General features: G+C 37.1%; 9 protein-coding genes across 20 annotated transcripts; 5 read left to right on the top strand and 4 right to left on the bottom strand.

The window, feature by feature from the left end:
* Positions 1 to 50,633: 50,633 nt before the first annotated feature.
* Positions 50,634 to 57,873, bottom strand: LOC6045851 (leucine-rich repeat neuronal protein 2). Its single transcript, XM_038257112.1, has 2 exons — positions 57,052 to 57,873; positions 50,634 to 52,068 (listed from the first exon to the last, which is right to left on the bottom strand). The coding sequence occupies exons 1-2, from the start codon at positions 57,157 to 57,159 to the stop codon at positions 50,707 to 50,709; spliced, it is 1,470 nt and encodes a 489-aa protein (XP_038113040.1). The 5' UTR covers positions 57,160 to 57,873; the 3' UTR covers positions 50,634 to 50,706.
* A 6,580-nt stretch (positions 57,874 to 64,453) lies between these two features.
* Positions 64,454 to 96,738, top strand: LOC6045852. 9 transcript variants are annotated; one of them, XM_038256722.1, is made up of 4 exons: positions 64,454 to 64,529; positions 71,855 to 72,415; positions 86,742 to 87,043; positions 95,990 to 96,738. In XM_038256722.1, exons 2-4 carry the CDS (start codon positions 72,295 to 72,297, stop codon positions 96,086 to 96,088), a joined length of 522 nt encoding a protein of 173 aa, XP_038112650.1. In that variant the 5' UTR covers positions 64,454 to 64,529; positions 71,855 to 72,294; the 3' UTR covers positions 96,089 to 96,738. The 9 variants fall into 9 exon arrangements, with proteins under 9 accessions (XP_038112650.1, XP_038112647.1, XP_038112649.1 ...); XM_038256719.1 differs by having other exon boundaries at positions 71,802 to 72,415; XM_038256721.1 differs by having other exon boundaries at positions 64,456 to 64,542.
* Positions 96,739 to 100,383: 3,645 nt separating this feature from the next.
* Positions 100,384 to 109,560, top strand: LOC6045853 (guanine nucleotide-binding protein subunit beta-2). The gene is made up of 7 exons (XM_001863105.2): positions 100,384 to 100,499; positions 100,568 to 100,653; positions 108,080 to 108,525; positions 108,585 to 108,786; positions 108,907 to 109,036; positions 109,113 to 109,199; positions 109,271 to 109,560. Exons 2-7 carry the CDS (start codon positions 100,582 to 100,584, stop codon positions 109,375 to 109,377), a joined length of 1,044 nt encoding a protein of 347 aa, XP_001863140.1. The 5' UTR covers positions 100,384 to 100,499; positions 100,568 to 100,581; the 3' UTR covers positions 109,378 to 109,560.
* Positions 109,561 to 118,757: 9,197 nt separating this feature from the next.
* On the bottom strand, positions 118,758 to 243,974 carry LOC6045856. Of its 4 annotated transcripts, none has more exons than XM_038257848.1 (8): positions 243,874 to 243,969; positions 242,528 to 243,590; positions 172,769 to 173,310; positions 167,648 to 167,837; positions 133,988 to 134,189; positions 128,665 to 129,038; positions 120,776 to 121,295; positions 118,758 to 120,706 (listed from the first exon to the last, which is right to left on the bottom strand). In XM_038257848.1, the coding sequence occupies exons 2-8, from the start codon at positions 242,537 to 242,539 to the stop codon at positions 118,902 to 118,904; spliced, it is 3,645 nt and encodes a 1,214-aa protein (XP_038113776.1). In that variant the 5' UTR covers positions 242,540 to 243,590; positions 243,874 to 243,969; the 3' UTR covers positions 118,758 to 118,901. The 4 variants fall into 4 exon arrangements, with proteins under 4 accessions (XP_038113776.1, XP_038113777.1, XP_038113779.1 ...); XM_038257849.1 differs by having other exon boundaries at positions 242,528 to 243,031; positions 243,879 to 243,969; XM_038257851.1 differs by having other exon boundaries at positions 242,528 to 242,930; positions 243,879 to 243,969.
* LOC6045858 lies at positions 129,453 to 133,878 on the top strand. The gene is made up of 2 exons (XM_001863108.2): positions 129,453 to 129,822; positions 133,431 to 133,878. Exons 1-2 carry the CDS (start codon positions 129,542 to 129,544, stop codon positions 133,471 to 133,473), a joined length of 324 nt encoding a protein of 107 aa, XP_001863143.1. The 5' UTR covers positions 129,453 to 129,541; the 3' UTR covers positions 133,474 to 133,878.
* A 4,967-nt stretch (positions 243,975 to 248,941) lies between the features above and the next one.
* On the bottom strand, positions 248,942 to 255,785 carry LOC6052097 (phenoloxidase-activating factor 2). The gene is made up of 5 exons (XM_038256651.1): positions 255,678 to 255,785; positions 255,031 to 255,222; positions 254,759 to 254,892; positions 249,846 to 250,014; positions 248,942 to 249,785 (listed from the first exon to the last, which is right to left on the bottom strand). Exons 2-5 carry the CDS (start codon positions 255,190 to 255,192, stop codon positions 248,994 to 248,996), a joined length of 1,257 nt encoding a protein of 418 aa, XP_038112579.1. The 5' UTR covers positions 255,193 to 255,222; positions 255,678 to 255,785; the 3' UTR covers positions 248,942 to 248,993.
* A 7,508-nt stretch (positions 255,786 to 263,293) lies between these two features.
* Positions 263,294 to 264,599, top strand: LOC6052096 (phenoloxidase-activating factor 2). The gene is made up of 4 exons (XM_038255746.1): positions 263,294 to 263,374; positions 263,434 to 263,612; positions 263,671 to 263,876; positions 263,944 to 264,599. Exons 3-4 carry the CDS (start codon positions 263,691 to 263,693, stop codon positions 264,151 to 264,153), a joined length of 396 nt encoding a protein of 131 aa, XP_038111674.1. The 5' UTR covers positions 263,294 to 263,374; positions 263,434 to 263,612; positions 263,671 to 263,690; the 3' UTR covers positions 264,154 to 264,599.
* Positions 264,163 to 264,483, top strand: LOC119766071 (phenoloxidase-activating factor 2-like). Its single transcript, XM_038250450.1, has one exon. The coding sequence runs from the start codon at positions 264,163 to 264,165 to the stop codon at positions 264,481 to 264,483; it is 321 nt and encodes a 106-aa protein (XP_038106378.1).
* Positions 264,600 to 266,961: 2,362 nt separating the features above from the next.
* LOC6052095 (uncharacterized protein K04H4.2) lies at positions 266,962 to 270,372 on the bottom strand. Its single transcript, XM_038250449.1, has one exon. It carries the CDS (start codon positions 270,280 to 270,282, stop codon positions 266,962 to 266,964), a length of 3,321 nt encoding a protein of 1,106 aa, XP_038106377.1. The 5' UTR covers positions 270,283 to 270,372.
* Between the last annotated feature and the right edge of the window lie 13,101 nt (positions 270,373 to 283,473).

The following is a 283,473-nucleotide window of genomic DNA, read 5'->3' as shown; positions in this document are numbered from 1 at the left end:
GAATTAATTTAGATGAATGTATCAAAAATCAATCTCATTGTTACAGTCAAATGAAGATAAAAACTTCAAAATATTCAAATATGATCAAATTGTAATATATTTTTTTCAAATTTCCATAACTTTGTTTTGAAACATTGTAGTTTTGCAACTAACACTGGCGTCATTCATAAAGAATGTCACGCAAAAATCGGCCAAAAAAGCTACAGCTTTGAATCTAGGATCACGGCAAATTAAAATCCGAAATAAACCTTCTGCCCTTAGATGACCCAAATGATTAAAATGTAGAGTTTCTATGAAATATAATTAATTATAATATTGAAACATTCCTTTTGAAATATTGAAATTTCAAAATTAGGATATCTAGAGTTTCAAAGATGGCCTTTGATATATTTTCAGCATTTCAAGAGCTCTATTTCGCCGTTCATATGTACCTCGTGAATTTAAATTGGCCTACACTTTTTCGGCATCGATTTTTTAATTAAGTCCAATAAACTATTGAAAAAGGTCCAATAAACCATAATCTTTCATATGTTTATAGAACCTTTTCAAAAAAAAACTTTAGGACTGTACTTGGTTACAACGAGTTATCATAATATTTTTGCTTGGTTTTTTTTTCGATTTAACGGTAGTGAAAAAAGTTGCAGTTCTGCCACCTCAAATTTTAATATTTTTATTATTTAAGTGATCTCCAAACGGCTTCAAAGCTTTGGTCTTAAGAAGTTATTCAAATATTTTTTTAGAAATTCTGTGAACAAATCAAAAAAATATAACAATAAGAAATTAACAACTAGCTTTTAAATTCGATTTTAATCAATCAATCAAAATATTTAGCAGGGTTGCTGGAAATGGTCGATTTTCAGGACATGGTTAAAGTTTTGAGTCAAAACTTGTTTTTGTTAAATCGCGATAACTCGTGATGTTTATAAGCAAATCCCTTAATTATATAAAAAAATTGTGTAATGGTTTGCTCTACAAATATGCGGATCATTATAATACTCTAAAAATAACCCTGCAATGTTAAAAAAAAAGAAATTTTGAAATGAAAATTTTTGTTCTGAATGAAATTTCTTCTTGGTCAATGTAGATTCGAAAAGAACATTAAATTTTCCTTAAAATGACATGTTCCAAACATTTTAACAGTCAGGGAACGAAAAATGGGAGGATTAAAAAAACTTTTTTATTGTTTTTTCGATGAAAAATACGTTTTTTTTTTTAATTCTGAGTATGCAATCAACGCAGAAAAAATGATGGCAATATTCATCAGGAAACGGTGACAGATTTTGTGGCAAAAATGTGTAATATTACAACAGGAATTGGTGAATTTTCATCAATTTCTGATGAATATTCATCAGGTTCAAATTTTTACCTTTTTTTGTGTTACTCATATTACTGTGTATATGTGTATATTGTGTTACTTATATTACTCAAAAAATAAGTTATATTCAACCTATCAAATTTTCAAAATTCTAGTATTCAACTTTTTTCTGTGAAATCGGGCGTCTAATTTTACATAAAAGTCCCATGGTGCTCAAAATACCGTTTTTATGAATAAAAATATGCAATCCGAGATTTTGGTGTCTATCGATTCCTTACACCATAACGCACCTCTGAACAAAATATGAAAACATTCGCTGATGTAGTTTTCAAGATACAGCCCTTTTGAGATGTTACATCCGATTTTCAATAAGAAACCCAAAACAATCTATGCAATTTCGGCATTTCAAAAAATATGCATTTCGAGATAATGATGCATTTTGCTTCGTATGACTGTCAAGTATCTCTGAGCAAAGTTTCAGAAGGTTTGCTGATGTAGTTCTGGAGATACAGCCATTTTAAAATGTTATTTCCGACTTTTTCTAAGAAAATCTAAGAAATCAATACAATTTCAGCAATTCAAAGAATATGCATTTCGAGACAATGATAAATTTTACTTTTTATAACTGTCAAGTATTTCTGGGCCAAGTTTCAGAAGGTTTGCTGATGTTGTTTTTGAGATACAGCCGTATTAAGATATTCTTTGAAATGCCGAAATTGCATAGATTGTTTTGGTTTTCTTATTGAAAATCGGATATAACATCTCAAATGGGCTGTATCTCGAAAACAACATCAGCAAACCTTCTGGAACTATGCCCAGTGATACTTGACAGTCATATGAAGCAAAACCCATCATTATCTCGAAATGCATATTTTTTGAAATGCCGACATTGCATAGATTGTTTTGGGTTTCTTATTGAAAATCGGATGTAACATCTCAAAAGGGCTGTACCTTGAAAACTACATCAGCGAATGTTTTCATATTTTGCTCAGAGGTGCGTTATGGTGTAAGGAATCGATAGACACCAAAATCTCGGATTGCATATTTTTATTCATAATAACGGTATTTTGAGCACTGTGAGTCCCTTTGACACCAAATTTCTCTCTCATAACCGTTTCAGGCTGTAAATTATTGAAAAACACCTCTTTTTTCTGCATTTCAAAAATGGAAGGGGTCGTACCGGCCCTCCGTCACGAGATGTAAAAAAACAGACTTCGGATTTGTGACCAGGGACAAAAGTTACCCCTTAGGACAAAGTTTCACGCAAATCGAAGAGGGGTCGGGGCAACTTTTCCCGGTTTTGTATGAGTTGGTAGAGAATTACTCTTTGATTTTTTTAGTTTATGTTTTACTACCTTTATCAAACCAACACAATTGCGTTAAAGTTGAATATTAAGTTTATACACAGAAAAAAAGATGAATTTGGGAAGGTTGAAAATTTGGTTGGTTGAATATTACCTCTTTTTGTGTAATATAACTTTAAAAATGTGAAAAAATGTGAACCTGATGAATATTCATCCAAAACTGATAAAAATTCATCATTTTTAGAGGTAAAATTTATCTTTTTTTTTGCCACAAAAAAATAAGATGAGTAAAATTGGACGTAACCAATTTGTTCCATATTTAAGGAAATTGTTTTGAGGCTGAAAAGGCATAAAAAGCTTGTTCTGAGCAGTTCTCTACGGAATCGGTCTTTTTTCTTTAATTTTAATTTTTGTATTTTTTAATCCGGCTGAAACTTTTTTGGTACCTTCGGTATGCCCAAAGAAGCCATTTTGCATCATTAGTTTGTCCATATAATTTTCCATAAAAATTTGGCAGCTGTCCATACAAAAATGATATGTGAAAATACAAAAATCTGTATCTTTTGAAGGAATTTTTGATCGATTTGGTGTCTTTGGCAAAGTTGTTGGTATGAATATGGACTACACGGGAAAAAAAATGATACACGGTAAAAAAAATTGGTGATTTTTAATTTAACTTTTTGTCACTAAAACTTGATTTGCAAAAAAACACTATTTTTTTATATATATATGTTTTAGAGGACATCAAATGCCAACTTTTCAGAAATTTCCAGAATGGGCAAAAAATCTTTGACCGAGTTATGATTTTTTGAATCAATACAGATTTTTTCAAAAAATCGAAATATTGGTCGAACTGGTTTGATTTGTTTTTTTATTATTTATAAGGCTGTCTAATATTCGGTTAACTTCATTTTTAAAGTTGATTCCCATTTCAGCCAATCTGCATAGGAAATCCATAGCAGTTCTATTGATCGGTAAAATGATATTTTATTGAAGAGTTTGATTATTTAAAAAAAAAAAGTATTTCATGAAAACTCATATTAAACAATTTAAATTGACACCAATGGAAGGTACAGCTCTGTTTCCGCCACAGATTAACTACCGTCAGTAGGTGACATTGAGTCAAAGTGTTTTGCCATCTTCAGGGAAAATGTAACCTTCAAATTTGAAATTTCCAAATAAATCTTAACATTCCAATCATACATGCAACAGACCAAATGCGTAAATGCAAATTTGTTAGCTAGTGATCAACAGAGGCCAAATTTAGAATTTATATTAATGATAATAAAAAAAAGTAGCACATAACCGAGACAATACGAATAAAACCAACAATATCACGCAAACGGCACATAAACCTACGCTCGCACTCCTCCGGCGCAATAAATAAGGTATCTAACCTTAAACCGCAGCGGGCAACTTCTAGAACGTGCCGTACATACTTGAACCTGGCAACAGCAGCAGCGGGCCTCTATTCAATTACCCATGCTCGTAAAAACAAACTCCACTCTTCCGGTATGCATTTGCACATCCCTTATAAAATGTGGAAGAAAAAATAAAAGAAGAAAAAAGAAAGGCAAAGAAAACAACCTCTTACCTCACGCCATTTTGAGTCCCAAGTTGCACACATGTATGCGTTAAAAAAGGAGGGGGGGGGGACAAGCTACGATGTCTCGGCCGGAACACACACCCGAAGGCATCGTTAAAGCCATTCCATTCCGATCATTAAATTTTTTGTGTTATTTGTCTGCCGGTGGTGGTTTTCCTCGATTCTGAGTATATTTTCTTTTTTTTATTTGGAAAAGCAGGTTGACATTGTGGTGCGTGTTCTACTGATAGGGTAGTCAGAATGCTCAAATGACAAAAAGATACGAAAAAGACCTGACTGTGAAGTGATTGAAACAAGGCAGAGACAATACAGAGACTAGACTAAGACAGACAAAAACAATACAACAACGAGACACAGCTAAGGCATAGAGAAGACAGAGACAGGAAAAGAACAAGGTTGTGGGTAGGAAGTAAAAAAACACGATAGAGAAAAGCGAAAGTCGAGAAAGAGACAAAACAGAGTCAATACAAAAACAAAACAGAGACAATCCAGAGACACGACATGTACAAGACAGATTTAAAAAAGGTAAAAAAGAGGAAATAAAAGAGACAAGACAGAGACTACAGTGAAGAAAAGAAGACAAGAAACTGTTTTACTTTGTAACCCTATTGTAGAACCACCATCATCCTCTTGCAGTTCAAGAACAGCAGTTTGATGCGACTGTTCCTTCTGTTTGTCGTTTCTTGGACCCGTTCGGAAGTCGTCCCGGGTAAAGCCAAGTACACACTGCTGACGGTAATGGCAGCAACAACAGCATAACAGGATGTGCTACCCTTTTCGTCATTTTCCCCCGTTTCAGATTTGAAGGAATGCACGAAGGGTTCTTTTTTTGCCTCCTACATCCAGCCACTAGCCAATTTTATTAGGCGCCATTAGACAGCCACTACACACCCCTTCGTCAACCCCCTCTTGACTTGCACACGTGCACACGTGTATGTGGGAGGGGTAAGAATCCCAAGAAGTCACCCCGTAACAGAATGCAAGAAGAAGGGATGTATTCGTGTTTCCGGCAAACAAGGTACGGTGACAACGAGAACGTTGTCGTCGTCGTCGACACGAATAATCATGCGGAAGTACTACAAGTTTGTACTTTTTCAAACCCTTCAGCCACAAAGGGGTGCAAAGGTAAGGGATATTAGCATGATAAAAAGAAACCGAGGGGGCAGGTGTGTGGGTATGACGTAGGTGTGGCGCATTCTATCACTTACATCCCTAGGAAAAATTTACATCGGCTTGGAATGGTTGTTTGCTGTGCAGTACACCCAAACGTAAGGAGGAATATCGTCAATAAAATAATGAGAGTTTACTTTAAAAAAAATTATTTCGATAAAACTAATGCCGTATTCGGATAAGAAAAATGTTCCAAATAATGTTTTAAATAGAAAAAGTTCACAAATTTTTGTTTTTTTCAAGGAAACAATGTTTCCCGGCTTTTGGCAAATAACCTCATTTGAAACACACCTCGGTTAATTTCACCTAATACAATGTGTAATTCTACAAAAAAAAATTAATTGTTTATCAAATCTTGATCTTAAATAACACATTTTTTATACAGGATCTGTCGCCATTCCCAGATGTAATAATATTTTTTACTGTTTGAACATCACATTTTTTATTTTTTTATTGGTTTAAATTTCTTGTAAAATTTGGAACATAGAAAACACATTTTTGAGACTCTTAAAAGTTTATTTTTAAAAACTAGAGCTTGATATTTTAATTTAAAAATCATTTTTTACGATGCTTAAAAAATGTCGAGATATATAAATGCAAAAAAAAATCTAAGTACACATAACAATAAATTTAAGGAGCTTGATGTCACTTATTATAAATTAGAAAAATAGATAAGTGGGGACATTATTAAAACATGTTATAACAGTAAAATTTGATTGCAGTCTAAGTATTTTAAATGTGAATAGTAAAAATTTGTTTGTATTTTAAATAATGTTTTTTAAGTTACAAAAATAAACTACCCAGGCAGACGGTAATAACAAAATTATTAATATTTTAATAACAAATCCTGTTAAAATACCAAAAAGTGTTATTAATTTATCCTGAAGTTCAACTTCAAGAAGAAAAAATAATAACAGTTTCTGATAAAATAACAAAATTTGGTATTGAAGTGATATTATATTGAAAATGTTTAATAACACGTTAATAAGAGGAAATGTTATACATTTCAAAAACTCTCCTAATAACAAAATTTGTTATACGTTCGGTATACTGACTTAGAAATAAAATTACCATAAATCGCACAAATGGAAAAGTTTCTAAGTGTCCATAACACAATCTGTTATTATTTTTTCTTTTGTTAAATATGTTTAGATCTTTGGGATAATTTTGTCTGATTTCGTCGGGGTCATTATTTTGGCCATAAAATGGGGCTAAAATTATTCTGAAAAATTGAAATTTTGAAAGTTGATTTTTTTATTATTTGATATACCCCCTAAGGGATTTTGCTACAATTGGCTAGAACTATGGGATTATTTTGACCAATTTCGTCAGGGTCATTATTTTGGCCATGAAATGGGGTCCTTAAGCTAAAATAATTCTGAAAAGTTGAAATTTTGAAAGTTGATTTTTTAATTATTTGATATACCCCCTAAGGGACTTTGCTAAAATTAGCTAGAACTATGGGATAATCTTGACCAATTTCGTCAGGGTCATTATTATGGCCATGAAATGCGGTCCTTAAGCTAAAATTATTCTAAAAAGTTGAAATTTTGAAAGTTGATTTTTTTAATTATTTGATATACCCCCTAAGGGATTTTACTAAAATTGGCTAGAACTATGAAATAATTTTGACCAATTTCATCGGGGTCATTCATTTCACCATGAAATGGGGTTTCAAGCTAAAATTAATCCGATAAAATTAACTTTTGAGACTTATTTTTTTTTTTAATTTTGTTATATTCCCTAACGGAATTGATTTATTTATTGAGAATTTTTGAAGTGTGAATAACAAAACCTGTTATTATTTTCACAGAGTCGGAAGCTGACGTTGAAGTTCGAGCTGGAGTGAGACCTTGGAGACTGCATCGGATTCAGCAAATTTTCAGCAACTTTTACTTGGAGTCGGAATCTCTGAAGTCGGGTATTTTTGGAGAGCTGAAGTCGTCGTTGGCGTCATATCCTGCATCCAGAGTCGGAGTTGTCTTCAAAGTATGGATTAAAAGTCGCTTGGAGGTACCCGACTCTGCAGCCCTGACTAGTACAGAGGAGTTATGGCAACTGCAGGTTTATTTGCAAATTACAAATTAACCAAAACCATAACTTTTTTTTGTTATGGAGACAAACCAGTTCAATAACATTTTTTGTTATTATGCTGCTCCACATCTCCGCACAAAATAACAAATCTTGTTATTCCTTCATGATTCCTTCTGTGTTATTGGTTTGTTATTGCAATAACAACATAATAACAGTTTAAGTTATTCTTCGAACAAATCTTTGTTATTAATTTTTGTTACTGACCTTCCCAAGTTATTTCCGCCTGCTCTGGTAAAGTTCCCTTCACGATTTGACAGATGAATCAGCAGCGTTTTTTGCCAAGTTATGAATGTTCTGTAATTTCCGCGAGAGAATTCCTCTACGAAATTTTCCGATTTAATGCATTTTTTTGGGTTCCCGATCGGGTCAAAATTGGTCTGAAATTGGTGGCTGGAGCAAAATATCATAAACCGAGATACCCCATTGGAGATTTAAACGTAGAAAGTTGTGTTTTACCGGCCTGAATCAGAATCTATAAATATGAAAATATTCTATCGGTGAAAATTGCGTTTTTAAAAATTTTAAGGTTTTTGATTTTTGGTACGAATTTTTAATTGACCTGGCCTTATAGGTAGATCGATCTTTAAAAAATATTTTTAATGTCAAACTTGTAGAGAAATCTCTTACCTTTAAAACGCAGTTTAGGTTTTGTAAATCTGATTTGATTGTCGAAAGATATTCTACTTTCAAGACATCCGTCTTTTATGCAAACTTCGTTTGACCTTGAATTTCTGGGACCATGTTTGTCACTCAAAAATCAGCCAAGTACGGGTTTGATTTAAGTGAAATATCTTTTGACTATCAAATCAGATTTACAAACCCAAAAAAAGTGTGTAGAGAAAAGATTTCTCTACAAATTTGCTATAAAAAATATATTTAGAAGTCAATCCACGTAAGACCAGATCAATTAAAAATCCGTACCGAAAATTAAAACGCTTTAAATTTTGAAAAACGAAATTTTCACGGATGAAATACTTTCATATTTATAGATTCTGATTCAGGCCGGCGAAACACAACTTTCTACGTATAAATCTCAGATGGGGTATCTCTGTTTATATATTTTGTTCCAACCACGCCGTGAAATTACTGTATCCGTAATTTTTGTTTGACTATTAGGGTGACCTACACCGTGTTAGAGTGGTCCAAAAATGACTATTTTCGTCATTTTTTTTTTTGCCAAAACGACTTAAAAAATTAATTATAACTCCACGCTATTTCAACCGTCTTTTTCTTTCTTGGTGTTTAGTTAGACTTTTACGGAAAATAGTTTGAAGTATCTAAACTCTAGTTTTCATAAGATACAAATAAATTTAAAAGTATCATTATTGGAATTCAGAGATTTTGATTTGGACTTTTGACGCGTCACGTACATAGAAATACGGCGCTATTGCATTGTTTGAAGTTTCGATAAGTAGTTCAAAAGTTATGTATAAAAATGTGTTTTCGCATATTTTTGGAAGTTAAATAAATGGCCGTAAACTTAACCAAACATCATCATGTAATACATCGTTAGTTAGGTAATTGAAAGACCTTTCCAACTAGTCCAAAACATTGATAATCTGGCAACCCTGTTTTCGAGTTCTGATCACTTAAGTGATATTGATGTACTTTTTGGAAGCCGGATCTCACTTAAATGTATGTAAACAATGTCCGGATCCATCATCCGGCCCATTGTTGGTAAGGTAATCGAAAGACCTTTCCAACGAGTCCAAAACATTAAAGCCACTTATGAGCCCTTGAGTGTTATGTGTGTGTGAGTTTTTTTTTGTATTCCGGAATTTAACGAAATTTGTGTCCAAACCCATCATGTCACATATCACCCATTGTCGGAAAAGAGTGAGGTAGGAACCAACCACATAGGTAGATTAAGTTAGTTTTTTTTTTCTTATTAAAAAAATAAATAAGTCAAATCAATTGATACATGGAAAGTTAAAAAAAGGAACTGGTATGAACAATATATTTATTAGCTAAAGATTTAGCGATAGATTCTAACACTAGGATGTAACAAAAATGACTTTTTGGCGGGCATTCAAGGGTTTGTTCCGGTGGGCATACTAAGCCCAAATCCAAAATATGAGCTTGATTGGACGTAACAGGAGCTGGCGCTCCGCCCTTCAATTTTAAATGGGATTTAACCCGTAAAAAAAGATTTTTTCAAAAATGTCACTTTTTGAGGCATTTTGGCCACCAATGCGTTTACCAAAAACATCACTGGCGTGTAGGCCAGATCCTTGCGCATCTTTAGGTATATATAACATTGACATTTGGAGCAGCCTGGAGCTCGATACAGGCCTTCAAAGTTTGGCATTTTTTCGAAAAATCGGTCCCGGCAAAAAAGATATGCGTCGCGCCTCGCGACGCCCTAGACGCCATTTGATTTTGCCGGGGCCGATTTTTCGAAAAAATGACAAACTTTGAAGGCCTGTATCGAGCTCCAGGGTGCTCCAAACTTCAATGTTATATATACCAAAAGATGCGCAAGGATCTGGCCTACACGCCAGTGATGTTTTTGATAAACGCATTGGTGGCCAAAATGCCTCAAAAAGTGACATTTTTGAAAAAATCTTTTTTTACGGGTTAAATCCCATTTAAAATTGAAGGGCGGAGCGCCAGCTCCTGTTACGTCCAATCAAGCTCATATTTTGGATTTGGGCTTAGTATGCCCACCGGAACAAACCCTTGAATGCCCGCCAAAAAGTCATTTTTGTTACACTCTATTCTAACACCTTCTTCAAATTTGTAATATTTGAAATGGTTAATTTTTCTATAGTATGAAAAAAATAAAATAATCGTGCAGTTACTGCGTCACAAATTAGCAAACAATTAAACATTACAAGCAATGAAAACTAATAAACTTCTTAAATAAAAATATCGTGAAGTTTTAAACTTTTTCCTAATTTAGTAGTAATTCTTAACAAACAAACACTTTTACTTTTTCATGCCTCTCAATTGGGTGCACCAAGACAGTACTCACCAAATGTGTCAAAAACAGCCAGTTTATCTCCTTAAGAAGAAAAAAAAAACCATTTCGTACCCAAAATTTCACCACAACCTGCTGAGAGGGGGTGCTTGCGTTGGTGGTTCGTTACTCCCACACGTGTGCGCGTACGTCTGGAGTCAGGCTTGGGCTCCTAATGCGATTATGATGAGATTTAATGATGATCGAATTTGGAACAGGGAATATCAGCGGGCGGGTTCGATGCCGGAAGCCTGAAAAAAGTGGGGGGTGAATATTGAAAAAGAGATTTCAGCAACATGCATCATAAACCGGAAATAAGATGGAAAAGGGGTGAAAGCAGATAGCTATTGATTTCAAATTCCACCCCATTTTTTTCGCGAGGGAGAATAAAGTGATTTTTAGAAAGTTTAAGTTTTACCTGAAGAAACTTTTTCAACCCAGACAGAAAAAAAACCTCAAAATCAATATTTGCGCGGTTCAATCCAATTTGTCACTCCATCGAGAACACTTTTCAACGTCGTCGTCCCACGTGGCTTATTTTTGGCACCCGGCGAAAGCGGCCCGATCAAACCGAACATCACTCACTCACGTGTGCTCACGGCGGAGTCAAATTGGAGACAAGAATCAATCAATCTCGGGTAAAACACACTGTTCGAGCGCTCGCCAAACGAAGCGTGGCTGTCGAACATCGCGGCAAAAGTCACTTCCCCAGGCCTGAAGGACTTTTTGGCGCGGGAAATTCTTCAACATCAATCATCTCTGCCTCGTTGAGCCGGTGAGAGTAGGTGACGCACCTACGCGGCAGGATTGAATTGTAACGATAAGTTAGTCTCTGTTCGCAAAGGGGGAACTGTCGACAACTTGTTCTAACAAAAGTTGAATTTTGCTTAACAAATTGGCAATGATTGAGTTGGGTTAACACAGTTTCTGGGAAATCAAATAGATTTGGCTCATTACAATCTGAAAACGTTTAGGAATCAAACTATCACTAACTTCTTACTTTTAGCTTTTAGCTTTTTTTTGTACAACAACACGGTCTGAACAAAGTTGATAATAAAATTCCTACAAATCTCTCGGAAATCGTCCACTTTTTTCCTTACAAATATGTTCAAACAAACCGTGAACGTCCGTCCTGAATAATTCAGCGACCATTTCACAAGTAGTCATCCAGTTTATCAACCGCCATTCCAGCATCCTCACCATATAGAAGAATCCTCGCTCCCTCGCCCAAAACAACACCGCTAGAAAGAGCAAAGAAAGCTCCCTCCTGCAAACTTTCATTATCCCGCTACACGAATTGGCTTTTATAAGGCAGCGGGCGCGCGGCGGTTTACAATTTTACGACTTCCATTAGATAAATGATCCCATAATAAAGTTTCAATTAAAATTATTTTTCTTCTCTCCCAGCTTTTACGACTGTGGCGGCAGTGTTCTATCTTACCCAGGTTTCATATACGGTGGAGGACCGGAGCTCGGGATTCTCCTGAGATGTCCCCCGTCCTCCAACGTCGAAATCCGAACGTCAAGTGGACCACGTGACGAACGAGAGTGCCATCAAAATCTCTGCGGCCGGCCGCAAGGGGCCTTCTACTCACTCCGGTGCCCAGTTGATGGCCTTTTTCTTGAACAGAGGCGTAGGTTGAAGCGTTTGGATTAGTTGGGCTAGCTTTGAAAGTTTAAAAATATCATCATTTAAATAATTTTTAGTATTCTGGTTTTTGGCAAAGTCATAGTTTTCTGATATAGATTCCGGAAAAAACCGTTTCACAAAACCATGAAATTAGATGGTGACGATTCTCGAGATTTTTGATTTCCCGGGAATCGAGAGTTGAATTTGATCATTTCCGGAAATTCCCGAGACCCGGGAGATTTTTAACTATGCCAATAGTGGCAATAATTTAAAAAGAAATGGAATTTTTTTTTCTTTTCAATGAATTAGGTTACAACTAATTTATACTGGTTATATGAAACGTTAATTTAAGTATCCTCATTATTTTGAGAAACTTTATCTACATTTTGTTTTTTTTTTCTTAACACTCCTCCGTCCAAGGCATCCCATACTTACACGAACGACCAAGGCGGAAAAAAAGTTGGAACGCTAACTTCAACTCGCTGGTTCTCAGCCAAAACTCAACCAATCTGGATGATTCCTTTTTCCAGAGATTTGTACGGATCTCCAGATGAGCCTAGAACTTTGCAGATCTCGATTTGATCAATCCTCTAATTACTACGACTAAATTAGTCGGAGCAACTTTTTTTCCGCGTGTATTTCCGAAAAGCGATTCAAGCGGGAACATTTTTGCTACGCTGCAAAAATACAATAACTTTGCTAAAATGTTAGCAAAACCCATAAAATTATATATAAAAATTTCCGTTATGATCTCAGGATTATGATTAGCTTCTCAAATTTCCAATATTTTCTCAAAAAAAAGTCACAAAACTACGTAAAACTACAGAAAAAATAAAAATGCCTCATTTTATGACAAGAACTTTATGGTAAAATCATTGATTTCATTGATTTTTTTTATGAAAATGTTTCAAGTGATCTAAATTATATGTTTCAGAATCATTCTGAGTGTGATTCTTCCTGAATACTACAAAATTTTACCAAAACTACTTAAAATACAGAAAATTTTATGCTTTCCTTTAGAACTTTATTTGCTTCATGGTGATTTATTTTATGAAAATGTTTCAAATGATCTAAATTATAAATTTCAGAATCATTCTGAGTGTGATTCTTCCTGAATACTACAAAATTTTACCAAAACTACGTAAAATACAGAAAATTTTATGCTTTCCTTTAGAACTTTATTTGCTGCATGGTAAAGTCATTGATTTATTTTATGAAAATGATTCAAATGATATTAATTATAAGTTTCCGAATCATTCTGAGTGTGTTTTCTCCTGAATACTGTAAAATTTTACCAAAACTACGTAAAATACAGAAAATTTGATACTTTCCTTTAGAACTTTATTTGCTTCATGGTAAAATCATTGATTTATTTTATGAAAATGTTTCAAATGATCTTAATTATAAATTTCAGAATCATTCTGAGTGTGATTCTTCCTGAATACTACAAAATTTTACGAAAACTACGTAAAATACAGAAAATTGTATACTTTCCTTTAGAACTTTATTTGCTTCATGGTAAAATCATTGATTTATTTTATGAATTTTTTAAAATGATCTAAATTATAAGTTTCCGAATCATTCTGAGTGTGTTTTCATCCTGAATACTACAAAATTTTACCAAAACTACGTAAAATACAGAAAATTTTAAACTTTCCTTTAGAACTTTATTTGCTTCATGGTAAAATCATTGATTTATTTTATGAATTTTTTTAAAATGATCTAAATCATAAGTTTCCGAATCATTCTGAAAGTGTTTTCATCCTGAATACTACAAAATTTTACCAAAACTACGTAAAATGCAGAAAATTTTAAACTTTCTTTAGAACTTTATTTGCTTCATGGAAAAATCATTGATTTATTTCATGAAAAATTTTCAAATGATCTAAATTATAAATTTCAGAATCATTCTGAGTGTGATTCTTCCTGAATACTACAAAATTTTACCAAAACTACGTAAAATACAGAAAATTTTATGCTTTCCTTTAGAACTTCATTTGCTGCATGGTAAAGTCATTGAATTATTTCATGAAAATTTTTCAAAAGATCTAAATTATAAATTTTCGAATCATTCGGAGTGTGTTTCTTCCTGAATACTACAAATTTTTACCAAAACTACGTAAAATACTGAAAATTTGATACTTTCCTTTAGAACTTTATTTGCTTCATGGTAACATTATTGATTTATTTCATGATTTTTTTTTAAATGATCTAAATTATAAGTTTCCGAATCATTCTGAAAGTGTTTTCATTCTGAATACTACAAAATTTTACCAAAACTACATAAAATACAGAAAATTTTATACTTTCCTTTAGAACTTTATTTGCTTCATGGTAAAATCATTGATTTATTTTATGAAAATGTTTCAAATGATCTAAATTATAAGTTTCGAATCATTCTGAGTGTGTTTTCATTCTAAATACTACAAAATTTTACCAAAACTACGTAAAATACAGAAAATTTGATACTTTCCTTTAGAACTTTATTTGCTTCATGGTAAAATCATTGCTTTATTTCATGAAATTTTTCAAATGATCTAAATTATAAGTTTCCGAATTATTCTGAGTGTGTTTTCATTCTGAATACTACAAAATTTTACCAAAACTACATAAAATACAGAAAATTGTATACTTTCCTTAAGAACTTTATTTGCTGCATGGTAAAGTCATTGATTTATTTCATGAAATTTTTTCAAATGATCTAAATTATAAATTTCAAAATCATTCTGAGTGTGATTCTTCCTGAATACTACAAAATTTTACGAAAACTACGTAAAATACAGAAAATTGTATACTTTATTCCTTTAGAACTTTATTTGCTTCATGGTAAAATCATTGATTTATTTTATTAATTTTTAAAATGATCTAAATTATATGTTTCGAATTATTCTGAGTGTGTTTTCATCCTGAATACTACAAAATTTTACCAAAACTACGTAAAATACAGAAAATTTAATAATTTTTATAATTTTATGATGGTTTTAGAATGTAGAGCATTGTTTTGGAAGCTTATTGTATAGTTCTCTACAGAATCGGTATTTTTTCTTTAATTTTATTTTTTGTGTTTTTTAATCCGGCTGAAACTATTTTGGTGTCTTCGGTATGCCCAAAGAAGCCATTTTGCATCATTAGTTCGTTCATTTAATTTTCCATACAAATTTGACAGCCGTTCATACAAAAATGATATGTGAAAATTCAAAATCTGTATCTTTTGAAGTAATTTGTAGATCGATTTGGTGTCTTCGGCAAAGTTGTAGCTATAGATAAGGACTACACTTAAAAAAAAGTAATAAACGGTAAAAAAAATTGGCGATTTTTAATTTCACTTTTTGTTATTAAAACTTGATTTGCAAAAAAACACTATTTTTAATTTTTTTTATTTTCTGATATGTTTTAGAGGACATCAAATGCCAACTTTTCATAAATTTCCAGAATGGGCAAAAAATCTTTGACCGAGTTATGGTGTTTTGAATCAATACTGATTTTTTCAAACAATCTAAATATTGTTCGCAAAAAAATTTCAACTTCATTTTTCGATGTAATATCGAATTTGCAATCAAAAAGAGCTTCAGTGATTTTTTTCATAAAGTGCACCGTTTTCAAGTCAAGCCATTTTTAGGTAACTTTTTTGAACAAAAGTTGCAGTTATTCATTTTTAAAATTATGTTTGCCATGTTTGCCCACCTTTGAAAAAAATATTTTTGAAAAGCTGAAAGCTGAAAAGCTGAAAATATTTTTAAAAGGGTCAAACATTCAAAATTACGCCTTTTTGAAATATTAGTCTAAATTTTAAATTTTTGAATGTATTTTTTTTCGAAATGATCGGAAAATTTCACAAATGTTTCATATTTCAACATTGTAAATCGGACCATTAGTTGCTGAGATATCGACATTAGAAAATGGTGGGTTGTTTGGGTGAGACTTACAAAACATCAATTTTCCTGTGTTTTAACTTTTGAATGGCAATATCTCAACAACTAAGGGTCGTATCAACAAAGTTCAGAAAGCAAAATATAGAAAATTTTCTCAGCTCTTCAAAAGATTTTTTTCAAAAGTGGGCAAACATGGGCACTAATTTTAAAAAATGAACAAATTTCAAAAGAGTTACCTAAAAATGGCTATAACTTGTAAACGGTGCGGAAAAAACGGAATCGACGTAACACCTTATTATGTGGCCCTCTTAAACCTTGCGGTTTCGTCAACGGATCCACAGGCGTGTATCGTTCTTTTTGCGACAAGACTCCGCCTCCCGGGTCTCCTAAGTGTGAAGGTATGGCACGGGGAGAGGGCACCGAAAACCTATATTTACACTTAGAAATTATTTGCGTCCGCCTCGGGATTCGAACCGGCGACCTCTGGATTGTGAGTCCAGTGCGCGGTCCGATTGATCCACACAGGCAGACGACTGCACTTTATAAAAAAAATCACTAAAATAATTTTTGATTGCAAATTCGATTTTACATCAATAAATAAAGTTGGAAAATTTTTGCGACAAATATCTCGATTTTTTGAAAAAAATCTGTATTGAAGTTTATTTTGTATTTTTTTTAATATAACTTTTCGGATGAAAAAATAACACAAAGTTTTGAAAACTTATAATTTAGAGTATACTCAGGAAGAAACACACTCAGAATGATTCGGAAACTTATAATTTAGATCATTTGAAACATTTTCATAAAATAAATCAATGATTTTACCATGAAGCAAATAAAGTTCTAAAGGAAAGTATAAAATTTTCTGTATTTTACGTAGTTTTGGTAAAATTTTGTAGTATTCAGGAAGAAACACACTCCGAATGATTCGGAAACTTATAATTTAGATCATTTGAAAAATTTTCATAAAATAAATCAATGATTTTACCATGAAGCAAATAAAGTTCTAAAGGAAAGTATAAAATTTTCTGTATTTTACGTAGTTTTGGTAAAATTTTGTAGTATTCAGGAAGAAATACACTCAGAATGATTCGAAACTTATAATTTAGATCATTTGAAACATTTTTATAAAATAAATCAATGATTTTACCATGAAGCAAATAAAGTTCTAAAGGAAAGTTTAAAATTTTCTGCATTTTACGTAGTTTTGGTAAAATTTTGTAGTATTCAGGAAGAATCACACTCAGAATGATTCGGAAACTTATGATTTAGATCATTTGAAACATTTTCATAAAATAAATCAATGATTTTACCATGAAGCAAATAAAGTTCTAAAGGAAAGTATCAAATTTTCTGTATTTTAAGTAGTTTTGGTAAAATTTTTTAATATTCAGGAAGAAACACACTCAGAATGATTCGGAAACTTATAATTTAGATCATTTGAAACATTTTTATAAAATAAATCAATGATTTTACCATGAAGCAAATTAAGTTCTAAAGGAAAGCATAAAATTTTCTGTATTTTACGTAGTTTTGGTAAAATTTTGTAGTATTCAGGAAGAAACACACTCCGAATGATTCGGAAACTTATAATTTAGATCATTTGAAACATTTTCATAAAATAAATCAATGACTTTACCATGAAGCAAATAAAGTTCTAAAGGAAAGAATAAAATTTTCTGTATTTTACGTAGTTTTGGTAAAATTTTGTAGTATTCAGGATGAAAACACTCCGAATGATTCGGAAACTTATAATTTAGATCATTTGAAAATTTTTCATGAAATAATTCAATGATTTTACCATGAAGCAAATAAAGTTCTAAAGGAAAGTTTAAAATTTTCTGTATTTTACGTAGTTTTGGTAAAATTTTGTAGTATTCAGGAAGAAACACACTCCAAATGATTCGGAAACTTATAATTAAGATAATTTGAAAAATTTTCATGAAATAATTCAATGATTTTACCATGAAGCAAATAAAGTTCTAAAGGAATGTTTAAAATTTTCTGTATTTTACGTAGTTTTGGTAAAATTTTGTTGTATTCAGGAAGAATCACACTCAGAATGATTCTGAAATTTATAATTTAGATCATTTGAAACATTTTTATGAAATAAATCAATGATTTTACCATGCAGCAAATAAAGTTCTAAAAGAAAGTATAAAATTTTCTGTATTATACGTAGTTTTGGTAAAATTTTGTAGTATTCAGGAAGAAACACACTCCGAATGATTCGGAAACTTATAATTTAGATCATTTGAAAAATTTTCATGAAATAATTCAATGATTTTACCATGAAGCAAATAAAGTTCTAAAGGAAAGTTTAAAATTTTCTCTATTTTACGTAGTTTTGGTAAAATTTTGTAGTATTCAGGAAGAATCACACTCAGAATGATTCTGAAATTTATAATTTAGATCATTTGAAACATTTTCATAAAATAAATCAATGACTTTACCATGCAGCAAATAAAGTTCTAAAGGAAAGCATAAAATTTTCTGTATTTTACGTAGTTTTGGTAAAATTTTGTAGTATTCAGGAGGAAACACACTCAGAATGATTCGGAAACTTATAATTTAGATCATTTGAAAATTTTTCATAAAATAAATCACCATGAAGCAAATAAAGTTCTAAAGGAAAACATAAAATTTTCTGAATTTTACGTAGTTTTGGTAACATTTTGTAGTATTTAGGAAGAATCACACCCAGAATGATTCTGAAACATATAATTTAGATCACTTGAAACATTTTCATAAAAAATCAATGAAATCAATGATTTTACCATAAAGTTCTTGTCATAAAATGAGGCATTTTTATTTTTCTGTAGTTTTACGTAGTTTTGTGATTTTTTTTTGAGAAAATAATGGAAATTTGAGAAGCTAATCATAATCCTGAGATCATAACGGAAATTTTTATGTATAATTTTATGGGTTTTGCTAACATTTTAGCAAAGTTATTGTATTTTTGCAGCGTAGCAAAAATGTTCCCGCTTGAATCGCTTTTCGGAAATACACGCGGAAAAAAAGTTGCTCCGACTAATTTAGTCGTAGTAATTAGAGGATTGATCAAATCGAGATCTGCAAAGTTCTAGGCTCATCTGGAAATCCGTACAAATCTCTGGAAAAAGGAATCATCCAGATTGGTTGAGTTTTGGCTGAGAACCAGAGAGTTGAAGTTAGCGTTCCAACTTTTTTTCCGCCTTGGACGGAGGAGTGTTAATCTGCAAATACAAGATCGTTTCTTGAACTTTTTGGGACTCAAATAGTAGTTTAAGTGTTATTATTTTTTTGTTATTTTAACAACTAATCCGATCATCCCAATAACAGTTGGAGGTATTCTTTCATAACAAAAAATTGTATTCCCAAGTTGTTTTGCACTTAAACCAGACCCAAGTTGTTTTGGCCTTATCAGACCAATAACAAATTTTGTTATGATAACATAAACTGTTATTAAACTCTTATGCAGGAATGGATTTTGCAAGAATATTCCATAACAATTTTTGTTATTTTAACAATATTTGTTATTGAAATGGCATGAATGTTGTTATTACCATCTGCCCGGGAAAGAAAAAAGTGAAGTAAAAAATAGCTAAAATATAATTTTCCAGTATCGGTATTTTTGAAAGATGATAAATAACGACTTAAAACAACAATTTAAACTTAGTTTTTTTTCCTTTCAAAGGTCAACTGCAAATTTGCATTTGCATTGAAGAAATAATGTACAGTTATCAGGAAACCCCGAAAGTTCACAATTGGCGGACCTTAACTTAACTAAGATTATCTAATTTTTTTCAGAAAAATAATTTGAAATTGAGTTTGACGTGAAACACAAAATGACTTATTGACATCGAAAATGGAAATAACCTTGAAAGTTATTGGATTTTTTTACAAGTTAAAATTTATCCTTTTTTAAAAAGAGGAATAGAGAAGCATTGGTTTATTCGAATGTTATAAAGAATTTGCCAACCCTCCCCCCCCTTCCCTTTCCCTCTTGTCGACCCTGGTACCGCCTTTTTTTTAATAATTTTAATAGTCAGTCATAATTTAAAATTTTAAAATAATGTTTAATCCAAAGATTTTTTTTAATTTTTAAGATTCAAAATCATTTCAGCAATTTGGTAATCCGTTGAGAAATTATGTTTTTCGAAAATATTTTTTTCAGGGTACTTTTCTTCCAAAAAAACATTAAATTTTTTTATTTACTTTATGAATGATAAATTTGAATCTCCACCTGAATTTGAAAAAAATATTTCGTATGATCGATATACTCCAAAAATCATATTTTTCTACAAAAAATATCTCTCGTATCACATTTTGCATAATCTTAAACTCTAGCGCGAAAAGTGACTCCTCAAAACATTGATAAAAAAATAGAAATAAGTATTTATGAAAAATCTATCTATGTGTTTGTAAGACACTGACCACACAAAATAGATCAGAAATTTCCTTTTCAAGGTTCAGTTTTTCGAATAAACTTGTATATAGAAATAGTATTAAACAGAAATAGCTTGAAATAAGTTTCAAATCAAATATATAAATTTAAAAAAAAATATCGAAACATTATTCTGTAATTGTGGCAAAGTTCTTAACTAATGCAGCGTTTTCATAAAAATAAAATTTAATGCAGTTTCTCGAAAATGGCTATGAATGACCGTTGTGGTATAAATACCACCTTCAACAAATCATGAGTCTTGTGAAGTTTTTTTTGGTTATGCTTCGGAGGATAAGAATTTTGTGAACAAAGAGAAGAAAATGGAATTTCCTATACAGTCATCCCACATATTCGGAACACCCACAAATTCGGAACACTTTTATGATAATTTGTCAATAGCATGCCAAAAGTAGCTTTTCTGTCGATCTTACTATTTTTAGAACCTTCATTTGGACATTATCTTGCTATTTCACTAGTAAAAGTAGTACTTTTTGAACAAAAAACTTCATTCCAAGACTATTTTGTCCAGAGCAGCAAAACACTGCCTCCAAATGGCATGTTTCATCATTGTGGGATGTTATTCTGCCTCCCACAATTGTGAAAAACACCTGAATTTAACTGATATTTTCACAAAAAAGTTATTAAACCATGTATTAAACATCAATAAGCTTGAGTTTTATTGGTTTCAGTGTGTGAAGTCAAAAAAAAAATCAAATTATTCGCTCTACAGCATTGCCTTGGCGTTCTCGATTGCGAGATTCCTACTCGAAACTAGGTATCCGAAGGCTTGATTGTTGAGGCAATTGCAAACCTCTTTTTTATACCTTAGCTTCCATCCACCCCGGGATTCGAACTGACGACCTTTGGATTGTGAGTCCAACTGCCTACCAGTGACTCCACCTAGGCAGGACCCAGGGAGACGACTCCTACACCTGGACTGAGCTAACGACCTAACCTTTTTTAGGTTAGTCCGGGGCCAACAGTGTGTGAAGTCATTATTTGGTAATAAATATGTTCTCCTGGAGAGATCCAAAGTTTGTTTACATTCGTAAGAAAAAAGTGTTCCGAATTTGTGGATTTCAAGGGTCAAAGTAATTCTTCAAAAACTTCATATAAAAGTTAAAATTTGCAGATGTTCGATACAGCATTCGAAAGATCACAAGAAAAGCTTTCAAATTAAGGTAAAAGCGAATCATTAAGTTCAATCATCGATTTGCTATGATTTTTTGAACATTGGCCGATCTGGAAACCGTTCCGAATATGTGGGATGACTGTATAACCAAATTTATGTAACACTTGTGCACGTTATACTTCTTTTAAATATATACGGAAATTCCATTTGAAAAGAGCATAAACCGAAAAAAAGTTCTCCGATTGGGCTCAAACATTTTCTGATTGTTTCTTGGTCAAAATAATTATAATAACCTGAATTTTTTCCATTAGGGTGACTTACGCCATGCTAGGATGGTCAAAATAATTTAAAATTTTGCAAAAGCCACATTCAAAAACAAAAATCCACGCCATATTTATTTTTCGATATTTAGAAAATTTGGCTCAATTATGAGAGCAGATTCATGATGAGCGGGCAATGTTACAGGGAATGTTGTCGAACTTCCTTAGGATGGTCCTTCTACACAATTTCCTTGAAAATTAGATATTTTTAAACAAAGTAATCTTCTCATTCGAAAGCAACCTGGCGCCTTTTTTATTATTTTTTTCCTCTTAAATTGAAACTTTATTGGACTATAATTGCCTGTAACTTTCGACCTTAAGGTCGACACTTTTAGAGACGAGATTTTTCTGATCGTGCCTTCCGTCAGACGGGGAAGTAAATGTTGGCCCTGGTCTAACCTACAGGTTAGGTCGTTAGCTCAGTCCAGGTGTACACAAAAAAAAAATATGTATATTTACACAGCACGTAATTACTGTTTCTTATGTAAAAGTAAAACAAACATGTATTGCCATTATAATTTACACATGCAATATGTTTCTTGCATTTTACGCATTTCCCCAAATCTTCATCTCTGGCCTTCACCAACCCTTAACTACAGTCCTGTTCTTGAAACTTCATTCACTGATCCTCCGCCCCTCGTATTAGATTTTCTTTGTTTGTGTTGTCAGCCGATAATATTCTTTCTGCTCCATTAAGCTCGGGTACCGGCGACGAGGAGAAGTCCTTTCGCAACACCACCACCTTCGTACTCTCTTCAAGGACTGGCCAACGGCCAGAAAGTTCTAAAGTAGGTTCATTTTTATAACGTTTTATGATCCCCTTTGTATGCGATGACAAATACGGTGTGGTTTATCGAGTGGCATTATTTTATGACCTTTCACGTCCCTCCTGATTTCACGTCTCATCTCGAGAGGAAGCCTTGGCACCGAAGGCTGGGAGTCAAAATATTCCACCCACTCCGTCTTCCACGACCCCCTCGGAACCGAACGACCGAAATCCGTGTTTAACGAGAAGTGGAAAATTTGAAAAATATTTCAACAAACAGCTAATTTGAGAAGTTGTCTCCTTTTTCCGGTGTACCCAATTTGCATAAATCATTACGCTTTATAAGCTAAACACAATAAATCTGTAATTGTATCTGCGGGAGGAGTCGGGCAGCCTCCCAGTTTGGGAACAGATTCCGGAGGGTGCGGGAAAATCCGGGAACAAACATAAATATATTAAATTTGAATAAATTTTCGTACGCGAAGAGTAGCAGTCTGCCAGCAGTGCTGCAACTTGGGAGGGCAAAGTTTTATAACAAAGTTTCACCCCACTTTTTTGGGGGTTCATCCTACCGTTCTCCTCGCCTTCCCATTCCACCAGCTGCGTTGTCTCATCACACAAACAATGAGCTCTGTTTTCCGTCATCGCGGCTCATGTGCTGGGGGTAGGGTAGGAGGTGGTATTTTAAGGTTTAATTTTGGTAGATTTTTAATCCTAAAATTTGTTCAAAGTTTTTTTATTGTCTTTCATATGTTAATAGGACCTTATATAAAAAGTCGAGAATTATATTATAATCATATGTTTTTACTTTATTTAATGTTTAGTTGGAATTTTGGATTTGTCATTCATTGCCATTCAGTGTCGGTATAAAATGCTCAGGACACACTGTTTACAATATCTCCAATACATCTCAAATCAACGCTGTTGTGCTATCTTGTCGCACGTCGCGTTGAAAAACGCGTTTTAATGTTTGAACTTGAATAAACAAAAAATAGAGCACGCAATGTAAACAATATCTCGTTTTGTTTGGCTGTTCATTCTGTGCATTGTCCCGAAGTTTAGTTGAATTTGATTGCCGGAATCCCTAGTTATAATTGTTGTGGGGCATGTACGTGTGTCAAGCGCGTTCTGACCTAAAATCCCTTCAACCAGTTGTCACATTTACAGCAATTTTCAGGGTGTGTCAAGATAGCACGACAAGATTGAAATTTCTTTCATATGAACAATGACATCAATGCACGGAGTTTTTCCGGTTTTTATTGATTTTTTTTTAATAAGATATTACCAAGGGTCCTGATTTTCGGTTCAATGAACAGAAACCACTCACTCATCGCCTATCCATTCGTCGCCTATTCCAACCCGCTAGCATTCATGAGCGAATGAGTCTCGCAAGCAGCCAGCGAGTGGCCCGAACTGTTCACTCAGCGAACAAATACATCGTGAAAATATTTGCCTACTCCGTCGCTCGACGACACTCACACACTACCATGCTCAGCGAAGAGCCATTGTCACAAAACGCCAGCGCGGCAGTCTTTTGTTTTTCCGCCCTCAATTTGCCATCAATTTGATTTTTTCTTGGTGGATGTTTCTTTGAATAGTGGCTATAATGTTATGAATTCAAAATAAATGCACAATTTAATTGATAACATTGATTTTAGGCAACCCAAATCAATGAGTATAACGCAGCGCATCAGAGCAAAAGTGTTTTCAGTTCAGAGTGATCGGTGACGTTCGGCCTGCCTGAGCTGTTCGGAGACTGAGCCGATCAGAGAGAGAGAAGAGTAGAAAAGAGAGTGTTCGGGAGCGAATGGTTTCAAAGTGACAAACGGTAGGAATTCATCAGGGCAATATCGCGTCGCCTGCTATTTGTGCTCGCGAATGGAGTGGTTGATTTTGAGCAATCAGGACCCTTGGATATTACTGACCGTAAGATGATGACAGAAGTTTGCTTTGAAATATAATTATAAAATAATATCTAAACAATCAGAAGCCTGATAAAAAGCCCTTTACCCTAACGTAAAATTATGATTACCACCAGTTACGGAGGCTGCTGAGTTTGTTTTCCAGTAAGAAGGATATCAGAACACTCTGCGTTCGGCCGCACAACCCGTTCCACTTCCGTTCCCCTCCACCCAACCTCTCCCTTACAGCAAGATAGTCCTCCCTCTCGTTGATGCTTTTTCCTTTGCCGGTGTCGGAGAGAAGGAAAAAGTTGCTCGAGTGCAAGAATGGGGGCAAAACAAATGCTTGATGAAATAATATAGCGTAAATTTTCCGCCCAAACAAAGCAAAGCACAGCAGAGTAATGAAGACGCTCCTCGCGTGTGTATCTGATGATGGTGATGGTGGTGGTGGTGGGGCCGTTGCGCCAGTGTTGGTTGGAAGGATAATGTTGCCCGTTTTTCTGACTCCGCAAATCTGTTCCGAGAAATGCCGGTTGAGATGGCGTTTTGGATGAAAACACAGAGTTAAAGATGTAATTTGCGTTAATTTTGATTTGAGGTTAAAAATGTTAAAAAATGTTGCCGATTTTGCAAATAAAAAAGCTTTTTTATAATTGATGTGGAAAAACGTCTTGTCCAAAAATATGGGATTGTTTTCTATTAAACTTTTAACTTTGGCAAAACATGTAGACTTCAAGGTATCGTAATAAAAAAGCAACAAATCAAGCAAAATAATGAAAACGGTCCAATGCCGAATTGTGAACGACCCGTCAAAAAACTAAAAACTAAAAAGAGTAGTTCTCTACGCAGCAATTTGTATCGAGATTTACAATTACTTTTTAATTTTTCTGATAGATTATACAATTTTCAGGTTACAGCTGTTTGAAGTTATACATTTTCGATCATTTGCATGCAACAAAAAATGCATGAATTGCAAAATACTTCTTTATCCTCCTTATATTGTTAGTTTTCCTACAAATTTCGCTCTGAGACTTTGAAAATCGGGCAATATGTGTCTGAGATACAGCCTCACAAATACTTAGAACCGATGAAAATGATATATTTTTTTCAAAAGTCACCTGAATAGCCTGTAATCTTCAACTGGTGATAACTCTGAAACTATTGCTCCGATTTTTAATGTTCAAAATTAAAGTTTTGCGAAATTTGCTTATCTATTCAACACAAATAATTCAAAAATTTTATAATTAGGTCTGAAGTATGATAATACGAAAATCTTTTTTTGAAGACCTTTTCAAAAACAATGCTTGATTTAAAAATTTTGAAATTATTTTTATTGAGTAGAATTTTCAGGGGTGCTTTTCTTGCAAGAAGTAAGCATAAGCATAAGCATAAGCATAGGTGCCCACCCGCAGTTGCTACTCCGTTATTGACCAGGACCTCCAGAAGTTACATCCACGAGCCGTGGAAGATCAGTGGGAGCTATCTTTCCTCGCTTCGCAACTTCTCAAAGGCCCCTATCATGCTGATCAATACCGGCGCCGGCCACGACCAGTGGTAGGGTCACGGGAAAGTGGATGGGAATGTTAGTCCGATACTTGAGTGATAGAGACCGCCCAATCGACTGCATCTCCGACAAAGTATCACATGAGTTTTGAGGGGTTAGTAGATGGGTATGAGGTCAGGATTCACGAGTGGCAGTGATGTGACCATGAGCATTTTGTTTATCGGTTGAAAATTTTAAATCTTAGGCAGCCGGCTGCGGAAAGATAGATAATTGATGATTTAAAAGTTTTTTTATCGAACGCGTGCCAGCCGAGCAGTAGTGCTATGGGTTGGACTTATCAGTATATTTTTACAATTTAGATAACGCGAGCAAATTTAAAAGAAATAGTGAATAAATGACGCTTTACTCTTCATAAAATCGATAGTTTGATGAATTAATGCTGAAACTGCCAGTTGGAATAACGATTCGATCATTTACGACGAAAATTATCGTGAAAAAACAGGACTGCGCGTCCCCAGAAGCACTGCACTTATCATTTTCAGGGGTGCTTTTCTTGCAAGAAGTATTATAAAAATGCAAAAATACGAAAAGAAATCCAAAATATATACCTAAAGTTCGTATCTCCTACACCACATTTTGCACCATCACGCACTATGGTCTCCTAAAAATTATGAAAAAAAATCGAAAATTTAAAAATACGTTTATTGGTAATATTTCTTGTAGTGATAAAAAGCAAAATAAGATCCTTTTTTTCCTGAAAGTCCTAATCAATGCTGTTTATCGTTGAAATCAACGGCGTTTATATCATCGCTGTCGTTGATCGTTGATATACTCGTAATAGTAAACGTAGCCATCGTTGAAACGTCAACGTCAACGGAGGCACTGATTTAAACGGCGTTGATTATCGATAATCAACGCGATGATCAACGCCGACTCCTGACCTGGACTAAATTAAAGTTAAAAAAATCTCGGAATCACATCTATTTAAAATCAAGTTTGTTTCCAAGGATACCATGTCACCAAAAAAAAGCAGCTTTTGAAAAGGGTTAAAATGGATGAAAATAAACATCTGTATGCATATATAGTCTATTGTGAAATTGTCTGAGGAATACGAATATGATAAAATTATTACCGGAAAAATTTATTTGACCCCGAGCAAAAATTTACAACCAAAAAATCACTAAAAGAAAAAGTATCTTTTAAATATGTTAAACTGCCTTACCCAAAGCGTTCTCAGTCTCAGATGGTAGTCCCAGATGTCCCCTACAAGCTGCAGGTCGAATCAAGATGAATTGTGAAATTGTGCTATTTTTACACTAAAATTCCGATAACTCCCTTTAGATTCAACCAATTGAAATGCTTTTTTCTGCATTTTGTTGCATTTTATCAGCACTTTCAGATGCATTTTGAATTTTGAAATTTAGTTGACTTTGGCCATAGTTACAGCATTTTTAAGATTTTTGAAGTATTTGAACCTTCAAACTTTGTGTCCCGATTTACTACACTTCCCGTTGACCTAGAATGCTTATATTTTGGCCAGTTTTATATGTACAATCAACCCCTTAAAATTTCAGGCAGATTGGTGACGATGTCACATACATAAGGATATGCCCTGTTCGTGGACTCGCTCTTAAAACTAAAAACTAAAAATTAAAAAAAAAATAAACTAGGGAGGTTTAATTGGGCAAATAAATCAATATTAATCTTCATTGATTGAAAAAGGCTTCAAAATATTCTAACAAAACTTTCAATAGCTGGAAATGCATTCATAATGCTAAAAGTTTAGTATTTAATATTTTTACTGGAACACTTTGCACAAATATAACTTTTTTGACAACGAAGGTCATGTAACAAAAATGTGACTAAAAATAATGATTAATGCATCATACGAGAAAAATACATATATAAAACAAAATTGATCATAAAAATGTAACGGTAATAATCTAGCAAAACGAGAAACAAAAACTATAATTCATTTTCGTGATAACAAAATTGAGTCATTTTCTACAATTCTTTCCATATAGTTTTACTCAATAACAAAAAGAAACGGAACCACCTCCAACAGCTTCCGGTGAAGCGTGTGACAATCCCAACGAACCCAAAAGCTGCAGCATTGCCGTCGTCAAATAACGCCCAGAAAACTGGCAGTGAATACGTGACTTCCTTATTGGCAAAAGTCCCGAAAGTGGAGACAAATAAACTACGGCCATAAAACTATCTTCCATCGTCGTCGTCGTCGTCGTCCTCAACGCAAATACTCATCCTCCCACCATCCACCACTGACTGCACAAATAAGCTGAGCGGAAACTTTTCCCATAAGTTTTCACGCGGCAGGGAAAACCTTCCAACCAAAAAAAAAAAAGCCTGAGCCCGGAAGGAGAACTTTCGTGCTCGCCAACTTTCTTTTAATAATCAAACTGTAGCGGGGAATAAAAATAATAATTTGGTGTGGTGTAAAAAATTAGTTCCATCATAACCGTTTTGGACGCTACGATGGAAAAATTGGAAAATAAGCAGTTTCCCTTTCAGCGGAGTCAGCGCCACGTCCAAACGGGTAAAACTTTACTTTTCAGTAGTGAATGCACACACAAACGGGAAATAAACCGGAGGAAAAAGCGACCACGCTCGAAAAGAAAAACGTGACGGATAATTTGAGAAAACACACTCACTTTGCGGATTTTGTGGTGCGGAAGTTGAAAAAAAAAACAAGAAAAACAAACGACTAGACAGGAAAAACATCTCCTGAAGCGTAGGAAAAACCCCGAGAAAAGCATTCGCATTTCCCAGAGGCAAATTTCAGCAGTTTATTCAAATTTATTACTGAGTTCTTCTCGCCAGCACACCCTCCACAGACACTGAGAGACGAATCACGTACAAACGGAGGAAAACTTTGAATAAACATTTTTTATATCTATATGTGAAAAATGAGAGCTTTATCTTCATTGGGGAACGTTTGCAGCATATGTCATACAAGTGTGGTACGTGCAGCTATTCTTTGGTGCAAAGGAACTGCATCCAGCAGCCAGCAATATGATGGGTGTTGAAGAACGACTTGTGAATCACATTAACACTTTTTGTTTGGGATGTGAGAGAGAAGTTTTGTTTGATGCAAGCAGCTTAATTTGAAGTCGAGAACAAGTGTAAATTCGACAAAAATTGAATTTATACTGTCCATGGCTATTATCGGCTGTCCATGGGGTTGGCATTCGATCTTGGAGTGACTATAAAAATAAATAAAACCACCTTAGAAGGAAATATCTTTGCTATTGTATTTTTGTATTTTTGTATTTTTGTATTTTTGTATTTTTTTTTGTATTTTTGTATTTTTGTATTTTTGTATTTTTGTATTTTTGTATTTTTGTATTTTTGTATTTTTGTATTTTTGTATTTTTGTATTTTTGTATTTTTGTATTTTTGTATTTTTGTATTTTTGTATTTTTGTATTTTTGTATTTTTGTATTTTTGTATTTTTGTATTTTTGTATTTTTGTATTTTTGTATTTTTGTATTTTGTATTTTTGTATTTTTGTATTTTTGTATTTTTGTATTTTTGTATTTTTGTATTTTTGTATTTTGTATTTTTGTATTTTGTATTTTGTATTTTTGTATTTTTGTATTTTGTATTTTTGTATTTTTGTATTTTGTATTTTTGTATTTTTGTATTTTGTATTTTTGTATTTTTGTATTTTGTATTTTTGTATTTTTGTATTTTTGTATTTTTGTATTTTTGTATTTTTGTATTTTTGTATTTTTGTATTTTTGTATTTTTGTATTTTTGTATTTTTGTATTTTTGTATTTTTGTATTTTTGTATTTTTGTATTTTTGTATTTTTGTATTTTTGTATTTTTGTATTTTTGTATTTTTGTATTTTTGTATTTTTGTATTTTTGTATTTTTGTATTTTTGTATTTTTGTATTTTTGTATTTTTGTATTTTTGTATTTTTGTATTTTTGTATTTTTGTATTTTAAAGCTGTTCTACTTGCACTAAGTATATCTTGAATCATCCTTAAAGCGATTCTTTATCATTTTACTTTTATAGCAGAATCTGAATGATGTTGATTTGCTTCTTTTCACCAGTTACATTTTTTCGCTTCGTGAAGCAAAACTACAAAACAAATCCTGCTCTACCATTCCACCCGTTTCTGTTAATTGCTTCAAGTCTGGATTTAGCTGAGAATTTTTTTTCACCCCATATTTTTAACCCTCAACATAAACGTCAACAACCCTTGACTTGCACACGGCAAAGAGCACTCCTGCTCAGCCTCAAAGGGAAATACAAGCAGAGAGCATACAAATAAAGGGAAAAGTCGCGATTGCGCTAACGCAGGGCACTGTCCCAAGGGATTTTCCATTTCCACTTCAGGTTTGTATGTGGAGCGCACCCGTTAAGACAACTCATTAAATTTTTACCCCTGATGAATTGCAAATACTCAATGTTGCGCTGACGATTTGCGCTTGGATGGTAGTACTTTTAACGGGCTTGTTTGATTGCACAAGGAACATTTGAACAATTTTCTCTTTATTTATGTTGAGATGTTGTTCATTATTATTTAAGAAATGTTTTAATTCTTTGATTCATACCTTTCACTGACATAATTTTTTAAACTTACAGGCAATTGTAACGATATACATGTTTAAATAAATTGGTTTTTCATAAGTTCTCATTTTTCAATAAACAATCAGATAACAGTATAACCTGGACAATGCCACTTTTGGTTAGCAAAATCATTAACCCATTTGTAATCGTGACGGTCATGGTTTTGCACTTAGCCCCATCTCAGCTCAGCAGAAAACGAATCTCCACCCACCAACAGCTCCATCACCCCTCAAGTTTCAAAAGGAAAACTTGACGTTCCGTCACGGGGGAAAAAACGTGGGATGTGGAAAACGCAATAAACTTCAATTCAGCGAAATTTACGCTTATCATGTTGCCACGTTGGGCACTTTTGTACTGAGAAAGGTACTACGACCACGTCTGGTGTTGACTTTTATGCACAGTAAAAATAAGGCCGAAAGAATACAAACTTCGTTTTCTAGCCAGCACTTTTAAAAGAAAAATCACTTTTTTCCGGTGCTCATATTGCTATTAAGATGAAGTCCCTCTTCCATTGCTCCGAGTTTTTCCGACTCTTTCGGGAGTTTGGATAAGTCAAAATGTTGACGAAGGGGAAAACCGCTGACGTGCGACAGATTAATGAAGTGAAGACATTTTATGATGTGCCCTAGCTTGACTTGGGAAAAGAGTTTGTTGTGCGTCTTAAGATCGGGAACAGAAAGTGTCAGATTTGTGTAAACAAACTGATTGACACGTTGTACATCGGCCTTTTCTTGCATGTTAATTATGAAATGTGTTATACTCAATATTCATTGAACTAATTTTAGGGTTTGTTATGAGTTATTCTCAATAATTATAGTGAAAATTGCAATTACCATTTTTAAGAAACTTTTCCAATTAGTAAATAAAAACGGTGAAATTAACTCCACCTGGATTATTCATACTTTTCAACATTTTTCCATTACAAGGAAAACCGCTTAAAATGTCGTCCTGCTTTTCCCTGTGTGGCATCTTAATGGTGCGTCCAATTAATTCAGTAACACCTAGCACGGGGCTCCAGCACACTCACAGTCAGGTTAATTCTCCAACCTGAATTCAGGCAAATTTAATCAAACAAACACGCAAATCGCTCACCGTCATTTTTTCCAGCAATCGTAAAGTACACATTCACGTTCCTGGATCGTTTCCATTTGCAGGAAAAAAGGGCAGGCGACATTTTTCTTCGTGAAATGGCAAAATAAGCCTTATTTTCAATCAAAACCAGGATAGATGTTTCCGATAGTTCTTTCCATTTACGCAAATCGATTTTTTTTTTATTTGGATGAAACTTTGTCCTTGTATTCGCCAAGTCAAAAGAAGTTTTATTATTTTTTAAATAGAAGTCTACTTACAATTTTTATGACTGGTCATAATAAATGGATAATTCTGTATCTAGGGCAGGGTTGCCAGGTTGCTTGATTAATCTGGGAAAGTCAGATTTTCGAAGTGTCAGCCAGGTCAAAGATTCATCATTATTAGTGTCAGGTTTTGACAGATTTTTCATTTTCTAAAAATATCGATCATCTTTTCGATTCAAATGAACAAGTTGATTTGAAATTCAAAATTATAAGGAAATATTAGTTTGAATGAAAACGTAAATTCAGCTTTTAAGAGTCTAAAAATCATTTAAACCATCCGAATTTTACAAGCTTTTGAGTTAATTTAAATCCTCCCTCCTCCTTGCCATTCATAGTTGTTAGATTTACTTCTGACAGATTTTTCAAGATTTATTTTTAATTTTGACCTGGCAACCCTACTCTCAATAAGGAATTTTCTGATCGATTTGGTGTCTTTAGTAAAGTTGAAAATCATAATCAGGACTGTAAAAAAATAGGAACGCGGTAAAAAAACGATTTTTTTTCTTTTTATGTTTGATCACTAAAAGTCAGTTCCCTATAATATATATTTTTTGTAATTTTCAAAATTCTATGGGACAAAATAAGACATCTTTTAAACCAAAGTACATGATGGTGCATTATCTGGTTCCAGTTCCGTTTTTTACTAAACGGCGAAAAAACGGAAAAATATATAAAAAACTTTATCGAATTTGCAATCGAAAATTAATTTCAATTATAATTTAATAAACCGTTTTCAAGTTGCAGTTCAGTGCAGTCCAGACTCGATTATCCGGAGGCCTTGGCAAAATTTCCCTTTGGATAATAGAATCTGGATTTTTTTAATGGTTGCCTTATTTGTGATTGTTGGGCTTTAGTACCACCTCCAAACTATTCTAAGAAGATTTAGAATTTTTAAATCCAAGTTGACGGCCAAAATGGCGGAGATGAAATATTGGAAATGCATTTTTCAATTCAGTTTGAAACCATTCAAATTTGACTAAAATCGGGTCGTAGAACTCGAATTTGATGTTAAAAGTAAGAAAATACAAAAATAAGAAAACAGTGTTTTATTCGTGATTCGATTATTCGAAGTCTCATACAAACCTTCTAATAATCGAGGCTTCGGATTATCAAGTCTGGACTGTATATATTTTTGAATTCGAATTGAAATAGAAAATACTTCTTGTAGAAAATTTTCTCAGCCGTTCAAAACATTTTTTTTCTGGGGTAGCTTTCCATTGCAATGTAATTTTAAAAGACAAAAAATATACATGTATCTCAAGTTTCTGAAAGTTGAACCAGCCTCCAGCTGAAAAACTCTATTAAAGAGAATTAAAAAAAGTTTCTGAAAATTTGTAACTTAAAAGTGATTATTTCTCCAAAACTGTGCACTTTATCAAAAATTCGGTAAAGTACTTTTCAATTGCATATTTCATTTCACCTTTAAACATGTATGTATTCTACCCAAGTAACATTTTTTTCCAGGAGTTCTACAAGAGCTCTTCAAGATAGCTACAGCATAGCAGTTTGGACCGCGGTAGGATAAAACTCTCTTCAAGTACTCTTCCAAACTCCTGAAGAAGTTTTGAAGAGAATTTTATCCTACCGCGGTCCAAACTGCTATGCTGTAGCTATCTTGAAGAGCTCTTGTAGAACTCCTGGAAAAAAATGTTACTTGGGTATGGACCACATTTCACCTTTAAACATGTATGTATTCTACCCAAGTAACATTTTTTTCCAGGAGTTCTACAAGAGCTCTTCAAGATAGCTACAGCATAGCAGTTTGGACCGCGGTAGGATAAAACTCTCTTCAAGTACTCTTCCAAACTCCTAAAGAAGTTTTGAAGAGAATTTTATCCTACCGCGGTCCAAACTGCTATGCTGTAGCTATCTTGAAGAGCTCTTGTAGAACTCCTGGAAAAAAATGTTACTTGGGTATGGACCACATTTCTGATATCTTAAATTTTATTTTTTTAAGAATTCATATTTGTGGAATCAGATCTCGCACCATTATGCACTATGGCTGTTGAGACCCATAAAATACATATTTTTGAAAATTCTTAAAAATCCAACTCGAATCCAACTTTTATTGAAAAGAAAGTAAAAACAAAGAAGTGGTTATTTTTATTTAGACTGCAACTGTTTTTTTCTTAATAGTCAAAAATATAATCAAAAATCTAGCCGAAGACACCAAATTGATCAGAAAGACCAAGACTTATACTTCTTGATACAAATTTAAATCGCTAAACAATTTGCGAAAATAAGAGAACTACTCTGAGGCATTATCAAAAGTTACAAAAATAGGGTAAATTAAGTCTTTTTGCAAAGTTATGTAATGAGTAAGCAATTCTTTTTGGAGGTGATGTAAAGCTTGAATGTGTAAATTGCCACTAAATTTAGAAAAAGTGGAAAATGTGGCAGTGCGTGGCCGAATGGTTACGCTGTCCGCTTTGTGAGCGGATGATTCTGGGTTCGATTTCCATCTGCTGCAACCTTCCATCGGATGAGGAAGTAAAATGTCGGTCCCGGCCTTGGTTGTTAGGCCGTTAAGTCATTCCAGGTGTAGGAGTCGTCTCCATGCCATAAGTACAAACAACACACCAAACCAAGCCTACTCCGGTGGAATCGCTGGCGGCGTGTGGACTCGCAATCCGAAGGTCGTCAGTTCAAACACTGGGGTGGAAGGTTCCTTGGAGTAAAAAGAGGTTTGGGTGCTCTCCTCATTCAAGCCTTCGGACTCCTAGGTTCGAGCAGAAACTTGCAATAGAGACCACAAAAAACCCGGGGGTCGTTAATGTGGATGGTTTGATATGATTTTTTGTTTGCCCAGTTTTGAAAAAAAATATTTTTGAAAAGCTGAGAAAATTCTCTATATTTTGCTTCTTCGGACTTTGTTGATACGACCTTTAGTTGCTGAGATATTGCAATGCAAAGGTTTAAAAACAGGAAAATTGATGTTTTCTAAGTCTCACCCAAACAACCCACCATTTTCTATCGTCAATATCTCAGCAACTAATGGTTCGATTTTCAATGTTAATATATGAAACATTTTTGAAATTTTCCGATCTTTTCGAAAAAAAAATATTTTCAAAATTTTCAAATCAAGACTAACATTTCAAAAAGACCAAACATTCAATATTATGCCTTTTTGATTTGTTAGTCTTGATTTAAAAATTTTGAAATTTTTTTTTCGAAAAGATCGGAAAATTTCACGAATGTTTCATATTTTAACATTGTAAATCGGACCATTAGTTGCTGAGATATCGACATTAGAAAATGATGGTTTGTTTGGGTGAGACTTAGAAAACATCAATTTTCCTGTTTTTAAACCTTTGCATGGCAATTTTTCAGCAACTAAGGGTCGTATCAACAAAGTCCGAAGAAGCAAAATATAGAGAATTTTCTCAGCTTTTCAAAAATATTTTTTCCAAAAGTGTGCAAACATGTGCACTAATTTAAAAAAATGAAAAACTGCGACTTTTTTTCAAAAAAGTCACTTAAATATGGCTATAACTTGAATACGGTGCACTTTATCAAACTTTCACTAAAGTACTTTTTGATTGCAAATTTGATTTTACATCGAAAAATGAAGTTGAAAAATTTTAACGACCAAAATTTCGATTTTTTGAAAAAATCAGTATTGATTAAAAAAATCATAACTCGGTCAATGATTTTTTGCACAACCTAGAAATTTCGGACAAGTTGGCATTTTATGTCCTCTAAAACAAATCAAAAAATAAAAAAAAATAAAAATAGTGTTTTTTTTGCAAATCAAGTTTTAGTGATAAAAAGTTAAATAAAAAAATCACCAATTTTTTTTTACCGTGTAACAATTTTTTCCAGTGTAGTCCGTATCCATACCTACAACTTTGCCGAAGACACCAAATCGATCAAAAAATTCCTTCAAAAGATACAGGTTTTTGAATTTTCATATATCATTTTTGTATGGACACCTGCCAAATTTGTATGGAAAATTATATGGACAAACTAATGATGCAAAATGGCTTCTTTTGGCATACCGAAGGCACCAAAAAAGTTTCAGTCGGATTAAAAAATACAAAAAAAATCGAATGACCGAAATCCTAGAGAACTGCTCAGTTTAGTTCAAAAACGTGTACATTTTCAGAAAAGCTCCCAACATCCAGTACTTCAGCTTAACACGAAGCCTTATGTGTGGGACAAACTTGCCTAGCATTTTTCTCAGCCTGCTGTTTTTGCATATGGGACATTAATGCGAACATGGGCAGTAAACTCTTAATTACTTTTAAGTAAACTCTTAATTACTTTAAGTATTGTTTCCATAGAAACACGATAACTCATGCATAATGCAAGCAAATCCTTATTTATTTCTGTCAAAATCTTATTATAATTGCTCCTCAATACTCATAAGTTCGCTACCAATCTTATTTTAGTATCTCCGGTGATATTCGAACCATCTCACGTGCCCATCTATCGCACCGTCGCGTATGACTCGCAGCAGTACAAGTGACGCTCAGTACTTTCGGTAATACGCCAAGCTTGTTACCTTGGGGCCTAGGGAATTCTTCATACTCCTCTTGGTCAAGCTTTCCATTTGTATTCCTCACGTTTTTGCTCCAACAACGACCGGCACCGCAACTAGCCTAGCCGGCAGCGAACTTTTCTTAATCACAATCTTGGACTATCTTTTCGAATTATACCCATTTGGCACCTCGTAAGGCGCACGATTTCCTATTTATTTTTTCTCCTCCGGTTCTTGATTCCAATTCTGATGGGCCACGATAAATATAGCACCCGAAAAAGTACCCGAGCAAAATATGAAAAATGGAAATGCTTCTCTTTTACAGCCCACGTTTTTCGCTTACCGTTGCCAAAAGCAATGCTAGAACTGTGTTTTTTTTTCTGTCGTCCTCGGGCAGGACATCGCTGACTGGAGTCCTGTCCACCGGAGTAAGCCTACAACGGAGAGGATAGTGTGGCCACGTTGCTCTAGGGCTGTTCAACGAGCTCGTAGTCACTTAGTTTGCTGCGTCATAATTTGGTTCTTTCTCGTATTATCAGCTTTTTGGGGGTAAAATGGACAATTGCATTAGTTAATGGTGAAAAAAGAAATTCAATATCTGAATGAAATATATAAAAAAGTTTAATAATGACATCTTGAAACATTTCACCCAATTTGCCCCCCGTCATACGTTTTCCTTTTGGATTCCAAGCTACCACCATTTTCCACGAACGACTGAACTTCATGGATGCTGGCTGAGCTGCGCTTTACCAAGTCGCGGCAACCAATCTATGCTGCTCTTACCACCCAAAGAACATAGAGTCGGTCGGGGTGGTTGATGGACTGCCGCTGGTGTCGGTAATGGAAAATTCTTACGTGACTAGAATCGAAACGTCGGCGTCGTCATCGTAACCGTGGAAGAAGTTTCCAAGTTTGAGCTTTTATGCTGTATAGGTATGAACGAAGCGCGTGGTTTTATTAGTTTTATTAGTGGCTTTCTGTGAGGTGGGTGTTGATTTTGTGAGCTCTAAGCGTGAACTAATCATCGCCGAGTTTATTATGTGGAATTGCAATGATGATAACTTTTTAGTTGGAAGAATATTTTGCGGTTTCTTCAAAACAGAAGTATTTTACTTATTTAAAGATTTTTTTTGGGTTATTTTAGTAGCTTAAAAGATGAATGAGTTAAGCTAATTTAATAAATGTTCTTGATCGTAGTAGTGTTCGAGGGATAGATGGAAACAAAATGATTTTCTAGCCTCAGTTTTATATTTTTCATGTAAAAAGGGTGGTAAAATGCACTAAGCACGATTACAATTGCATTTCACTGAATAATATTATTAGTGAACGCTCCAGTTTTGTCAAGGTATGAAAGACTTAGTCTCTCTGAACACGCTCCATTCGACAGAATTGAATTTTATTAATTTCTCGGCCAATCAATAAAATTGTAAATTCCAAGCAGGGGAGTTTGGGGTAATTTGGACACCCCTTTCACCTTTTCTTCGGATATAAAGTGAAAATGGCAATTTAAGTGATTAGGCTAGTACTAGTATTGGCCTAGGAGTATGGAAAACCAAAAAAGTTGGAATAGGTTAAGTAGTTTTGGTACGGTTGGTACGGTCTTAAGTTTTAATTTTTAAGGGTTGGGAAATAAGGTTTTGCAATGAATTATATGGCAAAAAGTGGACAATTTTTGTTTAAGGGAAGCAACGATGCCTGAGATATGTACGTATAAATATTGTGCATTTTATCCATTTTTATTATAAAAAATTGCAATTTTTGATAGAACATGCTAGGAGGGTAAGTTGGACATGGCTTGTGTGGTAATTTGGACATACCCAAAAGTCTACCTGTCAGACAAAAAAAAGTAACTTTTATGGTTGGTCGAGTTTTTAAAGCGATTCAGATAAATTTAAAGGGATTAAAAATGTCAAAACACTCAAAAAAGAATGTGAGCAATGAGAACTTTTTCAAAACCCCTATTTTTTGTAATTAAGATAAATTTATTTCAATATTTAAATTGAGAGTTCGATTTGCGATGCCTTTTCGTTGGGTCGCAAAATTTTTCGCGTCCGTCGCAGTGTGTTTTTCGTTTTTTTTCGCGTGCGTGTGTGCGTGTGAAGGTGCGGCTGGCTTTGACTGTCCCGATGACAGTCAGTTCGACTTGCGATGCCTTTTCGTCGGGTCGGTAAATTTTTCGCGTCCGTTGTCGATGTGCAACAACAACAAAACCCTATCATACCATTTCATCTCGATACATCGTAACTCGTCGTTCGCAAAGTTAATCAGTACCTCACTAAACATCAATCATTCAAAACTCGTGAAATCATCTCAAGTTAAAAATTACACTGTTTAACCCTTCAGTTTTAATTACAAATGATTTTGGTTCTATCTTTCCACAGCCGGCTGTCTAAGACTAGACCATTTCATTTAAAATTTAACAACAGATAAACGGGAAATGTCTCATCCGCAGCCTCCGATTGCTTGCCTTGAGAATAATACAAAATACCGTTCAACAAACACTATGATTTTGGGTCGCATCATCATCTTCTATGATGAATCCTGACCAAACACCCTATCCTACTAACAAGTTTTCAGGTTCCTGGCGCTCGTGGGGTGTAAGCACAGAGTAAATCAGCTGCCCTAGTAGCAACCTGCGCTAACTAACATTCCCGTCCCTTAAAATCGAGGTCTACAAACTGACATGGCGGGCGCCGTTGGTGGCCAATGACTGTTACCTATTCGCAACTGATCTAGCTTTAGCAATCATGGTGTTTTATCTTTTCAGCGCATTCATACATGCTGTTGATAAGGGAAACACCACTAGATCGTCGAAGCCTATAATCAGTAGTGCTGAAAGGATATTACGGTTCTGTTCAGCAACGGAGGGGCAACCATGGGTGATCTCTCATGCTCATGCTCATGCATGCTCATGCTCATGCTCATTTATTTCAATATTTAAATTGATGAAAATCTGATTACTGCATATATGAAGTTCAAGTAAACTCTAAATTAATTTCTTTGACATTTTTAATTTCTATATGCTGGTTTACAATAATATTAAAATTTAAAGGGCTACGGAACGGAATATAATAAATTATATAGTTTCAGGTTAACATTGATCCTTTCACTGTAACTTGGATTTTGCCCGCAGTTTTCTCTCGCACTTTTGACAACAAGAATTCACAAAACTAGGCAACCGCTCGTTGTTTATTTACATTTCCAGTCGCAGTTTCCACCAAACTGGACTTTCGCACTTCAAAACTGCGAGTGACAGCTGGAAAACAAGCGATTAACCTCGGCTCGCTTTGATCATTTTTGAGGAAATTCAAAACTTCTCAAGCCAGTCTGACAAGTCGCAATAGTGCGATCAGTAGCAATAATTTAGTGCGAAGTCCGAGTTAGTGGGAATTGCGCAATAAGTTCTATATAAAGATTTGTTTCGATAAATCTAAACGATACCTTAAACACTATAAACTATACTTGTGCCTAATCCAGAATCAATGTTTAAATCATTTCAGAATGAATGATTAAATTATGTATACTACACTGCACTATTTGTTATCTTCTTATTGAGTAATGATTTTATATCAAAATCATTATTTAAACCTTTGATGAAATATTGTAAGCAAAACAACATTTAAAAATTAAAAGCAATTGCAAAATCAGGTTGAAGGATATAAAACATGCTCAAAAAATCGAATATTAAAATTATTCTTCAACGTGTGTCCAAATTACCCCAAAAAAGGTGTCCATATTACCCCACAAGGTATGTCCATATTACCCCACAAGGCATGTCCAAATTACACCACAAGGTATGTCCAAATTACCCCATAGGGGTGTTCATATTACCCCCACGCAAAAATGTGGTTTAGAGAATTTTCTCGTCTTTTGAATTTATTTTTACAAGGATGGTCAAGGATCGGCACTTTAAAAAAAGCAATTTTGTAGAATATTTTATCCTGAAATGGCTAATACTAACAAAACAGTGCACCTTAACAAAATGTAATAAATAGTTTTATAGATTTATAATTCAATTTTAAACCTTAATTTTTTTTGTGTGTTAGCACATGTTGTCTACTAAAACTTTGTGAAAAGTGCTAATCAACACCTACAACTTTGCCGAAGACACCTAATCGATCAGAAATTCCTTTCTCGAGACACAGTTTTCTATGAACAGCTCCCAATTGTGTATGGAAACTTGTATGAAGAAACTTATGATGTAAAAAGGCTTATTTGGACATTAAAAAACGATAAACATTAATCCAACAGTGATTCGCCACAGGTGAGGAACTCCCCCATGGGGGGAATTTGACCATTTTTGAGGGAGAATGAGGATGTATCATTAATCGAATTTATTTAAACATGTTTGCAAGTTATATCATGGATTAATACATGAGTGGTTTTTGAAATATTACAACAGATTTGCTACAAATAATTCTCGATATTTTTAATTTCAAAAAGAACACCAGATGTTATTTGGGTTTTGGAAAAAGATTATCAAAATAATGGTTTTGCTTCTTATTAAATTGAACATTGAGATTTTTTATAGATTTTGCTTAATACTGTATTGAATATTAAATTATAAAATAAAAAAAAAGTAACATAACACTAAAAGATTTTATTGAAGTATTTTATACAATCTCGGATTAATTAACATAATTTAACAATCTCTTTAAAAAAAACAGCGTATTTTTTGCGGAAAGTGTAAAAATCAGTTAGAAGAACAATCAAATTTGATTAGTTTTGAACAAAAATCAAACAGTTTCTATGTAACCAATAGCACAGACAACAGACGTTTGGGCTCGATTCTTCCCTTGTGTAAAACATTGCTACAGTTTTTTTAGTTGTGGCAATCCGTTTGTGGCGCTGCAGTTGCTTTGCCCTGACACGCTGTCAAAATATCGCTTTCCGCCTACTGTCATTTTCCATTTGTTTATTTTTCAACGTTTGTAATCGTTTGTTCTGGATGAAAAGTAGATTTCAGCCGATTTCAACAATATCGCCGACCGATCGACGTTCCAATCAATACATCCCCTAGGAAAATACGGTCTCCCGGTGACGCAAAATGACCTCTATGACGGGGCTACGCTTCTTGAACCTAGTGCCACTCATGGAAGAGGATGGAAAGGGGAGAGGTGTGGGGGTGTTTGAGGATCGCTTGCATTGGAAATCCGATGGGGGAAACTGACGCGCCGGGGAGAACATTCAAAATTTAGGCCTTTGGTATGGCGACGAGGGTTCGCCGGAAGTGGCGGCACTTGAAGCGAGGGCGTTGAAGAGGTTGGTGTCTTGGAGGTGAGGGTTGAAGTGGTCGTGGTAGCTGGTTTGTCGGTTCCGGAGATAATCTTCGGAATGCGGTTGTTTGGGGTCAAAACATTTACGGGGTTGGCCGTGATAGTAGCTCTTGCTGACGGCGCCGATGACTTCCAGACTTTATCGGAACCAGTTCCGGATTGTTTCGTTTCTGGTTCCGAATCTTTTCTCCTCCAAGAAACGCTTGCCCATCCTCCCGATTTCCACCGGGTCTCCTCCTTCTTTTCGCTCTCCTCTGTTGGTTTTGTTTATAAACACAACCAGCAAGAATTTGACAGCCTCAAAGGCGGCCTTGGTTGCTGTGTTTAAAAAGCATCAGACTAGACTATTTTTAATATCGATAATTAAATGAAAAAAAAACTTCCATGTGCTCGTAAATCGTGTTAATTAATAATGAAAGTAGATTTACTATAGAATAAAACATAATCTTTACCTATTTACATTTTTTTCGAAAAATTGAAATAATATATTTTGTAAATATTTCTGGGTGATGCATTTACAAACACACAATCCCAGGAAACTATCATGGCTGTTTCAGAGAGTGGCAATAGGCTAACAGATGGCGCTAGTAGATTAGCAGGATGCGGCTGCCATGTTTTTACACACGATTTTCTACGGCTGTTGTCTGTGCCAATAGTAAGTTAGTTTTACCGATATCGTGGTCAAGTTAAACAGCTCAACAGAAGTTTTTCAATTGTTTGTCGAGTCGAGTTCAGAAATTGATTTCAGTTTAACAGAAATTGTCCTAGGACTGACGTCCCGTTTCACCTTAAACAGCAGCTTACTGATTTATTTTTCCTTTCAAGAATTACATTTAAGTGCTCTCCTTTTATTTTGCAGCTTTGTTTTTCAGTTTTAACTCCATATCAGAAACATTAATTTAGAAATAAAAAAAAAACGAAATTTTGTAAAAATTCAATGAATCACCTCTCCCACCTATCTTATTCGCCTAGCAGTATGCAACAACCTATCACACTCCCACTACTTTTGTCGTATCGATTTCATCGAAACTTCGTCGTAAACTTAAAGCCCATCAAACACCACACCACCACCACATGCGTTTCAACGACTATTCACAACTCTGCTTCTTCAACTTCTTCACAGAGTTCAACCTTTTTTCCGACAATTTTCCCCACACTATGGAGAGAGAAAGAGAGCTCGCAAAACCCACAGCGGAAATCCTTTTAGAAATCCAATTTGATTTATTGACAGCGGGTATCCCTTTCATTTTCCCTCCAAAGATTTTCCAGCTTCCAACTTCTGCTTCTTGTTATTCTTCCTCCCAGCTTTGGTGATGGTTCGTCAATCGGTTCCCTTAAGCCACGCGCACATCTGAATGGCAACCACCAGCAACTTCAATGGAAACCTTTTTTCGGGGGATGGAAAAATAGGAAAAACAGGCGGTGCGGGGGAAAATCCTTTTCGTCAACCAACCAACCAATCATCTCGGCTCAGTAGCTTTGGCCGCACGTGATTGCGATACGCACACACTCACAAGCACACATACAATGGCTGGTACAAAGCTCCGTAACAACAATCGGTATTGGTACTTGGCGTTGGACGGCCAAAAGCTTGTAGGGGAACACCAACTATAGTTGGGTTATCAGCACTTTGAAATTGAATTTCAACATTTTTAAAGCATTTCAACAGTAAAAAGATGAAACATGAATAACAAACTAGCTGAAAAAGTAGTTCTCCCCTAAACACCTCAAAGTGAAACCATGCACTGGGCGAAAGTGGGAAGTGGGCATAATCTCAAATATTTTCCGAAGGAATTGAATAACGGGGCTACGGGAAAAGCCTCTTTCATTGTACTGGTGTACTTACCTTTTACTCTGCTTCACCTGAGTGACGAAAGTCAGTGTGGGTGAAACTCTGGTCCAAAAAAAGAGCTTTGCTTGACGGACTTCACAGAATGCATGGAATTTTCCCATTTTGTTTTTATTTCCCTCCGCCTTTGAACAACATTCCAAGGTGGTTAAGAAGTTCGATTACTTTAAGTGTGGGTTTGGGAAGTGGAAATGTTTGCATGTGAGCAATTCTTTACAAAATCAGCCGATTTCAACCATTTTTATTTTTTGTATTTTTGATTTGGCTCAAACTTTGTGAGGGCCTTCCCTATCACCAAAGAAGCCATTTTGTGTCAAAGGTTCACCCATACAAATCTCCATTCAATTTTGGCACATCATTTTTATGTAAAATCGAATTTGCAATCAAATAGAACTAATATTTTTTTTTGATAAAGTTAAATTTTGTCCGAAAAAATCTCTTATTTTTTTTTTTTTGAAAAGTGTCCAAAACTGAAATTTTTTTTAAAAAAGGTCAGAGTAATTGCACAGAGTAAAACCAACTTTCGTAATCATGAATAAAGTTCACGAATGTGCGAACCACGAAGGAATTTATTCATGAGTATGGTGTATTTGCACTATAAACGTGAATATATTCCTTCGTGGTTCTCGCATTCGTGAATTTAATTCATTTTGATAATTTCGTGAATTCAATTCATTTTGATAATTTTTTTCCGTGTGATATAAAATCGTCAAAAAATTTTTGCTGAGATACAGCGGCTTAAAGAAAAAGAAACAGGATAATTGAAGTTTTTCAGGTCTCATTCAAACAACCCTTCAATTTCTAATCACGATATCTCACCAACTAATGGTGCGATTTTCAATGTTAAAAAAAATAACCTTCGTAATATTTTTCGATTTCCCCGATTTTTTTTTAGAATCAAGATTAGCATTTCAAATAGGCCAAACATTCCCTTTTTTGAAATGTCAATCTTGATTTTTTTACAATATTGTTTTCGAAAAGATCGGTTTCTTTTTTTACCATTGTAAATCGGATCATTAGTTGCTCAGATTCCAATCCTAAATGTCTGTTTGACAATTTTATAGCAAATTTTTTGAACTGTTAAAAAAAATATTTTCAGGAACGAACGATCATGGAAAAAATAGGGAAAACTCCCACAAAGTTTGAGCCAAATAAAAAAAAATAAAACCCATTTCCGAGTTTGGTGGAGAATTGTGTGTGTGTGTGTGTGTGAATATTCTTGTTTCTCATGAAAAGTTTGTTTGGAGTTAAATGTCTTGGTAAATATCGCTAACATTTCATGGAAAAAAGGTCGAATGCCAAAAGGTCGAATGGACAAAAGGTCGAAAGTGGATAAATGGTCGAAAATGATAACAAAAATTAAACTAGATTATTAAAGTTTGTTGTGAGCTTTTTAACAAAAAAAATACGTGTGTTTAAACATGGCAGTAATAGTCATACTTCTAAAACAGTTTTGTAAAATTCATTTTCTTACAAACACATCAGAATTTTTGCTGGAAGTTCTTTCAAATAATGAGCATAACTTCCAAATTTTTAAAAAGAGTTTTTCCATCCCCTAAAAAATATGCATTGTAATTATATTGTGAGTTATCCCATTCTTTTAAACTAAACAAACTATTCTTGATCGTTTTTGTGTTTTTTTTTCTTCTCTTTTCTTTCAAATAATCTAATCTTGACTGTCGTAAAAATTTGTCCATTCATTCAAACATAAGCAGTTCTTTAAAAAAAAGTCATAATTCTATCTAATTAGGTGAGTTTTTTTCCGTTCTTCAAAAAAACTATCTTGCTTGTTGTACTCACTGAGGAGAGGCTATAAAGTCACTCAAAAAATTAACACGGTCATTCATACTTATCGACTCAGAAAAAAAATTCTGAGCAAATATGCTCTTGGTTTTCTTGGCTTTTGCTGAACGAATTTTGTCCGGATGTGGTCTCCTAGGTCCAGTTTCGGGTCCTAAAACTTGGTATTGAAAATTTTTAAAGTTTCATTTAGTTGTACAAAAGTAATTAAAAAAAAAGCTATAAAGACGACTACAAAAAAGGGTGATTTTCAACAAAACCTGATCGCCAAGAACGAGCTGTGTTAGGGGTTGCAATTTTCTTCAAAAACCGTGTAAGTATTTGCTTGACAAAAAGTCCGCATTTTTTTTAAATCGCAAAAATTAATAATTCAAAAGTAATGAGAAAAAGTCTTCAACCAGCTTAAAGTGGATTATTTGAGGGTTTTTTATATTTTTTTCAAATCAAATATATTTCGTGTTCTTGTATTCTTTGCAACATAAGCATTTCTTAAAAAAAGTCTGAAATTGAAATTCTGGCATGTGAGTCAATATTTCAAATATTCATTGGCTTATTTAATTTTTGTATTTTTTGTCTATTCTCGAATCAGTAAAGGTTTTTTTATGAAGGAGGTTCGATAAAATGATCGTTAGTAATATTATCGTCTGACGATAACGATAATGGTTATCTTAATTACTCAATTTAAAAATCTTTCTGAAATAGATTAATTCAACAATATCAAGTTAAATTTTCAATGCTTTCACTAAGAATTTATTTTTTGAATATTTGGTAAGTTTCAAAATATAAATATGTACTCAAAATTCATCATGAAATACCGTATTTTTCTGAAAATAAGAAAATTTTCATAATTTCCATTATAGGTATCAAACAAAGCGAGATTTTTCATGCTTTTTCAATTTATAAGAGTTTTTTTTTTTTTGGAAAATACTTAAATCTTCACAAACAACCGTATTCTTTTCTAAAAAACTCAAATTTTCAAAATCTTTTCTAAAAATACCATATTTGTTCGAAAACACTAAAATTTTCCTTATGTGAAATTGTAGTATCAAACGAAGCGAAATTTCCATTCTTCATATATACATTTAAATTGTGTATGCATCATATCATACAAAATTTTGCGTCGTTCGATACCCATATTGCATATTTCAAAAAAAATAGTATTTTCAATAAAAATACGGCATATTGCGAAAATTTTAGAAATTTACAAAATTAAAATCTGGAATAAAGTTAAAAAGCATACAAAATTTTGTTTGATACTCATATTGCACATTTTGAAAAAAATAGTTTTTCGCAAAATAATCGCATTGTTTGATATCCATAATACTAATTTGAATTTTTTTTTGTATTTTAGAAAAAGAATAAGGTTTTTTTTACTGAAAATTTTCAATATATCCCAAAAAAAACACAAATAAAGTAAAAAAGCAAACAAAATTTCACTTCGTTTGATACCCATATTGCCAATTTTGAAAAATTGAGTATTTCGAAAAATACGGACTTTGTGAAAATTTTAGTATTTTACAAAAAAAAATTTGAAAAAGTGAAAAAGCATAAAAAATTTTGCGATGCTCATTTTGCACATTTTTTTTTTGTTTTTTCAAAAAAATACGCTAATTTGTGAAAATTTTCAATGTTTCCAAAAAAAACTCAAATAAAGTAAAAAACAAGTGGAAAATTTTGCTTCGTTTCATACTCATATTGCATGTTAAGGTATTTTGTACAAATTTGGCATCGTTTGATATCCATATGGCAAATTATGAAAATTTGAGTACTTACGAAAAAAAACGTTATTTTGTGAACAATTTTGAGTACATAACTTTGAAACTTACTAAATTTTCAAAAAATATATTCTTAGTAAAACATTGAAAATTTAACATGGCATGGATGAATCAATCGATTTCAGAAAGATTAATATAGGCCATAAGATTATCGCCGATAGAATTATCGAAATTATCGTCCCAACGATAACGATAGAATTATCGTTATCGTTATCAAGCCTCGATTTTTTTATCGTTAACATCCTTGCAGATACCTATTAATTGCAGTTTTCTGAACATCAGATATCAGGATAATTTACTAATTCAGTACCATAGATTTGTTTCAGAACATCTGAATGACCTTTAAAGTGACGACATTTTCACAATATTCCTTCTACAAGTTGTTTAGAATAGTAGCAGCATAAATCAATGATAGTCAACCAGGGCACCACTGGCATACACTGATTCATTTAATTGCCGAATATCGTAAAATTGACATAAATACAGAGCAACTAAGAGTGATGATATTTTTGATGAGTGATGATATTTTGATGGACGGCTTCACCTTTAATCCAATCAAAAGAGAAGCGACAAAATTGCATCCAAACCGAAACTTTCCCACGATCAAGTATCCGGCAAGATAACTTGAAAATCTTTAATTAGTTCAGCGTTGGGTCAATTTACCTGTTGCTTTAAAGTGTTCAAAATTAAAAAAATGGCATGCAGAGTTGGATCTATTAAGAACATGACAGAAAGTACTAAAAAGTACCAAGTACTCGCATGAAATGGTTCCTTAAAATCAACTGACTTCTTTAAAATAGGCATTATCCTCCAAGGTACCAAATTAAGTTGTTCCAAACTCATCTAACTACAACGTCCACAAAAATCTTATCAGGCCTCTGAACCAATTTTTCAACGCAGGTACGCTTGTACAAATCCACTCGAAGATTGGTTCCAGGATCATCCAACCAGCTCGGGCACCAGCAGCAGCCACCGGAAAAGGCAACATCGTCAACAGTAATTGCTTCACGTGCCGCCAGTCAAGTTTGTTTAAACTTTTCCTCCAACCCTATACCTGGAAGTACTCGTTTTTTTCCTCCCGCGGGATCAACTTTCCGAGAGCAAATTGCGATGCTCACACAGCCTTTTCAGCCCTTGTATGGGGGGTGGAGGTGGGGGCAAACTGCAAGAAAAACAGGAAAGGCCATTTTTTGTGCTGAGTCGAATCCTCGGTGAGCAGGACTCAGCGCATTTTCCCACTTCCGTGTTTAGACTATTCAGAAGTCACCACCAGAGTTCCCAAATGAACCGGTTAGGCTAGGTTCACCTATAAACTTGGTTCGGCTTAAGCCTCCCTTTGTGGTTCAATCCTGGTTCAGTGAACCATGAACCATGGCTTAAGCCAGGCTAACCAGGCTAATAAAACCATAGGAATAATGCAATGTGTAACAAATCTTATAGAGTAGCAATGTTACAATGTAACATTTATTACACCGTAACATTCGTTACACCGCATCATTCGTTACACCGTAACATTCAATACACCGAAACATTGTTACACCGTATTATGATTACACCGTAACATTGTTGCACTACAAAATTCTTTACACCGTAACATTGTTACACCGCAACATTTATTACACCGTAATATGGTTACACCGTAACATTGATACACCGTAACATTGTTACATCGTAACATTGTTACATCGTAACATTGTTACACCGTAACATTGTTACACCGTAACATTGTTACACCGTAACATTGTTACACCGTAACATTGTTACACCGTAACATTGTTACACCGTAACATTGTTACACCGTAACATTGTTACACCGTAACATTGTTACACCGTAACATTGTTACACCATAACATTGTTACACCGTAACATTCGTTACACCGTAACATTCGTTACACCGTAACATTCGTTACACCGTAACATTCGTTACACCGTAACATTCGTTACACCGTAACATTCGTTACACCGTAACATTCGTTACACCGTAACATTCGTTACACCGTAACATTCGTTACACCGTAACATTCGTTACACCGTAACATTCGTTACACCGTAACATTCGTTACACCGTAACATTCGTTACACCGTAACATTCGTTACACCGTAACATTCGTTACACCGTAACATTCGTTACACCGTAACATTCGTTACACCGTAACATTCGTTACACCGTAACATTCGTTACACCGTAACATTGTTACACCGTAACATTGTTACACCGTAACATTGTTACACCGTAACATTGTTACACCGTAACATTGTTACACCGTAACATTGTTACACCGTAACATTGTTACACCGTAACATTGTTACACTGTAACATTGTTACACCGTAACATTGTTACACCGTAACATTGTTACACCGTAACATTGTTACACCGTAACATTGCTACACCGTAACATTGTTACACCGTAACATTCATTACACCGTAACATTACACCGTAACATTGTTACACCGTAACATTATTACACCGTAACATGGTTACACCACAACATTCGTTGCATCGTAGCTATCATTACACCGTAATAATGTTACGGTGTAATACTGTTACGGTGTAACAATATTACGGTGTAAAAATGTTACGGTGTAACAATTTTACGGTTTGAGCATACTACGGTGTAACAAAGCTTGCCGTTTAGCCTAACATTCTTTGATCAGGTTCAAACCAGGTTCAAGCCTGGTTCAAGCCAATGGTTCATTTTGGCTAGCCTCGCCTGGTTTGAACCAAATGAACCATGGCTCACGGCACTCAGTGAGCCTGAGCCGACGATGCTTGCCGACGTGTGGTGTGAACCTGAACCAGAAAAATGAACCTAGCCTAGCCGATGGCTTAGGCTCGTGGGAACACTGGTCACCACTTTTCCCCATTTTTTTCTCGTCCGCGGAAAGATTCTGCTTGAAGAGATTCTGCCGTGCATCAGAATGAAAAAAGGAGGAGCAATAAAAAGCTGCACAGTTGTGTACAAGTGGGAATTGAGCCTCTCTTCCTTCTTGGTTCCAGTGATTTGAGTCCTTTGGGTTTAAACTTTTCAATGCCTTAATCAGAATAACTTTCCGGAGGCCTCTTCTATTTCAATTGCACAGGAAAAGTTTTCTTTGCTCCGTTCGGGGCAGTGTGTACAGAGTTCCATTTTTTACCCACTTGGGGAATGCCACTTCACGTTTGTTTGCAACTTCGCTAATAGCGTTATTGATTCTGCACAGTCCGTTTTCCCGCGTGATACGTCAATCCATTTTTCTTGTGGACTGAACAAATAGTTGAAGCGTTCCCTCGGGGTTATTATTATGTGCACAACAATACTGCTGCTGAATGGTGGTTGACTCCATTGAATGCATAATTCGAACGGCACTTACTTTTTCGCGGATGAGAAACTTTATTTACGAATGATTTTATTTTGGTTCAGACTCGATAACACGATTATCCAAATATGCTCTAAAAACTGATATGGGAAATTCAGATGGTTAGAGAATTAAGACATTGAAACACGAAAACTTTGGATAGATCTCCACATCATACATTTACTTCAATTAAAACTACATTCGATGATTATTGCCTAACTTTAACCCTTTTTCAGTACAAATTCTCCGCCTGATTTGGCTCAATCGTCACCCGTGCGTACGGACTGTTCACCCCGACCTTATTCCTAAGCTGAACCTGCTGACGACGGGGCCGTATCGCCAAGTAGATCAAATACACCGCCGCTCCCACCAGAACCGCCAGCAGCACCACCAACACCACGTTGAACACGGTGTACAGCCAGGACTTTTCCTCCTTGCACTGCAGCCGGTCCTCGGCGATGTCCGCCAGCTGTTGACCCCGCAGGGACATCGGCTTGGTGCAGGAGGCGTGCGTCGTCACGTTCAGCGTTTTGAGCCACCGGACGTTGCAGTCGCAGGTCAGTGGCGTCCCGGTGAGGTCCAGGACGTTGAGCTGATCGAAGGCTTGCAGGAGCGAGGAGTTGAGCGTTCGGATGCTCGTGCCTTTGAGGATCAATTCCTGGAGGACGGTGTCGGTTTCGTTGAGGACCACGTTGCGTCCGAAGGCGTGCGGGTCGAAGGTGGTGAGGTTGCGGGAACCTTGCAGGTTGAGGTGGGAGAGTCGGGGCAGTCCGAACAGGGCGTATTCTTCGAGTTTGTAGAGGTACGGCATGTCCTCCATGGTAAGGTGCTGTAGGTGGAACAGGTGGGGCAGGAACTTGGCTGACATGGTCTTGAAGGGGTTGCCGCTGATGTCAAGGTGGGTTACGGCTTTCGGGAGCTTCTGGATGCTGAGCAGCTGGTTGTAACTGAGAACGATCTGGTCGAGACCGACCCCGTTAGTTAGGTCAACGACTGTTAAGCTGCAGTTCTCCAGTTCGATGATCGAGAGTCGAGGTGTTACGCCCAACTTCAGGAAGATATCGTTCTCTGTTGCATTCAAGAACGCTCCAAGTGGGTTGTGTGACAATACCAACTGCTCCAGGTGTTGCAACGGAGAAAACGCATTAGCCTGAATCACTGTTATTCTATTTTCAGCCAGGTTAAGCTGCCTCAGCGTTACCAATCCCGTAAATGCATCGATGTTGATAAGCTCGATTTCGTTTTCACTCAGATCCAACTCCACCAGCCCGCTAACATTTGCAAAGTTCTTATCTTTCAGCGTTGTTATCGCGTTGTTACGTAGACTTAGGTACTTTAGCTTATCGCCCGAAAAGAGCGGCACCTCGACAAACTTGTTGTACGACATGTCCGCCCGGATCGTTCCCTGAGGTAGCGTCTCCGCGCGGAAGATTGCGTTCTGCAGGTGATGATCACGACAGTCGATCAGCACCACCGGGATGCCCCACGGAGGGGAGCTTTCCACGTCACAGCCGCAGAACTTGCCGCCGGCGTCGTCCGATGGGTCCAGGAGAGGTTTGTCGAAGTTGCACAGTTGCGTTACAAGGGCGGAGTTCTGGAAAAAATTAAATGTATCAATAATTTATTTAAACTTTAGACACAATTAACCTATATTCAGTTTTATCTAATAGTACAATATAAAAACCTTCATATCAATTAAAAAATAATTAATTAAATATTTATAGTTTTTAGCTATTTTATAAAAAATTTAAAGTTAAAAGTGTCCCTTTTCGCAAGTCGTGGTAGAAAATAAGGGGGAAGTAATAAAAAAATAATATTTTTCAAATTTCAAGTGTAACTGTATTTTTTTAGTACACTCAAAGTTAAAGAACGAGAGGAATGTCCTCACGAAAAGAAACGTGAGGAAAGTGCTATTTTGCGAGAGTATTTACCTCTCGCGTGTTCATTCGTTCATTGGAACAGTTGATCCTATTGAGTGGCTTATATGGACAAATGACCGCCACTAAGTCACCGAACCATGGTGGCCCATACGGCAAAGGCACGGTTCTATATGCCGAAGGTCTTGGGTTCGAGTCTCGGTACCGGTCCTTTTTTTGATAGATGAACTTTTTTTGATGATGAACCCATGAGTAAAGTACTCTCGGTAGTTTCGGGATTTATTCTCTCAGTCCGCACACAGTACAATTTTACTACCGAATCGTGCTCTTTATCCTCTCGTATGCCGATGCCCAGTTCTGGGTGTAAAACAGTATTACAAAAATAAATTAAAACAGTTAGGTTACCGCCAAACAAATCACGTAGTACAATTTTACTTTCGAAACACATTTGTGACACGTGCTTTTCAGATTTTTGTTTACATTATTTACTGTATCTTTTAACTGGTGTTACCAAATTAATTGAAACTTGGAGCGTTTGTTAAGCGATAGTTTGAACCGATTGCTTCAAAAAGTTTGGCTCTACCATTCATAATTTTGAAATTATTTACCAGCAAACTTTAAAAATCGCATTTCTCGAAATGTACTAAATGGTCGTTGTCACAAGATAGCACACAACTGACGAAATATCAAAATTCTCATAAATTAGTCAAAAGTAGGAGAGAAGGGGGAAGTAAGGCAGATGCTAATATTTATGAAATTTATGTTCCTCGGCTCTGACCAAATTCGAGGGGGGAAGGGGACAAAAAAAATACAAGCTACAGTTTTAACATTTGCATGAAGAAAAGTGCTTTGTAATGCATTAGACACCTGTCCACTTGTTGTGCAATTATAAGTTTCCAAAATATGTAAATATTGATTAAAAAAATTCGAAAAAAAGTATTTGCGATGCTGTACATTTGAATTTCATGAAAATTCAAAATATTTTTAAACGAGCTCAAACATGCTAAATATGATTATTGATGCAGAAAAATGCAGTTTAGATTGTTTCCAGTAGATTAAACCTCTATTTTCATTGAAATTTTTATGTTTTTTAAAAAATATTTTTTGTTCCCTGATTTTCCGGACCAATTTTGAAGGAAGTGACAAAAACTTTGAAAAATATTTGCGACAGCCTAGTAACAAAATAATAAATTTCAAATTTTAAGTAAAATTGCCCAAATTTAGAGCAAAAAAGAAAAAGAAAACTGAAACGGTAAAATTAAAAGCATTCTAATTTCATTTGAGTTTTAGAAAAAAAAAAACATTTTAAAAAGCCAGCAATTAAATTTTTTATAACAAACTTTAGAAGCGATGGTTGAAAAACAAAAAAAAACGTTTTCAGCTTGTCGACCGAAAGAGATCATGTTTTTCAAATCAAAAATTTCTTTTTTTGATAAGAATTAATGTTGTTGCTTCTTGATTGCTTTAACACTGAAATCAAAATGAAAGGGATCAGAATATTCTAATCCCCTGAAGAAGACGACATGTCGAAACGTCGGAATAAAAAAGAAAAAAAAACTACAAGTTATTGTTTTTTACATGACTGTTGGGCCGAAAGAATTCCTGATTGAGTAATACAGTCGATAACAACGATTCATGCCTTACCAATTTGTTTAATTTCCCAAAAACGTCAAATTTGGATCAAATTTGGCTTGACAGTTCCTTGGCCAATATAATTAGACCCGTATTTTGTTAGACGATTAGAGTGGTCTTATCCATAGGATGGTCCATAAAATTGGCTCAAATTGGTTCAACCTTTCCGGAAATATTATTTTTTGAAAATGTCTTATTATTTCAGCCAAGAAACTCCCACGCCAAATTCGAGCCAAATTGGAGCACTTTTGATTTAGATCATGCTTGTTTGACATGGAATGGCTGTATGTATTAGTTTAGTTATCTGATGCTTTGTACATCAACTCTCGGATTATTTTTCAAAAAGCCGTAAGAGCCATTGGTAAACAAAGTCCTTTTTGCATCGGTATTCGACCTACTTACGAAAAATCAATATCAAAAATGCTCGATATTGTTCATCTACACGTCAGTGCCCCACTCAAGTACCCCATACTTGAAATAAATGAAATTTTGTTTCATTTTCGAGAAAAACGAAAACTAATATTAGAGGTCACAATGGCTCTTACGACTTTTTGAAAACTCACCCCTGAATTATTGTTTTGCCTTTTTATGTGGATGATAATTTTTGTGTACGTTTTTTATGACCAAAGAAATTATTTTCCATAATAAATTTGTCCATACAAGTAAGCATACAGTTTTGGAAACCATCGATTTAAAAATTCTCCTAAAATTGTTTCTTGAGATTTGCTGATCGATTTGATATGTTTGGCAAAGTGATAGGTTTTGCTTAGAACATTTTCGAAAAGCGAACACTCTTAATAAATCCACACTGTTTTGCAGTAAAAAAAACTGATTTGATTTTGGATTTGACAGAACATCAATTAATTTGCGGAATACATTTATGTTTGTGGAAAGTCCAATTAAAAATTTGGGAACATTTTTATAGAATGTAACTGTTATTTCGACGTCGTCGTGCTACCTTGTCGCACCCGCCATTTTGACGTTCCGATAAAAACGCGTTTTAATGGTTGACCTTCAATAAACAAAAACGAGAGCACGCAATGTAAACAATAACAAACACGTTTTGTTTGGCTGACCATTCTGTGCACTGTCCTGAAGTTTGGTTGAAGTTGGTTGCTGGAGTCCCGAGTTATAATTATTTATGATTACGGTAGTCTAACTTGTACTTGCGTCAAACGCGTTCTGACCTGAAATTCCTTTGGCCAGTTGTCGCACTTACATCAAGTTTCAGGGAGTGACAAGATAGCACGACAAGATTGAAACTTCTTTCATATGAAAAGTGACAAAAATTTTCGGAGCTCTTTTGGTTTTCATTGAATATCTTAGGATTGAAATCGAATTTTGGGGATCTGTGAAGGTTAAAAGATGTGGCATTGTGAGAAGCACAAAATGGCGTTCTTAAATCAATTTGGCCTGAAATGCACTATGGTACATTGGGTGGCCAAGTTTCAAAAAAGTGACCTTCTCCAAATATTTTTTGGTATTTTTTTCTCGAAAGTAAACATTCTAACTAAGAAAAATCCAAATTTTCAAAGCTCTAAGTTTGTTCGTTACGGAGATACGCAAGCTGAAAGTCAAAAAATGGAGTAAAAAACTAGCGTTTTTTTGTAAAAAAGGCTGATTGTTTAATTTTAACATAGCTCAGCCATTTTAAATGTTTTACTAGGACAAATATACATCGTTGGAAAGGTAATGAGATAAACTATGAAACTATTAATAGATAAAATGTAGTTTCTAAACCAAAAACTGAAGTTTTCATCGAATAACTGGAGCATTTTTTTGACAAATCATATTTTTTTGTGTTTGTTAATCGAGTACTTTTTTTGCTAACCGATGCTAAACATGAAACTTAGATCACTTGAAAGATTGGATTATAATCTAACATTGCTGAAATTTCCAGCCTGCGATTTTTTGCGTTTTCGGAGATATGCCATTTTGAACATTTACGTTTTATCAAAATTTGGTGCAATCTACATATGCGCCCGTTTATTTCACTTGCTTTGCTACCTTCTTCGTGGGCATCGTCGCTTAAAAAATCAATACCTGGTTTCAAGAAGTTCGAAATGACTTTATTGGAATTTTCTGTTGCCTACATTGAGTACCTTAGTCAAAATAAGGTATTCGTACCGAAGTTTCTCAAGCGAAACTGGAAAATCTCAGTTTGATACCGGAAAAAGTATTCAGCAAAATGTTGACTTAGCATGATGAATTTCTGCGATCAATCCATGAAACTGATTCACATTTAAGTTCTATGTTGGTTAGTATAAAACATCATAAAAAGTACCTTTAACATATCCTGAAGCTGTCACAAACTCTATTTCTATCGTTTTACTTCATAGTTGATATTTTGAATAAAATTAATTTTTCTGGGGGTGGGTCTTAAGTTATATGGCATGGACTCACAAAAGAAACACACAGCAGTAAATAATAAATATTTGACTTAAAATGAATTTATTACGCTTAACAAAATTTTGTTGGAGGGAGGAGGAGAGGGGGTGAAAGAAACAGGAGGGAGGGGTTGTGTCCTTAAAGTGGGGATGTATTAGCTTATCCATAATTTAATAATATAAACTTGCAATACAATATATACGCAATTCTGTTGCACTTGCAAATGTATGAAAAGACTATTTATTATAAACAATCAACTATTGAAAAACATGAAAAGTCATAAAAATCGACGTATATCATTTCAATACCATACAATTACCCAAATTTGTATGAAAAAACATTTAAAAAGCAAAAAAATAATTTGGCCGCCTGTTTGTATGGAGATGGCCCATAGTGAAATGCACGTACGACAAGTTAGCACGACGGCGACGATTTGCTGAAAAGTTTTAAGCAATCCCTAAAACTTTGCCTATGCCTATGTCAGTATGGACGTTTGCCGTAATTGAATGGAGACTTTTATAGACAAACTAATGCTGCAAAATGTTTTTTTTTTTCACTTATAAAAACAAGAACACGCAAAGTTTCATCCAAATAAAAAAATATGCATTTAACCATTTGAAAGTTATATTTATCACGAGCTAAGAATATTTAAATCAGCATTTTAGCACATAATTTCTCACCTCATCATTACCGGTACTGTCCGCTTCCTGTCCACGTACGATCTCGACGCCGGAAGCCATCAGCACGCTAATTAGAAGGCACAATTTTCCAAACATTATCACAGCCATGGTTTTGTTTGCACACGTTGACTCCTTTCTTTCACACAAGGCTCGCTGGGGTCCCGAAACTCACGAAAAAACGTCTTATCAGTTTACGGTGATCACCAGTTTAATTTTAATTAAAATTATCATTCCTCATCAAATATTTAAACACACAGCACACTTTCCTATTTTCACTCTTAAAACCGGAGGGGACGCCTTTATCCCTTCTCTGCTTTCAGCAGCGGATTTTCCTTTCCCGCAAATTTTCCCGATTATGTAGAGTAAAATTTTTAATTAGTATGAATCAACCATTAATTAACTACCGTCGTCTTCTCGGGTTTCCCCGATTTTCCACAGACGACACACAAACACACACACCGGGTTCTTCTTCACAACCGTTGCCGGGTTTTCTCCACCTCGAAGTCGTTGTTGAAATCGTGGAAAGTGGGAAAATTCCTTTCACGCATAATTTTCCCTCTGTATGGATTATCCGAAAAAAGGGGGGCGACTTCCGCTCCACTGCTTTCCCAACTTCCGTGTTTGGAACTAGGAAAATTGATTTTCCCCCTCCTCCTCCACCTCTTCTGAGTTTGGCTTTTCCTTTGAATCCAATCTTCAGGCTAAAGTTCCGCAAGTTGCGACCGTCGTCGTGTCGAAAATTCGAGCTTTACTGATGGTTTTTTTTCGGGGTGGAGCACGCACGGAAATTGAATCAATCAGTCTACTACCGTTCTACTAAAATGGCAGATACTAACAAATGTACCCCAGCCCAACTGCACCTGTCTGTTATCAGTTTCGAGTTTTGAGCGAAGTTGTGTAAGTGAGACAAGCGCTCAACACGCACAGGTAAGAGGCCTTCCTTAAACTACGATTCAAAAATAATAATGTATTTAAAGAATAGAACATTTTCTAACATATACTAATGCGATAAGTATCACTTCCCTTCAAATCAATTGCGTGATTTATGAAAGACCCCCCCCAAAACGGGTGTTTACCTGGTGATAAGAAATGACGTCCAACACCACCACCATGGCGACGTCGAAAGTGGGGAAACCGGTGAACCAGATAACAGATTGAGGGCTTTTGTTATCACCGTTTTGAAACTAGGGTGAATGAAAGAAGGGGGAGTGCGTTTTGCAAAATTTCTGGAAACACGATGAGCAATCGGTCGGTTTCGTTGGAAATTGAACTTTGATCAGATTTGAAACACTTGAACATTTTGGTAGATTGGGTCATTAAATTTTCGTGGTAGTGTAATATCATCAGGATGAAATGTGTTTAGTTGTTCCCGCATTTCAAGATTGTTCTAGTTCTTGAGAAATAAAGATTACCTACATTTTTCCAATTTTCTTAGATTAAAGATTACACATGACTTTTTAATACACATCTTAAATCTCAATCTCAATATAGGGGAACTATACCTTTTTTCAGCCTATTTCTATTATCGGCCTATCAGCACTTTGTTAATGAATTACGGCTTTCACAAAGTGTTTTTGACTGTTCCAAAGTTATAAATAGCTCGAATTAAAGTGAGCAAGCAACTCTCCATTGTTGAAATATCTGCAAATGTTGATTAAATAGCGGAAAACGGCAAAGTGATGAGAATTGGTCGAACGGCTTAGAGTAATTAAAATGGGTATATTTCCCCTACAACAGTTTTTTTTAATTTGTGTATGTTGTGTTTTACAAGATAAGAAGATATGATTTTATATGGTTTTGTTTGAAGATTTGAAGATTTGAAGATTTGAAGATTTGAAGATTTGAAGATTTGAAGATTTGAAGATTTGAAGATTTGAAGATTTGAAGATTTGAAGATTTGAAGATTTGAAGATTTGAAGATTTGAACATTTGAAGATTTGAAGATTTGAACATTTGAAGATTTGAAGATTTGAAGATTTGAAGATTTGAAGATTTGAAGATTTGAAGATTTGAAGATTTGAAGATTTGAAGATTTGAAGATTTGAAGATTTGAAGATTTGAAGATTTGAAGATTTGAAGATTTGAAGATTTGAAGATTTGAAGATTTGAAGATTTGAAGATTTGAAGATTTGAAGATTTGAAGATTTGAAGATTTGAAGATTTGAAGATTTGAAGATTTGAAGATTTGAAGATTTGAAGATTTGAAGATTTGAAGATTTGAAGATTTGAAGATTTGAAGATTTGAAGATTTGAAGATTTGAAGATTTGAAGATTTGAAGATTTGAAGATTTGAAGATTTGAAGATTTGAAGATTTGAAGATTTGAACATTTGAAGATTTGAAGATTTGAAGATTTGAAGATTTGAAGATTTGAAGATTTGAAGATTTGAAGATTTGAAGATTTGAAGATTTGAAGATTTGAAGATTTGAAGATTTGAAGATTTGAACATTTGTACATTTGAACATTTGAACATTTGAACATTTGAACATTTGAACATTTGAACATTTGAACATTTGAACATTTGAACATTTGAAGATTTGAAGATTTGAAGATTTGAAGATTAGAAGATATCGAAATATCGGATAACATCGTAACAGTTTATATTTCAAACAGTTTTCTGTAAAACAATCAACATTTTATTATGGAAGTATTATTTTTTGCATTTATTTTATTTCAGATGAAACTTTAAATGTACTTTTTCTATAAAAAAGAATCCATACAATTTTGAAAACCGTTTACAGAAATAAGCTATTAAAATACTCAATAATCTGCATCTAGAGAACCGATTTTCTGATCGATTTGTAGTTTTTGGCAAAGTTGTAGGTATAGCCTAGAATTTTTCAAAAAAATATGCTTTGCTTTAAAAAACCTTTTTTTATTGGACTTTTCACGCAAAAAAATAAATAGTGCAAAATAACAATTTATGAAAATTAATATTTTTGTCAAAAATGCCTTCTTTTAAGCGATGGCACAAATTGGTCAAAATTCATTGGCAATATTGCAATTTTTTTTCGAAAAAATCATGAGTTTTTAAAACGTTAAAGTAAGCGGAAAATTTTGTTTCCTAGTCTTCAGATGAAAAACCAAATAAACAAATTTGATATCGTTCACCGTTTTCAAGTTAAATTCAATTCAATGAATTTGAAGATTTGAAGATTTGAAGATTTGAAGATTTGAAGATTTGAAGATTTGAAGATTTGAAGATTTGAACATTTGAAGATTTGAAGATTTGAACATTTGAAGATTTGAAGATTTGAAGATTTGAAGATTTGAAGATTTGAAGATTTGAAGATTTGAAGATTTGAAGATTTGAAGATTTGAAGATTTGAAGATTTGAAGATTTGAAGATTTGAAGATTTGAAGATTTGAAGATTTGAAGATTTGAAGATTTGAAGATTTGAAGATTTGAAGATTTGAAGATTTGAAGATTTGAAGATTTGAAGATTTGAAGATTTGAAGATTTGAAGATTTGAAGATTTGAAGATTTGAAGATTTGAAGATTTGAACATTTGAAGATTTGAACATTTGAAGATTTGAAGATTTGAAGATTTGAAGATTTGAAGATTTGAAGATTTGAAGATTTGAAGATTTGAAGATTTGAAGATTTGAAGATTTGAAGATTTGAAGATTTGAAGATTTGAACATTTGAACATTTGAACATTTGAACATTTGAACATTTGAACATTTGAACATTTGAACATTTGAACATTTGAACATTTGAAGATTTGAAGATTTGAAGATTTGAAGATTTGAAGATTAGAAGATATCGAAATATCGGATAACATCGTAACAGTTTATATTTCAAACAGTTTTCTGTAAAACAATCAACATTTTATTATGGAAGTATTATTTTTTACATTTATTTTATTTCAGATGAAACTTTAAATGTACTTTTTCTATAAAAAAGAATCCATACAATTTTGAAAACCGTTTACAGAAATAAGCTATTAAAATACTCAATAATCTGCATCTAGAGAACCGATTTTCTGATCGATTTGTAGTTTTTGGCAAAGTTGTAGGTATAGCCTAGAATTTTTCAAAAAAATATGCTTTGCTTTAAAAAACCTTTTTTTATTGGACTTTTCACGCAAAAAAATAAATAGTGCAAAATAACAATTTATGAAAATTAATATTTTTGTCAAAAATGCCTTCTTTTAAGCGATGGCACAAATTGGTCAAAATTCATTGGCAATATTGCAATTTTTTTTCGAAAAAATCATGAGTTTTTAAAACGTTAAAGTAAGCGGAAAATTTTGTTTCCTAGTCTTCAGATGAAAAACCAAATAAACAAATTTGATATTGTTCACCGTTTTCAAGTTAAATTCAATTCAATGAAAAAAAACTAACAGAAACCAGGGATGGTATAATCGCAAAAAAAAATCAATTTCGCTTGCGAGCTTTCTCCACCCGCGAAAGAGAGTTGAGGCAAATCACGCAAAAGAAAAATCAATCCCGAATTTCGCTAAGAAAATCATTCTGTTGATGATTTTTTGTGAATTTCCTTGTCAGAGCCACTTAAAATAATTTATTTCGCTTTTTTTGCACGCATTGTCCATCTACAAATAGTGACAGGTTATTTTTCAAGGTGTGACGTTACACTTGCAAGTGTAGTAGTGAAAAAGATGTTCCGCTGAATAATCAGGATGATGACTTTTTTAGATTCTTTTTACCGATCTTTCGTGCTCGAGAGAGGAGAGCCAAGCTCCTTTCGGATTTTTACTCTTGATGAACGGCCAAAGATTTTCTTTTGATGATGATTATTCCATCGTATTTCTATTACGTAGAAACAAAAGTGTAATAAACCGAAAACAATTTGAAATGCATTTTCATACGTTAATATTTAGCATGTTCATTTATAATTTGATTATTTGTGAAATTCCGATGCACATACTCAGATATTTTGAAAACTAATGATTTCAAAACTGACTGGTTTGAAATACAATTTTAAAGACTTTTTTTCGTTGAAATGTTTATACCATGGCTTGTGATTTCAACGTTTTTTTTAATTCTCAAAATTCTACTCAGTTTCATCCAAATCACAAATTAAATTTTCATAAAATTTGCTCATTCTTGAGAGCATTGCTATTCGTTTAATGTAAAAGTTGTAATCATAAATTGAATATCTTATAATCTTCAAATTTGCCTAAGACAAAGTAAATTAATTGACACACATTGCAGTCAAATCATAAAAATTGTATTATCTTGTCGGTTGCCATCCCACTCCGGCAGTCAGTGATATCCACTCTAAAAGATAGCAGCAGCATCATCAGCATCTCATCAAATTTGGCACAGATCCGTCCGTCCGTCCGAGAGTGAGATGCGTTCGTCGGTTGGCGCTCTCGCATTTCAAGCCGGACGTCGCAAATTTGTGCATGCATGATCGCATGTTTGTGTGTGCGTGTGTGTTCGTTTTTATTGCACATGATTCCAACGGCCAACCGAACGGAAAGAAATCAGCATAAACAAATTACGTTCTTGTCTAGTCCGCTTTGCTCGCTCTTTCGCGCGATCACCTTTCTCTTTATCAGCAAGGCGCAGCAAGCGGAGTCTCTCGCCAAACACCTCCGGCCGGCCGGCCAACCTTGGCTCTTTGGCAGTGATTTAGACATCACGCGCGAATCTGTGTCACGCCACGACGCCACCAGAGGAAGCACACACTCGAAGAAGTGGGTGAAGAGCGCAAGGAAAGTTTGCGCGGCAAATCCAACGAAAAGGGACAATTTGAGAGAATGGAAGTCAAATTTTAAATCTCACAAATAGAAAGATCAAATATGTCAAAATTATGAACTTAAGTTGGATTGCAATTTAAATTGTATTTATTAATTTGAGTATGGTGCAATTTCCGAAAAAAATACTTCTTTACGAAAAACGAAAAGCAGATGTCGTTTAATAACGTGATCTAGTTAGCAAAAAGCCTCGAGGATATAGGCAGAAATGGACCAATCAATTGTTGTAATTTCAACCAAATCAGCTAAAACATTATTTTAACATACATGTTTTTGCCGACTCTTTTATTACAAAATATTCACATTTGGCAATTGCATTTTTTTTTTCTTAAACGTTGTTTAGTTTCAGTATTACTGTTCCGGTCACAGATATATGTTTCACTATTCAGTACAAAAATAGAACATTCTTCCAAATTCGATTGCATTCCTGACCTTTATCATGCGTCCTGTAACTAACTGCATGAAAATATTACAAATAATGCAATTTTGCAATATGAATTTCTTTGTGCTGTGTATATCACAATTATTATAATAATATTTGACTAATTTTTTGAGAAGTTGCCTAACAAAAACTTTATAAACTGTTTAATGATCCTCTACAACCTACTCCCTTGGCGGGCTTCGATTTAATAAACTCAAAAATCCATTTTCATTAAATTTTCGATCTTTGCTTTATTGGAAAGATTGAAAAAAAAGGATGTTTGATTTGTGTGTGACTTCTAGAAAGCCTATATGGAAAGGCGAAATGTTACTCTCCTGGTTGAATGATAATAATTTCATTAATTAGCAAACAAAGTTGTAAACAAGCAAAAAAAACAAACAAAATACTTTAAAAGTATAAATAACTTAAAAATGCAAATGGTTAAACAGGTGGTAGAATAACAAGATACTATAAGAAAGAATCAAAAACTAAACATGGTAAATGTGAATTAAAATACTGAAAAAACAATTTTACTCTGCTTGATATAGGGACGTGGCGTTACTTCGTGCTGCCATCTGGTATTTTGAACTGCCAAAGTGAAAAATAGCTGAGTCATCGTCTAAAAATAGACGGCGTCCTATCTCGCCCAACAAAATGAAGTCGATAAAGTAGTCGGTTTCGATGGAGGAAAAGTGGAAAACGTGATCTAAAAACTTCAAAATCTACATGCTTTTTTAATATTTGAATTAAAAGTAACAAAACCTGATTATCGAGTTTTTAAATCGTATTTTTATTTATTTAAAGCATTACAGATTTATTTTAACAATTTCTTTATCAAGATGAAGAAATAATATGTTTAAAAAGAAAAAATATCCTATCTTTTTTTAGTTTTATTTAAGCTATTGAACGCTTTTTTGACAAATTTCCTTTTATGTTTAAGTTGGCAGTTGTCGAAGCATTAAAATTGATGTCAAAAATTCAAAACCAATACTTTTTTGTCTTCCTTAGCCAACAAAAATAAGATTATGTTTTACTATTCGCTAGTTCAACTTCACCACGATAGGGTGGTTTATATCGTGTGAGCCTCCTCAAAAAATGCACACTCTCACACTTTCATCCACTCGCAACTCCGCAAACACGCAAACACACATTCAGCACATCAAATTCAAATTCTCTCCAATTTCGAAAGATGTTTTTTTCCTTCTCCATGATCGCGCGCTGAGCTCTCCCGAGCTTGGCCGCTCAGTCGATCGATCGCGGTGTGTCGGTCCACACAGCTTCTTCGGCGGCTAATCCGCGTGCTGGGCACGAGTCCATTATCTAATCTTGCGGTTTGTTTTGAGTGTGAGTCGCGCTCTTTCGTACGAAAGTCGATCACGCGGAATGAAAGCCAATCGATCGTGAATATTATTGTGTCAGGTTGGGGAAGAATTTCTCCGCCATCGCCGTTTGATCGCGTTGGTCGTGAGTTTTGTTCGCGCGTGGACACCTGCGGCACCTGTTGGCCTCGGCAGGTGAACGTCGTGAAAAGAGGACCCACGATAACCGTTAGAATCGCGTCATTTTGCTGTGGTTTTGGAATTCAAGTGTATTTGTGTGTTTGCTGTGTTTACCCCCAAACCAAAGTGAGAGAAACCGTCCACGTGTGACCTTTCCACCGATTTTGGTGTTTTTATTTATCATAATTGTTGAACCTGACCGCAACCGTGACAAAAGTCGCGTGAATTAAAAGGCAGCCACAACAGCAGCAGCAGCAGTTCAAAATATTTACCATCAAACACGACGAGCGTGAACAAACGGTGAAGGTCACCGGTGGCTTAAGCCGCGTAGTGACGGTGTTTTGTTTTGCAAACGGTTGAGCCGGGGTGGCTCTCTCTCGCTCGCTGTCTCCTGCCGAGAGAATGTGTTTCTGGGCAAAAGGAGGTGGTGAAACGGGCTGGGTGGCACTGATGACAGTTGGGTTGTGAACGACACTGGTTTGCAAAAAGTGTTTGAAAATGAAACTAAAAAAACTATTTTTGATAATGCGATATGGGTCATTCCATCTGAAGCGGAACAGCAATTCTGGAGTTTTTTTTTGTTTGAAAAGGTCCATTAAAACAAATTTTCACTTTTTGCTTTTTGGGTTTTTTAAAACACCTGGATCAAGGCGTTTTCAAAAACACCCAAAAAGCAAAAAGTAGAAATTTGGTTTATTTGACCTTTTCAAAATAAAATCCAGATTTGAAAATTACCCTCTCCGATCCTGCTCAAATTTGGCAGAGCTGTTAAGGTGAAGCCGTTTATCATTTTCGAAGAAAATTGATCATCACTATGAAATATTCTGTATTACATTCAATTTAACGAATTTCTCCACCAAAAGGATTAAGCATGTGTCGGTTGTTGCCTTCTTGAAGCCACTGAAAGAATTTTTGATCTAAATCAATTGTGCTTCAAAATTTATATAATTTAGTGGCACAGTCATAGACGTCCTAGTGGGCAATCAATCATTGATTAATGATGATTTCCATAACTTTACAAGGAATGGGATAATTGTTACCAAAAGGAATCGGCATGTGTAGGACACTATTCACAACAACTTTTTGAAGGAATTTTTGTCAAAATTTTGAAAGAGACGCACAATTTTTAAACTTTTACGTTTCTCTTTATTTCGTCGTCCGTGTCTGTCGCGGTGACCATGAACGGCCATGATCGACGACGACCAACTTTTTCAAAACCTTTTTTCGTAAAATCGCGATAACTCGTGATGTTTATTAGCAAATCCCTTATGTCTATAAATCAAAAATTTTGTAATTGTCTGCTCTACAACTTTGTAGAACATTGTCATACTCTAAAAAAATAACCCTGCAAAGATAGAAATAACACGAAATTTTAAAATCTAAAATTTTGTTCCAAATAAAAAAAAATACCTCTCTGGGTCAATGTAGATTCGAAAAGTACATTAAATTTCCCATAAAATGACATGTTCCAAAAAATTTTACAGTCAAGTAACGGAAAATGTGAGAATTTTAAAACTGTTTTAGGGTTTTTTTCGATGAAAAATACGTTTTTTCGGAATTCTGAGTACGCCATCAAATCGGGCGTCTAATTTTACATAAAAGTTCCTTAAACACCAAATTTCTATCTAATCACCGTTTCAGGCTGCAAATTATTGAAAAACACCTCTTTTTTCGCATGTTCAAAAATGGAAGGGTCGTACCGCCCCTCCGTCACGAGATATCAAAAAAACGGACCTCGGATTCGTGATCAGGGACAAAAGTTACCCCTTAGGACAAAGTTTTACGCAAATCGAAGAGGAGTCGGGGCAACTGCTGTGTGAGTTGGCAGAGAATTACCCATTACCTAAATCAGCTTTATTCACCGCATCTACTAGAATTCGCAGAATAAGCATACTAGCGCGCTGATCAATAACTGCTACCTGGTTATTTATTGAAATAAGATTAAAAGATAAATAAATAAAAAAAATAAGATATTAAAAGCATCAGTGCTAACCCATGAACACACGAGCCTTAAGCAGGGTAAAAAAAAGTTTTTCATACAAAAATTTACTTTATTAAATCGCTACTTACTTTTTGTGAGCAAGTATTACAGCCTTGGTATATTATACAAAGTTGTAGAGGATCAAATTTCCTATGAGAATCTCACTTTTGGAAATATTACGATGGAAGTAGCGCAACTTGCAGACAAAAACATAAGAAAATTGAGTTTCTCTTATTTTTTTCGATTGTCCCATACATTCGCCTTTGAGTATCAATGGGTAAATGTTGACCGATTTCGCTCATATTTGGCCCAGATTCCTAAAATAGTTCAAAAAACAATAATCAGCTTGTGGAGCGAGGTTTTAAAAAAAAGCCCGATATTCTGGGCACCCTAATGGGAACTCAAAATCTTTCTTTCATGACAGGTAGTGTGGTCAACACAAAACAAATAGCATGCCGAAATTCTTTTCAATCATGCTAAAGTCAAAGACAAAAATTGGAGAAAAGTCGAATAAAAATAATCAAGACATATTTGGGCTATGAATGAAATCGAGTGATTTATTATGACATACTGCATTAAAAATGTTACCTTGAAAAAAAAAAATAAGAGAAAACATAAAAATGTTACCTTGTTACCTTGAGATTAATACTCGAATCATGTTCCACCAAAATTAGATTAAACGTAATTTTACGCATAATTTGACGCAACTTTAAGTTCGATTTGACGCTCCAGCTATATGCATCTAATTTGATTCAAAATGTGAAAATAGTTTTCAACATAGTGATTACATGATTTTTGGCAACAAAGAGCAAGAAACTTTACGACACTATGCAAACGAATTCGAAAAAAAATACGATAACGAGACAAAACATTTTTTGTTTCTAAAATGACGATGAATTGACAATTACAGCGATGACGCTTGCTTTTGAAAACAAATTAAAAAACTAACTTAATCCACCTATGTGGTTGGAGCCTTCCTCACAACAATGGCTGTACACAAGTTTCATCTTTTTTTTTAGATCCGGCTTTCAAAAAGTACATCGATATCACTTAAGTGGCCATATCTCGAGACAGGGTTGTCAGATCTTCAATGTTTTGGGCTCGTTGGAAAGGTTTTTTGATAACCTAACCAACAATAGGTCGGATGATGGACCCGGACATAGTTTACATACATTTAAGTGAGATCCGGCTTCAAAAAAGTACATCAATATCACTTAAGTGGCCATATCTCGAGACAGGGTTGCCCGATCTTCGATGTTTTGCACTCGTTAGAAAGGTCTTTTGATAACCTAACCAACAATGGGTCGGATGGTGGATCCGTACAAAGTTTACATACATTTCAGTGAGATCCGGCTTCAAAAAAGTAAATCAATATCACTTAAGTGGCCATATCTCGAGACAGAGTCGCCAGATCTTCAATGTTTTAGACTCGTTGGAAAGGTCTTTTGATAACCTAAACAACGTCGGGTTGGATAGTCGAGCCGGACATAGTTTACATATATTTAAGTGAGATCCGGCTTCAAAAAAGTACATTAATATCACTTAAGGGGCTATATCTCGAGACAGGGTTGCCAGATATTCAATGTTTTAGACTCGTTGGAAAGGTCTTTTGATAACCTAACCAAAAATAGGTCGGATAGTGGATCCGGACATAGTTTACATGTATTTAAGTGAGATCCGGCTTCAAAAAAGTACATCAATATCACTTAAGAGGCCATATCTCGAGACAGGGTTGCCAGATCTTCAATGTTTTAGACTCGTTGGAAAGGTCTTTTGATAACCTAACCAACGTCGGGTCGGATAGTGGAGCCGGACATAGTTTACATACATTTAAGTGAGATCCGGCTACAAAAAAGTACATCAATATCACTTAAGTGGCCATATCTCGAGACTGGGTTGCCAGATCTTCAATGTTTTAGACTCGTTGAAAAGGTCTTTTGATAACCTAACTAACGTTGGGTCGGATAGCGGAGCCGGACATAGTTTACATACATTTAAGTGAGATCTGGCTACAAAAAAGTACATCAATATCACTTAAGGGGCTATATCTCGAGACAGGGTTGCCAGATCTTCAATGTTTTGCACTCGTTGGAAAGGTCTTTTGATAACCTTACCAACGTTGGGTCGGATAGTGGAGCCGGACATAGTTTACATACATTTAAGTGAGATCCGGCTACAAAAAAGTACATCAATATCACTTAAGAGGGCATATCTCAAGACAGGGTTGCCAGATCTTCAATGTTTTGGACTCGTTGGAAAGGTCTTTTGATAACCTAACCAACGTCGGGTCGGATAGTGGAGCCGGACATAGTTTACATACATTTAAGTGAGATCCGGCTACAAAAAAGTACATCAATATCACTTAAGTGGCCATATCTCGAGACAGGGTTGCCAGATCTTCAATGTTTTAGACTCGTTGGAAAGGTCTTTTGATAACCTAACTAACGATGGGTCGGATGATGGACCCGGACATAGTTTACATACATTTAAGTGAGATCCAAATATATGTGAAAACACATTTTTATACATAACTTTTGAACTACTTATCCAAACTTCAATCTGTATAAAACTCGATCTATGGGACCCTAAACCAAGTCGAATGCAACAAGTTCGGGTCAAATCGGTTCAGCCAGTGCCGAGAAACATGAGCTAGTTTGTTGGTCACATACATACATACACACACACATACACACACACATACACACACACATACACACACACATACACACAGACATTTGTTCAGTTTTCGATTCTGAGTCGATATGTACACATGAAGGTGGGTCTACGACGTTTTTATACGAAGTTCATTTTTAGAGCAGGATTATAGCCTTACCTCAGTGAGGAAGGCAAAAGGGCAACATTTCAATGTTCCTATGATGTAGGTCAAAAACACAAATTAAAGACTGATCAAAACTTTGGGTTATTTGTTTTACCTAAGGTACTGAGCAATTCTCTACGAATCGGTCTTTTTTCTTCAATTTTTATTTTTGTATTTTTTAACCCGACTTAAACTTTTTTGGTGCCTTCGGTATGCCAAAGAAGCCATTTTGCATTATCAGTTTGTGCATATAATATTCCATACAAATTTGGCTGCTGTCCATACAAAAATGATATATGAAGATTCAGAAATCTGTATCTTTCGAAGGAATTTTTTGATCGATTTGGTGTTTTGGGCACAGTTAAGGAATACACTGAAAAAACAATGATACACGGTAAAAAAATTGGTGATTTTTCAATTTACTTTTTGCTATTACAACTTGATTTGCAAAAAAAAAACTATTTTTATTTTTTTCCTTTTATGACATGTTTAAGAGGACATCAAATACCAACTTTTCAGAAATTTCCAGGATGTGTAAAAAATATTTGGGCGAGTTATGAATTTTTGAATCAATACTGATTTTTTCAAAAAATCGAAATATTGGTCGTAACAATTTTTCAACCTCATTTTTCAATGTAAAATCAAATTTGCAATCAAAAAGTACTCCAGTGAAATTTTAATAAAGTGCACCGTTTTCAAATTAAATCCATTTTTAGGTGACTTTTTTGAAAAAAGGTCGCAGTTTTTTTATTTTTTTGAATTAGTGCGCATGTTTCCCCACTTTTGAAAAAAATAATCGAAAAGCTGAGAAAATTCTCTATATTTTGCTTTTTTAAAATTTGTTGATACGACCCTTAGTTGCTGAGATATTGCCATGCAAAGGTTTAAAAACAGAAAATTTGATGTTTTCCAAGTCTCACCCAAACAACCCACCGTTTTCTAACGTCGTTATCTCAGCAGCTAGTGATTCCATTTACAATGTTAAAATATGAAACATTCAGGAAATTTTCCGATCTTTTCGAAAAAAATATTTTCATAAAATTTAAATCTTGGCTAACAATTTAATTGGGCCAAACATTCAATATTACGCCCTTAAAAATGTTAGTCTTGGTTTAAAAAAATAAAAATATTGTTTTTGAAAATTTACCGAATGTTTCATATTTTAACATTGTAAATCGAACCATTAGTTGCTGAGATATCGACGTTAGAAAATGGTGGGTTGTTTAGGTGAGACTTGGAAAACATCAATTTTCATTTTTTTAAACCTTGCATGGCAATATCTCAGCAACTAAGGGTCGAATCAACAAATTTTAAAAGAGCAAAATATAGAGAATTGTCTCAGCTTTTCAAAAAAAGGTGGGCAAACATGGGCACTAATTTTCAAAAATGAAAAACTGCGACTATCTTAAAAAGTCACCTAAAAATGGATTTAACTTGAAAACGATGCACTTTATCAAAATTTCACTAACGTACTTTTTGATTGCAAATTTGATTTTACATCGAAACATGAAGTTCAAAAATGTTTGCGGCCGATTTTTTGATTTTTTGAAAAAATCAGTATTGATTCGAAAATTCATAACTCGCTCAAAGATTTTTTGCACAACCTGGAAATTTCTGAAAAGTTGCCATTTGATGTCCTCCTAAACATATAAAAAATAAAGAAAATTAAAAATAGTGTTTTTTTTTTGCAAATCAAGTTAAAGAGACAAAAAGTTAAATAAAAAATAAACAATTTTTTTTACGTGTATAATTTCTTACCAGTGTAGTCCGTATCCATACCTATAACTTTGCTGAAGACACCAAATCGATCAAAAAATTCCTTTAAAAAATACAGATTTTGAATTTTCATGCATCATTTTTGTATGGACAGCTGCCAAATTTGTATGGAAAATTATATGGACAAACTAATAATGCAAAATGGCTTCTTTGGGCATACCGAAGGCACCAAAACAAATTTTAGTCCGATTTAAAAATACAAAAAAAAATCGGTTGACCGCAATCTGAGAGAACTGCTCTACTTGCAAAATTGATATGAAACTTCATTTTTTAAATCAAGTGTGAACATAATTTTTCATGCAAATTTAAATTAAATTTAAAATTAAATTGAAATAGACACAAAACAAATTAAATTGAAACAGTAATTAAAAATTATATATTTGCAATTTTAAAATTTTGAACTCGATTCGTAAAATTACTTGCTAAAAATATGAAAATAAATTGACTACATTTTATAAAATAAATCAACAATGTGTTAGTATATATTTTAATCTAAACATAAGTTAAAACACATCTTTTTGCAAACCAGTGTATCCCACAATAGACCTGTAATTATAAACAGAAAACGGATCATTTGAATAGAGCTGATTCTATAGCGTGTGTGTGCTAACCGGTGTTCTACTGCAATGTGATAATGAAGCACGGCCACCACGCGCCGCTGCCGCCGTTCTGGTCAACCGATCATCAGCACAAATCTGCACGCTAGGTGTTGGCCATCATCGTCCGAGACAGGTGAAAGAATGTCCAGTGTGGAATGGAATGTTGTCATAGTTTAGCACCGGTGTCGTGATTAGCCAAGCAGAAATTGCAACCGCCGTCGTCGCGGACTCAACCGCATTCCCAGCTGCACTCCGGTGAACTGTGCGGGGCTGGCTATAGGAGATTAATTGTCCAGCAAACACGTAGAACCGCCAAGAAGAGGCTCGGTGTACAATTATTGTAATCCACCGGAACAAGCCAGCAGAAGTCGTACAAGTTACAAAGTTTGGGGACCACAAACGTGCAATTATAGTGTGTAAGGAATGGCATGTTCCTGCTGTTCTCGTGGTGACGGCAGTGGTAGTGGGGACAGCGGCAGTGGGACAACACGTGGAGAAAATGGATCCCGCTACCCTTACGGCCAGGACGGAGGAAATGTAACAGGTTGGTATTAACTTACTAGCAAACTATGCAGTTGAGAAATGTGGCGTTGTTCGCATTTTAGTGTTTTGAATTTATGTTCCACTTTTAGAACAGTTCTAAGTATACCGAACTCTGCAGATTTTTGGATTTAAGTCATTACATTCCTAACACTAATTATTTTCACAAAACTACATAGTGCTCTCACATCAAGCGACATCATTTGACCCAGTTTCCATCCGGCTAATTACACACGTAATTGCTCCGATATCAGCAGAGTTAGTCAGTGAAATGAAAAATTATCTTCCCCTGTTCGGTTCAATTTCCGCTCCAGTTTTTTGCTTCATTTTGCAGTCACATCAGTTCCAATCCCAGCAGCAGCAGCCGGAAGAAGGAGGCAGGAGTACGATTCCTGCACGACTCGGCGAAAAGATAATGTAATGCGAATCTGATTGATAGCACCCGGGGAACCTTTTTGGACCATCATCTCTGCCTGTAGTCGGGGGGAGGTTGTTTCTGGAGGGAAATTCAGTGTACAGGATCGGCATATGCATACATACTTGCAGCCTCAGCCTCAGCCTAGCTCAGCCCAGCAGGGTACGCTTCTCTATACACTAACCTAATCCAGTTTGTCAGCGGCATCAGCATAATCACGGCAAATGTTGAGCTCCTTGGGCTTCTCCACGTCCCAGCCCGTACGAAGAAAAGCGAAATCAGCATCATTTCTGGGCTCGAATGTACCGCAGGGTGGGGTTACACTGAACATTTTGGTTTAAAGTTCTGTGCTTGCTGAAAATTAACAAATTCTTCAATACTATTTATTAATGCTTGTAAGAATGCTTGTGAGTAATTCTATAGAATTTCGCAGTTTTCGTCAAGATTTTTAATTTTGTTTTTTTTTTTATTCAAAAGAAAGTTTGTCCATCTATTCGGTATGCCAACAGAAGCCATTTTTGCATCATTCGTTTTTCCAAACAAGGCCATGCAAAATTGCTACAGTAAACCGGAGTTACATTGAGTTACATTGAGTTACATACATCATTTTATTTTTGGAGTATTTTCCAACTGGTAAGGTTTATCTCAAGACTATTATTTTTAAAACAAATAGTTGGGTAGGTCACACAAGGTCCCTGCACTATTTAAAAAATAATAATTTCAATGGTGTATGAAAAATTGTGTGGCAGTACGTGGCCGAATGGTTACGCTGTCCGCTTTGTAAGCGGATGATTCTGGGTTCGATTCCCATCTGCTGCAACCTTCCATCGGATGAGGAAGTAAAATGTCGGTCCCGGCCTTGGTTGTTAGGCCGTTAAGTCATTCCAGGTGTAGGCGTCGTCTCCATGTCATAAGTACAAACAACACACCAAACCAAGCCTACTCCGGTGGAATCGCTGGCGGCGGTTGGACTCGCAATCCAAAGGTCGTCAGTTCAAACACTGGGGTGGAAGGTTCCTTGGAGTAAAAGAGGTTTGGGTGCTCTCCCCATTCAAGCTTTTGGACTCCTAGGTTCGAGCAGAAACTTGCAATAGAGACCACAAAAGACCCGGGGGTCGTTAATGTGGATGGTTTGATTTTTTTTGATGAAAAAATTTGATGCGTTCAATTTTTTTTTGAATTTCGGGTGACTTAAAGATTTAAAGTGTTCAATTTTTTTGTGTACGTCAAATCTATCATCAATAAGGTTGCTACTATAGTTTTTGTAGAAAAAAATATTTTTTTATTTAGTTAACTAAGTTTATAAGCTTTTTAACAAAATACATATAAATTTTAGGTAAAATGGTTAAAAAGTCAAAATTTTGCATCAAATTCGTTGAAACTAGTTTTGCTTATAAAATGATTGATTTATATTTGATTTTGAGCTGAATTCGAAGCATGAATCAAAAGTTTTCATATTTTATATCGAACTTGTCCTTCTGAAATTGCATATAAATTTGGTGATTTAAAGAAATAGTAGTTTATGCAACAAGTTGCAAAAAGAAGTTTGTTCAGCACGACTCGTACATTTATGCAACGAGGTTCACCTACCGAGTTGGAAAAATACGACGAGTGCTGAAAAAATCAAGTTTTGCAACGAGTTCCATACAACATTTTTTGCAATTCCGAAAAACACCCTTTGAGTGAAATTTAAAGTAAAATGTTCATGTATTTTGTGAGTAAATCGTTCAAATCAAAACAAATATTGAAAAGTATTACTTTTCGAAACAAATGCTGAAAAATTCAATTTTTCAGCACTAATAACAGTGCTGAAAAGTAGAACTTTTCAGCATTTATTTTGAAAAGTGTTGCTATTCGATTCTGTTATTTTTGGTACAGAAAAGTAGGCTATTTCGTCGTTCAAGAATGACAGGAAAAGTAAAAAAAAAGTTTCACGACGGAATTGCAAAAATGACATTTTAGCAACAATACGTTGCAATGTTGCAAACCTTTCGAATTGAAAACAACTTTGCAACAATCCATTTCGTTTTGTAATCGAAACATATTGAAAACTTATTGGTTCCATTGTTGCAACATGTGACTTAGCCCAATTTGTGTGCTAAGAATAATATTGAAATCAAAAATCCTTAGAAACAGTTCAGCGCAACCATTTGCCCATTCATCAAATCATCCGTGGCTCAGTGGTAGAGGCAAGGTGTAAAGATCTGAAGGTACCAGTCCAGAATCTCCGACAGGGCATAGGAAATCATAGAGACCCATTCGTATTAAGCCATGCCAAATGTTTTTTTTTACAGATTTTTCAACCCCAAAAACAACAAATATCTGTTTATAATATTATATATTAAGATTTAAAAATAATTGTTGTGTTTAAAAAAAATCAACAATTTAGTAATTAAATCATGCTTTAATATCACTCAAAAAGCTCAAATCTGCTGTTATAAATTTCGCATTCGACATGATACAGCTCAAATACAGATTTATTTTCAGGAAAATATAGATCTCCCATAAAATAATGTGGCATCGTTGCGTGTGTTTTAAAATTTTCGAGATTTTTTATATGTTTCAGAGGACGTAAAAAAGATGATACAAAATCTGATGATTGGATTAATCCAAAATTTTATTATACTAAATTTCAAAATCATTTGCGCATGCAAAATAAATTTGATATTGAACATTATTTTACACATTTTATTTGATAAAGGGCACCGTTTTTAAGTTATAGGCATTTAAAAGTGAATTTTGACAAGATATCTGTAGTTTTTTTTAAAGGTCCAATAAACCAAATTTTCAGTTTTTTGCTTTTTGGGTGTTTTTTACCCCTGACGGTTTTGGCGGTTTCAAAAACACCCAAAAAGCAAAAACTGGAAATTTGGTTTGTTGGACCTTTTCAAAAAAAAAAACTCCAGAAATGTTCAGTTCAGTTCAGTTTAAAAACAATTTATTTAGGAAAATCACCCTGCAAAGAGAAAATTTCCCTGCAATGTGTATATAATAAAAAAAACTCTTAATTTGAAAATATCAAAAATAAGCCTCTTCAAAAAGTTATTTTTCATTAAAAAATCTTAAAATTATTTTTATTGAAAAGAGCAAAAACATTCTGTTTTTTTAGAGGATTATTGTTCAAATTTAAATAAATAAAAAAAGATCCGCAAGTTTAAACCAAGTCAGATGCATGAAAAATAACGATTATTTGTAAAGGTGGTCAAAACCGCTCTTTTTTAGGAGCAGCTATTTTTTGTTCGCTCATTAAAATGAGTGGCTCTTTTTTTCAACATTTTTAAATCGAAGCATTTTTAAAGCATAGTGAGATTTATACATGTTTTTTTTTTATTAAATGTTCATAAATTATCTAAAAACAAGTTAGTTAGATTAGATTAAATGATCTAAAAACAAGTTAAATGTTATATGTTGGGAAGGTATTCTGCGACCTCTTTTCTAGAAATGCCCAAGATCAAGAGGATTTTTTTTCGTAAATTGTAGCTTTATTTGATACCGATTCGGTTCTCAAACTTAACTTGCCGGTTTTATCGAAAAAAAAAAAACTGATAAGACTGATAAAACCGAGATTTCAAAAAAGGGTCTACGTGGTTTATGGATGGTCCCTAACGAAAATTGGGCTAATGCTTCTTAGGCCATATTCTGAAACCAACAGTTTTTTTGTTCAGCATCATAAAACACAACTTGTATTTTTTTGGAAATATAAAACTTGAAAAGGAGTTTTTTTAAGTATTGATTTTTTTTTTTCTTTTGCATAAAAATATTGGTTTAGATGTGTTTATATTTTTTTCAATTCTCATTTGCAATACCAACAATTTTGCCAGACAAATAGCTATCATATTTTTTTCTCTTTGAAAACAGTTTCACACCTTGGTGATTTTATTTAAAAAATTGTTCAATTTAAATTTTAAATCTTCAAAACTATGTTCTTTTGTGTTATGATCAAAAATAATGATTTTGTACTCATTTTTCTATATATTTTTACATAAGATTATTCAAATCAAACTTAACCTACGGTTTTCAAAATGTTCCGGTTGGTTATACGGAATATTCCATCCAAACGCCAGTTAGGCTCTCTCGGTCTTGCGTTCCTTCGAATGCGGCTTCTTCTTGCTTGTTATTGCGATCGAACATGTGGTGCGTATGATTGTCTGTGTCTGTGTATGTGTGCATCAACTTCCTGTCGTCATCATCTTGGGCTTGGGGCTCGTTAGCTCAACGAGGCTTGGCGTCTTCTTGCACACACTTTTCAATACGTCGGTATAATGCATAAACTAGAGAGTTCGATTTCTTCAAGGGGTGACACTTGATCGTGGATAATGTTGAGATAACTGTAGTGACGATAATGAGTAGTAATCATGTCAATACCTGAAATTGAAGATTCGTAAAATTGGATTAAATATTGAAAAATGGATAGCTTGCCCAGTTACACCATTTTATCTAGATTCTAACAACTTCAACCCTGCAACCTGCTTCTTCAACTATGAAAGAGAGCAGTAATAACAAGCTCAGCAAAAGACGATCTTCGACCTTGCCCCTCCGTGTCTAATCCCGCTCGCACCCTCCATTCTAGACTAGTAGACACGGTCTCAATCTACTGCGGTTGATTCCTGCCAACTTTGGGTTCCCACATATGTTGCTCTCATTTATTTTTCGCTCAGCAAAACATTATGGCATCTGCATAAACGAACGCAATAAAAAGAGGTCAATTGATTAGCATAATAGTGTGTACAACAACATCTCCCTTAGAACAGTCAGTGTGCCGTGTGACAGGCAGAATTAGGAAAATACTAACGAGGATGACTCAGAACTGAATGGAGAACAGAATTTTTGAATTGTGCGTTATATATTTTTTCCGTCAATTGAGTTTAATTTATTCATATTTTCACTGAAGTTATGATCAAAAATTGAACTCATACAGCTGACTGAGGAAAAAACGTATGACTTATCTCCAACCTTTCTCTGATCTATGCTATCCTGTTTAAATAAAAATGCTTCCACAATGAACTTGTGTCATATTTTTTTTCAAATGCTATTTAGAAAAAAAAAACATTTTCATATTAAAATTCGAGTTTCATTTAATTTTATCAACTATTTATTTTCAGAATATCAGCTTTATTGGCCAACTCTCTCTAGAATGACCACTATTTTTGGATTTTATTTTGTATAACTTTGTGTGTACAGTCATGCCTCAGTTTTGCACGCCTCGGTTTTGCACTGCCCCGGTTTTGCACCGTTCAGCTGCCTCAATGAAGGTCGTATGCTAGAAGCAATATCCCCAAAATAGGGACAAAAAATGTTTTAGTTTCTTGGGCTTATACAGAAATATAAAGTATTTTCGTCAAAAATGTGATTAAGTAAAAGCATAAGCATTAAAAATCCAACTTATTCATGAAATACAAGCCAGGCTGCCTATAGCAGCCTTTGAGGATACATCAAATAAAAAGTGCGCTCGGCTTAGTAGGCCCAAAATAAGGACAAATACCCTAACTGTGAAAATTGTTAAATCGGTTTTGGGTTAAGGATTGCTTTTTATCGTTGAAGTTATATCCTATATCCTTTTCGACCTCAAACTTTATTTTTTTTTTCAAAAATCGAGTTTTTGATCGATTCCGGTTCTTTTGGTCTGAAACCGACCTGAAAACCGGATTTACATGTACTTTGACAACAGATATTAATACCAGGGCCAGGTGACGTACCCGTTCCGGAAACTGGAACATCCGAATAGCTCATGTTTTCCTGTTTTACACGTATATGTGATACAAATACTCTCATGATAGTTGAAATTGATCCATAAAACTTACTAAAAAAATCAGTGTCTTGCGAACCTTCGTGGTGAACGGACACTAGAGCTGCGGTATTTTTTAATACCTAAGCTCAGAGTTATTTCAAAACAAAATTCACAGTCTTTTTAAAGACTACCTGAGTTATTTTCCAAAATTCTAAACAGTCTTTTCAAGACTAACCCCACCTGAAATTTTGTTGTATTTTACAAACGAAGCCATCTTTTAAGAGAACTTTGCTTGCAAAATGCGTCAAAACAAAGGTAAACGCAAATCTTCTGAAGATTTGGTCGTTACGTCGGTGAAGCGTTTGAACGCTAAACCGGCTAACGGAAACAGAAAAAGAAAACAGCCTCTTCTGAGGTCTGATTCTGATTCTGAATGTGAGGTCAATCCTCCAATTCCATTGACAAACAGTTTCGGTGTTTTATCCGAAACTGATGACAAGGAACCTTCTCCTCGTACTGAGCCTTCTGCCGTCGAGAAACGAGTAAAGGCTCCGCCAATTGTTGTGACTTCCGTCTCCGATTTGGCCAGCTTTCGAACGCAACTGAAGAATTGCAAGGAAACTTGCAATTTGAAAGTTTCGTTCCAGCTTGGTCGAAGAGGAGAATGTCGCTTGTTGACGGAATCTTTACAAGATCACCAAACTTTTGTTGGTTATTTGAAAAACCACAAACACAATTTCTACACGTATGAGACCAAGAATGCTCGGCCATTCAAGGCGGTCTTGAAAGGTCTCTCCAACGACTTGTCGGTGGATGAGATCAAAAACGAACTTAAGGTGTTGCTTGGCTTTGCCCCATCCCAAGTAATACCAATGAAGAAAAAATCAAACGGGAATATTTCTCGCTTTGGTTTGACTTCACAATTTTATCTGATTCATTTCAACAGAAATGAAATCAACAATTTGAAACTTTTGGACAAAGTTCAGTTTTTGTTCCATGTACGGGTAAAGTGGGAGCATTTTAAGAAACATGGCGGTAATGGCCAGAATCTGACCCAGTGCCGGCGTTGCCAGGCATTCGGTCACGGTACTGATCATTGCGCCATGGTTCCAAAATGCATGGTTTGCGGGGATTCTTCTCACGACAAGGACAATTGTCCCGTGAAAGAAGTCACCCAATTTAAATGTGCAAATTGTGGTGGAAATCACAAATCAAATTTCTGGGATTGCCCCATCAGAAAAAGGTTTTGGATTCTCGTGCTAAGCATCAGCCGAAATCCAAACCGAAATTTTCTCAAAGTCAGGTTGTACCTGCATCTTTAAATCAAACGTTCGTGCTGTCTCACTCGAACAATTCTAGAAATACCCCTACCGTGGAAAAGTTAGGTAACAACAATGGCATTTCTTATGCTAACGTCGTTTCGGGTTCATCCACGAATTTTAAATCCTCTACCAATCTTTCTGAAATTGGGCAGGTACCTCAAATCTCATTTGAAAATTTTTCTGCTGGCAACGCTTTGGGATCTTCTGATCTCGGCGATGTTACGTTTGAAAAATGACTTTTTGCAAAACTCACTGTTTGGTTTGATTCAAACAATGAGTAATGCTACATCCATGATGGAAGCAATCCAGATTGGATTAAAATTTGCGAATGATGTTGTTCTTACCCTGAAGTTTAATCATGGATCTAAGTAATTCCATCAATATTATGAATTTTAATGCTCGCTCTTTAAAAGCGAAAGAAAATGAATTTTTCAACTTTTACGAGTTCATAACGTGCATGTTGCTGTTATAACCGAAACATTTTAAAAACTGGCACTTATTTGAAAAGTGATCCAGATTATAAAGTTATAACTAATAACCGAATGAATCGAAATGGCGGTGGAGTTGCAATAGTTATCCACCGTAGTATGACTTATAGCACGTTACGTGACTTTAAGTTAAAAGTTATTGAAAGTTTGGGCATTGAACTTGAAACTTCTTTTGGGAAAATTATGATTGCAGCTGCATATTTGCCATTCCAATGCACTGGGGAAAATAAAAATTATTTCAAAGGGGATTTGAATAAACTTACTCGGCATAGATCTCGATTTTTGATCATCGGTGATTTTAATGCCAAACACCAATCTTGGAATAATTCAAAAGTAAATTCCAATGGTAAAATTCTATTCAGAGATTGCACTTCTGGTCTTTATTCGGTTTTATACCCGAATGGGCCAACTTGCTTTTCTTCTGTTAGAAATCCATCAACAATTGATTTGGTGTTGACAAATCAAAGTCAGTATTGTGGTCCTTTAGTGACTCATGCTGATTTTGATTCTGATCATCTTCCAGTAACTTTTTCACTTTCTCATGAAGCAGTTACCAGACCCAATAGTTCTGTGTTTAATTACCACAAAGCTAATTGGGACAGGTATCAGCATCATATTGAGAATAATTTAAATCATGATTTTGTTTTAGAAACCAAAGCTGATATTGATTCAGCCTTGGAATCTTTAACTAATGCAATTTTGGATGCTAGGAATATTGCTATTCCTAAAGTCCAAGTCAAATTTGATTCTCCCATTATTGATGACGATCTTCAGCTTCTGATTCGTCTGAAAAATGTTCGCCGAAGACAGTATCAACGTTCTCGTGATCCTGCACTGAAGCGAATTCAAAAGATTTGCAAAAGGTTATTGACCACAGATTCACTCTCCTGCGAAATGAAAAGTTCGCAAGAGATGTCGAACAAATTAAACCTTATTCCAAACCTTTTGGAAACTTTCAAAGGTTCTTAAGAAACCTCAAAACCCATCCCTTCTTTAAAAGATGGTGATAATATTCTATTAACTAATGGGGAAAAAGCTCAAAAACTTGCTCAGCAGTTTGAGAGTGCTCATAATTTCAACTTGAATGTTTTGAGTCCTATTGAAAATCAAATTTCAATAGAATTTCAGAATATTGTTGAACAAGAATTTTCATCAGATGAAGTTTTTAATACGGATCTGAATGAAATAAAATCTATTATCAAAAAATTTAAAAATATGAAAGCCCCTGGTGAGGATGGCATTTTTACATTTTAATTAAAAATTACCAGAAGCAACTTTAAGTAGCTTGGTCAAAATTTTCAACAAATGTTTTGATTTGGCATATTTTCCCAGTAGTTGGAAAAATGCCAAAGTAATTCCGATTTTGAAACCGGATAAAAATCCTGCTGAAGCCTCAAGCTATCGGCCCATTAGTTTGCTTTCATCTATTAGTAAATTATTCGAAAGAATAATTCTTAATAGAATGATGACGCACATTAATGAAAATTCAATTTTCGCTGATGAGCAGTTTGGATTTCGCCTTGGGCATTCAACTACTCATCAGTTGTTGAGAGTTTCAAATTTAATTCGAAGCAACAAATCTGAGGGCTATTCTACTGGCGCTGCTCTTCTAGACATAGAAAAAGCATTTGACAGTGTTTGGCATAAAGGTTTGATTGCGAAATTGAAAAGGTTTAATTTTCCGATTTATATCGTGAAAATTATTCAAAATTATTTGACGGATCGTACTCTGCAGGTATGTTATCAGAATAGCAAATCTGATCAACTACCTGTACGTGCTGGCGTCCCTCAAGGAAGCATTTTGGGTCCAATTTTATACAATATTTTTACTTCTGACTTGCCTGATTTGCCCCAGGATGTCAGAAATCACTTTTGCTGATGACACAAGCATCTCCGCCAAAGGCAGAAGCCTTCGTGTCATCACAAGAAGATTACAAAAAGCTTGGATATTTTCAATTCTTATTTGAAAGAATGGAAAATTACTCCAAATGCTGCAAAAACTCAACTTATTATTTTCCCTCACAAACCAAGGGCTGATTTTCTTAAACCAAAAGTCATCACATTATAAAGATGAATGAGGTAAATTTAAAGTGGGAGGATCAAGTGAAATATCTTGGACTTGCTTTTGACAAAAACCTTACTTACAAGGATCACATTGAAAGTATCCAGGTTAAATGTAACAAATATATTAAATGTTTGTATCCACTTATAAACAGGAATTCTAGACTTTGTCTCAAGAATAAACTGTTAATTTATAAACAAATTTTCAGACCTGCCATGCTTTATGCTGTGCCGATCTGGACAAGCTGTTGCTTAACCAGGAAGAAAAAACTTCAGAGGATTCAGAACAAAATTCTGAAAATGATTCTGAAACTTCCTCCTGGTTCAGCACCAGTGAACTTCATCAATTAGCCGAAGTTGACACTTTGGATGTTATGTCCAATAAGATAATTGATGCATTTCGACAAAAATCATTGCAGTCTTCAGCTGCATTGATCCGCTCTTTATATAGTTTATAAGTTAGTTTTAAGGTATCCCTTTTCCCTTTTGTACATGTAGGACCTCCTACATTTGAAATCACTGAATAGCGAAAGCTACAATATTTCATGAATAAATGAAAGTTGCTAGTATTTAAAATTGAGGTGAAAAGTCATCGTTTGTGATTGGACACTCAATAATATTTTAACTGAATGAATGTACATGGAAAAGAAATTTGAATAAATATAAATTAAAAAAAAAAAAAAAAAAAAAAAAAACTTACTAAAAACACAAAACACGATTGCCAGAATCACTTTGGAGTGTTAGTGACCTCTTTCGGGTAACCTGGAACCGGTTGCCGGGTAACCGATGAACGGCCAACTTGACTTTTTTGGTGAAAACCTATCACGTTGTACATCAAACTTCATGAAATTGAAAGATATGTCCATCTTCGGTAATGCCGTTGTTCGCTGAGCCATCCTGGCTAATCTGGAACCGGTTACCGGTGGCCCCTTGGGGACACTTCCGGGATATGAGAGAAACCGACATATCTTTCAATTTCATGAAGTTTGATATGCAACATGATGGGTTTTCAACAAAAAAAAATCAAGTTGGCCATTCATCGGGTACCCGGGAATCGATTCCAGGTTACCCGGAAGTGGCCACTAACACTCCAGAGTGGTTCTGGCAATCGTATATTGTGTTTTTAGTAAGTTTTATGGATCAATTTCAACTATCATGAGATTATTGGTATCACATATACGTGATAAACAGTAAAACATGAACTTTTCGGATGTTCCGGATTTCCGGAACTGGTAGGTAACCTAGCCTTGGGAATCGGTTGTAGCCACAGAGAACCAACTCCGGTTTTCAAGAATCTGTTTCGGAAAGGGCACGTTCTAAGCTTCCAATTGTGACCAAAAGAAACGGAATCGGTCAAAAACCCTATTTTTGACGATTTTTTTTAAAGTTTAGGGTCCAAAAGGACCCCAAAACCTTATGTGTGATTTTTTTTAAAACCGTCGGTGGGGGTGACATTGGGTCTAAGATGACTTCGCTGAAAAAATCTCGTTCCTAGAACAAATTCTGTTATTTTGGCAGCTGTCTAAAGTTGGGGTACGTTTTTGGCCAAAAATGACCTCTAAAAAATTATTTTTCTAATATTTTTTTTGTTGGAATTGCTCGAAAACTACCCAAATGTTTGAAAATCTCTACAAGAAACACTGTTGGATGACTAGTTTTTATCATATCGTTGTATTTGAGCATCATTTTAGTTTCATTTGACCCAATGTCACCCCCTCTAAGGGGTGAGATTGGGTCAATTTTCAAACTATTGGCATTTAAGATAGTGTTCATCAAAATCCACCATATTTTGGGAAAACGTTAGTAAACTATCTAAGAACAAATCTACGTTGAAAGATTTTCGATTTAATTTAAATTGTTTTTGTTATTAAGAAATAACGAGAGGTGTATCGTTTTTTGATCCATAGTCACCCCCACTGACGGTACCAAGGGAAGGTTAAATCATTAATAACTCGCCAGGGTTAACTCGGATCATTTTGCGGTCTTTGACAAAAGTGTTTGTCATTAAATTTTACTTAACAATCTTACACTTGACAATGATCCGACACATTTAACGCCACCTTTTAACGGAATAATAAAACTTTTGCTTTTTCTTATACATTTTTTTTCAGCGACACAAAGCGACCCTAAACGCTTAATCGATTTGGCTCAAAATTGGCACAGTTTCTTATTTTTATCTAAAGAGGGGGTGTCTTAGGATTTTCCAAAAAAAAAACATTTTTCCGTTGCAAATATTTTTAAAAGTTTATGTCGCCTGAATAATCAGGGGGCAAAAACATTTTTTTTCTAAAAACTTCAAAATTTTAATGAAAATTAAAGTTTAATCAACCGAAAACCAATTGAAATGCATTTTCCTACGTTTATAATCATATTTAGCCTGTTTGAACTCCTTTGAAAACAATTCAAATTTTCAAGAAAAAAATCCTTCAATACATTGATATTTTGAAAATTTATTATTAGAAAGCAACTGGACGCGTGTAAAATGTATTTTACACTTTTTTCATCCAAATAATGAAACCTAAGCCTGTAATTTCTTTTTTTATTTCTTTGCATTGAAAATCAAATCAATAGTTTTGGAGATATCGAAACGAAAAACGAAGTTGACTTTATAGCTGTCGGCCACCATTGCAAGTACCAACCACTAGTGTCTTCCTTTTATCTACAAGGACTTCGCCGCCCTGGGCTCCTAAGTGTATGAAAGTATGGCACGGAGCGACGGCGCCGAATACCCATATTTACACAAAGAATTTTAGAGCGCCCGCCGCGGGATTCGAACCGGCGACCTCTGGATCGTGAGTCCAGTGCGCGGTCCGATTGATCCACACGGGCGGGAGATATCGTCAGTTCAAAATTACACGCTAATTAGGTGACACTTAGAAATACTCATTTTCATCACAAAATAATTTAGGAAAAATCAAAAGTAGTTCAGCTGTCCATACATCTGTATCTTATGTTGAACTGTCAATAAAATCCCTTTTTTCAATTCGGCTTTTCACACAAAAAACTGCATTGCGCAAAATATGAATTGGAGAAACAATACATTTCTTAATATTCTAACAAAAATTTGTATCTTTTGAGGTTTGGCAAAGGTTGGTCAACATTTTCTTCAAAATATCATAGATTGTTTCGTAAAAAATAATTTAAAATAATCTCTATTGTCAACTTCAATCGAAAATAGCTTCTTTTCAATTATATTTCTGAAAACATTTTTTCTTCAAAAATATTTGCAACACTAATATATCACCCATTTTTTCCATTACGGCCACACAGCTCTGTGTTTTTATTACCGTTATGTTTGTTTGTATAACAATTTGGGGTATAGCTTTGAGGAGAGTTAAATAAATATTTGGCAACTGGTTTTAAATGAATATTCTTTTTCATTAAAGACTTGCATTAACCTTAATCAGCCAAAGGTTACTTAATTTTATTCTAACAAATAATCAATTCTGGAGTTTTTTTTTGAAAAGGTCCAATAAACCAAATTTCCAGTTTTTGCTTTTTGGGTGTTTTTAGAACCGCCTTGAGTCAGGGGTATTGAAAAACATCCAAAAAGCAAAAACTGAAAATTTGGTTTATTGGTCCTTTTCAAAAAAAACTCCAGAATTCAACTCAGTCCTCCCTAAATTCAATTCCTGTGTCCATCCCACATTTTTATCCCCCGCTCCCACCTTCACATACTCTCACACACAAACAAACAATAACTGGCCAATCTGCACACCATCATTTGTCACGATCTTTGCCGTTCAATATTCCGAAGCCATTTCCAAAGACACCCATCGAACCAACCAACCAACCCACCAAGGCCCCCCAAAGAAAACGCAATTTCCATTTATGCACTGTTTGTCACGTTGCGGCAAGATTAGACACGTGATTCTTCCATAAATGACCTACTTCGACCGAAAACTTTGCTGCGGCGCTTCCCTGCAGATTGTGTGCCCAACGTGCGCTTCCAGAGCTACTTGGATCCAAACATTTGTGCACTATTGTTTCCAAAAGGAAGACGAAAACAAAAAAAAAACTTTTTTTGTCAAATAAAACGTGCCTGGCGTTCAAAAGCAGAGCCGATTCATATTTGTTTGATTACACTTACAACGAGTTGCTCATTGTTCGAACCGATGTTAATACTTGGTTAATACAGCAAATTTTCCTCTTAAATCTGGTTCTGTAATCTTTCGGAAAGGAATTTCAAATGCCTAATTAATCTTATCTAAAAGTTTGAATATCGATATTTCAAGACAGTGTTGCATTTTTTTTTTAATTCTTCGAAAAAATATTAAAATTAATTCAAAGCAAATGTCTTTCCTTTCCTTTTTCAGAAAAGCACTACGGCTGCTACAAGGTCGGCATCTTGTTTTCCGTCATCATCATCCTGCTGCTGCTGGTGGGGTGCGTTCCGGTGTTCTTCCTAACCCACAACAACAACCTGATTCTGCTCATCCTGCTGGTGACGCTGATCCTGATCGGATTCGTAACGTACGCGTACTTCCGGTGGCAGCATCGGCGCGCACTGCAGATGCGACGCAGCTACGAGGCGCAGAAGATGAACCTGACGCGGGGAGCAAAGGTGGCGCTGGCCACCAATGGGAAGCGGCCGGAACTGGCGGTGGGCCATAAGCAGGCACGCTTTTTTTTTTAAATTATGAAGCAAAAAGTTTTAAAAAAAACCTTATGCATCTTACTACTACTGAGCAATTCCAGCTCAAATCAGGAATTTTTCTGGTACTTTTGTACCCGACCCTCTCCGATTTCAATGAAACTTTGTAGACATGTTATCCTAGGCCTATATAAGCCATTTTTGTGTATATGGAGCCAATAGTACTCGAAAACAACATTTGAGAAGGGCGTAAGGTATTTAAATATTTTTGTATTTTGTAATTCAAAAATTACTACCTATGAGATTTTTTTATTTTTAAGTCTAAAACTTAAATTTAAAGGTGATGTCACAATTTTTTTTCGTTCAATATTTTTGAAGGAATAGCCTAAAATGTTACTAAAAGACTGACGAAAAATGCAGGAAAAAATCCTAAAAAAATACAAAAATCATTTACTAAACCAGTTTTTTTGAAAAGTGGTCTAATCGTCAAAATTTTTAAAGACCGGTAGTGGCAATCGATTCTCCAGACAATTTTACATAAAAGTCTCCATATTGACCATTGTCCTATGTCCATTCTATGGGAAGATACAGCGGTTTTAAAAATAAAAATGTTGAAAAAACGAGTTTTTTGTGGTTTTTGGCAATTTCTATATGACAGACTTGGTTTTTCAGTCTCGTAAATATTTTTACCGGAAAGCTCGTCCAATTTCCCATAAGTTTATCTTTGACAGCATTTCAATTGGATGTAAGGGCTTACAGATATAAGCTTAACTACATTGCTAATAACTGAAAATAGAATATTTTTTTCAGTGTGGTAGAAACCTGGATAGTAAATTTGCTTACGTAAATATAAAAACGAGTCAAATCAAAAAGCTGTCAAATGCAATCTTATGGGAAATTGGACGAGCTTTCCGGTAAGAATATTTACGAGACTGAAAAACCAAGTCTGTCATAAAGAAATTGCTAAAAACCACAAAAAAATCGTTTTTATTTCAACATTTTTATTTTTAAACCCGCTGTATCTTCCCAAGGAATGGACATAGGACAATGGTCAATATAGAGACTTTTATGTAAAATTGTCTAGAGAATTGATTGCCACTACCGGTTTTTAAAAATTTTGACGATTAGACCACTTTTCAAAAAAACTGTTTTAGTAAATGATTTTTGTATTTTTTTAGTAGAGACATACCATCCTGCATTTTTCGTCAGTCTTTTGGTGACATTTTAGGCTATTCCCTCAAAAATTTTGAACGAAAAAAAATCGTGACATCACCTTTAAATTTAAGTTTTAGACTTAAAAATTAAAAAATCTCATAGATGTGGCGTGTATTTTTGTTTCAGTGTATTTTTTTCAGAAAGCCCGTCCAATTTCCTACAAGTTTGTCTTTGACCAATTTTTGATACGATGCAACGGCTTCAGTAATTTTTAAATTACAAAATACAAAAATATTTAAATACCTTACGCCCTTCTCAAATGAGCAGTTCTCTACGGAATCGGTCTTTTTTCTTTAATTTTAATTTTTGTATTTTTTAATCCGGCTGAAACTTTTTTGGTGCTTTCGGTATGCCCAAAGAAGCCATTTTGCATCATTGGTTTGTCCATATAATTTTCCATACAAATTTGGCAGCTGTCCATACAAAAATGATATGTGAAAATTCAAAAATTTGTATCTTTTGAAGGAATTTTTTGATCGATTTGGTGTCTTCGACAAAGTTGTAGGTATGGATATGGACTACACTGAAAAAAATGATACACGGTAAAAAAAAATTTGGTGATTTTTAATTTAACTTTAGTCACTAAAACTTGATTTGCAAAAAAACACTATTTTTAATTTTTTTTATTTTTTGATATGTTTTAGAGGACATAAAATGCCATCTTTTCAGAAATTTCCACCAAAAAAGTTTAAGCCGGATTAAAAAATACAAAAAAAAAATCGAATGACCGAAATCTCAGAGAATTGCTCAAATGTTGTTTTCGAGTACTATTGGCTCCATATACACAAAAATTACTTATATAGGCCTAGGATAACATGTCTACAAATTTTCATTGAAATCGGAGAGGGTCGGGTACAAAAGTACCAGAAAAATTCCTGATTTGAGCTGGAATTCCTCTACTGAAAATAAGCAAAATATCAATGAACTGGGTCCTAAAATAAAGCTTAACTTGGTAATATTATTGTTCACAACGAGAATTATTGTTATTCTGAGTACAATGACCCTTTGTACGAACGAAAAGGATTTAAAATAGATTTTTAATTCAATTGAAAAAAAAATTCGATATGTACTTCAAATTGGAATTGTGAATTTGATTGAAAAAATGCCACTAAGAATGATATTTTTTTTGCAATTCCGTCGTGAACCTACTTACTTTTCCTGTCATTCTTGAACGACGAAAAAGCCTCTCCACCGAAAATAACAGAAACAAATAGTAACCCTTTTCAAAACAAATGCTGAAAAGTAGTTCCACTTATCAGCATTGAAACGGATGCTGAAAAGTTGAACTTTTCAGCACTTGTTTGGAAAAGTAACACTTTTCAATATTTTTTTTATTCAAACGATTTATTGACTAAATATATGGACATTTCCCTTATAATTCTGTTCAAAGGGTGTTTTTTGGAATTGCAATAAAATGTTGTATGGAACTCGTTGAAAAACTTGATTTCTTCATCACTCGTCGTATTTATCCAACTCGGTGAACCTCGTTGAACAAATGTACGACTCGTGCTGAAAAAATCTTCTTTTTGCAACTTGTTGCATAAACTACAATTTTGCAATTCCGCAAATTAAACGGCCTACTTTTCCCTACCAAAAATAACAGAATGGAAAATTAATAACTTTCAATACCAGTGCTGAAAAGAAGTTCTACTTATCAGCATTGAAACGGATGCTGAAAAGTTGAACTTTTCAACACTAGTATCGAAAAGTAACAGTTTTCAATATTGTTTTGTTTAGAACGGTGAATTTACTAAATACATGAACGTTTGACATACAATTCCATTCAAGAAGCGTTTTTCGGAATTGCAAAAAAAATGTGTAAGCAACTCGTTGCAAAACTTGATTTTTTCAGCACTCGTGCTGCTACTCGTGTTAAACTACTATTAAACAATTTGTTTGATTAGAGGTGAAATGGGTAATCGCCTATTTGATACGGGACCATCCACAAACCACGTGGACACTTTTTTGGAAATATCCCTCCCGTGGACGTTTTCATACAAATGAAAGCTTTTTTGTATGGAGCGTGGATGGTCCCTACAGCATTTGACGTATCTAAGAACGAACTTTTTTCAATTTTATAACTTTTATACTTTAAACATACGTGGAATTTCTCAAAGAATCGGAATATGTCAAAATTGAGCCCATAAAATGCCGTATATTTTACCTACAGGGTATAAGTTAACGGTGTAGAAAGTTTGTTATAGAAAAATCGTAAAACTATGAGAAAAACTGCGATTGGAGAAAAAGTTTATTCCGTAAGCTTAAAGCCCATAAAATTCCCTAACTTCTGACCTTAAGGAGTATGCGTGTTGGATGCAGTTGCAAAAAGATATTGGGATTCTCGAAATATCAATTTTGAACAATAATTTGAAAAAGCTGTGAGAAAAAGCCACACCAATCTTGGATGTTTATGACACATTTTAAATTGCTTCAAAGGACCATTCGAATGCATTTAAGAGGATTAAAATTGATCAAGTTTTAAGAAAATGCGAGCAATTTTAAGATGTTTTTTAAATGTTTTTTTATACCTTCGACTTCAATAGCCGTTTCACCCTACTTAATTTTGTCGTAGAGTTCTCATGTTTGGCATGAGATCATCTCATGGATAGGCAAACAAACTTTGAATTTTTCATCCACATCGAAGCACCTCGATACGACTTGTGACACATTGGTGAAAATCTCGCTCTTAAATATTATCCATGATTCTCTATTCCTTAAAACATTTTTTTCAAAACGTTCAGAAAAATTTCAATAAAATATCCAAGAGACATTGAAAAGAAAAAGAAACAAGAAAATTGAAATTTTTTAGGGGTTACAAAATTTCAAATGTTGGTATCAGCACCCATTTGAACTTTTTTTAATTCTGTTTTAAGGGCATTAAAATATCGATTTTTAAATATTAACCCAGTAATTTGAAGACATTTGATTTTGCCATGCCGAGATGTTGAAGCTAGCAGTTTTAAAAAATGGATGCATCGATATCTCAACACTACTTTGACCACATGCCGGGAACCGTGGTGTAGGGGTAAGCGTGATTGCCTCTCACCCAGTCGGCCTGGGTTCGATCCCAGACGGTCCCGGTGGCATTTTTCGAGACGAAATTTGTCTGATCACGCCTTCCGTCGGACGGGAAGTAAAAGTTGGCCCCGGACTAACCTAAAAAGGATAGGTCGTTAGCTCAGTCCAGGTGTAGGAGTCGTCTCCCTGGGTCCTGCCTCGGTGGAGTCGCTGGTAGGCAGTTGGACTAACAATCCAAAGGTCGTCAGTTCGAATCCCGTGGATGGAAGCTAAGGTGTAAAAAGAGGTTTGCAATTGCCTCAACAATCAAACCTTCGGACACCTAGTTTCGAGTAGGAATCTCGCAATCGAGAACGCCAAGGCAATGCTGTAGAGCGAATAATTTGATTTTGTTTTTTTTTTTTTGGCTTTGACCACATCAGCTCAAAATTTTGATAAAGACTCGCTCAATTGGTTCCGAAGGCCAATTTTCAAAAAGTTTATTTTAAAAAAACATGAAAAAATATCATGTTTTTCATACAAAAAAAAAATTGATTAATTTTTATTTTTGCATTTAAAAAATACTAAAATTTCACAATCGACCTTCGACCTGCAAATGGGTTATGTTTTGAGAGTCTTCACCCCAAAGTTCAACCAATTTGGTCCATCCCATCTCGAGATATCGTGGCACCCGTAAATCAACTCGGTGTTAAAAAAATGTTCGCATGTGAGCAATTCTCTACGAAAAAAGTCTTTTTTTTTTTTGAATTTTAATTTTTGTATTTTTTAATCCGACTGAAACGGTATGCCCAAAGAAGCCATTTTGCATCATTAGTTTGTCCATATAATTTTCCATACAAATTTGGCAGCTGTCCATACAAAGACGATTTATGAAAATTCAAAATTCTGTATCTTTTGAAGGAATTTTCTAATCGATTTGATATCTTCGGTAAAGTTGTATATTACGCACTTTTTAAATGTTAGTCTTGGTTTAAAAATTTTGAAGATATTTTTTTTAAAAGATCGAAATTTTTTTCGAATGTTTCATTTTTAATATTGTAAATTGGACAATTAGTTGCTGATATATCAACATTAGAAAACGGTGGGTTGTATGGGTGAGACATAGAAAACATCAATTTTCATGTTTTTAAACCTTTGCATGGCAATATCTCAGCAACTGAGGGTCGTATCAACAAAGTTCAAAAAAGCAAAATATAGAGAATATTCTCAGCTTTTCAAAAATATTTTTTTCAATAGTGGGCAAACATGTGCATTAATTTTAAATAATGAAAAACTGCGACTATTTTAAAAAAAGTTGCATAAAAATGGCCTTAACTTGAAAACGGTGCACTTTATCAAAATTTCACTTAAGTACTTTTTGATTGCAAATTTTAATTTTAAATCGAAAATGAAGTTAAAAATTTTTTGCGACTAATGTTTCGATTTTTTGAAAAAATCAGTATTGATTAAAAAACTCATAACTCGCTCAAAGACTTTTTTGCACAACCTGAAAATTTCTGAAAAGTTGGCATTTGATGTCCTCTATAACATATCAAAAAATGAAAAAAAAATATAAAAATACTGTTTTTTTGCAAATTAAGTTTTAGTGACAAAATGTTAAATAAAAAATCATCAAAAAAAAATCACCGCGTATCATTTTTTTTTCAGTGTAGTCCATATCCATACCTACAACTTTGCCGAAGACACCAAATCGATAAAAAAAATCCTACAAAAGATACATTTTTTTGAATTTTCATACATAATTTTTGTATGAACAGCTGCCAAATTTGTATGGAAAGTTATATGGACAAACTAATGATGCGAAATGGCTTCTTTGGGCATACCGAAGGCACCAAAAAAGTTTCAGTCGGATTAAAAAATACAAAAAAAAATCGAATGACCGAAATCTGAGAGAACTGCTTAGTTCGCTTTGCGTGTACCAACAAGTTGAGAATAAATCGTCTCTTGCTTAATAATCATGAATTATTTTCATTTAACTTGCAGGGGGATTGGAAATTATCTTTTTGTGGATTTGATAAATGTTCAGTAATATGCAATTTTTAGATTTTGTGCATGGGTAATTCTCAGCCAACTCACACAGTAGTTGCCTCGACTCCTCTTCGATTTGCGTGAAATGTATGTAACATTTGTCCCTGATCCCAAATTTGAGCTCCATTTTTCGATATCTCGTGACGAAGTGTGGGGGGGAGGTCCGACCCCTTCCATTTTTGTACATTCGAAAAAAACCTGTAATGATTATGGTTTGGAAATTTGGTGTCAAAAAGACTTTTGTTTAAAATTGGACGCCTGATTTGTAAAACGTATTTTCATAAAAAAAAAACAAATGCAAAAATAGTGTCATTATTCGTAACTCGACTTTAATTTCTTTAAAACATGTCATTTTAAAGGAAATTTAATGTACTTTTCAAATCTGCAATATCCCAGAAAGGGAACCCCTCCTACCCCCTGTAACGCGTAATAGAAGGTCTTTTTGCATGTTTTTTTTTATGAATAATTTTATGAAAATTTTGCGTTACGTTGCACAATTGTTCAGCACACCTCCCCTCCTCAAGTTTTCGTAACATTTCGTAACAGACACTGACTCTCCCTCCTCCCAGTAGGGACCATCCATAAACCACGTGGACACTTTTTTGGGAATCTGTTACCCCCCCCCCCCCCTTCGTGGACAATTGTCCATACAAAAAAAAACTTTTTTGTATGGATCGTGGACAATCGCCATACTTTTTTCATTTAGAACTAAACATTTTAATTTTAAAGTTTTATATTTTTTCTAACTTTGCAGGATTGATTTTTAGAGTGTAACAATTGTTTGAAAAGTTGTAGAACAGACAATTACAAAATTTTGTGATGGATAAATATAAGGACATTATTTGTAAACATAACGAGTAAACGCGATTCTACGAAAAAAAAAGTTGTGAAAAAGTTGGTGGCCGTTCAAGGTCACCCGCGACAGACACGAACAACGAAACAAAGAAAAACAAAAAAGTAACATTTTCAAAACATTTTTTCGTAGAACCGCGATAATCATCACCATTTCAGGCTGCAAACTATTGAAAAACACGTGTTTTTTCGAATGTTCAATAATGGGAGGGGTCGTACCGAGATATCAAAACACGGTCCTCGGATTCGTGATTATTGACCAAAATTACACCAAAAGACAAAATTTCACGCAAATCGAAGAGGTTTCGGGGCAACTTTTTCAGATTTCGTATGAGGTAGAGAACGATCCAGCTGTCAGCATTTTGCCTTCCTCACTGAGGTAAGGCTATAATCCTGCTCTAAAAATGATCTTTTTATTAAAAGCTCAAAGACCCACCTTCATGTATACATATCGACTCAGAATCGAAAACTGAACAAATGTCTGTGTGTATGTGTGTGTGTATGTGTGTGTGTATGTATGTATGTGACCAACAAACTAGCTCATGTTTCTCGGCACTGGCTGAACCGATTTGACCCGAACTTGTTGCATTCGACTTGGTTTCGGGTCCCATAGATCGAGTTTTATACAGATTGAAGTTTCGATAAGTAGTTTAAAAGTTATGTATAAAAATGTGTTTTCACATATATCTGGATCTCACTTAAATGTATGTAAACTATGTCCGGATCCACCATCCGACCCATCGTTGGATAGGTTATCGAAAGACCTTTCCAACGAGTCCAAAACATTGAAGATCTGGCAACCCTGTCTCGAGATATGGTCACTTAAGTGATATTTATGTACTTTTTGTAGCCGGATCTCACTTAAATGTATGTAAACTATGTCCGGGTCCACCAACCGACCCATCGTTGGTTAGGTTATCAAAAGACCTTTCCAACGAGTCCACAACATTGAAGATCTGGCAACCCTGTCTCGAGATATGGTCACTTAAGTGATATTTATGTACTTTTTGGAAGCCGGATCTCACTTAAATGTATGTAAACTCTGTCCGGATCCACCTTCCGACCCATTTTTGGATAGGTTATCAAAAGACCTTTCTAACAAATCCAAAACATTGAAGATCTGGCAACCCTGTCTCAAGATATGGTCACTTAAGTGATATTTATGTACTTTTCGTAGCCGGATCTCACTTAAAAGTATGTAAACTATATCCGGATCAACCATCCGACCCATCGTTGGTTAGGTTATCAAAAGACCTTTCCAACGAGTCCCAAACATTGAAGATATGGCAACCCTGTCTCGAGATATGGTCACTTAAGTGACATTTTTGTACTTTTTTATTCCGGATCTAAAAAATAGATGAAATTTGTGTACAACCCCATCAAATCATCCATTGTTGGTAATGAGTGAGGAAGGCTCCAACCACATAGGTGGATTAAGTTAGTTTTTTTTCTATCTGAGCAATTTATGACGGAAGGATTATTTTTCTATGAATGATCTAAACTTGATTGAATTCGATTAATATTTAGACCGCAATTAAAACCATGACTCTGCAACAATTTGAAATCAAATACCTAAATTTCATAATTGAATCTCGCTAATGTGCAAATTAGTCTAGTTTATGATCTCTCTGACCTATCCCTGTTGGGCACAATGTTATTCTCGCACCACCAGCGTATCGCCATACTCATAAATTGCCTCCCCACATGACAGTTCTAACGCTCTGCTGGTTGCAGTTTCCCTGGGAAACCCAACGCGGTGGAAATGAATTTATGCTCAAACCCAACCCAACTAAACACATCCCAAAACAAAAAATAATTAATTGAATTAAGCGAACATTTTTTTCCTCATTTTTGCAGGCCGTCACCTCCACCCCCATCACCGCTAAACCGATCGCCAAAGCCGAGCTGGACCTGGCAAAAACGACGACAAATCAACCGCGCTATTCGTTCATTTGAATTATGGCAGCCACGTGGCACACATCCACTCGGGACACATCCCGGAGGCCGCCACCACCACCACGTGGTGTTTCGAAGTGGTTGACAATAAATAACACCACCCATCCACCCTTCCAATCACAATCGACCTCATCAACTGGCGGGAGGTCAACTGGAACCACCTGGTCAACCACCCGCGAGCCCACATCAAATGGCGCTAATAAAAAGAGAGAGGAGAGCACACGAATCAAACGCAAATCAATTAGCAGTTGGAGGAAAGCCACAATTCAATTACTATTCACATAATTATCCCGATTTCAGTGTGTAGCAACAGAGAAAAAAAAACATTCCAACATTTACGCACATTCCAACGCAACCAGTTGTAATTGAGTTTTCACTCGGATCGAAATCAAACGCACAAATTTTTGCGTTTGCCAGCCGCGAAAACCTCAATCAATCAAATCAATCAGCGGAAGGGTACGGGTCAATTCGAACGAAGAATGCATGTTTGCGACCATTTGCGAAGGTATTTGGCGAGATTAATGAAATAATTATTGCGTGCATTTTATGGTTATAGATCAGTAAGGTATAAATATTTAAATGCAGTTGTTAATTTTTTTTATGAGAGTATGTTTATAAATGAATAATAGATGGTTTTAAAGTAATATAAAGAAAAGCGTTTTATTTGTCTTCTTTGTTAACACGTTCGCAGTAAATTTAAACTAAGCATAATTAATTGAAAAATACAGGGAATTTCTATTACATATTTCTAATAGGTCAAGATAATCTCAACCTGAATCCGTTCTGGTTATCTGAAAAACGATAAAAGGCAGGCACAAAAAAAATCTTATTTTAGTGAAAAAACAAAAATGATAAGATGACATTTGATTATGGATCAATTATGGTCCCAAATGCGCTTGGTCACCTTTTCGTTGAACTCTTTTTAATTTTTACCCCGCTAAATTGACAAACTCAAACTAGAATCTGACGAACAGTCACTTGTTACACAGGACTCCCATTTGAGCTTGCCACGTTGCAAAAGAAAGATTATAAATTATGTTCCCAATAAATAAAATACAAAGACATTTGAAAAACATAGCTGAATACACTTATAGATAAAATTAAAATTTCTTCGCTGATGAAAAGGTCACAGAACCGATGAGCTCACAGCAGAAAATATGTTTAAAACATAACTAAAAATGACTTTTTGGCTGATTTAAACGTGACGTACTTTATGGATGGAGCCTTTTCCAATTTGTAAATTGTATCAAATAAAATGCTTCCAAGTTTTACATGCCACATTAATCCCTGTTAATAAATTTTTTGCGCAATTTTTTATTTGATTCGGCATTCAAGATTCAAGATTATAAGATTTTTGAAAACTAATCTATTTTTAAGGTTTAAAAACATATTTGGATTGATCTTTCTATTTAACTTGGCGCTCGTACGGCCGTAATTTTTACATTTTTTATTATTTCCAGTATGAGGAATTGGTGCTAGCAATGCAATTAGCTGATTCTACTAAAAATGACGTAAACGCCACGGGGCATAATATTTAATGAAGATTTTCTCAAAACCTTTGTTTTCTTATAATATTTGGAAAGTACAAAGTAAGGCTTAGGGTTCGTTTAAATACTAATTTAATCAAAATGCTATTTTTCCTAGATCAGTGGTGTTCCTACCAATTATGAAGTATGATTTAACTTTTGGTTATTTTTGTTGAGAGCTTTTAAAAAATCTTGTTCAGGTGGAGCAAGAGTATTTTTAGTATGGAAAAAATGCGGATTGCTGCTACAACATATTTTATTGGGAAATAAATACATAAAAGTAAAATAAAATTGTCTAAGAGACATTGAAGATTGGACCTCTGGTTGCTGAGATACAGCGGCTTAAAGAAAAAGAAACACGAAAATTGAAGTTTTCTAAGTCTCACCCAAACAGCCCACCATTTTCTAATGACGATATCTCAGCAATTAATGGTCCGATTTTCAATGATAATACATGAAACATTCGTGAAATTTTCCGATCTTTTCGAAAAAAATATTTTGAAAATTTTTAAATCTAGACTAGCATTTTAAATGGGCGTAATATTCAATATTTGGCCCTTTTGAAAACTTCAATTTTCGTGTTTCTTTTTCTTTAAGCCGCTGTATCTCAGCAACTAGAGGTCCAATCTTCAATGTCTCTTAGACAATTTTATAGCAAATTTTCTGAACTTTTCAAAAAAAATATTTTTAGAAATGGTCACTCATGGTCACTATTTTTAAAAATTGAAAAACTGCAAATATTTCGCTAAAATCAAACTTTCGGTGGCTACATCTTGTAAACGGAGCCCTTAATCAAAAAATCTGTAAAGTACTTTTCGATTGCAAATTCAATTTTGCATTTAAAAATAATGTCAAACTTGTTTTTGCATGAAACTTCGATTTTTTTTCCAAAAATCACTATTTTTTCAAAAATTCATAACTCGGCGGCAGATTATTTGACCATGTTTCTCTATGGCTCAAAAGTTGCGGATTTTTATCCCCTAAAACATATCAAAAAATCTCGAAAATCAAAAAATACGTATTTTGGAAAATTGAGTTTTAGTGAAAAAAAAGTTGATAAAAAAATCTGCAAATTTTTTTTTCAGTGTACCTATTTTTTTTCTCAAAAGTCCTCAACAATACCTACAACTTTGCCGAAGACACCAAATTGATCAGAAAATTCACTCAAAAGTTACAGCTGTTTGAATATTTACATACCATTTTTGTATGGACAGCTGCCAAAATTGTATGGAGACTTGTATGGGTGAACCAATGACACAAAATAGCATATTTGGTCATAAAGAAGGCCCCCACAAAGTTTGAGCCAAATCAAAAAATACAAATAAAATCCATTTCCGGTTTTGGTAGAGAATTGCTCCCTACTGAAATTATTTAAACCCTCTACTGCCCATTTTTTTTTAAATTTTTTTATTTTTCCCGTATTCAGAAGGTCATTTTGAGTAACTTTTGTTCTACGCGAGGTTCTACGAAAAATTTTACTTCTCTTGTTTTATTTTTTTCTTGTTTAATTTTTAGTATTTTAATTTGCATTTATCTTGTTTAGTTTATGTTTGTTTTTGGTAGTATTTGGCCTATTCTACTAACTTCTTTTGAGGAACTTTGAGGTCTCCAGAAATAGATGCACTTCGATTTTTTTTTTTAAATATTTAGACAGGGCCGGATGGTTTTTCTCCAAAGTTTGTGTGGATAATTAGTGCTGCTCGCTACTCCCACATATTGCATGCATTATTTGGATTGTATGTAACAGTGACGAACCGCCCTAATTCTCCATACAAAAAAAATCATTCGGCCCTGTCTAAATGTTTTTGAAATGATTCTATAAAATGTAAGATTTTCTGGACCAAGAATTATAATATGTATACAAGCCTTACCCGACCAACTTCGTCTTGTCATTTTTTCGCTTCTTGACGTTTTCTTGTTTGATTGTTCAACCTCCTGTGATCAAAATTTGATTTTACGCAACTTTTCCCATACAATCTGCAGATCTTCCAGAATCGGTTCCAGAGTGGCCAAAGTTGTCACTTTTTGGCGTAAGAACTTTCCTTGGGCTTATACGAACCCAACGCAGCAAAGAGCGCTCCGATCCGATTTTCCGTTATCAACTGATGCGCGTTCGAACAAAACCGTCGAAATTTTTTATATATATAGATTTTCTCAAAACAAATGTATCAATATTCATAGCATTTTCGAAACGTGACATTCATATGCACTCAGGGTTTGGTTCCAATTTCCAGTGTCCTCGGTGAAGCAACAAGGAAGAAACCTCAAAAGTGCTCTTACCTTTCACTATTTTCGCACAGGCAGACACTGGTTGATTGTTGGTAATATTTTAGAAAGACTTATTTAGTTTTTTTTTTTTTCAAATAATAATTATTATTTGAGTTGAAACAATTTTTGATGGAAAAACAAAAACTTCATTTGCCCAGATTATTTGTTTTGCTTAGAATGTTTATGAAAAACAACTGTGAAAAAATAATCTATTGAAATTCTTCTTGTTTAGGGGAAATGGGTAAGCAATGCTGATAAAATGCAAAATTTTGAAATAATTTATAAATCGTATATAGTTGACCCCAGTTTTTCATTGGAACTTTTTTAAGGATTTGTTCAGTATCTAAAGCAAACCATGATTATGTACATCAACATCCCCTATGTTTTGCACGCAAACCGAAGGCCATGTGTAGCTGCAGAAAGCGGAACGTCACAAAATTTAATTAGCGTGGCCCAAGAGTCCTTACGTATGCCCACCGATGTTACTTTCCCAGGGCGCTAGTCCTCTTCCGTTGAACGTCGCGATCGGTCAGTTACGCAGGTTTGTCCACGCGAACAAATCGAACCCAATCGATGGTGAAAGCATTCCCTGTTCGGTCTAGGCTGGAATAGGCGCGGTAATTGAATTTGTGGAATCGGTTGAATTTGTTGGACAATTTTAATATCACATTAAAAGTTTTTTAAGTTAGCGGACACACAATGGCGCCAAAGGATGATGCAGAAGTAACCGCGTTGAAGAAAGAACTCAGTGATTTGATCACCAAAATAAAGGTTTGTATCTGGATCATAACGATTTGTGCAGCAATATTTGATTAATTAATCCGCGCAGACCAAATCCTACCTCTAGACTGGTTTCGATTTAAAATAAAATCGCCGGAAACTATATTTGAGCCAATTTTGAATCTTCAATAAGCATTGGGAAAGTTTTTATAGCACAGCAATTTTTCATTTGGCCCTAAACAGTTCCCTGAAGAATGTGCAAGCGATTTATATTCATGTGGAAATATGCATGGAAAGGATTTTTGAATTTTGTTATTATTAAAAACTCACGTTTCACGCTATATTTTTACACTTAACTAAAGAGTCATTCGGATCCTATTCACCCAATCTATAAACCGGACTAGTCATAAATAGCTCAAGAAAGAGCTTTAAAAATAAAACAAAAGTTGTTCAAAATGGCCTCCTGAACATTGGGTGGAAAATAAAACAATTTACCAAGATGATTAGAGCAGCTAAATTGTTTTAAAAAAAAACATCAAATTATTAGCTCTACAGCATTACCTTAGCGTTCTTGATTGCGAGATTCCTACACGAAACTAGGTGTACGAACGCTTGATTGTTGAGGCAATTGCAAACCTCTTTTTACACCTATTCCATCCCCCCGGGATTCGAACTGACGACCTTTGGATTGTTAGTCCAACTGCCTACAAGCGACTCCACCGAGGCAGGACCCAGGGAGACGACTCCTACACCTGGACTGAGCCAACGACCTAACTGTTTTAGGTTAGACCGGGTCCAACATTTACTTCCCCATCCGACGGAAGGCGTGATCAGACAAATCTCGTCTCGAAAAATGCCACCGGGACCGTCTGGGATCGAACCCAAGCCGTCTGGGTGAGGGGCAACCACGCTTACCCCTACACCACGGTTCCCGGGTTGTTTTTAATCAATTTAAAAAATTACAGCCAGGTGCATTTTGGGCCAAATTGAGTAAAGAACGTCATTTTGTGCAGCTCACAATGTCTCACCTTTTTACCTTCACAGATCCCCAAAATTCGATTTCAATCCTGAGATATTCAATAAAAACCAAAAAAGCTCCGCGGATTTTTGTCACTCCCTGGAAATTTATGCAAGGGCGACAATTGGCCAAAGGGATTGCAGTTCAGGATGCGTTTGACGCAAGTACAAGTAAGACTACCGTAAACATTTGTAATTATAATTCGGGACTCCAGCAACCAACTTTAACCAAACTTCGGGGCAACGCACTGAATGCGTGCTCTCGTTTTTGTTTATGCAAGGTCAAACATTAAAACGCGTTTTTCTCGGAACGTCGAAATTGCGGGTTCGACATGGTAGCACGACAGCGTCGAATTATCAAAATTTATTGCCCTCAATTTACCCTTATTTCAAGAAAGGTCTTTCAAATATCTTTATTTGAATATATCGAAAACGCGTTTTCAAAATGCATTGTGTACAACCTAATAACATAGGTTAGCTGGTTTTCCGTCTTTTATATTTCTTCGAGTTTAAGCTATAACTCCATGCTAAAACATGTGCTTTTGAATAAATATTGTTTTAATTTATTTTGTTTTGTTTCTTTTAGCCAACCCAGTCTAAAAAAAATAAAGCTAGAAAATAGTTGTCTCAAAATCCTTCAAAACATCAAATTTCCTGTTCATTTTGTCAAAACAATTTGATTTTCATTTTTGTCTCATTTGATATTTATTTTTGAATCACATTTTACACTCAAGTGTCACTTTTTTTTAATTATTTTCAAGCTTCTTTTTATTAGTTTTTTCTGCTCCTTGAAAATTTGAAAAATATTTGTCCTTGAATCACATTCCATTCATAGTTTTGAATTCAAACAAAATTCAAGAACTCATTTTCAGCAAGTACTGTCTCTATAGAAATACTTAACGTTTGTTATTTTTTATTCCTCAACTTTTAGCATTTTTGAATACGATTATTTTGTTGAGATTTCAACGAATAAAGCACACCATGTAAACAATTACAAACTAGTTTTGTTTGGTTGGCCGTTTTCTGCATTGTCCCGATGTCTGGATGAAAATTTTAATTGAATTATGTTTTTAACGGTTGTTGGACATGTACGTGTGTCAAACGCGTTCTGACCTGAAATCCCTTCGACCAGTTGTCGCATTTGCAGCAACTTTCAGGGGTGTCAAGATAGCACGATCTGATCGAATCTTCTTTCATATGAAAAGTGGAAACAATGCATGGAATTTTTTCGATTTTTATTAAATATCTCAGGATTGAAATCGAATTTCGGGGACCTGTGGAGGCCAAAAAATGAGGGATTGTGAGCTGCACAAAATGGCGTTCTAAGCTCCCGTGCGATAAGATAGACAGTTGTTTTCCTATAATTTTAAGAACGTGTTCAGAAAGCTTTAAAAAAGTTGGTTTTAGCCCAAAACATATTTACATATTACTTGTTAGTATTGAAAAGATCTTTTTGCCTTCCTCACCTTACTGAGGAAAGGCTATAAAATCACTCGGAAAATGAACTTTTTATTTAGACCCTAGACCTACCTTCATTTGTACATATCGACTCAGAATCACCAGCTGAGCAAATGTTTGTGTGTTTGGCTGTATGTAGACATGTGTACCAAATCAATGTCACTGGCTCAACCGATTTTGGCCGGAATGGTTTTAATCGATCCGTCTTAACGTTCCCTAAGTTGCTATTTAAATTCATGCAGTTTTATCATGTATTTAAAAAGTTATGTTAAAAAACTGTTTCATATTAAATAAAAAAAAAATATGGTAAAAAGAGTGATTTTTTCATGAAACCCTCACATGTTATATATTTTTAGAAAGCATATGAGAAGACATTTTAGGTGGAGTAAGAATTTTCAAGATCTGACTTCCCTATCAAAACTTACAAGCAGCTCAAAAAATGGTCTGAATTGACATAACCTCAACTGGTCGGGTCTGATCGCCACGAAAAAGCCGTGTAGAGGGATGCCATTTTCCTCAAAGGCCGTGTCTGTGTAATCTTGACAAAAAGTCTGTAGGTAGTCTGTTTTTTTACTCATCACTTATTTTTATTAGGACCTCTTAGGTGCTGCGAACGTTAGGGGAGATCCATAAACATGTGGACACTTTAGGGGATGGAATCACTATAAATGAAAGGAAAGCACGTAAGTAACGTTTTGAACTACTTACCACGGAAAAAGTGTCCAGGGCATTCGTGGAAATACAATGCCCATCCCAGAGGGTCCCGGAGTACCAAACCTTCAAAGCATGGTGCTCCCAACGAATAAACCAAATCTGAATCCTCCCATGCCGATTCAGAGTTGTGTTGTTCCGTGCTCAAACTCACCCCAATTCAACGAATCATGTCTCTGCGATACGACTTTACGCAGTAGGCCTGGCTGTTTTAACGCTTGTGATGCTTCAATTCATTCTAATGCAATGGCGCACTACAGATGTTAATAAATGGGAATCTGATTAGATTAGATTAAATTAGATTCCTCCCTGACCTATTTTTAATCATTCTGGAAAGATGTAATGGCCGTTTTTTCATTGCCAAAAATATCAGTATTGAAAAGTACTTTTCAGCATTCAATTGAGTTTTCGAACCGTTTTGGAGTTTGACATGTTTCATGATGGGAAATAAGGTGGATGTTTTAGGTGGATCGATCTTCAAAAAATATTTGTTTTCACAGATTTGAAGAAAAATCTTTACCTTTAAACCCCTTTTTGGGGTTTGAAAGGTTTTCATGTTGACTGTCAACAGATATATCACTTTAAATTCAACCATACTTAGCCTGATTTTTGAGTGATATTATAATACATGGTCCCAGAAGTTCACTTAAAGAATGGAAATCTTTAAAGTGACAGGCAAAACGAATTTACAATCCCTAAAAAGGGTTTTAAAGGTAAAGGATTTGTTTACAAATCTGTCAAAAAAAAATGATCGATCCACCTAACATCAAAAACCTTTAAATTTTGATTAACGCAATTTTCACCAATACAATATTTTTATTTAATTATTATTACACAACTTTCCATGTATAAATCTCCGATGGGGTATCGCCGTTTATAACATTTCACTCCACGCCGTGTAAATATTGTTATGTAAACAGTGTTCGGATGCATCATGAGACCCGTCGTTTCATAGGTAGGGTAGGGTAGTCATCAATGAGACACTTTTGGTTTTTAAACTTCAAAGGTTTTTGTATTTTTTTCATTAGCATGTTTTAAAAAGCTTTTTGTTGCATTTTCTTTCTTTTAATGTGTTCTAACATTGACCAAAATATGAGATCGATCCAACCTCTACAGCCAGAGTTATTCAACTGTCTCATTGTAGACGCGCTTGGCAGGAACAATGAGACAGGTGGGGAGCAATGAGACACTCTACGAAAATCAATACTTTTCTAGTAAAACATCATATTATGTATTGTTCCATTGCAGGTGACTTGCCTTGAACATTCTAAAGCAATTTTGCCAACCTGAAACTTCAAATAACAACAGTTATACTAAAAAGTATTTAAATTTTGTAAAATCCTTATATTTTACCAAATAACTTTATATTTTTGGTTAAATGAAGTTCAAACTCACTAAATATGCCAAAATTCACTTCCAATTCATGTTTTGAAAGATTTTCATAGATTTTGAAAAGTTTAGTGAAGAAAAATCAAAGTGTCTCATTGTTACCCATGGGCTGAAATGAGTGGGGAACAGTGAGACAGCCCTGGATTCTGGGTATATTTTAAATTTTGCCCAATCCTAATGAAAGGACATTGTAGCCCAACTAATGCCCTGTGAAATGACGAAAGAAATTTGGAGAAATATTAGTTTTTGTGTTAATGGCAGTCTATAAGCGAAAATGTAATTTTTAGTCATAATTTACTTTTACACCCCAGAATCAAACATGTATGAATAACTTTGCAAGGGAGCGTCCATAACCAAAGCCACTATTATGGCAGACGTGTATCTAGTAGACACACCTTTCCCCAAATATGAGCCTGATTGGTTGAAACTACGTCTTGTGAGAGCCATTTTATCATTGTTCCCCGTGTCTCATTGATGACTACTCTACCCTAATTGAAAAATCCTTCCTTGTGACAATTTGACAGGTTGTGAGTGATTACCTAAGTTTGATGATCTGACAACTAGATAATGAATATAATGATAATTAAGAGAAGAAATTGTTATGTGTGGTAGTTAAACATAATATAAACCAGTGAAAGCAGCCGTCTCAAGGTGAATTAAGTAAACATGTTTAGTAGAGTGTAACAAAAATGACTTTTTGGCGGACATTCAAGGGTTTGTTCCGGTGGGCATACTAAGCCCAAATCCAAAATATGAACTTGATTGCACGAAGAAAAAAGGTGCAGGTGGTTATGTTACACATGACCAGTATGACAAAGAACTTTGCAAGATGATTGTTGAAATTTTCGATAAGAATGTCCGGTCCAAATTTCCCCATGATTCCCTTATAATTACATAAGACAACTCTTTTGTGAATAGTTTTAAGACATAATATCAACGTCCTATCGAACTAAGGGGACGGAAATTGCAAATGGAGCTGCAATAGAAATCAAGGTGAAATCAATCGACTTTCCCTCACCACTCGAAAGTTATCAAGATGTGGAAATGTTTTTGCAAGGCTGTTGCAAGCAATTGGCGGCAGCAAAGTAAATTTCAACAGCAAACATTAAAACTGCCCTTTCAAGGGCTCTAATTGAATTCGAAATAGTTATTCTATATTTCCAGAAACAGAATTTCGCCGCGGCACAATAAAAGGCAATCGCAGTAATCGATTTATTACTTCCTGCGTAAAATAAGCGATTTATTTTAACTGCGTAACTTCAGATAATGGTCAGATGCATGTGCAGTATCAAAAACCATAAAGTTTGATACCCATATTGCCCTAACTCTTATGATTCGGCAAATGTCCCCTCATCGGAACATCCGCGGGGCCTCCGGCCACTCCGGATTGTGGCCAATACTTCCAAAATTTCAAATTTCATGTCCAGTATCAAAAACCATAAACTTTATCGCAACCACAACCAACTTGACCCAAAGGGAACTGGTTCTCGATCAACACGGAGACCCCTTCTTGATGCCGTTAACCGGAGCCTTCCGGGATCAGCAGCTTGACCACATCGGTCCCTAACGTTCTTCCTTGATGGCCTGCAGCGACAATCCGTCCCGTTCCTGCGACGGCCCGAGCCATTTCGGCGACCTCTCCACGTCGTTGACCGGGGGAAATTTCTGCTGTCCCTTCTGATTCTGCAACTGCCACTCGATGTTGACTCCTCGGCTGTCAGAAAATTATGAGCTTGAGTGGAGATGATTTTAGATACATCAATCTCACGTCTCTCGGAGAGGATGATTGGGAAAGGTTTGTTCAACCAATCAGCGTGAAGGAAAAGGAGGGGAAGTCTGCGAAGAGGGGAAATCGTCACGTAACGATTTCGCTTCGCAAAAAATTGGGTTCCGATCTTTTTATTCATTCTCTTTACACATACTACACACCACCTAGAGCACCAAACAGTGCGTTCCAAGTGGATTTGCTCGTGTGTGTGTGTGTGTGTGTGTGTGTAGTAAACCACACTAAAATTGTGCTCGCGGAACCACACTAATATCGAAAATCGATTTTCCCCAAGATCGATCGGATGAGCAAACTCGTGAAGGGTAGTTGCACGGCAGAAACCAGGCGCACACAAATGAAGCTCCCCAGCCCGCGTTTGTGTGTATGCGTTGATAATTTGGTGCTCTTTCAAGCCCCAAGGGACCATCCACAAACCACGTGGACACTTTTTTGGAAATCTCAACCTCCCCCCCCTCGTGGACAATTTTCCATGCAAAAAAAATCTTTTTTGTATGGATCGTGGACAATCGCGTCTAGGGCGTCGCAAGGCGCGACGCATATCTTTTCTGCCGGGACCGATATTTCGAAAAAATGCCAAACTTTGAAGGTCTGTACCGAGCCCAAGGGTGCTCTAAATTTCAATGTTATATATACCAAAAGGTGTGCAAAGATCTGGCCTACGCGCCAATGTTGTTAAAAATAATGCCTCAAAAAGTGACATGTTTGAAAAAAATCTATTTTTTTACGGGTTAAATCCCATTTAAAATTCAGGTGCAGAGCGCCAGCTCCTGTTCCGTCCAATCAAGCTCATATTTTGGATTTGGTCTTTGAAGTGATTGACTTAGGATTGACCTTATTTTACATATCTCGTGACAACAGTCCATAACTCTGACTTTGATATCAAGGCCAACGTTGATTCGGTACCAACCTGTTGTTAAAAAGTCTCGACATTCCGCTCTGGGGCACGTGTCCCGGTGGACACATACAAGGATTCCCACCGGATATTCTATTTCAGTGCCCAACTGACTCAGACTTATAATGAAATAACAACCCCACAACAAACTCTCGATCCAATTAAGCTAATTTTCCGTGGTTTGTTAACTGTCACTTCCTTTCCTTCGTTCCTTCATTTCGCAGGACGAGCAAAAGAAGGCCGCCGACTGCACGCTGCAGGACAAATGCTCGGACATGGGGGACGCACCGAAGGTGCGCATCACGACGAAAAAGTTCCTCAAGGGTCACATCAACAAGGTCAACTCGGTGCACTTTGCGGGGGACTCGCGGCACTGCGTTACGGGTTCGCTCGACGGCAAGCTCATCATCTGGGACACCTGGACCGGGAACAAGGTGCAGGTCATCCCGCTGCGGTCGGCCTGGGTCATGAGTGTGGCCTTTGCCGAGTCTGGGAACTTTGTGGCTTGCGGGGGCATGGACAACATGTGCACCGTGTACGACATCAACAACCGGGACGCCCAGGGCAACGCCAAGATTGTGCGCGAGCTGGCCGGCTACGAGGGTTTCCTGAGCTCGTGCCGGTTCCTGGACGATACGCACGTGCTGACCGGGTCCGGCGATCTGAAGATGTTGGTTCTGACCTTTATTTTCCCATATTTCCAATACTGACATTGCTCGTCTGTTACAGTTGCATTTGGGATCTGCAGGTGGGCAAGAAGACGTCCGAGTTCGATGCCCACAACGGGGACGTGGTTTCGATCTCGCTCAGTCCGGACAAGAATACGTACGTGACGGGTTCGGTCGATCGGACCTGTAAGCTGTGGGATGTGCGCGAGTCGACGCCGAAGCAGACGTTCTTCGGGCACGAGGCCGACGTCAACAGTGTCAGCGTGAGTATCGGAGAGTTGGATTCACAATTTGTTTAAACTTGCCAATATTTTATAATGAAAAATTTTGTTTGAGAAACTGGAAACCTCATAAAAATGGCATTTCATTTTACATTTTTGCAGTACCATCCCAGTGGCTTCGGATTTGCCACCGGCTCGGAGGACAAAACGGCTCGTCTGTTCGACTTCCGGTCGGACCAGCAGATTGGTCACTTTGAACCACCAAACAAGAGCAGCGGTTTCACTTCATGCGGTGAGATTGATATTCATGGAAATTTGTAACAACTTGCACTTGTAACGTTTTTTCCCCCCTCTCTTTAATTTCCCAGCTTTGTCGTATAGTGGCCGTTACATTCTGTGCGGATCCGACGACAACAACGTCCACATTTGGGACACGATGAAGGGATCGCATAACGGTAATGTGCAATAATTTGAACAATTGAATTAGCAAAGACTAATGAGAGCGCGCACGCGTTTGCACTTTCAGGTACGCTGAGTGGCCACGAGAATCGTGTCACTTCAATTTGCATGGCCCCGAACGGAATGGCGCTGGCCTCGTGCAGCTGGGACAATCATGTCCGCGTTTGGGTCTAAAGAAGAGGGAATATGTCGCGCCAGTTTGAGGAAATCGACGAAGTTTTGGCTGGTTTGGATATTTCAGTTGTTTGTTTTCTTGCTTTGTAGTGAAGTCATTCGGAGAAAGTGTTATACTTGCAATTGCTAGAATCTAAATAAAATAATAAAACTGTTACATTACACAGTCCAATACAAACCAAAGCTTGTTTTGAAGTGTTTTTACATTCGCCTAATGATACTAGATATATCAAACTATCATGAGATATGCCCATTGAAAACGTGGACACCATCAAGCATAGCATAGCATAGCATTGGTGTCTACCCGTAGCTGCTACTTCGTTATTGACCAGGACCCCCAAACATTGCTCCGTGGACCACAGATGAAAAGTAGGAACCAATCATCACCCCTTCGCAATTTTCAAAGGTCCCTATTGTGCTAATCAATACCGACGCCGGCCACGACCAGTGGTAAGACACGGGGAAGTGGATGGGAATGTAAGCCCATACTTGAGTGATGGGACCGCTAAATCAGCTGAGTCTCCGACAAAGTATCACATGAGTTTTGAGGGGTTAGTAAGATTGGTATGAGGTCAGGATTCACTGTGGTAGGTGATGCGAAAATAAGCAATTTGTTTATCGGTTGAAATTTTAAAAACCTTAGGCAGCCGGCTGCGGAAAGATACCTATCTACACGCAAACATATTCCGGTGAACATCGGATGTGCATTCGGCTTTGACCATCCGATGTTCATACCTGTGAACATCGAACGTTCAAATTTCGTAAAAATTACCAACACAATTAAAACTTATTTCAATGTATGTGTGAACCTCCCTATCGAGCTGCTCTCTTCTTCTTTAACTTTGTTGCAATAGCGGGGATTCTTCCTTCATCGCGTTTGACAGTTGGAGTTTTTTTTTGCCATCGCAACGTTTTGTTTTGCAGCCGGACAGACTGCAGGTGCGTTACTTGCTTTTCCAAAAAAAAAGTCGCTCTAAGGATAATTTCTCACCAATTATTTCTCCCCTTACCAGGCCACCAAGACCGCATCCGGAGCGACGGTCCTTCACCACGCGCCCGGCGCAGCTGGCCAAGTAACGGCTGCGGACGGAAGCCAGCAGCAGCAACCCAAGTTTGTGTTCAACGTGGACGCAGCAGCCCCAAACGGGACGTCCTCCGGCGTTGATTCCGGTTGACACGTCCGGCATGCCCACGAAGATAGCCAAAAAGAGTGACAAGTCACGCAAGAAGAAGAACCGGCTGGCCGGAGTACGACAGGCGCCGGTAGATCAACAAAGTGCAGCCGCAGTGGCCGCCGTTCCCGGAGGATACCAGTTTGAGGCTATTCCCGCTCCGGCACCCATTCAAAACACGGCTGGAAACGTCGTCCAGGAGCGTCAAATTGACGTGGACTCGGAGACCGATTCCAACCACGTTACCGCGTTGCCGCTGGCCTATGCCGGTGGTCATGAAGAACTGGTCGAGTTCCTCATCAGTCGCGGTACCAACATCGAACACAAGGACAAGAAGGGCTTTACGCCGTTGATCTTGGCCGCAACCGCAGGTCACGAGAAGGTGGTCGTCGAAACGCTGCTCCGACATGGGGCGAAAATGGATCTCGACCTGGAAAAAAGCCGCGAAGAAAGTCGCAAAGCAGTCGCGGCCAAACGACGCGAAGGCGAAGTCAAACCGCCAACCGGACGACGACTCGGTCAAAGAAATTGTCAACGTTCGACTGCCACAGACTAGCGGAAGAGGCAACTCAACCACCCCCGCAACAAACAATCGCATTCATCCGAGAGAACCTCCACCAACAGCTTCAATCGTCGTCCAGCAGCAGCAGGACAAAGAGGAATTTGGAGACTCCGGCATCGACGCCAACAGCCAGGGCTCGTGCTCGAGCTCGGACGTCAAGTCCGCCAGCAGCCTGATCGAGCAAAAGCGAAAGAACAACAAAAAGCGCAAACAACAACTCCACACGGAGAAAAAAGAGTTCCCAAAATCGTGAACAAGCGTTCATGAAAATGGGAACCTCGAACAAAGTGTTCAAATCCCATGGTACGATATTGAAAAACGTACCATGAAATTTGAACACTTTGTTCGTGGTTCCCATTTTCTAAACGCTTGTTCACGATTTTGGGAACTCTTTTTTCCCAGTGCAGCAAGCTCACCAACAACAACAACAATCGCACGTCAGGTCGGCCGTCACGGCCAAGCAACTCCAGCAGCAGCAGTACGCGTGCGGACGCACGATCAGGGCTGCCAGTGTCCACCTGAGGCAAGTGTTTTCACGCCCGGTGTTGCTTCAAGGTCACATCCGAACGCACACAGGTGGGTCCCGTCCTCGCAACGATCTTCTATTAATAACAGTTTCGCTCATGTACGATTCTCTCTATTTTCGTTTCACGCTTAACTTCAAACGACCAGCTGGACGCTCACGTGTTTGATTAATGGTCGCAACAGGTTAGAAGCCCCACCCTTTGCCCTCAAGTCCTACCAGTACAAGCACAAGGACTAGTCCTGTATGAAGAAATACCTCCGGAAAGCACCGGGTAAAAGCTAACAGGACATTCGTTCAAGAATGGCGCCGGAAGATCGAAAAGGACCAGCACGGATCATCATCGTTTTCGTCTTCCTTAACATCTTTATCCAGCAGTGATGGCCATTCCTTCCCGGGATCATAGAGGTCGACCGAAAAGGTACGAAAATTGTTCATCTTATGAACATAAATTTCACTCACAACTTTCACTTTTTCCACAGCGTGCATTTCTCGTTTGTGCACCCCGCCCCGACCAAAACCAAACTGCAAAATCTGCTTAAGAAGCGACCTCGCCGTCTCCGCCATCAGCAAGAGCCACCCACTTCCGCTCCGTACATCAAGAAGTGGAATTGGCATCTCGGAGCACGTGAAGTGGACCTGGCCGTGGGTTAACGCTAGCGAAACTTCAAGCGCACATGAAGCAGCATCGGACTGGTTTGGGTCAGCAAAAACAAAGCTGCAGCCATGGCACGAAAATTGCCAAAGGTAGGTAGGATGATCCCTTGAATATGAACAAAGTTCTACAACCTTTCTTATCTTCACACAGAACTTAAGCAAATCACTTCGAACATGCAGACCCACAAGAACCTGACTGCGCTCCGGACTGGTCCCGGACAATTATAAGAACCGGTGTTTAAATTCCATATCGAATGGCGTGGCAGCAGAGTGGAATAGACTGCCGTCGATAATAGCCGGTACCGCATGGCCGACTGTTCCGGCAGGAAAATATTGATGCGCTGGAATCGAACGGCCAAAGACCACAGGGCAGAAAGAACTGGTAGAGCATTTTGTCCTGATTTTGTTGATTTCAACTCTGCTACTAGAAAAGTGGTTTGCTGATGACTGGAGTAACAAAGATTGTTTGTTAAACGTTCGTTTTAAAAGCTGGATTAAAAAATATTTATCGTTTTATCAGTTATTTCCTTTTGTAGGAATATTAATCAAAACAGATGGTTTTATTTCTTTAACTTGAAAACTAAACTGAATAAATCTATTGTTTACAATGTAAACAGTTTGATTTAGTTTAGTTTTGAAATTAAAGCAATAAAAACATCCACTCAGCCAAAATATCTTTTGAAATTCATATGGCAAACCATATATACGTCGAAAACATTCTCATTTTTACATTTCATATGCTTAACATATGGCTTATGATAGATTTTATCAAATTTATAAGGTTCACATATGACATTCATTAATGTTGTTTATGTGAAAAAGTCATATGGTAAACCATATAAACAGTAAATGTACTATGGCGGAGCACATCAAACAACTGGCAAAGCAGGCTTCAGCATATCTCAGGTTTGTTGAACAGTTTTTATGTTCTTCGTTTGTTTTTAATTTTCAATTCGGTTTGTTTTCAAGTTTTCAGAAAAAAAACACCTCGCCTGGAAATGTACCGGTTGAAAGTTCGTCGGGAAAAGTCTTCTGTGAATTCAAAAATCTTTCGCAGTTGTTCCCGGTCCGTGGTGTCAAGTGGTGTCCGAAATCGAACGCCTTCCACCGAGGGAAGGTTTTAGACCGGCGCGGAAGGCACTACTTGACCAAGCCTTAAAGGAAGTTCAGTCCGTCGCGGAGGTTGTTCGATGATCGTCGTTGTGCCTCACCGGAAGTATTCGTGTGCCTCACCGGAAGTATTCGTTACACTTCAGACGGCTCAACCCTTGACCAACCGGAACAGTGTGCAAATGCGACAGTCAAATCTGGTGGAGTGTCAGTATGTCCACGGCCGCCGGTACCAGAGTCACCCGAGATGAGCTTCAAGTTTGGGAAGAGAGATCAACAGCAGCAGAGTGCTGAAAAGTAGATCGTCAAATCGGCAAGTTTGATCAATTAGCTTAGAACTTTAGAACTTAGAACTAAATTACCGTCTTTTTTCATTTCTTTGCAGTCATCGGAAGCATCTCAAGCCCCTAAACCTACTGAGATCACCTCTTCAGAAACCTGTCTCCACGAGGCTGCGGACAGGCAGTCGATGAAAACGCCGAAAACAGCACCGCTGACCGCTCGATGCCCAACCGCGTGAAAAAAGTGAGCGACTACAAAGCCGAAGAAGGCTGGACTGCGAAGGCGGCCCTCCGGCGCGGAACGCATCACCCGCTAGGAAGGCAACTTTGGCCACGAAGTTCAATCTTCACAGTCGCGGAGGGCTTTTCCGGAACGCTGACCGGCCGTAAATAGGACTCCCCCGAAGAAAGCTGTTAAGACGACGAAACCTCGCCAGAAGAGATGTTGCGAATGTTGTTATGTATTATAATTTGATTGAAATAAATTTTGAAACTCTGGCTAATTAAATTTTGTAGCATTAAAAAGGCGGAAAAATCTCGGGAAAAATCATAAGTTTGCCATATATCTACCAAAAACTATAGGCTTCTCATATTTAAATTATATACGGTTTGCTTATGAAAGCAACAATTTATCATATATTACGTCTATAAGGTTATCTTATGGAAAAAAAATCCATTGATTGATCCTATATAATCTATATGGTTTGTGTATGGAAAAAATCTATAAGGTATCCTTATGGCTGGTATGGATTGTTTTGGCTGAGTGTCTGTTTTGATTAACATTCTCTTAAATAAATTAAATTATACCCAAAATACTCATTAAACAGAGCCATCTAGTGACAAAAACATTGAACAGAGCCATCTAGTGGCGAAAAGCGGTACTGCTCAGCAGCGGCAATGTACGGTGGCGCCGCCAGTGGTGAATAGAGAAAACAGCAAAAAGCTGCACGGGCGACACGCACACAATCAAAGGAACTGTCAAATTCCATTCAAAGCAAGATGAACATCGGATGGTCAACGCGCTTTGAGCATCGAATGAGCATGATCGTTTATGACCATTCGATGTTCAGAATTTAGGTACCAATGATCAAAGAATTCGCATTGGTTGTTTTGCGTGTAGGGATTTAAATATAGTATTAATTCGACCGCGATTCTCCAGAAATTCTCCGTCGGCGTGCCTTCCGATCAACGGTGATGCAGGAAGGGCTTCATTCATTAAAGTTTTTTTTTTCATAATCCTCAAAACATATTCGTCGACGTGCCTTCCGATCCTCGATGATATGGAAAGGACTTAATCCAGCAATACGACTTGCTTGTCTCAAAAAACAAAATCGGATCGTTTCTATCGAAAACTATATAAAGAGATCAAAAATAAAATTCATCGGCCAACGAACGCGCGAACTCAAAAAAATGAAAAAAGAAGAAGAAGAAATCCAATCACCCCATGTACACAAATAGCGACACAAAAAAGACGGAAAATAACACGAAAAAACAGGACTGCGCGTCCCCTCAGGCACCGCACAACTGATCATTATGAGATATGCCCATTGATAACGTGGACACCATCAAGAACAAAAAAACCAAAAACCATATTTGAGAGTTCATGCCATCTTTTTCAGATACATTTGGTTAGTATATCATTGAATTTTTTAGCTTTCTCGACCTCTTCCAAACACTGAAAAAGTGACTAGAGCGTCCAATTTCCCGTCCCGGGAAAAAAAATCTTTCCCGTTTCCCGGGAAAGTTACAAATTTCCCGGGAATTTCCAAAATTCGAGCGGAAGACATTTTTCTTAACTTTTTTTTTAAATGCTCTGAGAATAATAATAAATGAAACTTAACACGATTTTGTTCAGTTAAATTAAATGTTTAGTTCGTATACAAGAAATCTGAAATGTTGTTACCAAAAAACACGTTTCTAAATTAAGGGGTTACATACATGTAGAAAATCACAAAATTTCATATTACAGAATATTTATTAAATCCACTTAAAAGATGATTTTCAATCACTCCTGAAAGTTTCATGAAGATATTTCATGATTTAAATGAATTAGAGACGATATAAGCTCAGAATTTTGCCATGCGCAAAGCCAACTGTCTAACTTTCTGAGCGTTTTTCTCTGAACACCAAGTTGATTTACGGGTGCCACGATATCTCGAGATGGGATTGACCAAATTGGCTGAAATTTTGGGTGAAAACTCCCAAGACATGTCCCGTGTGCATGACGAAGCCCGATTTTAAAATTTTTAATTTTCAAAAAATACAAAAATCAAAAACTGGCGATTTTTTATATGAAAAACTGAAAAATATTTTTATCTTTTTTTTTAAATAAACTTTTTGAAAATCGGCCTTCGTCATGCACACGGGACCGGTTTAACGAGTCTTTACCAAAATTTTGAGCCGATTTGGTCGAAGCGTTCTCGATTGCGAGATTTCTACTCTAGTTTCGAAGGCTTGATTGTTGAGGCAATTACAAACCTCTTTTTACGCCTCAGCTTCCATCCACCCCGGGATTCGAACTGACGACCTTTGGATGGTTAGTCCAACTGCCTACCAGCGACTCCACCGAGACAGGACCCAGGGAGACGACTCCTACACCTGGACTGAGCCAACGACCTAACTGTTTTAGGTTAGACCGGGTCCAACATTTACTTCCCCATCCGACGGAATGCGTGATCAGACAAATCTCGTCTCGAAAAATGCCACCGGGACCGTCTGGGATTGAACCCAGGCCGACTGGGTGAGAGGCAACCACGCTTACCCCTACACCACGGTCCCGGTTTATGAATTTAATGTATTGCAACCAAAATTGTAGGTTTTTGTTGAACTTTATATAGCTTCACAGAATTGTATTTACGAAATGGAAGAAAGCAATGTTTGCAGCCATCGGTTTGAAAATCCATTACAGTGGCGATTTGGGGTGCTCGATGACGGCCGCAAAAGGTCCTGAAGATATTTTGAGCACTAGACGAAACTTAAGTTCTGGAAAAAATGGTCAGATAAGCTTGAATTGTTTCTTGTGTAAATCAGTAATTATTGATGGCGCATGGAACCAGCGAAGTGTTGGTTTGAGTTCGATGGTTAAATGATTCATCAATATTTTTGAAAAAACAACAAAAAAGCACCTGAAACATACTCAAATCGTTGGAAATGGACATGATTAAAGAGAAAATCAAGCCAGAACGAACAAATTCAGTGAAAATGAACTTCAAAGCAATTGTTTGCCACACACAAAATCGGAATAGGAATTTATATAATTGTGTATGTAAGTTGTCCTAACATAAATTTAATTGATATAAATTTAGTTAGCTAAACTGAGTTGATGCTTAATGACGTCAATTATAAATAAAGGTATTCAATGCTTACGTCTGTGTTAGAGAAGCGTACGATTTGCCTGGATTTTGTATGTTTTTTTTTTAATGATAATAATACATTGCACCGCTTCAACAATTAAAATGAGTGTCACTGCTGAAAGTATTACGAAAAATTGCTAAAATTTTTGAATCGAATGGTAGTAATTGGAGAAAATGAAGATGACGAACCAAGCTGGCTACACTCCTGTATTCCAGGGCATGCGGTCTACAAAGGATTTTCTTTCACACTCAATTAAAAACACCGTTTTGAATGATACAAAACATCAATAGCGAAACCAATTCATTTGTTTGCTTCCAAATCTCCATACATACAGATAGTGTAATAGTAATCTAGCTTATTACAAGAAATGGGAGGAGGGGGGGGGGATGGGGTCGTTCCTGAATCCTAAATTATTCTAAACATCGTACGCATGCGCGCAAGAAAAAAACAACTTCAAATTCTCGACCATGCAGCTCGCCCGGAAGGCGAGCAAAGGAAAAAATAAACTAATGTTTTTAAAACTAAACAAAAACAAAGTACACACTAATTTGTGTCCCCACTCTCTTTTCTATTCGGCCGGCGCGGTGCTCGACCTCTTACACACTAACAGTACTAAAAATCATACGCTTCCTGTGTTTTTGCTACTTTGTTCTGCTTTGCTACAACACACTTCGTATTTTTTTGTTTATTCCTCAAAACCGATATTATACGTATATCCATGACTGTGACTGACGTTACTAAGTTTAGCGTTAGTATTGGACTGCCCCGCGAACTTAGCGCAGCTAGCTCTTGCTGGTGGGTGGCATCGTCGCCCCGCCACCACCTCCTCCCGCCATGTTGGGCAGATTTTTGTAGAACGCCAACAGCTGATCGGGGCTGAGCGCTTGCAGGTAGAGGCTCGGGTTCGCGTAGATCGCCGACAGGTAGAGCGGGTCGAAGGGGAAGGCGGCTTGCTGCGTGTTGGGTGGCGCGGAGGACGTCGACGCCGGCGATGACGAGGTCGCCGAAGAGTTGGACGCGACGCGGGTTGACTGCTGCTGGAGTTGCTGAAGCATTTGCAGCTGTTGCTGCTTTGCTTCTGCTCTTGGAGGCGCTTTTGTTCGGCGGCCGCCGCAGCAGCGGCGGCTTTTGCTGCTGCTCGTGGGCGGCGGCGGCCTTTGCTGCTGCTGGAGCTGGACCTGCTGCAGCAGTTTGATTTGCTGGCTGAGAGAGGGGATTCGGAGGGTGGATGCTGCGGGAGGGCATCGAGAATTGGGGAGTTGGGATGAGTGGAGGGGGTTGCGATAGCTGAGCCTGTTGAGCTTGTGAGTTGGACCTTCGGCGGGTGTTTTTCTTGGGTGCGACCGGAGGTTGCTCGGTGAGTTGTCCAAGGAGTTGGGTCAGGCCTGGTATAGAGGTCTTGGAGAGGCCGGAGGAGGAAAGGATGCTGGCCACGAGCAGTGGGTTGACTTTCTGCAGGTTCGCCAGCAAGAGGCCGGTCTCGAGCAACGAGTTGGGGTTGGTACCGGCGGTTCCGTTGGAACTGGACGCCGAAGAGCTTGAAGAAGACGGTCCTAGGGAGATCTGCGGACTGGGGTCTTTCGGCGGCGTGCCGGCGGCGGCAGATAATGGCACGATTTCAAACGGTTTCTTGCGGGAGTTTCCAGCAGATTGCTGGTGTTGAGGCTGCGGAGGAGCCTGCTGCTGATTCGGCGCGTGAACCAGTGTAATCTGCAAACTTGGTGCCGTCCGAGGCACGCGACTCGCGGGCTGAGCCCGCTGCCTCGAGTTCGACGGCGTAAAGTCCAGTCCCATTGGGATCATGTTGCCACTTCGACATCCAGTCAGGTCAAGCAAGTCGGTGGGCGGCGCAGCCGCCGCAGGCTTCACCGGCATGATGTTGCTTGGAAGGCCCATTGCCTTCGGATCGCCAAAGATCTGTCCCGTCTTGGCGTACATTCCTGCGTCTGGCAGTCCAGCGGGGTGGGAATGTACTTGCGATCGGCACCACCTCCACCTCCGCCACTCTTACGCTGCGGACTAACCTCCGCCGTGATGTTGATCCGCATAGGGTTCGGGCTCGCCTTCGGGCTGTGTTGCGTAATGGCGGAGAAGATGCTCGCCCCGTTGGAGATCGGAGTCACCTCCAGACCACCTTCACGTAGAATATCCAGCTTGCGTTTCTTCATCGGCGGCAGCAGCGAAGGAATCGGTCGGATCGACAGGCCGGCCTGTTTGGCCGCGGCGGTCGCCACCGCAGCGTCCTCTTCGTCATCGTTGTCACTATCCACCAGGTCGATCACCTCGGTTGGTGCGGGAAGAACCTTAGGCGTGTTGCCCTCGCCGACGGATCCGGTCAGTCCAGCGTAATTGGAGGCAAGACTTGCCAGCGCCGCAGCGCCGACCGCACTGTTCAGCAAACTCGAAGCAATCGGCGTGATCGTGGTGAGGTTCTGATCGCCAAACAGACTGGCGGCAGCGGCGCTGCCCGCCATCATCGGAATGTTCTCCTTTTCGAAAGGTTTGTTGGAACTGGAGGTGGCTGCAGCCGCTGCCGCGATGTTTGGCACACTTCCCGTCGTCGAGGACGACTTGCGATCGGCCTTCATGCGAACGTGTCGCAACGAAGACGTCTTGGAAGCCACCGGCGCCGGTGGATTCGTACTGGCCGTGCTGATTGAAACGGTTCCACTCGTTGGGCAAACGGAAACCTCCTTGATGGTCAAATCCGGATCGGCAGGTCGACTCAGCGGGAACAGCGTCGCGCTGATGTTGTTCTCAAAGTTGACCGACGATCCCTTCGAGTTCTCCGACGCCGACGGTGACTCGATGTTGATCTCCTGCCCGGACTTGTCCTGCTTGAAGCTGTACTTGAACTGCGGACTCTCCCCTCCGTTCGCTCCCTTGTCGCTCGACTGCACCGTAATCTGCTGGATCTGGATCTGGTTCGTGATCTGAATCTGATTCGTAATGTGCTGCGGACTTTGTCCGCTGATCTGCTGACTGTTCGCCTGCTGATTGCCCTGCGGGTGGATCGTCGTCTGGTGCACCGTAATCGTCGTGTGCGGCTGATTGATCTGGATCTGCGACGACGACGACGGGTCCTTCTCGTCAATGTTCGGCCGAACAATCACCGTCAACGGCACCGAAACCGGCGACATTCCCAAGTGCACCGAGGCGTTCGGACTCCCGGTCACTCCAACGCTACCATTACTGCTGTTATTCTCCAACAGCGGAGATATCGCCTTTCCCTTACTTTGTACTTCCACGGAATCGTCCTTTGACAAATCCAACGCCCCACCTGCGTCCTTCTCAAACTCCTTCTTGACCTCAACCGACGCCACCACTTCATCTTCCTTGCACTCGATCTTCACCTTAACATCTTCCTGCTCCTCCCGCTTTTCCACCTTCTCCACCTTAACCTCAATCACCCCACCATCCGTTGGCGATATCTGACTCTCGTGGCCGGTCTCACCCTCACGTTCCTCCTCCTCGATCTCCTTCTTCACAGCTTCGGCGATCGCTCGCTGGTGCCGTTCGTACGGTAGCAGAATTCGCTCGTACCGACGCTTGGTCATGGTGCCATTCTCGCCACCGGTGCCCTCCAGCAGCGTCGTCCACTGATCACGGGTGGTGAGTTCTGCGTAGCCACCGGCGTTCAACACGCGCGTGTAGATGAGGTAAAGGTTGACTGGAGAGTGAGAAAATAAATAGTTAAAATTTTGAACAATACAATTTCTCAAAGTTAGCGAAGCCTCACCTCCCCTCAACGAAGCCACCTGATTATTCGCATACGCCAGCGCTTTCGGGTCCAAAAACTCCTGCAACCGCTGCAAAAAGTCCCGCTGATCCGGCGCCATCCCGTCGCTAACCTGGAACAGACTGCTCGGCCGTTCCGCGTCACGCTGCTCGTCCTCCTCGTCAAACGCGTACTCGCCCTCCATCTTCTCCACGTCCCCCTCGTCACCGACGGAAGTGCCCAGCTCGGTGTCCTCGGTTTCCTCGCCTGCTTCGCTTTCGTCCGCCTTCCGGTTGAAGCCCTTCGGCTTGCGGCCCGGTCGTCCCTTGCGACCGCGCACCTTTCCGGCGGAACCAGCCGTGGGTTGGGGCGGCGTCTGCTTGCCCTTTGCATGCTTCTGCTTGACCGGGGTGGTGGCAGTGGGTCCAGGGGATCGCAATCGGATCGATCGCCCCTTACCCGCCGATCCTCCGGATGCCCGAGCTGGGCGGGGGTTGTAGCGGGGAGTAGTTTGCAGGTTGACTTTTTTCGATGGGGAGACCTGCGAAGTAAATAGAGTTTGATAAGTAAGTATTAACTTGTGTCAAAATTTCAAGACTCAAAATGCAAATTTGTTGAAAATTTGATATATTTCAATGAACATCTACGTTTTTAAAAATTACTGAAACTACACAGTAAAAGATAATGTAAATTTGGAAAGAGTAATTTTGAATTTAGACTGAAAAGTGACACTACAACAGAAAAGTGGTAAAATTACACAATTCCAGAGGTAAAATTACACATTTTTCCTGACATGAGCAATTCCAGCTCAAATCAGGAATTTTTCTGGTACTTTTCTGCCGTTTTACGGCGATATGATGCATACGCCATTGAGGTGATTTTGCTGTAGACACGATTTTCTGTTTTTGTTCATTTTATCAATTTAAAATGACTAATTTGAGGTCTGCTCTGTAGAAACTGTTAAAAAGTACAATAAAAATGTGGCCCCTACAAGTTTCTTGTTTTCCTATTCTCTACGATTTTAAACCACAAACATCATTTGGCCGTAAAAATAGCAATAAAAAATCACTACTTTTCCTGCCCAATGATGTATGTATACATTGCTCGATCAAAGCTGGCTTTATTTTTTGTGCCAGCTATTTTGATAGCTGAGTGGATCCCGTAATGCATTGTCCACGTGGATACTTTAAGGGGGAAGGTATTAGGGAGCGTTCTTTTATTACGTAACGCAGTTGGGGGAGGGGGTCGGAGGCCGTGTTACGCTCCATACAATTTTATTAAAATTTGTATGGAAATTTTGTTACGAGGGGAGGGGGGGTCTATCAATCCGATTTTTTGCGTTACATAATAAAATAACGCTCCCTTAGCGATTGTCTATGCTCCATAAACACATTTTTTGCATGAACAATTGTCAGCAAGGGAGGTGGGTGGTTCTAGAATTTTCAAAAAAGTGTCTACGTGGATGTGTATAAGGTGTCATCCATTAAGTACGTCACATTAAAATCAGCCAAAATTTACTCCACCCCCTTTGTCACGATTTCCTATGCTTTTAACACGCAACGTCACGCTTTCTCAAAACCCCCTCTTCCATCAGAACGTGACGTACTTTATGGATGATGCCTAATGGACGTCCCCTTAAGAATTAAATCGAAATAATGTAATAAAATATTGCCCAATCTTGATTTGGTCCCAAAACCTCAAATCAACATTCAAACAGTATTGAATTTAACTTCTATCAATTCTCAATGTATACATACATCATGATGAGTAAAATTGGCGTATACATCATTGTTTGTTTGCTTAATAAAATGGGCCCCAGAGCAGTTTTTGAAAAATTCTTTCGTCAGGAGGTAGCTTTTAAGATTATTTATCAGACTGTACAATAAAATTGAAAATGTCCAAAATGGCGTATACATCATATCGCCGTAAAACGGCAGTTTTGTACCCGATCCTATCCGATTTCAATGAAACTTTGTAGACATGTTATCCTGGGCCTATAAAATCCATTTTTGTGTATATGGAGCCAATAGTACTCGAAAATAACATTTGAGAAAGGCGTAAGGTATTTGAACTTTTTTTTTTTATTTTGTAATTTAAAAATTACTGTATCTCGAAGCCGTTGCGTCGTATCAAAAAGTGGTCAAAGACAAACTTGTAGGAAATTTGACGGGCTTTCTGAAAAAATACACTGAAACAAAAATACACGCCACATTTATGAGATTTTTTTTTTGATTTTTAAGTCTAAAACTTAAATTTAAAGGAGCAGTTCTCTACGAAATCGGTCTTTTTCTTCAATTTTAGTTTTTGTATTTTTAATCCGACTGAAACTTTTTGGTGCCTTCGGTATGCCTAAAAAGCCATTTTGCATCATTAGTTTGTCCATAAAATTTTCCATACAAATTTGGCAGCTGTCCATACAAAATGATGTATGAAAATTCAAAAATCTGTATCTCTTGAAGGAATTTTTGATCGATTTGGTGTCTTCGGCAAAGTTGTAGGTATGGATATGGACTACACTGAAAAAAAATGATACACTGTAAAAAAATTTGGTAATTTTTTATTTAACTTTATCACTAAAACTTGATTTGCAAAAAACACTATTTTAAATTTTTTTATTTTTGATATGGTTTAGAGAACATCAAATGCCAACTTTTCAGAAATTTCCAGGTTGTGCAAAATCTTTGACCGAGTTATGAATTTTTAATCAATACTGATTTTTTCAAAAAATCGAAATATTGGTCGCAAAAAAATTTCAACTTCATTTTTCGATGTAAAATCAAATTTGCAATCAAAAAGTACTCCAGTGAAATTTTGATAAAGTGCACCGTTTTAAAGATAAATCCATTTTTAGGTAACTTTTTTGAAAAGAGTCGCAGTTTTTCATTTTTTTAAATAGCGCACATGTTTGCACACTTTTGGAAAAAATATTTTTGAAAAGCTGAGAAAATTCTCTATATTTTGCTTTTGGGACTTTGTTGATACAAACTTGAAAACGGTGCACTTTATCAAAATTTCACTTAAGTACTTTTTAATTGCAAAGTTGATTTTACATCGAAAAATGAAGTTGACATTTTTTTGCGACCAATATTTCGATTTTTTGAAAAAATCAGTATTGATTAAAAAATTCATAACTCGGTCAAAGATTTTTTGCTCAACCTGGACATTTCTGAAAAGTTGGCATTTTATGTCCTCTAAAACATATCAAAAAATAAAAAAAATTAAAAATAGTGTTTTTTTGCAAATCAAGTTTTAGTGATAAAAAGTTAAATAAAAAAATCACCAAATTTTTTTTACAGTGTATCATTTTTTTTTTTTTCAGTGTAGTCCACATCCATACCTACAACTTTGCCGAAGACACCAAATCGATCAAAAAATTCCTTCAAAAGATACAGATTTTTGAATTTTCATACATCATTTTTGTATGGACAGCTGCCAAATTTGTATGGAAAATTCTATGGACAAACTAATGATGCAAATGGCTTCTTTAGGCATACCGAAGGCACCAAAAAAGTTTCAGTCGGATTAAAAATACAAAAAAATCGAATGACCGAAATCCTAGAGAACTGCTCAAAGGTGATGTCACGATTTTTTTCGTTCAAAATTTTGAGGAAATAACCTCAAATGTTACCAAAAGAATGACGAAAAATGCAGGATGGTATGTCTTTCCCAAAAAATACAAAATCATTTACTAAAACTGTTTTTTGATAAGTGCTCTAAACATCAAAATTATCAAAACCAAACACGCGAGTCAATTTTCCAGACAATTTTACATAAAAGTCTCCATATTGACCATTGCACAGTGGTCCAGATCGCAAAATTAAGTGGAAAATGGATTTTCCGTAAAATGATGAAGTTTTGGAGCTTTGATGTCTTCAGAAGAGTTGTTGCATATAAAAAGGGGCAACTTTTGGTTTGGTTGGAAATTAGGGTGATTTTGAAAATCTAACTTTTCAGGAATATTTTTGGGATTTTTTTGTCTTCTAGAAAGTTGTTGAGCTTGCCAATCCAAGCAACTTTGTCGAAGACACCAAAATTTTATCTCGTAATCTACGCCTTCTACGACCAAATTTATAGAAAGCATCTGAGAAAACCTTAAAAAAACAGTTTTTTGAACGTGGCAATTCAGGGTTAAGTTTTAGAGAAAAGTGATATTCGGGGCACTTTTAGAGCTTTTAAAAACATACATTTTTGTCAATTTGGACTTAAGGGTCAAAAGTTACAGCGATTTTAAGGTAAAAAAGATGCAAATTTAAAACTTAAATATCTCGAAAAGCCGCAAGCCAAATTTGAAGCTCTAGGTTGCATTTGAAAGTGGAGATCTAGCACTACAAACGCTGAAAAAATCTCAGAGGTGTTTTTCTTTAAACTCGAGATATCTTCATTTGAAAAGTCTAATTTTCAAGGGAAAACCTTATGGGACCACCCTAACGAATTTCGAAACTTGTCCAAGTATATGTTTTTCCATGTAATTTTGCCCACTGAATCTGAATCTGCCCTCAGAATTTACCCAAAGTGTCGAAAAATCGATTTTTGGTCATATTTTGGGTTTCTATGTAAAATTATCATAACACGGAGTAGCCCAAAACCTTAAATGTGTCTAAAAATTAAAAAAACTGGTGTGGAAGATCGCAACTATTTTCAATACCGACAAAACAACAACAAATTTTAAGACAAATTATTACGTAAACTTGTTCAACTGAGTAAACTATGATCATACAATTAGGGAACTATACCCTTCCTCAGCCTATTTCTATTATCGGCCTATCAGCATTTTGATCATGAATTACAGCTTAAATAAAGTGATTTGTGTGCACCTACGTCGAAGACCAAGACTTTTTACTTTTTGCTCTTTGGTCTGACAGTCTTGGTCTGACAGATTTGGTCTGACAGCTTTATCATAGATTTTGGTCTGGTCTAGGCGAGGGATAGGACACAGCACCTTCCTGGCTTTGATCTGTTTTGAGGAAATTCAATACCTCCCAAGCCAGTCTGACAAGTCGCAATAGTGCGATCAGTAGCAATAATTTAGTGCGAAGTCCAAGTTAGTGGGAATTGCGCAATATGTTGACAAAAATATATTTTCAAATGCCTTTTACCAACCTTGCTGTACGAGTAGTCGGACGCGTCCGAATCGTTCGACTCGCGTCCGAATCGTTCGACTAAAGAAGCCATTTTGCATCATTAGTTTGTCCATAAAATTTTCCATACAAATTTGGCAGCTGTCCATACAAAAATGATGTATGAAAATTCAAAAATCTGTATCTCTTGAAGGAATTTTTTGATCGATTTGGTGTCTTCGGCAAAGTTGTAGGTATGGATATGGACTACACTGAAAAAAAATGATACACTGTAAAAAAAATTTGGTAATTTTTTTATTTAACTTTTTATCACTAAAACTTGATTTGCAAAAAAACACTATTTTAAATTTTTTTTATTTTTTGATATGGTTTAGAGAACATCAAATGCCAACTTTTCAGAAATTTCAGGTTGTGCAAAAATCTTTGACCGAGTTATGAATTTTTAATCAATACTGATTTTTCAAAAATCGAAATATTGGTCGCAAAAAATTTCAACTTCATTTTCGATGTAAAATCAAATTTGCAATCAAAAAGTACTTAAGTGAAATTTTGATAAAGTGCACCGTTTTCAAGATAAATCCATTTTAGGTAACTTTTTTGAAAAGAGTCGCAGTTTTTCATTTTTTTAAATAGTGCACATGTTTGCACACTTTTGGAAAAATATTTTTGAAAAGCTGAGAAAATTCTCTATATTTTGCTTTTTGGGACTTTGTTGATACAAACTTGAAAACGGTGCACTTTATCAAAATTTCACTTAAGTACTTTTTAATTGCAAAGTTGATTTTACATCGAAAATGAAGTTGACATTTTTGCGACCAATATTTCGATTTTTGAAAAAATCAGTATTGATTAAAAATTCATAACTCGGTCAAATTTTTGCTCAACCTGGACATTTCTGAAAAGTTGGCATTTTATGTCCTCTAAAACATATCAAAAAATAAAAAAATTAAAAATAGTGTTTTTTTGCAAATCAAGTTTTAGTGATAAAAAGTTAAATAAAAAATCACCAAATTTTTTTACAGTGTATCATTTTTTTTTCAGTGTAGTCCATATCCATACCTACAACTTTGCCGAAGACACCAAATCGATCAAAAAATTCCTTCAAAAGATACAGATTTTTGAATTTTCATACATCATTTTTGTATGGACAGCTGCCAAATTTGTATGGAAAATTCTATGGACAAACTAATGATGCAAATGGCTTCTTTAGGCATACCGAAGGCACCAAAAAAGTTTCAGTCGGATTAAAAAATACAAAAAAAATCGAATGACCGAAATCCTAGAGAACTGCTCAAAGGTGATGTCACGATTTTTTTTTTTCGTTCAAAATTTTTGAGGAAATAACCTCAAATGTTACCAAAAGAATGACGAAAAATGCAGGATGGTATGTCTTTCCCAAAAAAATACAAAAATCATTTACTAAAACTGTTTTTTTGATAAGTGCTCTAAACATCAAAATTATCAAAACCAAACACGCGAGTCAATTTTCCAGACAATTTTACATAAAAGTCTCCATATTGACCATTGCACAGTGGTCCAGATCGCAAAATTAAGTGGAAAATGGATTTTCCGTAAAATGATGAAGTTTTGGAGCTTTGATGTCTTCAGAAGAGTTGTTGCATATAAAAGGGGCAACTTTTGGTTTGGTTGGAAATTAGGTGATTTTGAAAATCTAACTTTTCAGGAATATTTTGGGATTTTTTTGTCTTCTAGAAAGTTGTTGAGCTTGCCAATCCAAGCAACTTTGTCGAAGACACCAAAATTTTATCTCGTAATCTACGCCTTCTACGACCAAATTTATAGAAAGCATCTGAGAAAACCTTAAAAAAACAGTTTTTTGAACGTGGCAATTCAGGGTTAAGTTTTAGAGAAAAGTGATATTCGGGGCACTTTTAGAGCTTTTAAAACATACATTTTGTCAATTTGGACTTAAGGGTCAAAAGTTACAGCGATTTTAAGGTAAAAAAGATGCAAATTTAAAACTTAAATATCTCGAAAAGCCGCAAGCCAAATTTGAAGCTCTAGGTTGCATTTGAAAGTGGAGATCTAGCACTACAAACGCTGAAAAAATCTCAGAGGTGTTTTTCTTTAAACTCGAGATATCTTCATTTGAAAAAGTCTAATTTTCAAGGGAAAACCTTATGGGACCACCCTAACGAATTTCGAAACTTGTCCAAGTATATGTTTTTCCATGTAATTTTGCCCACTGAATCTGAATCTGCCCTCAGAATTTACCCAAAGTGTCGAAAAATCGATTTTGGTCATATTTTGGGTTTCTATGTAAAATTATCATAACACGGGAGTAGCCCAAAACCTTAAATGTGTCTAAAAATTAAAAAAAAACTGGTGTGGAAGATCGCAACTATTTTCAATACCGACAAAACAACAACAAATTTTTAAGACAAATTATTACGTAAACTTGTTCAACTGAGTAAACTATGATCATACAATTAGGGGAACTATACCCTTCCTCAGCCTATTTCTATTATCGGCCTATCAGCATTTTGATCATGAATTACAGCTTAAATAAAGTGATTTGTGTGCACCTACGTCGAAGACCAAGACTTTTTACTTTTTGCTCTTTGGTCTGACAGTCTTGGTCTGACAGATTTGGTCTGACAGCTTTATCATAGATTTTGGTCTGGTCTAGGCGAGGGATAGGACACAGCACCTTCCTGGCTTTGATCTGTTTTGAGGAAATTCAATACCTCCCAAGCCAGTCTGACAAGTCGCAATAGTGCGATCAGTAGCAATAATTTAGTGCGAAGTCCAAGTTAGTGGGAATTGCGCAATATGTTGACAAAAATATATTTTCAAATGCCTTTTACCAACCTTGCTGTACGAGTAGTCGGACGCGTCCGAATCGTTCGACTCGCTCTCCTCCGAGTTGGCGCCCTCCTTTTTGACAAACTGCGACGACGACGAATCGGACAGTGTCTTCTTCCGCTTGCCCCGGGGTCGGCCCTTGAGCTTCGGCGCCAGGTGGTTGCACAGCAGCTCGTGCGTTTCCAGCTCCGGACAGTCGAAGGTGTCCTTGCAGAACATGACGCGGGTGTTGGGCGTGGTGGCCACAAAGCCGCTGAGCGTCTCCACCAGTTTGTTCCGCAGCCAGTCATCGTGGACCACCTCGAGCCGTTTCTGGACGGCCCGGTACCGGCAGTAACGGGAAAAGCTCAGCACCGCCACTTTGGACGCCACGTTTTCCGCTGAAAAGAGAGGGAGGGGAGAAGAGAAGGGTTGGTCATTAAATCATACAACTAGTATGTCTGTCGAACGTAGTGCGAGCTCGTCGGAGACCGGGGGTTTTATGCTGATGCTGCCGGTTTTAGTTTATTTAAAAATATTGAGTTTCAGCGCGTTTCTTTTTGTTTTCATTGCAAATGTGTTGTGGACGATGGCGAGAACAGTTTGTCTGGTATTAAAACTGTTTCAAATTTTAATGTTGTGACTAATAAATTATTACAAGTTAAATATACAAATCCAATTTCGGTTAACGTGAAGATTTGTTTTGTTTTCTATTTTTTAAATAATAAACCAGACTTCCAAAGTATCACTGTACTTCGAAACAACCCATGTGCCTGTTCGTTTTGCAAATCCATGCAAAACCGACACATCGCTTTAGCTCGTCATTCTTTCTCCGAACTCCGAACTGCAACCATCTTCACCGACTTAGTAGCTTTGCTTGCTTCAACGTTCTCGCGCTCTTCAAATGGATCGCCCCTGTTCGTTGACGCTGTTCTTGCTCGGCATCACCGTGGTCATTTTCGGCTTTCTTCCGGCAACCGGCGATGCCTCAATATTCTACTCGGTCCACACGTTGCCGGTTCCACGCTATCGGTCCTACTTCGACTCGGTGGGTGAGCAAAGCATCGGCCAGGGTCGCTTCGAAACGAGTGTGATCATCCAGGAGGACATTCTGGTGAGGAAACGGTGCGAGTGCATCCCACGGTACCGGTGCCGATCACCGCGGAACATCATCAACTTGAAAACGTGAGTACGAGTAGCAGTTGCCATTTGCACGGTGTTTCAAAATATGTTATTTTGAAGTGGAAATATAATGTCTAAAAATGTCATTCACATTGACAGCCAAACTCTAATTTTTTTTTACGATTTCTGCACTGAATGGTGAAAATGCTATTTTTTTCAATTGAGTCTTAATTTTATGGGTTAGACAAAAATTACTCCTAGTTTATTTGCGATATTGGTGATCAAAGATCCATCTTTGTTGTTGAAAAACGATAATTTGAACCAAGACATAAATCATTTCGATTATTTTTTTTTTGGTTCAGGGATTAGAAAAAATATTTTTTAAACTACCCCATGTTTCTAGACTTTTTACAATGTTTCTCAAACTTGATAAATTATGAATTAATCATTTTAGAAAATACTTAAATTTGTTTATCGAGCATTTTTATTTTTTCCATGTCCAAGAGGTCATTTGAGCAACTTTTGCTTAACAAAAACCTTAGTTCTCTTTTTTATGGTTTTCTTTATTAATCTTGTTTTTTTTTAAATATGCATTTATCTTCCTTAGTTTTTGTTTTTATTGGTAGTTTTAGGACTGTTCTACAAACTCTAAAATTAAATAAGACCTGTTGGGTGATTTCCAAAGCAACTTGCAGGTGAGCAATTCTCTGAGATTTCGGTCATTCGATTTCGATTTGTATTTTTCAATCCGGCTGAAACTTATTTAGTGCCTTGGGTATGCCCGAAGAAGCCATTTTGCATCATTGGTTCGTTTCTTATAATTTTCCATACAAATTTGGCAGCTTTCCATACAAAAATGATGTATGAAAATTCAAAAATCTGTATCTTTTGAAGGAATTTTTTGATCAATTTGGTGTCTTCGGCAAAGTTGTAGGTATGGATATGGACTACACTGAAAAAAATGATACACGGTAAAAAAAAATTTGGTGATTTTTAATTTCAGTTTTTGTGATTAGAACGTAATTAACAAAAAACAAATATTTTTTTTATATTTTTTTATTTTTTTAGAGGACATCAAATGCCAACTTTTCAGAAATTTCCAGAATGGGCAAAAATCTTTGACCGAGTTATAATTTTTGAATCATTACAGATTTTTTCAAAATTTGAAATCAAGACTAACATTTCAAACGGTCCAAACATTCAATATTACGCCCTTTTGAAATGTTTGTATTGATTTTAAATTTTGAAAATATTTTTTCGAAAACATCGGAAAATTTTACTAATGTTTCATATTTTAACATTGTAAACCGGACCATTAGTTGATGAGATATCGACATTATAAAATGGTGGGTTGTTTAGGTCAAACTTAAAAACATCAATTTTCCTGTTTTTAACCATTGCATGGCAATATCTCAGCAACTAAGGGTCGCATCAACAAAGTTTAATAAAGCAAAATATAGAGAATTTTCTCAGCTCTTCAAAAATATTTTTTCAAGGGTGGGCAAGCATGAACCCTTATTTTAAAAAATGAAAAACTGAAAAAGTTACCTAAAAATGTCTATAGCATGAAAATAGTGCACTTTATCAAAATTTCACTAAAGTAATTTTTGATTGCAAATTCGATTTTACATTGAAAACTGAAGTTGATTAATTGCCCATTCTGGAAATTTCTGAAAAGTTGACATTTGATGTCCTCTAAAACATATCAAGAAATAAAAAAAATTAAAAATAGTGTTTTTTTGCAAATCAAGTTTTAGTGACAAAAAAATAAAATTAAAAATCTTCAGATTTTTTTACCGTGTACCAATTTTTTCAGTGTAGACCATATCCATACCTACAACTTTGCCCAAGACACCAAATCGATCAAAAAATTCCTTCAAAAGTTACAGATTTTTGAATTTTCACATACCATTTTTGTATGGACAGTTGTCAAATTTGTATAGAAAATTATATGAACGAACTAATGATGCAAAATGACTTTTTGGGCATACCGAAGGCACCAATAAAGTTTCAGCTGGATTAAAAATGCAAAAATTAAAATTAAAGAAAACATTCCGATTCCGTAGAGAACTGCTCAGTTAGAAGGTGAAGATTCGCGGGATTTCAAATTTCTCGGAAATCGAGAGTTGAATTTGGCCATTCCCGGGAATTCCTGACCCGGAAGTTTTCTATGCCAATAGTTTAAATTTAATTAATTAAATAATTTAAATAATTTAAAAGTGAAAGTAATATTTTTTTATCTTTTCAATGAATTATGTTACAATAAATTCATACGTTAATTTCAGTTTCCTCATTATTTTGAGAAACTATAACTACAGTCATCCCACATATTCGGAACACCCACAAATTCGGAACACTTTTGTGGTATTTTGTCAATAAGATGCAAAATGCAACTTTTCTGTCGTCCCTGCTATTTTTAGGACCTTTATTTGGACATTCTCTTGCTATTTAACTAGTAAAAATAGTACTTTTTAAACAAAACCCCTCATTTCAAGACTATTTTATTCAGAGCAGCAAAACACTGCCTCCATATTGCCTGTTCCATGATTGTGGTATGTTATTGTGCCTCCCACAATTGTGGAACACCTGAATTCAATTGATATTTTCACAAAAAAATTATCAGTCCATGTTCAAAACATCACTAAGCTTGAGTTTTATTGGTTTCAGAGTGTGAAGTCATTTTTTGTAAAAATTATGTAATCCTGGAGAGAAAAGAAAGTTTGTTCCCATCGTAAGAAAAAGTGTTCAGATTTTGTGGATTTCAAGGGTCAATGTTTTTCTTTAAAAACTTGATATAAAAGGTAAAAATGTACAGCCGGTCTGTACATCAATTGAAAGATCGCATTCACATGAACGAAAAAGCAAAGCATTATGTTCAATTATCGATTTTCTATGATTTGTTGAACATTGGCAGATCTGTAAACTGTTCCGAATATAAGGGATGACTGTACCTTTTGATTTTTTTCTGAATCTGCAAATATAAGATCGTTTCTTGAGCTTTTTGGGACTTAAAATTGATGTTGAAACGAAATGTTTACAAATCTTAATTCACACTGAGTGATTTTTCAAAAGTTTCACAAACTTGTTGCATGAACTTCTTATTAGATTTTTGTGAAGTAAAAAAATACCCAATAGTCCCACCTTTAATGTTCTGTATTCATATTGATCCAGGAAGTCGTCATTTTTTATTGGAAACATGATAATGTTGAAAAAAATAAATATTTGCATGAAATTTTATGATAATCTCTTTGAAAAATGACGTTAAAAATTGCCTTCAAAACCAAGACCATCATCTTGTAGGCAACTTTTTCTGCAAAATTTTGCTTTTTGAATAATTAGTTTTTGTCACTTAAGTATCAAGATACAGTCATTTTAGAGAAATAAAAATGGAGAATTTTAAGAATAACCTATTGAAACTCAAATTTGTCATCGTTTACTTAAAAAATTGTACACTGTAGAAGGAACAAAAAAAAGCATAACAGTCTAACAAAAAAGTTCACAAAAAGTTTGAATTATTTATATATAATTTCTGATCGTATTTTGGAACACCGTGCCATCATCTTTACTGGAAAATCAAACTGAAGTCACGCCCGTATTAATAGTGGAGTGATTAATTTTTAATCCAAAACTTTTCTCTCTCTGTTTTCGGAATGTACTGCGAACACCGCCAGTCGGGACTGCCACCATCACGAGAAAGTGTGCTGCGAATTTTGACGGCCATGACGACGACGACGCTGCGGTCTGTGGACAGAGACGCAGCGTCGCGACGCTGCCCATGTGTTCTTAATCCATCTCAATTTGCTGGTTGCTGTGTGTACAAAGATGCTGTAAACGTGTTAGAAACCGCAAAACTGACGACGAGTGATCTTTATCTTACTTTGCGCGCACCTGACCTAAATGTGGAGCAATTTTGGCGTGCAAATTATTCTGCCTGTTGCTGCTGAGTTGTAACTAAACAAATCTACTTCTTTCAAAACAAATCAGTCGGAAACGCGTCTAGACGGTGTATTTTTGGCTTCTTTCTATGTGATCTATGAGAAATTCTCCACAAGTTCAAAAAAATATTTTTTTTCTGCTGATTTCAGTATGATAATAAATCAAATAGCCTTTAGTACGGTATGTCCACGACTCCTTCCTCTTGTGATGATTTTGTGAAATGTCTTCGTCTTATGCGATAAACGCAACAAAGTCATTTTCTCCGTGAAGATGGCATTACTGCATCACTTACCGGCATGCTTCTCCTTGTCCACGTCGGCAAAGTCCAGCGAGGAGTGCTTGCTGAGGTGGCGCGTCGTCGTCATCACGTCCCGTGCGCTCTCCTCGTCGTACGTCGTCCGCAGGCCCCAGTTCCACTCGAGGTCCGCCGCGATCCACCCGAGCATGTCGTCCGCCCGCACAATCACCTTGTCCGAGATGGCGAGCACTTCGTCCTGTAATAGAGTTGGAAAATTTGGAACGAGTTAGTCGAGTAAAAAAACATGTCAATTTTTGATAGTTTTTAAATTCGTTAAAAAATGCTGAAATTAAACACCCTATTTTGAACACTAACGCCGCGCTGTGGTCGCTAGCGTAAGCTGCGTCGAAGACAACAACCTTACTCTTCTATTCAGAGCATGTGTCTCGGCTAGTCGATACAAGCGCTCGATAAGTACAGTGAAACCGGCACTCTTCGAGTGCGCATGTTTGAATTTGTGTTCAAGGCAAGATTCCAACTTATGAGATGTCCCACTGTTCAAAGTTTAGTAGGGTAATCGAGTGAGAAGAGGAAATAATTTCCATACATCAAACTGATGTGACGTGGGAGACCTTAGCTTCTTTATTTGAGTTTGAATGTCAAAGATTTGTTTGATGTGGAAAAATACAAAACAAATAATATTTGAAGAACGTTATTCATTTTATGAGATTAAGCACATTCTTTGCTTGAAAGTTAGATTTGTTTTTGGAATTTTATTTCCACTGGATAATGTAGTTCAACATATTCTGGAATTCTTAATAATTTCATAAATAAGTTTACAAAATGATGTCAATTTTATGTTGACTAAACATTTGTCATCGAATTGGGCGATAGAACATAATTCCACCCAAAATCACATCAACCCAATTATGGTCCAGATTCCAGTACAACCTGATCTGATTGATTGCCCTGGACAGAAGCCGGACAAAGCAGCTCAAAAAAGCATAATACGATTCCATCGGAAACTTTATCACTCCAAACAACATTCAAAGTCACACACACACGCACGCACACTCCCTGTTCATAATCTCCCCCTTCTTATCGCTTTCCTCGCTATCATTGTCGTCGTCGCTGCCACCGGTTAAAAGTGTGGGCGTGAATGATTGGCAAAAGGCTCGCCTCGTTTAGCTGTGTGAGTGGCGGGGCGATAGGGTGGTCCGTTATGGTGGAGAATGTAATAGTTGTACATTTTTAATTTTTAGCAAACAACCTTTTGAAATTCTCGATTATTTTCTAATTCTTCATTTTTCTATAAACAAGAAAGAAAAATATCAAGAACAAAAAAACGCTTTTAATTTTCTTGCTTTCTACATCAAATACGAAATCTGCGCCCTCATTTAAAAAAAAATAGAATTGCCTTTAGCATCAACAGATTACCACAGATTCAACAATAGCTTCCTTATGTTCCAGATTCAGACAGATTTGGCCAGAATTCTTGTTTTTAGTGGATTTTGAATGAAATTTCGAACAACATGAACGTCTTCATTGCAAAATTCTGTTAAAGGTTGTGTTTATTGAAACTTTATTTTAGCAGTGCAAATTATGAAACAAATAAATTATTTTTTTTACAATATTGTTACGGTCTTTTCTATCCGTCACTGGCGGAATTTCGATTGCCATTTTTTGTTAAATTGGCCTGGCATTTGATTTTATTTAACAAATCAGCAATTCCCCACGAAAACAGCATGATTCGAAAAAAAAGTTCTCCGATCGGGCTCAAAATTTTTCTGGGGGTTCCTTGGCCGAAATAATTGGACCCGTTTTTTTTTGTTTGGCAATTAGGGTGACCTACGTCGTGGTAGGGTGGTCCGAAAAATGGCATTTTTCGTCATTTTTCGCAAAAACCACTTTTTTCAAAAAATCATATCTCCGCGCCATTTTATCCGATTTTAGCTGTCCTAGACGCAAAAGAAAGTTTGGCTATTTGGGAAAAATAATAAGAAGTTTCAAAAATCGTATGAAAACTAAAAAATCTGTTTTGAAGGTCTCGGGACCAAAGGGCCTATGTCTGAAAATATTTTTTTGCGATTCCGTCGTGAAACTATTTACTTTTCCTGTCATTCTTGAACGACGAAATAGCCTACTTTTCTGTACCAAAAATAACAGAATCGAATAGCAAAACTTTTCAAAATAAATGCTGAAAAGTTCTACTTTACAGCACTCAAATGGATGCTGAAAAGTTGAACTTTTCAGCACTTGTTTCGAAAAGTAACACTTTTCCACATTTTTTTGATTTTAACAATTTATTGACAAAATACATGAAAATTTGACATAAAATTTCACTCAGTGTGTGTTTTTTGGAATTGCAAAAAATGTTGTATGGAATTCGTTGCAAAACTTGATTTTTTTCAATACTCTTCGTATTTATCCAACTCGATGAACCTCGTTGGATAAATGTACGACTCGTGTTGAAAAAATCCTCTTTTTGCAACTTGTTGCATAAACTACTATTATCGGATTCCTCGGAAAATTTCACATAACATATCAAAAAATGGTAGAGTTATGTTTTCAATACTCTGAGATACGATTTTTTGAAAATAAAAACTGGGTTTTCGACCCGCTACGCGCAAAAATGGGAAAATGACAAAAACGGCAAAAATCAACTTTTTTCACTAAAACTGCGAAAACTTCAAAATTTCAGCGATGACTTACTCATGTTAGGGTACCAAAAGTTGCGTATTGCAATTACGAAAATTTTGGTACCCTAGCATGTATAGGTCACCGCTGAAATTTTTAAGTTATCGCAGTTTTAGTGAAAAAAGTTGATTTTGTGCCGTTTTCGTCATTTTCCCATTTTTGCGCGTGGCGGGTCGAAAACTCAGTTTTTATTTTCAAAAAATCGTATCTCAGAGTATTGAAAACATAACTTCACCATTTTTTGATATGTTATGTGAAATTTTTTCCGAGAAAACCGATAAAAATATTTTCAGACATAGGCCCTTTGGTCCCGAGACCTCCAAAACAGCATTTTAAGTTTTTCATACGATTCAGTTAGCGTCAAACCATCGCGACGAATAGACGTGTTTGACGAGCTAAGAATCGAGAACAATCGTTCGCTCGCGTTTTTCATCGCTTTTTTTCTGTCAGAAAGATTTCTGACGCCTCCTAAAACTATGATATTTTAACCGTGAAATCGAGATGTCGTCGGTTAAATCGCGAGAAAACACCTTCCGGGTCGATTTTTCCAATCTTCCCAAACGGATGACCTATGAGGAGATCCACGCGTTTGTGTACCACAACCTTGGACTGGGCATCGATGCCGTGAAACGATTGCAGTGAACCATGCTCTCAATTGTGCTCAAGTGAAATGCAGCGATCTGCGGATCGCACAAGAAACTGTGATGCAGCACAATGGAAAGCATGAAGTGGAAATGAACAAACATAAGTACAAAGTGAAACTGTGCATGGATGACGGCGGTGTGGAAGTGAAAATTCACGACCTGTCCGAAAACGTGACCAATGAACAAATCTGTGACCATCTGAAGCAGTACGGTGAAGTGCTAGCAGTAAAGGAGCTTATTTGGGGTGAAAAGTTCATCTACAAAAATGCTCCTACTGGTACCAGAGTTGTGAAAATGATGTTGCGAAAGCATATCAAATCGTATGTTACAATTCTCGGAGAAAAACATACGTCAGCTACTTCGGTCAGCCCCCACATGTAAGCATTGTGCCAACGTTCTACACGCGGGCATGACATGTGCGGAGAACAAAAGCTGGTGACGCAGAAGTCTGACCTGAACAATAGGCTCAAACTGGCACAAAGCTACGCTGGCGTAGCTGGTGGATCGTCTTCAACGCCCCAAGGTCAAAACCTCGGCGAAGAAGCTGCCGCAGCGCTCATGCCGGTCTTCACAACACTAACATCTGCACAAAACCAGGGGAAGAACACAACTACAACTGCTGTATCTGATGAAACCTCTGTGCCTCCAAATGCTCCAGCAGCGTCGCCAGCAGCTTCTCTGGCTGCTGATCTCCCTGCTGCCCCTCCAGCTGCTGAACAAGTACCTGCCTCTCCAACCAGCCCTCCAGCTGCCCCAGCAGCTGATGACCTCATCGCTGTTCCTATGGAAACCACCACTGCAGAAGGACCACACACGCACAACCAAGAACCATCAACTGCTGTGGAAAACGAGCTGCCAGCAGGTCAGGGCGTTGATAGCAGCCTTGCTGATGCGTCGAAGAGCACTGACCGCGAGATCCCTGAAAACACACAAACCAACCTGGAGATGCTGAGTGACCCTCAACGAGTTACAGTACAGCCGAACTCGCTCAGAGAGTTGAGTTCCTAGTACCACAGCTGCCCATTCCAGACATGGAAATCTCCGAGGGAGAAAACACAAGCTACACTGGCAATGATACGGACATCTCTGACTTGAGCACTTCAGCAGGGAACGGGTTCACCCCTGTAAAACCGAAGCGCAAAAGGGGTAGGCCGAAGAAGATTCGGACCCAGTAGACATGCAAAATACAACATCTTACAACGTAGCCACCATCAACACTAACGCAATATCCAACGAAAACAAGTTAAACGCACTACGGACACTTGTCCGACTACTCGACCTTGACGTAGTGTTGTTGCAAGAGGTCGAGAGCAACCAATTTTCGATCCCTGGCTTCAACACCTACACAAATGTAAACGAAACTAAAAGAGGAACAGCAATTGCCGTGAAACAACACATGCTGGTGAGCAATGTTCAGCGTAGCCTGGACAGTAGAATACTCACACTCAAGGTCAACAACTGCGTTACGATCTGCAATGTCTATGCGCCTTCTGGAGTCCAAAGCTATCAGTCACGAGAGAGTATGTTCAACCAATCTTTGCCTTTCTATCTCCAAAACGCGGGGGAGTATGTACTTGTTGGGGGTGACTTCAACTGTGTCGTGTCAGCCAGGGATGCCACGGGTACAAACAGTCAAAGCATCGCGCTGAGAGTCCTTGTACAGAACATGAACCTGAAGGACACTTGGCAGATTATGAATGGAACTCGGACGGAGTTCAGCTTCATTCGAGCAAACTCAATGTCTCGTTTGGACAGAATTTACGTGTCGTCAAACATCTGCTCACAGGTGCGCACAACGTCCTTCCATGTGAACTCCTTCTCGGACCACAAAGTCTACAAAACAAGAGTCTGTTTACCAGATCTTGGAAGGGCAGCTGGCAATGGCTACTGGTCTATGCGAACGCACACACTCACTGACGAGAACATAATCGAGTTTGAGCATAAGTGGAACTGGTGGACAAGACAAAGACGGGACTATAACAGCTGGATGAGCTGGTGGCTTGAGTACGCAAAACCGCGCATCAAGACTTTCTTCAAGAGAAAAACCAACGAAGCATTCCGTGCATTCAACGCGGAAAATGAGTACCTGTACGCTCAACTGAGGGAGGCATATGACTGTTTGTACCTGAACCCGAATGCTCTTGCCGATGTAAACCACATTAAAGGGAGGATGCTGCGACTGCAACGTGACTTCTCTTCGAGCTACCAGCGTCTTAATGATCCTGTCGTTGCCGGGGAGCACATCTCGTCCTTTCAACTTGGAGCCAGGATGAAAAGGAAGAAAAATTCTTTCATCTCTAAAATCACCGACGGAGTCCAGACGCAGCCTTTGGATGCAGCAGAAATAGAAGCACACATTCACCAGTATTTCCAGTCCCTGTACTCTGCTGGAGACGTAGCTGATCCTGACGGTGCAACAACCAACCGGGCTATTCCATCTGACTCGGTGCCGAACGCGCAGGTAATGGAGGAAATAACAACTGAGCAGCTGTATAACATCATCAAAACGAGTGCATCGCGCAAAGCTCCGGGGAACGATGGAATACCCAAAGAGTTTTACGTGCGGACCTTCCACGTAATACACAGACAACTAAATCTGGTGATCAATGAAGCGCTGAACGGGAACATCCCCCAGAAGCTGGTTGAAGGTGTTGTAGTATTGTGCCACAAAAAAGGTGGCAACAATACTATCAAATCCTACCGACCTCTCACGATGCTCAATTTTGACTACAAAATCCTAAGCCGAATACTCAAAACCCGAATTGAGGAGATCATGGTCCGGCACGACATCCTCACACCCTCTCAAAAGTGCTCAAACGGCAAAAGGAATATATTTGAAGCTCTTCTTGCCGTCAAAGATCGAATTGCCCAGATCAAGCACACACACATACAAGGAACGCTCGTATCATTTGATCTTGATCACGCATTCGATCGAGTTGAACACTCTTATCTGTTTCGGGTTATGGACGATATGGGCTTCAACAGGGCACTTATACAGCTGCTGCGCACTATCATGGACCACTCACGCTCTCGTGTGCTAGTAAACGGGCATTTGTCTCCAGAGTTCGAGATACGGCGCTCGGTTCGGCAAGGGGATCCGATGAGCATGCATCTCTTCGTTCTCCATCTGCACCCGCTGCTGGAGAAAATACGCACACTCTGCAACGACCAGCTAGACCTCTCCACCGCATATGCCGACGATATATCTGTTATCGTGGTTGATAACACGAAGTTACCAACACTCAAACAACTCTTCTTCGACTTTGGACGGTATTCTGGGGCCGTCCTCAACCTCGAGAAAACAGTTGCAATGAACATAGGAAGAAGCAGCGAAAACCTACCCTGGCCGTCGATGGAAACGCGTGTGAAGATCTTGGGAATCAATTTCTTCAATGACCACAAGCAGATGATACAGTTCAACTGGGACGAAGTGATCCGAAAAACTACGCAGCTAATGTGGATGTATAAAGCGCGAAACCTTACGTTGATCCAAAAGGTTACCGTGCTGAACATGTTTGTGACCTCAAAACTGTGGTTCGTGGCATCTGTGTTGAGCATACGCAATCAAGACATAGCAAGAATCACAAGACAACTTGGGTTCTTCCTATGGGGTCGCCAGCTGAGAGTTCCAATGGAGCAAATTTGTCAACCTATTGCAAAGGGAGGGCTGAATCTGCATCTTCCCATGCACAAATGCAGAGCACTACTGGTCAACCGATTCCTGTGTACGATTGCCGAAACTCCCTTCGCCGAGCACCTGTACGGCCTGGTTAACAATGGAGGATCCCTACCAGCAACATACCCTTGTCTACGGCCGACGTGGACCACTATTCGAGAACTTCCCCAGCAGCTACGAGACAACCCGTGTTCGAGCAGCATCGAAAGTCATCTTCTGCAAGCTTTGCCAACCCCGAAGGTAGTGGTGAACAACCCCAGAGCATCGTGGAGAAGCGTGTGGCGAAACGTACGAGCAAGGAGTCTCACGTCGTTGGAAAAATCCACGTTCTATCTGCTTGTGAATGGCAAGCTGCCTCACGCGGCCCTGTTGTTCCGGCAACATCGGATCAGTAGTGCTTTTTGCATTCATTGTCCGAACGAAACAGAAGATCTAGAACATAAGCTAAGCAAGTGCCGTAAAATAAGCCATTTGTGGAACCACCTTAAACCAAAATTAGAATCCATTTTGGACCGAAGAGTAGAGTTCAAAAACTTTCAAATCCCTGAATTCAGGGCAATAAGAATGGCAAATGTAGAGAGATGTCTAAAATTGTTTATCAACTACGTAAACTTTATTTTAGATACAAAAAATGATTTTACGACTCAAGCACTTGATTTTTTACTAAATTGTAACTGCCCATAATATGTATCTCTGCAAACTGTAACAAAACTAAATAAACGTGTTAAAAAAAAAAAAAAAAAAAAATACGATCTTACGACCATGTTAAGCTAGATTTTTGAAACTTCTTACTATTTTTTTTCCAAATACCCAAACTAATCACCTTTTATTTGCGTCTAGGACTGCTAAAATCGGATTAAATGGCGCGGAGATATGATTTTTTGAAAAAAAGTGGTTTTTGCGAAAAATTACGAAAAATGCAATTTTTCGGACCACCCTAACACGGCGCACAGTGGGCGAAATGGAACCCAAAATCGGACTTAATTGAACGCGGCTGGTTCCCTGGTATGAATACAGAGCCGTACCTAGGGTCCACGGCGCCCTTGGCGAATCATCAATTTGGCGCCCCTATAAATTTTGCATCATTTTGATATGTTTATTTAAATTTTCTGCGATTGCTTCAGAGAGTTTGATTAAAATAATTGTAAATGATGAAATAAATAAAAAAGAGCAATTCTCTACGAAATCAGTCATTTTTCTTCAATTTTAATTTTTCTGTTTTTTAATCCGGCTGAAACTTTTTTGGTGCCTTCGGTATGCCCAAAGAAGCCTTTTTGCATCATAAGTTTGCCCATATAATTTTCCATACAAATTTGGCAGCTGTCCATACAAAAATGATGTATGAAAATTCAAAAATCTGTATCTTCTGAAGGAATTTTTTGATCGATTTGGTGTCTTTGGCAAAGTTGTAGGTATGGATACGGACTACAAGGTAAAAAGAAATTTGGTGATCTTTTATTTAACTTTTTGTCACTAAAACTTGATTTGCAAAAAAACACTTTTTTATTATTTGATATGTTTTGAATCAATACTGATTTTTTCAAAAAATCGAAATATTGGTAGCAAAATTTTTCAACATTATTTTTCGATGTAAAATCAAATTTGCAATCAAAAAGTACTTTACTGAAATTTTGATAAAGTGCACCGTTTTCAAGGTAAATCCATTTTTAGGTGACTGTTTTGAAAATAGTCGCAGTTTTTCATTTTTTTCAAATCAGTGCACATGTTTGCCCACTTTTGAAAAAATATTTTTGAAAAGCTGAGAAAATTCTCTATATTTTGCTTTTTTGAACTTTGTTGATACGACCCTTAGTTGCTGAGATATTGCCATGCAAAGGTTTAAAAACAGGAAAATTGATGTTTTCCAAGTCTCTCCCAAACAACCTATTATTTTCCAATGTCGATATCTCTGCAACTAATGGTCCGATTTACAATGTTAAAATATGAAACATTCGTGAAATTTTCCGATCTTTTCGAAAAAATATTTTCAGAATTTTTAAACCATGACTAAAATTTTAAAGGGGCGTAATATTGAATGTTTGTTCAAAGTCAAGTTCAAAAAAGCAAATTATAGAGAATTTTCTCAGCTTTTAAAGCTTTTAAATGGCTTCTTTGGGCATACCGAAGGCACCAAAAAAGATTCAGTCGGATTAAAAAATACAAAAAAATCGAATGACCGAAATCTGAGAGAACTGCTCAACAGCTAAAAAATCCAACCACAGTTTAATTCTTTGAAGAAAAATTATTAATGTTTTATTATTTTTAAACCATTTCAATCGATTAAAAGATATACTATTGGTTTCCAATAAAGATAGGTTGTAATGCAAAAAGGCTTTAGCTTTAATTTCATGGTATCAGCAAAAAAATTCCTGAATCCGAAAAAAATAGTTCAACTGTCAATATTTTAAAGATTATTTACAATCAGATGCAATTTATTAACTATTTTTATTGTTAATCATAATAGCATCTATTTTTTCAATTTATTTTTGAAACCATTTTTTTTTGTGACTGTGTTTTTTGATTGATATAAAATTCTTAAAATTTAGTTTTAGAAAATTCATAGCTTCAAACAATGCCAATTAGTTGTTACTTAAAATCTATCTATATATATATAAAAAATTTCGACGGTTTTGTTCGAACACGCATCAGTTGATAACGGAAAGTCGGATCGGAGCGCTCTTTGCTGCGTTGGGTTCGTATAAGCCCAAGGAAGGTTCTTACGCTAAAGAGTGACAACTTTTGCCACTCCGGAACCGATTCCGGAAGATCTGTACACAGAAAAAAAAGTGTAAATTTAAACTTCATGTAAACCATGAATCTTACGTAAACCACCCTCATGTAAAGCTGAGATCTGTTGCAAAATGCTAAAGATCATTTAAAGGACCATCATGTAAAATGAAATCCGACGTAAACGCTAAATTTGATGAAATTGATTTTTTGTTTTGGAGAAATCAACAAATCTGAAAAATTGAAACGCATGTAAATGTTGAAAGCGATTTAAAAGTTGTTTCATTTGATTATTGAAAGATGTAAAATTACAATTATGTTTGTTTTCGCAGATGACAGCTTGCAAAAACAAACCAGTCAATGTTGTGCAGTTTGGTCGACTGATTGATTTTGTTTGGCTACAAGCTAAAGGAAGTTTGTTTACAACAGAAGACTACTCGGTGTCAATTGAAAGACGTTTTACACGACTTGGAGGTGGAGACGTTGCAAGTACCTAATTATGTGTGGGGCTTTTATGCCGTCGTCAAGAATCAACATCAAAACAGGTAAAATTTATGTTTTGCTGAAAATAAGATTTTGATTAATGTTCAATCATTCAATCCTGAAAAAGCTCAACTTCAGGTGGAAACGGTTTCCGAGGCGAGAGGTTGCATTGACCTTATTCGGGTGCTTGGAATTTGTCGTGGAGGACGACGTGTAATTGAGCTATCTTCAGCAACCGTAAATGTCCTTAACTTGGCCGGGCAAGCTGGGTTGATGTTTTCGGTCAGATCGAACAACCAGGTGTTAGAGCGCTTGGCAGTGGCTCGATCTTAATGTAGCACTTATATTTGGTGGTGTCCTTGCAAACCCGGATGTCGATGAAGCTAGCTTCTTCGGAAAAGTTTTCATTTTCGTTGCATAGATAAACCGGATACCTACACTAACCAGGTGCAACTGGTTTTCTTTTGAATATCTTGACCAGGATTGTGTGAATTGTCGCCACATCCTGAACCCATTGCCGTGGCCGCGACCGTTCGCCGTATCCGCACACGCTGATCTCGCGCAGTATCCGCTGCCTAGTAAAGATGAGCGTTGACTTGTTCAACGGTGCCAAGAGGCAGAAGCTGCGCGTTTAGGCCCGGTCCACATGACGACCGAGATCCTGCGTAACATGACCCGGAAGACGCCTTCCTTACTGTGAGGGTTACAAAACTCGCTTTCGGATGAGCCTGCACAAGCGTATCAACGATCCACACTCGCCGTCTGAGATCGTCAGCAGAACACCTCGATCAACGTCGAGCCAGGTGTAGAGGTCGAGGTCAGGTTGTGATGTCCTTGATCCGGATGGTGAAGCAGATTAATGTTCCGATTATGGCCGAAAGTAGAGAGCAAATACAGTCCAATGCAGTTTTTTGCTTTGCTTTGTTCTGGCAAGCGCTAGGAGTTAACATAATCACGCGTACAAAGTTTTCATTTAACTTAAAAACCTTCACAAAATAAAACACAATAAACTTGCAAAACTGATTGCAACTACGAAAATGAAAAACAAACAAGTAACACACGTTTGAGGAGAATTGATGCAAATTGCGACCCGTTGTAGATAGATTGGTCCCTAAACTAAATCTAAACTCATTACTTTTTCGTTATTCTTTCAGGAACGTGTACCTCACAAATACGATTGGTGTCTTGGATAATATAGTTCTCTAACCGGCCACTGGGGGGTTGGTCGAATGATTAATACACGGTTATTACAGAACACCAAATGTACCGTTTAAGTTTAAAACACTTTTGTAATTTCAATCAAAATAATTTAAATGGGTCAAACACGATGTGAACAAACAGTTTATCCTGTTCACGTCATTAAATGTATGTATGTAAATATTTACAAATGTATAATTATTTTAATGTTAACACCGTTAACACTCAAGATTGCATCGATTGAAAGACTTTTCCGATTAGTCATTGTAAGTTGACTTTTGTTGTATTTATTTAAAAGAAAGTATTACGATGTCCGTGTCAGGGTAAAGCAGAAAATGCATAAACATTAGTCTCGCAGTACACCTTTGATATTTATTTTATAAAGGTGATTATTTATAAATTCGTGGCAGAGTGTTAGCGTGTAGATTCTGCTTGATTCTTTTCAGCGTGCACAAAGTATGTTTGTTTTGATTTTTTCGTGTTCAATGTGTCAATTTTTTCTAGGCTGCGTCGCGAGTGCAAAAAAATCGAAAATTAGAAAATTCACGGAGTTTCCGGAAACATGTCTTCTGGATATTTGGTTTAATTTAAAGGTTCAGCAGCACAGCAGCGGTACCGTTCAAGTAGTGACCGTAGTAGCTATCGCGATGGCACAACTGGATTACTGTATCGGCATCGTCCTGGGAGGTAAAATAAACCAACTTGTCCAGCACCATGACCTTCTTCTGATACCAAACAAAGAAGGGCTGTTTCGGATGGTCGTGGATGAAGATTCGCGTAGCCAGCAGCCCTTTGGCGGCAAAATAGTTGTGGATCTGGTCGTTGCAAAGCGCCACGTTCAGCTTGTTGAGCCGGAAGTTTTCCACGTAAACCGACCAGCTGGGCTCGCAGCTCGAGTCGAGGGCGGTCGGTAGCAGATCTGCCGCCGAGTAGCGACGAACTGTTGGGATGACCGTGGAGGGTGAACGTGATTGGGCCGTTAGGGGGTGAAATGTCTTCGTGGAATTGCTCCACACTTCCCGGCGTAGGACAATCCGGGAAGGGAAGGTGGTAGCCCTGTGAGGACATGGTTCCTTTGGCGGAACCATGTCCAGGAAGCCCGGATTATCTGCTATCATCTGCAGCAACTCCTGCCCAACGTCCCGTTCCAAGAAACCTTGCTTCTGGGTCGCCTGCGTCAGCATCTTCGGCATCCAAAACTGGGTGTAACGAATCGCCGCCCGCATCGTCTTCGCGTTGGCAAACTCCACGACCACATCGCACTCGCTGAACCTGGCCACAGTTTCGACGCACGGTCCGTGATGCTTGCGTAAAATCAGTTCGACGATCGTGTTCGATTTCTCCGCAACGTAAGTTTTCGTTAGCCCAAATCCACCGATCGTGACACGTCTAAAAGACCGGTGTCCGACCGGGCCACACGTTCAGCAGGTGGCCGTAGTAACTCTCACGGTGGCACGACCAGATCGCCCGGACCGCATCCTCCTCGCAGGTAAAGTAAACCAGCATGTCCAGCAGCATTGACTGCTGTTGATATTTGGTGTAGCACTGGCAAGTGATCGATTCCCGTATGAAGAACATCCGGGTCAGCAAGCCCTTCGCGGCGAAGTAACTTGCTATTTGGGCGTTCCGAGGCTGTTCCGCTAAATCGTCCAGCCGGAAATTGGCGACGAAAACGGGCCAATAGCATGCCAGGGGCCACTCCGGAAGGCATTCTGGATCCGGGATTGTCGGATAGAGATCGGCTTCGGTGTAGGTTGGAGGTGCGATCGGTTCACGTGGTTCCTCCTGCTGTGGTGGTTTGGTTCCTGATGGGTTCCAGCCGCTGAGCGGTTCTTCCTCGTCATCACAATCTGCTCCGGCCCGGTTAGGGTAACGCTGCCAAATCGTAGCGCAGGATTACGAGCCACAACACAGATTTCGGGATCGACATTTTTGCATGCTTGATTGCATCTCCGGTGGTCACCGTGGACCGTAGATGTTCAGACGCTTTCTAAGGTATGTAAGAGCATGAAACATTTGTTTAACATATGAGATTTCTTAACATTTTCTACGCTTCAGGTCACTGCTGAAGAATCTATTTTTGATCGTTATCGGCAAAACCCCCGGGAGAAGCAGCAGATTGCCACCACTTTTGTGATCCGGTTTTTGTTCGAGATTTCACAAGCGCTGTTTTCCACAGTAGAGCTGGATCGGAACCGTCACTTACAGCAGCTGATCGACAGCACACCGTAACTCAAATTGGAAAACACGGATGATTGCATCATGCGTCCCGCCCCTGCAGGCCACCACAAGCGGGCAATCTCGTGAATGAACATCCCTGAGCAGATGTAATTGATAAAATCAAATCGTTTTCACCAAAGCAACTCAACGGATCGGAGAATTAGCCATATTGGGTGAGTACATTCCGTATTGTTAAAATCACAATTTCAAATATTTACAAATTGTTTAACATGATTATTATAGATGCATCTGCCTCCTAAGCGGTAGACCGGGACTTCAACTGGCGATCGTTTCCCTTCTGCTCAGAAAAAAATGTGTATCGTCACAAACTGGACCCTATCAAAACTCCTTACGGATGAGTAAAAAACTGACACTGGAACCGCTTTGTAAATGCCGGCCCGGTTCTCTTTAAGATTGTTATTAGAGTTTTTTTTGTTCATTTATTCAGACTGAGACTCTTTTGCTTCGCTGGGTCTAGATTCCGACAAATTATTTGGACGCACTGAATTACAAATGCGTTTGAAATTTACATCGGATTCTAGATTCAGCGAAGCCAAATTTTTTTTTTCTTGCGGTAAATTTACGTTATTTTCATCGGAAATTTACACGAAATTGAAATATTTTGACTTGGATCGTTTACGTCGGATGACATGTAAATTTCAAATGAAGTTAATGTAAATTAGCATCATTAATGACGTGCACTTTTGGTACATCGTAAATGATGTAAATTTACCCGATTTTTTTTTTCTGTGTAGATTGTATGGGAAAAGTTGGGTAAAATCAAATTTTGATCACAGGAGGCTAAAAACGTCAAGAAGTGAAAAAATGACAAGACGAAGTCTGTCGGGGTTAGCTTGTTTTGTATAAAAACTAACACCAAATTACACTGGATAGCTCAAAACATGGAATCAATGAAATAAATAAAAAATGAATGTGAAAGATAAGCAAGAAAAATATTACAAACATTTTTCAACTTATTGTCCCTAGTAGCAAAGTTAAGTGGAACTTAGTGTTTTCCCAAAAAAAATAGCTGTCTCTGGAGTTGGAATTTTGCTTTGGTTTAAATTCAAATGGGTTCGCGATAATGGTGTTTCTGCAAATTAAAATTTTCAAGAAATTGTGTAATATTTTACTTTTACGACCAAAAAGTTGGTGGCCATGCCAATCCAAGCAACTTTCTCAAGGACACCAAAATTTTACTTTTTCACTTTTTCTACAAGCAAATGAATACAAGTAGCATAGCAAACCAGTTTTTTTTAAATATATCAATTCAGCCTGAATTATTCAGGATTAAGTAACAGGAATTTAATATATTTAAAGTAATTTAAGAGCTCTTAAAAAAAGTTACATTGTGATGTAGAAAAAAAAATTTGCTGGAATTTTTACAAAAGTCAAAGTATTTTTTGTTTTAAAAAGATTAAATTTTAAAAAAATCAGTATTTCGAAAATGGAGGCCAATCTCATCGCACAAGTTTGCATTTAAATATCTCAAATGCAATTATCTTTAAACTTGAAATATCTCATTTTTTTTATTTCAGATTTTCAATAGAAATGTGTACATTTCAAGTTGAAAACTGATTATATAAAAAAAAAAAACTTTAAAACATAATAAAAGTTGAATGGTTCCTGATGCTGGATAAAGGGTGAAATCTAAAATGAATTTTATTATACTGTAGTTGATATGTTTAATCTGTAGCTATTTCAAAGAGTTCTTATAAAACTCCTGAACTTTTTGCCACTTGGGCGCCCCCTTTGATAAATGAATTAAGTCAATTTTATTTTCAATTTAGAATTATTCAAATAGTTGATTTTGGCGCCCCAAGTGTAATATTCCAATCCAGATTATCAAGTTATTTTGTAGTCATACTTTAACATTTGGCGCCCCTTTTGTTCTAAATACCTTTCTAGTATTTTATAATAACATGACAAATTTGTCCAATCATCGTTTTCGGCGCCCCCCAAGGGCTGGCGCCCTTGGCGGTCGCCAACTGCGCCAACCCCTAGGTACGGCGCTGTATGAATAATACTGTTTCTAATGTAAAAAAATCCGGTGAATCGATTAGTAATGGTTTCATCCACCGCACGAAACGGCAAAGGGTACATTTTGCCCCAATTCCCCATTTTTAAACATTTTTTCTTGAAAATCGGTCTATATTTAGAGCGGAGGCTTTATGCGGCCTTCCAAAATGCACTTAACTTATGTGAAAATGTCCCAGGAATCCAGTAAAAATAACCACTTGCACCGCAAAAATCATCTAGGGTCCATTTAACCCCAATTCCGCTATAAAAGCATTTTTGGCCATTTTCAAATGTTAGGTCTGATGAGCAGAGTGGCAGGTTGGTCGGATTTGTTCCGGAGAAAAACGCGTAAGTTGTTAAAATAAACTGGAGACTTTATTAAACCGCGTGCTTTTGTAACGGATGACGCAACACATTTGCTGTTGTTGTTTTGCAGCTCTGACAGCTGCGCGTGAGGTCGACAGGGGGTTCGGCCGACTAGGTCGACTCGATGACGACTACAGGGTTGTTCATCTCAACACCTCCGCTCAATCCTGGGAGTCGCCATGTCCCGCACGATGCCACCGGATCACAATGATCAGCCCCCGCTGAATCAGCACACCCACGACATCCGCCTGCTCCAGGCCGATTACCTCGATGATCTTCCTTCGGTCTTCCTTCGCAGCAGGTCACACAGGCTCCTTGCCCGTGTCCTGCTCCACTCGCTCGTCGATGCCTCGCTCGCATCTTCGGAACCCCTGTTCTCAACTTCTCCTTGATCTTCGTTGCTGCAGGAACGCAGACTTCCAAAAACGTTTCTGCCGCTCCGCCATCCGGCTTCCGCGCAGAACCAGCAGTCTTCTTCCTCAATACGTCAGGCTGCTCCTCTATTTCCAACAACGCAACAGGGGCGCAGTCAGCTGCACTCAAGGCGAAGCCCATGTACGCCTTCTTGTCCTGCTTCGGTTCTCGCTTGCTTCGGCCTCGTAGTGGTTCGGTTTTCTCCGTTTCGTCACTTCCGCCCTCGCAGCATCCCTCCGGATCTTCGGGCACGCGACCTGGTCCACGTTCGTGTAGAACCAGCAGGTACAGCCTCCCCGACTGCTTTCCGATCGCCACAGTTCTCTCCTCCTGCTTGATGCTCACTGTTCCCGAACTGAACACCACCTTCAGTCCGCGCTCGTCCAGTTTCCGAACCAACAACATGTTCGCGCTGGCTTCCGGGATGTACAGAACGTCCTTCAGCGCGATCGGGATCGTCTTTCCGTCCACCGCTGAGGTCAGACGGATCACGCCACGATGCTCAGCAACGATCGACTTCCCCTTCTTGGCAACGGCGATTGTCACCGGGTTCTTCAGCGGCACGAGCTCCTCGAACAACTCACGATCCTTGGCGATGTGTTCCGATGAACCAGAGTCCACGATCCAGCTCACCTCCCGCAGCTCCGGAAGCTTCTCCACGCCGACGAAGCTCACCTCGTCGTCACTCGACCCGTAGCGTGCGCTCGCTTTCGTCGCGTCGGACTTCTTCTCCGGACAGTCTGCAGCTTTATGGCCCTCTTTTCCGCAAACAAAGCACTTGAACGCCTTCTTCTTTTTCTGCTGTTGCGACTTCAGCGCACTCGTTCCCGAGAAAGCCGCTTCTCCCGTCTTCACACCGACCGATTCGCTGGAGTTCTTCCTCGTTTCCTCGTCGAGCAAACGGCACTTGACGAATTCCAGCGATAAATCTCGCTCCGGAACCGTCTGAATGCTCGTCACCACCATCTCGAACCTCGGATTCACCGTCAACAGCAGGTGACAGATGACGTCGAGTTCATCGATGGTCGCTCCAGTAGACTTCAACTCACGAATGATTCGGTCAAACTTCGTGAAGTGCTCCCGTAGAGTGTCACCCCCCTGGCGCAGCAGAATCAGCTCCTGCTTCAGGTGCAAACGTTTCGCCAAACTTTGCCGCTCGTACATCGCAGCCAGGGCCAGCCAAATCTCCCTCGGCGTCGACTTGTCCTGGACCTGCTCGACGTGGTCGTCATCCAGCCGCGAAAGCAGAAACTACCGGCACCGTTTCTCCTTCTTCTTCCCCTTCTCCGCCGCCTTCAACTTTACCTCCTTCTGCGCCGCCGTGTCCTCCTCCTTCACCTTCAGCTCCTCCACTTCCGCCGCCTCCTGCTGGATGCATTCTTCCAGCTCGTGCTCGTCCAGCACGGCCAGCATCCGGCACTTCCACGACCGGTAGTTCGAGCCAACGAAGAGTGGCACTCCCGCAACAACGCCGTTGGTCTCCATCCTCAATCCGTTTCACCAACTTCCAAAAACTTCACTCACTAAAACGCCGCGAAAACAACTTTTCGGCACTCGCGCAACCTGGGCCCATAACCTGATGAGCAGAGTGGCAGGTTGGTCGGATTTGTTCCGGAGAAAAACGCGTAAGTTGTTAAAATAAACTGGAGACTTTATTAAACCGCGTGCTTTTGTAACGGATGACGCAACACATTTGCTGTTGTTGTTTTGCAGCTCTGACAGCTGCGCGTGAGGTCGACAGGGGGTTCGGCCGACTAGGTCGACTCGATGACGACTACAGGGTTGTTCATCTCAACAAGGTCAGATTTTAAAAATCTGAAAATATTTTTATCGTAAAGATCAGACAATTTTACATAAGAATGACGATTTGCACTTGAAAGTTTGACACATTTATGTTGATATAGAAATTAAACTAAATAAAATGATTGAAGAATCACTTTTGGGCCAATTTTCCCAAACGCAGAATAAACTGCCTTTCACATACATTTTATTTTTATCAACATAAATGTGTCATACTATCAAGTGCAAATCGTCTTTCCTATGTAAAATTGTCTGATCTTTACGATAAAAATATTTTCAGATTTTTAAAATCTGACCTAACATTTGAAAACGGCCAAAAATGCTTTTATAGCGGAATTGGGGTTAAATGGACCCTAGATGATTTTTGCGGTGCAAGTGGTTATTTTTACTAGATTCCTGGGACATTTTCACATAAGTTAAGTGCATTTTGGAAAGCCGCTTAAAGCCTCCGCTCTAAATTCAGACCGATTTTCAAGAAAAAATGTTTAAAAATGGGGAATTGGGGCAAAATGTACCCTTTGCCGTTTCGTGCGGTGGATGAAACCATTACTAATCGATTCACCGGATTTTTTTACATTAGAAACAGTATTATTCATACCAGGGAACCAGCCGCGTTCAATTAAGTCCGATTTTGGGTTCCATTTCGCCCACTGTGCGGCGTATGTCACCCTAATGGCCAAACAAAAAAAAATATGGGTCTAATTATTTCGGCCAAGGAACCCTCAGAAAAATTTTGAGCCTGATCGGAGAACTTTTTTTTTCGAATCATGCCAAGATTTGGCCAACTATGTAACAATATTTTGACATTTCGGCTCAAATCTGAGGACATTTCATTAGAAAATTAGAAATTTGAATACATTTTCTGCCTCAACTGGCTGAAACTTATTACCATTAAGTCATTTTTTAAAGCTAGAAATGTTCTTCTTTTAGATCTTTAGAGCTGAGCTACCAAAGCCGTAAATGGATTTGATTTAGTTTTTTTTATTTGGCTCAAACTTTTTATTTGTCAAAAATGCGGGTTTTCATTCAAACTAACATTAACAACTCGAATATCAAAAAATACAATAAAAAATAGTTTTTGTTAAAAAAAAATCATGAAAAAATCGGCAAGATTTGTTTTCCGTGTTCCTTTTTTCTGAAAAGTCCTTATTACTACCTAAAACGTTGCATAAGACACCAAATTCATCAGAAAATTCCTTCAAAAGTTACAGATCTTGGAAATTTACGTACCATTTTTGTATGGACAGCTGCCAAAATTGTATGGAGACTTGTATGGGTGAACCAATGACACAAAATGGCTATTTTGGTCATAGAAAAGCCCCCACAAAGTTTGGGCCGAATAAATAATTACAAAAAATTAAAAATGGGTGAAATCGGCCGATTTTGTAAAGAATTGCTCAGCTCAAACATTTCTTTTCTCTAAAACTTAACCCTGAATGGCTTCCGTCATAACAGTTGATTTTTGATGGTTTGCTCTGATTATATTGCCAAATCAGTTGTAAAAGGTGTAGATTGCGAGATAAAATTTTGGTGTCTTCGACAAAGTAGCTTAACCCTTTCAGGCCTGATGGGTCATATGTGACCCAAAAATCAAAATTTCAAAAACTAGCCAAAGAATCATTTTCCCATCATTAACTGTTTTTTTTTATTCTGGAAGAAAAAAATGTCCCAAAATAGTCCTGGGAAGTTAGATTTAATGGGACACCCTAATTGTGAACCCCCCCCCCCCCCCCCTTGTTTTCAACCAAGACAAAAGTTGCCCCATATCATTTGCAATAACTCTTCTGAAGATACCAAAGCTCCAAAACTTCGAGTTTTTCGGAAAATCCATATTGCGTTACTTTTTCAAACTAAAATGTATAGGCTAAATTGATTTTGATGGAATTTGAACGGATTTTTTTTTTTTCAAATTGAATACAGACTACCCTAATATTTTGACACTTACACAAGAAAACCGTTAGATTTTTAAGAACAAACAATTTCTCCTACATATTGCATGCAATTTTTGGGTTGTATGCAAGAGCGACGAACCGCCCTAATTCTCCATACAAACTTTGGAGAAATCCCATTCGGCCCAGACAAACTATTTTTGAAAAATTCATAATGCACGTGATTCTGGGGGCGCCAAACTTTATGTTTCCCCTCGAGTTGAGCCTGCGCAGTCATTTTTGTTGTTGTTTGTAGGTCAGTGTAACCCTATTTTGCGTTTCCTACAGAAAATTGCAATAAACACACCAAAACTGGGCCCAAGTGCGCGGGGAGTTTCCACAAACCATCGATGCCACTCCAACCCCACCAAGAGGTTTCGATGACAGCGCGCAAGCAAACTCCACGATCATTATCCGGTTTTGAACTCCACACTTTTGCCCTTTTGCGAACGGTGTCTTTGCAAAGTGACGTATGCGACAATTAACCTTGTTGTTTTGGCATTTACGATATTTTGATTATGTTTTTTCTTAACATGATTCCACTAATTTTAAAAAGGTAATTAAGTAAAACAAATCAGACATTTACGTCACTTTGTCATACAGCAACATTTAGTAAAGTTGCAGAGCCCAACTGGCATTGAAAATGCTGCTTTTTTCGCTAGAAATCAGTAAAGCTTTCAATTTTTACTTCTTCTTCGTCTTCTCTACGGTTCTGATGGAGCTTTCTGTTTTGGCACGAACTTTGCTGCCGATTCGGCATGCGTGTATGTGTGCTGGTCGTACGTGTGCGATTTCATATTTGTCAGTGCTACATGGTTAGTTGCGTGCACGTCAATATATTTATAGAGTGTTGAAATTGCCTATTTACTTTAATTTTAGTTTTTTTTAAATCATAAAAAAAACTGATTGAATTAATTTCCTCACACCACTTCAACCTATTTGGAAAAATGATTCCAAATAACCCCAAATCCTAAAAATGCCAAATGTCGCAACACACACTTGAAACAATTATGGGCATATAAATGGTGGGGGGGTCCAGAAATAGAAACTGAGCGCAAGTAAAATTTCCGCTTCGGAGCACTTTTCTAACCCCACCCCCTCTGGAGGTAGCAAGTCAACAAAACAAGAAGGTGATTGCAGGAGGGTGGAGGTTCCGTTACCGTGGTAACAGTTATGGAAAAGAGGATCAACTTTCGGCAGGGCTACGTGACGACTTCCTCAAGCTTGGGGTAGGTTTATTTTTGTGATGGATTTTCCAGGTATTTGCGCGGGAATTGCGTAAACAATTTTTCGCGGACTTTCCGGTTGAAAATGGGTTAGACCTTACAATAAAATCAAGTTTTGATAAGATTTGACAAGCGTTGATAATTAAAATAGTAAAAAAATGCTTCAGGAGTGAACATTATTTTCTATTTCATTTTCATACACTGATGAAGTTGATAAATAACGACGATCGGTTACATAACCTTCTGTCCCCTATCAACTGGCCAATGCTAATCACAAAGGCAATTTATTCCAAAAGAAAAAGAGTCACTTAACTTCTTAACAAAACCCGTTACGCACGCACATCTGCCTGTCAACCAGCATCCACTGCTGTTGGTGGTGAAAAGTGAGAGTTTATTCGTCCAGTTACGCACAATTTCTGCCAAGTGGAATGCACCTGGCCTCAAAGCTTGAGCAGGGTTGCCTCAAGAGCTATCACTGCCAGATGACCACCTTCCGTGGCGCTGCAGCCAAGGGTAGCACGTGTAGTACTTCGAGGTACACGTTTCTGAGCTGGTGGCTAATAACCATAATAAAAACTAACTTAATCCACCTATGTGGTTGGAGCCTTCCTCACAACAATGGCGGTACACAAGTTTCATCTATTTTTTAGATCCGACTTCCAAAAAGTACATCGATATCATTTAAGTGGCCATGTCTCGAGACAGGGTTGCCAGATCTTCGATGTTTTGCACTCGTTGGAAAGGTCTTTTGAAAACCTAACCAACAATGGGTCGGATGATGGAACCGGACATAGTTTACATACATTTAAGTGAGATCCGGCTTCAAAAAAGTACAACAATATCACTTAAGTGGCCATATCTCGAGACAGGGTTGCCAGATCTTCAATGTTTTAGACTCGTTGGAAAGGTCTTTTGATAATCTAACCAACGATGGGTCGGATGATGGACCCGGACATAGTTTACATACATTTAAGTGAGATCCGGCTTCAAAAAAGTACATCAATATCACTTAAGTGGCCATATCTTGAGACAGGGTTGCCAGATCTTCAATGTTTTAGACTCGTTGGAAAGGTATTTTGATAACCTAACCAACGTTGGGTCGGATAGTGGAGCCGGACATAGTTTACATACATTTAAGTGAGATCCGGCTTCAAAAAAGTACATCAATATCATTTAAGTGGCCATATCTCGAGACAGGGTTGCCAGATCTTCAATGTTTTGGACTCATTGGAAAGTTCTTTTGATAAGTTAACCAACAATAGGTCGGATGGTGGATCCGGACATAGTTTACATACATTTAAGTGAGATCCGGCTTCAAAAAAGTACATCAATATCACTTAAGTGGCCATATCTCGAGACAGGGTTGCCAGATCTTCAATGTTTTGGACTCGTTGGAAAGGTCTTTGATAACCTAACCAACGATGGGTCGGATGATGGACCCGGACATAGTTTACATACAGTTAAGTGAGATCCAAATATATGTGAAAACACATTTTTATACATAACTTTTGAACTACTTATCGAAACTTCAATCTGTATAAAACTCGATCTATGGGACCCTAAACCAAGTCGAATGCAATAAGTTCGGGTCAAATCGGTTCAGCCAGTGCCGAGAAACATGAGCTAGTTTGTTGGTCACATACATACATACACACACACATACACACACACATACACACAGACATTTGTTCAGTTTTCGATTCTGAGTCGATATGTATACATGAAGGTGGGTCTACGACGTTTTTATACGAAGTTCATTTTTAGAGCAGGATTATAGCCTTACCTCAGTGAGGAAGGCAAAATGCTTGATGAATTGTTACTCTGTTCTGAAGTTGACTTCATCGAGTCCAGTCAACGATACGAGGAAATTAATTTGAATGGAAATTCTCAACCCGAGCAAGTCACGCCCCAGCTTGAACATTCTTCTTCAAAAACGCAATAAAGCGGTTTACTTCGACTGCTGCTGGCTGGGTTCTCTGTGTTTGTTGTGCGATCGCGTAGAGACTCTCAGAAAAGCTCCAACCCCCGGTCAAGCATATGGAATGGAAACAAACTGACGAGGCCACGTTGGACGTTTGATGGGAGAAGGGGGAAGAGAGGTGGGTAGCACGCTAAATTAACCCTTAATGAACCAAAGAAGTTAACGTTTTTAAATATTCAGATCGTTGAATTTATTTTATTTTCAATTTGACTGTCATTTTTCCTATCAAAGATCAGATGAAACAAGAAACTTTTAGAAATTTCTGAAAAGTAACAAATTTAAAATAATACCACCATGATCAACCAAGGGTTGCCTTGCAATTGTTTTGCCGTTGTATTAAAACAATAAATTGGCACAAAAAAAAAGAGAAGAAAAAAACAAGAAAAACTCACGATAAAAACCGTCCACGTGTTCGGCTCGGAAGCCAGCCGACGAATAAAACATTTTTTTTTTCAACTTTTATTTAACACCCCTCCTTTAGAGGCTCGTTTTCAAGTGATTGGCTGTCGAAAATTACATTGACATTGACCACCAGTCAGCCGTCGTCGTTGTATAATTATGGTGGACTCTCGATTGGGCATGAAGCCCGCAAGTTGGCCGTTTGGAACGTTGAAAGGCCTGAGCAGGCGTCGAACGGATTGATGGACGGAAGTTACTCATGGCTTTGCCTTAGAGTGTGCAACCGTGTCGTAGATTGAGCTTAGACATGATTATCGCGGGGAATTTTTAAATTAATTTGAAGTTGCAATAAGGAATTCACTTTTCTAGAGATATGTGCGAAACAGAGACTAAGCTTGTAAATAGAACATAAATTTTGAAGGAATTCAAAAAAAAAAAAATCTAGCAAAAAAACATGTTTGTGTACCGTCAGTTAGGATGACATTAAGTCTGAGGGGGTGAGATTGGTTCAAAGTGATCTTTTTAAAGGATATTACCATTTCTCATGTTTTTTTCAATGAAACTAAATTCGTTTTTGGCCAAAAATAACCTCTCGAAAAATCATATCTCTAAGGGATGAGATTGGGTCAACTTTTAAACAAATGGCATTTAAGGTTGAGTTCATCAAATTCCTGTCTGCCTGTGTGGATCAATCGGACCGCGCACTGGACTCACAATCCAGAGGTCGCTGGTTCCACCATATTTTGGGAAAATGTTAGTAAACTATCTGATTATAATTCTACGTTAAATGATTTTCGATCACATTTAAATTGTTTTTGTATCTATCGTTTTTTGACCAACAGTCACCCTCACTCCGTCAGTGTGACGTCTACCCTTGTTAAACCATTTCTAATAAATGATATCTATTGTTGTTTTACCAAAAGAGGGATATTTACCTTTTTATTCGAAAAAATAATAAATTTTTATCTTTGTTCATTAGGGACCATCCATAAACCACGTGGACACATTTTTAGTAATCTCGAACCCAAATTTATCTAGAAATATTTTCTAGAATTATTAAATTCACATTCATTCAAACTTCTTCTAATAAAATTTTAAGATTTAAATATACCAAAAAGTATCGTAAATTACTAAGAAAAAAAAAACGAAACTATTGGCACTACGCCCCCCGGGGCATGGCATTCCTCTAACGTGGGATTTCTGCTCCAGCGCCTCTGACGAGACAGGAGAAACCGGGACCGACGTTTTACTTCACCATCCGATAGAAGCTCAGTGGATAAGGCGGGAATCGAACCCGCGTCTCATAGCATCATCGGGATCGGCAGCCGAAGCCGCTACCCCTGTGCCACGAGACCCACACAATTTACTAAGAGGTTGCTTTAATAAACATTCATGTTTCTTTTGTTAAAATAACAACAATTTTTTTTTTTTTGGGATGGAATAGCAAAATTTTGATTGACCGTTTCGAAACATAATAGTTTTGGAAAATATGTAATATATAATAAAATATATCAATGTTCCTTTTCAAAACAAGAGTAATTTTAGACAGTTTTCTGAATCTGACATATTTATAATCATGGAAAATTGTCAAAAAAAAAACTTTTGTAATCAGTGGCGCCGACTTGTCCAAATGATGCCCCACCCTCCCCCCCCCCCCACGGTTGATTCCCGAAATCGACGGGTAGGCGTGGAGTTCAAATGTTAAAGTTTTTCGTATATCACGAATTTTACTAATTTGCTTGTTAATGCAAAAATGAATAACGATATGATATGATTTGATTTTATTATTATTATCTGGAATCATTCTTGGTCTTTGTTAGAAAAAGATCTTGGTTGGAAAAAGATTACTTATCTCCAAACTATGTAGAATGTTAATTGGGGAAATTCTTGTATATTTGGATGGTAAAAGACTCAAATTGATTATACACCCATACAGTTGATATGCAATCATTAGTCTTCAAATAATGTAAGAATTTGCAAAAAAAAATCATTTTGTGGTTTTGTACATTGAAAATTTAACAAAATATTATCTATTTTGGCATAGATTAATCCAAAGCATACCAAATTATTCTAAACGCAAACGAATGCATTTTAAATTTATTTAATTTGATTGCACTTAAAATTCCGGCAATAGTTTTTTTGTTTCCTCAAGAACCCTTTGAAATTTAAAAATATTCAAAAATCAGGAAATTAAAATAAATGAGAAATTTATGAGCAATTGATGAAATCTAAGAAAACAATAAACAATATAAAAATTTAAATAACAAGCCTAATCTTAACATTTGAATGCAAAATGTGTTTTGAAATGCATTCCACACTAGTTCAGATGTTTTGCAATAATAAGTTTTCAAAAATGTAAGACGAAAACAGAAATTTTAACGAAAAAAACTTTTTGCACCGAAAATTTTAAAAAATTCCAAAGATTTTTAACTCAACCCAAACATGCTAAAAATGATTCTAATAGAAAGGGAGTGCATTTTAAATTGATTTCAGCTGATTTCATTTAAATTTCTATTGAAATTTTTAAGTTTTTAGATTTTTCTGCCCCCTGATTTTTCGGGCCAACTTTAAAGGGGGGTGGCAAAACTATCAATAAAATTTGTACCAGCCTTATAAAATAAATAAAAAAATAAATTCGAATTTTTATGAAACCATGAATTTCAAGAAGCTATGAAGTTAAATTTCAAGAAAAAAAAATAATGAAATTCTTAATACCATAGAAATATTTGAAATTAAATATATCTAGAAAATTCGGAAATTAAAAAAATCTAAATAAATGCAAAATTCAGCAATTAAAATAAAAATGCATGCTCAATGCATTTGTAAAATGAAACTGTGGCAACAACAACAAAAAACCCTGAAAATTTTCTATTTAAAGTATAATTTTTTGCCCTAAATGAAAAAATTACCCTTCGATGTAGATTCGAAAAGTACATTAAATTTCCCATAAAATAACATGTTCCAAAATTTTTTACAGTCGAGTAACGGAAAATGGTAGAATTTTTAAAACTTTTTTAGTGTTTTTTCGATGAAAAAAACGTTTTTTCGGAATTCTGAGTACGCCATCAAATCAATCGGGCGTCTAATTTTACATAAAAGTCCCTTTGACCCAAATTTCTATCTCATCACCGTTTCAGGCTGCAAATTATTGAAAAACATCTCTTTTTTCGCATGTTCAAAGATGGAAGGGGTCGTACCGCCCCTCCGTCACGAGATATCAAAAAACGGACCTCGGATTCATGATCAGGGACAAATTACTACTTTTCTAAAATTTCCATACAAAGTAGGAAATTTAGCTGCATTTTTGTAGCTGAAAACCAGTAAAAAAATCATTATGGAGAAGTGTTTCAGTTCAATGTCGCCAAAATGTGTTTGAATTCAACCAACCAAACCTGGTTTCTTCACTAATTTGATAGGTGCTATCGAATAAGTACTTTGATAATGTTTTTGGAACACAATTTACGTATAGCAATCTTGTAAGCAAATCCGTGATATCTATGTTGACGACATCTCTCAAATTAAAACCGATGCCTCTAAGCTCTCAGTACTAAACTTACTCGATGCCTCGATACAACGTTGTCGATTTTGATAACTTTTGTATCGAAATCCAGAAAATTGGAAGCGATTTTATTCAAAAATTTCATCGATTTTGAAAATAGCAAATGTTTTTGAACATGGATTTTTACAGTTTTTTTGTGTTTTTGAACATACAATGTTTCAGTTAAGTTTCAAATATTATTTTTCAAATATTTCTGTAAAATTTTATTTTTGATATTCAAAACAAGATTATTTTTCTTTCAAAATTTCTGGGGTGGGGGAGAGGCACAATGTATGGGCTGCCCCCTCGCCTAATTTTGATGGAGGCAAAAAGTACCTCAGAGAGTCGGCGAACCTGGTTGGAGTAAAATTTTCAAATCAAATAATATTGTAATTTTTATAATTTTAAGCTCTTTTACAGAAAAATGATTTTTGTAGATCAAATTTCTTTTTGGTACAAAATATTTCTATTTGAATTACATTTCTTAGTTGACATTTAATAAAACAGCAGCAGCAAAAAGGAAAAAATGGAAAAAAAAACATTTTACAAAAGTGGTAAAAGTAAAGTTGGAAAGAATTTAAAATATTCTTTAAATTACCAGAAATGGTTATGAAAAAAGGGTCCAGGACCAATAGGTGGCTTTTCTTTACTGTGCTTTGATCCACTAGAGATCAAGCAACCCGATCTCAAAAAAATATGTAAATTTTGTGAAATTTAGAAAACAGTATTGATTCTCTTATTTCTAAACCAGACTTTTTAAAACATCAACTTAAAAAAAGTTCACGCAGGCCCAAAAAAAAAGTTCAGGCAATGTACATATTTGCATCAAAACTCCGTCTCCGTCTAATATAAAACAATTTGTTGAGATGTTATCAGTAACATCATGTTACTGATAACAATGAAAAATATTTTTCGCATAAAAAATATCACACTTGAAGACAAGATGTTGATTGCTTGTCGTTTTCATTACACAACGGTTTGCCAAAACCATGACCAGCAAGTTTTTGCGTTCTTCATAGTGTACCCTCTTTCAATCCTATTACTAACTTACACACACACAAACACATGAAAAAATAAACTCTTCCGTTGAAATGTGTATGAGAGGAGGAAAGCGACTCTAATCTAAAGGGGTGTTGTTGGAAGAAGGTGTGGGCTGTTTATTCAATTGTGTGATTTATTTATATATAAGTTGTGATAAAATTTTGTCATTAGGCTTATAACTTTTTTTTTGGTAAAAAAGCATGTTTTAATTTTTCTGAACGTGTTTTTGTTGTTATCAAGAAAAAAAAATGTTATATCCATGAAGTTTATTTTTTTTTCTGCAAATCAAATAAGATTTGAAGAGAGCTATCAATCCATATGTTACACAATGTACCAGCTCCCATCACACCACATTCAGCTCAAAACCCCGAGAACAAACGTCAATACCGCAAAAAATCAATCAAATTGTCAAATTTTTATAATGTGCAAAACCATTAACTCATTTCGCCATCCCCCGCACACACGCCCCATCGCCCATCATTTTCGATCAAACCTCAAATGAAAGGAAAAAATAAGCAGCAACAACAAAAACGAGAGAAAAAAAAGTTTCCACAACAAGTTTGGTAGAGATAGCAAAAAAAAATGCCCCAAACAGGCAGGCCTGTGCAGGAAAGAGGAACGTGCTTAACAAACGAAACAAAATACAAATATAAAATAAATCAGACTCTCTGCTGCTGTGGCGGTGTGTCATGTGCAAAAGTATGTTTCAGTTCAACGGCTCTCCTCTCCTCACGCTCTGTCTCGCTTCCTCCCAAGTAAGTGGCACATTGCTACACAAACGAAGAAACACACAGATGCACCAAATACCCACACATTTGAAGGGATTTTGTGTTTTGCTGTTGCTGTACTATTTTGTACAATTCTTACTATCGTAAATAGTTTTAATACGTTTAATTTGAACAAAATTTGACTCGTACGTTGTCATTTAAAAAATAGTAATTATTGTTTTTTTTTATAAATTAGCAAAAATTCAATTCCCAAAATTGATTGTCATAAAACAATTGCAACTATAGACCACACCGATAACGATTTCACCAAGTGTGGTGTGAGTGATCGGATGAGGAGGAGGCCAGGAAGGCATGATGAAAACGAGTGCTCCCCCTGCTCGCTAAGCAGTTTCGTTTCATTCTTCCTGGTCGCCTGCTTGCGCTCTCTCACTCTCTTTCTTGTTACCACAAAATTTCGGGTGCCTTCCTGTGGCTGTTTAGTTTTTAGACGAAGATGCAGACTGGAGAGAAATTAAAGTTTGTGAAATTTACTTTAAAATGATAGGGTTAAAATACAACCTGTGAATGAATATTTATAAAAGCAAAAATCAAAACCAAGGACCTCTAAAATAAAAAAAGTAAGTCAATTATGTGAATCTAATTTTTTGTGGAAATTGGCACTATTAAAAAACAAAAATCAATGAGACTAAGGTCTTTTTGTAACTATTTAATCAGGTCAAAACAAAATTTTCTTGTTTTGCTTCTGGCTCTACTGACTTTCGATTCCTTCTCAAATTTTATAAATTTGCAGAGTGGTTACATTTTCGTTTCAAAGCTACTTTAAGTAAATTTAAAATGATCAAATTTTGTAGTAGTAAGTGATTCTCTAGATTTCCGTAATTTTTTCTCAAGATCTTGAGAAGGAATTTTCTGTTCGATTTTGTATCTTCGGCAAAGTTTTAGGTTAAGATTAGGACTTTTCATTTAAAAAAACAATTTTTTGACTTTTCATCACTTTAAGTCGAATTCCCCAAAAAAAACTATACAATTATTTTTGATTTTTTTAGTTTAAGGGAATTCGAAAAGGCATGTTTTGCGCCAAAGTTGAGGTTGGTGCAAAATCTGGTACTGGAGATATGCATTCTAAAAAAAAAAAGAGAAAACTTCAAGGATCATTTTGGAATGCAAAATCAAACTAGCAATCAAACAAGACATTACAGCTCTTAAGATAAATAGCAAGTTACAGGAACATTCAGACATTTTTTTTGACAATTTGAAAATACTGCATGAAAGAAAAGCACCTCTGCAAAAAAATATTTACGAGAGGCTGAGAAAAACAATTTTCTGTACTTGGCATTGTTTATGGAATTTTCAATTCTTTTTCATTTATTTCTAGAGTTTTTTAGAGGTCATATAAATCATTGTGTGTGAACCGGGAACCGTGGTGTAGGGATAAGCGTGGTTGCCTCTCACCAGTCGGCTTGGGTTCGATCCCAGACGGTCCCAGTGGCATTTTTCGAGTTACTCTTGAATCATAAAATTAGAAAAAGAATAAAAATAACAAAAAAAAACAAAAAACTATACATAACAAAAATATCAAAAATAACAATAATGACAAAAAAAACAAAGATAACAAAAATAACAAAAATGATAAAAATAACAAATATAACAAAAATAACAAAAACTAATAATAAAACGAAAATAACAAAAAATAACAAAAATGACAAATATAACAAAAAAAACAAAAATAACAGAAATAACAAAAATAACAAAACTAATGACAATAACAAAAATAAAAAATAACAAAAACAACAAAAATAACAAAAATCACAAAAAAAAAAAACAAAAATAACAAAAATCACAAAAAAAACAAAAATAACAAAAATAACAAATATAACAAAAATAACGAAAATAACTAATCTAATAAAAAAAAACAAAAATAACATAACTAACAAAAATAACCAAAATAACTAAAATAACAAAAAAAAAACAAAGTAACAAAAATAACTAAAATAACTAAAAATAACAAAAATAACAAAATAACAAAGAAAACAAAATAACAAAACAAACAAAAACACCAAAAATATCAAAAATAACAATAATGACAAAAAAACAAATATAACAAAAATAACAAAAATAACAAAAATAACAAAAACAACAAAAATAACAAAAATAACTAAAATAACTAAAATAACAAAAATAACAAAAATAACAAAACCAACAAAAATAACAAAAATAACAAAAATCACAAAAAAAATGAAACAAAAAAAACTAAAATAACAAAAATACCAAATGTAACAAATGTAACAAAAATAACAAATATGAAAAAAAAACAAATATAACAAAAAAACAAAAATAACAGAAATAACAAAAATAACACAACTAACCAAAATAGCCAAAATAACTAAAATAACAAAAAAAAAAAAAACAAAGTAACAAAAAAAAACAAAAATAACAAAGAAAACAAAATAAAAAAAAAAAACAAACAAACAAAAACACCAAAAATAACAAAAATAACAAAACTAACAAAATGTCACGAAAAAAGTTTTTTTTTTAATATTTCGCCTATACTGACATATTTATATATTGATATTTAAAAAAAATAAAAAATGCAAATCATCTGGGCAGGTGTAAAATGCATTTTAGAACACTTTTATCATTCAATTGTCAAAACCATGGCTTGTAATTTGAATTTTAATATTTTTCTTATGTTTACTCACCCCCCCCTTAGGCTTGAGTTGAGGTAAATAATCTTCAAAAAATATTTGCAACGGCCTTACAAAAATAAAAAAAAATACAAAAATTACAAAACTTTAAAAACTCCTTATAAAAAAAAATAAAAAAAATCAAGCTCTTTTCCGTGTACCTTCTAAATTTTGTTTGAACAAACCTTCATAATGTAGGATGTATGGAATTATGAAGCAAAATGGCTTTTTTTTTAACATGGGAAATGAATGGACAAAAATCATCCAGAGAGAAAAAAAGAAAAGACAATTTCCGAAAATGTAGAAAATTACACTGATGTTGAGCTATTTCAATAATTCAAAAAAGAGAAGTCAAGTTAAAAAACATTATTTAAACTAAAAACTATCATAGAATTTCAAACTTTGACCGTGCCATTGCACACCACTCAACAGAAGTTGTTTATTCTCACAGTCACGGTTTCGGTGTGCACTCCGATTACCCTAACTTGTTTATAACAATTTATCCGCTATTTTTCATACTGTTGCTTTTGTTGCAGTTATTTTTTGTTTGCACTCTTTATGCTTGGGTACGACGAATCACACCAAGGCGACGAAACAACGCGACGCGACGGCCACGGATATTGAAAGTATTGCGAGGTACTTTGAAGTGGTTCAAGGTGGGACTAATTTAAAAGTTTATTTCTAGGTTAGACTTTATTAGCTTCGGTAACATTTGTAAATAACCTAAAAAGCAATATAAGCAAATTTCTTTTTTATAAAGAATATCTTGCTGGAATTAAAACCTTGATTCAGCAAGAGAAAAGTGCAGAAAGGACAAAAACTGTGGCCATCACGAGGGTCTCGCAGAGGAAAGATGATGACGCCGTTCGATTAAGGCGTCGATAACAGAGAAACGGTTGTTATAATTTTTGAACAGGGTCAACAACAGTTTGAATTACCATCGGTCACATAGGAATGTTTAGGGAATAAATTCATCACCAAGCAAAATTGAAAGTATGTTTATTTTTTTTAAGATACTTGATGATTTCTAAAACTAAATAAAAATTACAAGCTACACGGTACCATTTCAAGAAATTTGAAGTGAATCTGCTATCCTATAAAAAGGGAAGCCAGCGGAAATGCCTGGCAATTCCTCAACCTGATCGAAAATTTGGTCCACTTTAGCAGAGCCATGATTACGTAAAACCTTCGGACGAGAGAAGTGAAAGTTGAAGGCTTTGCAGTTGAAGCTCTTGCTACAAGTTCATTTTTATTCAGCGAAGCGCACTTGATAAAGAAGAGGTGAAATCAAGTCCAAAAGTGTAAAAATACAATAAAAGAATCATTCTTCACCCTCAAGTGCGATTCACGTGATAGTTCAATTTACAGCAGCTGCTGTGCTTGACAGAGACATTGAGTCATAAACAGAACCTCGTCGTTGATTTGTTGCTGCTGGCGTTAACTTTTGCTTATCAACAAATCACGATAATGGTGGCGTTGTTCACCTCCCATTATCAGCTCAGTTGAGAAAAATGCAACGGTTTTGAGATGTAATAAATAAAATTATTATAAATATTAGATACAATTTGCGTGTGTTTTTTTTTTCTTATTTTGATATCCAAATCAAATAATTTGAATTATTTTGATTTTCATGCTACAGAAATATCTTAGAGTATTTCCTAGAAATTTTTTCCAATGAACTTGAATTTGCGTTCATGCGCAGAATGGTCGAACGAAGCATGGTTCTAGGAACTGAGAAACGACAGAAAATGATTGGTTCAATCGTTCTTGAAGCAGATTTTCTGAGAATTTTAAATTAAATCCGTTTCCGAAGTAATTCAACAATCGTAAACAATTTTCGGAAAATCCATTCAATTGTAAAATTATCGATATCGAACCGCTAGTGACACTTCTTCTTCAGGATTAAAAATAAAACCCGCACAAAAAAAAAATGGCAAAAAACTCACCTCGCCGTGGCAGTTCCGGCCGGCCGGGGTGTTCTCGGGCAGGAAGAAGAGCCGGAGGGCGATCAGCAGGCACTGCTCGTTGCGGTCCTTCCACACCATCCGCAGCTCGGCGAGGCACGCAATCGGTGAATCGGACCAGGGCCGCACCGGGAAGCAGTCGCCCAGCGCCAGCACCAGCGGCCGGAGGCAGCTGTGGAGATGGATAGAGGGGAAGAAAAGAGTTAGTGGTTTGATACCATATTGTTTTCTTGATTTGTGAATAATAACATGTATAGTTTAAACAAACGAGATTCAGGCCGATGCAAATATTTTTAGTATTTTTGTTGGCTGTACTGTACATAGGCATTCCACGAAAAATCAAAATATTTTTTTTACGACCCCAACCAAACCAATTATGATTATCACCGCAGGAAAATGTATTCAATTTTTTTTTGTATTTTTGAAACTTTTTTAATTGTTTTACGGAGCAAAAATCAGAACTTCTGAGCCATAGAAAAGTATAGAAAATATGTTGCCCCCGAAATTCTATTTTTTTTTTCAAGCTTCAGAGTTTTTAAAATATAGCTACCTAAAGTTCAGTTTAAACTGAAACATAACAGTTTTTCGATTTTTTTATAGTGTCAATAGTGTTTATGAAGATATTTTATTTCAAAAATTAGAGGAATTTTACAATAAAACTGCCAAAGAGACATTGAAGGTCGGACCTCTGATTTCAGTATTACATGGAATAAATTGAAAAGAAACAAGAAAATTGAAGTTTTAAGTTTTTTTTAATTTTTTTTATTTCAAAAATCTCATCTAAAAAGCTTTTTATATTTTAGTACAGGTCAGACTTGGCAAGGCCTTGGCATAATTTCACTTCAGATAATCGAACCTTCGGATACCCGAATCACGAAAAAACTGTCTTATTTTTGATTGTTGAGCTTAAGTATGACCCCTAAACTACTTTAAAATGAATTAGAATTTAAAAATCCAAGATGCCGGCCAAAATGGCGGTGATGAAATATTGGAAAAAAAAATCATTTTCAATCCTAAAGACAATCAGCCATTCAAATTTGACTAAAATGGGGTCACGGAACTCGAATTTGATGTTAAACGTAAAAAAAAGTCTCACGCCTATTTGAAATGATAGGATTGATTGATTGCGAATTTGATTTTACGTTAAAAACTGAAGTTAAAAAGTTATTTGAGTAACATTTCTATTTCTCAAAAAAAAAAACATATTTTAAGCAAATCATACGTTGGCAGCAAAATGTTTGTCCGTATTTCACTATAGCTCAAAAGTTGTGGTTTGTTGTGACCTAAAACATTTTAAAGAATCAAAAATCAAAAATACGGATTTTGGGTAATTAATTTTTGTCAGAAAAAAAGCTAATTTGAATTCGGCTTTTCCCATGTAACCATTTTTTTCTGAATAATCCTTATCAATACCTACAAATTTGCCAAAGACGCCAAATCGAAATCAGAAAATTTCTTCAGAGATACAGATATTCGTACATTTACTTATCATGTTTTATGGACAACTGCCAAACTCGTGTAGAGCCTTGTATGGTTGAACCAATGACACAAAATGGCTTTTTTGGTCATCGAGAAAGCCCTAAAAAAGTTTGAGCCAAATAAAAAATACAAAAAAAAATCTAATGCACAAAATCGGCCTGTTTCGTAGAAAACTGCTTTCCTGAAAAAAAATCAGAAATGCTCAAAAAATTGCATGCAAATTTCCTTATTAGACTTTGTTGGTTGGACTTCTGGTTGCTGAGATAAAGCCTATTAAAGTCTATATATGGTAAAAAATGATTTATTTTCTAGGGTTTTTTCTCAAAATTTATTTTCCCTAAAAGAGCACGCAGCTAGCAAAATCTAAACTTAGAAACATGTACCTTCTCTGTAAAGGCTTATGAATTGATTTCAGTTAAAAGGTTCCCCAAATCTCCTGATGCAGAACTGTTGAATTCTAATGAACACTAATTGAATTGAAAAAAAAATGATTTATTTTTCAGTAGAGCAGTTTTCTTAGATCTCGGTCATTCGATTTTTTTTTTTTGTATTTTTCAATCCGACTGAAACTTTTTTGGTGGCCCATAAAGCCATTTTGCATCATTAGTTTGTCCATATAATATTCCATACAAATTTGGCAGCTAACCACACAAAAATGATGTATGAAAATTCAAAAATCTATATATTTTGAAGGAATTTTTTGATCAATTTGGTGTCTTCGGCAAAATTATTGGTATGGAAAAGGACTACACTGAAAAAGATGATAAACGTTAAAAAATATGTTGGTGTTTTTTTATTTAACATTTTATCACTAAAACTTGATTTGCAATAATCACTGCTTTAATAATTTTGTTTTTTGTTTTAGGGGACATCAAAAGCCAACTTTTCAGAAATTTCCAGGTTTTGCAAAAAATCGTTGACCGTGTTATGATTTTTTTAATCGATACTGTTCTTTTTTAAATCAAAATATTGGTCGCAAAAATCAAGACACATTCAATGTTACGCCCTTTTGAAGTGTTAGTCTTGATTTAATTTTTTTGAAAATATTGCCTCAAAAAGATCGGAAAGTTTCATATTTTAACATTGAAAATCGGACTATTAGTTACTGAGATATCGACATTAGAAAATGGTGGGTTGTTTGGGTGAGACTCAAAAAACATCAATTTTCCTGTTTTTAATCACTTGCATGGCAATATCTCAGCAACTATAGCCTTATAAGAGTAGTATCAACAACGTTCAAAAAAGCAAAATATATATAATTTTCTCAGCTTTTCAAAAATATTTTTTTCAAAAGTAAGCAAACATATGCACTTATTTAAAAAAATAAAAACTTCGACTATTTTCAAAAAAGTTAACCAAAAATGGCTTAAACTTGAAAAAATAAAAAAAAAATTAATATAAAAATTTCACTAGAGTGCTTTTTGATTGCAAATTTGATTTTACATCGGAAAATGAAGTTGAAAAATTTTTGCGCCTTATATGTCGTTTTTTTTTTAAATCAGTTTCGATTAAAAAAATCATAACACGGTCAACGATTTATGCTCAAAGTTGGCATTAAATGTCCTCTAAAACATATAAAAAAATGATTAAAAATAGTTTATGTTTGCAAATCAAGTTTTAGTGACAAAAGTTAAATTAAAAATCAACAATTTTTTTTAACCTTGAATAATTTTTTTCAGTGTAGGGGAGAATGGGGAGACTTGATCCCCGGGGAGACTTGATCCCAAGCCTGTATCTCGTCAGCATGTGGGTAAAACAATTAGCTTTGTTCTAGAAAGTTGTGGGAAATTGACTAAAACTCATTGTAGAAAACAAAGAAAAAAAAATAAAAAATGTTTAGATTGAGTTACACACATTTTTCGAAGAAGTGCTGCAAAAAACTTCCAAGAGATCTTTTTTCTTTGTTTTGATAAGTATAGAAAACACTCAAAAATTATTCAAAAAAATATTTTTTATACATGAATTGTTTGATAAACATATCAACTCCAAAACCCTTACGCATTTGACGTTAAATTTATCGTCATACTATTTTTACAATCAATTGTTTAAAAAAGTGCGTTTAGGGAAACTTGATCCCTGCATTTTTACAGTCACTGGAATCAGCCTCAAGATTAAATAATTTGGCTGGGTTTTCGTACATAGTTTCCTTCAGTATAGTTGTACATAACTAACTGTAGTTTGAACCATTTTTCAAAAGTTTTGTAAACAAAAATTACCAGCTTTTGTAAACATGCTCAATTTTGGTCTAAAAAAGAAAATTTTAAGTTTTTAAATATTTTACATGCTAAACTTGTTATATTTTGAACACAAACGTACAGGTTTAATGTGAAATTGCTGTATCTTATAGAAAATAAAAAGTTTGGATTAATAAGAAACATTTTGCTTAAGATTTCTTCAAAATGTTGAAAGGGGGATCAAATTACCCCCAACATTTTAAAAATGCCGGTTTAAAATATTTTTTTAAAACGCTTGGCATTTTTCTAAGAGTTTATCTGATGAAATACCCTTATCAGCCAAACATAGATGAATGTTTAAGCTTTCAATTCATGCAAAAAGATCATAGTTTTGTGAGAAATTGACAGAGTTATGTGCGATACAAAAAAAGGGGATCAAGTCTCCCCACTCTCCCCTAGTCCTTATTCATACCTACAACTTTGCCCAATACACCAAATCGATCAACAAATTCCTTCTAAAGATACAGATTTTTGAATTTTCATACATCATTTTTGTAAGGACAGCTGCCAAATTTGTATGGGAAATTATATGGACAAACTAAAAATGCAAAATGGCTTCTTCGAGCATACCGAAAGCACCAAAAAAGAGGGCTTACATTTTTAAATTCGCGATATCTTGGAAACGTTAGGTTCGATTTCCAATGTTTAAAAAGTTGAAGTTTAGCGAAATTTCTAAATATTTTCTTAATTTTCAAATTTTAGAACCATGAATAACCTTTTAAAAAAGCTAAAAACTTCTTTTTAAGATATTTTAAAATGGTGGGCTTAATTTTAAAATTTACACATTATTTTATTAGAAAGACCAAAAAAATCATCGATCATCGAAAACTGTGTTACGCTCCACACATTTTGTTTTATTTTGTATATAAATTTTTGTTACGGGGGCAGGTGAGGGGGTAAAAAATCAATAATAATAGAACGCTCCCTAAGTAAAAACGAACATTAACTAAACAAGATATATGCGAATTAAAATACTTAAAAATGAAACAACAAAAACATAAAACAAGAGAAGTAAAGTTTTTCTTGGAGCAAAAGTTGCTCAAAATGAAAAATAAAAATTTTCGAAATTTTTTTTTTGTAAATTTTCAATTTTTTATTGTTTGATCTTTTAACAATTATTACCAAAAATTTTAAAGTTTTAAAGGTCTGAAGAATTAAAACTGATAACCAACGCACTGTTGAAAACCTGTTCTCTAATTGGATTCAGTCACCCATTACGCGGATAATTCGGTGTCGAACTGCTATCTCCAAAACCGCTTCCAAGCACTTTCGACTCGACACACTATTTAAAACGACAACTCAACGATCAAAACCCATCAAATTTAGCTTTGGGTACCTCTTCCCTGTCCCATAACATTAGCATTGTGTATTTCCCCCGAAAAATACTCACTCTTTTTCCGCCGTAGCTGTTGTGGCATTACATAAATTATTCACACCACCACCACTCTCACCGGTCACCCCGGTCCCGGTCGTGGCCACGGCCGTCCCGCTGCTGGCAGTGCTGTTATTTTCACTGACACATTTTCGTTGCGTCTGTTTTGGCTTTGCGTTTTGCCCCTTACTACTACTGCTAGTGTTGTTGTTGTTATTGTTGCTGGAACTACAACTGCTGCTACTGTTGCTAATGCTAGGATCTTCACCCGACGCTGGTTCGTCATTTTGGGATTGCACGGCAGTTGTTCCGGCAGTGGTGGACGGTGGCGTGCCAGGCCTCGTCAGCGGAACCGGTGAGGTGGAGGTGGATGAAGAGTTCGTGGAGCAGGTTCCAGTGCCGGTTGTGGAAGGTGGTGGTGCCGCTGCTGATTGGGGTGCTGGAGTGGACGCCGACGAGGACGACGCGGATGAGGTTGACTCCGATCCGGCGGCGAAGGTGATTTTGACACCCTTGTAGAACGTGTACGGGCCCTTGTAACCGCATGCCACGCCGACGACCTGGAAGAGATGGAAATTTGAAAGGACGCTATTAGAAAGGGTTGTTTCCGGGGGATGTTCGCATATGAATAAAGTTGAATCTTAGAAAGCAGATTTTTAAAACAGATTTATCGAAGTAGCCATCAATAACCAAGGTGGACACTTGTTTGAAAATCCACACACTCTTCGCCCTCTTCTTGTTCTCTTGTGTTCTCTTGTGTTCTCTTGTGTTCTCTTGTGTTCTCTTGTGTTCTCTTGTGTTCTCTTGTGATCTCTTGTGTTCTCTTGTGTTCTCTTGTGTTCTCTTCTTGTTCTCTTCTTGTTCTCTTGTGTTCTCTTGTGTTCTCTTGTGTTCTCTTCTTGTTCTCTTCTTGTTCTCTTGTGTTCTCTTGTGTTCTCTTGTGTTCTCTTGTGTTCTCTTCTTGTTCTCTTCTTGTTCTCTTGTGTTCTCTTGTGTTCTCTTGTGTTCTCTTGTGTTCTCTTATGTTCTCTTCTTGTTCTCTTTTTGTTCTCTTGTGTTCTCTTGTGTTCTCTTGTGCCCTCTAGTGTTCTCTAGTGTTCTCTTGTGTTCTCTTGTGTTCTCTTGTGTTCTCTTGTAATCTCTTGTGTTCTCTTGTGTTCTCTTGTGTTCTCTTGTGTTCTCTTGTGATCTCTTGTGTTCTCTTGTGTTCTCTTGTGTTCTCTTCTTGTTCTCTTCTTGTTCTCTTGTGTTCTCTTGTGTTCTCTTGTGTTCTCTTCTTGTTCTCTTCTTGTTCTCTTGTGTTCTCTTGTGTTCTCTTGTGTTCTCTTCTTGTTCTCTTCTTGTTCTCTTGTGTTCTTTTGTGTTCTCTTGTGTTCTCTTGTGTTCTCTTGTGTTCTCTTCTTGTTCTCTTTTTGTTCTCTTGTGTTCTCTTGTGTTCTCTTGTGCCCTCTAGTGTTCTCTAGTGTTCTCTTGTGTACTCTTGTGTTCTCTTGTGTTCTCTTGTGTTCTCTTGTGCCCTCTAGTGTTCTCTTGTGTTCTCTTGTGCCCTCTAGTGTTCTCTTGTGTTCTCTTGTGTTCTCTTGTGCCCTCTAGTGTTCTCTTGTGTTCTCTTGTGTTCTCTTCTTGTTTTCTTCTTGTTCTCTTGTGTTCTCTTCTTGTTCTCTTGTGTTCTCTTCTTGTTCTCTTGTGTTCTCTTCTTGTTCTCTTCTTGTTCTCTTCTTGTTCTCTTGTGTTCTCTTGTGTTCTCTTCTTGTTCTCTTCTTGTTCTCTTGTGTTCTCTTCTTGTTCTCTTGTGTTCTCTTCTTGTTCTCTTGTGTTCTCTTCTTGTTCTCTTCTTGTTCTCTTGTGTTCTCTTCTTGTTCTCTTCTTGTTCTCTTGTGTTCTCTTCTTGTTCTCTTCTTGTTCTCTTGTGTTCTCTTCTTGTTCTCTTCTTGTTCTCTTCTTGTTCTCTTCTTGTTTTCTTCTTGTTCTCTTCTTGTTCTCTTCTTGTTCTCTTCTTGTTCTCTTGTGTTCTCTTGTGTTCTCTTGTGTTCTCTTGTGTTCTCTTGTGTTCTCTTCTTGTTCTCTTCTTGTTCTCTTGTGTTCTCTTCTTGTTCTCTTGTGTTCTCTTCTTGTTCTCTTCTTGTTCTCTTCTTGTTCTCTTGTGTTCTCTTGTGTTCTCTTCTTGTTCTCTTCTTGTTCTCTTGTGTTCTCTTCTTGTTCTCTTGTGTTCTCTTCTTGTTCTCTTGTGTTCTCTTCTTGTTCTCTTCTTGTTCTCTTGTGTTCTCTTCTTGTTCTCTTGTGTTCTCTTCTTGTTCTCTTCTTGTTCTCTTCTTGTTCTCTTCTTGTTCTCTTCTTGTTCTCTTCTTGTTCTCTTCTTGTTCTCTTCTTGTTCTCTTCTTGTTCTCTTGTGTTCTCTTGTGTTCTCTTGTGTTCTCTTGTGTTCTCTTGTGTTCTCTTCTTGTTCTCTTCTTGTTCTCTTGTGTTCTCTTGTGTTCTCTTCTTGTTCTCTTCTTGTTCTCTTGTGTTCTCTTGTGTTCTCTTGTGTTCTCTTCTTGTTCTCTTCTTGTTCTCTTGTGTTCTCTTGTGTTCTCTTGTGTTCTCTTGTGTTCTCTTGTGTTCTCTTGTGTTCTCTTCTTGTTCTCTTTTTGTTCTCTTGTGTTCTCTTGTGTTCTCTTGTGCCCTCTAGTGTTCTCTAGTGTTCTCTTGTGTACTCTTGTGTTCTCTTGTGTTCTCTTGTGTTCTCTTGTGCCCTCTAGTGTTCTCTTGTGTTCTCTTGTGCCCTCTAGTGTTCTCTTGTGTTCTCTTGTGTTCTCTTGTGCCCTCTAGTGTTCTCTTGTGTTCTCTTCTTGTTCTCTTCTTGTTCTCTTGTGTTCTCTTCTTGTTCTCTTGTGTTCTCTTCTTGTTCTCTTCTTGTTCTCTTCTTGTTCTCTTCTTGTTCTCTTGTGTTCTCTTGTGTTCTCTTCTTGTTCTCTTCTTGTTCTCTTCTTGTTCTCTTGTGTTCTCTTCTTGTTCTCTTGTGTTCTCTTCTTGTTCTCTTCTTGTTCTCTTGTGTTCTCTTCTTGTTCTCTTCTTGTTCTCTTCTTGTTCTCTTGTGTTCTCTTCTTGTTCTCTTCTTGTTCTCTTCTTGTTCTCTTCTTGTTCTCTTCTTGTTCTCTTCTTGTTCTCTTCTTGTTCTCTTCTTGTTCTCTTGTGTTCTCTTGTGTTCTCTTCTTCTTGTTCTCTTGTGTTCTCTTCTTGTTCTCTTCTTGTTCTCTTCTTGTTCTCTTCTTGTTCTCTTGTGTTCTCTTGTGTTCTCTTCTTGTTCTCTTCTTGTTCTCTTGTGTTCTCTTCTTGTTCTCTTGTGTTCTCTTCTTGTTCTCTTGTGTTCTCTTCTTGTTCTCTTCTTGTTCTCTTGTGTTCTCTTCTTGTTCTCTTCTTGTTCTCTTGTGTTCTCTTCTTGTTCTCTTCTTGTTCTCTTCTTGTTCTCTTCTTGTTCTCTTCTTGTTCTCTTCTTGTTCTCTTCTTGTTCTCTTCTTGTTCTCTTGTGTTCTCTTGTGTTCTCTTGTGTTCTCTTGTGTTCTCTTGTGTTCTCTTGTGTTCTCTTGTGCCCTCTAGTGTTCTCTTGTGTTCTCTTGTGTTCTCTTCTTGTTCTCTTCTTGTTCTCTTGTGTTCTCTTCTTGTTCTCTTGTGTTCTCTTCTTGTTCTCTTCTTGTTCTCTTGTGTTCTCTTCTTGTTCTCTTCTTGTTCTCTTGTGTTCTCTTCTTGTTCTCTTCTTGTTCTCTTCTTGTTCTCTTTTTGTTCTCTTCTTGTTCTCTTCTTGTTCTCTTCTTGTTCTCTTCTTGTTCTCTTCTTGTTCTCTTCTTGTTCTCTTCTGTTCTCTTGTGTTCTCTTGTGTTCTCTTTTTGTTCTCTTCTTGTTCTCTTCTTGTTCTCTTCTTGTTCTCTTCTTGTTCTCTTCTTGTTCTCTTCTTGTTCTCTTGTGTTCTCTTGTGTTCTCTTGTGTTCTCTTGTGCTCTCTTGTGTTCTCTTCTTGTTCTCTTCTTGTTCTCTTGTGTTCTCTTGTGTTCTCTTGTGTTCTCTTGTGTTCTCTTGTGTTCTCTTCTTGTTCTCTTCTTGTTCTCTTGTGTTCTCTTGTGTTCTCTTGTGTTCTCTTGTGTTCTCTTGTGTTCTCTTGTGTTCTCTTGTGTTCTCTTGTGTTCTCTTGTGTTCTCTTGTGTTCTCTTGTGTTCTCTTGTGTTCTCTTGTGTTCTCTTGTGTTCTCTTGTGTTCTCTTGTGTTCTCTTGTGTTCTCTTGTGTTCTCTTGTGTTCTCTTGTGTTCTCTTGTGTTCTCTTGTGTTCTCTTGTGTTCTCTTGTGTTCTCTTGTGTTCTCTTGTGTTCTCTTGTGTTCTCTTGTGTTCTCTTGTGTTCTCTTGTGTTCTCTTGTGTTCTCTTGTGTTCTCTTGTGTTCTCTTGTGTTCTCTTGTGTTCTCTTGTGTTCTCTTGTGTTCTCTTGTGTTCTCTTGTGTTCTCTTGTGTTCTCTTGTGTTCTCTTGTGTTCTCTTGTGTTCTCTTGTGTTCTCTTGTGTTCTCTTGTGTTCTCTTGTGTTCTCTCTTGTTCTCTTCTTGTTCTCTTCTTGTTCTCTTCTTGTTCTCTTCTTGTTCTCTTGTGTTCTCTTGTGTTCTCTTGTGTTCTCTTGTGTTCTCTTGTGTTCTCTTGTGTTCTCTTGTGTTCTCTTGTGTTCTCTGTTTGTTTTTGTTTTTGTTTTTGTTTTTGTTTTTGTTTTTGTTTTTGTTTTTGTTTTTGTTTTTGTTTTTGTTTTTGTTTTTGTTTTTGTTTTTGTTTTTGTTTTTGTTTTTGTTTTTGTTTTTTTATTTTTGTTTTTGTTTTTGTTTTTGTTTTTGTTTTTGTTTTTGTTTTTGTTTTTGTTTTTGTTTTTGTTTTTGTTTTTGTTTTTGTTTTTGTTTTTGTTTTTGTTTTTGTTTTTGTTTTTGTTTTTGTTTTGTTTTTGTTTTTGTTTTTGTTTTTGTTTTTGTTTTTGTTTTTGTTTTTGTTTTTGTTTTTGTTTTTGTTTTTGTTTTTGTTTTTGTTTTTGTTTTTGTTTTTGTTTTTGTTTTTGTTTTTGTTTTTGTTTTTGTTTTTGTTTTGTTTTTGTTTTTGTTTTTGTTTTTGTTTTTGTTTTTGTTTTTGTTTTTGTTTTTGTTTTGTTTTTGTTTTTGTTTTTGTTTTTGTTTTTGTTTTTGTTTTTGTTTTTGTTTTTGTTTTGTTTTTGTTTTTGTTTTTGTTTTTGTTTTGTTTTTGTTTTTGTTTTGTTTTTGTTTTTGTTTTTGTTTTTGTTTTTGTTTTTGTTTTTGTTTTTGTTTTTGTTTTTGTTTTTGTTTTTGTTTTTGTTTTTGTTTTTGTTTTTGTTTTTGTTTTTGTTTTTGTTTTTTTTTCACTTTAGATCAGTTTGTTGATATTTGAGCTAGACAATAAGAAATAAGACTATTAAAAATATATTTATTTGTGGTTCGATTATCCGAAGTGAAATCGAGTCTGAACTGTATTAACAAACTATCAAATTTATTAAAAAAAATTAAGAAACCCAAATCATCGCTGCCTCCAACCTCGAACTTGGCCCATTTTGGTACAAAAGTTTCCCCATTTGAGTAATCCCAATCAACTTTTGGCTAATATTGACACACTCACACACACATCAACGAGCAAAAAAAAGCAACCTCCCAATCCAGGAAAAGAACTATTTCCCCATGAATGGAAAGCAGCCAGGATCCCAACCCGGGAGCCTCGATGGGATTGAAAAGGAAAATTTTCGTTAGGAAGGATATAAGTTTCATCCCCGCAACACCCCTCCTAGCTAGGACTTGCCACTTCAACCGCACCTAGGGTGGCTCTCGCTTCAAAACGCTTCCGAGAAGAGGTTCACTTCCTAATGCTCCACCATCATATTCCTTCCCCCTAACAAACAAAATCAACCCCGGCTATGTGTATCCACCTACTCACTTTTCCGTTCCCTTTTCTCTCTCGATTACAGAGGTACATAGTCGTGGTCCTGCAGTACATAGGTATACCTTATGTACCGAGGGGCCACGTTGTGCTAGGAACAGGACCAACTGGAGATGTTCTCTGTTGAATTAATTTTGAATTAAGATACTGCAATTTTTCAAAATGTTTTTTAATTTATATTTTCATTTAGCAGAAAATACGCAGAAAAGTTTTTAACGAAAAAAACTAATATATATTTGACCACCCTAATAGACACACAAATATAAAATTATTGAATTTCTTGAATCATAAATAAAAAAAAAATTTGAAAATAATTTGAAACAAGTTTGGCAAAAACACATGACTGCATAATGTTCCCAAAGAATTCCTCACCACTCGGAAACGAGCCAGCTTGTGCTAGTGAACAAAACGAGGGGATCCAGCAATTCGTGTTTCAGTTTCAGCCCCGGTGCTTTTAAGCTCCCTCGTTCCACCTTTATTTTCGAGTGACACCGCCGATTTCACTACACAGTTTAAAAATTATAAATAGTCAAAAATATGTTAAAATTTGATTATTTGAAAAAAGTTTGAAGTCAACGATTTAAATTTCAAATACTACAGAAAGCTTGTATTCTAACATTACTTATTTGAATTATAATACAATGATATTTTTACTATGCAAGGTGGGCAGGAAACACCCAGCAAAATGATTTCTTCCAAACCACCCACGCAGATGATGCACGTGTCGTGAATGTATTACTCTTTGGAAAATTTCAATCACATTTCAGTGTTAAAAATAAATTTGTATGAAACATCATGCAGTTAATTAATTATCTTAAGGAAATGCGTCTTTTTCTTTAAAATATTCCTAACGTAATTCGTGGCACTCCTCAAACTCATTTTCAAATCTACTTCGTCACTTGGAGGAAAGAATGCAAACGATAGGTTCGGTGAAGGCTTGAACTACAAATATGTATAAACTCCCAACGATTCAAACAAAAACGGAAAGGCAATAGGGGGAAGGAAGAGCATGAAAATCGTCCAACCAACCAACGAACCAGGCAACCCTTCATTCCCAGGAGGGAATTTTCCGTTGATAACGACTAGGGAGTGGCTGCTTCAATTTCGTCACAATTGCTTGAATTTCTGGACTGTAACTTTGATTACTAAAAACCAATTTCAAAACACGAAAAATATGTTTAAAAAAAACATTTAAATTTATGAAAAACGAACCACCCTAACCACAAAAACTGCCATGCCAAGAACGGTGGAAAGGTGGAAAAGTGCCAGCACTGACGGTGGACGACGGGTAACAAACAGTACATATATAATGCATGATTTTGGGTTCTCGATTTTCACGTTTTTCCCATCCGTGTGTTGTGCCCCCCGGAAGCGCAAATATGTCGCTCGCTCTTCGGTTATATTTGGTTTAAAACTTTTGGCCATTATGGGAAATAAAAATATGTGGGAAAATTATTATTCAACCAGGGAAAGCATTATTTAAAATTTTAGTGCAATGAAAAAAATATTTTATTATTTTATTTTTCATATAAGGCCGATGCAAATATTTTTCATGGTTTTTGTCCCTCGACTCCGGCAAAAAAAAAAAAATATATAAATATTGAAATAACAAGCCAAAGTTTCAGCAACTAGTTCAGAACTAGTTTAGTAGTTTTGCAATCATTAATTTTCCAAAAATTAATGCTTTGACGAAAACAATTTTTTAGTGAAGGAAAAACATCGAAAATTTTCAAAAATTCAAACATGCTGAAAGTGATTCCAAATGCAGGGAAACGAGAGGGGGGGGGGGGGTAGACAAAAATTTTAAATAAGATTTGTACCAGCCTAAGATATTGTTTGATACATCATTGATACACTTTTAAACACCGATTTGAAATTGACAAAAAAAAAACATTAAATTCGTATTTTAGCGGCCTTTTATGTTCTGAAAAGTTTATGTTCACATTTCACATTTATTTTTAGATATCTTAATTTGAATTTGACGGTTTGTAATCAATTTATTTATAATTTTTAGACGGAATCATACTGAAAACGTGGTGAAAATCGTTAAAATATTGGGTACATTGATTGATGTTTATATAACAGCAATTCCAGCTCCAATCAGGATTTTTTTCTGAAATTTGTGTACCCGACCCTCTCCGATTCCAATGAAACTTTGTAGACATGTTATCCTAGTCCTATCAAAGCCATTTTTGTGTTTTTTTAAATATGATTATATTTTAATATTTTTACCGGAAAGCTCGTCAAATTTCCCATAAGTTTGCCTTTTTTGAATTTGAGCAAAATTTAATGTTTTTTTGTTAGTTAGTTAAATTTTAAACTTATAATCCTGAAAACTGTTAAATCTGAAAGAAGTGGCGTGTATTTTTCTTCCAGAATACTTTTTCAGAAAGCCCGTCAAATTTCGTACAAGTTTGTCTTTGACCACTTTTTGATACCACGGCTTCGAGTGGCCGAAATTTTTTAAACAAAATCAGCAAAATATTTAAATAAATTACGGCCTTCTCAAATGTCATTTTAGTTGTTTATGAGAAATCACGAATAACATTTTTTCTTATTTTCTTCGACATGACCTGAGAATGGCAGATGCTAATGTCCATTCTTCAACAACAAAAGAAATACTCAAAGCCTTATTAACCTATTTTTAATTTTATTAAAAAATAACATTAACTTAGTTGAACTGCTAACTATGGTTAAAATCAATTAGATTTTTGGTTTTTTTCGAACCAGAGTTTTTCTTTCCCATTTTTATTAAATTTTATTTTGAACTACAGAAAAATATGATTGAGATAAAATTTTATTGTACTTTTTAGTTTGGATTAAAAACCTATTAATTGAAAATGCTGGTTCAAAATTCTATATTTTATGTTTGGAATCTCAATAAACAGCAATTCCCCACGAAAACAGCATGTAAAAAACATAAGTGCTCGGATCGGGCTCAACATTTTTCTGGGGGTTCCCTGGCCGAATTAATTATACCCGTAATTATTTGTTTGGCCATTAGGGTGACCTACGCCTTGTTAGGGTGGTCTCAAAAATTGCAATTTTCGTCGATTTTCGCAAAACCCACTTTTTTTTCGAAAAATCATAACTCCTCGCCATTTCAACCGATTTCAATTGATTTATACGCAAATGAAAGGTTGACCTTACAAAAAAAATAGTAAAAAGTTTTAAAAATCTAGCATTACATATGAAAACGGCGTGTGAAACATTAAAAGTCGTTTTAACGGTGTCTGGACCAAAGAGCCTGTGTCTGGAAATATTTTTATCGGATTCCCCGGACATTTCTACGCAACATACTCGCAATTGAAAGACGCAACTTTTGGTACCCAGACATGTATAGGTCAGCGCAAAAATTTTAAAGTTATCGCAGCTTTAGTGAAAAAATGATTTTTTGCCGATTTTTGCTGATTTTCGTTATTGTGCGCGGCGCGTCGAAAAACACGGATTTTATTTTTAAAAAATCATAACTCGGAATCCTGTTAATGAACTCCTCCCATTTTTTAGAATGTTACGTAAAATTTTCCGGGAAATCCGATAAAAATATTTCCAGACATAGGCTCTTTGGTTTTTCTTTGAACGGCCAACTTATCACCTTTCTATTGCGTATAAAACAATTGAAATCGGTTGAAATGGCGAGGAGTTATGATTTTTCGAAAAAAGTGGTATTTGCAAAAATCGACGAAAATTGCAATTTTTCGGACCACCCTAACACGGCTTAGTTCACCCTAATGGCCAAACAAAAAAGTACGGGTCAAATTTTTTCGGTGAGGGAACTCCCAGAAAAATTTTGAGCCCGATCCGAACACTTTTGTTTTTTTTTCTTGCTGTTTTCGTGGGGAATTGCTGTATATCTATAAAATGTTATATGAAACAAATAAATAATAGCATCTTTTCCAAACATGGATGAATATATCACGTGGGATCTAAAATTTCAAAACAAAAACCATACTTAACTGAATTTAGTTTACTTCTAACTTATTTTTTTAATAGCAAAAAGTTATTTACTTTAGGCTGGTACAAATATTTTTAAAAGTTTTTGTCACCCTCCCCTTCAAAATTGGCCCGAAAAATCAGAGGGCAAAAAAAATATTTTTACAATAAACTTCAAAATTTCAATGAAAATTCAAGTGCAACCAGCTGAAATCAAATTAAAATACATTCTTCTGCGTTTAAAATCATTTTTAGCATGTTTGGGTTTATTAAAAAATCTTAAATTTTTTTGAAAATTTTCGATGCAAAATCTTTTTTTTCGATACAATTTTTATTTTTGTCAGATCTTAGATTTTTTGAAAACTAGAGATTGCAAAACAACTGAACTAGTGTAAAATGTATTTTAAAACACTTTTTGCCTTCCTCACCTTACTGAGGAAAGGCTATAAAATCACTTGAAAAATGAACTTCTTAATTCGACCATGTAGACCCACCTTCACGTATACCTATCGACTCAGAATCATGTTCTGAGCAAATGTCTGTGTGGATGTGTGTAGGTGGGTGGACAAAAAAATTGTCACTCGATTATCTCCGGACTGGAAGAACGGATTTTGACCGTATTAGTCTCATTCGATCCGTCTTGGGGTCCCATAGGTCTCTATTTAAAATCAGCAAGTTTAGTTAAGTACTTCAAAAGTTATGCTAAAAAAACGATTCTGGCTAAAGTTTGAAAGATTGTAAAAAGGGTGGTTTTTGTAAGAAAACCCGTCTGATCATACATTTTTAGAAAGGTATTTCAAAGACCTTTCTAATGAGCCCAAGACATTGAAGATCTGATAGCCCTATCAAAAGTTATGAGCACTTAAGTGTCATTTGTACACATTTCAGAGGCCGGATCTCAGATATTTCAGTAAAAATGATGTCCGGGTCCATCATGCGACCTGTCGTTAGTTAGATAATTGAAAGACCTTTCAAATGAGCCTAAAACATCAAGGATCTGACAACCCTATCAAAAGTTATTAGCACTTAAGTGTTATTTATACACTTTTTGGAGGCCGGATCTCAGATATTTCAGTAAAAATGATGTCCGGGTCCATCATGCGACCCATCGTTAATTAGATAATTGAAAGACCTTTCAAATGAGCCTAAAACATCAAGGATCTGACAACCCTATCAAAAGTTATTAGCACTTAAGTGTTATTTATACACTTTTTGGAGGCCGGATCTCAGATATTTCAGTAAAAATGATGTCCGGGTCCATCATGCGACCTGTCGTTAGTTAGACAATCAAAATACCTTTCAAATGAGCCTAATACATCGAGGATCTGACAACGCTTTAAAAAGTTATTAGCACTTAAGTGTTATTTATACACTTTTTGATTTCATAGAAAAAAAATCCCAAAAATTGTAGGTCTGTTTCGATCTGTGGTTCTAAAAATTTAAGACAGTTGATAAGCCTAAAAAAGATCAATTTGATTAAAAATTTAAAAGTTTTAAACGATTTGCAATGCATTCAAAAGTTTTCCGTACTTGATATTTACTCCAACTCGGTAGATCTTGCTGCTTGCGCACAAACACACTGCTGCAGGGTGAATGTAGACATATCAGTGTAATGCTAACCCTTGATTGTTATTTGTTTGGATTTGGCAAATAATAGCAATTTATGCATACGGAATGTAGAGCAGTTCTTAATTTGGTATCTGTCACTTTAAATATAGAATCAGTCAATTTTATTGCGTTTTTTAAATTTTTCATGAAACATTCCTTTTTTTCAAATTATTTTCGCTTTACAATGTCAAAAAACATATTATAATTTTAGTATAAACTGTTGTTTTTAAAAATTATAGAATAAACTGTTGCAACAAGCAAGTAAAAAAATAATGAAGGATAATTGTTAGAAAATTTGGTTTGAAGGTGCCCAAAAAATGTTTGTTTGTAAATCAAAATTGCCAGTATTGATTTACAATGCAATAGTTTTCGTTAATCAATGTATTTAAAATAGATAATTATCGATTGAACAAGTTGTTTCGTTGAAAAAATATTTTTTCAGCAATAATAATTTGTTTCGAGTCCAAACTTTGAACAGCAAAATTTTCTAGAAATTGAAATAACTAGAAATTAAATAAGCATTGGCCTAAAGCAGCGATTCTCAACCTTCTTCTAGGCTGGTACCCCCTACCATGTAAATCAAGTAGGCCCGGTACCCTCGTTGAGAATCGCTGGCCTAAAGGAATAACCGTTAAATAGCTTCGAACAAAAAAAAATGAAGAAAAAATATCTTTAAGCTGATAATTGATAATTTTTATGAAGAAAGTAATAGGAAAAATCTTTTAACAATTCGAAATAATTGTGGAAACCAAAATGACAATTCTTAATTTTGTATCTGTCAAATAATCTGAAATATTTCTAATTATTTTTTCCAGAATGTGGATAATTTTGTTTTTTTTCTTAAATTCATATCCGGAGCTTAGAAACAGACATAGAACCATAATAAGAGTTGATTTGTATGACCCTTTAAATGTCCTTCGAATTTAGAACTCCCGGGATTTTTTGTCTATTTATTTACTCAAATTAGACGCTCAGAATCAGGAATATGTAATTTATAAATTATTAAAACAAAATTGCCTGCTTCATCATTTTTTTTTTCGAATATTATGTTAACCAAAAATTAAGACAAAAAACCACATGATTTTCATAAAAAGAAAAAATAAACATCGTTGATATATTAATACCGTTGAATCCAGTGCTTGCTGTTTCCTTGAAAATTAATTTTGAAACAGATAATTGAACTACAATGTTCGCTTAATATATAGGAATTATCGTTTTAATATTGATTATTGATAATTTAAACAATAATTAAAAATATATTTTTCCCAATTAATATTTTAAACAAAAAGCTGATTAGCTAAAAATTAAAACAGAAATATATCCAGATGAAATTCAATTTTAGATATCATTTGCCGAATACAAAAAAATGCGGGAAAAATGTAATTTAAAAAAAAGAAGTAAAATTGAACTCAATTAAAAAAAACCTCGACAAATTTTAAGAGCAAAATTCTAAAAATGCACAATGGTGCACCAAGGGATACCCCCTTTTGCTAGCGGATGCCACCAGCAGAAGTGCTCGAGTGTCTCGGGCCCAGAGCAAAAAAATACAACATCAGCTTACAGAAATGTTATGAAAAGTATCACAAACGTCATTTAGATTTAGCGCTGAAAAGTGTAACGACTTTCTGATTATTTCATCACATTTACGGTGAGCTTTTAATCGAAAATTATAAAAATGAGATCATAATTTTTAAATTAATCATTTGAAAATATTAGTTAAATACAATACTTGAACGCGAAAATTATAGTGATAATAATAATAAGGAATGATTTCAACTTAAATCAAATATAATTTATCGCTAATTATTGATTTTCAATGGTCCGACTATACTACGTCTGAACCCTTTATCGGTACTGACAGAAAACTGCCACGTTTGTCATTCTTCCGCACAGCTTATGGTACGCACGCCGAGTGGACAACTCCCTGTGGGGCAATGATGGCCATAAATAATCACCATTTGGGAGGGCAAAACTTGTAGTTGGTTACCGTCGTAGATTTGGGAGTTCAATTTGTTTATGTTCTTAACATCGAAGAATAAATATTTAAATTCTGCAATTTTGCTTGAATTAAGGTGGAAAATTTAGTTAGAAAACACTTCATAAGAAAAAAAAACTGATTTGAAATTTTAAATAAAAACAAAAACTGTCAAAAAACATAAATTGGCTTAAACGGAAAATTAATCGTCAAAATCCATAAAAATCGATAGAAAAAACAACTCTCAGAAACCACACCAAACCATGGTTCAACAATTTTAAAGTAGAATTAGGGTAAGTGTACCAATGTTCAAACCTTGCACATTTGAATCAAAAGTGTTTATTCTAAATTATAAGTGTCAAAGAGAGTTTAATAAAACCAGCTTTATTAAGGTCAAAATTCGGCACAGTTACCCTAGTCGAACCAGTCCCCAAACAGTCAGGCGCGATGCAGATCTGTGCTAGCTGCCTCTCCCTCTTCTCCGGTGTGTAGTTCCACTAGTTCTCTGTCCTACTCTGACAGCCATGTGCTTCGGAGTCGAACAAAACCCAAGCAAAATAGCTGCTCCGATGCCGTCGGAAGGGCGATTTGTGACAAGGAAGTGCCGAAAATATTTGCGTTAAATTAGGTTGATTTTCATATTTTACAGCGATTTCAATAAAAAAAAAGTTGATGACTTAAAAACTCCTGATTTTGAAACAGATTAAAAATATGTTTAAAATTTGTATAGCAGTCATAAAACAAGTTAAATTCTTTTTTATTAATTCAAGGATATAAAACTTTTTGACTTCGATCGTGTCTAAGTGTTTTTTGATCGGTTTTATTCAAAATTTTGCTTTTTTGACAGAAAATGCAGTACGATTAGTGTACGTTTTGTTTATGTACAAATGGGAACGCAACACTTGAATAAACAACAAATTTAGTTTAAAAAGTGAAATTAGAAATTCGATAAATGTTTCTAAAGCTTTTTTTTTGTTTTAATCGATACCTCGACGATCAGAAAGCCTTGCGAAAATTTTCGAAAAAACTCAATTAAATTAAAATTTTTATTAAAAAAGAGGTGTTTTTTTATATTTTCACTTTTATTATTTCAATTATTTTTTCCATATTAACTTTAATTGATATGATTGCTTTGATTTTCTTTCATAAACAGATAAGTATCTATTTATTTAACAAAAATAAATACAAAGTCCAATTGACAATAGTGATAATTATTGCAGAATCCAGATTAACAAATCAATTCCTTGAAACCTTTTCAACTGGTTGTGTCTTTGATCAACAAAAATAACCTAAAATCGCTGACGGTGTTGCTCCTCACTTCTTGAAGGAGCCGTGTTTCGTTCATTTTAGGCCGGTCTGATTATTTTTTTTTATCTTCTCTTTTCTTGTTTCACTTTTCTGTGGCGTTTTCTTTTTACTTTTTTGTCGTTGTAACCACTGAATGTTGCACAACGTGCGTAGAATTTAGCCAGCAAAACAGCAAGAAGAAAGTAAAACCATAAAGAAGACGCACACAAACACACACACTCACACGGTCTGAGTTTGTTTTGCTCTCTCATTCACTCGTTTGCTCCATACTGCCGAGCAGCACCCTTCGGGCATCTCTCGCCCTCTCTCTCTTCCACCTCTCATCCCATTATTATTTGAGTACGGGGGAATTTAGAGAGATTTCTCGTGTGGACCACTCACTTTCGGCTTCGTCTGCGCTGACCAATCCCATCGGAAGGAGGCAAACAGTGACGACGCGATCGAGATTGGTCAGTGTTTTATTTTTTTTCATAATTTTCTAATATAAATAAAAAATAAATTATTTCATGAAAAATACTGAATGAATTTAAAATGCCAAATTTGCTCACCATCTAATTTTTCTTAATAGATAAGAAAATTCTGATTTTAATTTAAATCTGAAATCTGGAAACCCTGTCTTGAAACACAAAAAAAAAATCAAGAAAAAGTCCATCGAATTTAGCTCGAACCAGCACTGACAGATTCGGCGAGCATCGCGCATCGGTGTATTTAACACGTAATCACTCTCTTAATTTGCCTGAATGCAGCAGCACCAACCACCACTACTTTCCTCCCTTCCTCTCCCGCACAATCCCAACCAAAGCACCAAGCTTGTTGAGTTGTCCCGCTGTGCTATTTTTCTACCGATTACCCGCGCGGCACCCTGCACTGCTCGCTCTCCTCTGCTTGCCGGCAGCAGCACCGTTTCCACACCATTCTCACTCTCCCGTGCTCTTCTTTCGCCTCCTCTTCGCACTTGTTTTGAGTTGAGCAGCAGCGGCAGGTCTAATCGCGGGGCTTGGCGAATTCAAGTCAACACCCCGATACCTGATGGTGTCGCCACGTGATAAGACAGAGTGGAGGATTTTCGAAAGTTATTAGAGATTTTTAGTTGGTGTTTAAAAAATATATAAATTAAAATCTAACCACAAAGTTTTGATCAATCACAACACTTTGTGCAAAAAATCAAATAAAAATCGACTTTAAATATTTAAAAAACCAGAGCTTTTTTTAAATGATCGAATAATGAGCAATTTTCCAAAAGGGGTTATAAAATTATAAAAAATGTACCTCAAAAGAGATTAATATTTTTCTTGATACTTTCTAGGCAGTGTTAGGACCTTACTCAGGGTATGGAGCAGGTGAAATAAATTAAGATTTTTTTTAAAGATACGGTTACAACTTTGTTACAATAAACCAGATGGTTTTCTCTAAGCTAATTTTGGTAATTCTCTACCAACTCACACGAAATCGGGAAAAGTTGCCCCGACCCTTCTTCGATTTGCGTGAAAAAGTTGGTCGTCGTTGATCATGGCCGTTCATGGTCACACGCGACAGATACGGACGACAAAACAAAGAGAAACGCGAAATGTAAATTTTTCAAAACTTTTTTTCGTAGATTCGCGATAACTCGTGATGATTACAAGCAACCCCCTTATGTTTTTATATCAATTTTTTTGTAATTATCTGTTCTACAACTTTGTTCAACATTGTTACACTTTAAAAAATAACCCTGCAATGTTAGAAAAAAACACGAAATTTTAAAATCAAAAATTTTGTTCTAAATGAAAAAAATGACCCTTCTGGGTCAATGTAGATTCGAAAAGAACATTAAATTTCCCATAAAATGACATGTTCCAATTTTTTTTACAGTCGAGTAACGGAAAATGGAAGAATTTTTAAAACTTTGATTTAGATTTGTTTTTTGATGAAAAATACATTTTTTTTTCGGAAATTTGAGTACGCCATCAAATCGGGCGTCTAATTTTACATAAAAGTCCCTTTGACACCAAATTTCTATTTCATCACTGTTTCAGGCTGCAAATAATTGAAAAACACCTCTTTTTTCGCATGTTCAAAAATGGAAGGGGCTGTACCACCCCTCCGTCACGAGATATCAAAAAACGGACCTCGGATTCGTGATCAGGGACAAAAGTTACACCTTAGGACAAAGTTTCACGCAAATCGAAGAGGGGTCGGGGCAACTGCTGTGTGAGTTCGGGGAGAATTACCCTATTATATTTTTTTCGCTATGATCTTAGAACAATATTTGCTCATACTCGGCATTCAAAACTCGGCAGCCCTCGTCCGAGAGAATGGTGGAACCATTTTCAGACACAGAGAACACAGCTCGAGATGGACGAGAGAATTATTCCCTCGAGGTTCATTTGCAAAAAAAAAGTTCATCCATAAAAACAAAAAAAAAGTATGTCGACTACGAGAATCGAACCAAAGACCATTGACAGACCAACCTGATGACTTAACTGTCTCGGCCACCAAAGCTTGGTGACCAAGAAGTGGTCAGAAGTCGAAGTATGACACTTTTTGGAGAGTTATTGTATTAAATGTTTTGATGAAGTGAGTTGGTAGCATTATTCTTTTGATTTTTTGCGCTGAGCCCCAATAAATTTTGAGGGAACGATTCTTTCGACTCTGAATTGTGGGTGCATAACAATTATCTTCTGTATTTTGATAATTTAAACATTTTATGTTTATTTCAAATTATGGTGTTTTTTGCATTGTTTCATGTAAATATCAATCGTAATTTTTCAACAGATTGAAAAGATAAGCAAAATATTTCTCAATTTTGTTTCAAATAATCAGTTAGGCCATCCAAAATGGTTAAAACCAGAACGAACAAAATCAAATGAGGAAAATAGGTTTTACAAAAATATCCAACAATGAGGGAGATTCATGAAAGGTGATTTTTAGATTTTCTTGAATTGTCATTTTAATGTTTCACAGCCTTTTGACGAAGAACTTCGCCTTAAGGCTCTATACAGGATAGCAATCCAAAATTTAGATAAAACGCAGTTTCACCTATGCTCCACCAACGGTCCGAGCTAAAAAGTTCTTGCTATTCTTATATTCTATAGAATAGTTATGCACCGCCTTCTTTACACAAATTTCAATACAACACCAGATTTTGAAATGAAGAAACGTTACTTTCATGCAACTAAAAAGTTGTCTTGGACTTAAAAATGCTCTTTCAGATCTTGCTTTTTAAAAAAAGTGGGATTAGTGAATTTTCACGATTTCGCGGACAGCGTGTAATTCGTGAAATTTCAGATTTCCGTGATTTTTTTTATTTAATTTTTCAAATCATTTTTTTTAAATAACAAAATACTAATCCATAAATACTTTAAAAATAATTTTCATCAGTGATATTAATTAATTTGAAGAATTGTTAGCAAAACATACATTAACATAAAATTGTTAAAACATTTACTGAGAAGGGCATTCTGCGAATACTTAAATGATGTTGACAAAAACTAATAAAATGAAAAACAAATTCTCCGAATCATCAAATTATCACAAGGATGGTACCGTAAACCGGGGTGACTTTGATAGGATTTCAATTTGTTTTTGGAATATTTTCCAACAGGTAAGGTTTTTCTCAAGATTATTATTTTTAAAACATGTACTGGGGTAGGCCACACAAAGTCCATGCACTATTTTGGAAAAAAAGTTTTTTCAATAGTGTTTAGAAAAATAGTTACGTTAAAAATTCTTGGTTTTAATTCCGGGGTGACTTTGATAGTCATAGTTTTTCTTGTTAAAATCATATTTAAGATGTTCAAACTTTATTTGTACGTTAAATGTACCATCACTAAAGTAGCTGATATAGTTTGTAAGAAAAAAATCAATGTTTATATAAAGTTAACTAAGTTTATAAGCTTTTTAACAAAATACATATAAATTTTAGGTAAAATTGTTAAAAAGTCGGAATTTTGCCTGAAATTTGTTAAAAATAGTTTTGTTTATAAAATTATCGATTTATATTGCATTTTATACTGAATTCGAAGCACGAATCACAAGTTTTCACATTTTACATGAAATTTGTTCATCTGAATTTGCCTATAAATTTGGAGATTTTTTTTTAATTGTGTTTCAAAAACACATATTATTTATTATTTACAAACTTATTTAACCTTCTCCTAGTGGAAAATTGTCCAAAGAATCCGAATATGCATTCCGTTTTCCGATTAAAAATCATGTTCATTGAGAAAATCATGACACTTTGAGAAGTTTAAAATAATGACTTTCATCCACATTTTCTTAACTATAGTTAACTAACTTTATAAACTTTTCAAAAATTTATGAAAAGTTCTTCATGAGGTACTTTGAACACTTCTCTACCACGGTCAGTATGTTTCTGAACCATTTCTTACGTATTTTAATTGTACTCTTCATTTTGCGGAAAAATCGCAAACCTATCAAAGTCACCCCGGCTATCAAAGTCACCCCGTTTTACGGTACCATCAATCATTTGATTGCAGATATTCTCATACCAACACGTTTTTATATATATTTAATCTTTTTCAATTCATTTTCTGCTATTTTTTAAGACAAAACAGATTTTTTAGTTGAATTGATATATTTTTAGAAATCAATTAAAAGCAAACATTCATATAAAAGTAACATTCAGCAGGAAAGAAAGAATGAAAAATATCATTGACCGGAGAAGCAAACTATAAGAACATAGATTTTAAAATATCCATCAGGGTAGAGAAAATATTGAGAAAATAGTTTATCAGTTTTTCAGGAAACTAACTAAATTAAGTGACATTTTCATTCGCTGCTATAACTATTTGACTTTTATTTAATTGTAAGATCATATGTTGAAATAATTTGAAAGAGTCAAGCTTGGTTGATTCTAGATTAAATAAAAAGTTTTTATTATCTTTAAAGTCACCTTTAAATAACATTTCAGATTTTTTTTTGTCTGAGTCTTGTTAAATTTTCTCGATTTTTAATTATTTTAGTTTTTGAAAAGTGAGATGAAAACATGAAACAAATTTGTATTGGGAAAAATGTCGCAGAAAAGTCATTATCATTTTTGTTAAATAAAATGTAAAAAGTTTAAACAGTAGCAAATCAGCGAAAATTGTTTCGTGATATAGAATAATACATTGATTTAACAACATTTCATATTTTTCCCGATATTTTTCAAAGTTTATGTCCCTTGCTTCTGGCTAAAATCGAAAAAGGCAAGAGTCTTGCCGTGGTTTTAACATTTGAAGCCATAAAGTGTCCTCAATGCATTACACATTTTTGTGCGAAAAATAAATTTTCTAATATTATGTTTAAACTGTTTCAATCATGCTGAAAAAGGTTATCAACGCAGAAAACTGAGTTTGAAAAGGTTTTTAGATGATTTCAAGTCTAATTTCATTGAAATTTTGAAGTTTTTTAAAAACGTATTGTTTTACCCTCTGATTATTTTTGAGGCAACTTTAAACTATGAAAATGTTTGCAACGGCCTTATTATTATCTTATTTTTTCATTCATGTTTTAAACTCATATTGTTAAAAATAATTGTTTGTTCATTGTTGAATTTAATTGGAGTCGGTAGCTTCTAAAAGAGCAAAAATAACAAAGTCACGTTTGCAAATATGTGTATCCCTAACGCACCCACGGAATAGTTCATATCATAATGTACTGCAGGTAGTTCACAGTAATGTCACCACGCTAAATTCGATTGACACTTTGACATTCTACTTCCGTGATGATACTGGTAACCACCTATCGGTTCCACCTTTCAGCGAATCAAACAGCTGGTGTAGTTGGGTTTTTTTTCTTCACTCCTTCTCCCTCTCTGAATGTCCTGTGTTTGTACCATCATCATGCACAGAGAAAGAGACAGCAGCAGCAGCATAGTGTAAACCAAACCGGAAAGTATGCTTCACTTCTTGTGCCCCCACCGACATGACAGGCAGTGCCAGTGCAGGACGAAAAATCGATATTTCACCCCAAAAAGACCAAGAAATGTGAATGTTATACTCTCGCTATAGGTGGTTTGCTCTCACTTTAATGGTGCCCCGGTTGAATAGGGTTTTTGCGATGAGTGGCTCTATTAATAGGTTGTGTTTTAAATATTTTAGTTTCCCTTCTGCTTATGGCTCGGAGTCACGATCGGTTTGGGATTGAAATTTGATTAAAATTAGAACAAAGTCTATTTTTTTTTCTCCGCCCTCTAAAGGGTTCACCGACCTCGGAACGTGGGAAAATGAAAATTGCTCGCACTCAGTTGCATAATCAAAAAAGTTTTAGCAAAACATACTTTAATTTCGATAAATAATTTGGAAAATTTTAGCTGATTTTATGTACTTAAATCGTTTTCAAACATTTTAAAACAAATTCTGCATTTGTATTTCTTTTTCAACTGAGTGTAATTTGGATGTGCAAGGGTCAATGTGCAGTTCAGCCCTTGCAGCAGCAGCAGCAGCAACGTGGACATCATCATCAGCAAATATTATGCGCCATTTTATCATCTGCTCCATCAAAGCACTTTCCTTGGTTGGTTCACGTTGTCGTTCAAGGGACAGCCGTGTGCCGGTTGTCGCCAAACAAACTGTCTGTTGAACTGCTCAGCACAACTGTACTGTACCATAGAGTTGGATTTTAGAATTTTGAAAATAAAAAATAATTTATTTTAATTATTTAAACAATTAAAAAAATCGCAAAATATATTTTCTTTTTTTTTTATTCATAATTTTTGATTATATATTGTCTTAAACATTATTCTATGGCAGAAACCTTGCCTTGGCTGGCGTGTTTACGAAATCATTCTCATTTGCTGCTGCTGCAACTCTGTGATGCGTTTCGACATTGCACCTAGCACTGCCATGCTTTGCTGTACACAAGCGCTGACCTTTTTCTAAAAAGAACGTGTTTTCTGGAAATTGGAAATACATAGAAGCAGCAGCAGCAACACAAAATGATAAGTTAACAAAGTCGACTGCAAAATAAAAAGAGCGTCGTGGCGCACCCATTTTCCACAGCAAAGTGACGTTGTGGTGATGAAGGTTGGTTTTCCTCGTTTTGACACACACACACAAAAACTTGGCACTTGTTTTGTTTTAATGATTTCTTCGTATTTTTTTTGAGAATTTTATTCAGTTTTTCGAAGTTCAAAAAAATGACAATTTTGTAAGTTTTTGGAAAATAAAAATTTCACGGTTCCCGTTGCATCTCAGGTTTGGAGGGAAGGTGGGGAATACAAGAAAATTGGCTAAATAAGTCGGCTGGGTGAAGGTTGAAATTGGAAAAGGGAACGTCTAAACAAATTTAAATTTAAGGTTTCTGGTTAGCACTTGAAGGTTTAAATAAGAATGAAATGAAAGAAATAATATTTTTTACTAGAAACGTATGTCTATTTGTTTTCATTCTTATTTCCCGTTGTTAACAAAATGAATATCGGTCTCAACATGAAAAAACTTTTGAAAGTGCATTATACATTCGTAGAGTTAATATGCAATTATAAGTTTTTAAAAAAGTGTAAGATTAGACAATAAAAATCAAGTATTGGACTAACATACCCAACCTTGTTGAATTGCAGACTTCTTGGGAGGGCGCCGGTAATGACTAATAAAATAGGGTCTTCAGGCTCGCACCCCGGGCAGACGGTAATAACAAAATAATAATATTTCAATAACAAATCCTGTTAAAATAACAAAAAGTGTTATTATTTTATCCTGAAGTACAACTTCAAGATGAAAAAATAATAACAGTTTCTGATAAAATAACAAAATATGGTATTGAAGTGATATTATATTGAAAATGTTTAATAACACGCTAATAAGAGGAAATGTTATACATTTCAAAAACTCTCCTAATAACAAAATTTGTTATTCGTTCGGTATACTGACTTAGAAATAAAATTACCATAAATCGCACAAATGGAAAAGTTTCTAAGTGTCCATAACACAATCTGTTATTATTTTTTCTTTTGTTAAATATGTTCAGATCTTTGGGATAATTTTGTCTATTTTCGTCGGGGTAATTATTTTGGCCATGAATGGGGTCCTTAAGCTAAAATTATTCTTAAAAGTTGAAATTTTGGAAATTGATTTTTTTTAATAATTTGATGTACCCCCTAAGGGACTTTGCTAAAATTGGCTAGAACTATGGGATAATTTTGACCAATTTCGTCGGGATCATTATTTTGGCCATGAAATGGGGTCCTTAAGCTGAAATTATTCTGAAAAGTTGAAATTTTGAAAGTTGATTTTTTTAATTATTTGATATACCCCCTAAAGGATTTTATTTAAAATGGTTAGAACTATGGGATAATTTTGACCAATTTTGTCGGGATCATTATTTTGGCCATGAAATGAGGTCCTTAAGCTGAAATTATTCTGAAAAGTTGAAATTTTGAAAGTTGATTTTTTTATTATTTGATATACCCCCTAAGGGACTTTGCTAAAATTGGCTAGAACTACGGGAAAATGTTGACCAATTTCGTCGGGGTCATTATTTTGGTCATGAAATGGGGTCCTTAAGCTAAAATTATTCTTAAAAGTTGAAATTTTGAAAGTTGATTTTTTTAATTATTTGATATACCCCCTAAGGGACTTTGCTAAAATTGGCTAGAACTATGAAATAATGTTGACCAATTTCGTCGGGGTCATTATTTTGGTCATGAAATGGAGCCCTTAAGCTAAAATTATTCTAAAAAGTTGAAATTCTGAAAGTTGATTTTTTAATTATTTGATATACCCCTAAGGAATTTTACTAAAATTGGCTAGAACTATGGGATAATTTTGAACAATTTCATCGGGGTCATTTATTTCACCATGAAATGGGGTTTCAAGCAAAAATTAATCTGATAAAATTAACAACAAATTTTAACAACTAATCCGATCATCCCAATAACATATTTCGATCTTCTCACAATATCAAAAACTGACCTTCCCAAGTTATTTCCGTCTGCTCGGGACTAGTCATTTTTGATTCATTGTTTAACTTCAGCTGATTTGTCGGCCTCAGAAGATTCGATTATCCGAAGTGATTTTTTCCAAGGCCTTCGGACAATCGTGTTTTGAAAATATTGAAAATTATTAAAAATTGTTTTTTTTTTTCGAAAATCCGTGTTGCAAATTAGTGAAAAATTCATCATCATGTTTTTCAATATTCGCCCCAATAACATCAGAGAGTATAGCAACCGTCACTAGTGTCACTAGCTAGTGAGATTTCTTCTTGTGTATCGTGATTCCCAGCGATGGCATTCTCTCTCTATCACTCCTCCCTTTTCTTCGACTATGCGTTCTCACCGCTGAGTCTCTCAATCTCTCCGTAAATTGCAATGAAAGAACGCGAGACGGCGATTAGGAGCCGACCACGCATGACGTTTCGTTAAAATGTGCTTGCGAAATTGGTTTTGTGGCGGCTTTTGTGGTTAAGCGCTGTTGCGGTAGGATGATCGTGGAAGTGGAAATGAGAGAGGAAAGGAGAATGTCGAACGCGAGTGTGTAAACACAAAAACGTGTTCGGCTATATTCGGCGCTGAGAGTTTCAATACGGAGAGAAGAGCAGTTGTATCTTCAATGTCTCCTTGGCAATTTTATTGGACATTTTCTCGACTTCAAGAAAAAAATAATCTTTTCAGGATTAAACAATCATGAAAACTACCGTAAACCGGGGTGACTTTGATAAGATTTTATTATATATTTTGGAATTCCAACAGGTATGGTTTTTCTCAAGATTAATATTTTTAAAACATGTACTGGGGTAGGCCACCAAAGTCCATGCACTATTTTGGGAAAAAGTTAATTCAATAGTGTTTAGAAAAGTAGCTATGTTAAAATTCGGGGTGACTTTGAAAGTCAAAGTTTTTCTTGTTAAAATCATATTCAAGATGTTCAAACTTAATTTGTACGTTAAATGTACCTTTACTAAAGTAGCTGATATAGTTTTTTAAGAAAAACAATCAATGTTTATTTTTAGTTAAACAAGTTTATAAGCGTTTTAATAAAATTGTCATAAGTCAGAAATTTGTTAAAACTAGTTTTGTTTATAAAATTTTCGATTTATATTGTATTTTAAACAGAATTCGAAAAACGAATCAAAAGTTTTTACATTTGACATGAAATTTGTTCAACTGCAATTGCCTATAAATTTGGAGATTTTTCAAAAACAAACATTATTCATTATTTACAATTAAACTTAAATTAACTTCTTCTGGTGGAAAATTGTCCAAAAAATCCGAAAATGCATTCCGTTTTCATGTTCATTGGGATAATCATGGAACTTTGAGAAGTTTAAAATTATGACTTTCATCATCATTTTCTTAACTATAGTTAACTAACTTTTTGAACTTTTCAAAATGTTATGAAAATTTCTTTTTGAGGGACTTTGGACACTTCTCTACCACGGTCAGTATGATTCTAAACCATTCCGTACGTATTTTGATTGTACTCTTTATTTTGCGGTAAAACCTATCAAAGTCACCCAGGCTATCAAAGTCATCCCGTTTTACGGAACTTTGAAATCGCAATACTAGAATTGAGACATTCTCTCAGATTTCGGTCATTCGATTTTTTAAATTCGATTGAACCATTAGTTTGTCCTTATCATTTTTCATACAAATTTGGCAGCTGTCCATACAAAAATGATGTATGTAAATTAAAAAATCTGTTTCTCATGAAGGAATTTTTTGATCGATTTGGTGTCTTCGGCAAAGTTGTAGTAGGTATGGATAAGGACTACACTGGAAAAAAATTATGCACGGCAAAAAATGTGCTTTTAATTCAATTTTTTGTCTCCAAAACTTGATTTGCAAAACAACGCTACTAGATTTTTTTTATATGTTTTAGGGGACATCCAATGCCAACTTTTCAGAAATTTCCAGGTTGTGCAAAAAATCTTTGACCGAGTTATACATTTTTGCGTCAACACTCATTTTTTTTTTAAATCGAAATATTGGTCGCAAAAAAATTCAACTTCATTTCGATGTAAAATGAAATTTGAAATCAAATGTACTCAAGTGAAATTTTGATAAAATGCACCGTTTTCAAGTTATAGCCATTTTTAGGTAACTTTTTTTAATAGTCGCAGCTTTCCATATTTTTGAAGAGCTGAAAAATTCTCTATATTTTGCTTTTTTGAACTTTGTTGATACGACCCTCAGTTAATGAAATATTGCCATGTAAAAAATTAAAAAACAGGAAAATTGATGTTTTCTAAGTCTCACCCAAACAACCCACAATTTTTTTTTGACGTCGATATCTCAGCAGCTAATGGTCCGTTTTACAATTTGAAAACATGAAACGTTCGTGAAATTTTCCGATCGTTTCGAAAACCGCAATAAAGAATTCAAAATAATTTGTTACCAGTTTCAACTGATCAAAGCTCAATAGATTGCAATTGAAGATCAAAAAGAAGTAATTTTCAATTTCAATTTCGATTAAAAATGTAACATCATATAAAAAATGCAACAAGTTTCAAATTCGAAACAGTTATTCTAAAAAAGAGGCATGAATCATCGACGGAACTGTATCCACTCACTACCTACTAAATGCACCGCAAGCTCCGAAAGGTCATAAAAGTTAGCCAGGTGAAACGAAACAATTATGATGCACACGTTAACGTGATAAGTCAACTGCGCTTGGTCTGGAGACACTGGGCGGTTAGTTCGTTAGGTAAAAGTGAAATGGCGATTTGACGATACTGGAAAATGGTTACTTTTTCAATTATTCAAAAAAGCCTTGAATTACTTTTAAAGTTAACAACATGCAAACAATGCCATCCCAAATGGCACGTGACAAATTGTCATAACATTGTGTTTGTGCGCACCGCAAGCACACACACACACACACGTGCACGGAGTGCAATTTGTCGGACGCTCAAGGTTTTCCCACCGAGTTTGTTTGTACTTTCTTCTCGCAGTTTGTTTTCTTCGGTGTGTGACGGATGTGTGTGTGTGTGAGATTCAGTGCATTTCATAGCTCGTTAAATGGGTTTTCTTGTAAGTTGAAACCACAATTGGTGCGTAAGTCTTGATAGATAAGCCATTGTGTTGAGCAAAAATGTATGATATGAGTGAAGTTTTTATCGCTTTTTTATGTAATCTATCAAATGATATAAGTTGGTTAACAATAACGTGTGCTCTAAATGACCTCTACTATTATTTTTTTTTTTCAAATCAAGCTTTTTTTTACATTACAAAATTAAATCTGCTCAAAAACTCGATTTTCATCACCATTCTATGGTCTGCCAAAGGCACCACATAGGCACATAGGCGGAGACTTTATGGAATTAGGGTAAAGTGTCCTATTTAGGACATAGTATCTTTCATTTTTTAATTAAGCTTGAGATAAAACAAATAAAGGTAAATAAGTAGTAACTTTAAACAAGAAATAAAAAAAATCACAGATCTAAATAGCGTTACTTCCACTACTGACCAAACAGTGGAACATAAAAAAAACTAAATGATGAAGCTTGGGGACAGAAAAGTTGGAGGAAAGTGGCCATTCCAAACTACTTTTAACAGCCTTTGAAATTGCTCATTATGCAAAAACTTCCCAACGAACAATTGGAAAGAGTTTTTGTTCAGAAGAATAAAAATCTCAGCAAGCTTTAATAATAAGTTGGTATTAAAAAACAATTTTGAAAATCTGTAACATTTCTTGTAATTTTTATCTTCAAGAAGATCTCATGTTTCTTTGTGAGCTTTACAACTTTCTTTAATCAGTTTACAGTTTGTTTTAAACGATTATGCATAATTCCACATAACGCATTACACACCGTAACAAAACTAAACCATAAAACTTAATCCCTTCAAAAAGTCGTAAACCACACGGAGAAACAGAGGTCCACATGGGAAGACCCCAAACCAGATCCAAACCTTTCTTGTTGTTTTTTTTGCTCGTTTTCTACCTCTTTTAGAGCTGCAGTGGGCAAAGTTAGGGTTTTACTTTTTTGCTTCATTACTGCTTCACCACCACAATCACACACACACAAACACACACGGAAAGACCCACGATTGTGTCTGGGAAGAGGGGCGTACGAGTTATATTTTTGGTGTTACCTTTTTTTTGCTTGTTTCAATAAAACCGTTGTGCATTGATGAGCGATTTGGCGACGGAATCGAGGCCAGGTAATAGCTATATGTCCATAGGAATGGACATGTCAACGATGATCACTTTTATTTTGTTTGCTTTTTCAAACTTGTCGAAGACATCGCGTGGAAATGTGAATGTTGAGTCACGGTGGTCATTTAGGGGAAGTGAAACAGAACACATAGGGGAAAGTGGGGCAAGTGTAACAAGCTAAGGAAATGCTCGTTATAACCCATTAAAAAGTTAAAAAATCTGTCGGATTTTATTATAATCATCTTATTCTAGGTCTTGACTAAGACTTTGTTTAAACAAGTTTTTAAAAAATCCTGTTTTTTTATGTGAAAAATTGATTTTAAAATTTTTGATTTTCCGTACGTTCTACTCAACTAGTGGGGCAAGACGAGCAACCCGTTGGGGCAAGAGGAACAATGCATGAAAAAATATGGTAATTTGCTAACAATTGAACTGTTATCACTTAGATACATCAGATTAGAACCCGGGCAGAAAGTTGCATCTTGGAAAAATCTACCCATGTTCGTAAAAACACGAACAAGTCAAGTTCACCTCAGGGTATGGTTAAGAGATAACCGAACATGGCCACGAACATAAATTGTTCGAGGTGTATCTGCGAAAAACCTTGTTGAGTTTATTTGACCAACAATGCCACATCAAGTTGAGTTTATAGTAGCAAACAACTGAAATCTTCCAAAAATCATATCAAGTTCATAAAGTAGATTTTGATCCCAAAAATAATTTTATTGGTTTTGAATGCACCCCGCCACTATTCAAACCCCCCCCCCCCCCTTCTTTCTCTTCACAATATACGCACTTACATCAAAACAAAATTTTTCAAAGTTGAAAAATTATTTTACTTTAAAAACTCGTTAAAAATTGTGGAGAAAGCGTTGAATCGCCAAAATGTCACAATAATTTTCCAAATCACGAAAAATCCAAAGTCTCTATATTCCATTTTTTAAATTAAAAATAGAAGTCTCCACAGTAAAATTTCAAAAGCCTGGTAATGTTTCTTATCAAAATAATTTTTCAAAATGTTGAAAAATATTCAACTGGCTGAGAGCAAAAATTTCGCAAAGTCCTGAAAATCTAATAAATTCTACCAACAATCTTGTCGTGATACGGATCCCGTAAATTTTCGTAAAGTGCCGGAACGATTTTTGTAGGGGGTATATCAATAATTATTAAAAACCAACTTTCTAATTTCAAAATTTCAATGAAAACGTTTTGTTTGGGACATTATTTTAGGAACAAACTGATGTTTTTGTAAAAATCGGACGAAAATTTCCTGTAATTTCGTCGATTTTTCCGAAATTTTGGTTTAAAGCAAAAATAAACATCAAAATAATTTATCATGTTTCCAAACTCCCAAAAAATTTCTAAGTCCCAATTTTTTTTTTGTTCATTTTCCTGCTCTTGAAAAATTTCTAAGTGTTGAAAATATTTTACTGGCCAAAAGCCAAAATTTTGCTAAGTCCAAAAAATCAAATAAATTCTACCAAAAATCTTGTCGTGATACGGATCCCGTAAGTTTTCTAAGTGCCGGAACGATTTTTGTAGGGGTATATCAATAATTATTAAAAACCAACTTTCGAATTTCAAAATTTCAATGAAGACGTTTTGTTAGGGACATTATTTTTGGAACAAACTGATGTTTTGTAAAAATCGGACAAAATTTCCTGTAATTTCGTCGATTTTTCCGAAATTTTGGTTTAAAGCAAAAATAAACATCAAAATAATTTATCATGTTTCCAACCTCCCGAAAATTTTCTAAGTCCCAAAAAATGCTTTTTCTGTAAAAAGTAAAGAATTTAAAAATATACGCAAAAATGTCAAAGTCCAGCATAAATAAAATCAAATTTTAAAATATCAGCTCATGAAAAATTATTCTAAGTGTCGGAAATTGAAAATTCTGTCAGTGACTGCAAATTTTGCTAAGTCCAGTATAAATTTGAAATAAAGTCAAAATAATCATTTCATGATGTTCGGGTAAAATTTTGGAAAAAATAAAATTTTCGAAATTTTTGCTAAGTTTAAAAAAACTACCACTAACAGCTCAATATCAACTGTAGATAATGCAGTATGATCATGGAATATACTTTCCATGATACGCAGTCGGTTTCAAAAGTCGTCATAACTCGAGGAGTTTACAGCAAGATGCGAATAAACAAGCCAAGATAGTTCGAAGTTATCGCCACCAACTCACTTTCCGCCCGGGAATGTATTTGAATGGTTTCTTCCATTTTTTTGATTAAATAATAATATTTTACTAAAATTTTATCGTTTTTACGAAAAAAATACTACTTCGATGATAAATAGTAAATTTTCATAATATCACTATACTTTGCATGTACAATTTTTTAACGATTGTTTATCAGTTTTAAGTACTTTCATGTATTTATTTCCCAATAAAATATGTTGTTGCAGCAATTCGTATTTTTTTCCATGCTAAAAATCCATATGGTACACTTGCCCCACCTGAAAAAGATTTTTTAAAAGCTCTCAACAAAAATAACCAAAAGTTAAATCATACTTTGTAATAGGTGCATGTCATTTGTAGGGACACTACTGATCTAGGAAAAATAGCATTTTGATAAAATGAGCCTTAAAACGAACCCTAAGCCTTATTTTGTACTTTCCAAATATTATAAGAAAACAAAGGTTTCGAAAAAAAACTTCATTAAATCTTATGCCCCGTGGCGTTTACGTCATTTTGGCGGTTATGTGGTAGTAGAATCAGCTAATTGCATTGCTAGCAACAATTCCTCATACTGGAAATAATCAAAATTGTACAAATTACGGCCGTAGGAGCGATTGTTCCTCTTGCCCCATATGGTCGTCTTGCCCCACCTTCCCCTACAAAGGAAACGTTAATAATTTAATAGTTACGGGGCGGTTGCGAAAGTGGAGCATGAACGGTGCCCAATTCTACGCAAGTTGGCAACATCTTGTAACGTTTTGGAAGAATGAGTAAAAGCATAATAGATTATAAAGCATAGAACAATATGAAAGTCATATCTAACAGTAAACAGCAAAAAAACTGAATTTTGGAATGATGAAAATTTGGTAGGATTTTTACTCAAAATCTGTTACCATTTCCTGATGAATATTACCATCATTTGTTTGTCTGTGTATCATGAAAACGCCAAAGTGAATATGATAAGACAATATAGTTGATTATAACAATCATAGCCGTAAGGAATGAACTTTGTCAACTCCCATGAAAACTTTTTCTAATTTGAAAATTTCAAGTTTTTTTTAGACGATGATTTTTTTTGAGTGATACAATTTTCTTTTCATGACAAAAAGCTGATAATAATAGCAATTTATTTATTTTTATTTTGAAATGGTTTAAAATTAGCCTGGAAAAAGAGCCATTACGGTAGTCTTAGCATTGTTAGGGTGGTTCCAAAAAGCTATTTTGAACATTTTTAACACATTTAAAAAAATCATCAATATTGTTTATTCCAGATAGAAAATCATATAAATTTTGCTTGTTCTAACTCGACATTTTAATTGCACTAAAAATTGCAAAAATATCCCATTTAAAAGAATAAATTCTAACCTTAAAAAAACGACAATATATTTAAAAAAAAATTATACACCGTAAAAATTGTCTCGTCGTCACCTTTGAGGTTTTTTTTTCATAAAATATGTTTAAACATGTTTAAAAGAGCCAAAATGAAATGAGACCAGACAAATGAATTTAAACCCTCTACAACCTAACCTCGCCTATATACGGGCTTCGATCTAAAAAATCACCGAAACTACGTTTTTCAAACATTTTTTATCTTTAAGAAGCATTGGAAAGAAAAACTATTAAAATTTTAGAAAATGTTAGGGTTGCAAGTTTTACTTGTTTTATGTGACTTTGCCAATGATTTTGAAAAATGGCATTTGTTTAAGGGCCAGCTTTGGCTGTGTTTTTACTAACAGTTTCTATATTTTAAGTAAAAGAAGAATGCAGTGATTTTTGTAGTGTCCCAAACTGTGCCGCTACGCATTTAATTAACAATTTTTATTATAGTGGTGCCATTCCAAAGCAGAAAAAGTGAAAAACAAGCAAAAATTGAAAAAGTGACTTAAAAACATAAACAAATAAAGGGTAATTCTCTACCAACTCACACGAAATCGGAAAATTTGCTACTTCGATTTGCGTGAAAATTTGTCCTTAGGGGTAACTTTTGTCCTGATCACGAAACCGAGGTTTTTTGATATCTCGTGACGGAGGTACGACCCCTTCCATTTTTGAACATGCGAAAAAGAGGTGTTTTTCAACAATTTGCAGCCTGAAACGGTGATGAGATAGAAATTTGGTGTCAAAGGGACTTTTATGTAAAATTAGACGCCCGATTTGATGGCGTACTCAAATTTCCGAAAAAATTATTTTTCATAAAAGTTTTAAAAATTCTCCCATTTTCCGTTACTCAACTGTAAAAATTTTGGCACATGTCATTTTATGGGAAATTTAATGTATTAATCCCAGAAGGGTCATTTTTCATTTAGAACAAAATTTTCATTTAAAATTTCGTGTTTTTCTAACTTTGCAGGGTTATTTTTAGAGTGTAACAATGTTCTACAAAGTTGTAGAGCAGACAATTACAAAAATTTTGATATATAGACATAAGGGGTTTGCTAATAAACATCACGAGTTATCGCGATTTTACGAAAAAAAGTTTTGAAAAAGTTACTTTTTGCGTTTCTTTTTTGTTTCGTCGTCCGTGTCTGTCGCGGGTAACCATGAATGACCATGATCGATGACGACCAACTTTTTCAAAACTTTTTTTCGTAAAATCGCGATAACTCGTGATGTTTATAAGCAAATCCCTTATGTCTAAATATCAAAATTTTTGTAATTGTCTGTTCTACAACTATGTAGAACATTGTTACACTCTAAAAAATTACCCTGCAATGTTAGAAAAAACACGAAATTTTAAAATGAAAAATTTTGTTGTAAATGAAAAAGTGACCCTTCTGGGTCAATGTAGATTCTAAAAGAACATTATATTTCCCATAAAATGACATGTTCCTAAATTTTTACAGTCGAGTAACGGAAAATGGAGAATTTTAAAACTTTTAAGTGTTTTTTTCGATGAAAAATACGTTTATTCGGAATTCTGAGTACGCCATCAAATCGGACGTCTAATTTTACACAAAAGTCCCTTTGACACCAAATTTCTATCTCATCACCGTTTCAGGCTGCAAATTGTTGAAAAACACCTCTTTTTCGCATGTTCAAAATGGAAGGGTCGTACCGCCCTCCGTCACGAGATATCAAAACGGACCTCGGATTCGTGATCAGGACAAAAGTTACCCCTAGGACAAAGTTTCACGCAAATCGAAGAGGGTCGGGGCAACTGCTGTGTGAGTTGGCGGAGAATTACCCAAAGCAAAATGTTATGAAAGAAGGTAGAATAGCCCAAATACTACCAAAACAAAGGTAAACACAATAATGCCGTTGCAAATATTTTTGAAGTTTATGTCCCTCGACTCTGATCGGGGTCGAGGGGACAAAACATTAAAAAAATATATAAAAATTTGAAATAACAAGCCATGGTCTAAACATTTGAATAAAAAAAAAGTTTTTTAAAGTGCATTTAACACCTGTCCAATTGTTTTACAATCATTAGTTTTCAAAACATCCAAGTATTGAAGAGATTTTTTTCGCCGAAAATAAAACTTTTTGCGATGCTGTACGTTGAATTCCACAAAAATTTAAATTTTTTGGTCCATCCCAGACAGGAAAATGCATTTCTAATTGTTTTCAGTTGGTTAGACTTCTATGTCCTTTAAAAATTTGAAGTTTCTTGAAAAATTATTTTTCCCCTTATTTTTCGAACCGAATTTGAAGGGAGGGGGCAACATAAAATATTTGCAACGGCCTAAGGTAAATGCAAATTAAAGTGCTTAGAAACAAAAACAAGAAAAGCTTAAAACAAGACATGTTAAGTTTTGTAGAACAAAAGGGAAAAATAAAATAAATAAATTGAAAAAATGGGGCAGTACAGGGTTAAAATGTACTTAAATATACTCGATTATCCGAAGGCCTTGGCAAAATTTCACTTCGGATAATTTTCGTTGTCATATTTTTTATTTTTAGCTTTAGTTTGACCCTTAAACAACTCTAAAGTGATTTATAATTAGATGGCGACCAAAATGGCTAAGATGAAAAATTGATTTTTTTTTATTTTACAAGTAATCAACCATTTGGATTTGACTCAAATGGGATCGCAGAACTTGAATTTGATTTAAACATCAAAGAAGAAAAGAAAATAATAATGTTATAAATTTTTTTTTTGTTTGTGATTCGACTATCCAAAGTCCCGAACAAACCTTCGGATATTCAAAACTTTGGATAATCGATTCTGGACTGTAAAACGAAATTATGATAAAAGCAATAATTCAATGATTAAAAAAAATATTATCATCAAAAGGTTCCTCAAATGAAAAATAATTATCACGGGTTCTTAATTAAATATTCAACTTTAAGTGAATAATGTTGAAAATTCTGAAAACGCAATTCGCAAACTCAAAACATCACTTTTCAAGAAGCAACAAACAAACGAATTAGAACCGATCTTGAAAGTGACAATGACTTGCAATCACTCTGAAAAAAATAATAAACCGCGTGGAGTAGCGGAGAGACTTGGCTTGACATGAAAACCACATCTTTGGAACGAGCAATGTATTAGTTAGTCTCTTCCTCTCCGTCCTTCGTGCCCGAAACCAACTCACTATCCACCCATATAACAAGCAAACCTCGTCTGCCTCTCTCCTCTCTCTCTTACACTCACAAGACCGTCAAGCGAAATCTAGCCACACACCGGGCCAAACTGCGGAGAATGTTTTCAACAACAACAAAGGCACACACAAGCAAACACACACACAGTCGCAACTCACAGACCGTTCGTTTGTTGTTGTTTTGTTACTTGTTTTTTTCCTGATGCACTTTTCTGGTTTGAATCGCCCAGACAAAAATTGGCCTCATTAAAAAAAGGAAGAAAACGAGAAAAAAAGAAAAGAGCGGGGGAAAACGGCAAGGGGAAAATGAATAAATAAAAACTGGTGTGGAAATTGAACCCAATCGCGGCGCAAATAAGACTACTTCCCCTAGTCCAGTGGATAGCAACTATCTTGCAAGCGAAGAAAAAACAAGACACGCACTTAGTTACTGCTATTAGTAGTGGAACTACAAGGTTGCGTCACAGTTCAAATTTTGATTTCACTGTCTAACTGTTAATCAGTTAGAGATTTTTTTTATTTCAATATGTTTGTTTACATTTTTGTCAAAATCACGAATCTAAAAAAAAAGTTTCAATTATTCATAGTAAATTTAAGCATTTTTTTTTCAAACAAATGTGAAAATTTGAGGCATTTTTGAAAACTAAAGTATTTGAAACCAGGCATGAAACTAGATGATTTTGTTAATGAATGCTTAGAAAAATACATTATAATAAAAAAGTTAAGAATGACAACAACTGTGACGGAAAAGAATTATCATCGACTTAGGCCCTTGCAAATATTTCAAACCGTGATCAAAATTAAAAAAAAAATAGAACAAAAAAATGGAAATTTTAAGAATAGAAGTGTTTTGAAATGCATTTTACACCATTTATTCAATAGCATTATAAGTCTAAAAATAATTAAAACATGGAACCACAGTCACCTTAAAATTTGAAAAAAAAAACATATTGATTGTTTTCTCATTGAATTAATGAGAACAGAGCATTGAAAAAAATAATCAGCATTTGTTTTGGTCTTAGTAACAAATTTCTGTTTCTTATAATTTTGTTCACTTTTACTTTTCACTTATTAAAAATTATATTAAACAAAGAGCGAGAAGCTTCTGTCTTTTCTCGTTGCCTTTTTTCGTCATACAAAACGATCAGTAATCAGTAATGTTTCAAATGATCTAATTTTAAAATTCTCGCAATCCAAAATTACTGAAATGATTCAGACAAAATATTCAAAACTATTTTTTCAACAACAATTACACTCAAAATGTCCCCCCTTTTCAAACCTTACGCCAGACATTGTACCTCGAATGGAAATTTCCGTCCTCTATCGCAGCAGCACCACCACCGCCATATCCCATCACCACCGCCGTACACTTCTTCACAGTTCGGTGAGGTCTTCCTGTCCCCTTCTCGCCGCCACCCAACCTACCCCAGAGCCCGTCAGAAAAAAAAAACCATTTTGCTTTTTAGGAAACGTATTGGATAAAATTTCACCATCTTTTGGCAGGGCCAGTTTTGCAGCTCTATGTTTTCCCCGCCACCCACTACCCTCTTCACGGAGAAAAAGAGTTCTAAAATCGTGAACAAGCGTTCATGAAAATGGGAACCACGAACAAAGTGTTCAAATTTCATGGTACGTTTTTCAAAATCGTACCATGGGATTTGAACACTTTGTTCGAGGTTCCCATTTTCATGAACGCTTGTTCACGATTTTGAGAACTCTTTTTTCTCCGTGTCCAATCAACCCTCGTCTCTGTTACAGAAAAAATGTTAAAGAATTGAGAAAATATAGATGGGTTTGGGAAAGACCTGAATCCAGAAGCTCTTGGAAAAGTTGGTACGCAGAAAAACTTATTAAATATAATTGTTTAAAAATTTAATATTTTTTAAACCTCAAAAATTTAAACAAATTTGTTTTTTTTTAAGAAAATAGATTAAGTTCAATTAACTAGCTTTCAATGAAATTCAGCTGAAAGTGTACCCACGTGGACCAAAGCTTCTCTCTGCAATGTCCCTTCTGGGACTAACAGCCAAGCTAGGCACCCTTCCCACTTCCCACGGAAGCTTGTATTTGGCAGGATTTTTCTGGCAAGGAATCAGCGCTAGAGAAAACGGCTAAGGGGGTTAATTTCTGCAAAAGAGCAAAGATTTTGATTTTACTTTTATAAGGACATTGTAACATTTATAAAACATATAAAAAACTTTTTTTTAAATTGACTAAAGTTGAAGGTTGAAAAAAGGAGTTATATATATTTTCTTACGATATCCAAATAACAACACAGTTTGCATTTGGAAAACGACAAAAACATAAAGATTTAATTTACTTGCTAAAAAGATCTTGAATAAGTTCTATTATGTTTTTTTATAAGTTAAAACACTAAAAGAGTAATTTAAAAAGTTCAAGATGGTATGTCAGAGACATAACCGAAAGACATAGGACAGTACAGGGCCTTAAATTTTGATTAGGATTGCTGATGTTTTCGGATAGATAGTTAAATGTAAAACCAGATTATTTTATTTTGCTTGATTGAATGATTGCAGAACAACTCTTTCGCGATTGTATTGGTGGTCCTGAAAAGAACCGTTCAATTTTTGTCCTGGAATGAAGAAATGAGATTAGGCTTGATCCTGGCTGGGTCTATCAGCGGTGTTCCAAGAGGGCGGGGGATGGTTTCCTGTTAATAAACAATTGATGACGGTTGAATGAATCATTAAATACGTTCAATATATGAATAAAGCGGGAAGGAGAAGGATTGGTTGGAAAGGGAGGGAAAAAGGAGGCGGTTGTTTGGTAGGTTTTAGTGTAGTACAGTATGTTTTCGGATAGATATTGAAATTCAAAACCAGATTATTTTATTTTGCTTAATTGGATGATTGCAGAACAACTCTTTCGTGAATGTTTTGGTGGTCCTGAAAAGGACCGTTTAATTTTTGACATAGGACTATGTCTTTACTTACTATATTGGGGGGCCAGTTCAGAAATTCGATCCAAAGCGTCACTTTTAAGCGTTAAAAAAGGGGACATTTTGAACGCTTATATCTTTTTTCCCTGTGAATCAATCCAGATGGTTGGACCACCAATCGAAAGAGGAAGACTTCAGCTATTGTTTAACTACATAGATAGTCTGACTAAACATAGTTAAAGCACTTAAAACATGCAATCAAAATGAGTAATTTTTCGGTACAAATCGGACAGATGACCAATCAGAGCGAGCGTATGCATTCGAGACCGCGCCCCTTTTGTGCCGTTCTCCGGTTGTGCCGCTATTTAAGCAGAAAATTTCGCAAAAGCAAGTCACTTTGGAACGAGCACTGAACTGTGCACGTCGGGCCGGCGCGGAGCAGCAGCAGCAGCGGCCAATAGAAGAAGAGGACCAGCAACCAGAAGGAAGAACCACCAGCAGCAGAAGGAGGAAATCCAAGCGAAGCGGACGCGTGGAAGTCGCGATGATGCGGCGGTTCTCGAAAAATGGCCAATTCGACAGTGGTGGCCAAAACCAGGAGTGGCCGATGCCCTCAAAGAAGGTTCCCCCGGGCCTGGGGGGACATTTACAGAAACATACGAGTTGTGGCAATATGGGTATCAAAATTCATGGTTTTTTATACTGAACATAATAATGGCCATTTCGACAGTAGTGGCCACAACCTGGAGTGGCCGGTGCCCTCAAAGAAGGTCCCCCGGGGCCTGGGGGGACATTTACAGAAACATACGAGTTGTGGCAATATGGGTATCAAAATTCATGGTTTTTGATACTGAACATAATAATGGCCATTTTGACAGTAGTGGCCATAACCTGGAGTGGCCGGTGCCCTCAAAGAAGGTTCCCCCGGGGCCTGGGGGGACATTTACAGAAACATACGAGTTGTGGCAATATGGGTATCAAAATTCATGGTTTTTTATACTGAACATAATAATGGCCATTTCGACAGTAGTGACCACAACCTGGAGTGGCCGGTGCCCTCAAAGAAGGTTCCCCCGGGGCCTGGGGGGACATTTACAGAAACATACGAGTTGTGGCAATATGGGTATCAAAATTCATGGTTTTATACTGAACATAATAATGGCCATTTCGACAGTAGTGGCCACAACCTGGAGTGGCCGGTGCCCTCAAAGAAGGTTCCCCCGGGGCCTGGGGGGACATTTACAGAAACATACGAGTTGTGGCAATATGGGTATCAAAATTCATGGTTTTTGATACTGAACATAATAATGACCATTTTGACAGTAGTGGCCATAACCTGGAGTGGCCGGTGCCCTCAAAGAAGGTTCCCCCGGGGCCTGGGGGGACATTTACAGAAACATACGAGTTGTGGCAATATGGGTATCAAAATTCATGGTTTTTTATACTGAACATAATAATGGCCATTTCGACAGTAGTGACCACAACCTGGAGTGGCCGGTGCCCTCAAAGAAGGTTCCCCCGGGGCCTGGGGGGACATTTACAGAAACATACGAGTTGTGGCAATATGGGTATCAAAATTCATGGTTTTTTATACTGAATATAATAATGGCCATTTCGACAGTAGTGGCCACAACCTGGAGTGGCCGGTGCCCTCAAAGAAGGTCCCCCCGGGGCCTGGGGGGACATTTACAGAAACATACGAGTTGTGGCAATATGGGTATCAAAATTCATGGTTTTTGATACTGAACATAATAATGGCCATTTCGACAGTAGTGGCCACAACCTGGAGTGGCCGGTGCCCTCAAAGAAGGTTCCCCGGGGCCTGGGGGGACATTTACAGAAACATACGAGTTGTGGCAATATGGGTATCAAAATTCATGGTTTTTGATACTGAACATAATAATGGCCATTTCGACAGTAGTGGCCACAACCTGGAGTGGCCGGTGCCCTCAAAGAAGGTTCCTCCGGGGCCTGGGGGGACATTTACAGAAACATACGAGTTTTGGCAATATGGGTATCAAAATTCATGGTTTTTGATACTGAACATAATAATGGCCATTTTGACAGTAGTGGCCACAACCTGGAGTGGCCGGTGCCCTCAAAGAAGGTTCCCTGGGCCTGGGGGACATTTACAGAAACATACGAGTTGTGGCAATATGGGTATCAAAATTCATGGTTTTTATACTGAACATAATAATGGCCATTTCGACAGTAGTGGCCACAACCTGGAGTGGCCGGTGCCCTCAAAGAAGGTTCCCGGGGCCTGGGGGACATTTACAGAAACATACGAGTTGTGGCAATATGGGTATCAAAATTCATGGTTTTGATACTGAACATAATAATGGCCATTTCGACAGTAGTGGCCACAACCTGGAGTGGCCGGTGCCCTCAAAGAAGGTTCCCCGGGGCCTGGGGGACATTTACAGAAACATACGAGTTTTGGCAATATGGGTATCAAAATTCATGGTTTTGATACTGAACATAATAATGGCCATTTTGACAGTAGTGGCCACAACCTGGAGTGGCCGGTGCCCTCAAAGAAGGTTCCCCGGGGCCTGGGGGACATTTACAGAAACATACGAGTTGTGGCAATATGGGTATCAAAATTCATGGTTTTGATACTGAACATAATAATGGCCATTTCGACAGTAGTGGCCACAACCTGGAGTGGCCGGTGCCCTCAAAGAAGGTTCCCCGGGGCCTGGGGGACATTTACAGAAACATACGAGTTGTGGCAATATGGGTATCAAAATTCATGGTTTTTGATACTGAACATAATAATGGCCATTTCGACAGTAGTGGCCATAACCTGGAGTGGCCGGTGCCCTCAAAGAAGGTTCCCCGGGGCCTGGGGGGACATTTACAGAAACATACGAGTTGTGGCAATATGGGTATCAAAATTCATGGTTTTTGATACTGAACATAATAATGGCCATTTCGACAGTAGTGGCCACAACCTGGAGTGGCCGGTGCCCTCAAAGAAGGTTCCCCCGGGGCCTGGGGGGACATTTACAGAAACATACGAGTTGTGGCAATATGGGTATCAAAATTCATGGTTTTTGATACTGAACATAATAATGGCCATTTCGACAGTAGTGGCCATAACCTGGAGTGGCCGGTGCCCTCAAAGAAGGTTCCCCCGGGGCCTGGGGGACATTTACAGAAACATACGAGTTGTGGCAATATGGGTATCAAAATTCATGGTTTTTGATACTGAACATAATAATGGCCATTTCGACAGTAGTGGCCACAACCTGGAGTGGCCGGTGCCCTCAAAGAAGGTTCCTCCGGGGCCTGGGGGGACATTTACAGAAACATACGAGTTTTGGCAATATGGGTATCAAAATTCATGGTTTTTGATACTGAACATAATAATGGCCATTTTGACAGTAGTGGCCACAACCTGGAGTGGCCGGTGCCCTCAAAGAAGGTTCCCCCGGGGCCTGGGGGGACATTTACAGAAACATACGAGTTGTGGCAATATGGGTATCAAAATTCATGGTTTTTGATACTGAACATAATAATGGCCATTTCGACAGTAGTGGCCACAACCTGGAGTGGCCGGTGCCCTCAAAGAAGGTTCCCGGGGCCTGGGGGACATTTACAGAAACATACGAGTTGTGGCAATATGGGTATCAAAATTCATGGTTTTGATACTGAACATAATAATGGCCATTTCGACAGTAGTGGCCACAACCTGGAGTGGCCGGTGCCCTCAAAGAAGGTTCCCCCGGGGCCTGGGGGGACATTTACAGAAACATACGAGTTGTGGCAATATGGGTATCAAAATTCATGGTTTTTGATACTGAACATAATAATGACCATTTTGACAGTAGTGGCCATAACCTGGAGTGGCCGGTGCCCTCAAAGAAGGTTCCCCGGGGCCTGGGGGACATTTACAGAAACATACGAGTTGTGGCAATATGGGTATCAAAATTCATGGTTTTGATACTGAACATAATAATGGCCATTTCGACAGTAGTGGCCACAACCTGGAGTGGCCGGTGCCCTCAAAGAAGGTTCCCGGGGCTTGGGGGACATTTACAGAAACATACGAGTTGTGGCAATATGGGTATCAAAATTCATGGTTTTGATACTGAACATAATAATGGCCATTTCGACAGTAGTGGCCATAACCTGGAGTGGCCGGTGCCCTCAAAGAAGGTTCCCGGGGCCTGGGGGACATTTACAGAAACATACGAGTTGTGGCAATATGGGTATCAAAATTCATGGTTTTGATACTGAACATAATAATGGCCATTTCGACAGTAGTGGCCACAACCTGGAGTGGCCGGTGCCCTCAAAGAAGGTTCCTCCGGGGCCTGGGGGGACATTTACAGAAACATACGAGTTTTGGCAATATGGGTATCAAAATTCATGGTTTTTGATACTGAACATAATAATGGCCATTTTGACAGTAGTGGCCACAACCTGGAGTGGCCGGTGCCCTCAAAGAAGGTTCCCCGGGGCCTGGGGGACATTTACAGAAACATACGAGTTGTGGCAATATGGGTATCAAAATTCATGGTTTTGATACTGAACATAATAATGGCCATTTCGACAGTAGTGGCCACAACCTGGAGTGGCCGGTGCCCTCAAAGAAGGTTCCCCCGGGGCCTGGGGGGACATTTACAGAAACATACGAGTTGTGGCAATATGGGTATCAAAATTCATGGTTTTTGATACTGAACATAATGGCCATTTCGACAGTAGTGGCCACAACCTGGAGTGGCCGGTGCCCTAAAGCAGGTTCCCCGGGGCCCGGAGGACTTTTACAGAACCATACGAGTTGTGGCATATTGGTATCAAAATTCATGGTTTTTGATACTGTACATGAAAATTGACATTCCGACAGTAGTGGCCACAACCTTGAGTGACCGGTGATCTCAAAGCAGGTTTCCCTGGGGCCCGGAGGGTCTTTAACAGAACCATACGAGTTGTGGCAATATGGATATCAAAATTCATGGTTTTGATACTGAACATGAAAATTGACATTTCGACCGTAGTGGCCACAACCTGGAGTTGCCGGTGCCCTCATAGAAGGTTCACCTTGGGAGAACATTTATGACAATTTTGCCGACAAATCTATGAAACAAAATAAAATAATCTTATTTCAGATTTCACTAGCAATCCAAAAACACATTCAAATTGTTTGGTCCTATGTCTTTCGGTTATGTCTCTGACATACCATCTTGAACTTTTGCCCTGGAATGAAGAAATGAGATTAGGCTTGATCCTGGCTGGGTCCATCAGCGGTGTTCCAAGAGGGCGGGGGATGGTTTCCTGTTAATAAACAATTGATGACGGTTGAATGAATCATTAAATACGTTCAATATATGAATAAAGCGGGAAGGAGAAGGAGTGGGTGGAAGAGGGAGGGGCGGTTGTTGGGTAGGTTTTAGTGTGTAGTACAATATTGTTCTGTTTCTTAAAGTAATATTTACATTTCATTTGGTTCCTGATGTAGTGATGTTAATGTTTGGGGGTGGGGAGGGGTCAGTGTGTTTAGTTAGTGTTTACAAAAGTTTTCTGGTATACTTAAATTAATGAGTTTACAGTTCATTTGTGAGTTGGTGTTCGTGTAGGTGTAACTGGTAATTTACATTTCAATTTCTTCTTGTAAAATCCGATGATAATATCGTCGTGTCCGGCTTTGAACGTTTATGGATCAATGCAACTGAGATGGCTCGGGTTCTTCAGTTCGTAGTACAGACAGCATGGGTCTGTGGTAGGAAAAATAGCATACATACCGCGAATTGCTCGCCACATGTATGCCTCTGGTAAATGTGAGATCAAGGACCGTTCCACGATTTGTGGTCGTCTGTCTCACGTCGTTAGCTAAGGATAGTTGGAAGTGCTCGCCCATAAACTTAATGAATTCGACATTTTCTCGTTTGGAAACGTCGACATTAAAATCACCGGTTACTACCATTGGCAAACCAGTGCGGGCAGTCTGGAGCAACTTCCGTGCCAAAACCAACCTTTCTGCTTCAGTGTGGTTCCTGGGATGATGTACACCGAGAACAGCAGTACCTCAGTGCCCATCACATCCACTGTAGCAGCGCAAACGTCACCGTATTTATCTGCCACACCGAAAAGTTCGTCTCGATCTTGACTCACCAATTCGGGAGTATACGGGACTGCCATGCTGGTTTTGGTCGTCGTCTTTCGATAAATTGCCACACCGCCAGATCTTGCGTCATCCCTTTTGGACTGGACAACACAAGTGTAGCCTTCAATCTCGACCGAGGAGTTATCATCCAACCACGTCTCGCTTAGGGCCAAGTAGTCTACACTGGTCAGTATGGAATCGATCGATATATCCTGGTGATGAGCGCTCAAGCTTTGGACGTTGATTGTCATCAGGGTGCATGCTGGTCCACTACTCGCCAACACCTCAGAAAAATCGTCTCCGATCGTTCGATAACGGTTATTCCTCAAGCGCTTGTATTCGTCCCGCAACTCACGCATCGCTGGAGAGTTGTTTGCCTTGGCGTGGTGGAACACAGGCTTTTCCTTAGACGGATCTAGAGAGGGATTGTCCGCGTAGGTCAAGTAGAGTCCTTCCAGCGAAGTAACCCGTGACAAAGCAACGTACACCAGCCTTTGCTCCTGCGAGCGACTGTACTGGTAAACGACCTTGGGGAAAGTTCCACCTTGTGACTTGTGGATTGTCATGGAACAGGCACTCGCAATCGGAAATTGAATCCGCTTGCATTTGATCGTACCTCCAAGAGCGATGTTCACGTGCTGCTTCGTGATGGGGGTCCAATCCTGCTGCAGGAGATGGGGTCGGGCGTTAACGACTGCCTGCGCCTTAGATCTTGCAATGGTTCCGATTTTCTCCGTATCGAATTGCAACCAGAGTCTGTAGATCACTTCTTCGCCGGCGTCGTTTTCCCGCATCTCCACATACTTCAGCTCGCCGATTGCTCCGTTTACCAGATTATCATCGCCATCGATGTTGGTAGTGATCATGTAGGGCTTTCCAATGCAAAAACGAACCATATATGGCAGCCCACTCGTTTGGGCTGTGCTCATTTTATGTAATTTCGTTCGTGCACTGGTTGCCTGAGCGGATGTGCTGTGACCTGTGATCATATCGTCGGCAAGACAGTCCAGACCCTCGAGCCCACTCAACGCTTCTCTGTTGAACCGATCGACATCAACGTTTTGATGGAACAGCCAAACGGCGTTGGGAGCTTCCCGTTGGCAGTCCTCCACTGACTTGAACCGACTCTCGATCAGCGTCTTCTGTTCATCCGTCAGTTTCTTGCCTTCGCCAATCGCGGTGAGGATGGTGGAGAACACCACATCGGTCTGACGCATGACCTGATCCAACTCGTACAGTCGGATGTAATCCCACAGCCAAGATCCACCAATCGAATTTCTCGGAGCCTTATAGATTGGTAAAGCATTGACTGGATTCAGCTGATGTAAATCTCCGGTAAACGTAACGTCCTGGTCAGCGAATGGGTGAAGGTAATCCAAATGAATATCCTGCAACGTATGTGCATTGTTCTGAAGTTACCTGCGCTAAGCATACTAACTTCATCTACAATGTGGAGCTTCACGTTCCGGAATTCATTTCGGTACGTCTGCAGCCATTCAGGGCTAAGCTTTGAGTCACTCTGGCGCGATATTGCAATGCGGTAGGCACGATGGACCGTAACACCGTCAATGTTAACGGCGGCTTTGCCTGTCGACGCACATGCAATATACGCGTTGTTGCGAGAGTTGTGACCTTGGCTGTACCGGTTATAGGTTTCCATCATCAGACGCAGTGTGAACGTTTTACCACTACCCGCTGGTCCAGTCAGGAAGATCTGCATCGCTGGAATTTCAGGATCAAAGCTCGTCAGTCGATGGATGATGTGGAGGATCAACATGCGCTGCTTCTCGTTAGCCTGCCGCATCCAGGCACAGTAGTCAGCTTTTGGCATGACATTCGAACGTTGTTTCACAATCGCTCGCAGTGCAGAAGTCGGCAGGTTTTCGATGTCATCGTTGTTTGGCTGCATGTCGATGCTCCTCACGTACTCGTTGTGCTTCTCCGTGGCGGCTCTCTCTTGCTCGCCATCGCCTTCCTGTGCGATTATTCGGAGGTATTCCTCAACGGTCTGCTCCAAATTCAACTCACAATCGTATTCCTTACGTTTCGCGATGAGCTCTGTCTCATGCGAATCGTACAATTGGAGGAATTTGTTCTGGTCCAGCAGGTCGACTCGTTCATTCCGGAACGGCAAAAACAGGAGCACTGCCTCTCGCTTGTACTCGACCATTTCGCTCATCGGGTATCCTCGCCATCGCAGGATTTTGGCAGTGCCTCGCAGCTTGTAGCTGTTTTTGGTGCTTTTCATCGGTGCATACCATGCGACGAAATCAGCCAGGCACACATCCTCCAATCCATCGCGGTCCTCATACTTCTGGACGATGTTTCTGGTCCATACGTCCGTTGAGTCGTCGTCGAGTCCCTCGTCGTCCATCTGCTGGTGTCGCTTCCGGCATCGGGTTCTCTCATTTGGCCACATTGTCGGCACAAATTCGATTTTCCGGCTTGCTTCGGACATTGGTAACCGGAGCAAGATCCACGCTGCTTCCTGTGAGCACATCTCAACACTGTTGAGTACTCTCACGCCCAACTTCTTCAGCAAGCCTTGATAGTCGTAGTCGGGATACTGCTCCTGCAGCTCGAGAAGCTCTCGGTGAAACGCGCTGATGCCTCGATTTGTCTTGTTGACGTAATCAACCAAATAAGAGGCGCACGAGTACTCGTCCATGATGAACTGCAGATCACTGTTGGAGCGAAGTACACCGCCAATCCAAACGTTGAATGGATTCATGTAGAGCTGATTCATCGGACGCTTGAAGAAGAACGCTGGTCGCTGTAGCCATGCACGAATCACTTCGAGGTAGTATTCCTCGGTACACTCACAATCGGCCAGAAAGTCTTCGAGAGTTTCGAAAGTCTTCGTTTCCAGAATCTCACGAAACTCGAGAGCACGTTTCTTCAGTGCAGAACGACGACTGTCATCAGCCGGAAGGGGCACCAATACCCGATCCTCGTTCATCGGCCAGTACGGAATGTTGAAACGACAACGTTTATCGTTGTGTTTGTAACATGTACGTGTGTGAGCGTGCTCTTGCTTCTTGCCAAGCAGTGGTCCCAACCAACGGAAGGCATCGATGGAGCAGAGAGTGTTGATCATTTCAATGGTGGCGGGCATGTCCTCGGAAACGTCCTCACGAGGATCGTTTGCACACCAGAGCATGATGTGGGCATGCGCGCTACCACGTTGTTGAAACTCGATCCGCTTGAAGTAATCCACAACGTAGTATTTACCAAATGGACTGAACCGTTTGGACTTCAAGATGCGCATTATGACGTCAACAAGCTTGTCGATGTATGCAACACACGTCACAGGATCTTCAACGACCAACTTTGCCTTTTGAAACGCGCTTAACTCCGACAGCGGGTCGGCCAATTCAAGGTCATCGTAGTCACTGGACAATTTGTGCAGCACCTTCAACAGTTCTTCCCATTGAGTTTCACTGGCGCTCAAGGTGAGAAACATTGTTGGTTTACCCAACTGTCGAATCATGGCGAAGAGGTCCTGTTTGCGTCCTTGCCAGTACTGCACAGAGTTCGGTATCCCTTTGAAGAAAGCCAAGCCAATCTCCATCATATTCCTCTGGAACTCTGGATCGCTGAGCTGGGCACGTGTGACGTTATCTGTTCCCACAGATTTGAAGTGACATTTGAGCCCTTCAATCATACGGCAGTATAACACCTTCATGGCCATGGCCAGAATGTGATCTGGACGAGCACCCCGCCTGTCAGCTCGCCTAGCTTCACTGCTCGCCTTGTTGAACACAGTAGCTTGTACGCCTTGCTTGATCGTTGTCGGGACCCCAAAGTATATGTCGGGATTGCTCAACTCCTCAGCATTCTCATCGTACAAAATACTCGAGGGCATTCGGTTCATGGTAGGGCAAAGCTCCAGGTACATGTCTTCGTTCCACATCGCAGTTTGTTGCATGCTAGCCAACAGCTCGGCTTCATCATCGATGATATCCAGTGGCATGGCTTCTTCCGCCCGCGAGGGACCCTCCTGTGGATCTGCTCCGAACGCATTCAATCGTTCTTCGTCAAAAGTAATGCCCTCACGTTTATACAACGGAGTAGTTACGAGATACTTGAGCCAAGCATAAACAGTCCCCTTGCAAACCCACCCCGAGTAATGGCTCGATTTGTGTGCAGTGTGCTTCTTGAAGCTCACATTAATCGCACAGTCATTATCAAGATCGCGAGGAAGAACCCGAACCATCTCCTCAACGTCTACCGGCACGTTGATCACCTGCCCAATGATACCATAGTTGCCCAAAGCATGACACAGACGACGAATCACCAGAAAGATGAAACGGGGAGAAATCAGCCGCTTGCTGATCATATCCAGTTTGGGAAGACCCGGTGGAATCGGCGGGTAAACAAATCCGTTGCTTTTGGACAGGGTTGGGACCTTTCCACGATTCAAGCTGCTGTTGCAGGTTTGGCACACCATGAAACCTTCGGTTGAATCAAAGTCGCCGGCTTGTACCAGTACATTTCCCCCAGCTTCAGTGATGGGCTTCAGGTCGTTCTTGAACCAAAGTCTGTCGCAAACGCTGCACACAGCACCAAACGAGTTCTCAACGAAAAGCTTACGGAACTCAAGAGTGGCCCTGTCGTAGTTCGGTCTGCTTGCATTGCGAGGACCTGGCTCTGTGAAACACGATAGAGTTGACCCAAACCTCGAAAACTTCGCATAAATTTAAAGACCTACCCTGGCTTGCCCCATCTGAAATGCTATCCGACTGACTTGGTGCAGAATTTGATGGCATTTCTAAAAAGTTATTTTGCGTGTTTAGTAAATTTTTCACAATAACACAATGTGTTTAACGTCTCACCTTCTTCATCAATCTGCACCACCGGATCATGGAGGCTTATTGTGTCTGCCTCCATGGGCGGATAAATCCCTAAAAAGTTGCGTATGAAAAATATTTGAAAAGTGCGTTGAGATGGATCTAATAATATCACGAAAATTATATAATATCACGAAAATTATATATTAGCATATCAAATTTCTCCCTTTGTTTTGAGATGAGAATGTTTATAAGAGTAATTGGAAATACAGTGATAACACAAGGCCGAATATTTTCAACCTGAATTAATGATCATTTCATTTAAAATCGTATCTATGGCATGACAAGTATTGTGTTGGAAATTTATTCCAAATTTGTACGATTACGCTAATGTATTAAATTTGATTTTTTACAGAAATGCTAATTTTTCATCTAATTATAACATTTATTTCAATTTATCACTTTCCAATTTATTTAAATTTATCACTAGAAAGTGAATAAAAGCTGTAGAAATTTAGCACGCACGCGCGCACACACACACACACACACACAAACACACGCATAAATTTTCTACGATCGCACTTACCCTGTTCGGGATTCTCCGATGCCAAATTTGGAACCGAAATGTCCGCGATTCCTCGTCTACCACCCCGTCGCACACCTCCAGCAACGAAAGTAACATCCGCGGTAGCACCTCCTTGCTCGCTCCGACCGAACGTTGTCTGTCCAGTCCTCCTCCTCTCCCGCAACCGTCTCATACGTTCAGCAGAAGTGCTGCCAGACGCAGTCGACCCTTCCGTTGCATCTCCCACTCGCCCCTGCCGCCTCCGCTTTCCTGGATTGGACACCGACGGTCCAGCCCCAGAACCTTCCGGGAACTCATCCCCGCGCTCTCCACCTCCTTCAGCAGCTCGCTTCCGTCGCCTGTACCGCCTTTTGCGTTCAGCGTTGTCCACTGGCGCCGCGGTAGGCTCATCCGCCAACTGCCTCTCCTCCTCTCTCCTCTCTCTTCCGCTTCCGATAGGACGCCTTGTACACCTTCCGCAAATGCTGGGACATCTTGTCTAGCCGCAGTTCAGTAGGGTTATGAAGCGCCAAAAATGGTGCTACTAGGTACTTGAATGCTACATCCCAAGATGGGAAGCTCATTTCAATCGATCAGCGTGAAGCAGCAAAAATCATGATCGGATTTGCAAAATAGGTTTAACAAGATTTACACTTAATTTTAAGGCTTCTAGCAGTATGTTTTCGCTGACGCAATGAATTTGGATTCAAGAATAACTCTCTCGTGATAATTTTGTGGCCCTGAAAAGGGCCGTTTAATGTTAAAACCGACGAGTCGGGAACTGGCGACTTCCACCGTCTTTATCATTCTTGCTCCTCAACTGCAGCATCAGCCAGCATGCCTTCCCCGGCCAGAGAACGGATTTTGATTTCCTCCTTCTGCTGATGATTCTTCTTTCGGCTATTGCTGCTGGCCTTCCTACGCGGGGCCGAAAACGAAATTCCTCCCGTTGCTGGCTTTCTGCCGGTCCGAGAACGGATTCCTCTCCTGCTGCTGGCCGTTCCTCTGCTGGTCTCTGCCTCTGCTCTAGCGGCTGCTGTGGTTTCCTCCGTGCCGTCCTGAAGTGGCCTTCTCGAGTGCTCGTGCCGTAATGATTCGCGTGTGCGAGGTTTTGGTGCTTAAATAGATTTGGGTATGGCAAGCGGCGCAAAGGGGAGTGGTCTCCAACACATAAACGTTTTTGGCGCGTATGCGTTTGAGACCGCGCCCCTTTGTTCCGTTCTCCTATTCTGCCGACATAAAAGCAGCCAAACCTCGCACTCGCGAGTCATTTTGGATCGAGCACTCGAGAAGGCCACATCGGAGGAGGAAGCAGCCATCGCGGAGGAAGCAGCAAAAGCCACAGCAGAAGGAGAAGAAGAGGACAACCAGCGGAAAGAACTAGTAGCCTAGGAAATCTGTTCTTTGGTTGGTGGAAGGCTAGCAGCAGGAGGAAATTCAAATTCCGCTCTCGGTCCGGACAGTCGCAGGAAGACGGGATGACGTCATAAGTGGATTGAAACCCTTGGCGGAAGAGGGTGCCCAGATCAGACCAAATTAAACGGCCCTTTTCAGGGCCAATATATCAATCACGAAAGAGTTTGTCTCAGTCTCAACTAAACCAACCAACTCAGAAGTGAGTTGACCTGAATTTGAACCGAGTCTACAAAATTGACGACCCTTTTCAAGGAACTAGCAAGCTATTTTACAAGTGATATTTTGCGAAAAACTTACTTAAACTATTTCACGCACTCGAATTACAAATTTTAACCTCAATCTACTTTGCTTGCGTACACACAGTATTCTATACAATTTTGATCATTGGCGTAAAGTGGATTGTTATATCAAATCACGAATTTTAACCCAGACTGCATGTTTCCAAATCCAAATTGGCTGGCGAGAAGGCAGTGAGGTTTAAAGATTTTTATTTGCTGAAAAAGCTCGAATTGATTACGAAGAAGTTTTTCTCAATTTTCTGTGATGGATTTTCTTTGCGGCACAACAAAAATTTGCATCGCGGTAATCAATCAAAAGCGCGCAAGACTCTTTTCTTGATTTGCCGTTCCTACGGCCAATGTATTTCTGATAAATTGGTCATCATTCATTCTAAACTTTCTGTAAAGATTTTCTTTGCTTCACAACAAATTTCGATCTGATTGATGAGCGTCTCAGGTAGGCCTTCAAAGGTCAGTTTTTCTAAGAATCATAAATTGTGAGAAAACTCTCACACTGTACCATAAATAAATATAGAAAATAGTAAATCACTTAAACATGCGTGCAATTGTCGTTTGCATTTTATGAAATGAATAAGATAACTCTTTCGTGATGAATTTGGTGGCCCTGAAAAGGGCCGTTTATTTCAATTTGCTGCCTTTCTTCTACTTGCAACCACAACTGCGCTTAATTTGCCGTCTGCGGGTCAGAAACGGCCAGTATCGATAACGTCTCAAGAACCACCAAACGGTAACCGACGGAATTGACCTCAAAAAGGCTTCCTCTAAACAGCGCACAGAGCTGTGTTGAATTTCCATCTGATTTGCTTCGACTGGCCCGGCTTCCATTGTCGCTTCTTTTCTCCCTTCTGCTTGGCGCTTCCTTTGCCGCGTCCAGTCCAGTGAAGAAGTTGCTCCGTCGGTACGATGTTGACTGACCGAGCCGCTTTTAGTTGATTTAAGTCGGGGACGTATGCCCCGCCTTTTTGCACCCATTCTCCTATACCTCCTTATTCGCTTTTTGCCCCGTCGACGATCCGAAAATTATGCGGTGGAGTAGGGGTGATTTTAGATACATCAATCTCACGTCTCTCGATTGACTGATTGGGAAACGTTTGTTCAACCAACCAGCGTGCCCCAAAGAGGGGAAATTTGCCGCGAGGGGAAGGTGAATCACGGCGTATCATTTCGCTTCGCGAAATTTTGGGTTGTTACCCTGTATAGAGAGCCCCATGAAGATGTTCTTCGTCAAAAGAAGCGATTAGGTTTAGATTGAAGAAGACTAACTCTTTCGTGATTGATTTTGGTGGTCCTGAAAAGGACCATATTGTTTGGTTATCTGAAAAGAATGGTTTTAGGATTATGGCTTTGCATGGAATGGCAAGAGTAACTCTTTCGTAATTGTTTTGGGTGGTCCTAAAAGGACCAAATTTCTGAAAGAAAAGTTGAAGATTATTGAATTTCTGAAAAGAAAATTAAGTTATGAATGGTTATAAAGTTCTACGCCCTGGCATCCCAAGAAAACAAACGCCTTGGACGACTTACAACACTGGAGGAAACCATTTATAGACAACTTTTAAACCCAAGGCGACAAAATCCTTAGACAACTTGCAACCCGGGAGGAAACCATTTATAGACAACTTGCAATCCCAAGTTGACAACATCCTTAGACCACTTTCAACCCACCCAAACGTTTATGGACGACTACTCTACCAACTTACTTTTGAATTTGCGCTTTGGACGACCCTTCAAGACGCACAACCGAATTTCAAACGCTGAGGGAGCTGAACCCCGTACACGACAGACTGGCGAACGCTGAGGGAGTTAAGCCTAAGAGCAAGAGATCTTCCCAGATTTGTTACTCTTGCAAACTTGCTGGTTTTAAATCTGGGTTGAACTCTTGCTCTTGAGCCTAACTCCCGACCCAACAGAACTTGCACACCCTTAGGACCAAGACCCGTGCCGAACCCTATTTGGACAGAACACCCATTCAAAAGAGGAGAGGAACGAAGGAGTAGAACGATTTTTAGCAAGAATGTTAAGAGCAAAATGGAGGGGTGAGGGGGCAGAGGGTTGGGGGCGAGAGCAGCCTCAGAAAGCTGTGTATTCCGTCGCCCCGAAGACCAAAATTTGTTCCTGAAATTTAAATTCAAATTATTGCAGTTCGCTGCCTCGTCCCGAGGGACGGGAGAAGAGGGCAACAGTTTGGAATTGACAAGAAACAACTTCAGAAGCGCTCGCCACGAATGCGACGAGCTAGTTGGATGTCCTTGGGCATGATCGCGCACAAATTCGTGTGCTCGAACAGCCCACCAGATACACCTCGCAGGTCTCCTGCAGCGCCATCACGACCGAACTCTGGAACCGCAGATCCGTCTCCTCCGGTGGCCGGCGCCTTCATGGCCAACTACTTCCACGGTGCTTTTCCCCCGGTGAACTTGCGAGCTATCTGCTTCGTGCAAGCCATGGTCCTTAATTAGCCTCCGATGCGATGTTACTCCGTCGAATGTTATAGTCAGAATGATGTTCTGAGCTCTGGCGCGCGTTGTTATATATGATTTTGGCCCTCTACTTCTCCTTTTCGCGACCGACACCAGTCGCGTTGTTTGGATGATTTTCCTCAAATTAGGTACTTGACTCATTCTGCAATCAAAATCACTACATTTTGAAAACGTTTTAAAAGATTCAATTGTTTCTATCGTAAAACTATTAAGCCAATGTTTAATAAGTAACTCTTTCATGATTGAAGATGCAACTCTTTCGTGAATGATTTGGTAGTCCTGAAAAGGACTGTTAAGTTTGACTTTTCTTGGCGGAAGCGGCAGTGGCCTACACGGTACCAGCGGCCTTCCGGTTTTTGGCCAGCTTCAGCAAACTCGTTGCACCAGTTCCTTTGCGTCGGGTGAACGCCTTCCGGATGAAATTAAACTGCTTGGCCAGGCCGCACTTGTAGTTGATCGCGATGTTCTTCTTGATAACCCGCGACGATCCGTTTTTCGGTGGCCGGCGGATGGTCTGCTTCCTTCTCCTTTGCTGCTGCTGCTGCTGCTGCTCCTTCCACGCCGGTCCGATGTTGGCTTCTCGAGTGCTCGTTCCAAAATGACACGCGCGGGCGATGTTTGGTTGCTTAAATCGATTTGGATATGGCAAGCGGCTCAAAAGGGGCGCGGTCTCCAACGCATAAACTTTTTTGCGCGTATGCATTTGAGACCGCCCCTTTTGTCTCGTTCTCCTATTCTGCCGACACATAAGCAGCCAAACCTCGCACTCGCGAGTCATTTTGGATCGAGCACTCGAGAAGGCCACATCAGTCCATCGCGGAGGAAGCAGCAGAAGGAGAAGAAGAGGACCAGCAGCAGAACCATCCAGCCATCTAGAACCATCCAACCAGAATCTTTTCTCGGGTTGGTGGAGGGCCATTAGCAGTCGCAGAAGCAACCAAGGCCGCTTCAGTTGCGGATAGGAACGAGTAAAATGGCCGACAAAACGGCGATTATCGCCACAGTGTGATGCATCATCCAAACACAAACGGCCCTTTTAAGGGCCACTAATTTATCACGAAAGAGTTGTCCTTCAGTTCCAAGCAATAAAATTTCGAATCGAATGGAATCAAAATCATGCCGATTCGATTTGAGGGAAGGAAGATTTAAGAGATTGACGGATGACGCAATATTCCAGGGCCTTCGGCCCGGGTTTTCTGGAATGACCTTCGACAAAGACGTAAGTCTACGTCAATAATCTATCCTTTTCTGACATTTTAAATTAATCGATAGCAACTCAATCTCATTTTTCGGCGCAGATAGTTTGGAAACTCGGCTGTCATTTTCAGTAATATTTCGGTAAACCGCTTTGAAGTGATTTACACGTACCGTCATCGGGGTGAGATTGTGTCATACAAAATGCAGTAATTTGTATGACCCAATCTCACCCCAGACCCAATGTCACCCCAATGACGGTACCTTCAAAATGTTCAAAATGTTAGTTTCAGGAAAATTAATAATTCAGAAATGAACGTGCATGAACTTATAGAGTCTCTTTCGTGATTGATTTATTGGCCCTGAAAAGGGCCGTTTAATTACGACTGAACCTGGTTCGCGGGGCCATCCCCGTTCTCCTCCACGACGCTCTTCCACCTTTGCTGCTGCTCGATTGTTGCTCCCACGCGAGCCCGATTAGACCTGTACGAACGTCCACAGCTTCTTTAGCCTCATGTTGACTGCTGCTTCCTCCTTTTTCCGGCTGCTGTGCTGCTGCTGCTGCTCCGCGCCGGCCCGACGTGCACAGTTCGAGTGCTCGTTCCAAAGTGACTTGCTTTTGCGAAATTTTCTGCTTAAATAGCGGCAGAGAGAACGGCACAAAAGGGGCGCGGCCTCGAATGCATACGCTCGCTCTGATTGGTCATCTGTCCGATTTGTACTGAAAAATTACTCATTTTGATTGCATGTTTTAAGTGCTTTAACTATGTTTAGTCAGACTATCTATGTAGTTAAACAATAGCTGAAGTCTTCCTCTTTCGATTGGTGGTCCAACCGTCTGGATTTATTCACAGGGAAAAAAGATATAAGCGTTCAAAATGTCCCCTTTTTTAACGCTTAAAAGTGACGCTTTGGATCGAATTTCTGAACTGGCCCCCCAATATAGTAAATAGAGACATAGTCCTATGTCAAAAAACGCTTTCCCTCCATGTTTTATTGCATTTACATTTAAGGCTGGTACAAATTTTATTTTAAGTTTGTATCTCCTAAATTGCGTTTTCCTGCGTTTAGATTAACTTATAGCATGTTTGAGTTAATTTAAAAATCTTTCCAATTTTTTAAAATGTTCGGTGTTTAAGTTTTTTTCCGCTAACATTTTTGTTTTCGTCAAATCTTTCATTTTTTTTTAAATTTATGATTGCAAAACACTGAACTATTGAAAAATGCGATTCAAAAGACTTTTCCCATGCAAATGCTGAAACTATTGCTTTTTTGCATTGTCAATAGAAGCCATTTTGCATCATTAGAATTTCCATTCGAAATCTGTATCTTGAGGAGCGATTTTCTGATCGATGTGTCTTCGGCAAAGTTGAAGGTGATGATTACGACTTTGAGGGAAAAATAGGTAAACTGAAAAAAAACCTCGTTCATTTATTTTACTTATCATCACGAACGCATTTTCAAAATATGTGTTTTTTAATTTTCAATTTCGATTGTTTAAAGGGAATTAAAAAGCATCTTCTTTTCAAAATCTGGTATCAATTTCTATTTCTTGTGGAAAAAACGAAAATATTGTTTTAAAAATTTTCATAATTACTTTAGAATTACTTATTAAGGTACAATTTCATACCAATCCATTCGTATTAAATTCGTATTTTATGTTAAAAAACATTAACTAAAAACAATTCAAAAAATAACTCGTACCAATACCAATATAAATTTCATTTTTTTTATTTATTTGCGTGAATCGCAACTTTTGCAATAAAACCCGAAAGAACTGTGCCGTGCATTGAATGTATGATTGAATTTGCTTAAAATATGCATTCGGAAAGAAAGAAAACAAGTTATCTAACGCGGCCAGGTATAACTAATGGCATTTGAATACCCCGAGGTCGCCATATCCAATCGCGGACTGTCAGCCGGCCACAGCGAGGGAGCAAACCTGTCCAAGTTCAAGGCTTTTTACTGCCTTGTCTTGGCCGTCATAGTTCGAAGTCACTTTTGTTTGTGCTGTCTGTCAGACGACCCCCACGACATAGGAAAGAGAGGCAAAATCACACCTTTAATTTTTATCTCAATTCCGCGTTTCTTTTTTTGTGAGTAATTAGTGCGAGTTCCATCTCCGTCTCTAAAACTTGTTTGGCATCACTGCACCGCAAATTGATCGGATGGAAATAAAAAAAAACACGAAAAAGTTTGGCTGGCAGCCACGGCGAATGCATAATAAGCATCAAAGTCAAAGCCAAATTGAAAACGTACACACACACATCGACACACATGCTAACATGCTTCGTGAATGTTCCAAGGATTAGTGTCCAGATCGTTAATATTTTTCACAGCTTTAGTTGTTGCAAATGGGCAACTGTTTGGTTCATTTTTCACGATTAGGTGATTTTGAAAATCTCCATTGGCTTCGTTATCCAAGCAACTTTGTCGACACCAAATTTTATCTCGTAATCTACGCCTATGACCAAATTTATAAAAGCATCTGAGCAAACCTTCAAAATCAGTTTTGAACGTGGCAATTCAGGGTTAACTTTAGAGTGTGATATTCGGCACTTTTAGAGCTTCAAAAAAACAACATTTTGACATGTCAATTTGGACTTAAGGGTCAGCAGCCATTTGTAAAGATGCAAATTTAAAACTTAAATATCTCATGGCGCAGCCAATTTAAGCACCAGACGCAGCAAAGCCCAGGTGCTTTAAACTTGCCAGAAACTTCCCTACGAAATTCGTCATGTCCTATTGCCTGCTGAATTCCGATTCTGCCCCTCATTGAGCCATCACCGATTTTTGGTCATATTTTGGGTTTCCATGTAAAATTATCATTTAAACCCAAAATATGACCAAAATCGATTTGTTGACATTTTGGCTCAATTCTGAGGGCAGATTCAGATTCTGCGGGCAAAATTACATGGAAAAACATATATTTGGACAATTTTCGAATTTCGTTAGGTGGTCCCATATGGTTTTCCCTTGAAAATTAGACTTTTCAAATGAAGATATCTCAAGTTTAAAGAAAACACCCTGAGATTTTTTCAGCGTTTGTAGTGCTAGATCTCTTCTTTCTAATGCAACCTAGTTTAAAATTTGGCTTGCGCCATTTTGAGATATTTAAGTTTTAAATTTGCATCTTTTACCTTAAATGGCTGTAACTTTTGACCCTTAAGTCCAAATTGACATGTCAAAAATAAAAATGTTTGTTTTGTAGAGCTCTAAAAGTGCTCCCAATATCACTTTTTCAAAAGTTAACCCTGAATTGCCACGTTCAAAAACTGATTTTGAAGGTTTGCTCAGATGCTTTTATAAATTTGGTCATAGAAGGCGTAGATTACGAGATAATTTGGTGTCTTCGACAAAGTTGCTTGGATTGGCAAGCCCATCAACTTTTAGAAGACAAAAAATTCCCAAAATATTCCTGAAAAGTTAGATTTTCAAAATCACCCTAATCGTGAACCACCCTAATTTTGAACCAAACCAAAAGTTGCCCCTTTCCATTTGCAACAACTCTTCTGAAGACACCAAAGCTCCAAAACGTCACCATTTTTCGGAAAATCCATTTTCCACTTAATTTTGCGATCTGGACCACTGTGGGATGGAAACGAAGAGAAAAAAAAACACAGAATAATCGCACTAGACGGGGTTTTGTTGTCCGGACACCCGATGCAAAAAGAGAGAAGAGAAAAAAAGAATAAGATTGTGGATTCATGGTAAACCCCTCTTCTTTACGAGATGAGATTACGGGGTGGGGATTCGGAAGAGATAAAAGTTGTTTGAAAATATTGCAAAGATTTTTTTATATTAAAAATTCCGCATTTAATGAGCATGAGCATGAGAGATCACCCATGGTTGCCCCTCCGTTGCTGAACAGAACCGTAATATCCTTTCAGCAATACTGATCATAGGCTTCGACGATCTAGTGGTGTTTCCTTATCAACAGCATGTATGAATGCGCTGAAAAGATAAAACACCATGATTGCTAAAGCAAGATCAGTTGCGAATAGGTAACAGTCATTGGCCACCAACGGCGCCCGCCATGTCAGTTTGTAGATCTCGATTTTAAAGGACGGGAATGTTAGTTAGCGCAGGTTGCTACTAGGGCAGCTGATTTACTCTGTGCTTACACCCCACAAGCGCCAGGAACCTGAAAATTGGTTAGTAGGATAGGGTGATTGGTCAGGATTCATCATAGAAGATGATGATGCGACCCAAAATCATAGTGTTTGTTAAAAGGTATTATATTTTATTCTCAAGGCAAGCAATCGGATGCTGCGGATGAGACATTTCCCGTTTAACTGTTGTTAAATTTTTAATGAAATGGTTTAATCTTAGACAGCCGGCTGTGGAAAGATAAAACCAAATAATATTTGTTTATAGTATGAGGTGTTAAACGCAATGCTGCAATGATAGCGTAGTCTGATTTTTAATTATATAATCATTTAGTTCATGAATTTGTTACGGAATAGACGCGACGAACTCAATCATCAAGTGCCTTCCTATCTTCTTTCTATTAGCTAGATAAGGTATTGATTTGTTGCCTCTCGAGCTACGATGCTATGGAGAGGGCTTAACACACAAACAACCGACGTCGAGCCCTCCGAGCTACGGAGCTATGGGAAGGTCTTTTCAACACAAAAAAGACTAGCGCACCACACGACGTTCTTGATGAATCAAAATAATTTTGTTACGCGATAAACCTAACGAACTCGGATAGTTTTTATCGAAAACTATATTACAATTCACGACAAAAATGCGAAACAAAAGGCACACACAAAAAAAAAACACTTTTCACTCCGAATATTTTTTACGACCACGCGCTCCCTTTGCTAATTATGCACTGATGACGCTGCATTTTCAGAGGGTAATCTTCTCCTCGCAGCGCACAATTCACGACAAAAATGCGAAACAAAAGGCACAAACAAAAAAAATCACTTTCACTCCGAATATTTTTTTACGACCACGCGCTCCCTTTGCCAATTATGCACTTTAAAAATTCCGCATTTAATATCGCCAAAATTTGAAAGCCAAAAGCCCATTTGAAAAAATATCAGTAACATCAATTGAAATGATTTTATATCATTTTATCTATTTATACATTTTTGAATTTAAATTGGTGAACATAACTATGAAATTTGTAAATTTTATAGTGTTTTATATAGTAAAGTTTCAGACACATTCAAAATTTAAGTTATCATGATTGGGGTACAATAATTAACCAAAGTGTAAATTTAAATCCCAGAAAATCAAAAATATTGCTTGATTTTTCTTTTTGAAAAAGGTATTCTTGATATCGTTTAATAGGTTTTCATTTAATTCCTCTTTTGAATATTGAGGATATAGAAATACTTTTATTTAAAAAATAAGATATATTCAAGGGTTTTTTCAAGGTGAGAAATTGGGAACGAGCTTTACAACCTGTGAACAAACTTTTTTATTAACATTATTATTAAAATTGATGCAAATAAATGAGAAATGAATAATTTTTTTACAATGCAATAAATACAAAAAAACCCAGAGAAATTTTAAACAGTTACATTCATGTTTATTGTAAAACATAGTAAACTTCTTTTCTTGTATTTTTAAAGCAGTTCTTATGTTTGATATTTATAACCAATTGAAAACATTTTTAATTTTGATTTTGTCAAACTAACTCAGTGTTTCTCAATTTTTTTTCGATCCATTCCCCCCTTGGCTTATTTTCGACAACATGGTCCCCCGCCCTTACCCCTTATTTTTTATTTTCAACGAATGCAAAAACGGCTTAAATACAAAACATTTTTTTATACTCGCAACAATGTACAAATCTTCAATATTTTTTTTAGGCTTTTAGGACTTTTAGGCTGGTAAAAGTATTTTTTAAAGTTTCAGTCAACCACAGCCCTATGACGCAAATGCAAATAACCATAGTTTTTTGTCCTATCAGCCACAAATATAAATCTATATGATTTTTTTTAAAACGGAATTGCTAGGAAAACGTCTTGAAAACCGAATGGATGCAAAATATAGTTTTTTTTTCAACCAGCAAAAATCAAATAAAAAATTAACTGCTAATGATCGAAACAATCCAAAAACTTAAAGAAATCCTTTTTTTAAATATTTTGAAGAACTGCTCATTTTGGAAGATCATTAAAACTTACATGAGCTCTCTTTTAAAATAAAATGAAGTATAGCGTAGCTTTGAAAATAAAAACAAAATTAAGAACTATTGATGTTTCAAACAATGTGAAAAATCACAGAGATTGTTTTAAGAAACCCAATTTTTCAATTCATTACTCATGTTAAAGAGAATACAAAAACTCAAAAATAAAAATAAAAAAATAAACTTTGGAAAAACAACCCCGAAAACTACATTTAAAAACTTTTTATTGAGGAATTATTCATGAAAAACATTTCTGTCTTTTTTTTGCATTAATCAGCTAAATACCTTCAAAGATGAAATCTAAAGAAAGATTGAGATTCAAGATTTTGCAAATTTGTTCAAATACATTGGATTTCTATTGCATCTTCATTTCCCCCCAAGAGTTATCAAATTCCCCCCCAGGGGAGAATTCCTCACCGGTTGAGAACCACTGAACTAAAAAGTATTAAACTCAAATCTGACAAACCACCGGGTATGAATATTATTTGGGAAAAATAGCTACATTTTTTTAATAACCACAGTTATCAGAACTTAAATTACATTTCCCAATCCCTGTATTGATAGATTTTCGAAGTATTTTTATAGCAAAAATCAAAATTACATAAAAAATATTACATCTTTATGTTGCTTAAAAACGTAATCAAACAGTATCTTACCAAATTTAAGTTATAGCCACTAATGTTTGATTAGAGAAGAAAAAATACTAATTTTCAATTATTAAAAAAAGCCCATGAATGATTATTTTTTTGAAAAAAAAAACTTTTTGATAAAGTAAATATAAATTAAATTTAAAACATAAATTTACTTGACCCTTTTTTTATTTCTTTATGATGTTATCTCAGGAACGAGACAATAATATTAATTGTTGTGCAATTAAGTAGGCTGGTACAAATATTTTTAAAAGTTTTTGTCACCCCCCCCCCCCCCCCTTCACAATTGGCCCGCAAAATCAGGGGGCAAAAAAAATATTTTTACAATAAACTTCAAAATTTCAATGAAAATTCAAGTGCAACCAGCTGAAATCAAATTAAAATACATTCTCCTGCGTTTAAAATCATTTTTAGCATGTTTGGGTTTATTAAAAAATCTTAAGATTTTTTGAAAATTTTCGATGCAAAATATTTTTTTTTTTCGATATAATTTTTGTTTTTGTCAGATCTTAGATTTTATGAAAACTAATGATTGCAAAACAACTGAACTAGTGTAAAATGCATTTTAAAACACTTTTTTCATTTAAATGTGAAGACTATGGCTTGTTATTTAAATTTTCATATTTTTTTATTTTTTTGCCCCTCCCCCTTGACCTCGGCCAGGGCCGAGGGACAAAAACTTTTTTTAAATATTTGCATCGGCCTTATATAAAATTACCTAAGCGTTTTTTCTTAGGCAAAATATTCCGAAATTGTCTATTTTTTTTAAAATAAAATAATATTTTCCGAAATGGCTATTTCAAAAAACAAAAAAAAAAAAACAAACTTTTAGTGGAAAAAAGCGCAGTATTGTCGCATGCAAATTCATTTTTACTTTTGAAAAAATATTTTTTTTCCTCCAAAATTTTTTTTTTCTATTTTTTTTAACTTGACGGCATAAATTCATAACTCGGCTAATCAATGGTACATTAGAATAATTTCCGGGTTTCGTGAAAAATTGCTCAATGGTGCATTTAACACTCAAACGCTCGGGTAGTCATTTGACCCTTATTTTTTTTCTTAAAAATCTCATAACTTTTGGTAGAATTGACCAAATTAGATGCTTCCGGTTGCAAAAGATCCAGATTTGTCTATATTTTGAACTGTCAGATGGGGGACAAATATGGTCCACTTTTACCGGAGATATTCCGGATTCCATTGGGGTACCTCGGCCCTCTTATTTGGGGTTTTGGTCAATAGAACAAAACCATTGCACAGAACAATGCCGGAAATGATGCAAAACTTCAAGGCATAATTCTAATACATCATCTAGCAAAAATAATGTACATGGTAAAGTCCTACGGGCACCGGAACCGGTTTCATTTGGGCACCAATCGACATCAGCTCAGTAAACCGTTTCCGGTTGGAACCTGTTTCGGTGACCGAAGGTCTTGGCCATGCCATGTATCTATGCAGGATGATGTATTAGAATGATGCCTTGGCGTTTTGCATCATTTCCGGCATTGTTCTGTACAATGGTTTTAATTTTTTTTACCAAAACCCCAAATAGGAGGGCCGAGGTACCCCAACGGAATCCGGAATATCTCCGGTAAAAGTGGACCATATTTGTACCCCATCTGACAGTTCAAAATATAGACAAATCTGGATCTTTTGCAACTGGAAGCATCTAATTTGATCAATTCTACCAAAAGTTATGAGATTTTTAAGAAAAAAAATAGGGGTCAAATGACTACCCGAGCGTTTGAGTGTTAAAAACAGTTCCAACTCGATAACTTTTCCACCATGCCTCAATGAGTTTCACTTCTTAAAGTTTGATTAAATTCCAGTAAACAAAAATATTATTCAATATGTAAAATATACAAAATTATCAATTTGTTGGAAGTTTGGCAGAGATGCCATCTAAATACTCCTTCATGAGCGAATTTTTTGAAGGAAATTCAATTTTGTAGGATTATTTTAAGTTCATTTAAATTTCATAATTTATAAGGTCAGATAAAATTCCGTGTCACTTGAAAATCGTCTTAATTCTTGTTATTTTTTTTTCAGCAGGTCCGAATTTTATATTAAAACGAATGTTTTTTGTTATTTTCAGCAAAAAATCTAAAAACTCATTGCACAGCAAATTTGGTTTATATCTTATCAAGAAAATTTCTTTTTTTTATTTTGTACTTGAAAAATGTTAAATTTAAATTTGTATTGTTCAGCGAACGAAAACACAAACACTCACACTCACAAACTCACCCAACCTGTACAATGCATCGAATCAAACAGTCAATCATTCCTTCTGCTCTGTGCGAAGTGGCGATGCGCGCGATTTACCTACATTACACACCACCACCAACCACCACTTCCACACCCACCCCTTCCGTCGACGATCGGCAGCACGAGAACTTAATTACATTCGGAGGGGGTTCTGTGTGGGTCTGTGTCCGTTTGTCTGTTTAAGTCCCCCTTCGTACGTACCTGTGTGGTCACCCCCCTTCCCCCGACCCCCTTGGTTCAAGTTTGTCCACCAAGCCAACAGCAGAAGCAGTGCTGGTTCGATGTGCTTAGAAAATGAGACACAAGATTGGCACAGGAGAAGCAGGGTGATGCGATCAACTAGCAGGGTTTTTTGAGTGTGAAATAGGGTTTTGTTTTCCAATAAAAGATAATGTTTGTATTTTTCAGAATTTTGGACTCCTCGAAATCCGTGAAATTTCGCATTTCGATAATATTTCTATGAGGAAAATAGAATATCTTCGAAATAACTAGTTTTAAGTATACTTGAAGCCGTTTTACAAAATTCAAGCAATTTTCTACGAAATCGGCAGGTATTATGCATTTTTATTTGTTGTATTTTTGTAGTTGTTTCAAACCTTGCGGGGCCTTCCCTATAAAGCCTTTTTGTGTCATTGCAATGCACTGTGGTCCAGATCACAAAATAAGTGGAAAATGGATTTTCCGAAAAATTGGGAAGTTTTGGAGCTTTGGTATCTTGAGAAGAGTTGTTATAAATGGAAAGGGGCAATTTTTGGTTTGGTTGAAAATTAGGATGGTTCTCGACTAGGGTGATTTTGAAAATCTGACTTTTAGAAATATTTTAGGGAATTTTTTCGTCTTCTAGAAAGTTGTTGGGCTTGCCAATACAAGCAACTTTGTCCAAGGCATCAAAATTTTATCTCGTAATCTACGTCTTCTACGTACAAATTTATAGAAAGCACTTGAGCAAACGTTCAAAAATCAGTTTTTTTTAACGTGACAATTCTCAGTTTTAGAGGAAAAAATATATTCGAGGCACTTTTAGAGCTCTAAAAAAACAAACATTTTTTTTTTTAATGCCAATTTGGACTTAAGGGTAAAAAGTTACAGCCTTTTTAAGGTAAAAAAGATGCAAATTTAAAACTGAAATATCTCGAAAAAGCGCCAGGTTGCATTTGAAAGAGGAGATCCAGCACTACAAACGCTGAAAAAATCTCAGGGGTGTTTTTCTTTGAACTCGTAATATCTTCATTTGAAAAAGTCTAATATTCAAGGGAAAACCATGTGGGACCACCCTAACAAATTTCATAAATTGTCCAAATATATCTTTATCTAAGTAATTTTGCCCGCTAAATCTGAATCTGCTCTCAGAATTGAGCCGAAGTATCGAAAAATCGATTTTTGGTAATATTTTTGGTTTCTATGACAAATCATCATTTAATTTTTAATTTAATTTTAATTTTCAACCAAACCAAAAGTTGTTCCTTTCCATTTGCAACAACTTTTCTGAAGACACCAAAGCTCCAAAACTTCACAATTGTCCGGAAAATCAATTTTCCACTCAATTTTGCGATCTGGACCACTGAGCATTGGTTTTCCAGTGGAAGTCTCCATAAGAATTTCGGGTCTGTTCGTACAAAAATGGTACGTCAAATTTAAAATTTTATGATTGTTTTGGTGTCTTCGGCAAAGTTTTAGGTATCAATGAGGACTGTTCAAAAAACAATAGGTACATCAAAGAAAAAGTTTTTGGTATTTTTTATAAATATATTTTTTTAAAATTAAAATTTAATTTGTCTCTTTTATTGATTTTTTGTACAATGTTTGACCACAAAAAACTTGCCGCGTCTATCCCTGGATTTTCCAGATCAGAATTCCCGGGATTTTTCGAAAACCGGGAATTCCCGAATCCCCGAAAAAAAACGCTTTGGTATTTAAAAAGTCGATGTGAAAGTAGCGAAACAGTTGAACAGTAAAAAAAGGTATTTAATTGTTTCATTGATTGATATCAGCATTAATTTGGCTCAACAAGGGAACTTTTTGCAAAATCAACTGTATTTATTCATTGTGTAAATGGAGATGAAAATATTTGAAAAATGTCTGATGTACAAAACACCAAATTTTTAAATTATTTTCAAATCAACTGGATGTATTTTTTTGTATTCTTTTCTATCCTTTGTTCAGACATTATTGAATACCTGAACAAATTATTTTCAAGCTTTTTTAGTCCAACAAAAAAGTAAACAAACAAAATAAAATTAAAAAATAAGACACTTTTTAATCTGAACTACCCTTTAAAAGAATGCCATTGATTTGAAATACAAATTATTACAACAAATTATACAAAAAAAAATAAATTTCAAATGCTTTTCAACTATCTAAAACTTAGTGTCCCGTTCAAATTGTAGAATAGATTATTACCAGTTAATTGTATTCAAATAGTTCTATGATTACAAGCTTTAAAAACATTACAGATGTATTGCTAAATAGTTTCAAGGACCAAATCGAATTTGCAATCGAAAAGTACTTCACATACATTTTGATAAAGTGCACCGTTTTCGAGATATAGACATGTTTTATTTAAATTTAAAATGTGCAGCTTTTTCGTTTTTTTAAATATTGCCCTTTAGTGACCATCTCTGATTTTTTTTTCCGAAAACCTCAGAAAACAACAAACAGGGAAATTAAAATTATAAAAGTCTCACTCCGTCAACACCACATTTTCTAATGATTGAAATTAGGGATGACTGGATAATGCATTTAGATCCCCATTTCAATTGTGATGTTGAAACCATGACTTTGTTTGTACTAAGCTCATCTAAATTAAACTAAATTCATCAGATGTACAATACTTGTCCACAGTTGTCAGTTGCAAGTCAGGAAATGAAGTAATATTACTGGTTTTAAATTCTACCACTTGAAATTGAATCCATAAGCACAGTAACAAAAAACGAATAAAAATGCTCGATCAACCCCCTGTTTAAAACTAAAATTCAATATACATTTCAGAACATGTACAGATAGCATTGCTTAACTGGTATAAAAAACAGCGAAAACATTTAGCAATTTTTCCAACAGTGTCCCATCGCAAGTTGAAAAAAGACGCGCGGCGCACACACAGCCGCACCGAGCTACACTGACCAACCCCGATGTCGAGTTGAGGAGTCGCGCAGAGAGGAGAGACGACGACGTTTTCGGCGGAGAAGGTTGAACGATTTATTAGATTTCGTTTTTTTTTGTTACTTTGCTTTGCTTGCTGGAAGTTTCTTCGACTTGTGTGCTTTCGGAAAAAACACATTGCGAATCGAAAGACTGATTATGATAGAGATGATGATGACGGACTTTTTGATAGGTTAATTTAATTAAAGTTTTAAAACCAAAAACATATTTAAAAAAAAACTCTAGATAACAGTTTGGAACGAAAAAAAAAATATGCAAATATTGGCATGTTTGTGGCATTCTATAAATGCTTCTTCCCATGCTGAATATTGCGGTTGACGATCATTAACGATCATTAAGATCAATTTACAAAATATTTCGATCAACTTGAAGGTAGGATGATTAAGCCAACAAATAAATATATTCATAATTACAAAAAAATTCGTAACGCGGATATGATATCTTGAGTTTAATTTAAAAAAAAAATGCTATACACTTAAAAAATCTAGATAAGGACAAAACACTAATTTTGCAATCAATTGAATCCCAAAAATGATTTAAGACAACTCTGTAATCAAACCCACAAAAAAACCCTTTTTATTGGTAGTTTCCTTCATTGACATAGTTTTTTTGCTGCTATCGATGAGTTTTTTTTTTCTCTCTTCATTTTATAATATTTTTTTCATATGAGCTCAACAGCAGAAACAGCAGCAGCACATGTTGTGCATGTATGGATTTAGTTCTTTATCTGTGGTGAAGCGCCAGAGTACACTCATTGCGGGCTGCTCTCGCTTTCGCGCACACAGTCAAACCTAGAGCTTCACACTCAAACGGGCTGGCTGACTATTTTTTTCTTCTTCTGTGTGGGGTGGAAGTGTATGCGCTTCAAAGTTGGTACTTTATTGGTGGTGGTGGTGCTAGGTTAATTTGTTATTTTTACGTTTTGTGGCATTTGATTTTTTTTTGTTACGAGACAATAAAATTATAGCATGGTATGATGAAAACAAAAACAAATTAGAGTAAATTTTGAAGCATTAATTTTGGAAGGTTGAATATTACACATTTCCAGAGGTAAAATTACTCATTTTTTCTGATATAAAAGATATACCCCTTCCCAGATGTAATATTACCGTGATTTATTTCTGTGTACAAATATTTATTTTGAAATAATCTAAAAAGATCAAAATGATTGATGAATATCTCGGGTGAGTTTTCAAAAGCCGTAAGAGCCATTGGTAAACAAAGCCCTTTTCACATCGGTATTCGACCTACTTACAATAAACCAATTTCAAAAATGCTTGAGATTGTTCATCTACACGTCCTTCAAGTGAAAACGAAAATTAGTGTCCGAGGTCACGGTGGCTCTTACAGCTTTGTGAAAACTAACCCGAGATATTAACAATTGCAACTAATATTTTAGCATCTTCAAAATGTTATTGATCTATTTTATTTAATTAAAATGAGTGTGGGCTATCGCCAAAACTCCATCCCAATTGAGACTACGTAGTTTATGGATGGCATCTTGCTCATAATTTTAGTCAAAAGTACATATTGAAAAATCATCAAATGACACATTCTCCGGCAATGTACACCTTAGGATGAAATTTTGAAAAGCGTGCGTGCTATTTGAATATTTTTCCTCGATTCTAGACTACTTGAAGCTTCAAAACCCATGGATTTCATTAATTGATCATTTGAATATCATTTTGTACTAGTTGGTTAGGTTATGCATCAATTCGTTATAAAATCATCGTTTTAAAACATTTTTCTAAAAACTCCTGGTTTTCAGCGAAATAAAATCCAAAAAATATTCTTTTGATTGCATTTTGTAGGTTTTAAGTTGTACTAAACGGAAATGTCATGGGTTTGCAGTTTATCTTAAGTTAAGTATTTTTTCAAACTAGTGTAAGTTTACCATTTTATTGCGTTGCAACGTCACGAAAAAGGGACATTTGTTTATGTCAACAAAAAACTAAACATTCAATCATTTTGATATTTCGGATGCTCTTTTTACTTGGAAAGAGCTTTCAAATGCAATCTAGAGCGACTTAATTGGTTGTCTAGATCCAAAGTTACAACAGGTTTAAGTTTGCGTTGCAACGTCACGAAATTTTAAATCATATTGGTCACATGGCAAAAAAAGGTATATGCGTAGTTGGTTGTTGAAGATAAAAGGGTACTAAATATTATATATTTGTTATATAATGTTTCCGAGCATATTTACAGAAGAATTGTACATGGGTCATTCACAAATTCCGTCATATAAGTTTGATGCAACTCAAAAAAAAAGTATTTTATGAAACTTGTTTAACAAATCAAAATAGACCGATGTTCACAAGGGGGAAAAATTCTAAAACTTTCAAAAAAGTAATCACGTGGTTACTGGATGACCCCTTTATGATAAACTGATTTTCAGTTATACGTAATGCAAATAGCCTATATCTGTGAGCCCATACTTCCGATTGAAATGAGGTCAAAGAAAAAAAAATCAAAAAAAATGTAAATTACATTAAAAATATTTAAAGAGGCGAACTTTGCGAATCTGTGCGTTAAAATTCAACAATTTTCTCAAATAAGCCAAATAAATGCTGATATATGGCCAATACAAATTTGAATGCTTTATAGATCCTATCAATTACTAAGTATTCAAGTGTTACACAATTTTTACAACCAAATTTGAATTTCTAGAACAAAATACATATGTATAATTGTTTATGAATTTCTGGAAAACCGGGACAAAATATAGTTCCGGGGAATCCCGTGATGGACAAAATCTTTCTGTAATTGAACAATATCAACACTTTTTCAAAAAGTACACAATTTTAAAACGATTTGGTAGCTGAATAATATCTTTAAAATTAATCATGAAAACAAAATTGAAAGATTTATTAGCAATTAGATGCCTCTGAATTGCTATCAAATAAATCTGTAAAATCCTAAATAATCAAAAAATATTTTTTAATGTTTTTTTGGAGTTTTTTTTTTTGAATGAAAATTTAAATTTTGGTCAAGATTTGTTTAAAGAAAGGTAAAAGGGTTGACAAAAACATAAAATATAATTTGCATTGGCTTTTATCGCATCTTGACTGTAAATAAAAATAGTTCGTAAAAAAAAGAATAAGATATATCATTATAAAGTTATTAAATAAGGTCATCCCTGTGGCTCTGTTGGCTATCACATCAAATCAAATCAAAGATTTATTAAAAATGGAACCAAACATATTTTCCCACAGCTTGACATATGCCCCGGAAAACAAACCATTAAACAACTCACCTTGATATCCATAATCGCGCGTTTATTTTAACGAGTGCGACGGTTTTAATCCTTTTTGTCGTCGCGGTTTGACGCGACACGACAACAACAATGAAAATGCACTCGCCCTCGACACACGGCGACGAAAAATAATGCACGAAAATAAAACGCCGCAACAAAAGCAACGACGGCGAAAGTAGTGACGACGACGACACGAAAGGAAGGTGGCGGCGGTGAGAGGCGGAAGACGGGCTAAAGGGCGTCCCCTCTCTCTCTTCCTGTTGCTTCCTCTTTTTTCCTGCTCCTTCTTCGGCCCGCTATCTTCTCTCGTTCGATTTGACTGCTTTATCTTCTTCGTTTCACTACTTTTTTATGATTTTTTTTGGGTTTTAACTTCACTTTGCAACTTTATATTATTTTTCTTCTTTTTTTTAAATTAAAGTAAAATTAATTTTATTTATTTTAGAATGCAAAACACGCAATCTGTCACACGGTGAAATGCCACTCACACTAAAACGGTGCCTGCTTGGATTTGGTTGACAGCAAAAAATAAGCAAAATGCATGCCTTATTTTTCTTCTTCACACTCCAATTAATTACTGTATCAAAATACACAACTCGCACACTCCTCGATTGCTCTTTTTTCACACTCTCTCTCAATGAAAACTTATTTTTCTATGAATCGGCAACGCACACCAGCTCATTTCCATATCGCGCTTAGCGGCAGCATATGCGAGTATTGAAGTGTGTGCAATATTCACAATAATTGAACACTCTCTCTCTCCACCCAGCTCAGCCCAGCAAACTAAGCCAAGTCGAAAATCGGTTCTCCTGCCCCTTTAATACATGCGAGGCCCATTCATTTCTTTTTCGGCAAAACGACCTTCTTCGCCAACCGGCCCCAGCTTCCGAAGAGGAGACTCACTCTCTCACTCTCACTTCCACGACAAGCTCCCAAATCTGTCGCTGCTTCTTCGTTTTATTCTCAAATTTCCATTCCTCCTTCTTCTTCTTCTTCTCCACTCGGAAAACCACCTTCACCGCTTAGCTTCTGATAGATAAACCCCCTATCAGCTCCCACAAACCTTTCTCACCCCAAAAAACATTCAAAAAGTGATGTTATTCCTTCTTATCACCTCTCTCACTCACACTTTCACCTTTAACTCTCTCTCCTCCCTTGTTCTCACTCTTCAATTCAGAAAAAAAAACCCCGAGCCAGACTGAGAGCTCAAATAATGCAAGCAAATTATCCACACACACGCACACGTGAGTGTTTGTGTGTATGGTTATGTTTTTATTCCCCACACGTGTCTTCACACCACGAAACGTGTTTTGCAAGTGTGTGCGTGCTTGTATTGTTATTTTCACCCCACGAAAGGAGCGCGCGCGATCGACGCACTGACAGAGGAAAAAACGACGGAACCCGGCGACGGAAGACGACGCACATCCACACCGTTCGGCGGTCTCTCGTAGACTGAGTGTGTGAGCGAGCGAGCACTAGCACTAAACGCGGAGCGCGGGGCAGCCGATTGTGAGGGTGTGTGTGTGTGCGAGAGAGAGAAAATTATGTTGGTGAGAGCGGGGAGAGAGAAAAGTTATGATGGAAGCTTTCAGCATGAGCTTTTATGCTGGCGTGGGCGATTTTTGAGCTTTAGAACAGCATAAAGTGCATCTTATAAAGGGGGAATTCCATGCGAAATTCCGAAAAAAAAAACTAATTAAAAAAATTATTTATTATAAGTTAATCAGGCCGTTGCAATTTTTTTTTGAAGTTTATGTCTCTCGACTCTGACCAAAGTCTAGGGGAGGAGGGGGGACTAAAAATAAAAAAAGTATAAAAATTTAAATTACGAGCCATGGTTTCAACATTTTAATAAAAAGAGTGTTTTAAAATGCATTATACACCTGTCCAGTTGTTTTGCCATCATTAATTTCCAAAATATCTAAATATTGACGAAAATTTTATTTTTTGCGAAAAATATCTTTTTTGCGGTGCTGTACATTGGAATTTCATAAAACATTTTCAAACAATCCCAAACATGCTAAATATGAATATCAATGCAGAAAAATGTATTTAAGATTGTTTTCAGTTGATTAGACTTCTATTTTCATGGAAATTTTTAAGTTTTTTGGAAAAATATTTTTTTAATCCCTTGATTTTTCAGACGGATTATGAAGGGGGGAGGGGGGCGACATAAACTTTGAAAAATATTTGCAACGGCCTTATTCAGTTTGACAAATTTTTTTCAATTCAAATTTGTAATTATTTAATTTCAATTCAAATTTGTAACAATTTATAATTTTAGCATAAGCATAAGCATAAGCATCCCAAACAACACACTTTGTCAGATAAACGTATTTCCTAACCGGTTGTATAACTGAACGGCCTCGTTACCACAACTTGTTCTACAACTCCTGTGCATTGGAAAAAGCGCACTTTTTTCTGTTGTATAACTTGCCAGAATAAGATGCAAGTTATCAGAGTAAGTTGTACAAATGTATCTGACAACACTGGGCTAGCTAACAAGAGATTCAACAAAAAAGGGGGCGTGGTTAACGGCTGTGCTGTCAAATCAAAGCGCGCACTGAAAGGAAAGATGGATTGAAAACAGTTGTCTAACCGTCACCCAACTTACATGTAAACAAACAGTTCTTATCAAAATTTCAATCAACGACGAAGCCAATATGAATAGTATCTCTGACTATTTTGGTACGCTTGTTTCTGCCCGATTTATTTAAAAAAAATTGAAATTGCATGAAAAAAAAATATTTTCGCGCTCTCTAACTGTGATTCTTGTGAAACCCTCTTCATGGAGAACTTTTAGATTTTCATTTTTTTGATGAACTTTGTCTTTCCTAAGATTCGATCCGATGACTTCGACGACTTTTTGTTATCTCCACGGCAGGTCCAGGCGCGCTTCCACATCTCTCCACGAGGCTTCATAGTAAACAAGCTGGCCTAAACGTCAATAAGAAGGCTGCTGTCAGCTTTGTTATACTGCAGTGAGCTATACAACTTAACTCCAGAAAAGGCTGTCATTGGAAATAAAGTTATATAAGTTTGGTTCAAGTCAGTTTTTATAACACCATTATGTAACTTTGTTATAACAAACCGTTTCAACTGTCATTTCGATTACCGTACCACGGAGTAACATTGAAAATTGGTGTGATTTTAATTTGTTGTTTTCTCTTTCATGAATTCCGCAAGCTGATATTTTTTGTAGCTTTTACCGGCGATATTTTTATAAATAATCGGTCAACAATTAAAATTATTGCAATCTTCGATAAATAAACATTATTGAAACTCTAAATACCTCACGTACAAATTTACACCACCTAACAACACGCAACGTCAAGTTGAATATGTTTGTTGAATATCAGTTATATAACCTATTCCTCGATAACATTTGTGTAACAAAGCGAGAAAACCTAAGGTTATTTATAGAATGCTTGGCCACGCCCATTTTTCAGAAGATGCCGTCACATGACAATGTTAGATAAGCAGTGAAACAAACAGTGCAATATTATTCTTATTCACCAAACTGTTTTCGAGGAAAACAATGCAGATGAGAAACAGCATCATGTCATATCAGGATTTTGACGTTTAATTACAGCTCATAAAAAGCGTTTGCGACTGAAATCAATTGATAAATACCTCAAACGGAAGTGAGCAAGCAAGTTTCTACACCCAAAATTCAGAATCGAGATAATCGTTCTCTCAAAATTTATTGAGGGCTCAGTGCCAAAATCGATAGAATAATGGTACCAACTCACACCATCATAACAAATGAGTTCATTCGTTAGTTGAATCAATAAATCTCCAACAAGTGTCATACATCGACTTCTGACTTCTCCTTGGTCACCAAGCTGTGGTGGCCGAGGCAGCTAAGTCATTGGATTGGTTTGTCAAAGGTCTCTGGTTCGATTCCCGTTGTCGACACTTTTGGTTTTTTGTTTGACGGATGAACTATTTTTGCAAATGAACCTCGAGAGAATAGTTCTATCGCCCATCTCGAGCTGTGTTCTCTGCGTCCGTGAATGGTACTACTATTCTCTCGACTCGAGACCATCATTCTCTCGGACTAGCGCTGCCAGTTTTGGGTGTATCGAAGGTGTTCCAAAATAAGTTGTTTAAACAGTGTAAATCAGCAAATTGGATGGAACCCTCCAAAAAGGTAAGATTTTTTCCTATGATGTGTATTGTTGGAAAAGAGTAAAGTTGACTGTGTTTTAACACTTTTGTGTCACAAAACACGATAGTTACATAAGTCAGTTATACAAGCAGTGAAACAAACTGTTATTTAAGTTATGTTCAGATTTTTTCTCGTATGTTTATCAAAAACAATTGTCTAACTTTTATTCAACAGTCGACAAGTTATGAGTGCTACTTGGGCATAGGTGCCCACCCGCAGTTGCTACTCCGTTATTGACCAGGACCTCCAGAAGTTACATCCACGAGCCGTGGAAGATAAGTGGGAGCTATCTTTCCTCGCTTCGCAACTTCTCAAAGGCCCCTATCATGCTGATCAATACCGGCGCCGGCCACGACCAGTGGTAGGGTCACGGGGAAGTGGATGGGAATGTTAGTCCGATACTTGAGTGATAGAGACCGCCCAATCGACTGCATCTCCGACAAAGTATCACATGAGTTTTGAGGGGTTAGTAGATGGGTATGAGGTCAGGATTCACGAGTGGCAGTGATGTGACCATGAGCATTTTGTTTATCGGTTGAAAATTTTAAATCTTAGGCAGCCGGCTGCGGAAAGATAGATAATTGATCATTTAAAACGTTTTTTTATCGAACGCGTGCCAGCCGAGCAGTAGTGCTATGGGCTGGACTTATCAGTATATTTTTACTATTTTCAATTTAGATAACGCGAGCAAATTTCAAAAATAGTAAATAAATGACGCTTTACTCTTCATAAAATCGATCGATGCCAGTTGGAATAAATTTTTACGATCATTTACGATGAAAATTATCGCGAAAAAACAGGACTGCGCGTCCCCAGAAGCACTGCACTTATGATATACAATAAGTTATAATAACCACTCACCCAAGCACACAAACAGCGACATAAAAGAAATGAAAATGAGCATGCAAAAATAAGACAGCGCGTCCGCGTGGTCAGCGCACTAATGATGCCATTATTTAATTATAATAACCACTCACCCAAGCACACAAACAGCGACACAAAAGAAATGAAAATGAGCATGCGAAAACAAGTCAGCGCTTCCGCGTGGTCAGTGCACTAATCTGTAACTATTTATAATTTTAGGTATTTAAAAACGTGGGTTTTATAGAAAACCTAGATGTATGGGTATCAAAAGATCGGAAATTTATGGCCATTCCGATGCCAAATAGGTTGACTCATGAATTGTGGACCGGTTCTGATGCCGGCAGATTTTTGGATGCTATCGATACAAAGACCCCCAAAACGATGTTATACCCACTCCAGAATGTTTATTTAGCAATTTCATGGTAATATATTGACATTTAGTTAAATTGAAAGTTGGCAAAATTAAGTTTAGATAAGTTTTATATAGAATTTCCAGAGTTATATAAACTTAAGTAGGGGAACAGCATCTAATTCCAGCGTGCCTCTAATGTTGGCAGGTCAGAACTTTGACATTCAATTAAAGCTAATTAAAAGCGTTTTCAACTGAAATCGAGTGATAAATAGCTCAATAAGAAGTGAGCAAGCAAGTTTGTATAAAAAGTTTTGCAAAATTAGTTGTTTAAATAGTGAAAATCAGTAAATTGGATGGAGTTAGGAGCGAGTGCTTAACCTGCCAAAGATACGAGAATTTCCCCTAGTTAGTAAACTTTATATTCAAACCAAATTATTTTGGTTATACAAAAATATTTAAAACCCTTACACCCTTCTCAAATGTCATTATCAAGTGAAACTGACTCCATATACACAAAAAAGGCTTATATAAGCGTACACCCAAAACTGGCAGCGCTAGTCCGAGAGAATGATGGTCTCGAGTCGAGAGAATAGTAGTACCATTCACGGACGCAGAGAACACAGCTCGAGATGGGCGATAGAACTATTCTCTCGAGGTTCATTTGCAAAAATAGTTCATCCGTCAAACAAAAAACCAAAAGTGTCGACAACGGGAATCGAACCAGAGACCTTTGACAAACCAATCCAATGACTTAGCTGCCTCGGCCACCACAGCTTGGTGACCAAGGAGAAGTCAGAAGTCGATGTATGACACTTGTTGGAGATTTATTGATTCAACTAACGAATGAACTCATTTGTTATGATGGTGTGAGTTGGTACCATTATTCTATCGATTTTGGCACTGAGCCCTCAATAAATTTTGAGAGAACGATTATCTCGATTCTGAATTTTGGGTGTAGGAAAAAAAAAGAATAATTTCAAACGGTCAGTGAAGGAGGTTTTCTTTCTCAAACAATCGAACATGTTTATCTTTTCATTATAGTAAAATCCTGTATTTAAAATCGTATTACGAGTAAAGGTTTAAGCAAACAGCTCCGCAAACTGCGACAGGTTCGGATCGTACACGCTGGTGTCGAACCCGAGCGTCCGGACCACGTTGTCAATCCACGACTTGAACTTGACCACGCTGGCATACACCGCCGGCACCTTATCGTGGCATCCGATTCCCCACGCCACCATACCGAGCTGGGCGTACCGATTATCGCTGGCCGCTCCGATCGGGCAAACCAACGGCGCACCTCCGTCTCCTTCGCAAGTGTCCACTCCCTTTTCACCTCCGGCGCAAATAAACGTCTGATGAAGCCGGAAGCGGTTCGTGAGTCGCGTGCCCTGCAGCTGTCGTTCACAGGTCGAGGAGTCCACCAACGGCAGGGGAACCTTCTTCTGGATCACGCTGTATCGTCCCGCTTTGCCGAACTGGTTCTTGCCCCATCCGCTGGCGAAGCAATCCGACCGGCGGGTATCGTAGTTAGACGGTGGCAGACACACCACGTTGATGTGGTCCGCTAGCTGGATGGGCTTTTCCAGCTCCAGAACCGCCACGTCAAAGGCCAACGTACGGGGGTTGAAGTCGGGATGACTGTTGACACGGGTCACCAAGCGTTCCTGATACGGAAGACGTTCCTTGGTAGTTTGGGTGTCCCACTCGCCGGCACGGATCTTCAGCTCACCCCGACGGAATCCTTGCACGCAGTGAGCTCCGGTTAGGACCAGGTTCGGATGGATCAGCGATCCTCCGCAGTGACTTGAACCGTCGTTTGTCTTGATGAGGGCAACCGTCCACGGGAACTCGCCGAAACCGGCTTCGTTGTTCTAAAATCAAATCTTTCGTTAACGTCTAGCAAAAAAAAATCAAGAACAAATGAATCTTACAAAGTTTCCGGTCAGCGAGAAATCGATTCCGCCAATGTTTCGCAGTCCACATCCTCGGATTCTCGTGGTGGTTGGGGTCGCTCCCGGAGTATTATTCATCGGAACCACCAGCGAATCCTCTTCACGGCAGCACACGTCCAGAACATCCTGACAGCTTTCCGGGTTGTAGCTGAAGGTGGAAATAATGGAAAAGGTTTAATAACTATGCTATGGGTGCCACCCTTGAACCACGTGGAAAACTTTTTATATTGTTATATTTTATCTAGAGTTTGCTCTCCCGGTCCATAATTAGTTTTAAAACCAAATGGGCCGACTTGCTTTTCTTTTTTTAGAAATCCATCAACAATCGATGTGATTTTGACGTAACGCAAAATTTTGGATTTTTGACCCCCCTCCCCCCCTTTGTAACAAATCGTAACAGATGAACGGTCCCCCCCTGTTTCACGTATGGCAAAGTCTGAATGCATTTTTTATGAATTCTTGTATGAAAATTTTGCGCTAGGTAACCCAGTTTGAAAGAAAAAAATGTTTAAAATTGCATTTTACACCCAAAATTCCGTGTCGAAAGAATCGTTTCCTCCAAATTTATTGAAGGCTCGGCGCTAAAATCGAGAGAATAATCCTACTAACTCACACCACCATAACAAATGAGTTCATTCGTTAATTGACACAATAAATCTCCAACAAGTGCCATACCTCGACATCTGACCACTTCAGAGTCACCAAGCTGTGTGGCCGAGGCAGTTAAACCATTGGGTTCGTATGTCAAAGGTCTCTGGTTCGACTCCCGTAACCTTTGGGTTTTTTGTTTTGGCGGATGAACTTTTTTTGCAAATGAACCTCGAGAGAATAATTTTTTCGTCCATCTCGAGTTGTGTTCTCTGTGTCCGTAAATGGTACCACTATTCTCTCGTCTCGAGGCCATTATTATCTCGGACTAGCGTTGCCTAGTTTTGGGTGTACACTAGTTCAGTTGTTTTGCAATCATTAGTTTTCAAAAAATGTATGATTTAACGAAAACTAAAATTTAAGTAAAAAAACAACTTTTTGCGGTACTGTACATCGAACATTTTCAAAAGTATGTTTTTTTAAAGAAACCTAACATGCTTAAAAATGGTTCTAAACGCAAGGGAATGCATTTTAAATTGCTTTCAGGTGATTGCACTTAAATTTGCATTGAAATTTTTGAAGTTTTTTGAAAAAATATTTTTTACACCCTAATTTTTCGGCCCGACTTGAAAGACCCCCCCCCTCTCAGAGGAGACAAAAACTTTAAATAAAATTTGTACCAGCTTTAAAAAACCAGAAGCAACTTTAGGTATATTAGTTTAAACATTCAAGATTATTTTAAATTAAATATTTTACTAGAAGGTGGAGAGAATCACTTTGAAAATATTTTCAACAACCTTGCTAGAAAAATATTGTCTTGAATTTTGAGATGTTTATAATCTCTGAACATATTTGCATGTGTATTAATTTTTGAATGACTTATGATTTTTAATACGTCTTTCTATCAACAGAGACAGGATATAAATTTATTCAAAAGTTTGTAGAATAACTTCTCAAAGAAAAAACACATACTGAATTTTCGATTTTTAATTAAATTCGATCATTTAAAAAAAGTTGTTCAAAATGGACATAAAGTGAAAAAATTAGGCATAATCTGTCAATATTTGGCACATACACTTGGCACTGGCAAAACACTTGGCACTGGCTGACACTTGAAAATTATGACATTCCCAGATTTTTCATATAATTGTATGTTGAGAATAGCAAAAATATTTATATTTAAAAAAGACAAAAGCAAAATGCTTTTGTTGATTATCCGAGGTTCGATTCTCCGAAGGTTTACATGGGACTTCGGATAATCGAATCACGAACAAAAAAAAATCTTATTTTTAGCATAAAATTCGAACTCTGCAACCCCATTTAAGTCAAATTTGAAGACTTGATTGCCTTATTTTTATTTTTAATATTTAGTCTCCGCCATTTTATCTTGGATTTTTAATTTTGAACGTGAAAATTTGATCTCATGTTTTTTTCATATTCAAACACTCAACTTAGTTGTTACATCTACCAGTCATAAAACAGTTTTAAAAGTCCATCGCGAGTCGGATGAAATTTCTTCACTGGCCGGAAGTTAGGCATCTCTGGGTAATATGTTTGAAGTCATTGAAATCGAACTCTTGTGACGAGTTCGCTGACAAACTCGGTTTGCTTTTGAACCTTTTGAACCGTGAATTCGTGTTTGACCTTGAACACTGTTCTGTTTGAAACAGGGTTCGTCGGGTTCGCCGAACAACTGTTTGAACCCGTGTTCAAACATTTGTCTTAAACGAAAGTTTAAAGCAAATCACTAGCTTTTACAGCCGTTAGTTATTTTATTGAAATTTATTTATTTTTTGAGACCAAAAATCCTTTTTAGCGGCGAATATCGTGCAAACCAAACAATTGTTGTTACCAGAGTTCAAACTCAAGTTTGAAACTCAGCGTTAACTTGGGTTTGTGTTCGAACATTCGCAAAAAACGGATCAGAAAAGGTTGCTGTTTTAACGCGGGTGACAAAATTTGAACAGAAGTCCAAACAATGAACAGTTCAGCCAATGTTTGTAAGTTTGTTTTAAGCCCCTTTATTAATATAGGACATCCTGAATTAGATAACACTGAATTGCATCACTTACATTATTTTATTCATAATGTTAAAAAATGTTTAGAAATCATGAACACTCAACAATATCTTTGTTTGAAAGCATGCATATAGAAATAGTAATCTGAAAAATCAAATAAAGTAATTATAACTCAAATTGTTCATAAATTCAACCGAGGTTAAGTTTGAAACTAAAAATAAAAACTAACTTAATCCACCTATGTGGTTGATGCCTTCCTCACTTTTAACCAACAATGGGTAATATGAGTGGTTTGGACACATATTTCAGCTATTTTTTTAGGTCCAGAAAAATAAGTACACCGATATAACTTAAGTTGTCATAACTCGAGACAGGGTTGCCAGATTTTCAATGTTGTGGACTCGTTGGAAAGGTCTCTTGATTACCTAACCAATGATTGGTCGGATGATGGATCCGGACATCGTTTACATACATTTAAGTAAGATCCGGCTTCAAAAAAGTACATAAATATCACTTAAGTGGTCATAACTCGAGACAGGGATGCCAGATTTTCAATTATGTAGACTCGTTAGAAAGGTCTCTCGATTACCTAATCAATGATTGGTCGGATGATGGTTCCGGACATCGTTTACATACATTTAAGTGAGATCCGGCTTCAAAAAAGTACATAAATATCACTTAAGTGGTCATAACTCGAGACAAGGTTGCCAGATCTTCGATGTTATGGACTCGTTGGAAAGGTCTCTTGATTACCTAACCAATGATGGGTTGGATGATGGTTCCGGACATCGTTTACATACATTTAAGTGAGATCCGGCTTCAAAAAAGTACATAAATATCACTTAAGTGATCATAACTCGAGACAGGGTTGCCAGATCTTCAATGTTGTGGATTCATTGGAAAGGTCTCTTGATTACCTAACCAACGATAGGTCGGATGATGGATCCGGACATCGTTTACATACATTTAAGTAAGATCCGGCTTCAAAAAAGTACATAAATATCACTTAAGTGGTCATAACTCGAGACAAGGTTGCCAGATCTTCGATGTTATGGACTCGTTGGGAAGGTCTCTTGATTACCTAACCAATGATGGGTTGGATGATGGTTCCGGACATCGTTTACATACATTTAAGTGAGATCCGGCTTCAAAAAAGTACATAAATATCACTTAAGTGGTCATAACTCGAGACAGGGTTGCCAGATCTTCAATGTTAAGGATTCGTTGGAAAGGTCTCTCAATTACCTAACCAACGATGGGTCGGATGATGGATACGGACATCTTTTACATGCATTTAAGTGAGATCCGGCTTCAAAAAAGTACATAAATATCACTTAAGTAGTCATAACTCGAGACAGGGTTGTCAGATCTTCGATATTGTGGACTTGTTGGAAAGGTCTTTTGATTACCTAACCAACGATGGGTTGGATGATGGATCCGGACATCGTTCACATGCATATAATTGAGATCCGGATAATTGTGAAAACACATTTTTATACATAACTTTTGAACTACTTATCGAAACTTCAAACAATTCAATAGCGATGTATGGGACCCTAAACCAAGTCGAATTCAACTGGTTCGACCAAAATCGGTTCAGCCAGTGCTGAGAAAACTTGGCAAGATTTTTGAACACATACATACATACACTCACACATACACACACACAGACATTTGTTCAGTTTTCGATTCTGAGTCGATATGTATATATGAAGGTGGGTCTTCGAGCTTTTAATAAAAAGTTCATTTTTAGAGCAGGATTATAGCCTTACCTCAGTGAGGAAGGCAAAAATAACACCTAATACGACTTTTCCATTCAACAAAATCTTATTTGAATTGGTTTTGTTGCAGAATTCTCGCAAAAAGCGTTATTCAGAATCTTGTTTTTGCCAAATTGGAAACCAAATTGGAATCAACAATAGTTTTCAGAAAAAAACGATTTTTATGAAACAAAACTCTCTCTGCAGATCTTGCTCACAATTTTCTCACAATTCACTTTTTTTTTTGTCCCACGTTTTCCAAGAAATTCCACCATATCAGCGAGGATGCATTACGTAACGCAACCTTCCAAAAAGCGCGACCATCCAAACTTGTTTCGTTTCGCTTCGATATTCTAGACGTGTGTAGCCAGGCTAGTCCACGATCGCGCGAAAAAACGCCCAATCACTTCACTGCGCCGCCGAAAGTTACGAAATTCGGTGGCAACTCCACTATCTTTTTATTTCGTGGCTCGGTTTGGTTTAATTTTTGCAGACTACCTATCCTATCTAAACAACGCCAACTTACTTGACGTCGATCTCGTTGAACTTGTTTTGTTCGGCGAATTCGGCCTCCGGTTTGCACATAAAGTACGGCACACACGTACACCGGTCGCCTTGGGCCGTGATTAGTGTCATCGGAGAGAGTGTCGGCGCGTTTGGCTGTCAGAGGAGAAGGAGAAAGGGAAAGAAGAAGAAAAAAGATGTCCTTGAGGTTGCCAAAACTGGTTTACGAGCGCACTAAAGCGCAGCCCTAAGGTAGCTCTAGATAGCTTTCTAGGGCTTGTGTCGGTTACTCACCCCGAGCGGGTCCGGCGTGACCACCTCGTCGATGCTGGCCCGGTTGGCAAAGTCCAGGATGGAGGTTTCGTTCTCGGGGAAGTAGATCTTGTCGATCGGTTGTTGAGCCGTTGCAACCGCCGCGATGGCGGCGATCGTGGCCACCACCAATGCCACCTTCATTTAGTGAGCCGAGCTGTTCTGTGCTGTGAGCTGCAAGCAAACCGAAAGGAAATTCCGCGATATACAAGAGAGTCCTTGAACGGTTGAGTGAACAAGAAGTGCCTAAGTGCGATACTTTGTTAAGCTCTTAAACTAGAAGTTCCTCGAAGAATGTAGAGGAACGCACTTTGATAGCTGTCCGATGGAATCGAGTGACCTGTGATGCACTCGTGTTTTTATTCTAACCCAGTCTGATTAATTGGTTCAATGTTGTGACCTCGGAAGACTGCGATAAGAGTCACTTTTTAGGGACCGAACTCAGTCAGCAGCGCCCATTTTGAATCCGTATAGACAAATAACCGGATTGGTACAACAGAAAGACTCCATGTTAGAACCCTCCAGGGTGGCAATAAAAAATAAAAGAGCTATCCAAAACAAGTTTTCAAGAGTTTTGCAAATCAAAACAAGACACACTTTGTGTATAGGAAAACGAAAACACCACTCACCAATTTCAACCGTCCCCGACTTGAGACTTGAGACAAACCACTACCGAACTGCACTTGATCGAAGCCGATCGCGTACTGAAGCGCTACGGCACAGCTGAGGTGGAATTAAACGATCGTTGCCCGATCGCCGGCTTTGTCGGGGAGTGACCACAAACTACGTCACTCTACCAATAGTTCTTCAAGATTCCTAGAAGATGAAGTTCGACTAACCCTCCAAACTGTAAATTTTCAAGTAAACGTTCGTCATCTAAGGACGACCTCCAACGGCGAGATCAACGCAGGTATTGGTGAGCGAGGAGATTTTAAGATTACAATAAACAAATCAGCTGCAGTGCTAAACGAACCGGTTTATCAGTAAACCCGGGAATCCCTCGCTCAGAATCGTCCAAACAGAACGAAAAAGGGTATTTCCTGACACCTCGGAATCCATTCTGGTGACATTGACATCACGATCAAACGACCAAATTTACGCTAAAGTCGAATTCTTTACAACTGTATGGTGGATTTGAAGATCACTTGCGAACGTATCATTTGTGTAAGACGCCGCCGCGATGACGCATCGAGTTGAAGACGCAATGGAATCGAATCTGTCTGTCTGATGGGCTATCAAACGACGCGCATCCATCTATCATTCGGATATGACCGGATCGAATGATGTTGGGTGCTGGAGGTGAACAACATCGTAGAGTTGTACAGAAGCGTATCGGTTGATCTGTGATGGCTGGTTTGGTCTTGTTTTTTTTGTGGTGTATTTGGAACCGGGCATTGGTGGATTTGCATGAGATATACTGAGATATAAAGGAGATTCAAGCGACAGACCTAAAAAGACGTTTTCATTTTTTTTTCATTTACCAAATTAAATTCATTGCTAATATTTTTTTAAATGCATTATTGCCATACATTTGGCACAAATTTAGTAAAAAAACGCCTCAATTTTTAAGCATCACAGATCCCCAAAATTCGTATAACTGAGATATTCAACAAAACCAAAAACCCCGTGCAGTATTGATGATGGACTGTAGATCTTCTCGATATCAATATTGCTGCAGCTGGTTCTATAATTTGATAACTCCCGCTCTCGACGGTCCCTTCAATATCGACAACGAGAGAGTCCACTGTAGTTGCGATCTGATCGTACTGAGGTAATACGGGTATCATCTAGGGTCAAAATCCGACGACCTTTTGCCTGTAACAGCGTTAAACCTACAGGTCTTAACTCCAGGAAGACTTTGGATGACCTAGACCATCCCATTGTATCAGTAAAGTAGTCTACCATACTCTCTGAGGTAATACAGCTATGAGCCGGGGTCGAAATCCGACGACCTCTTGCTCGTTATGCCCGTTATGACCCAGAATGTACAAAAAAAAAACAAAAACAAAAATTGAAAATATAATATTTATTATTAAAACTTCTTAATTATTTTTTCCAACACTCTAAAATGCTAAAGGTGGGCACTCATGTGAAAATTACACACTTATTAAAAGCCGGTTCTCAGATATTTTATCAAATTTGACCAAATTAATTCCAGTTCATTCTGAAAAAAGTACTTACCCCGAAAGCAAATATCTTGGAGGTTTTAAGTAAATATTTTTTTCAGGAAAAAAGTAACAAGGTACATAAAAAGATTAAAAATAATAAGCACTGTTTTTTGAAATCTGAAAAAAAACTCAATGAGAGTATAACTCTTCCATCAAATAATCAACGATTATAACAATCTACTACTTGGAACTCAACATGCGTATTTTTTTATAACTAAGTAGTACTTAGTATAAAAGTACAAAAAATCAAAATGTCACGTTTAAAATTGTGGTTCGATTGAGCGAATGCATTACGTCTCTTTGTATTCATACGTTTAAAATATTTGAAGCTTACAAAAATACCAAAAAAAAGTTGCAACTAATTTTGAAATAATCATTGAATATGTTAAATATATCGATTATTTCAATGTATACTATTTCTCTACTAAAATCTGAAAGTGTCGATCCTTGGGAAAACTATTTTGATATTATTGCAAATTATCGTTGAACGAATCTCAAGATTTCAGTTCCAAAATTTTTTAATAAAAATGATAGGATTTTGATTTATTTTCCAAACATCGTTCAACCAGCAAGATTTTCTTCGTTACGTTCGCGCATATATGACCAAAATGTACCTAAAAAATCTTCTTGAAAGGTGACTTTAGAGGTCCTTTTGAAATATCTGTGCCCTAGAAAATATTTTACCGGAGGCGCGCGATCATTCATAAAGCTTCGTTTTAGGTGAAGATTCAAGAACTATCGCGCGCCTGCTTTAAAATATATCGAAAATTTTAAAATTGAAATAAATAAAAAATCCCTAGGTGAACTATTTTTCATGTCGCGGATTTTTGAAAAGGACCCATTAGGCGTCCTTCCCACGAAGAAAATTTTCAGGTACATTGATTTGCAATAACAATCTCCTTCAGCCATGGCGTGATGTCCATGTACGTCTTAAATAAAAATCAATGGAGGTTAAAAGAATTGATTCGTTTAAAATTATATTTTTAAATCCAAAGTGGCTTTGAGAGTCACTGCGCTTCTTATAAATATCAGCCTGAAAGTGAGCAAATAGAATTTATATGTTAATCGATCATTAAGGCTAGGTTTCTTTTAATGGTTAAATAAAAATATAACAATTAAACATTTAAATTTATTCGTTTCTAATAAACTAAATGTAAATTAGAAGTTATGTGACCGATTCTTCGGCTCTTTTTCAAAAAAAAAATCCAAGTTTTTTTCAGCGTTTTGGCTGTAGTGGCAAAATAAAAGAAAAAACACCCCAATGTTATTACATACTTGGAAAAATAATTGATTCTCCTACAAAGAAATATCATGCAAAATGAACCATATAGTACCTGTGCTTCCCCTGAGATAAAAATGTAGCGTGACGGGACAACATCGTAAAACTGGACTTTTAAAAGGCACACTACAAAAATCGCTACAGTTTTGCCAGTTTGATTTTTAAAAACTTTTGCTCTTCTACACATTATCACAAATTAAAAAAACGAATCTTTTGCTCCTTGAACTGAAAGAATTGGATGAAATTGGAGTTTTTGTCAGCCATTTCTTTTCGTGACGGGACAACGAAAGGAGCAGATTTATGAAAAAACTCCTCTCCCGTACAATGGCTTGCAGACTACTTTTGGTCAATGTTCTTGGCTTTTAAGGTAAGAAAACGCATTTAAAGCATATTGCAATTATTGCATCATAATAAAAATGATTTTTTTCATATTAAAAATCATATTGAAAATTGAAAAATGTGACATTTTGGTGTAGCTTCGCTAAGAATCGGTCATGTTAATAATTCCTTATTTACTTACAAAATTGTTTTTGTAAAAATGCCTTTAAAGCTGGATTTTTCATTTTTGTTTTAAAAACGTATAAAACTGGTAACCTAGAAACCTTTTTTCTGTTTTGTGATTCGAACGTATTTTCCTTGCGACTTGACTTGACACTTTTTAAAGTAATAATTAACTCATTTTTGAAAAAAAAAAAAAATGTGGAGTCGGAGTCGGAGTCGGAGCCAACAATTTGTTGAAAGCTGGAGTCGGAGTCGGCTAGAGTTGGCAGGCCGGAGTCGGAGTCGGAGTCGGTTGAAGCTGAAAGCTGGAGCCGGAGTCGGAGTCGGAGTCGCTTCAAATATGACCCGACTTCGCAGCCCTGTGAGCAATTCTCTACGAAATCGGCTGATTTCGACAATTTTGTATTTTTTATTTGGCTCAAACTCCCTATCACAAAAATTTTTTTTGATTAATATTGAATGTTTGGCCCTTTTGAAATTTTAGTCTTGATTTATAAGAAAATATTGTTTTCGAAAAGATCGGAAAATTTCAAGAATGTTTCATATTTTAACATTGAAAATCGGACCATTAGTTGCTGAGATATCGACAATAAAAAATGGAGGGTTTTTTTCTGTTTCTTTTTCTTTCATCCGCTGTATCTCAGCAAGCATTGGTCCAAAATATGAAAATATGTTTACAGAAATAGACAATCATGAACACTATTTTTAAAAATCAAAAAACCCGATTTTTTTGACTGAATTTAAATATGAATAGCTACATTTTGAAAACGATACACTCAATCAAAAAAAGTAAAGTGCTTTTCGATTGCAAATTCGATTTAACTTTGAAATAATTAGGTCAATTTGTTTTTGTGCAAGATTCTTTTTTACAAAAATCACTATTTAAATAAATCATAACTCGTCGGCAATATTTAGGTCCATAATTCTGAATGGCTCAAAAGATGCGGTGAGTTGTCCCCTAAAACATATAAAAACATATAAAAAAAATAAACAATACGGCTCTTTCGATGTTGAATTTTTTTGAAATAAACGTTTATTAAAAAAAACTCGACTTGTTTCCATGTACCTATTTTATCAAAATAGTTCACATCAATACCTACAACTTAGCCCAAGACACCAAATCAATAAAGGAAATTCGTTCAAAAGTTTCAGATTTTCTTATTTACTTACCATTACCATTAACGGGTCCAACTCAGATTGTTTCAGTGAGTATGGAAGGCTACAGTTCATTGTGGTAAAAACTTATTGAGATGCTTCTGGGTTGTCCAAGAACTCCTTGGAATTAAAACCGTAGTAAGCAAGAGGTCAGTAGTTTTTGACCACACATACACTGCCGCTCGAAGCTAGTCCGTCCCATATGTAATTTCGTGAATTTTGAGGTAATGATGCAGTTTGATTCAAAATCATGTAAACTATCAGAAAAATCAATAAAATGTAGTGCTTTGTTCTAGAAAGCCGGAGAAAATCCACTTTTTCGTGAAATTCTAACACTTAGCCTTATGGGCGGGACAACTTTGACACGCGTTTTTCTCGGCTTGCTGTTTTTACATATGGGACGGACACGATTAGAGCGGCAGTACAGCTTCAGTGAGTACCAATATGTTGGAATGTCTTGTCCACGGTCCAACATCTCTAATTCTCCTGTTCAATAAAAACTCATACTCATTATTTAGTTACAACAACCAATCGGTTGTGCAAAACTTTGTTGATTTTGACAAAATTAGTTCACTGTGTGAAAACACCTAAATTGACCAGGATCAAACACATCTTACACTCTTCTTATTGCAGTATTAAAGACTGTATGTGTTAATCCTTCCCAAAGATGTATGGTGATAAATGAGTATAACATATTAATAAATAAAAAAAGATGAGGCAAATACGTTTTGCATGATAACAGATTTATTCCAAATTTGTGTCCATTCAATCCAGCATCGTTTTATGTTCAACTTTTAGACGCTGGAAATTTCAGGGAAACCCCAAAGTGTTTTACACTGCTGGAACCGGCTTTGTGCTGTAGGGTAGGGTAGTCATCAATGAGACACTTTTGGTTTTTAACTTTGAACGATTTTTGTATTTTTGTCATCAACATGTTTTAATGAGCTTTTTGTTGCATTTTCTTTCTTTTAATGTGTTATAACATTGACCAAAATATGAGATCGATCCGACCTCTACAGCCAAAGTTATTCAACTGTCTCGTTTTAGACGCACTTGGCAGGAACAATGAGACAATGTACGAAAATAAATACTTTTCTAGTAAAACATCATGTTTTTGTATTGTTTTATTGCAGGTGATTTGCGTTGAACATTTTAAAGGGACCATCCATAAACCACGTGGACACTTAAGGGGGTGGAGGGGGTTATGGCGATTGTCCACGATCCATACAAAAAAGAAGGGGGGGAGGGGGTAACAGATTCCCTAAAAAGTGTCCACGTGGTTTATGGATGGTCCCAAAGCAATTTTGCCAGCTTGAAACTTTAATTAACAAAAGTTATACCGTCATCTGGGGCAAAACGGGACTCATGGGGCGAATTGGGATAGATGTTTAAGCCTTGTTACTGTACAATATTTGGATATTTTTGATTAGTTTCGGATAGAACAGACTCATAACATCTATAATAGTGCATCGATTTCCAAATTTCAAGCTTTTAAGTGCTCTAACAACTGTTGTACCTATTCAGACTGTAGTCCTGATTTGCCCCAGATGAAGGTATTAAAAAGTATTAAAATTTTGTAAAATCCGTATGTTTATATCAAACAACATTATATTTTTCCTTAAATAGAGGTAAAACTTAATAAATATGCCAACAATCATTTTAATTTCATGTTTTCAATGACATAGATTTGATTAAACCTACATCTATTTTGGTTAAACCTAATGAAAGGACATTGTAACCCAACTCATTCCCTATGAAACGTCGAAAGAAATCTGAAAAAATGTTAGTTTGGTGTTAATGGCAGCCTACGAGTGAAAAAGTAATTTTAGTCCATTATTTAATCTTGCACCCCAGAATCAAACCTTTATGAATAACTTTTTCCATAACCAAAGCCACTTTTATGGCAGACGTGTTTCCAGCAGTGGTGTAGGAGCGGCCGTGGCTGACTGGTTACGGTGTTCGCTTTGTAAGCGAATGGTTCTGGGTTCGATACCCATCTGCTCCCAACGAGAAAGTTTAGAACCCAGAAATTATAAATGATGAATATGAACGAAAAACGAAAGTTGCTCGAGGCGGGGTTCGAACCCCCGTCCTTTGGATTGATAAGCAAAAATGAAGATAAGGCCATGAAGACTTGGTGAAATTGGACTGGAATTAAGAATACTGTTACAAAGAGCGAGTTGTGGCGCTATAACCACGGCAAATACCCCCCATTGTCTTCTATGGCTTCGAATTAGACATGACACAGATAAAATACAGATTTATTTTCAAGAAAATACAGATCTCCCCCCAAAAAAACCTGACACTGTTGCCCTGAACATCCCAATGAGTTGTTGCAGCCATGCTCTGTAGCCCTCCTCCCTCCTTAAGTGACTACACTTAAGCCGTCTGCCGCAGCCTTCTGTTGTCAAAATCATGAAATGTTTTTCTCTGATTGCTTTTTTTAGCTCTTCTTGCGAACCGCTCATTGATGGTCCCTCTCACTCACATTCGCGATGAGAGAGCAAGGGTTCATGCGATCCACGGCAGGCGTTCGATCGTGGTTCGCTCGTGCTTGGTTTGCAATCATGAGCGAACCACACTTGAGCGCCATGACGTATCGTTTGAACCACGATTCGAGTGAGCGAACCGTGACAACACTGGTGTCCAGTTGACACACCTTGCCCCTAAATCTGGGCCTGATTTGTTGAAACTATGACTTGTGAAAGCCATTTTTATCATGGTTCCCCGTGTCTCATTGATGACTACTCTACCCTAAAGGCAGCGACATCTTCTCAGGCTAAATTTGGCACTATACGGTTTAGTTAAAGTCCTGGTGTGCCTTACGTGATCCATCCGTAACATAACAGGTTTTAGACGGGCTCTCGATCGCAAGCTTCCGAAAGTTCGAGAACAACTCGAAAAGTTTACCAGTCAACTGTGGTACCAGGAAATTTGGTAGTTGGCTGGAAACGCCTAAAACGGATACACCTCCCTTGGGTTTGAAAGCGTCGAATTGTTACAGTGAAAGATGACCAGCAGGATCATAGTTTCAGCTGTGCTGTTAGTGGTTTGTGGGTTCTTGGTGTACGAATCACAGGTAAGTTTAAATGTTTACCTAAAAATTAATTGTCTTAATAATGGGTTTGTGGACTTTTCAGGCTTGCGATGGAACATGCGTGGCAATTTCGTGCGATGAGACCAAAAAAAGTTCAAAGAAAGAAATTCCATTGGTTGATTTAAGGTATGATATTGTTTGTCAAGCAGGTTCAACAAACAATTAATTTTAAAATTTCCACTTAGATTCGGAGAAAATGAATGTGATCAAATTTTCGAAGTTTGCTGTCCAAACTCATCCTATAATGTAATAAACAAGCCTGTAAATAAACCGGAAAAGGTTTCAAAACTATCATGTGGCAAAAGAAATACCAACGGTATTGGCTTTCGGATCACGGAAAGTTCACTCGCAGAGTCTCAATATGGTATGAGGATTTGGTTTTGGAAACATCTCGGAATCTTTTTAAAATGTTTTATTTCTAGGTGAACTTCCTTGGACGCTGATGATTCTTTCAAAGGAGGTGTTGTTCGATGAGCCAAAATACGTTTCCATTGGAACAGCTTCTTTAATTAAACCTGGAGTAGCCTTGACTGCGGCACATGTGATGTTCAAAACCAACGGCGTAGAGCTGGTTGTACGCGCCGGCGAATGGGATTCCAACAAAGAAAATGAAATGTTTCCTGTTCAAGTAAGACTTACGATAAACAAGTCTTAGCATTTCCACAAAATTAAGCTTAAATTTCTTTAAATTTCAGGAAGCAATCGTTAGCAATATCATATCTCATGAACAGTATAATGCAAACTCCCAGTTTGAAAACAACATAGCTCTGTTGATTCTGAACCAACCCTTTGAGCTGCTTGAAAACGTCCAGTTGATATGTCTTCCCCCGCCAAACTTCTCCTATGGTCAAGGAAACTGCGTAACCGGAGGTTGGGGCAAGATTCACTTTGGAGACACCACCTAAATCAACATCATGAAGCGGGTTCAGCTGCCGATTGTGGACCGTTACCAGTGTCAGGACGTTCTCCGAACCACGAAGCTGGGACTCGCATTTGCACTGGACGAAAGTTACATCTGTGCGGGAGGGAAGGACGGTGTCGACGCGTGTACCGGAGACGGTGGAGCGGCCCTGGCTTGTCCGGATGCCTCCGGCAGGGTTCACCACCAGGTTGGAATCGTAGCATGGGGCGTCCAATGTGGGTTGGAAAATATTCCGGCCGCGTACACGAATGTGGCCATGTTTAGTGGCTGGATCGAAGAGAAACTTCGGAACGTCCCGGAGTATTTGCTGTGAACGAGAGCGTCTGTGATGTGTAAGTTAGTAAGTTATGAATTAAATGTAAAAGAGATTGATAAACATTGACAGAAAATAAACCTTTTTTTTATTTTTAAAAAATATCAGAAGCTGAACTATGATATTTACATATGTTGTTAAATTATTCTTTTGTTTCTGGCAGCTTTAACCATCTTGGTCATTCACGGCCCTTATTTTAAGATAATTAAAATTAATGTTGGTATTAAACCAACAGGCTTGGTATTTCCGTTACGGGACCATATATAAACTACGTTGACACTTATTTTAAAATTCTGACCTTCTCTCTCTCTCTCTCTCTCTCTCTCTCTCTCTCTCTCTCTCTCTCTCTCTCTCTCATTTCCATACAAAACAAATCTTTTTTGCATGGAGCATGGACAATCAAAATATTGGTCGCAAAAAAAACTTTATTATTCGATGTAAAATTTAATTTGCAATCTTAAAGTACTTTAGTGAAATTTTGATAAAGTGCATAGTTTTCAAGTTAAATCCATTTTTAGGAGACTTTTTTGAAAATAGTCACAGTTTTTTCATTTTTTAAAATTAGTGCACATGTTTGCCCACTTCTGAAAAAAATGTTTTTGAAAAGCTGAGAAAATTCTCTATATTTTGCTTTTTTGAACATTGTTGATACGACCCTTAGTAGCTGAGATATTGCCATGCAAAGGTTTAAAAACAAGAAATTTGATGTTTTCTAAGTCTCACCCACACAACCCACCATTTTCTAATGTCGATATATCAGCAAATAAAGGTCCGATTACAATGTTAAAATATGAAACATTCGTGAAATTTTCCAATATTTTCAAAAAAAAAATGTTTTCAAAATTAACATTTTAAGAGGGCGTAATATTGAATGTATGATGAAAGGATCGGAAAATTATACGAATCGAGGGACAAAAACTTGAAATACTCGTACAATTTTTCATATATTGTGACTTGAAAACCACCAAACAAAATATTGTTCAATTATGCTAATATGTATCGAAAAAGAATTCCTTTAAATGCTTAGTATGCCATGAAAACCAAATAAAAAACTGTTTTGTGCACATGGGACCATCCGTAAACCCCGTGGACACTTTTTTGAAATCTGAGACCCCCACCACCACTCGTGGACAATTTCATACAAAAAAAAATCTTTTTTGTATAAACCTTGGACAATCGTACAACCAGTCCGTTAGTTTTTTCCACAATCATGAATATTTTATCTGAATTTGATTCTATAATACGAACCGTTCTTTTTAATTTGATATATAAAATACAATTAGATAAATATCAGTTTTGCTGTTTCTTACCGTGTTTGTTCGTGTTTATCAGGATGCAAATCTTTTCAAATGCCTTACATGTATTCAAAATAGACTCCACGTATTATTTTTCTGTCCAAGCTTAAACTTCCTATGGCAATGTTATTTAAAAATTAACAGGTTTTCGAAAACAGACTTAGCTAATCGTTCCTTTTACTGCGTGCCATTAATATCACACCATGCCAACACCAATCAACCAAACATGGGGTAATTGATGACCCACCACAGAGCTACTCAAAGGTCAACCCCAACGATCTCTTGCGCTCTGTAACCATTTGCCGATCAACGATATACCTACCACACTGCGACGTGTCGGTAGAAAGTGTCACCCGAGAAGCTGTGACCTGGCACTGACCTACGCGATCGGATGGCCATTTTTGGCGCAAAGGCGTTGTTTAAATATTCATCGAATCGAATTTGGTTAGCTGTTGCAACGTTTTTCTGCTTGAAAAGAGTTGGTTTTATGTCATCATCGGTGATTGAATTATAATGATGCTGACGGTGAATTTCAGTAACATTGACCTATGTTTTGGTTATTGTTTGTCTATTTATATGAACATCTTATGGCTACACTAATACGAAATTTAACTATACATTCAAACCCCTGGAAGATATTGTCTTGAAGGTTCAGGGACAGCCGGTTTGTTGACGAAACTTGGCGAAAGTTGTTCGCTGATCCAGGGCTGTAGCGAGCTAACCTTGATCAAGGTTTCAGGTACTGCGTTTGAATCACACCTCGCACTAGATCTGGTGACTAACCCGACAACCCTCCACTGCTCTCCAGATACATCCGGACACACCAAAGGTGAACCGTGGAAGCTGACACAATTTTGGCTAGGTTGGGTATTTCCAGCGATGCATACCGAATCAGATCTACAGCTTGATGCTGGTTTCAAGTTCAAGCGATGCTTTCTAGGCAACGCTGCATCATTGCCAATAAGATCCAAGCTGGTCCAACCAACGAGCAGGCAGTTTTGCTCATTTGTACGTTGATTGTGATTTGCCAGGCATGCCGTTAAAGGAGCTGCGACCGTAGATTGAAGCGAAAGAAGCGCGATATTGGCTTGACCGTTTGTGAAGTCGTAGTCTGGATGAATGTTGATGATCTTGACTTTTAGCTCCTGAGAAACAAAAAAAAAACATTTAAATGAATAAACCATTAAGAGTAAGGTTGGTCACTTACATCTACACCGTCAGTCGCCTTCAAGTTGTAATTTCCCGATCTGACATACAGCTGTGACGCTGGAAGGCTGGTTACACAATCCGCTGGAACCAGGACCACGTCGGAGCGTATAACCGTGCCCACGCAGTGGTAATCGTCCCGAGTTTGTCCCAAGTATTGCACCTTACTCCAAACGGTAACCAACCATGGGACTTCACGCTGTTCAGCAAACTGTCCGTTGGAGTCGATTTGAAGAGAGCACTCGCTATACTTCACGGGTTGACTCCCGATGATCTGCATTCCATTGATGTCGTTGATCCACTGCATCCACATGGCTCGTTGGGGGTTCATATGAATGATTTCGGTCTTCTCACAGCATACACGATCTTTAGGGCACACGTCGTTGGATATTCTCAAGTCTAGCAAGTCCTCAACTCCACTGGTCGAAGACATACACTGGAACGATGGTACACACTGTCCTTGGCATACCTTCGGCGCAACCGGAGCAGTTCCACAGCAAACAAGATCGCTGGGACAGTCGTCGAAGCTTCGGAGATTCAGCAGATCTCTACCTCCTGAGTTGATCTTCCCTGAGGGACATTGGTAAAACGGTACGCATGATCCTTTGCAGCTTGATTTCGGAGTTTGAACAGGTTCCTTGCAGCAAACTTGATCTCCAGGACAGGAATCATCGTAGCCTCTCAAATTCAAAATATTCTCACCATCTTTGTTGGGTATTCCCGTGGGACACTGATAAAACGGAACACACTTTCCATCACAGACGGTTGGGGGTTCAGTGGATACTTCGGTTGTAGTAGCTTCACAGCACACAAGATCATTTGGACAATCGTCGAAGCTTCGTAGATTCAAGAGATCTTTACCTCCTGAATTGATCTTTCCTGAGGGACATTGATAAAACGGTACGCATGATCCTTTACAACTCGATTTCGGAGTTTGAATTGGCTCCTTGCAGCAAACTTGCTCTCCAGGACAGGAATCGTCGTAGCCTCTCAAGTTCAAGATGTTCTGACCAGCTTTGTTGGGTGTTCCTGAGGGACATTGATAAAACGGAACACACTTTCCATCACAAACACTTGGGGGTTCAGTAGATACTTCGTTTTTAGTAGCTTCACAACACACAAGATCATTTGGACAGTCGTCGAAGCTTCGGAGATTCAGGAGATCTTTACCTCCTGAGTTGATTTTTCCTGAGGGACATTGATAGAACGGAACGCACGATCCTTTGCAGCTTGATTTCGGAGTTTCAACAGGTTCTTTGCAGCAAACTTGATCTCCAGGACAAGAATCATCATAGCCTCTCAAATTCAAGATATTCTCACCATCTTTGTTGGGTGTTCCTGAGGGACATTGATAAAACGAAACGCACTTTCCATCACAGATGGTTGGAGGTTTGGTGGATATTTCAGTTGAAGTAGCTTCACAACAAACAAGATCATTTGGACAATCGTCAAAGCTTCGGAGATTCAGCAGATCTTTACCTCCTGAGTTTATCTTTCCTGAGGGACATTGATAAAACGGTACGCATGATCCTTTACAACTCGATTTCGGAGTTTGAACAGGCTCCTTGCAGCAAACTTGATCTCCAGGACAGGAATCGTCGTAGGCTCTCAAGTTCAAGATGTTCTGACCATCTTTGTTAGGAGTTCCCGAGGGACATTGATAAAATGGAACGCACTTCCCTTCGCAAATTGTTGGAGCTTCAGTTGATACTTGAGTATTCGGAATCTCACAGCACACAAGATCGTTTGGACAATCGTCGAAGCTTCGGAGGTTCAACAGACCTTTACCTCCAGTATTCTGCTGACCTTGGGGACACTGATAGAATGGAACACAAGAACCTTTGCAGCTATTTGTAGATAGAGCGGTTGTTACTTCTTCAGACTTCTTACAGCAAATTAAATCTCCGGGACAAGTGCCGCGATCACTTCTCAGATTTAGCAAATCCTTACCACCAGTATTTGGGGATCCAGCAGGACATTGGTAGAACGGTACGCATTGTCCGTCACAAGTTGGTGGAGCATCGCTGATCGTATGATTGTTCAATTCACAGCAAACCATATCGTTTGGACAATCGTCAATGCTTCTTAGATTCAACAGATCTTTGCCACCAGTGTTGGACTTCCCACTCGGACATTGATAGAATGGAACGCAACTTCCTTTACAAGTGCTCTGGGGTTCTTTTGATTCCTTACAGCACACCAAGTCTCCAGGGCAAGCTCCTTCGTCACGTCTCAGATTCAGCAAATCTTTGCCACTCGTATTAGGTGATCCCGCAGGACACTGATAGAACGGAACACATTGACCTTCACATTTGGGAAGGATATCACTTGTCGATTCGCAGCACACCAAATCGCTCGGACAGTCGTCGAGTCCTCGTAGGTTCAACAAGTTTTGACCTCCAGTGTTGGGTTTACCCTTGGGACACTGATAGAAGGGGACGCACGTTCCATTACAGCTGCTGGACTCCGTTACTATTGGCTTTGGGATGACTGGAGTCGGTGAAGAATTCGACGTAGAACAGCACACTTGATCTCCCGAACAAGTACTTTCATCACTTCGTAGATTGATCAAGTGTTGTCCCCCGGTATTCGGAACTCCCCCTGGGCATTGGTAGAACGGGACGCACTTTCCATCGCAAACTTTTGGTACTTCAAAGCCGGTATCCGGCAATGATTCACAACACACTTGATCGTTTGGGCAATCATCGAAAGCTCGCAGGTCAAGGCCAGAAGAACTGGTTTTGTTCGGACAGAGAGCGTACGGGACGCACTTCCCCTTGCAACTGCTTTCGACGACGATCGTATTGTCCTGTGGTCGTGGATTTACACAGCAAACTTCATCACCCGGACACTTTTCCTGTCTCAAATCGATCAAATCTTTCCCACCAGTGTTCACCACATCATCCAAGCACTGATAGAACGCCACACAAGTACAAGGAGTTGGTATTACTGGCGGTTCATTACAGCACACCAGATCTCCCGGACACTTATCGTCGAAGCTCCTCAAATTCAGCAGGTCCTTTCCGCCCACATTAGAACACTGGTAGAACGGAACGCACTGCCCTCGGCACTCGGATTCCCTCTCCTGGCAGCACACAAAGTCCTCCGGACAATCACTGTCCGCAAACCGTTTATCAATCAACCCGTCCCCATCTTCAATGACGAGCCCGTTCTCGCACAGGTAGAACGGAACGCAGACTCCCCCACCGGCACAGCGGCGTTCCCCGGCGGGATCACTCTGCGCCAAACTACCCGAAATAACCGCGGCGGCCAAAGCCAACAGCCCCGAAAAACGCATCGTACCACCCGATCGCAACGTGCACACTAACGACCGTCTCGCGGAGACACTCAATCAGCTAAAGGCTTGCCCCACCACGTGAAGATGCGTCCAACGCGAGTCCACAAGAAGTGACTGAACACACCTCCCCAACTTGAATGGCCTCTACGCAGATTTCGGCAGTTACTACTATTTTCTTAAGTATACTCAAGGTGAACAGGCTCTCTTAAGCATTTAGATGCGGCAGGGAAGATCATCGAAGCCGGAGCTTTCGCGACGATTGAGTTGTTGAACACAGGCTGTAGTGACCAGCGGACTGCTTACACCGCACGACAGATATTCATCGATTGCACTGATGTGGTCTTCACAAAAATAAAATGAAAATCCTCCTACTAAAGATCGACATTTTTCTCTAGCGCTGTGTTACTCTTGCCATTCGATGCCGATGTGTTTGGACTTTATGGGAATAACTCTGAGTAGTTGTGGCTAATGTTTGCACAATGTTTGTCACCTTCCGGATAATGAAATGACAATTGAATTAAATTGAGCTAAACTAACATGATTAAGTCTCATATCTCCATCTGTCTATTGGCGATCAGGATATTCAAGATAGGCGTTCAGACTAAAATCAAGCAAAGCAATCCACTTTAACGACCCCCGGGTCTTTTGTGGGCTCTATTGCAAGTTTCTGCTCATTTCTAGGCGTCCGAAGGTTGTGTGTGATGAATCACCCAAAACATCTTTTACGCAAATGGACCGATTTTTTTTTTTGAATTAAATATACTTTATTGAATCTTTCTTATAATAATTACATTTGGTTTACATAATAAGTGGTCAGCTGTGGCTCTTCAGCTTTAGTTTGCTTTTCGTGATTTAAACACTGTTTATTTTCATAACTTTAAAAGTATATGATTTATCATTTTTGTAACACTAGGTACAATGAGGAAAAAAAAAATGTCAAGAAAACATAACCTAACCTAAAACTAACTTAAACTTACCATAAACTAAACCAATCCTTGAATCAAGGGGTATTCAGAAATAGCACATTTTTCCCTGAATTTCAAACATTTCTCTTGAATCTTCTGATCCAACGTTTTTACTTCTGCTAATTCATGAACCTCACTTGATCTTGTCCAGCCAGGAACATTCAAAACCATTTTGAGTACCTTGTTTTGGACACGCTGGAGCTTCAATTTATGAGTTCTAGCGCAACACTCCCAAACAGGTACTGCATACTCAATAACGGGGTAAATTATTTGTTTGTAAACAGCTAACTTATTTTTCAAAGAAAGCTTTGATTTTCTGTTAATTAAGGGATACAAACACCTGATGAGAATGCTGCACTTGTTCAATATTTTGTCTACATGCTGCCGAAACAAAAGTTTCGAGTCAAGTATGAGACCTAAATAGACAACTTCCTTTGACCAGGGTATCGAAACATCATTCATTTTAATCAAAACATCATCCTTTGGGGCAAATCGGGCCGATTTGGAAAGTGGAAAAATGATGGTTTGAGTTTTGGCTGCATTTATGCGAATTTTCCAGTCGCCAAAGTATTCGGAAAGAACGTCAAGACCCTTCTGAAGACGGCCAACTAAATATCTGGTTATTTTACCCTTATAAATAACGGCAGTGTCATCAGCAAAAAGTGACAACACACCATTACCAGGAAGAGTAGGCAAATCAGATGTAAAAATATTGTACAGAAGTGGGCCAAGAATACTTCCTTGGGGAACCCCAGCATCAATGTTGAATAATCCAGAAGCAATCCCATTCAGAAAAACCTTGAACGATCTCTCCGAAAGATAGTGCTGGATAATTTTGATAAGATACATTGGAAACCCGTATAAATACAGTTTATGTATCAAACCATCATGCCAAACATTGTCAAAAGCCTTCTCAACATCCAACAAAGCCATAGCAGTTGATTTAGACTCAAGCTTGTTCTGCTTGATGATTTTAGTTACTCTCGTAAGCTGATGAGCAGTATTATGCCCCTTTCGGAAGCCAAACTGCTCGTTCAAAATTATATTATTATCGTTGGTAAAATCCAAAAGCCTTGAATAGATGACCTTCTCAAAGAGTTTGGACAGACTACTCAAAAGACTAATGGGACGATAACTTGTTGGCGATGTTGGATCTTTTGAGGCTTCAAAATTGGTATGACTTTGCCCAGCTTCCAATTGGTAGGAAGTAACCAAGTTGCAAACATTTATTGAAAATATTGGCTAGATGTTGAAAGAACTGATCACTCTGTTTTTTCAACACTAGATTAAAATGTTATCAAAGCCAGGAGCTTTCATATTTTTCATTTGTTTTACTGCAACTTTGACTTCCTCACCAGAAACATGGGAATCTGCTGGAAATTCAAAGGTAGAGTTATTAATTGTTGAAATACTATTGGCAACTGATGTTTCTTTACGGCTGGTCATGGAAGCGCCAAGATTATGAGAACTAACAAAATGAAGCCCAAGTGCATTTGCCTTTTCCTCAGATGTAATCAAAGGAGAATCCTCAACAATAAGAGGAGGAATAGGCTTTGGTTTGTTTTTAAGAACTTTTGAAAGTTTCCAAAATGGTTTTGAATAATTCCCAAGCTGGCTTACATGTTTTGAAAATTCTTGATTTCTGATAGTGTCAAGTCGGTCTTGTATGATTTTGTTCAAATTGTTCACAGAAATCTTTTTGTCATAGTCCCCAGTCCGTTGATATTGTCTCCTATAAACATTCCTAAGTCTAATCAAGTGTTTAGTATCTACGTCAATATCAGTTACCTTAAAATTAACAGGAACCTCCCGAACGTTGGCAGCCTCTGCTTGGTTGATAGCCTGCTGGATCACCTCCAGCGAACGATCAATATCGGCAGAAGTTTCCGGGTGTTGATCATAGTCGATGTTGCTGTCTACCACTTGCTGAAACTGCTGCCAGTCAACGTTGTGGTAATCTTTCCGGGTTGGTTGCCGCTGCGGAGTAACGGAAGCTCCAACCTCCACAACCACCGGATAGTGATCAGAACTCAACTCTTCAAACACCTCAGGATGAGCCACGTTCTCAGCCATATTGGTAATGAAGAAGTCGATGATTGAGTGATTCCCAGACCGAGCCACCCTCGTTGGACGATTCGGACTCACAACGTTGTAGTATCCGTTTTGCAGATCGTTGTGCAGAATCACTCCGTTCCGATTCCTCCTGCTGTTGCCCCAAACTTCATGCTTCGCGTTGAGGTCACCAGCGATGATGTACTTTGCGCTCCGCCGTGTCAGCTTCTGGATAACGCTCTTCAGTTTTGCTGCTGAACCATCTCTGGCATTCACCTGACGTGGGCAGTATGCAGCAATGAAGAGTACTGGGCCAACCGAAGTGGGAATTTCCACCCCAACGGCCTCGATGATGTCCAGCTTAAAGTGTGGCAGCCGGCGTGGCTTGAGATCACGATGAACAGCGACAAGCACACCTCCTCCTCCAGAGGTGGTCCTGTCGAGCTGCGTCGCGATCTTGTAGTTTTGCAGATAAACTTTTTCACCGGGCATCAGATGAGTTTCCGTGATGGCAGCTACGTCGATCTCCTTCTCGCGAAGAAAATCCACCAGCTCTTTTTTTTTTTTTTTTGAATTAAATATACTTTATTGAATCTTTCTTATAATAATTACATTTGGTTTACATAATAAGTGGTCAGCTGTGGCTCTTCAGCTTTAGTTTGCTTTTCGTGATTTAAACACTGTTCATTTTCTTAACTTTAAAAGTATATGATTTATCATTTTTGTAACACTAGGTACAATGAGGAAAAAAATTAAGAAAACATAACCTAACCTAAAACTAACTTAATCTTACCATAAACTAAACCAATCCTTGAATCAAGGGGTATTCAGATATAGCACATTTTTCCCTGAATTTCAAACATTTTTCTTGAATCTTCTGATCCAACATTTTTACTTCTGCTAATTCATGAACCTCACTTGATCTTGTCCAGCCAGGAACATTCAAAACCATTTTGAGTACCTTGTTTTGGACACGCTGGAGCTTCAATTTATGAGTTCTAGCGCAACACTCCCAAACAGGTACTGCATACTCAATAACAGGGTAAATTATTTGTTTGTAAACTGCTAGCTTATTTTTCAAAGATAGCTTTGATTTTCTGTTAATTAAAGGATACAAACACCTGATGAGAATGCTGCACTTGTTCAATATTTTATCTACATGCTGCCGAAACAATAGTTTCGAGTCAAGTATGAGACCTAAATAGACAACTTCCTTTGACCAGGGTATTGAAACATCATTCATTTTAATCAAAACATCATCCTTTGGGACAAATCGGGCCGATTTGGAAAGTGGAAAAATGATGGTTTGAGTTTTGGCTGCATTTATGCGAATTTTCCAGTCGCCAAAGTATTCGGAAAGAACGTCAAGACCCTTCTGAAGACGGCCAACTAAATATCTGGTTATTTTACCCTTATAAATAACGGCAGTGTCATCAGCAAAAAGTGACAACACACCATTACCAGGAAGAGTAGGCAAATCAGATGTAAAAATATTGTACAGAAGTGGGCCAAGAATACTTCCTTGGGGAACCCCAGCATCAATGTTGAATAATCCAGAAGCAATCCCATTCAGAAAAACCCTGAACGATCTCTCCGAAAGATAGTGCTGGATAATTTTGATAAGATACATTGGAAAACCGTATAAATACAGTTTATGTATCAAACCATCATGCCAAACATTGTCAAAAGCCTTCTCAACATCCAACAAAGCCATAGCAGTTGATTTAGACTCAAGCTTGTTCTGCTTGATGATTTTAGTTACTCTCGTAAGCTGATGAGCAGTATTATGTCCCTTTCGGAAGCCAAACTGCTCGTTCAAAATTATATTATTATCGTTGGTAAAATCCAAAAGCCTTGAATAGATGACCTTCTCAAAGAGTTTGGACAGACTACTCAAAAGACTAATGGGACGATAACTTGTTGGCGATGTTGGATCTTTTGAGGCTTCAAAATTGGTATGACTTTGCCCAGTTTCCAATTGGTGGGGAAGTAACCAAGTTGCAAACATTTATTGAAAATATTGGCTAGATGTTGAAAGAACTGATCACTCTGTTTTTTCAACACTAGATTAAAATGTTATCAAAGCCAGGAGCTTTCATATTTTTCATTTGTTTAACTGCAACTTTGACTTCCTCACCAGAAACATGGGAATCTGCAGGAAATTCAAAGGTAGAGTCATTGATTGTTGAAATACTATTGGCAACTGATGTTTCTTTACGGCTGGTCATGGAAGCGCCAAGATTATGTGAACTAACAAAATGAAGCCCAAGTGCATTTGCCTTTTCCTCGGATGTAATCAAAGGAGAATCCTCAACAATAAGAGGAGGAATAGGCTTTGGTTTGTTTTTAAGAACTTTTGAAAGTTTCCAAAATGGTTTTGAATAATTCCCAAGCTGGCTTACATGTTTTGAAAATTCTTGATTTCTGATATTGTCAAGTCGGTCTTGTATGATTTTGTTCAAATTGTTCACTGAAATCTTTTGTCATAGTCCCCAGTCCGTTGATATTGTCTCCTATAAACATTCCTAAGTCTAATCAAGTGTTTAGTATCTACGTCAATATCAGTTACCTTAAAATTAACAGGAACCTCCCGAACGTTGGCAGCCTCTGCTTGGTTGATAGCCTGCTGGATCACCTCCAGCGAACGATCAATATCAGCAGAAGTTTCCGGGTGTTGATCATAGTCGATGTTGCTGTCTACCACTTGCTGAAACTGCTGCCAGTCAACGTTGTGGTAATCTTTCCGGGTTGGTTGCCGCTGCGGAGTAACGGAAGCTCCAACCTCCACAACCACCGGATAGTGATCAGAACTCAACTCTTCAAACACCTCAGGATGAGCCACGTTCTCAGCCATATTGGTAATGAAGAAGTCGATGATTGAGTGATTCCCAGACCGAGCCACCCTCGTTGGACGATCCGGACTCACAACGTTGTAGTATCCGTTTTGCAGATCGTTGTGCAGAATCACTCCGTTCCGATTCCTCCTGCTGTTGCCCCAAACTTCATGCTTCGCGTTGAGGTCACCAGCGATGATGTACTTTGCGCTCCGCCGTGTCAGCTTCTGGATATCGCCCTTCAGTTTTGCTGCTGAACCATCTCTGGCATTCACCTGACGTGGGCAGTATGCAGCAATGAAGAGTACTGGGCCAACCGAAGTGGGAATTTCCACCCCAACGGCCTCGATGATGTCCAGCTTGAAGTGTGGCAGCCGGCGTGGCTTGAGATCACGATGAACAGCGACAAGCACACCTCCTCCTCCAGAGGTGGTCCTATCGAGCTGCGTCGCGATCTTGTAGTTTTGCAGATAAACTTTTTCACCGGGCTTCAGATGAGTTTCCGTGATGGCAGCTACGTCGATCTCCTTCTCGCGAAGAAAATCCACCAGCTCTAAATTCTTCCTCCTAATGGAGCAAGCGTTCCAATTCAGCAGCTTGAGGGACCTACGATCCATACTGGATGACGAACGAGGTCAGCACTTCAATCTGCTGGGTCTTGGTTTTGCATCCACGCAGTGCAGCGGACATCTGTTTGAAAATATTGAGGAGTTCGGTTGAGGTGTAAAGATCATTACCATTTTCCTCAACTGCTGGTTCTTGGGTTGGTCTTGGCTCCTGGCTGAAGCCCGGTGGTGGCGGTCTCGGCTCCTGGCTGGAACCCGGCCGTGGATGATTCATCTCAGCTCTCTTCCTGGGATCCAACGGCAACGGTGCCAAGTTCGGGACCTGGCGTCGCGGTTGAAGAGGTGGAAATTTTGCTCCACCAGGGCTGGAGGAGTTCTACGACGCTGAGGCTGATTCTTCGTCGATGCTTGCTGCCGAATTTTCACGAACTCAGCTCTCTTGGGGCACTTTCGGTCGGTTGACGAGTGCTCACCGTTGCAGTTGAGGCACTTCACCAGCGAATCTTGGATGCACTGGGATGTGATGTGCGCATCGGTACCACATTTGGCGCAACGACGCTTCAGGTGGCAGTTCTTACCTCCGTGCCCGAAGCCCAGGCAGTTGAAGCATTGTGTGACGTCACGATGCACTGGTCGGTATCGCTCCCACGACACGATAATGTTGAAAACCGCTCGAATTGCCTTCAGCTCAGGAAGCGTCGTCGATCCCTTAGCCAAATGCAGCAGGTAGAGCTGGTCACGGTACTTGATGTCTTTGTTGCGTCGGCTCATTTTGTGCACGGCCAACACATCCAGTTTCAAAACTTTTAGCTCGGCAGCTAATTCCTCCACTGGCATGTCGTACAGACCTCTGACGACGATTTTGTACGGCTTATCCATGACGACATCATGGGTAAAGTACTCCGCCTCGTTTTCGGTCAAGTAATCCTTGACCAGTTGATAGTGCTGCCTGGATTGCACCAGCACCTTAAATCCGTCCTGACACAGACGAATGTTGCCTAGGACTTTCCCAGACTTGATGAGTTCAACCAGCCCCGCACGAAAGTCGATCGTTGCTGCTGATTGCCGCACATAAAAAGGAGGCAGTTTCTCCTTTCGCTGTTTCACTTCATTCTCCTTTGCTTCCGCTACCTGGTCCTCGTCAGGCAGTCCAGCAAACTTGTTGTTCTTCAATAGCTGCTCCTCGTGCGACGAAGAGTTCTCCTCCTCCTCATCCATCGGTACAGTACCGTCGCTCTTTTTCGTCTTTTTGCTGTTCGATGTCACTTCCAAAAGCACCTTCCTTTTGGAAATTCCCGGTTTTTGGCCATCAGTTGAGGCCTCAACCTTCCTTTTGGAAATTCCCACTTTTTTGCCTGCTTGAGCCGCAGGTAGGGCAATATTGCCGGCGTTTTGCGCCGGGACGCGACGAGTCATGTTGATTCAGATAACCTTCACCAACGAATGCTCGGATAACAATGAGCTCTAAATTCTTCCTCCTAATGGAGCAAGCGTTCCAATTCAGCAGCTTGAGGGACCTACGATCCATACTGGATGACGAACGAGGTCAGCACTTCAATCTGCTGGGTCTTGGTTTTGCATCCACGCAGTGCAGCGGACATCTGTTTGAAAATATTGAGGAGTTCGGTTGAGGTGTAAAGATCATTACCATTTTCCTCAACTGCTGGTTCTTGGGTTGGTCTTGGCTCCTGGCTGAAGCCCGGTGGTGGCGGTCTCGGCTCCTGGCTGGAACCCGGCCGTGGATGATTCATCTCAGCTCTCTTCCTGGGATCCAACGGCAACGGTGCCAAGTTCGGGACCTGGCGTCGCGGTTGAAGAGGTGGGAAATTTTGCTCCACCAGGGCTGGAGGAGTTCTACGACGCTGAGGCTGATTCTTCGTCGATGCTTGCTGCCGAATTTTCACGAACTCAGCTCTCTTGGGGCACTTTCGGTCGGTTGACGAGTGCTCACCGTTGCAGTTGAGGCACTTCACCAGCGAATCTTGGATGCACTGGGATGTGATGTGCGCATCGGTACCACATTTGGCGCAACGACGCTTCAGGTGGCAGTTCTTACCTCCATGCCCGAAGCCCAGGCAGTTGAAGCATTGTGTGACGTCACGGTGCACTGGTCGATATCGCTCCCACGACACGATAATGTTGAAAACCGCTCGGATTGCCTTCAGCTCAGGAAGCGTCGTCGATCCCTTAGCCAAATGCAGCAGGTAGAGCTGGTCACGGTACTTGATGTCTTTGTTGCGTCGGCTCATTTTGTGCACGGCCAACACATCCAGTTTCAAAACTTTTAGCTCGGCAGCTAATTCCTCCACTGGCATGTCGTACAGACCTCTGACGACGATTTTGTACGGCTTATCCATGACGACATCATGGGTAAAGTACTCCGCCTCGTTTTCGGTCAAGTAGTCCTTGACCAGTTGATAGTGCTGCCTGGATTGCACCAGCACCTTAAATCCGTCCTGACACAGACGAATGTTGCCTAGGACTTTCCCAGACTTGATGAGTTCAACCAGCCCCGCTCGAAAGTCGATCGTTGCTGCTGATTGCCTCACATAAAAAGGAGGCAGTTTCTCCTTTCGCTGTTTCACTTCATTCTCCTTTGCTTCCGCTACCTGGTCCTCGTCAGGCAGTCCAGCGAACTTGTTGTTCTTCAATAGCTGCTCCTCGTGCGACGAAGAGTTCTCCTCCTCCTCATCCATCGGTACAGTACCGTCGCTCTTTTTCGTCTTTTTGCTGTTCGATGTCACTTCCAAAAGCACCTTCCTTTTGGAAATCCCCGGTTTTGGCCATCAGTTGAGGCCTCAACCTTCCTTTTGGAAATTCCCACTTTTTTGCCTGCTTGAGCCGCAGGTAGGGCAATATTGCCGGCGTTTTGCGCCGGGACGCGACGAGTCATGTTGATTCAGACAACCTTCACCAACGAATGCTCGGATAACAATGAAAATGGACCGATGTTTTCCTTTCCCATCCGAAAGAAGGCCAGGAGGATAAGGCGGGAATCGAACCCGCGCCCCATAGCATCTTCGGGATCGGCAGCCAAAGCCGCTAACCACCGCGCCACGAGGCCTTCTAAAATCTAATGTTTCGTTTATGATGAATGACTTCAAACTTACTTGGCTTAATCACAGGGTCTGTGGTTTGACTATATTATTTTATTAAGGAAGTAACTCAAGGTTTTCTCAATAACATAGACCTGCACTTTGTTGTCTGTTGTCATCACTCAAAAATCATGATATCATTTGTCTTTGAAAAGTCATTTCCTATAAAGTAAATTAATGTAAATAAAAGTCCCCCAATTATGCCAGCCTCTACCAATCTGACTATGGAAACCCCTTCCCTTGACAATTATATGAAAAAAAAACAAATATTTAAGTTTTTGGTCTATAGAAACTGCTTTGGTTATTATGTTTTCAAAAGCGGTCGATAACAAAATTCACAATAAAGAAAACACGAAATCGTCCATAAACAAAGTGGACACTATTTAAAAAAAGTCAGACCTCCCCTACCCCTCGTGGACAATTTCCATACAAAACAAATCTTTTTTGTATGAAGCGTGCTTAATCCACCTTTGTCATATTTAAATTTTTTGATCAAAAATGGGTCACACAAAAGTTACGAATATAATTCATATCTGATATAACATTTTATTTTAGGTACAGAATCAACAAAATCACGAAGAGAGTATAATTGAATAATGCCATCATAATTGCAGTGCTTCAAGGGGACGCGCAGTCCTGCTGTTTCGCGATAATTTTCGTCTCTTTTGTGTCGCGCAGTCCTGTTTTTTCGCGATAATTTTCGTCGTAAATGATCGTAAAAAAATATTCCAACGGGCAATTTTAGTAATTCATCAAACTATCGATTTTATGAAGAGTAAAGCGTCATTTATTTACTATTTTTGAAATTTGCTCGCGTTATCTAAATTGTAAAAACAGTAAAAGTATACTGATAAGTCCAGCCCATAGCACTACTGCTCGGCTGGCACCCGTTCAAAAAAAAAAAAAACTTTTTAAATAATCAATTATTTATCTTTCCGCAGCCGGCTGTCAAAGATTTAAAATGTTTAACCGATAAACAAAATGCTCATGGTCACATCACTGCCACTCGTGAATCCTGACCTCATACCCATCTACTAACCCCCTCAAAACTCATGTGATACTTTGTCGGAGATGCAGTCGATTGGGCGGTCTCTACACCCAAAGGAAATATATAGCTCAAAATCTGCAGCAGTGGATTTGCTACAGAAAATGATACATTTTATAACAGTTTTTGCAGCAACCCCATAGCTCAATTTTGCCCGCGTGTAAACATGTCAGCGATCTGCAGTTCTCACCAACACATATAAAGCTGGCGCGTCCCCGAGAAACACTCCAGAGAGAAGATTATGTTCGCGCTCTGACCCTCACGTCCATGGCGCGGTGGTAGCGTGTCGGATCAGCAACCTAGAAGTTGATGTTCAACCCTCGTTCTGTTAAGATTTTTTTTCTGCAATACAATTAATCAGCCGTCGGTAATGTCGATAATTGCCGCCGGTTGGGTGTATCACTCAAGTATCGGACTAACATTCCCATCCACTTCCCCGTGACCCTACCACTGGTCGTGGCTGGCGCCAGTATTTATCAGCATGATAGGGGCCTTTGAGAAGTTGCGAAGTGAGGAAAGATAGCACCCACTCATCTTCCACGGCTCGTGGATAAAACTTCTGGGATCCTGGTCAATAACGAAGTAGCAACTGCCCAAAACAGGAATTTTTTAAATACTTTTTTCTCGATCCTCTCCGATTTCAATGAAACTTTGTAGACATGTTATCCTATGCATATATAAGCCATTTTTGTGTATATGGAGCCAGCTACACTCGATAGTGACATTTGAAAAGGGCGTAAGTGTTTTAAATATTTTGGTATTTCGTAATTTGAATATTGCTGTATCTCAAAGCCGAAAAAAGTGGTCAAAGACAAACTTGTAGGAAATTTGACGGGCTTTCCAAATACACTGAAAGAAAAAAAAGCTCCACTTTTATGAGATTTTTTGATTTTTAAGTTCAAAAGTCAAATTTTAAAGTGAGCCCAGGATTTTTTTCGTTAATTTTTTTTTTTGAAAATAGCCTAAGATGTTGCAAAATGACTCACGAAAAATGCAGGATGGAGCAACTCACCTAAAAATATACAAAAATCATTTACTGAAACTTTTTTTTTCAAAAGTGCTCTAAACATCAGAATTTTCAAAAACTGAACACGAGAGTCGATTCTCCAGAAAATTTTACATAAGTCTCCATATTGACCATTGTCTTAAGTCCAATTCTTGTGAAGTTACAGCGATTTTAAAAATAAAAGTATGGAAAAAATAGGTTTTTTGGTGGTTTTTGGCAATTTCTATATGACTGACTTGATTTTTCAGTCTAATTACATTGCTCATAACTGAAAACATAATATTTTTTCAGTGTAGTATAGTAACCTGGATAGTAAATTAGCTTATATCTGTAAGCCCATACATCCAATTGAAATATGTTCAAAGACAAACTTATGGAAAATTGGACGAGCTTTCCGGTAAAAATATTTACGAGACTGAAAAATCAAGCCTGTTGTGGGCTCACCTGAAAAATTTGACTTTTGAACTTAAAAATCAAAAAAATCTAATATAGGTTGAGTGCTTTTTTCTTTGAGTGTATTTTTTTCGGAAAGCTCGTCAAATTTCTTACAAGTTTGTCTGCAACGGCTTTGAAATACAGCAATATTTAAATAACGAAATACCAACATATTTAAAACACTTAAGCCCTTCTCAAATGACACTATCGAGTGTAACTGGCTCCATATACACAAAAATGGCTTATATATGCAAAGGATAACATGTCTACAAAGTTTCATTGAAATCGGAGAGAGTCGAGAAAAAAGTACCGTAAACTGGGGTGACATTGATAGCCCGGGGTGACATTGACAGAAATTTGATTTGGCCATTAATTTAGATACATCCAATGTAACAGTCACATTTTTGCTTATATGTTTGATAATTAGCTATCCCTTAATGGTTACATACTCAAAATTCTCAAAAATGTTTAGACATTAATTTGACGGGCACTTGAAAAACCTATCAAAGTCACCCCGGGCTATCAAAGTCACCCCAGTTTACGGTACCTAAAAAATTTCTGTTTTGGTCTGGAATTCCTCAATAGTCTTTGTTATAGAACTTTTTATAGGAATCATCTTTTCATGAGCTTGTTGTAGCAAAATGTTCGAGAAGAGTTTCCGAACAACACTCAGTACCAGGTTTCTGTCAAACTTAAAATTGTTTGCATGTTTGATCACAAAATGTGCATATAGTGCCCAAGGGGTGTAAATACTGTTTATACATACTATATGTTTGGCTTTTAAGAGTAATTGATCTTTGAATCATACCAAGCGATAAAAAAAATGCATTTTGAAGATATTCTAAGCAACTTGTTTTTATTCATCCAATCTATTGATTTTCTGTAATTTAGAAGAATTTCATCTAAAACCTGTACGTTTGAGTTCAAAATCGAACAAGTTGAGTATTAAAAATATTTTAAAACATAGAATATTCTTAATTGAACTAACAGTTATCATGTTTACAAATACTAGTAATACTTATTTATTTACAAAATATTTCAAAAATGGTTCAAACTTCAATAAGTAAGGAAAATTAAACCAATCCTTGAAACTTAAGGCTGATTTCAGTAACTGTTAAAATACAGGGATCAAAAGCACTTTAACTATTGATTGAATATTCTCGAGTTTAGAATTTCCCGGAAAACGAAGTAAA

This window comes from Culex quinquefasciatus, chromosome 2, assembly GCF_015732765.1.
Source record: "Culex quinquefasciatus strain JHB chromosome 2, VPISU_Cqui_1.0_pri_paternal, whole genome shotgun sequence".
Taxonomy (NCBI): Eukaryota; Metazoa; Arthropoda; class Insecta; order Diptera; family Culicidae; genus Culex; species Culex quinquefasciatus.
Note: the sequence above shows the minus strand (reverse complement) of the source record. Positions and strands in the feature narration are given on the sequence as shown.

What these genes read in the sequence shown, in the direction of transcription:
- LOC6045851 (XM_038257112.1), bottom strand. Translation starts at nt 57,159, where the DNA reads ATGGCTGTGATAATGTTTGGAAAATTGTGCCTTCTAATTAGCGTGCTG. An exon ending in ACAGTACCGGTAATGATGAG is followed by an intron (nt 52,069 to 57,051) that starts GTGAGAAATTAT and finishes AATTTTTTCCAG; the next exon opens with AACTCCGCCCTTGTAACGCA.
- LOC6045852 (XM_038256722.1), top strand. Translation starts at nt 72,295, where the DNA reads ATGGCATGTTCCTGCTGTTCTCGTGGTGACGGCAGTGGTAGTGGGGAC. An exon ending in GGACGGAGGAAATGTAACAG is followed by an intron (nt 72,416 to 86,741) that starts GTTGGTATTAAC and finishes TTCCTTTTTCAG; the next exon opens with AAAAGCACTACGGCTGCTAC. An exon ending in TGGCGGTGGGCCATAAGCAG is followed by an intron (nt 87,044 to 95,989) that starts GCACGCTTTTTT and finishes TCATTTTTGCAG; the next exon opens with GCCGTCACCTCCACCCCCAT.
- LOC6045853 (XM_001863105.2), top strand. Translation starts at nt 100,582, where the DNA reads ATGGCGCCAAAGGATGATGCAGAAGTAACCGCGTTGAAGAAAGAACTC. An exon ending in ATTTGATCACCAAAATAAAG is followed by an intron (nt 100,654 to 108,079) that starts GTTTGTATCTGG and finishes TTCATTTCGCAG; the next exon opens with GACGAGCAAAAGAAGGCCGC. An exon ending in CAGCGGTTTCACTTCATGCG is followed by an intron (nt 109,037 to 109,112) that starts GTGAGATTGATA and finishes TTAATTTCCCAG; the next exon opens with CTTTGTCGTATAGTGGCCGT.
- LOC6045858 (XM_001863108.2), top strand. Translation starts at nt 129,542, where the DNA reads ATGGATCGCCCCTGTTCGTTGACGCTGTTCTTGCTCGGCATCACCGTG. An exon ending in AACATCATCAACTTGAAAAC is followed by an intron (nt 129,823 to 133,430) that starts GTGAGTACGAGT and finishes GAACACCGCCAG; the next exon opens with TCGGGACTGCCACCATCACG.
- LOC6045856 (XM_038257847.1), bottom strand. An exon ending in GCCGGAACTGCCACGGCGAG is followed by an intron (nt 134,190 to 167,647) that starts GTGAGTTTTTTG and finishes ACTCTATTACAG; the next exon opens with GACGAAGTGCTCGCCATCTC. An exon ending in GGACAAGGAGAAGCATGCCG is followed by an intron (nt 129,039 to 133,987) that starts GTAAGTGATGCA and finishes CTCTCTTTTCAG; the next exon opens with CGGAAAACGTGGCGTCCAAA.
- LOC6052097 (XM_038256651.1), bottom strand. Translation starts at nt 255,192, where the DNA reads ATGAAGGTGGCATTGGTGGTGGCCACGATCGCCGCCATCGCGGCGGTT. An exon ending in TCACGCCGGACCCGCTCGGG is followed by an intron (nt 254,893 to 255,030) that starts GTGAGTAACCGA and finishes CTCCTCTGACAG; the next exon opens with CCAAACGCGCCGACACTCTC. An exon ending in TTCAACGAGATCGACGTCAA is followed by an intron (nt 250,015 to 254,758) that starts GTAAGTTGGCGT and finishes TTCCACCTTCAG; the next exon opens with CTACAACCCGGAAAGCTGTC.
- LOC6052096 (XM_038255746.1), top strand. Translation starts at nt 263,691, where the DNA reads ATGATTCTTTCAAAGGAGGTGTTGTTCGATGAGCCAAAATACGTTTCC. An exon ending in ATGAAATGTTTCCTGTTCAA is followed by an intron (nt 263,877 to 263,943) that starts GTAAGACTTACG and finishes TTTAAATTTCAG; the next exon opens with GAAGCAATCGTTAGCAATAT.
- LOC119766071 (XM_038250450.1), top strand. Translation starts at nt 264,163, where the DNA reads ATGAAGCGGGTTCAGCTGCCGATTGTGGACCGTTACCAGTGTCAGGAC.
- LOC6052095 (XM_038250449.1), bottom strand. Translation starts at nt 270,282, where the DNA reads ATGCGTTTTTCGGGGCTGTTGGCTTTGGCCGCCGCGGTTATTTCGGGT.